The following is a 288,358-nucleotide window of genomic DNA, read 5'->3' as shown; positions in this document are numbered from 1 at the left end:
GGGAAAGCACTTAGTGAAACAGTCCAATGAAAGTCACTTATCCTTCAAAGCTGCATTTCAAAGGGACTTTGAATGAGTATCTACAAGATCGCCAAGACGAATAATGTATTTGGGGAGATGCGGTGATTGAATTGAGCACCTTGGATCGTACATAATGCATTTAATTTTTTTTAAAGAATATTTATTTATTTACTTATTTTATTCTTGGCTGCATCGGGTCTTAGTTGCAGCCCTCGGGATCTTCATTGCGGCGCACGGGCTTTTCTCTAGTTGTGGCATGTGGGCTCAGTAGTTGCGGTGTGTGGGCCTAGCTGCCCCACGGCATGTGGGATCTTAGTTCCCCGACCAGGGATTGAACCCGCGTCCCCTGCTTTGGAAGGCAGATTCTTAACCACTGGACCACCAGGGAAGTCCCAATGCATTTAATTTCTTACAGAACAAAATATACATTGAAAAATAAATTCAGCTTTCCTTGTGAGATGTGACTATTTTTTTCAGCAAGGCTTTCTATGACTTTATTAAAATAATAGTTGTATTAGTCAAGACAAGCTATGTAATGCTAGAGTAACAAACACTCCCCATCCCAAATGTCGGTGACTTAACAAAATGCAAGTTTATGTGTTATTCGTGTCACAGTCTAAGGCTGGTCAGGCAGCCCTCCTCGTCTGGATCATAGGGTTCCAAGGTGGCTGAGGCAGAGAAAGAGGGAGATGGAGGGGTCACACTGGCTTGGCACCGCACTGGCCTGGAGGCTGTATACATCACTTCTACTTTCGCCCCAGCCCAACTCCAAGGACCATGCCTTAGGTTTTAATAGGACCATGCATACTGTTCTGGGGGCCAAGGATGGAAGCAGGGACTCTACTGCAGTCATTAAGGCGGATACAATGGCGTTAGAAGGCTTGACCTGCAGCCAGTGCCCCAGACTTTTCCTGGGTTTGTTGACTGCCGTTACCAGGAACATCATTCTCACTTCTGCCTGAGATAATACTAATTGCCCTTCTCCTTTGGCCTCACTTCCTGCCTCTCCCCACCCCCACCCAATTCGCAGCAGGTGACTTGGGCTGTGTATTTATCCCTTACTGAGAGCCACCCTTGACCATCTCCAGAACAGGTCTTTTTTCGCATCTGCTTAGTGGACTGTAAGTACATATCCCACAGTTAAATGTAATGCCATCAATACTCTGTTTTGAATCTGCATTATACATGTGCATGTTGGGATTCATTACGAACAGGTAAGCTGACTGTAATTTGCAGAATCCTATGTTTACATATCATGTCTGAAGTCAAGCTGTTATCATCTTTATTATAGCTCAAAGTGATCTGGCATTAAATCCGTCCTCCCACATGTTTCTGGTAATAAGCTCTCTTGGAGTCATATAGTATTTCAGTCTCCACCGTGAAGAATTCCTGCTGTGGCCTGCTGGGCACTGAGAATGAGAGGGTGACGTGTTTATCTGTATATGTTCTGCTCCTGCTGCAGCAAGCAACGCCTTTTAGCTGCACACCCTGGAAAGGTCCAGCTTTTGTTTGGGTGGAAAGCCAAAATAGTTACAGCAAGTGATTAAATACAGCATGGAGATGCCAGTCATGGCTCAGTTCATTAAACAGTGGGCACCGAGGAAGGCAGCTTTAGAATAATCCAAAGAAAACATTAGTCTGAGCATCAGGAGACCCAGGATTCTAGCTCTTGCTGGGCAGCAAGTGACTCTGTGACTTGTTCTCTTCTGTGCCTCCCTTTTCTCATCTATTTTATATGGAGATAAATCTGGCAAACTCTAAAGCCCCTTTTATCACTAAAATTCTGTTATTATATACAATTTACAAAACATATTGGAAAATTAACCAGCCCTTCTGAATGCATCTAGAAATAAATAGATAAAATTACTTTTCATGAGATATTATGGAGCCACTAAAAGAGGAGTTTTAAAAGAATAATTAATGACATGGATCATTGTGTAGGAAAAAATTCCAAAAACAATATAATCTCAACTTAAAAAAAAAAAAAAGGAAAATACACATGGGTAGGAAAAGAGGGACAAAAATTTTAACAGTACTTATTTCTGGATGATTAATTTATGGATGATTCTTATTTTATTCCCAATTTTTTTTCTGTACTTTTCAAAATTTCTAAAATCTGTCAAAATTTCTTTGATTCCTTCTCATTACCTCTCAGTTTTGAATCTTGGTCAGATGTCCAAAACTTGATCTCAACCGTGCAGACCCAAGCTTCTTCCCACCTTTTTATAACAAATATTTGTAAAATCCTCTTCATTATCGTGAAATTAAATTCGTAAATAATATACTCTAACTATACACAGAAGATAAATTCAATGCTGTAACTATAATGAGGGAGAAACAAAAGCAAAATAAATCTTGATAAAATAACACGCATTCTGAAGAATAAACGCTTGAACTTGGGTCACAATGAAATCCCTTGATGCTTGTAGCATAGATGCAAGCCTCGTGGATTTGGCAGCTCCCAATACAGGTTAATTCAGGTGTGTGGACAGCAATGCAAATACCGTGATTATCAGGGGGTAGATAGGATTTTACAAAAGAGGAAAAGTTAGTAAAGTTCCAACAAAACAGAGTACAGGCTTCTCTTGATTGACACAATAGTTTTATATTTGGGAAAGTCACTGAATATTAGAATCCCACAAAACTACATTGTTTTCCTATGTAAATGAAGTTTAGGTTCTAATCTCAGTTCATTGTAAACAGGTCTTTCACTTTTGAATGGCATTTGAAAGTTAGGCAGAAGGTAAGACACTTCTTCCTTGGGCAGGACTGTCTTGTGCATTTCAAGACACTTGCATCTGAAGCCACCTCCTGTCTTCACTAAATGTGTATAGAACCCCCATTACCAGGACAACTGAGAAACGCCCTTATGTATTTCCACAGTTTCCTTCGGGAAGGCACCAACGCTTGTCAAGAAGCCCCGTTGTAGCCCAATTCCGCATTTGCAGCTTCAGCTCCTACCATTGCCCACTAATCCCCTAAATCAATTCATTGCTCCCTGAGTACAGCATGCCGGCTTTTGCCCCTGTACTTCTCTACCTGCCGGTTCCTCTCTCTGGGGTGTCCCACCTCCTTAGCTTCCTACCAAAATGTCTTCCCATTTCATCAAATCGGAAATGCCTTTGACATCTATGGTGCACCATTATTTGTGCCACCAGGAAAGAAACATGCTGCCAAGAAATCTATGGCATGCTATTGAACGTAAGCTGCATCCCGATTTCAGAGGTAGAAAATGTGCACAGAAATGTGCATTTAGAACCGTGAATCTGGTCTTCACATGTCAAAGTCAGGCTGCCTTAAGGAGGCTGTATACCTGAGTAACTACGATCCAGACACAGAGCTGGTGACTTTGCTCAAACACTACCTCCCCACTTAGAGCAGTGGTGCCCCTTTTCTAAACACTTACGTTGAGGTTAGTGATTAAGTTCTTGGAGAATTAAACAAGATAATTTATGTAAAGCACGAAGCTCAATGTCTGGCACGATAGTAAGCCCTCAGTGATTGTTGCTGTGTATTATTATTATTATTATTTTTTGTGGTACACGGGCCTCTCACTGCTGTGGCCTCTTCCGTTAAGGAGCACAGGCTCCGGGCGCTCAGGCCCAGCGGGCATGGCTCACGGGCCCAGCTGCTCCGCGGCTCGTGGGATCTTCCTGGTCCAGGGCACGAACCCGTGTCCCCTGCATCGGCAGGCGGATTCTCAACCGCTGCGCCACCAGGGAAGCCCCTGTGTATTATTATTAATCATGGGCACTTGTAACGTCACCTCCAACGTGAATTTGTCCCAGATTCTCTCAATCAGAAGTATCCCTTCCTTTTGGGAGTCTCACATCCCCATGCACCATACCCCCAACCTTACTAGCCATTAAGAAGTTCAGCAGGGTCCCTAGACATCTTCAAGACACATTTGGAAAAGAATATTGACGTTTGTGTATATTCACATGCACACACACACACACAACGAAGCCCTGAAAGGAGAAATAATTTACTCAATTTCTAGAAACAGTGGCTAACATTTACTCACTACTGACTCTGGGCCAGGCACTGTGCGAGCACTTCCCAGGTGTGATCTTCTTTAATCCTTGTGAAAATCCTTGGAAGTAGACATAGTGTATCCCTAATTCACAGAGGAAGAAACTGTGGATTAGCTCACACAGCTGATGTGACAGAGCTGGGCTATTATCCCAGGATCTCTGACTCCAGAGCCCCGAATCTGAACCTCTAATGTATCTTTGTTTCACTAAATCAGTGTCAGAACCAAGTCTATAACCAGCTGGCTTGTCTTTCAAGTTTGTGTGTCTTCTTCCCCATCACCCACGAAGAAGGTTTACTTTATGATCTTTCACATCCAGGGATTTTAGGTACCACGATATTTGATCATTTTTCAGCAGCGTCTTAATGCTGCACAAAGCTGTGTTTGAAAGAAGAGAAGATTTTCTATCTATAATTTTATTCGCAAATGGTGAGCCAGGTAGAGAAGAGAGAGGGCGAGGAGGTGGGATTTTATGAATGTGCCGAACCCCGCTCTGTATCGGGATGAATTTCTGAAAAGAAAAGTGAAATAGCCCTCTGATAAAGCAGGCATGTGGCTTTATAACAGTAGACAAGTGGCTCCTCCGGATAAACAACCGAGCTCTGATTTCTCTCTGAAGAGCCATACAATAGTGGAGTTTTACATTTGATGGCTTGAAGTCAGGAAACCAAAGGCGAGATTTTTGTTGGGGCTTTGTGGATTCAGCCCCTCTCTTCTTTTCTCTCCCCAGTGATGCCTGGTCCTGAAAAAAGAGCAAAGATGGTGAAAATTGTAACCAACAGCTTAGTAAATATGCAGGTCATTTTTCCTTCTTACTTCCTTTGAAAAGATGGCATTGCAAATTCGCCAACTCATTTTTTTTTTCCCCAGGCAGTGAAAGCAGAACTGTCTGTTAGGAAATGTGTGGAGCTGCCAGAACCCTGCTGAGCAGCCGCCAACATCTGGAATTCAAACTGTTGTGAAGGCAGGGAGTAAGAAAGCTATTCTCCTGCTGTTCCGGCAGATGAAGTATATGCTCATTAAGGCTTAGAGTGACGTCCAGGGATTCACTTTGACTGGGAGAATGCCTATCATCTCGTGGAAGTCTTGCCTCATGTTACTGAAATCTCATAAAAGAGCACTGTCTAAAATAGGGTTGATGTTTTCCTCTGTGTATGCTTTCTCAATTAAAGGTACTTTTATGTAAACACACAGCCATTCGATATACAATAAATGATTGGTTACCCAGACTGCAACCAAACAAAAAATTTGTAGTTAGTCCAACAATGAGTTTTCATAATGATGAGCCTGCTGTGTTAAAGTATCTTTACATTTCTTTTCAATCATCAAAGAGACATTAAATTCAGTTGAGTATACGTTTAGTATTTTGCAGATATATTTGAATTATTTCATAAGTTTTCACTATTTAAGTCCAGGATGCCAGCTGCTCCCTGCAGGCGTACTGTGGGCCCTGGCCCTGCCCAGGTGCCGGCGGCTGCATCCTTAATTGATGATGGAGCTGTTTGCTCCAGGCCTCTGGTCTGGCCTTAGCCTCCAAGCCACTACCAAAAAGTGGACCACACTGCTGCTAAAATATGGAATAACACGTATCTGACATTAAATTAACTGATAGGATTTTGCAAAAAGAATATTCAGTTAAGAGCTAGATAAACAGGATTCTGTTGATCTTATGGAAAACTGTATTGCATGAATTGCATTTCAGTTCATATGTCTTTCATATGATATTAGGTATTTTCTTCAGTGTGTGTAAAGCTGAGCAAAGCTATGCAGGCTGCTGGTGAACTTGGGCAACGTTAGTGACATAAAGTAGCAATCCGTATATTTTAAAGGGTTAAATGTGATTAACTTAGTGTAATATATAAAATATTATAAATAATGTATATAATAGGTATCCTGTGTATCTATTATATATTACATATGTGTGTATTAGCAAGAGACTATATCATAATTAACAATAGTAGCCAACACCTAGGAAGTATATGTTACATTTATGCAACTACATGAGTTATTTTTTAATAGACTGTATTATAAAATATACAAATCTTAAGTGTAAAATTCAATACATTCATATAACCCACAAACCTATCAATTTATCTAAAATCTGGACTATTTCTATCACCCCAAAAAGCATCCCTGTGCCCCTTCCCGGTCAGTCACTTCCCTCCCACTTTTATCTGCCAGGAGCATTCACTATCTGACTTCCATCACCACAGATGAGTCTTGGCTGTTCTAGAACTTTGTATCAATAGAATCATACAATAGGTACTCTTCATGTCTGGAAGACAGGCAAGACTTGTACACAAAACAATGCGGAGAGAAATTAGAGAGCGTCTAAATGGGGAACAGGTATGCCAGGTTCATGGATGGAAAGGCTAAATATAGTTAAGATGAACATTCTTTAAGATTTATCTATAGATTAAATGCAATCCCAAACAAAATTCCAGCAGACTTTTTTTTGGGGGGGGTAGAAATTGACCATCTGATTAGAAAGTTTATATGGAAATACAAAGAACCTGGGAAAGCCAAAACAACTGGCCCCTCATTTTCCACTCATCGGGTGGAGTCTCAGGCTGTGCTTCCCAGCTGGACGGTGCTGCTGGCTGGACTCCAGGTTTAGGCAGGGCAAGACGCAGGGTTCTACGGTTGCACAGGGCCCCAGGCCACGCTGTGTGATCAGGTGGGGTCACAGGCTAGGCTGCAGAGTTGGGTAGGGCCACAAGCTAGGCTTTACAGTTAGGTCAGCCGCTGGTTGTGATCTGCTGTTGGGCAAGTTTGCTGGCTGGGCTTCCTGGTCAAGAGGGGCTCCCGCTATATCCTACAGTTGGGTGGGGCTAGAGACGATTTTCCAAAGTAGGGTGGCATTGCTGTCCTGGCTCCCTTATCGGGTGGGGCTATAAGCTACGCTCCATGATTGGGCAGGGTCACCACCTGGGCACAACTGCAGGCTGTGGTCAGCAGTTGGGCAGGGCCATAGAGGGGACCTCCCAGGAAGTGGCCTGCCACACTGGGGCAGCTGGATGTCCACCTTGTCTCTCTTCTCCCACAGGAGAAAACTAGTTCCAGGGGGGCCCTCTAGGTGCAATGCTGTGCCAGCCTGGGGGTGTTGTACTGTGGTTCTTCTAGGTCTACCAGGGGTAGTTTAGCCTCATCCCCAGGTTTTGGGATTTGCACAATGGCATCTTGTCTGTGGATAGTTACCAGCTGGTCTTCTTATGAGGGAGACTGAAGTCAGGAGTGACCTATGTCACCGTCTTAATGATATCACCTCAAGAGCATCATTTTAATATTCATAAATGTCACACTTTCCTATAGAGTTAGTGTTTTGATAACTTTATTAAGCAAAGCTCTATGTATTATTTTATTTTACTTACCCAATAATCCTGTGAAATAAGAACATCAGAAATTTTCATTTCCAGTTCACGGATGAGGAATCTGAGACATGGAAAAATAACTTCTGCAAGATGACTCTGCAGATCAGAATGTATGAATTTATTTATATATGACTTAACTTTTAAGAAAGAACACAGGTCACTACCAAAAGTTCATACATGTAGGCTTCATATAATAAAGATCAATTTTAAGGATGTCCACATTTGCAATAGGACAAGAAAAAGAGTACAGTTTATAAGTATTAGATTGTAGAAGATAAAATTATAATTATATTCAGATTCATTCTTTCTCTTCCTAAAAATCCAAGTGAAAAAAAAAAAACTTAAAATAAGTTAGTTCCAAAAGATGGCCAGTAAAATAAATTTGCAAAAAAATCAGTAGCTTTTCCACGTGCTAAAAACATCATCAGTTAGAAAATATGATGCAATATAAGGTCACATTCACAGTAATAAAATATATATATATATATATTTATACATACACTCAAGCACACACACCTGGGAATACATATTTTTAAATGCAGGACCAAATTTTTAAGAAAGCACAACTTTTCAGAGGGACATAAAATAAAACAGGAATAAAGGAGAGTCGTGGTTATTGAAGTAATGCAAATTCAACAGAGAGAACAGTTATCTGGAAAAGGTAACCCATCAACTCCTACTCATTAGAACCTGAGCTCCAATCTGCTTAGCTTATCAGTGGTAATTCACTTAGCCAAGTGCTGGGTAATGAGATTTCTCTCTGGCACGTTCGTTAATGGGCATGACGTAAGAAGAGATGGAAGTAGGGAGTGTGGGAAAGGGATGCTACTTGTGGGATGTGTCAACCTTTATCTCAGTCGCTCTTAAAGGGATAATTTTCTTAATGGATTAAGACTTTTTGTGTTAAGCAGTCTTTTCCACGGAAACACAAGATGAGAAAAAAAGGAAAAACTGCAATTCCTGGCTGGAAGATAATTTTTAAGATATATTTTTACGCTCACAAATCGGAAATTATCAGTATCACGCCCAGCAGCTGCATCTATCGTTGGGGCCTCTGTTGCTGTTGAATGAATTACTGTGGCAGTTCATTACGTTTCTCTCCTAACTGTGCTGCTGGGCTGAAATTCAGCAGCAGCAGTGTGGATGTAGCATCTACTCACGTGGCAGACCTCGGAAGGGAGGAGCAGGGAACGGCAGCCTTGCTGTCTATCTTGGCTCTGAACAGAAGCGAGTGATATTTTTAAACCTAAAGCGAGAAAATGGCAACTCCAGCTCTGCCTCAAACAATAGGCACCTACAGCTGTTATGATTTTTGAGTCTAAGAAGGACAAAACGCAGGGTCTTTGTTTTTTAATCATTTTTTACCTTTTATTTCACAAAGTTCTGATTGTTGTAAGCAATTTACGGAGGCTTACTATCTTCCACAGATCAGAGGCGGGCACGGGTCCGCACACTTTCTGCAAGAGCCAGTGGGTAAATAGTTGATGCATTGCTGACCAGATATGGTCTCTATCAAAATTCCTCCAGTCTGCTATGGCCTCACAAAACAGCCACAGACAGTAAGTAAATGAATGAGCATGTATTCCAGTAAAACTTTATTTATGGTTGCTCAAATTTCAATTTCGTATCATTTACATGTGTCACGTTCTTCTTTTGATTTTTTTCCCCCCCAACCATTTAAAATGTAAAATAAACATGCTTACTTAACTCCTGAGCTGTATCAGGTAGAAACCCAGATTTGGCCCACAGGCCATAGTTTGCCAGTTCCAGGATGGTGGCATTCATTGGTTAGCCTTTTGTCAAAAACTATTATGGAGACTGAGTGTTGTATAGTTGTCAGGACCCCTTCACAGGGGTTAGAGCAGCACTGTTTCCTTGCTGTTGCCCTTTTATAAGTCGTGTGACCTTGGGTCAGTTATTTACCCTACCTAAACTCAGTCTCCTCATCTGTAAAATGGGGATGTTGATAGTACTTAACTAACTTGTAGCATTGTTGTAAAGACTCAGTAAGCGTAATACATGTAAGGAACAGCACAGTGCCTGGCACGCAGGGAATGTTCGTTCATTGGAAGCCTGTATGTTGAAATTGAGCTTGGGTGGGAAGAAGGCATCGTGGAGATCTTGTAGACCAAACCTGGACTATGGTGTCCACCAGGTCAAATGGTTACTGGAATAAATTAGTCAGCTATGTTCCGATGGTTTCGGTAGAGTGGAATATGCAGCCTGTATCCATTCCCCACATGCCTAGCATAGCCAGCTTTAGCCAGAGTGAAACCATTAGGGTGTCATTTCGGGGGTTCTGAGGAGCCCGGTGCTTTATGTCTCAGGGCAGAAAGAATTCAGCGAGAGGCAAGGTGATAGATAAGAAGTGATTTATTAGGATAGGATGCTTGTGAGGCTTACAAGCAGGCAGGCAAGCATTCCTCTGCCCCGAGTACTTAGTGGGTTACATTTTTATAATCAAAGGAAGAGAAGGGAGGGGGAGAAGACCTTCTTTGTCTTTCTTGAGTAGACGTCACTCTTTCATCATCAGTTCCTCCTCCAGGTTGGGTTTTTTGTTGCTTCCCGGTCAGGTCAGGATTGTCACGGCACTTTGGAAAAATTATTTCAGGTCTCAGTACAATGAGGGTCTTTCACTTTGAAATGTCACCTTTCCATAAGTGATTGTTTTTTTGCGTGCACAGAGCATGTCCTGGGGGTCATTAACTTGATGTTGTAGGTCTTATTCTCCACTATTGATTCATTGTTTTTAGGGCATTGTGCAAAGAGCACGTCCTAGGGGTTAAAGAGTGTGTTTCTTCGGGATCATTAACTTACCGAGCTCACTGGGCAGGATGTAGGTCTCATGCAATCATTGTTTTATTGTTTTGGGGCATGTCTCGTGCTTCTGTTGCGTGATTTTGTTGCTAATCACGTTAGCTTGAGATTGTTGTTAAGCAAGCCAATCTGGCTTTGATGCTAAGCAGCTTGTTCTGTTTTATGAGTCAAGCAAGCCCACATTGTTTCAGGATTTTCCCATTACTTTCTTGAGTGATCATTAATCTTGCTGTGGTCTCCCAAAGCCCCCTTAAAGTTCCCTCTCTACCTACAACCCCCTAATGGGGTTTCTAAGCTGAAATAATAAACCCCAAATAATATTTGATTATCCTACTCAATCCCTATCCAAAGGACCACTGACTTTAGGGAGGCTTGGAAGCAGAGGAGGCTTGTGTGTGAGTTCTGTGTACCTTGTTACGTTGTGTGTGTGTTGTGTGAGTTCTGTGTACCTTGTTACGTTGTGTGTGTGTTGTGTGAGTTCTGTGTACCTTGTTACGTTGTGTGTGTGTTGTGTGAGTTCTGTGTACCTTGTTACGTTGATATGCATCGGCTGGACCTTATCAACTCATCAAAGGGGTTTTACAAAGGGGCATATTCATCCAGGGGGTATACAGAGGAGTGAAGGTCACCGTGGCTGACTACAGACACTCAAGGTCTCTGTAAAATGTTGCAGCCATCTGGCTGCTTAGTGGCCTCTCAGAGTTTTTGCACCACAGCTCTTGACTCACATCCTTGAAGCTGGGCTGGCCATTTGCTTAGAGCTGCAGAACCGGGGAGCTGAATCATTTGCCCACACTCCAACAGACACGTTTGCATGGCCATACAGGCACTCACCCAAAAGTAGGATAAAACTGGTGTTTGAGCCAAAGAGGGATGGACCGATGGAGGCCTTTAAGAAGCTCTCTCCAATGTGATTTGCCAAGGAATGCATCTCCTCGAGCAAGTAGGCACAGTAACTAAGCTTTAGAAACTCTGCTCTCGAGGTCAGCCTCCACCTGCAGAATTGCTGGGATTCCCACTCCACGTTGCTCACTCAGGGTCCCAGGAGCTCGGTGGAATCTCCCGCCCTCCTCATGAATGGCGGCCTTGGCTGTCCTGCTTTGGAAGTAGTTCTCAGCTTCCAAAATGTGTTTTATTATTATTAAAGTTCAGGGCAATTTGTGTCATACAGGATGGTTTTAGCCCTGTTTGTTTTTTTCCCATAAAGTTGCGTGTTCTGCCGTGGGTGTGCCACAGTTTCTCCACAGTGGGCACGGGGCTGCAGTCTGTGAACGGTGGGTACCTCCTACCACAGTGTACCTGCCTCACAACTGCACTTCAGCTCAGTCTTCGTAAACACTAGGGAACAAACTCCTGGACCTGCCTTCCATGTGATCACTGTGGACACGCCCACAGATAACCGAGAGGCCCTAGGATTCTCCTAAGAACTTCCTACCCCGCTCTCTGAACTCACTCCCACAGGGGACGGGAAGAATGGTCCCCCCTACTCTAGGTTCTTTGTCAAAAGAGCTGCTGTAAATGCTACCGAAATTATTTTGTGATTTCTTCTCCTAGTTTGGCACAGGTTGGTCATTCAGCAAGTTGAATGTTTGGCAGATTGATTTTCAGTGTTATGGACCTGAAGTTGCCCCCTTTCCCCACGTCTGGCGTGTCCCATTTCCTCTGTCATCTGGTTGCTGCTCCTCCTGTTAAAACTCTTCTCTGGGACTTCCCTGGTAGTGCAGTGGTTAAGAATCCGCCTGCCGGGGCTTCCCTGGTGGCGCAGTGGTTGAGAGTCCGCCTGCCGATGCAGGGGACGCGGGTTCGTGCCCCGGTCTGGGAGGATCCCACGTGCCGCGGAGCGGCTGGACCCGTGAGCCATGGCCGCTGGGCCTGCGCGTCCGGAGCCTGTGCTCCGCAACGGGAGAGGCCACAACAGTGAGAGGCCCGCGTACCGCAAAAAAAAAAAAAAAGAATCCGCCTGCCAATCCAGGAGACACGGGTTCGAGCCCTGGTCCAGGAAGATCCCACATGCCACAGAGCAACTAAGCCCGTGTGTCACAACTACTGAGCCTGGGCTCTAGAGCCCGGGAGCCACATCTACTGAGCCTGCGTGCCACAACTGCTGAAGCCCGCGCGGCTAGAGCCCGTGCTCCGCAACAAGAGAAGCCACTGCAATGAGAAGCCTGCGCACCGCAACAAAGAGTAGCCCCTGCTCACTGCTTGCCTCAACTAGAGAAAGCTTGCGCGGCAGCAAAGACCCAACACAGCCAAAAATAAATAAATTAAAAATCAAAACAAAAAAACCTCTTCTCTCCATGTTGGTATCATGCAAGGTCTTTTCTCTTTCACTCCAGGAGAAGCAGGAAAGAGTCCCGTTTCCAACTGTCACACCCTTGTGATAGCATCCAGAAAATTCCTTTCAGTGAATGGTCTGTGCTTGCAACTATTGTGAAATGGCCATAGCCCTCTCGAAACACGCACAGCCTGAGGTGGACATAAGGTTGGTTTATCTGGTTTGCCCAGTTCTTCTGAGACTTGGCTTTTTCCGCTCTCAGAATTTTGTATTACATGTGTGTGATGACTTTGACCAACATTTTCTATTAGAGAAGTATCCCCAAACCAAAGGCATTCTCTACGTATTTCTTTTTGCAAATCTACTTCTTTTTCTCCAGCCATCACTATGGGGTGTTTCAACAGATATGTGGAACTGTAAATATAGGTATAAGTCAGAAGGCACATTAACTGTAGGTGAGAGTGAACCTGTGTACATGCTGTGTAGAAGGCAGAAGGCAGACCTAAGGAAAAGGCAAGCATTTCAATCAGGCCTGGAAATATTTCACAGAAATTGAAATTTGCAGCTATTGGAATTTCACTCAACCAATAAGGGAGGGGCAGCACATCATCTAGCTCAAAGATCTTCAAACTGTTCCAGTACAGGGACAGCTAATAACTATTTTAGAGGCCACATAGTCTCTGTTCCAACTACTCTACTCTGCCGTTGTAGCAGGAAAGCAGCCACGGGCAGCACACCACTAGGTGGCTGCAGCTGTGTTCCAGTAAAACTTTATTTACAACAGCAGGTGCTAGGCCATATTTGGCCCATGGACTGTACTCGGCTGACGTCTGATCTATTTTATATATTTCATATAAAGCAGAAGATATTTGTTTTATCCCACAGCCTGAAAAATGTATACCTTCCATATCTACCTACTCAAATTTGATCAGTAGCCTGTCATCTTTGTGTCTTTAAATACCATCTTTTAAAGTAACTCAGCTCATTGTACTATTCTGCAATTGCCAAGTTTGCCTTGATTTTCCTTGGCATGCCATCCTTCCATATTTCCAAGAACTGCCAACACTCCTATAAAGAATTCTTTAATTAAGACATCAATAATGAAATAATAAATTCTCACTTTGAAAAATTCAGCAGTGGCATTAAGGACTCTTAGCTGGGGTATCAAACCTTGGAAAGATGAAAACTTTAATTGCAGCAATGATAATGGTACTATTTATTTAGCACTCATTATGGGATTGGCTCTACTAAACCTTTGTACCTTGAAAGAGATGGATGTTATTTATCCTCATTATAAATTTGAGTGAATAGAATACCTAAGATCTTAAGTGATGTGTGTAGTGCCCATATATGTCTGAACATGAAGTCTAAGAGATCATGATAGTTGGGCTTTGGGTGTCCCTGAAGAAGCAAATCAACAATTCCTCATCTCTCTTTCTAAATGAGTAAGTAAAAGGTTGATCTCATTGAACTTAATATCCCTTCAAATATCCTTGTTTGAAATAATATTTAGTCACTCAAAAACTAAGCATTTGCTGAGCATTGATAAATTCTGGTGACACAGATGTTTTTCCATAAAGTTTTCTTTGTAGAAATAAGAAACTTATTTCTTATAGAACACAGGATATACTTAAGGACAAAGATAATCTCATTAAAACGCACTGTGGTTCATGGGGCTTGAATATAACCCTTAACTCTTGTACGTAGTAATGTAGCTAATAAAAATCTGCGGAATTTTGGGTCGGGGATTTCATTTAAAAGGAAAAAGCTATGGAAGAATTGAAATATTTAATTTGAACGTGAGTGTTGAAAACAAAGTTCCAGCTAATGCCAAAAATAAGCTCGACTAGGATAGTGAGCAGGAAGTAACTAAAAAAATATATATTTGTGCTAGGGCCAATCTGTTCAGGAGTTTTATGGTTGCATGCAACAGCAACCAAAAATGGCAAATGTAAACCACAGAGAATTTATTAGAACAGTGTGGAGCCATAGAGTTGGAAGACTCACAGTATTAAAAGGAAACTGGTACACAAGGCTTGGGAATGACCCAGAACCAAGGCTACAGGAACGTTAGTATATCTGGAATGACCTGGTTGAAGATGCCAGCAACATTTTCGTCTCTTTTTTTTTCAGTTGTTAAAATTAAAATCCTGGGAGGGAGTGCCTGATGGTGCAGGTTTATTCACAAGTAATTCCCTTTCTCATGCCAAGAAAATAAAGTATTTTTTTTCCCACACTAGCTTCCCTAGGAAGAGGCAACCCTTAGGATTATCCTACTACCAAGACTGCATAGAAATGGGGAGAGAGGATCCCCGCCCCCACAACAAAAGACATAGAATGGGCAGGCAAAAAATATAGTGACCCCTACTAAGAATATTACCCAAAAAACATCAATTTATAAATGGGTTCATGCCCAATTCTTGAATTTATTCAGATAAATATCAAATGAGAACCAGCTTATTCTATTTGGACAAAACTGATCTTAGATAATTAGCTTTTATGTGTCCAAATTATTCTTAAAATGCAAATTGGATTTCTGATTTCTCTATCCCAAACAGTAGTGAGATATAATTCTGTACTATTAAACATCAGCTAAATTTAAATGAGGTGGGTGGCAGAAGCAAGGAATATGGAGTCGTTGAATGTTGCCATTGTGGGGATGTGAAGTTGATTTTCATTATATGAAAACCCCAGCCAGAGGTGTCTATCTACATCTCTATTCCAGGAAAACTAGCAATTGGGTGGATGTGATGTGGAATGAAGTACTTTTATTTTACCCACTTCGTTTGCCTCTCTAATGTTCAATGAATTTAATGCCATGCAAGTGAGGTACTATTTGATGATTAATTAAGAACTGCCTTTACTGCTTCTACTCTTAGGTAGAAGTCTTCCATTCATTCAATATTTGATGAGTTCCTACTGCATGTCAAGGGCTAGACTAACGCTGGGGAGTTACAGGAATGAAAAAAAAATCATGGTTTCAACACTGGAGAAGAGTCTAGTTAGGGAAACAGATATGCCAAGTGTTATTATGGAAGCGCGAAGTAGGTATGTCTTGGCTGCTGTGGAAGCATAGAATAGGCTCATAGCCCAATTTGGGATTTAAACACAAAGTTCCTGGAAGACAAAAATATAGCATAGGGATTTTCAAAATATGATCCGCTTATCAGCATCATAAGCCTCACTGGGAACTTTTGTACATGCAAAGTCTGTGTCCTCCTCCAGACCTACTGAATCAGAAACTCTGGGGAAGGGACCCAGCAATCTTTGTTCTAATAAGCCCTCTAGGTGAGTAATTCTGATACGTCTCAAGTTTGAGTCATTGATACATCAAATTGGCTAAGAGTTCAGGCTTTCCTATTAGACGAGTGGATCTCAGTTCTGGCTGCACGTTGGAATCACCTGGGGAAAGAAATTTTAAATTCCTGATGCTCAGGCTCAGTCAACTCTCAAGGGTTGGAGTATGTGCCTCTCTCTATATGTATGTACATAAATACATTTTTTTAAATGTCCAAGTGGATTTCAAGGCTAGACCAAAGTTTGCTAACTTCAACCTTCAATTATTGAATATCTTCTAAGTGAAAAAGCTGTAGGTGGAGCAGATGTGAACAAGGAAGAGAAAGAAAGAAGAGAATATTGCAGGCCAGACAATGAACGAGTGGCTAGAAATACAAAGAAAGAATAAAAAGAAAAAATAAAGGAAAGGAAAGGGAAAGAGGGGGGAGAGAGACAAAGACTTAGTGAACTGTATGCCAGATACTCTATCTCATTACTTCATTCGGTTCTCATGACACCCCTTCCAAGACTTTGATATTAGACCCATTTTAAAGATGAGAAAATGGAGATTCAGAAACAATAAGTAGTCTCTCCTGGCTCTGAGACTATCAGTAACAGAGTCAACAGTTGAACCCAAGTCATCTACCTTCTAGTTCCCAGGCCCTTCTTTGCTCACTGAAAGGTGGTGGACAGGCATTTGGGCTCCAGCCAGACTTCCTGCTATCAAATCCTAGCCCTTCCCCTTGGAACTGTGTAACCATCAGCACATGACTTAGCCTTTCTCTGCCTCAGTTTTCTTCTCTGTGAACTGGGGACCCTAATGGCACATAGATTGTTGTAAGGTCAGATGAGTTGACAGAAATAAAGCTTTTAGAACGGCATATGTGCTGATGGAGTTGCTAGGCTAATAGGCATAATTTAAAAAATCACAGGGGGCTTCCCTGGTGGCGCAGTGGTTGAGAGTCCGCCTGCCGATGCAGGGGACGCGGGTTCGTGCCCCGGTCCGGGAAGATCCCACATGCCGCGGAGTGGCTGGGCCCGTGAGCCATGGCCGCTGAGCCTGCGCGTCCGGAGCCTGTGCTCTGCAACGGGAGAGGCCACAACGGTGAGAGGCCCGCGTACCGCAAAAAAAAAAAAAAAAAAAAAAAAAAAAAAATCACAGGACTGTTACAACAGGCCCCTATTATCATAAAAATCATTCAATAAAGAAGAGATAAAAATATAAGCAAATAAGTTGACTACAATGTGACTACTTTAACAAAAGTACAAAAGACTTCAGATGAAGTAACAATTGTATATACTGACATTAAAACTTTTCTTGTCCTGGAAATCCCATTTTTGTGACTCTTTCCTTCAGAAGAAGAGGAGGGGAGGAGAAAGGAGAAAAGAGGAGAAAAATCACTGGAAAAAAGTTAACGTGAAATGTCTACCAATCATGGGATGGTTGAATAAAGTGTGGCGTATCCATAAATAGAATACTATACAGTTGTTTACAAAGTTACATTTCTCCATGTATGCTTAAAAGCATAGATATGATATTACTAAACAAAAAAAACACAAGTTGCAGTGTATGTTATGTAGTATGATTCCATCTGGAAAATAAAAAAGCCCACATAGGTTTGTGTAAGTTTACACAAGCATAAAAAAACGGTGGGGGCCTTTCACCATGTGAGGACATGGTGAGAAATCTGTCCCCCAAAAGAAGGTCCTCATCCAACCCTGATCTCAGACTTAACAGCTTCCAGAGCTGGAAAAAATAAATTTCTATTGTTGATAAGCCAAAAGAAAAAAATGGGAAGACGCCATACCAATTTTGTTTACATTATTGCTTCAGGGTTTAGAATTATGTGAGTAGGTGGAGGTTGCCAGCTTTTCATTCATTTGTTTTTGTTTATTAAATCAATGAGGAAGAAGCAGTGTTTGAGATAGTACCGAAATGTTGATATGTTTAACTCTGTCTCTCCCATCCGATTAAGAGGTTCTGGAGGGCAGGAGTCCCCATACATTCATCTTCCAGATAGAGGCACGGGGATAGTGAGAAATGCTGTGTGTTGAGTTGAACTGCACTGTTGAGAGATCTCTGAGCAAAGAGGTTACATGTGGCGTGAAGGGAGAGGGGTTGCTTGGTAATTACCATCATGACCAATAGGTTTAGTTTCATTTTCTACCTCCGGGTCTTTGAGACCCAATGATGAGAGAGAAAAATCAATATAGCCTTGATAATTTAGATTTTGTGTGTGAGTACCCTGGGGCAAACAAATCCAACTTTTTGTGGTGGGAGGTCTTCATTTGCAAAACATGATGATTTGGGTCTGGTTTGCTGACCAATCCCGTCCTTTTTCCACCCAGGGAAATTATGGAGATAAATGAAGTTACAACGTGAATGTTCTTGGATTCCTTAGAAATAAGTACATACAAATTACACAGGTTGCAAATAATGTGCTATGATTGAATAAATCCAGCGTTGTTATTCAACTGAAATCAGAGTTCAGGAACTTCTAAATAAGAATTTCCTTAAATCTTCCCATGCAAGGAAGATGCATTCCCATGCATTTCAAAATGCTATGAAAACATTTTGCAGTACATATGCTTTGGCAAAAGTGTGCTTGCGGTTTCAATCATGGTCACCTGATGATTTGATCAGTAATCAAGTAGAGTGAAGATGATGTAACTTATTACAGGACAATGAAGCATGCTTAGAAATTTATCGCCTTGTGTCCTAGAAAATGTGAAATAGAGGCAAGCTCGTTTTGTAATACCTTGAAATCATTTCAGAGGCAATAGATTAGTCAGCTTCGCTTAGCAAGCAAGCAGTGTTGATCATTTGTCACTTGTAGGTGGACTTTTTCTTCCCTTTTCCTCATTGTCCCAAGAATGTGGGTGATTTAAGGAGAGACAAGCTTCTGGATTCGTTTCCACCCTCACAGACTCTGTATCTTGTCTGCAACTGGGATCCAGAAGACTGTGCAAAGCAATCAGATTTCATTTGCCACAGATGGTGCTTTGGCCGTGCTGGCAAAAAGTTATCTGTGTGCTAAATCAACATTCCTGTCTGGCCTTCTGGCAGGGTTGACTTGAACCTACAGCAGAAATTCAGGGGGGAAAAGCAAAATAAATAAATAAATAGAATTGAACATGGACTGGAAAACTACTACTTCTAAACTTACATTTTTCTTTTCAGTGTCTACCAAGAATACAACCAGAAGGAAAATAGACAGTGTCCTGTTAGCGCTCTCTTACAAGACTAGATCTTTTTTAAAAGGCTAATTTCTTTTTTTTTTGCGGTACGCGGGCCTCTCACTGCTGTGGCCTCTCCCGTTGCGGAGCACAGGCTCGGGACGCGCAGGCTCAGCGGCCATGTCTCACGGGTCCAGCCGCTCCACAGCGTGTGGGATCTTCCCGGACCGGGGCCCGAACCCATGTCATCCACATCGGCAGGCAGACTCTCAACCACTGCGCCACCAGGGAAGCCCCTAAAAGGCTAATTTCTTAATAGATCTTCCTGAAAAATCCCTTGGCGTTGGACGAACAGCATGGAAATCCTTGCTTAGAGCACTTAATGTGAGAACTGCCTGGCCTATTCCTGGATTCCAAAAGTTGGGCCAGTGATGATCAGACAACCATGTTTTATATTTTTCAGTATGCTGGCAGTTTCAAAAGAATGACTCAGACTATTTTCAGTAATAATTTATTGGCTGATGTAACAGAAAAGTTCAGAGTCATCTTCAGGCATGGCTGAATTCAGGTGCTCAGACTTTGTCATTAGGCATTTATCTGTGTCTCTTCTCTTTGCTTTATTCTATTTCAGCTTTGGTCAGGCTCTTGAGTCATCATAGCAAAATGGCTTCCAGCAGTTCTAGATATACATCCTATTAGAATAGCAACCCCACCATAAAAATAATTTCTTTTTTCGTGATGATTTCATCAAAATCTTAAAGTTGTGTCTTATTGGTCTGGCTGTGTACATTCCTGAACCAAACGTGGTATCCAGGTAAAAGAAATGCTCTGATTGGACATGCCTTAGTCATATGATTACTGCTGGTACAAAGTGGGTAGGTTCAATCCTATGTAAACTTTATGGACTAAGTTAAGGAGGATTTCCTTCCAAAGGCCAAAAGATGGGCTGTTACTAAAGAACAGAGAATGCGTGATGAGCTGTAAAAATAAATCTAACAAGCAACAAAAACGTTCATCTATTGGGAATGGAGGTGGGAAGACCATTGACATCAAAAATCATCTACATCCCCAACATTTCCTTTATTGGGGTCTCTAATCTAGGAGAATAATCAAACTATGACCACTGTATCAAGCCTTGGGAAAGTACATTATTAAGCCACTTTACCATCCCTTACCAGCTTCTGTTCAATGCCCTCCTTCGAAAGAGGTTCATACAATCCAAGTCATCGTGTACCTTACATTGAAAATTATTGCAAGCTCTTTGCATTTTATTCTTGATGACAACGTTGAAATTTACCAGTGACCTCAATATTCTAAAGGGAAAAAGAAGTTCCAGGATTCACATCAGGCATTTTGAAACTGGATAGGATTGTTTAAAGAGAGCTTGAATATGAGTGCTTACATTTTTAAACACCAAACTGAAAAGAGGAGAAATGCTGGTGTTAAATTTTAATGTCCAGGAAATGGGCTCTGTCAGGAGGTCTAAGGCTGTACAGCTTGTAAAGTAATGTGAGTGCATTCAGACTTTAAATTCTTCCTACTGCCACAGGCCCCATTTTCCTTGAGTCACGTTGAAACTAAAGAGGGAGATAGTGTTGAGTTCCAGGAGGAAAGCTGTAGCTAGAAGTTACGCCTTCCCCAGCCCCATATGGATTCTGTACTATACTTGTGAACCTCAGAAACCAAAGGGTTTATTCTAAAGCCCAAAGATTTGTGCCCGTGCCACAAAGCTGGAATTTTAATTGTCTCTCTTGGAAGATGAATACAAAAGTAGGAGAGGTTTGAGAAAGATGAAAAGACCGATTGAGTATCAAAGAAGAAGGTGACACTAAAGTTTAATACCATGGCTCATCTTCTAATTAGATAAGGATCCAGCTATATGCCTATTGTCAATGAGAACATTTCAAAGAGAGATGCTTCTCCTTGAAAACAGGGTAAATTTTAAGATACCTACAGTCCCTATTATCTGCGTTCTGCAGTTCCTTTGGTGGTCTTAAAGGGGGACCTATATAAAAATGAACCCCCCCAGTGTTCTCATAGCACTTTGTTCATATCCCTATCATAGAAATTCATGCATTCATTCGCTCACTCACTTACTTGTTTAAGAAATATTTATTTTGAGTATCAGCTATAGTCCAGGTAATGTGGACTCATCAAGGAACAAGACAAAGCCAGTGCTCTCCTAGAACTGACAGTTGAGACTCAAATAAAAAGCAAATAAACAAAGCATATACACAAAATAATTATGAAACAACTGACCCAATTTCTACAGTGTTATTTTAAAAACGGAGAAGGGGGTTCTGTTCTAGATTTAAAGTGACATAATCAAATGCAAATTGTGGAGCTTGGTTTGATTCAAGTTTTAACACATCAATTGAAAACGATGACTGAAACAATTGGGGAAATTTGAATATGGCCTGGATATTAGTGATGTTAAGGAAATGCTTTTGTGTGTGTCTCTGTATGTGTACTGCAGTTATGAAGCAAAATGTCTGTAGTTTTTGGAGATTTATACAGAAGTTTATATAGGGTAAAATGTCAAGATAGTTGCAACTTTCCTTAAAAGTATTCAACAAGAAAAATGTAAATTAAAAAATGGAAAAATATTAAATCTTGTTGATGGGTATAAGGGACTCCATTATGATGGTCTCATTACTTTTCAGTTTGCTTGGACATTTTCATGATGAACATACAAGTTCTGTTTATTATGCCATGTAAGACAGAATCAGGGGGTTGAGATAAAGTAATAGTGTTGACCATCTTGAGTCTGAAGTGCTCAGGAAAAGATGTGATGAAGAGGTGACTAGGAGGTGACTTCTAATGTGAGATCTGAAGGAAGAGAATGAGTTGGCCACATTAAGAGCAGGAAAGTATTTCTGACAAAGAGAACAGCATGTTCAAAGACCGTGATGACATGATCTCATATAGTATCCATCATAAGGAATTCAGTAAAGAACTATTAGAACTAGTAAATAAGTTAAGCAAGGTTGCAGGGGACAGAACCATTACACAAAAAATTAACTGTATTTTAATACATGAGCAATGAAAAATCCAAAGAGGAAATTAAGAAAACAGTTTCAGGGCTTCCCTGGTGGCACAGTGGTTGAGAGTCCGCCTGCCGATGCAGGGGACACGGGTTCGTACCCTGGTCCGGGAAGATCCCACATGCTGTGGAGCGGCTGGGCCCGTGAGCCATGGCCGCTGAGCCTGCGCATCCGGAGCCTGTGCTCCGCAACGGGAGAGGCCACAACAGTGAAAGGCCCGCGTACCGCAAAAAAAAAGAAAAGAAAAGAAAAGAAAAGAAAACAGTTTCATTTGTAATAGCATCAAAAATAATAAAATAGTTAGAAATTAATTTGACAAAAGAAGTGCAAAACTCACACTCTAAAAACTGCAAAACATTATTGAAAGTAATTAAAGGAGACCTAAATAGATGGAAAGACAGCTCTTGATCATGGATTGGAAGATAGCATCTTGTTAAGAAGGCAGTACTCCTCAAGTTGATCTATAAATTCAATGGTATTTTGCAATAAAAATCTCACCTAACTTCTTGGCAGAAATTGAAAAGCTAATTCTGAAATTCGTAAGGAAATTCAAAGTTGGAGGACTCACACTTCCTGATTTCAAAACTTAACTACAATCAAGTAAGTAATCAAGATAGTAGTTAAGATAAAGAGGTGCTGGTATAGGATAGTCATATAGATCAGTGGCATAGAATTGAGAGTCCAGAAATAAACCCTCCCATTTAGAGTCAATTAACTTTCAATCAGAGTGCCAATACAACTAAATGAGGAAGCATAATCTTTTCAATAAATGGTGGCTGGGACAGCTCTATATCCACATGTGAAGAATAAAGTTGCATCCCTACCTCTCACCATACACAAAAATTAACTCAAAATGGGTCACAGGCTAAATGTAAGAGATAAAATTATAAAACTTAGAAAAAAATAGGAATAAATCTCCATGACCTTGGGTTAGGCAAAAGCCTTCTTAAATATGACAACAAAAAATGCAAGCAGTGAAAGAATAATGGATACATTGGACCTCATCAAAATTAATAACTTCCAAACTTCAAAGGATATCATCAAAGAAGTGAAACAACAACCCACACAGTGGAAGAAGTGGGAGAAAATCATATATCTGATAGGGAACTTACACCTGGAGTAGATAACAAACTCCTACAACTTAATAATTTAAAACAAAAAAAAGAGTAAATGGCAAAGATCTAGTATGGACATTTCTCCAAAGATACACAAATAATTGATAAGCACATGAAAAGATGCTCAACATCATGAGCCATCAGAGAAAAATACAAATAAAAACCACAATGAGATTCCACCTCTCACCCACTAGAATGGCAAGAATCAAAAAGATAGACGGTGAGTATTAGCAAAGGTATGGAGAAATTGGAACGCTAATACACTGCTCTAGGAAAGTCTGGAAATTACTCAAAGTTTTAAACATAAAGATAACCTATAGCCCAGCAATTCTGTATAAGAGAAATGAAAACAAATGTCCATACAAAAACAGGTACTCATATGAAAACCTGTACACAAATGTTCATAGCATCGTTAATCGTAGCAGCCCAAAGGTGGAAACAAGTCAAATGTCCATCAACTGATGAATAGATAAATCAATTGTGGCGCGTCCATACAATGGAATATTATTCAGCCATAAAAGGAATGAAATACAGATAAAATGTGGAAACATGCTACACTGTGGATTAACCTTAAAAAGTCATACTAAGAGAAAGAAGCCAGAAAAGACCACATATCATGTGATCTCATCTATATGAAATGCCCCAAGTAGACAGATCTATAGAGGCAAAAATTAGACTAGTGGTTTCTGAGCGGCTGGGGAGATTGAGGGAAAATGGAGGGTGACAACCAATGAGCAAGAGGTTTCTTTTTGCAGTGGTGACAGTGTTCAAGAGTAAAATCCATTTAATTCTGTACTTTGAGTGGCTGGATTTTATGGCATGTGGGTTATGTCTCAATAAAGCTGTGACATTAACAAGATCTGCAGCAGTTACGGCAAAATGTTAACGTTTCTTAAATTTGGGTTTGTGGTATGTTACACTGGTTCTTGATTATACTTTTCTGAATGTTTGTACTATTTCCAATAAAATCATAAAAGAAACTTGGTAGAGATAGGACTGAGTAGGGCTTTATTAGCCATAGTAGAAGTATTGGGCTTTATTCAAAGCAGGAAAAGAAAGTACAGACTGTTGGCTGATCAAAGAATGATAGAACTTGAGTTGCTTGGCAGTGTTAAAATAGATTGTCGCAGGGGATGGGTTCGGGGGAGGGAGAATAGAAGTCAGGAGGCTGGTTAAGGGGCTGCTGTTGCCCAGGTGAGAGGTTTGCTGGCTTGAACCAGGATGGTGGCAGTAGTGATGGAGAGGGCTGGAGAGTCGTGCTAGTGTTATGGAACAGATGAGTCACTCTGTTCATTTTAGAGTCAAGTACACATCTTGGAAGAATAATGGACTGAGGCTGAAAAGGTGGCTGAACGCTATGAAAAGGCACATGGCTCAACCAAGTTAAGTGGTAGAGTCAGTTTTGTATACAGGTTGTATTCGTTTCCTATGGCTGCCCTAACAAATTACTATAAATTTAGTAGCTTTAAACAACACAAACTTACCATCTTACAGTTCTGGAGGTCCGAAGTCCAAAATGAGTCTCACTAGGCTAGAAATCAAGGTATTGGCAAGGCTGTGTTCCTTCTGCAAGGTCTAGGGGAGAAGCCCTTTGCTTGCCTTTCCCCTTCTACAGGCCACCTGCATTCCTGGGCTCATGGCCTCCTTCATCTTCAAAGACACCCGCTGCCAGTCGAGTCTTTCTCACATTGCATCTCTCTGACACAGACTCTCCTGCCTCCTTCTTTCACTTATAAATATCCTTGTGATTCCATTGGGGCACTTGGATAATCCAGGATTATCTCTCCATCTCAAGGTCAGCTGATTAGCAACCTTAATTCCACTTGCAACCTTAATTCTTTCTTGCCTAGAGCATATAACATAGTCATTATTCTCAGAGGTTCTGCCGTATGCAAGATGTTATCCTAGGTACAGTAGGAAATGGGAACATGAAAGACAGGTTCTGTCTTCAGGGACATAGACGGAGTGACAAGGAATTCACGTCATGGGGAATCAGGAACCAAACTCATACAAGCATCATGCGATAAGTTTGAAAAAGAAATATATACGGGGTAGTCAGGGCAGGCCCTCTGTAGGAGGCTGGTCTTGGTGTGGATGTTTGATAATGGAGTTGGGGTTTTAGTACGTAATAGATAGGATATTGTATCGAGTTTAGGGGAAAGAGAATGTCAAAGGAGTGGATCAACTTATATATTGCACTTTTCTTAACTGCAACTCTGGTTTTGAATACAAACATAGCAAAACACCTGGAATACAGTAGGTGCCCAAACAGTTTGTGGAATAAATGACTGCATGGCAAAAGATTGTATCCTTGGACCACTATAGCTTTTTGCCATTAGAGCTCTGTACTTTATTCAGCAAAGCACTTTCCTAAACAAATTATTAAATCCAGGTACATTCAAAAGCTGAATAAATAGGAGAAGCTGTATTATATGATTGAGTACCGATGGTAGAAAAAATTGAATAATGAAATTTGTATTTTCAAGATGGATTACATGGATATCCAACCGAAATATGGTTATCTCATCTAAATAAAGGTCCTAATTTCATAAAAAAACTTTGCATATTGATTTTATTTACTCATTAAATTCTAAATCATTTTTGATACAAAACAGAGTGTAAGTAATTAAAAATATTTCATGCAACAAAGTTTTATTGGGCAACTGTGTGCTGAATACACTGTTAAGATCTGGAGATTTTAAAAAAAGATAAGACATAAACCCTGTCCTCAAATTTTTCATCATTTTAACACACTTTTACTTTATGTAGTGGTTAACAACTCTATCACTGACTGGCTTAGCCATCTTGGGCAAGTTAGTTAACATCTTTGTGCGTGTTTCTGTGTATGTGTGTGTGCGTTTGTGTGTGTGTGTGTGTGTGTGTATTCGTTTACTTGGAAAATTTCAAACATATACAAAAGAACAGAGAATTGTATAATGAAACCCCCATGCATCTATCAACCAGATTCAGCAGTTTTCAACTCATGGGCAAATGTGCTTTTTGTCTAAATGTCCTTACTTTGCTCCTTACCCCTTAACTATTGGATTATTTTGAAACCCGTCCTGGATATCATATTCTTTTCATCTATAAGAACTTCCTCAGGTACTTCTAATTTTAACATAACCATAACACCATCATTACATGCAAAAAATAATAATTCCTTAGTTTTATGAACTATCCAATCAATGTTAAAAAGTTCCTGCTTATATCATACACATTTTCTTTTTAGATGATTTTTTTTTTCAAATCAGGATTCAAAGTCCACACATTGCCTTTGATGGCTGTGTCTTTCAATGTGCAAGTTCACCTCCCACTCCCTCCCTTCTCTTGCCATTTATTGGTTGGAGAAACTAGGTTGTTCTGTAACATTGCCATTGTGGATTTTGTTGATTTCTTCTTGTGGTATCATTTAAGAGATCACTCTGTCCTTTGATATTTTTGTAAGTGGAGTGGAGTTCCCTCCTCCTCACCCCAAAAATATAGGTGGGACGTGGTGCTTCCTTCCACATCCCATCAGGAAGCATAGGATGTCTACTGCTGTTTGTGTGATGTCACGATTGACTCATCCATTACAGAGTTCCTTATAAGCTTTTCACCTAATGATGTTAGTAATCCCTGATGCATTCTTTCAATAGGCTTTGAAAGTGGCAAATTGTCTCATCCTAGCAGTCCTTCTACGTGTATTACCTGGAACTCTTCTGGGCTGAAAACTTTCCCTGATCTATCATGTGGTCACTCTGAGGTGCAGTTCAAGCAGGGCTGGCAGGAAAAATGCTTGATAACTGTTTTCCCTTATGTTTACCAGAGTTTCACAAAGATAACCAACAATGGTTTCTTTTTCTGTATGATTGTTTTTAGTATTATTTTTTAGTATTATTATATTTTTAACACATTTTGTTTTTCATCCACTGTCTTTCTTTTTCTTTTTTTGAGGCTCAATTCTTTTTTTTTTTTTCGGTATGCGGGCCTCTCACTGTTGTGGTCTCTCCCGTTGCGGAGCACAGGCTCCGGACGCGAAGGCCCAGCGGCCATGGCTCACGGGCCCAGCCGCTCCGCGGCATGTGGGATCTTCCTGGACCGGGGCACGAACCCGTGTCCCCTTCATCGGCAGGTGGACTCTCAACCACTGCGCCACCAGGGAAGCCCGAGGCTCAATTCTTTTTATCTTTGGCCAAAGGGAGCTCCTTCAAATCACTCCTGAGTCCTTTTGATATAATTTCAAGAGTCTTTTATAGCTTTCTTAGTTTCTGGCACAAGGTGTTCCTAACTCCTTCTGTGCTTTGCCCCAGACCTGGACTCTGCCATTTCTCCAACGAACCCTGGTTCTTGGCATCTAAAGAGCACAGTCTAGGTGCTGGGGTTGCTTAATCATACCAGGCTGGTCTTTGTCTCTTGGTCTTTCAGTGGACGGAGACAGGATATATGCTTATTTCTTAACAAAAGGTAAACTGTGAGTTTTTACTGCTATTACCCATTTAAATCTGTGGTTACAAGATTTTAACTTCATTTCTTTGATTTTATATTTGAATTTCTTTACTTTTATGCTGCAAAATCCTGGTTTTTAATGATAGTAACATAATTACCTCTTTGCTTTAACTTTAATCATGTTTATAAAAGTGTGTGTATTGGAATAATAATATCGCTATTACTGTTTACATGTATATGATTAATCATGTGTCTGTGTGTGTGTCTGTGAGAAAATTAATACCACTATTATTAAAACAGTTTTGCCCTCATAATGTATCCCACTAAGGATATACCATCAAATTACTGTGTTTTAAAATCACTTAAAATAATTTCTGTCTGTTTGCTTAAGCCACCAATCAACACTCACTAGTTTGCTTTGTTTTATTTTGCTTTCATTTTAGGGGTTGCTTTTTTTTTTTTTAAAGAATTTGTTTTATTTTTGTTTTATAACCATGTAAAAGTTAAACCGATAAATCAAGAAATATCCAGAGAGGGGTGGGATAGGGAGGGTGGGAGGGAGGGAGACGCAAGAGGGAAGAGATTTGGGAACATACGTATATGTATAACTGATTCACTTTGTTGTAAAGCAGAAACTAACACACCATTGTAAAGCAATTATACTCTAATAAAGATGTTAAAAAAAAAAAAAAGGCACAGACCTACTAGAGAATGGACTTGAGGATATGGGGAGGGGGAAGGGTAAAAAAAAAGAAAAAAAAAAAAAGGAATATCCAGAGAATTTTAGCTTTTATCTGTGCCCCTCGACCTATTTTCTCCTTTGCTTTATGGATAATCTTTTATTTTTAACATTTCTGGTTTATCCTTCCATTGTTTATTTATAATATAAGCAAGTGTATATATACATTAGTATAATGCTCATTTCTTAGATAAAATGTAGATATTATATGTACTGTTCTATACCTTGCTATTTTTTACTTAACGACATATTCTGGAAACTGTTCCACAGCACCATATTAATATTAAGATATTCCTTATTTTTTTCAACTGTCGCATTGTACTCTGTTGTGCAGACGTTCTATTGCTTGTTAAATCAGTTCTCTGCAGGTGGGCATTTGTGATGTTTCCAGTCTTCTGCTATTTCCAGTAGGGCTGCAAGTAATAGTCTTGTGCATATGGGGATTTCATTTGTTGTTGCTTTTTTTGGCTTTATTTGGTTTTAGTTTTTGTTGATATATCTTTAGGATCCATCCCTTGAAGAGGAAGTACTAATAGACCAAAAAGTAGATGCGTATGTAATTGTGCTCTGCGTTATTATTTTGTTTTCCTACCAGCCATGTATAAACATGCTTCTTTCCCCACAGCTACACAAACAGGCTATTTTTGTCAATGTGATAGGTTAATGAAAGTGATGACCTCACAGCAAAATGTCACATTGTGAAAGCTGACTCAGCAAACCATAGATCTTACCTAACACTGACCTCCACTAATAATTCACAATAAAATAAAGTGAGTAGAAGCAAAGACACAGCATGCTTCTCTGGAGGGACCCCAAACTATCAGATGCAGCTTCCAAAAAACTATTCTTCTCACCTCCATTGGAACCCCTGTCAGTGTCAAGAGTGAGATGAATAGCGACAGTGTGTGTGACACAAGTGAGCCCAGAGGAAGTTGTCTCTAGTTTGGGGCTTCTGGGTTTTTAGACTCAGTTATGCAGAGAGAGTCTGTGCGACAACTTCCACTTTCCAGCCTTCCTTGCTCCACACAGTAATACATTCCAGGAATTTGTTTATGACAGGCAATCTCGATTGACCAGCTGTATCCTGGTAAAGGTGTTAAAATGTTTAAAAAGAAGTTCATTTGTGGTAAATCCAAGAAGAGGGGGAGGGAACCCCAGGTCTGCTGTTTTCCTTCGCATTTTCTTGGTGATATTATCCTGAGTCAAGGCTGAGCACCTTGTCTTCTGTTTAAGGTCTATTTGCATTTTCTTCTGTGAACCATCTATTCATATTCATTGCTTATTTTTCTAGTAGTCTAGTTGAACTTTTTTTTTTTAGAAGCTCTTTAGGTCTTAGGGGTATCAATCCTTTGGTATAAGTTGAAAATGTTTTCTCCCTGTTTTGTAATTTATATTTTTACTTTGCTTGGGGTGCAAAAGTTTATTTTTAAGTAGTCAAATTAACCAGTCTTCTTCTTTATGGCACCTGGATTTTGAATTATAATAGGGAAAGCTTTCTGCAAACTCAAGTTACAGAGAGATTCATCAACTTTTTTAAAAAAATATTTGTGTTGTTTCTTTCTTTTCTTTCTTTTTTTTTTTTTTACATCTTTGACCATTTGGAAATCATCATTATGTAGAGTGTGAGGATTATACTCAATTTTCTCTTTTTCCTTATAACAATCTAGTTATTTGAACTCCACTTATTAGAATGTCCATCTTTACCCAACTGAGTTGCAATTTTGAATTTATTGCAAACTAAATTTGCCTATACAGTTGGGTCTGTTTCTAGATGATTCTTCTGATTCATTGTTTTTTATGTCCATTCATGCACTGATATCACACCATTTTAATTTTAGAGGCTTTATATATGTTATTACCTGGTTGGGCTACCTATTCTCCACACCACTGTTATTCTTCTTTTTTAGGGTTTTCCTGACTTTTTTTTTGGCTTTTTTGTTCTGCCAAGGAATCTTTATAATAAACTTGTCTTGCTCAAAAAAGTGCTTTTGTATTTTTACTGGGATAATGTTGAATTTATAAGTTAAATTTGCAGAGAATTGACATTTTTATTGTCATATCTTCCTGTGATGCTGCCTTTCCCTTTGTGCGTATTAATTTTTGTTTGCCTCAAGACTATTTTATAGTTTTCTTCATAGTCCTTGAACATTTTTTGTTACATTTATTCCTTGGTATTTTATTCATACGTTCATTTTTATTTCCCTTCTTTTCCATTATACTTGCTACAGTTTATGGTCTTATAACTATGTAAAGGCTATTGGTTTTAGTGTGTTGATTTTACACCTGCTACTTTATTAGATTATCTTATTATCTGCGGTATTTTCCTGCAGATTTGTTTAGCTTTGTTTTTACAGATAAATATGTCATGTCAAAATAGGCATATCTTTACCCTTCCCTAATTTTTTGTCCCTCTAATTACTTTTTTTGGTTCTGCTGTGGTTGCTTAAATTGTAAGATGAAACAGAAATTGTATTCATCTCATAATTTTGTTCTATGTATTAAATGATATAAAATATGTAAAATGATTAGAGCAGTGTCTGAATTTAATAAAACCACAATCAATATAATTGCTATTGCACAATTAATTAATTTGTGTGTGCGTGTATATATATATATATATATATATATATATATATATCCATGTGTTTGATGAAACATTTCAGGGTTAAGCGATTTTTTCTAATAGCAAGCATTTGCACGTAGGCAATTTGGAATTATGTGAGTTACATTCACTGTCTGAAGAGATCAGCATTTGTAAAATTTTGATAATGTGTCACCATCATAATTTTTGCCATAATCTGTGTATCATACCACTTCTAGTTTTATTTCTTTACTATTTTTCTTTAAATGAAAAAAATTTCTCTTTTTTCCTTTAAATGTATATGTAAAGATATATATATATAAATAAATGCATATTCTACACATAATGTATCTTTATATCTATGTTACACATATTAAAATAAAGGCATTAGGTTTTTTAAAAGCTTACCCCTGAATGCATTTCATATCCCACATTGTGGGAAACATTAATGAGTTTCTGCTTTAGACAGGAGCCCTCTTTTCACCGTCTTGGGGAGCTGACAAGCTTATTTTTAAAGACTTTGAGTAGGTTTTATAATCGCTCTTAATTACAGCAAGAATATATACTCTAAAAAGGTGGGGTCTTTGGTCTGCTTCACTGATCCATACATGTTCCAGAATTCATTCATTCATTCATTCAGCTGTTCCGTCTCTTTCTTCATGTCCTGCTCTGGGGGTGAGATGGGACTTGTCATAGTGTGTTTTACAGCTATGCTTTATATTAGGGTCCCAGCCGCTCCGCGGCATGTGGGAATAATTTCAAGAAAAAATAATTTCATAGAAAAAATGGCAGAATTGGGAACTTTGTGTCCCTTCTAGAAAACTCATTAAAAAATAGTCGCGATTTTTGCCGCTACCTGTGTTTTTAAGAGCTTGTTCTCCAGGTGTTTGATTTTGAGACTAGGCCACATCCTTGTTCACATTTTCCCCTCATTTCTGGAAGTTTCCCTATAGATTATTTTTGAGTCATGAGGTTTCAGACGTTTGCGGTGAGTAATGCTGATGCTACCACAATATAATTAGAAATATAGAAAAATGTGGGGTAAAATCCAGCTAGGGTATATTTGGCTTTCGTTAGATCTGCAACTTACATAACCAGCAATAACTCAGTCCCAGATGCTAAATGTTGCCTATAATTAGAAAGGCCCACTTTTATAATTGATGGTTAAAATGATTGTAACTGGTACTTAATGGGTTTCCTTTAGGTATTCTTATAATCAAGAATGTGTAGGCAGCCTGTTTATGCCTTTCAAAGATTCCCCCAAGTTGTTTTCTTTAAGAAAATGAGGTCACTTTATAAAGCATGATTCTCTTTTGTTCTGCTTTGTTAAATGACATCGTTTGTAAGTTTTCAAAGTACCATCTGCATTCTATAATTAGAGCAGTATATTCTTCTTCCAAACACTTGTCAAATTAAGGACCCCAAGGTCTCAAGCATAACTTTTCACAGCATGTGCGTAATACTGGAAGCTTCTGTATATACCAGTTTAAGATGAGGAGAGGCCATTAGTAGGAAAAACAAGATTAGAAGAGGAAAAAAAAAGAGCTAGACTTGGGGTAAAAATATGTGAGTTCAAGTCACATGGCTCAACCATTTACTAGCTTGGGGAGATCTCTGAATTTCTCTGGCCTTCTGTGTTTCTCCTCTGAAAAATGGGAATAATCAGGAAGGTAAGAAAGCTGTCTTAAAGGGAGGAGGGTTCAGTTCGACAAATACTTCCCTGAGTCTCTATCCCATGTCAGGTCCTTCCTAAGTGTATGTGAGACAAAAAGTAGGAGGAAGGCCTGCCGTTAGGGAGTTTGTAGTCTGTTCTGCATGACAGGAAAACAGAGATAATAACGGTATAATCTAGAGAGAGAGTGTCAAAATAAACGTGGGTGAGGGACCAAAAGATAAGCTGGTAATCGATTCTTCATTCGTTCATTCACCAAATGTTGCTTGACTGCTTCTGATGTGCCAGGGATGGAAGATAGTGGAGATTCACCACTGAACAAAGACAAGGCACGCCGTTTCATTTCGGGAGACGGGCATGAGGGCTACGACGAATAAGAACAAAGTAGGGATAGAGAATGGAGAATGAGATCGGGGTAGGAGATCCAACCCTCTTTCAGATGAGCTGGTTGGAGAGGCCTCTGTAATAAGACGATGCTGGAGCCACGGCCTGTGGGAGGTGGAGGATGGACTGTGTGGCAGCCCGGAGGCGGGCAGGGGCGGGGGGTGTCCCGGGACAGTAGCAAAGAATGAGAATGCGGCACAGATCCTTTAGGACCTTTCCAGATTTTACTCTATGTGTAATGGGGACCACGATGTGGTTTCAGGCAAAGTGCAACATGATCTGACTTACGTATTTTTAAATGTCCCCTCTGGCTGCTGTGTGAGTGAGGGGATAAGAGGGGGAGAAGGGGAGAAAGTTGGACAGACAGCAGATACTCTGACTCCCAAAGGAGAGGGTGGTGTTTTTTTTTTTTTACATCTTTATTGGAGTATAATTGCTTTACAATGGTGTGTTTCTGCTTTATAACAAAGTGAATCAGTTATACATATACATATGTTCCCATATCTCCTCCCTCTTGCGTCTCCCTCCCTCCCACCCTCCCTATCCCACCCCTCTAGGTGGTCACAAAGCACCGAGCTGATCATGTCAGGGTGCAATGCAGTGGCTGGGGAGAGGCAACAGGGAACTAGGAGACGGCTGAGGCATCCCTCACCCTGTGGGAACAGGGGTGTGGAAGAGAGAGTAACTCCCCTGCACTGGTCTCCGGAAACGCAGTGCTCTCCGAGGAGAGCGAGAGATCAGTGACAACCAAGGAATAGAGAGCGAGGAAGATGTGGAGGTGGGTTGAGGAACTAGGGGAATCAGGTAACCGTGTAACTGGTTTCCCCCAAAGCACAAGGGTTTGGAAGGGAGGAAAGTACAATGAGATAGAAAAACACAGAGCAGTGTGTGGGTGGATGAAAAGCAATTGCCGGGAGGATAGCTGGCCAGAGGGGCTTCCATTTTTTAGTAGCAATAATATATAGCGTGGATGCCACGGCTGATAGATAGAAATTGGGAGTCATGTCTTCATATGACCCTAAGGAAGGAAATTGGCAAAGGCAACCTCTTGGTAAATGCTAATTAAAAAGTATTTATTTAAAAATTTTCTTACCATGCGTAAATCCTGCAATGTGACAGTCTCACTTCTAGAAATATACTACCTCAGAGAGTTAAGGATATGTGTGGATATTAACTGCAAATATATGTATATATAGTTTAGCATTATTAATGATATTTAATTCTTGGAGTCAAAGTGTCCAGAATATACTGTTAGATATAGTATGTACTCACAATAGAATATTATACATTCACTTGCAAGGATGTTGCACAAGGATATTTAATAATATGGGAAATACTCATGGTACATTATTAAGTGATCAAAGCCAGTTAAAAACAATAGTTCTGTAGTATACCATTTACATAATAGGGTCTTCATTAGCCAAGATTTCTTTATCTGAACCTTGTGGTTCAGGAGAAAAAAAAACTTATTGTGGTATAAAAGTATTGATTAATGAACTGCTTCAAAAAGTAGTCCTTGGGGCTTCCCTGGTGGCGCAGTGGTTGGGAGTCCGCCTGCCGATGCAGGGGACACGGGTTCGTGCCCCGGTCCAGGAAGATCCCACATGCCGCGGAGCGGCTGGGCCCGTGAGCCATGGCCGCTGAGCCTGCGCGTCCGGAGCCCGTGCTCCGCAACGGGAGAGGCCACAGCGGTGGGAGGCCCGCGTACCGCAAAAAAAAAAAAAAAAAAAAAGTAGTCCTTGTGTAAATATCCCTCCCTGCTCAACAGCAGTGTCCATCGTAGTAGTGTCCTGGTCGGTACAAAGTTGATTTTTGGATGTTATAAATATCTGGAAATGACTGTGAGTCTGTTTCTCTTTCCTAAATAGATTTATCTGTGTCATATTTTAGATTCCACATAAAAGTGATATCATATGGTATTTGTGGAGGGGGGTGGGGAGGGATGGGCTGGGAGTTTGGGGTTAACGGAAGCAAACTATTATATACAGGATGGATAAACAACAAGGACCTACTATACAGCACAGGGAACTATATTCAATATCCTGTGATAAACCATGATGGAAAAGAATATGAAAAAGAATATATATGTATAACTGAATCACTTTGCTGTACAGTAGAAATGAACACAACATTGTAAATCAACTATACTTCAATAAAAATAAATACCTGAAAATGATCAGAAAAGGGATCAAATCTATTGGTTATTATAAAATAACCGATAAAAGAAGATTCTACTACTCACCAATTTCAGTCCCAGAGCAAGATTCTCCATACGTTGTGTCTTTCGTGATGTGTGTGGTTTTTGATGGACAAACTAGTAAGGGTTCCTCCCCAACATGGCTCACCTACAGGCTCTGCGTTGTTCCAGTATCGGGGACTTGCAAAGGAGTAGCGACAGGTCTCTAGGTGAGGGCAGAACAAGGTGGATCGAAGGCCAGCGGTAGCCGCCTTGCATCGTGATGAGGATTCAGATCTTCTGGGTCCTGCTGGACCTCCCAAACTCATCCTTCCAGAGAAGTGGTGTAATGTGAGGATTCAGAGCCAAACTCTGGAGCCAGACTTCAAATCCTTATCCATCTGATGCCCTTGGGCTGTTAGCTGTTGTTTTCAGTCATCCATAAAATGGGGTTAAAAATATTTAGCTGTTTTATAGGAGGGATGTGAATTTTCAACAAGATGGGAAAGTGTCAGGTGCTTAGAACGGGACTGGGCACATAGTAGGCTCCAATTGTATGTCAGCTACCATCTCCACCCACCCCTGACCACCGCCCCCCCCCCACCCTCAGCAGCAACATCCTATCCACAGTGTTAAGTGATAATGCCGGCTTTCCCAATGGACTCTTCTAAATGGTTTTCATTGATGTGTTTTTTAAAAATTACATTTAAGCTTATCAGGTGTATCATAATCTCTGATAATCTAGTAGCATCTGCTGTATCATAATACCTTTACTATTCAACATTTAGCATTCAATGCCCATCATCACTAAATAGTAAAAATGATAATATTTTAATTTTACCTGCCGCATTATTCTATTTTTCATCGTTTTAGGAAAAAAAATCCTGATTTTAGGTGTTTAATTTTTTAGAGAATTTGAGAATAGACCCATCAGGATATATGGATTGAAGGTCATAAATTAGTCCATATCAAAAATTTTATCTTCTATCTCTCAACCTTGTATGCCTGTCCTCCAAAATTAAGAGAAATTGATGCTGATATTACTTTATTAAGGCAGAAAAGGGATCATAATCACCCAATAACACTTTAACCTTTCTTTTTTACTAAGATAAACCATAATTTTGATGATGAAAACAACATGCCTGTGTAAAAGTCTATATTTCTATCATCCCCTGAAGATAGGGCTTGCTACTTGACAAGTTCAGGCCGGTGAGATGTGAATGGAAGTTACTTGGTGGTGAAACGGAGCAGGACCCTGTGGTCCTCCCCACACCCTCACCCCATGTCCTCAGCCCGTTTTTGTCTGTGGAGAAACTTTAGCCAAAGAATAAGTCTAATCAGAGAAATGAGAAAATCCAGAAACAAAGGAAAATAGTCCAAGGAGACCAAATAATAATAGTTTAGTCATTAAGCAGAGTCAAGGACCTTTAGTTCCTCCTTAAGGGATACAGATCATATTCTGAGCCATGTCCTGTGAGCTGTCTTATAGATGCTAAAACCCACACCAGGTGGAAGCAGTTAACTACACGATGACCAGCCTGTAGCCATGACATGAGCTGCCACAGTTCTGAAAATTGGCCTCAAAGAAATGGGAACAAACTGACCCTGGAACTGAAGACTAATGGTACTTGAAACAATCAAGATGACGCTGAACAGACCACCTCATGACCAGATGACTGTCAGAGCTGACTGTATCGTTTCTGCATGTAGCCCCCTTCCTCTGTCCATAAAAGCTCTTGCCCACTGGTTGTAGGAGGTGGGGAGTCAGCCTTTGGACAGGTGTCTGCCCTCCCCACCAGTTGCCGGCATCCAAAGGAAAGCAAACTTTCCTTTCCACCAACCTTGCCTCTTTAATGGCTTTTGAGGGGCGAGCAGCCAGACCCCACTTTTGGTTACAGTGGGACTTCCCAGGAAGCACCTAAAGAGCTCAACTCATAAGTACTTTTTTGCCCTTCCTCCTTTTTCCTGGCTGGAATGTAGACTTAGTGGCTGGAAGAGCAGCAGCCACATTGCTATCATGAGGCAAACGTAAGAATGAAGCCACACACTAGGAACAGCAAAACCAAAAATAGAGGGAAACTAAGACCTTAGAGTCACCATAAAATCCCTAGACTGTGATAGGTTATACTAATATATTTTCTTTTTATAACAGAAGTCTTTTCCTTATTCTTATAACCAACAAATTAATAAATTTGTGTTAAACACGTACGACCTGCCAAGCACTGTGATAAACATCATGAGAAATGCAGTTTTTCAGATCGCTTGTAAACTGGTAAGATGTTTACAAGCCAGTGTGTAGTTTCATAATTTTACTGTGTCAGCAGCCAAAGCCTGAATGTTGCCGAGAAGCTGTAAAGGACCTATAGCCAGATTTCCCCTAGGATGTGATGGCTATGTATTATTTGCACTTAATATTTGATAAGAATCAAGCCTAAAATACGCTTCTGCGGGACATCATGGTTCTTAAAAGTCCTTCCTCCACCCCCAAAATACTGTTTTCAAATGATAAGGAAAATATACTTTAGATGATTATCCCCCCAACTAGTCATTTCCTGTGGAATACATTACTATAGATAGGAAATGTGATTTTGAACCATAAATGTCTTAGAAAAGCTCGTATTCTCAAAAAAAGTCATTTATCCAAAAGTCAACAATGTAAAATGTGTTTTTCTATGTGTTTTGTGGGCACTTCTCAGCCTACCATGATGCCCTTCAATCCCTATGATGTTTTAGCTTCCACAAGGAGCCTGAGTCCTGGTGGGCATAGTTGTCAAGGGAATGTTTGGAATTAAAAACAGCCCATCTCCAGGAAGTTCTCTGCAAAATTCACAAAGGTTACCTTTAAAGCTGAAAGAATCCCCTCCATACTGTATTTGCAAAAAAGTTAAGATATAATATTGTTTACAAACTGGTGAATTTCCACAAGTAAACATGCGTTTGAGAAAGGCTTGAGGCTTGTTATTTTTTTGTTGCACAGTCCTGCCTTGAGATATTAAATAACTATAGAGTTTTGCTTCTTTAATATCCTGATGATAAAGCATAACACTTATTCATTCACTCAACAAAATAGCTAGATTCCATGCACTCTTCTTGTTGCAAAAGTTATAGCAATGAACAAGGTAGAACACACATCCTAATGAAGAGAGAAAAAAACCATTAAATATCTAAGTAAATAAAGAATGGTAATTGCAGGAAGTTCTATGAAAACAAAAAAATAAAGGAAGAGAGTAATTGGTAGAGACAAATCTTGATAGAATGATAAGAGAGAGTCTTTCTGAAGGAGTGCATTTTATTTATTTATTTTTTAAATTAATTAATTAATTAATTTATTTTTGGCTGTGTTGGGTCTTCGTTTCTGTGAGAGGGCTTTTCTCTAGTTGTGGCAAGTGGGGGCCACTCTTCATCGCGGTGCGCGGGCCTCTCACTGTCACGGCCTCTCTTGTTGGGAGCACAGGCTCCAGATGCGCAGGCTCAGTAGTTGTGGCTCACGGGCCTACTTGCTCCGCGGCATGCGGGATCTTCCCAGACCAGGGCTCGAACCTGTGTCCCCTGCATTGGCAGGCAGATTCTCAACCACTGCACCACCAGGGAAGCCCAGGAGTGCATTTTATGATCGAATGATGAGCACTAGTGAGCTATGTAAAGATACACTGAGAAAGCGTTGCTTGGAGCATTAATAACAGGTAAAAAATGCCCAGACATTGGAATGAACTTGACTTGTTCAAGGAGCACAGTGAAAAATGGAGAAATTGGTGAATTGGGCTAGAAAGGTACACAGAGATGGAAAGATGTAGGGGCTTATCAGTCACAAGTAGGATTTGGTGTGTGAGTCTGTTCTACTGAAGAGGCTGGGGGCAGGAATTTCTAAAATGATTTCTGATTTTGAAAATGCTATTCTGGCTGCTATGTAGAAGATGAATTGAAACAGGGCAAGAGTATAAGCAGGGAAACTGGTTAAGGGACAGTTGCTGTTACATAGGAAAGAGATTGTGGTGGTTTGGTCTGGGGGGGAAGCCGTGAAGATTGTTTGCTTACAGTGTGTTAGACATTGCATTCATGCTTCAAGAATATTATAACTAACAACATTTTGAAAAGGTACTATTACTATTCTTACTTTTTAGGTGAGAAAATTGGAGCTCAGAGAGGTTAAAAAAGTTGCACATAGTCATATAGTTGGTAAATGGCAGACTCTACAATGAGTTGGTCAAATTTCAAACACTATGCTCTTGAGTGCTGTAATATCAGGACTTCAAGGAGGTAGTTGCTGTAGATTTTCATGGGAGGGATGATGGGAGTGAAGGCCATAGTCTGAGGATGTGGGAGAATCTGACTCTCACCAAGAGGAACATTTTGCTCCACAGATCTGTTAACAACTGTGAAGGGTCTGAAATTTTATCCTGCTTCATACATGCATACAGTTTCATACATGCTGACAGGAGACATGAGGTTCTTGGGTCAGAGACAGAGGACTTTATTATGCACAGCAAGTAGCATGAGCTTCATGTTTGGCTTGGTTCCCATTGCCCTCCAAGTCCCACAGGAGGTGAGGAAAGGGAGAGTTGCCAGTGCAGAGGGACTCAAGTGGGCTTGCATTACAACTGAGGAGCCCTGAGCTTGGGGAATCCACTGCTGTTATAGTAAACTGTAAGCAAGCCTGCTCATTGTCTGGAGGAGATGTTACCTCGTCCTTTAAAGTTGCTTGCTGTAAACAGAGCCCTGAAAAGTGACCTGGGTAAACAGCAGTCAGGGCCTTGCCTTCTTGGCACACCCAGCAAGAATATGCAGGAAGGTTTCAGGGTCCATGACAGCTGCCTGTCCATCCGTCCACCACCCCAGCCAGGCCTACTCTCCACTTACCCCAGTGCAAACAGCAGCCATCTTTGTAAGAGCCACTTCCTCAGGACTGATGCAAGAATCTGTCCCGGCTTGACCCTCATACTGTTTTAGAAAAGTCAGGGAAATGCATAAGAGATCAGAGTATTGGTGTCAGAGTTTTGAATGCTTTTGGCTGCAAGTAAGTGAATATTCACTTTTCAGGATCTTTAAGGAGGTTTTCATTTTCTCACATAAAGTTCTGGCAAAAGGTGATTTGCTAGTGATGATTCAGTGGCTCAGCAATATCAGGGCCCCAGATCAGTAACCCTGCAATTCTCTAAACTTTCCACTTAGTTATAAAATAGACCTGACTCATCTGAGCATGAGGTCCTTACCCAATTATTTCCAAAGCAAGGAGGAGGCGTGCAGAGTATTTCTTTTTCAATGCCATACTCTTGGCAGGGGTGAAAACTCACTGTTTCAGGGGCCCCCGGAGGATTTCTGCTTAGCTTTCATTGGCCACACCCAGCTTACATGACCATCTGGGTCACATGACCACCCTTACATTGGGGTCTGCTCCTTTCTTTCCTGACAGACCTCTGCCAGACATTTGAATGAAATTGAGGTTCTGTGACTGAGGAAAAAAGGAGTTTTTAGTCTTTGGGTTGGCACACTTGTACCCCAGTTAGTTTCTGGCATTTAGACAGAGGCTCCTGGCAAGAAGGATGAACTGGAAATCCCATAATCACTAAAGCAAGTCGTGGCTTTGTAGGTGGTTTCCCAGGGGTAAAAATGAGGAGGGATTCTGTCGTTTACGCCAGCCTGGTTTGGCGATAGATACAGAGCCTGCCAATTAATTTGGCAAAGAAACTCCCCTTCAGTGAACTTTAAATAAAGAGCACAAAAGGGGACAAATGGGAATTATTTTGTAATCTGACTCAAGCCTTGCGTGATCCAGAGTCACTAAATAGAGCGAGGAGAAGGTCTTCTTGGCATGTGCTATCAACGGCCAAAAGCAGAAGGGAGCGGAGAGAAAGCTGTTTGTACTCCTGGAACCTGTCACAAAAATCCCAAACAAGCCAAATGAATGCTGCATTTCTCAGTGGGTAACACGGCCCAGGATTCAGCACAGTCTGTTTGCTTGCAGGTTTAGTCAGTGTTATTTTCCTCCACTTTAATAATATTTACCATATTGACAGTAATTTGCAGGTTTTTAAGTTCTGCATATGTTCCCACGGAAATAATCCTCTTTTTTTGCTTCCCTGAGACCTTGTTCAGGAAACACCTGAGCCAAGCAAAAATAATAAATAAATAAAAATGTTAAAATTGTGCGTTAATCAGAAAACGTCTTCGGGAATTTCTCCAGGCCTTTGCACATAACGTACTGCGCCCACTGAAATGGCAGTGGCAACATTAGGAGGTTTATTGCTATGATTTGGAATCATAATCATGGGATATTTTTCAATGAGAGTTATTTTACACTATTAGGTCTGTAATGTAATTTTAAAGGTTTAAAAAATAACTTCTTGGTGTTTTTTTTTTTTTTTACTAGAAAACAGCACATTTATCACACAAAGAGTTTATTATTGTTATTTATTAGAGGTCCTAAGTGTTCTGCAACTGTGAATGTGTTTTTATATGGACAGCTCTGTGTGTGTGTGTGTGCTTGTGTGCGTGTGTGTGTTTGTTGGTATATAGGAAATCTTAAAGTGACATCAGGGAGAAATCGTATAAACAACTGATTCAAATATTGGCCCAAATAATAATACATTTTCAACCAGATAATTATCATTGTAGATCTGGGGAGCCTGGTGGTTCTGAAGTCAGACTCTGGGGTTCCAATTCTCACCCTGGCATTTGACCTTGGGAAAGTTATTTAATTTCTCTGAGCCTCAGTTTCATCTATCAGTTGAGTTAATAATAGCAAATAAGAGTATTAAATTATGGCAATAATAATAGTAATGATAATGATGGTGATGATACTAGCTAATGGGTATTGAGTGAGAGGCACTATTCTAAGCACCTCTCACGTATTCACCCATTTGCTATTATTAATGTTAATAATTATAGAGGCTTGTGAGGATAAGATGCAATGTTATGTGCCTAACACACTACTTCATATGTTGTAAATATTTTAAAACGTGTATTAGCCAGGGCTTTCCTGGTGGCGCGGTGGTTGAGCGTCCGCCTGCTGATGCAGGGGACGCGGGTTCGTGCCCCGGTCCGGGAGGATCCCACATGCCGTGGAGCGGCTGGGCCCGTGAGCCGTGGCCGCTGAGCCTGGGCGTCCGGAGCCTGTGCTCCGCAGTGGGAGAGGCCACAGCAGTGAGAGGCCCGCATAATGCAAAAAAAAAAAAATAGTGTATTAGCCAAAATAATATTGTGAATGAATGAACTGGTCAAGTAAGTCAAAATGGAACAGACCAATTAGGTATCTAGACGCAGACAAAGAGCTCCAGCCTGTGTTAGTTACTTAATTTTAGAGGCAATGCCAAGGTGTTCTGGGCAAAGAATTTTCAAAGTATATCCTACCCTGCCAGAATTCACAAAGCACACATAACAGCAAAGGATTCCTTGTCTAAATTCTTTTGAACCAGAGCCTGAAAGATTTCCACATGTTTGCATGTAGATCTGGTTGTTTCTGGCTTGAACCTCAAAAGTTTAAATATCTGCACAACAGACTTTTTCAAGAACGTTTGAGGGGGACATTATACCACCTGCTGTGATTCCAGATCGGCTTCTCATCACCCAGTTAGTGTTTTCCTCTTTCTGGGTCTGGCACACAGCAGCACTGAGCAACTTCCAAGGACACCCAGCACTCACTACAGGAAGGGTTCCGATGGGCTTTCCAGCCCCCTGCTTTCAGCAGATTTGTTAAGTCCTCCCCTGTTGACTTTGTAATAATGAACACAGAAACCTGGCTATCACCATTCATTCGTTCGTTCGTTCATTAATTCTTTCATTCGTTCGTTCATTCATTCCATTCTCCAAAGAGCACACAGAGACACCTATCAGAGACTGAATCCGATCACAAACATTCTGAAATGTTTAAGAAGCCTCAGCAGTTTCTCATGCATCTGAAAGAAAAGCTTGTCCTCTTACCTTAGCCCACGAGTCCCGGCCTGATCCGCACCTTGCCTGGCTCTGTCTCATTTAGTGTCACCGTCCCTGTCTCTCGGCCTCAGCCCTCCTGTCTTACTGCCTTTCATTGAAGGAGCTAAACTGAGACAGCTTCAAGGACTTTACTCTGCCCAGCATGCTCTTCTCTACCTTTTCCATGACTGGCTCAGTTCAGATACTTCCATCCCACCGAGGCTTTTCTTATCAACTCGACTTAAAGTAATTCTTCCTTCTCCAGTGCCTGGAACGAGGCCAAACACGTAATAGGTGCTAGTACTTAATTAATTTAAATCACATGAAGGATGCTTCTATGATGTGCAGATTGCTCTCTTTTAAAGAAAATATTTAGGTGTATACGTAAACTGAAGGAGGACTCGTGGGATTTTAGGTTCTCTTGGAAGGAAGCATGACTAACATTTAGAATGGTGCATTCCAGTTGAAATGGCTGCAGGAGCTGGGCAGGTAAACGGTGTGAAGTCAACCTAATTTTAAAGAAAAGAGAAAAGGTGAGAGCTGTGCCCCAACTCGAGAGTTATGCCTCACCTAAGATCATTCAAATTCAATAAAAAAAGTAAAAACAAATAAAAACTGTAGCCTTGGCCACTGCCTCAGCTGGCCGGCTTCTGATCCTGATGCCGCGCGTGCTCTGCTAAATGCTTTCCTACACACGCTACATATATTCTTTCATTGACTGTCACTATACCCTGTGAAGGAGGTCCTGTGATTGACATCATTTATACAGTCGGCCCTCAGTATCTGCGGGTTCTGCAGCTGCAGATTCAACCAATGGGACTGAAAATATTCAGAAGAAAAAAAAAAAAACCGGAAAGCTCCAAAGAGCAAAACTTGAATTTGCCATGAACCGAAAACTATTTGTGTAACGTTTACATTATATTAGGTATTACAAGGAATCTAGAGATGATGTAAAGTATACCCAGTATATACAAATGCTATGCCATTTATATACAGGACTTGAGCGTCCCTCGACTTTGGTATCCACGGGGGTCCTGGAACCAATCCCCTGAAGATAACTGAGGGACTACTAGAAACGCGGTGCTTGAGGTTTACAGAGCAGGGCAGACTTTTTCTGTAAAACGCCTGGTAGTAAATATTTTAAGGCTTGGTGAGCTATACAGTCTCTGTTGTAACTACTCAGCTCTGTTGTTGGAGCTCACAGGCAGCCACAGCCATTAAATATACACATGGGTGTGGCAGCGTTCCAATAAGAACTTGTTTAGAAAAGCAAGCAGCGGGCTGGATTTAGCTGGCTGTAGTTTGCCAACCTCTCTTACAGAGGGTAGGTAATTTGCTTGTATTTAAATAGCTAAGTGGCAGCTAGATTTTGAACTCACTTGTCCTGATTCCCGAATGCTCAATTTTGAATACTACGTTTACTGCCTCTGCTTCCTGTTGGTCTATCCAATAGGTCAGGGCCACCACAGTTTTGAATAACTATAATGCACATTTATTGACTGCTTACTGTACACCAGGCACTGCCTAAGGGATCTGTGTATATATCCAGTGATTTCATCCTTATGATGTTGATGGAAGAAGCCACGTTCAAAATCTGAAATAAAAAGCTTAATTTCTTGCTTGCTAAGAAGGCAGACCTATCCAAACTGTTCTGGTTGAGTCTTTCTTTGAATAAGCAGCAAAAAAGTGGACCTCTTTGCGGTTTGGGGAAGTGTGGACCTCAAGGATTGGTGGGCTTTCAGAGGCAGAGCTGAGGATGCCTTACCTCTAGTTCTCCAGGTCTGGTTAGTTGCCTGAGGCTGCCCTGTGGAAGGATGGCGCTGGGTGAGTTGTCGTGGATGGATTGGGATGGACTAGGTATGGACTAGGGTCAAAGTACCGTCAGCATTTGTGTCCCTTGAGTTTGCATAGTAAGAACATTTTACGCTCACAACAATGCTATGAGGAGATACTCTTTTTATCCCAAACTTGAACTTGATTTTTGAGGAGATGGAGGCAGATTACGTGCCTTGCCCAGCATCTTAAGCCTGGTAAATGGTAGAGCCAGGATTTTAAAACCGAAAGTTTGGACCCATACTGGGTACTCTTAACAATGACCCCCTTCTGGGGCTTCCCTGGTGGTGCAGTGGTTAAGAATCCACCTGCCAATGCAGAGGACACGGGTTCGAGCCCTGGGCCGGGAAGATCCCATATGCCGCAGAGCAACTAAGCCCGTGTGCCACAACTACTGAGCCTGTGAACCACAACTATTGAAGCCCATGAGCCACAACTGCTGAGTCCGCGTGCCACAACTACTGAAGCCCGCGCGCCTAGAGCCCGTGCTCCGCAACAAGAGAAGCCTCCTCAGTGAGAAGCCCACGCACCGCAATGAGGAGTAGCTCCCGCTCGCTGCAACTAGAGAAAGCCCACGCGCAGCAACGAAGACCCAATGCAGCCAAAAAAAAAAAAAAATGACACCCTTCTGCCTCTCATGTCACGTGTTTGCTTTCAGTGAGACTCACAAGTTGATCACTTACAGGCACTTAAATTAATTCCTGGTTTGAATCTATATACATTTTATTCATTTTGTCTCATCCTTTATTCTCATCCCTTTTTCCTCTTTTAGGTAACAAATGGCTGCTTAAAAAACGAGCAACCACAAGGCCAAATTCCTTGTGTGCAATGCAGTGCCATTTAAGGTAATTGTTCCTGACATTTTAGCTTCTAACCCAAGAGTCAGGCTTGCTTTGGCTGGAAGGTTAATAGGCAGAAATCTTGACTTCACAGTACATCAGGACAGATAAATGACTACATGAATGATAATGCAGAATTATAGCCTAGTTTAAGCCCACTGGGTTTGTTCTTGACTCTTAGACCAACCTTGCAAAAGGTTAAATGGAAAATTAAGGGAAAGATAAGTTTATCTCTCTGCAAATTCATGTTTCACCTTCTACAGCTTGCAGGGCTCAATAGTCATGGCCAACATTTATGGCACAACTGGGAGAATTATAACTACAGAGTTACAGTTGTTTGCCATCTGACCATAGACTGACTCAGGGGACAGAAGACTTGGACTTAGTCCTATTTTCATCTAAATTAGATGCAAAATCCTGGGAAATGGGTTGAGTCTCTCCACATGTATTTGTTTCCTAGGGCTGCCGTGGCACAGTACCACAAACCACGTGGCTTAACATAACAGAAGTACATTGTCTCATAGTTCTGGAGACCGGAAGTCTGAAATCGAGCTACTGAAGACACTAGGGGTGAATCTCCCTTTGCTTCTTTTAGCTCCTAGTGTTTGCCAGTGATCTTCACCATTGCTGGGCTTATAGATGCATCCCTCTAATCTCTGCCTCTGTTGTCACTTAGCTTTGCCCCTTGTGTCTCTGTCTCTGAGTGTCTCCTCCTTTTCTTACAAAGCCACCAGTCCTATTGGGTTAAGAGCCCGCCCTATGTTATTTGGACTCATCTTCACTAATTACGTCTCAGGGACCTGATTTCCAAATAAGGTCATGTTCTGAGGTACTGGGGGTTAGAACTTCGACATATCTTTTGAGAGGACACAGCTCAACCCATAACACCAGGTTTCCATGTTCTCGTCTGTTTTATGATGTTAAGATTACCTTCTCCAAAGGAGTGCTAAAGGGAGGGTAAAGAAATCCAGGTCCTTTGAGGAAAAAGTATTCTGTAATTATTAAACATATCACTGCCAGGTTTATCTGAAAGATGAGGACATATTCATGGGACCGACTGTATGAAATCTAGAATTTTTTTTATTACACACTCAACCAAGTTCCTTTTTACAGGAGCTAATAAGCTCCCCATGGTGTATTTTTACCAGAATAATACATAACTCCAAAATAAGTGAGATATACACAAAAGGATGATAATTTCTGACCTAGATATGATTCTGCAGCAAGTTTCAGAAATTGCTTTCTTTATTTATAAGCTGGACATTTCTTAAGAGAAAACCAGTTTCTCCCCAGAGATACAAAGAAGTGTTTCTTCTGTTTGTTCTGGAAGAAAAGGAAGTTTTCATCAACACAGACCATCCATATTTGGCTTTTTTCACTGAACTTGTAGAAAAGAATGTCAATTCAGACAATAGAGGATGCAGGAAGTACTTTCGGGCTTCTCAAGAAGTGAAGTTCACATGAAATGGGAACAAAAGCTCCCATAATCTTTTTTGGGTTGCGTTGTTCATTCACTCATTTATTCAACAAATGTAGAGCCCACTAGATTCAGGCAGAGACACTGGAGGTGCAAAGATGTATCAGATGTGGTCCCTGAACTCAGAGAACCCACAGGGGAGTGGAGAAAATGTAAAGAAATAGCCCAAATATGATAAGTTCCACTGAAGAGGGATTTCTGCAATGCTGTGGATACATCTGATACCATTGAAAGAAGTCAGGGAAGGTTTTCTGGAGGCAGAAACAACAAAAGCAGGGAATGTGATGGTGCAAAGGGTGTGGGGTATAGAGTCCCTATTCTCTGTGTGGCTGGAGTGTAGGATGTGAGGTGTGTGTGGAGGGTGGGATGAGGGAGGTGAGGTCTGAGAGGCAGGCTGGGGCCATAGTGTATGTATTTGCTTTATGTGTCAACCGAAGAACTTAAACTCTACCATCATAGAGTATTAATTTTTTTCATTTCCTTAATACTATTGTTTCTTTATTTAAATTCATCTCAGCATGTTATATAAAACTTAAAGTATAAAAATGTATAAATGTGAAAATTAAAATCACCCTTAATCTCAACATCCAGAGATAAAGCCTTTTGTGTTTTACGTGTATCTTTCAGTCTTTTAAAAATAAATTGATTATAACGTATTTATTTTAACTTTATTTTATTATAATGTTAAGATAGATATGATTTTTGTCTGTCTTTCTCTTTTTTCACTTAACATTATATTGTAGACTTTGTCCTGAAAGAAGTTTTTTCTAGATAGTATTATGATATACCTACATTTTTTTTTTTTTTTTTTTTTGCGGTACGCGGGCCTCTCACTGTTGTGGCCTCTCCTGTTGCGGAGCACAGGCTCCGGACGCGCAGGCTCAGCGGCCATGGCTCATGGGCCCAGCCGCTCCGCGGCATGTGGGATCTTCCCATCCCGGACCGGGGCACGAACCCGTGTCCCCTGCATCGGCAGGCGGACTCTCAACCACTGCGCCACCAGGGAAGCCCTGGTTCATTTTTTATGAAGGGGACTTTTTATACATTTATAAAAAATTATTAAAAATTTCATTTTTTATAAAGGGGAAGTGACAAATGAAACAAAATCTTGAAAAAGAAAATACAGATGCAGAAAAATGGCAGGTTTTAAGCAGCGCATTTATTTTCTAAAAATAATCATTCCTCTTTATTTAAACTGACAGTCTGAGCATGCTAAATATGTGATACTTTAAGCCTAAGACTTCCATAAACTGCATCAATACAAGACACATAAGCTTTGGTGACAACATTGCAACAGAGTCTCAAATAATCCGTCTGGAGAACAACTCTTAGTTCAAAATAACATCATAGTACACGTGATTTTTTAAATTTATCCTTGGAATTTAAGATAGTAATACCATTAGAAGGGATCAAAATAGGCTCAATGGGCATGAAATAAAAAAACTGCACAGGAATGTGGACTTACACAATGTCTCTTGGGCTGTGTCTAACTCTAAAATAGTTTAATGCTTTAATGTGAAAAATCAGTAGTTTGTTGCATTTCAGCAATATTCAATAACATCCACAAATCCCACTAAACCAGAGAGTTCATAAATACTTAAGATAATCAGAATGATTTTTTAAAAATTGTGCTTTGACTTAAGTTGGAGGTTGTCAACTGTATTTTTTAACGCACCATGTCAAAACAAACTAATAACATTCATCTGTGATGACACTTTATATCTTCAAGTCTAAAGAAAAATAGCTTAAGATCTAGAGGGAAAAATCAAGTAATCTATATGGAGACAAAAATCAGGCTAAATTCGACTTTCTCTTCTAGGAGAGAGGGAATTAGATAGACCTGACCATTATTGAAAGATAATTTTGGGGAAGAGATAAAATCATGACTTACATACAGATATCAACATGAACATGTGTATTAAAGACTTTATTTTACTCATATGAGGGACCCAGGCTGGTGTTGCATCTTGTTCAAAGAGAAAGACAACACACAGCACAAACAGCACAAATTTATCTGGAGTAAAGGAATGTTGAGATGAGTTGCAAGCAAAGACAAAAACCAGGGTGGGAGTGAAGACAGTTTGAACCACTACCAGATAAGACATACTTTGCATATCTATCAGTTATCCACAATTTACAGAGTTGTAACATAGCTCAAAGTCAAGGAACAGAACTAGGTTCTGATAACTCAGAGGGTGTGCTATAGACATGAGTTGTCTTCCACTGAAGCACCTTCTTTTTTTTAATGTTGTAAGGCCAGTCTACCTCTCATTGCCCTGTTGTCTTCTGTTTCCCATTATGCTAGTCTTCTACAATATTAAAACCCAGAATTAAATAAAATGATGTCTACAGGTTTAGGAGTAAAAAAAGATTTTAAGAAAGCAAAAATCTAAGCCAAGCCATCACTATTACTGTTAAAGGGCAATGATGGACACTTTCCCACTGCAGTCTAAGTTCCATTAAGCCAGGAGCTTCAGCTGTTTGGTCCACTAGTAGTGATAAATCCTGGTTTTTGAGGTCTGAAGCTTTTATAATGATTACAGGCTTCTTGAAAAAGAAAAATGTATATAAAATTATGAAAAAAGAATTAGGCACAGGGCTGATACTTAATAGAATGAGAAAATAGATCATGAAATAAGTAATAAATCATTAAAAATCATAAATCACAAATGATTTTAAAGCCTATTTTTAAAAAACCCACACATGTTACAAAGTCGAGAAAAATAGTATTTTAAAAAATTTTTTATTTATTTATTTATTTTTGGCTGTGTTGGGTCTTTGTTGCAGTGCACGGGCTTTCTCTAGTTGTGGCGAGCGGGGGCTACTCTTCGTTGCGGTGTGCGGGCTTCTCATTGCAGTGGCTTGTTGTGGAGCACAGGCTCTAGGCGCACAGGCTTCAGTAGTTGTGGCATATGGGCTCAGTAGTTGTGGCTTGCGGGCTCTGAAGCGCAGGCTCAGTAGTTGTGGTGCATGGGCTTAGTTGCCCCGTGGCATGTGGGATCTTCCCAGACCAGGGATCGAACCCATGTCCCCTGCATTGGCAGGCGGATGCTTAACGACTGTGCCACCAGGGAATCCCTTTTTTTTTTTTTTAATTAACTGAGTCACACCTCTATAGTACTCTTTTCCCTGCATTTTTTGTGGGTATATCTTTTGATATCACTGATATCATTCTTTCTTTCATGTGACAGTGATTTCACAGTATTATTTCCTAGAGGGAGAATTGAAGGATAATTCAGTCGTTCTTCCGCTATGGTTGATTCTGTTTTGTGTGCTCTTTTGTCTGGATTCATAAGATGTCATCAGGACTAGATGTGTCAAAGGAGCTGAGATGTGATTTAATATGCTGCTACTCAATTTGTCCAATGTGAAATCAAGAATTCTGAAGTTCTCATAATTCCCATCCAAAGAGGAATGAAAATGTATGGTGCATTTATTGTTTCGTATGCTATATTATCAAGTAGCTTCTCAATGATAGAGACCTTTGCTGTCAGAATTTTCCATAGACTGTCATCTGACTCTGGATATTACAGGCCTTGCTTCTCCTCCATGACCCACATACTTGTGAGGTCAGGGGCACGGCTCCACTGTGATCCTTCTGTCCTTGTATCTTTGTGTCATGACGCCAGGACAGTCAACCCTGTAGGCACTGAGAATTTTCCAGGAAGCAGTTCACCAGACTAGTTAGCAAAAACTTAATTGAACACATCAATGACTGTGAATCACATGCATATATCCCCCTAAAACCAAGATCAGTGTATCCTAAATTCATCTTTCCCTTAGCTAGATACAAAAAATGTTCACCACCACTCTAATACCACTGATAAAAGGGAAGTGTAACAGGCAGGGATTTGGTGGGAAAGGAAGTAGCAGTCTATAACTTAGTTATGCTTAAACATCTTACTCTTACAAAATTTACAGAAACTCAAAAATATGTGTCTGTGTGAACATATTACCCTTCCTCATTTCTCAGTGTATCACCAGTATTTTGCCCATTACATAGATTGTAATAAGCATTTAATAGATCTGTGTTTCATGATTAAATAAATGCTTGATGAGCAACATGAAAGGAAGGATATATTTATGTAAGGATTCTTTGGTGCCCCCAAGGGATGCTTGTACATATAGAAAAATACTACTCAGAAGTATTTTATTTTTTAAAAAAATAACTTCAATTTATTAAAGTTACAGTTGTGAAAAGAAAACTAAGTCTTTCTTAGGCTTTAAGCATAGCTCACAAATCTATTATTTTAAAGTCCAGCAGATATTATTAGCAATCACTTTTAAGGGATCTTTGGCAAATATTTGGTTCCTTTTCCAAGCTTGAACACCTCAAATATTTTAAACAGCTTTTAGAAATTTAATATATTTGCTTTCCCTAAGTACCCCCAAGAGACTGAATTAATAAAAACAACCTTGTAGAATATTTATCCAGTCTTTTTCATTTATTAATGTTTAAACTTACAAAAATTTAAAGTTTTTATTTTCTTAAAAATTTTCAAAGGCATATTTATAGTGTGTACAAATTTAGTATTTACAGAAAAAATGTTAATACTATGATTTTGTTACTCTCAAATTTTTTATACTTAATTATAAAGTTTAAGTATTGTGTTAATATTTAAGGAATATAGTTATACTTTTAATTAACTGGATTTATTCATGACCAGAGACTGCCTGGATTTTTAGTGACTACTCTGCTGGGACTCACTGAGATCTATTTTATAGTCTCCTTGTTATGTGTCCATAACTCCAAGGTATGATCAATTTGCCTATTTCCTCAAATTCAAGTTATACATATTTTCTAATTCACCTGTTTACAGATTCCGTAACTTTTACCCAAATCACTGATTTCATTTGACTTTGGCTTCTTTTCCCCCCCATCTTGAAGTACGTTACGTTGATCCTTGCTAACTCGGACTTACAAATTTGGTGGCATTTTAGAGACGTATAAATATAATTTCTACCCCAGGATAAAGACTTGGCAATTCAGTGAGCTCATTTTTAAAATATATATTCTCAAACTCATATAACTGAGGCGACGTTAAGAATGATATCCAGTAGAATTTTGTATACCTCACGTGGCCTTTGTCTGATTTGCATTTAAACTCATGAGGTCATTCTGATGGCAGGAAAATGTAGGCCCTCTTCCTAAAAATAAAATCAAAGACACCCTCCTGCTATTCAAAAGAATGGATCAAAGAATTTCAGAGAAGGAAAATGACAGTGTTTTAAAGAATTTCAGAGAAGGAAGATGACAGTTTTTTAAAAACTGTCAGTAATCAAGAGAGATGCAATTTAGTAATAGGGTTTAAATGTGGTAGTAATATTAAATTTCAAAAATAATTTTTGAATGAGAAGGTGCAGAAAAAAATGAATAATAGATCTATGGATTGAAAATCTTACATTATATGGATACTATATAGCAGATGCTAGAAGAGGTAGAATGGAGCTGATATAAAACAAAATTGCTAAAATTTCCCTCATGGATGTTTATGTATTTATAAAATCGAATACAAATGTCAAAAATAATTATTGAAAGAGCATGTCTAATGTAAAATCGTCAGCTTTGTCATTATAATTCCATATTATATCATATGAACAAAAGCTAGGAAAAGGGGTCAGGTCTAGGTAAAATAAAAGCTGTGCATTTTCATCTTCTACAAAAAGTGAGACTTCAAAAATTTTTGACACAGACATGAAAAATACATGCATAAAATTATAAAATTAACTGCTGAGGGAATAAAAATAAGATGGTGTTGACAGCTGACTCCCCAAAGAGATCATCAAAATAACCTACAGATCAAGCAAAGCCAAGTTTGTTGTTTACTGCAGTGATGGAGGGCAGAGGCTTAGTAGCATCTCTAAAGGGAAAAGCCCAAAGTGGGAGATCTATGAGGTTTTTGTGATCTGATTTAAGGTAGATCTTTCGATGCAGGGACTTGATTGGGAGTTGGCAAAGTTTGTGGTATAATAGTTGAGGATTGATGGGTGCAGAGAGGTGAGATTTTTGAAGTGAGTCTTTAATGAATAAACAATAATTTGATGAATCCACTTGGGCAAGCTGTTGTTTAACAGGAAGAAAAGACTTTTTTTCCTTATACTGAAGAGAACAGGGTGAATAGTCTATTGTTCAGATAAGTGGATTTTCAGCAAGTTCCTGAAAGAAGCAATAAAGTTATTGCAACTTCATTTTTCTGGGCAAGAATTTCCTGGCATAATAGAGTCATGTTAATGTAGATAGTAAGTTGTGTTGATGTAGATGGTATCACTTGCCAACAACATTTTTTTAAACTTCAGCCTTATTAAAAATTAAAAAGAAAACATAGCTTATATAAACCAAAGGAGGAAAGATGAATAATAAAATGAGCATAAAATCAGAAAACAGAAATTAAGGAGAAGACCAAACACACCAATAAATGTTAAAAATGAAGGTGTATTAAACTATCTTGGGAAAAGATGCATTCCATTATATACTAATTGAAGACTAACATACTTTAAAATGATACCTAAAGATTAGAAATAAAGGATGGGCAGTGATGTCTCAGACCATCAGAAAAACATTAAGAGAGAGTACATTAGTGTATGAATTTAGGATTCAGAGTAAAAATTATTAATGTTGTAAAAGAAATTAGTTTTATTTTGGTGTTGCCCAACTCTGAAAAAATACGGTCATGTATCTTTATGTATAAAATAAAAGAGCATCAAAATACAGAAATCAAAAACTGCTGAGGTGAGAGAATGTAGGAGGAAGAAGAACTAAGGATGCATGAGTGTGTGGTTTGGGGTTAGGACTCTAAGAGATGCCAGTTATTGAGGCAGTGAGCTGAGGTATGTGGTGGGTGTTGTCCAGTATCCAGAAACTGACCCATGTAGGGAAATTAGATCCATGACAGATGAGACGTTGTAGGCTGATGTGGAAAGGGGGCTACAACAGTGGTTTCCACATAGAAAGGAAGGAATTAGATGCCAGTCTTCCATGGTACCACTCTCTCCCAATAAAATCATCGTTCACAATGAATTCAAAACTTAAATGTGACAAGCAAAACTTTAAAACCTGTGGAAGAAAATATGGATTATGTACGACATTAAGATACTGAAGGAAATAACAGCAAGATCCTTTTTGACTCACCTCCTAGAGTAATGGAAATAAAATAAAAAATAAACAGATGAGACCTAATGAAACTTAAAAGCTTTCGCACAGCAAAGGAAACCATACACAAGGCAAAAAGACAGTCCTCAGAATGGGAGAAAATATTTGCAAACGAAGCAACTGACAAAGGATTAATCTCCAAAATATACAAGCAGCTCATGCAGCTCAATATCAAAAGAACAAACAGCCCAATCCAAAAATGGGCGAAGACCTAAATAGACATTTCTCCACAGTAGATATGCAGATTGCCAGCAAACACATGAAAAGATGATCAATATCACTAATCATTAGAGAAATGCAAATCAAAACCACGATGAGGAGGGATTTCCCTGGTGGCTCAGTGGTTAGGAATCCGCCTGCCAGTGCAGGGGACACGGGTTTGAGCCCTGGTCCGGGAAGATCCCATATGCTGCAGAGCAACTAAACCCACGTGCCACAACTACTGAGCCAGTGCTCTAGAGCACATGAGCCACAATTTCTGAGCCCGCGTGCCACAACTACTGAAGCCTGCCCGCCTAGAGCCTGTGCTCCGCAACAAGAGAAGCCACCGCAATGAGAAGCCCATGCACTGCAACGAAGCATAGCCCCGTTCACTGCAACTAGAGAAAGCCTGCGCGCGGCAAAGAAGACCCAACGTAGCCAAAATAAATAAATTAATTAATTAATTAATAAAAAAAAAAACCACAGTGAAGTATCACCTCATACTGGTCAGAATGGCCATCTTCAAAAAATCTAGAAACAATAAATGCTGGAGAGGGTGTGGAGAAAAGGGAACCCTCTTGCACTGCTGGTGGGAATGTAAATTGATACAGCCACTATGGAGAGCAGTATGGAGGTTCCTTAAAAAACTAAAAATAGAACTACCATACGACCCCACAATCCCACTACTGGGCATATACCCTGAGAAAACCATAATTCAAAGAGTCATGTACCACAATGTTCATTGCAGCACTGTTTACAATAGCCAGGATATGGAAGCAACCTAAATGTCCATTGACAGATGAATGGATAAAGAAGATGTGGCACATATATACAATGCAATATTACTCAGCCACAAAAAGGAATGAAATTGAGTTATTTGTAATGAGGTGGACGGATCTAGAGCCTGTCATACAGAGTGAAGTAAGTCAGAAAGAGAAAAACAAATACTGGATGCTAATGCACGTATGTGGAATCTAAAAACACTGTACTGATGAATCTAGTGGCAGAGCAGGAATAAAGATGCAGACGTAGAGAATGGACTTGAGGTCACAGGGAGGGAAGGGGAAGCTGGGACGAAGTGAGAGAGTAGCATTGACATAATACACTACCAAATGTAAAATGGATGGCTAGTGGGAAGCTGCTGCATAGCACAGGGAGATCAGCTCGATGCTTTGTGATGACCTAGAGGGGTGGGATAGGGAGGGTGGGAGTGAGGCTTAAGAGGGAGAGGTTATGGGGATATATGTATACATATAGCTGATTCACTTTGTCGTACAGCAGAAAATAACACAACATTGTAAAGCAATTATATTCCAATAAAGATATAAAAAAAAGATACTGAAGGATTTCTTAAGACACAAAAATGACTAACCATGAAAAAAAATGACCCATAATTTGACTCCAATGAAAATTAAAACTTCTGTTTATTAAAAAGCACCATAAAGAAAAAGAAAAGACAACCCCAAGCCAGAAGACTTTTGTAACACAACTGACAAAAGATCGTTATCTGGAACACATTAACAAAAAACTCCTACAACAAAAATATGGGCAAAAGACATGAACAAACGTTGCACAGAATATAAAACATGGGCAGGAAGTAAACATATGACAATGCTCAACCCCATCAGAACGAGAAAAATGAACATTAGGATCTCATGTTGATATCCGGGGAGAAAAGCATTCAAGCCAGAGGAAGTGCAAAGGCCCTGAGGCAGGATCCTGCTTGGCTTGTCAAGAAATAGCAAGAAGGCCAGTGTGTTGCCTCTAGTGAGCCAGAGAGAGGAAGGAGGAAGATGATGACAAAGACAGGTAAGGGTCCAGATCATTAATTTTCGTGTCATATCATTCAATCCTTGACTTAAGAGGCTAGCAAGATAATAAGAAAAAGAAAAAGAAACTTAAACATATAGGGGACAGCACTGATTGGGGTGGTCAAACTAATCTTGAGAGAGAGGGACAAAATGACAGCAAAACATAAGATGTTTTAGATTATTCAATATTGAATTTAAATAATTCAGACCACATTTATTAAGGCATCTGCCAGACCCTCTATTAGGAACTGAGGATCAAAGATAAAGAAGGAGAAACCCTGCCATAGAAGGAGCCACATGCCTTAATAAATAAGTAATAAATAGAAACAAGTAATAAGTATAATATGTGATGTTCATAATAAAAACAATGCGTATTTGTAGATTATGCTCAAGACCCAGTTCTTGGTACCTTAAACCCATTTTTTCCCCTAATCCTACATGGTTGATATTGTTTGTTGCCAATTTACATCTGAGAAAACTGAGTACAGGAGAGATTAAGTAATTTGTTTAGAGCCCGGTTTCCCAACCTCCATGCTATTGGCCTTTGGGGCTGGAAGATTCTTTGCTGAGAGGCTGCCCTGTGCATCGTAGGGTTTTCTGTAGCATCCCTGGCTTCTCTCTACTAAAAGCAAGAGCTCCCTACCCCCCAACCACTGCGAGAACCAAGACATCTCCAGACAAATATCTCCTGGGTGACAGAATTGCCCCCGTGGAGAACCACTGGTTCAGAGACAGAGTGAGGGGTGGGACGGGAATTCAGATCTTTTCGACGCCAGAGCCCATAGTTGTTGGTTGTTTTTACTTGTTTGTCCAGATTTCTTACTTCAATGTGCAATGCCTTTCTGAACAGGTCTCTCTTGAGCACTGTCCATTCATGTTTAACTGCATTTGTTTAAAGCAATGCCGTAAGAAGGGATCTTTACCTACAAATGGCTCACCCTGGAGGAAGATGCACATGAGATGGTGATGCAGACATTACTTTAGTTTTCTATTATTTGTTGAACATCTCAGGACACATGTAATGTCAAATAATAGCCTGCATTTCATTAATTCACTCATTCATTCATTCATTCAGCAATGCTGGGCATTGTACCAGGCACTGCGGCTCACAGTGCACAAGTCAGAAAGGTCTCAACTCGTGCTCGGTCTAATGGGGGACGGAGAACAGACAGGAGACATGTTAGCACATCATGAAACAAGATGGTTTCAATTTGTGCTAAGTGTTTTGAAAAAAAGTTTATGAGGGCAAGTGACTTGGCTGGAAGAAGGAAGCTAATTTGGACTCAGGTATCAAGGAGGGCTTCTCAGAGGAAGTGACACAAGCTGAGAACTTAGTGACAGGAAGGAGTCAGCCATGCAAAAATCTGAGGGAAGGGTGTGTGGAAGAGAGGAGCAAGCAAACGCTAAGATGCTGAGCAGGGAGTGAGTTTAGTGTGTTTCGGGAACAGGAAGAAGGTCTTGGTGGATGGGGAGGGTGAGCAGAAGCAGGAGGTAGATGGATCCGGGAGGCAGACGAGGAGGACCTGGGGACGTGTCTGACCTTGTAAGCCAATGGATTTTATTCTATATGCAAATGCAACATGATTTTGTTGAAGCCACTTCAAAAGCAAGACCAAGTGTTACCTGTTCTCGAGCTAAAATACCAATGCAGCGCCCTACACGTTCTTGCTTCCATCATTCACAGGTACAAGTTTGCTGTTATTGAAATGGACTGATGTGAGACTAAACATTTGAAGCTTACAAGGGAAATCAAAGAAATATTTAAAATATATTAGTTTAGTTTTTATTCTCGCTGCAGAGCTTCTGCAAAACAGACATTTTTTTTATTGCACTGGCTCCTTAGAAGGTCTACTGAGTATTTGATTTCATTAAAAAGAGCCCACAGGCATTTGTATTCTTTAAGAATTCTGATATTGAGTGTCAATAGCTGTCAGTGACTTTAGGTTATTTTTAAAAAGATATTACTGTGATGATCGTATTTTAATATTTTAGGCATAACAATTTAATGTCTGTTGCTTGTAATGGGATAAAATAGAAATAATTTAAATGTCTGTCAGTGGAAAAAGGAGAAATAAAATGTGTTATCGTATGATGAAATATGATTCAGTAGTTTAATGACTAGATCTAAGTGTATCAAACTGTACCGGTCTCCACAGAATGAGAAGGAAAAAGTAGGCTGTAGTAAAATAGGTATAGAAAAATCCATTTCCCCCCAGATTTATTGAGATATAATTGACACCTAACATTGTGTAAGTTTAAGGTACACAAATGTTGTTTTGGTACATTTATATATGGCAAAATGATGAACACTGTAGCATGGTGGCATGAGATAGCAGGGGCACTAGAAAACTTCTGGGGGCGTGGGTATATCCATTATCTTGATTGTGGTGATGATTCCACAGGTGTACACATTTGTCAGAACTTATGAAATTTTACACCTTATATATGTGCAGTTTGTTGCACGTCAATTATACCTCAGTAAAGCTATGAAAAATTATTATGGTTGGTCATTGGCACGGAAAGTTAAGTTGGTAGTAGTTTTTCTTCCTTACTGGGATATAAAGTGGTAGCATACCTTAAAGTTAGTAGCATCTTAAATGCCTTTAGTCTGAGATTCTGGTGGTTGAGCTTTATGCTATTTTCAGCTAAAAAGATGCTAACTGATAGGATTTAGAAATATTGGAGGGGGATAATGTTGGGAAGACTGTGAATTTGGTTTTAGCCATGTTAAGACTGGGGCGGTAGGATGACTAGCTGTCCCCGGTAGCTTCCTAATGGTCACTCCATCCTCTCCGGTTGTCTCTGATCCAGTCCCCAACCAAGCAGCCCTTCTGCCTTTGCCATAGACTCCCACCCTTAGCAGGGCTCATGGCTGCCTTGAGTAAAACCTACATTTCCCCACTTTCCCTTCTCTTTGTGAGGCCAAGGTCACGTGGCTAAACTCTGGCCAATGAGATAGAAGTAGAATTGATGCGAGCAGCTAATCACAGTCATCAGTCTAAGAAAGGAGTTACTAAAATTGCACATGGATCTGTCTGCCTGCCACATTTTATTGTAAATGCATCTGGGGTTTCGCTGCCTTATAGCTCATCGACACAGAAACTCTGTTTTCAAAATAAAAACATTCCACAAAATTTAGTCATGTCTTATGAGTGATGTTAAAATGCCACTTTTTTGGATGCCAATGCTGTCGAGGGCTAATTCCTGTTCTCCAGCAGGCTCCTTCTGTGTCCCTGGACAAGTCATTTATTCTTTCTGCTTCAGGTCCTTCAGCCGCGAACTGTGGATAACATTACAGGGCTTGGGGGTGCCGTGAGGATTAATTAGCATTGGCAGAACACTTTGAACATAAGATTCTGCCCTCTTTGCACATTTTATCCAGGGACTTCGACACACTGTACCAATAAGGCTAGTCCCATTTACCTCTGTTTTCCAGATCAGGTTATAAGGCAGGAGACATTAAAGGCTTGCCCAAAGTCGCTCAGTGAACTGGGGGAGCGCCGTGAGGAGACCTTCGGAATATTGACTTCTAATCTTGCAGCAACCAATGAATACACGCTTCAGTTTGAAAAAGGGCTCTGTAAAAGCCAGATGCCTTTGTTATCTAGTTACTTCTCTCTGGTCTCTTTCTCATGTGTTGGCCTAGATTTTCCTGTGTTGGCTTTGCATTGACCTGCAGAGAGGAGGCCTCTCCTCATCAGAAAAGAGACTCGAATATCTGGGAGAAGCCTAAGGATCACAAGGCTCCAAAATTTGAATCCCAGTCAAGTTCACTAGAGGTTTATGTTTGCTTTGGTGTCCTTGGTTATAAAGCTTAAGATGTGAGGTCCCCCTGTGCAGAAAGAAAGAGTCATTCTCTCTCTCTCTTTTTAAATTGCATTTGGAATTTATATTTTAAAAAACACACAGGAAAGAATTGACACCTTCAATACTTCACTTCTGCCCACAAATAACCAGTGCTAATATTTTAGTGTAGATATATTCTACCCAGGGTGTGCGTGTGTGTGTGTGTGTGTGTGTATAATTTTTTTTAAAAAAACAGGACCATACTGCATAGATCATTTATAATCAGTGTATGAGAAGCCCTTTTATCCCCTCTGGCCTCATCACTCAGTGCTCTCTTCTCATTCTCCAAGTTCCAGTCACCTTGACCTTCCTTCTGCTCTAAATGTACCACATGCTCGCCTGTCTGGGACATTTGCTCATGGCCTTCTTCCCCCCTCCCTCACCTGGGTAATATCACCTTCTCCTTCCTATCTCAGCTCCCTAATTTCGCCATCCCCCATCTTCCAAAGGGGTCAGGTCCTCTCTCCTTGTCCTAACATCATGTAACTTTCTTTGGTGCATAATTTTACACTTATTGGAATATTTTATTAATGTCTTGCACTCCCACTGGACCATCAACTCCACAAGGGCAGAGCCTGGTCTCTTTCTATCTGCTCCACCAATTCCTCAGTGCCTAGCAAGGCTGACTCATATAATATTTGTTGAACGAACAAATAAGAAGGGACCTCTTTCACATCCATTTTAATGGTTGTGATATGGATTTGTCACAGAATGATAAAATTACTATTGACTCAATTGCAGAGGAAGCCTCACAAGCCCAGGGGAAGGGTGGGGGGCACATTTAGAAAACATTCCAAAGCAAGGTGCTGGGCTGTCTGTGCAGAAATTCCAAAAACATGTAGTTCGAAACCATTTTGTCTGCGTTAGTCCATCACACACCTCCGGCCTAAATAGGACATTGTGGATAAAGAGGTTAACGAAGGAAGGGTCCCTGGCAGAGAGCTCTTCTTCTCCCCCTGGGGCAGGGAAGGGGGAGCTTCTCCTTACCTTACAGCAAGGGAGCGGTTTTCAAGAGATTCACTTAGAAGCCTGGGATGTGAGTCCCTGTGAGTGTGGAGGACACAGGGGCTGGTGCCTCATGAACCCACAAAAGCTCAGTGAGAGAAAGAGCAGCCTATATATGCCTGCAGCCCAGAGGGCATCCACCCGCAGACAAACCTTGGCGCAAGCGGAACTTGGGTTCTAGCCTCTCCTTTCCCCTGGGCTCCAATCCTGGGGGTCTCAGGAGCCTGTAGTTATTACGTGGAAGAAGAGGCAGAGCAGAAAATCAGTGAAGACTCTGTTAAGCCCCACCACACTCCCAGGCCTGAACTGGGCTCGGGGATAAACCCTACATTGAAAGGGGGTGGGTGTTCTGTGTTTGTTAGGCTGCAATGGACTCTTTAGTACCCGGTGTTCTGTGTTTGTTAGGCTGCAATGGACTCTTTAGTACCCGTAGTAGTCAGAAGGGCCAAGGACCTTCTGGAGATTTCATTTAGGCTTGGAGAAAGCACTTCTCAATAAGCAAAGTTTAATGGGGAACGATTACATCTCAGTGATCCTAGCTTCTTCGGAAATTTGGCTACATGTATATACACACTCTTCCATGTGAAAAAATATGTGTGTGTGTGTGTATATATATATATATATATATATATATATATATATATATATATATATAAAATCATAAACAACACTGCAGTGAATATGCTTGTACCTAAATATTTGTGCCTTTGGATACATTTCCAGAACTGGAATTGTTGAGGACCTAGGGTAAGCAATCATCAAAGTTAAAAATTTTTAGGATAGCATCACTCATGCTCCAAAACAGTTATATCAATCGATATAAATTTACATTCTCATCAGAAGCTTTATTTCTCTTTTCCTAAAGGTTTTTTGGCAAAGGTCCTTAGAACTAGATATTTATATGGTCTCATGATTTCCAGTCCAGTCCCTTCTTATCCATTTTTTACTCAACAGGCAGAATAATATTTAAAAAATATAAATCAGCTGCTCCTTCGTGTTTTCTGCTTTCGAGCAGGATGTAGTGGGCTGTCCTGTCCTTTCCCTGGGACTGTTTTCCCCATCAGTCCCTCCTCCTCTGGGTTGAGACACACTGTCCTCCCTTAGCTCCTTGAACTTGCCAAGCTCTTTCCTTCATCCTGGCTTTTTCGAGGGCTCTTCCCTCTGGCTGGAATGCCCTGCCCCTGACGTTTCACACAGCTGCTTCTTCTCTTTCCTGTCTGGGCTTCAGTGCCACATCCTCAGAGAAGACTTTCCCGACTCTCTGGCTTCGAGGAGGCCGCTGGTTAGCCCCTACGTAGTACTCCACTCACTTCCCTATCACCATCTGCAGCTGTTTACATTGTTTATTTACTTGTTTACTTGTTATCTCTCCTGGGTTATAAGCTCCCTGAGGACATGGACTTTGTTCCTCTATGTGGTGTGTGTGTGTGTGTGTGTGTGTGTGTGTGTGTGTGTGTGTTAAAGCTTAATGTGGACACTGTCCACTCAGAGCAGGTGCTCAGTCAGTATCTCTCCAGTGCAGGAACGAGGCAGGGAAGCAGTGACTAACTGAAGCAGACTTGCTCCCAGGCTTTCTCCCACCTGATTTCGGTGCATCATTCTCCCAAGTCATCCTTCTTTAGCTGGTTAAGGGCTGGGGAAGGGAGCCGGTGGCAGAGCACACAACCTCTCTCCTCAGCCCCAGCCCGATCCTTCTCATTAGCGCTGTGTCACCTTGCCAGAGGAAAGGCTGCTTATGTTTCTGTGACACTCCCACTGAGAGCAGCAGGCGACGGGGCCAAAGCTCAAGTTATTTTTGGTAAAGATTTTGGACAAGGGCCATTTCAGCCTCTGCCCTGGTGCTTTGTGGTACTTCGTGAAAGTACAACATCCTTTGATGAAGCTTGGGCACCTGCTCTGGAAAAGTGCAGTTGCCTCTGCATTTTCTGTTCTGAAGAACTAAAGAATAATAATAATAATAATAGTAATAGGCTAAATGGAATGCCAAGAGCAAGGCATGAATTGTTCATGTTTCAAGCTAGAGTGGATTTCTGCTCTGAATGTATTGGACTAAGCAACCTCTGGGCTAATTCCTGCCTTTGTGATGCTATGGTTATAAAGTTCTATTTCAGTGCATGACATAGTTTTGTTTCATAACAAGAAGATGTCCAAGTAGGAGAAGAATACTGTTATATGTATTCTATTTTGAACTGACAGTCCTTTCATTTTAATTAATATGCTTTTAATAAGGATAGCGTTATGGACTGAATGTGTCCCCCCCAAATTTATACGTTGAGACCCTACCCCCCAATGTGATGGTATTTGGAGGTGGGCCCTTGGGGAGTTGATTAGATTTAGATGAGGTCATGAGGGTGGGGCCCTCATGAATAGGATTAGTGCTCTTATAAGAAGAGAAATAGAGACCAGAGCCCTCTCTTTCTGTCTGGCATGTGAGCTCATAGCAAGAAGGCAGCTGTCTGCAAGCCAGGAAGAAGAATCTGCGCACACTTGATCTTGGACTTCCCGGCTTCTAAAACTTTGAGAAATAAACCTCTGTTGTTTAAGCCACCCAGTCTGTGTATTTTGTTATAGCAGCCTGAGCTGACTAAGAAAGGCGGTAGTATCAGGGTCAGGACTGGAGGAAGCAAGAAGCTCCTAGAAGGGATGATCTAAGGAAGCATTCACCCTCAGGGTCTTGCAAACAGAGGCTCAGTACTCACGCAGCCTTGAGAGTGGTGTCCCCTTAAATTTTGCACTGTAAGTGCCCCACCTGCCTCACCCTAGTCCCAGCCCTGGGGAGCATGCTCTTCATTACCCAATTCAAATGGGCTCAAATAAACAAGACAAAACAACAAAAGTAGATCGTGTCCTTGAGAAGTGGAAGAGGCGGTTCTGGCCTCAGGAAGGGTTGTATCTCTAGCTCTGTCTCGCATCCCACTTTCTCCTTTCTTGGCTTTATTCTCAGCTAGGCTCACATTTTGCAAACAATATGGCCGTGCAGATGTGTATCTCAGTGTGTTCATCTGTTCACCTCAGGGAAGATTTTGATTGGATCTTCTAGGTCACGTGCCCATTTCTGCGCCAGTCTTCATGTCCAAGAATGGTGTGTGCTGACTGGCCAGACTTGATCAGGTGTCCAGCCCTGTGGTGAATGAGATAGTCGCTGTCTCGACCCACTCCCCCAGAATCACTCATAGTTGAGAGAATAGGGATTCCCAGTGACAGAGATCAGACCAGTTTGGAGCTGAGGTCACTTTCACCTTTGTCTGTACCTTTATGGGAAAATGCCACAAAAAGTTTTGGAATTTTCTCAAGTAATCTGGGCCTTATAGGTGTGTCTATATACAATTTAGTTGAGATGCTTGTTCAAATTGTACCATGGTACCTTAAACAGGACTCCTTTGATTGCAAATGACAGAATACCTCAGTCTGAGCTGGTTTAAGAAAAAAGGGGAATTTTTTTTACCTTGTGCAGTTAAACAGTCCAAGAGTGGCTCCACTGAGGCAGAAAATGCCAGCAGACCCATGCAATACCAATTCAATTTTGTTCTTCCAGAAATAGAGACATGTTGGTATGGAGACTATATTCCCCATTCTCCCTTGGAGACAGCTGTGGCCATGTGACAATATATTGGTCAGTGGGATGCAAGAGAAAGAGCTTTGAAATATCTGGATGAACTTTTTTATTTGGAGGCTGTTTTCCCTCCACGCTCTCTTCTCCCTTCCTGGGAAGTGGCAGTTAACTGGACCCAAGGAGGGACACCATGTCCACAGCTGACCCACCAGCTTGAGTCCCTGGATGACCTTTGGAGACTGAGCTTCCTGTCTGCCCATCTGGATTGTTCCATGAGAGATCAATAAACTTTTACCCAATCTAAGTCATTGCATTTTGGGGTCTAATGGTTACACCAGCTTCTCGAGTATTTATACTGTAATAGGTTCCTGGGGTACTGGATAGGGGGGTCCAAGCAGTACCATCAGGATTGGGTTTGCTTCTCCTTATCTCTTGGCTTTGCTTCTTCTGTGTAGCGTCCACTCCCGAAGCTCCTGGGCTCCGTGCATCCAGACTGTATTTCAGCCAAACACAGTATGAACCTTTGGCCCAGTATTCAGCAAAAGTAATGTAATTAACTCTTAATGCGCCAATTTAGGTCATGTGTCCATGTCTAAACCAATCCGTATCTTTGAAGGAAGGCATGTACAAGGCTGCACACCTGTACTGGGAGCAGGGGATAATTATACCCCAAATGACAATGGTGACCACTATTGGAAGAAAGGAATTGCATGCTGAGGAAGCAAACAAAAATGGATACTATAAATATGAAGTGCTAAGTGTTAAAAATTGAGTTAAAAACAGGGATTGAAATAATGATTTTTCTATGTCAGACTTACCTCTAGTGAAACCGAATTGTGTGTGGCTGTGTGTCTGTCTGACACGCATAGTTGTGGGCGTTGTACACTGCACAACTCTATAAGCACTACTTACATTGTGTATCTCTGTGAATTACTCCTTTCCCCCTGCAACAGTTGTGTATGCATATTTTGGACAAGTGTATAGCGGCTGTCTGTCCTCTGAATAGTAGAGCACAGTTTGTGTATTTTGCACGTATATCAGTTTGACTTCACCCAAAACAAACCAACAAAACCATACACTGGATTCAATCTTGCAATTAAAAAAGAAAAGCATTGGTTTCTTCACATCTAGTTTGACATTTTCTAGAGTGATTCTAGTTTGCTCACTTCTACCTAAATTATTTATGAATATTGATTGAACTCAACATTAATTATCAAAGGATGGATTTCTCAGTCTCAGTATTTAGTTATTTATTTTTGGCCACGCCACGTGGCATGTGGGATCTCAGTTCCCCGACCAGGAATCGAACCTGAGGCCCCTACATTGGAAGCACGGAGTTTTAACCACTGGACTGCCAGGGAAGTCCCTCAGTCTCAGTTTTTGTCAGTAATTATTTCTGTTACCCTGAGCCATTCACTCAAGCTCCTTGTGCATAAATTCTTTAATTCTTGGTTTCTATGATTCTGTGGGTTTGGTCTACAAATGATGTGTTGGATAAATGCCTTCTGTGAACATGTCTATTTCATGGCAACCATGGATGGTATTTTTTTTTTAAGTTTTAAACCTTCAAAAAGAACTCTCCAAATGATATTTTTAATCATTTCATCTTCTTTTGGTGAGAGATTTAAACTTAAAACATCATTTTCATTGAATGACAACATGATGGCAGAGCTAATGGTTTACTACGTAACAGAAAGAGTTCTCCCTGCCAGAAGATTTGCTTTTTGATTGTCCCAATTTAGTCTCAGTTCCCCTATGACACATTCTTGGGTGATTCTCTTCTTTAACTGACACCCATCAAACCAAGATGACTAAAAGCTAGTGTTCCCAGTGAGAAAGGAAAGATTCATATAATCTTAGAGTTGAAAAGCCTTTGAATGTCATCAGGCCAAAGAATCCACTAAATGAATGAATCCGCTCCTCAACAGCTCTGACCAGAGGTCACCCAGCTTTGGTTTGGTCACCTCCAGTGAACAAGAATTGTCAAATTTCTGATGCCATCTTTGCCTTTGTGGACAGTGCAAGTGATTAGACAGATCTTCCTTGGAAACCACCTAGTAACCTCCTTCCCCCATGACAACACTGTATAGGACAGTGTTTACCATCCAGTGTTTACCAGAGCTGGTGTCACACACACCTCCTTTCCCGTGGGACCTGGGGCAAATCTCTTAATTCCTCTGAGCTTCAGTTTCTATAAAATGTGGATGATAGTACCTATCTCATTATTCCTTGAACAGGATTAGCACAATGCCTAATGCCTGGTGCCAATAAATGATAGCCATTATCAACTCAGACATGTTTCAGGAAGGTAGTGCAGCCAGGGGCAGGTGAATGTGAAATCCGGTCTCCCTTTTATCGTGTTCTATAGGCAGCATCCAGCAGTGGCGACGAACATGAGCTCTATTGCCAGGCTAGGGAGGCATAAATATGGTCCTGGTATTCACATAAGGGGGGTGGGTAGCTCATAAAGTACAGGGGAGTTTCAATGAGCCCAAGCTAAGGGCTTAGAGGGTGCCTGACACTAAGGATTTATTCGGCACCTGCTCTGGGCCAGGCTTTGTTGGTACACGTACTAATGAGGCCAGGGGTCAGCCCCTGGGAAACTCACAATCCGGCGGGAAAGGCAAGCTCAAACAAGGAAAATGATATCAACGCAAGGGCTGGGTCCAGGATGCCAAGGAAACCCGAGGAAGCATGCAGCTTAAGCCAGGGCAATATCCCTGCCCTCATATGCCAAGGTCAAGGCAAACCATGGCAACACCGCTCCCCAGACACATGCACAACAGAGGCAAAAGCCAGCCCTTCTCGGGGCAAAGATGGGGCTGAAGGGAGAGGCGGGGTCGGCGGCGTCTGGGAAAAAAGTGAAATTTCCTCTCCATCTAAAATAAGCCCAGAGCCGGAAGAGACCGAGCGTTATCTCGGCGGGTGTGGGCGAGGTGCGGGGCAGGCAGGGGCAAGCTCTGGGTCCCGGAGGAGGGTCGGGGTCGGGACGAGAATGGGGGCGGGCGAGGCGGGCGGGAGAGGAGGGGACGAGGAGGGTGAGCGCGTCCACGTGTGTCTGCCTGCGGGTGGCCACCGCCGGGCGCCGGCCCCGCGCGGCTCCTCCCCTCGCCCTCGCCCTCCCCACTCCCCCCTCCTCCTTCTCCTCCTGGGCCCCGGGAAGAGGCTGGGCTGGATCCCTGAGCAGCCGCCGCTCCTCCTCCGGGCAGGCTGGCTGATGAGTCAGCTGACGCCGGCGCTCCAGCCTCGCCTCACGGCGCTGCGCTCTCTGCGTTCCCCCAAAGTGGCTGCAAACCGGCCGCCCACTTAAAGGTTTTGGGGGACAGAGAAAGTGATGTGCGCCTTCTGAAGCCACGCCGGGCCGCAGCCGTAAACGCTTCACCTTGTCAACTTTCTCCTTCCACACCCCAAAGCCTTCTCTTGACCCTGGCCTCAGCCCTCCCCAAAGCCACTTAGGGTGCGTGCGCCTGGGTGAGGAGGGGGGTTGTCACTGGCTGTCCGGGATGGCTTCCAATTTTAATGACATAGTGAAGCAAGGGTACGTGAGGATCCGGAGCAGACGCCTAGGGGTAAGTATCGATCCTTTTTTTTTTTCCCCTGCCCCCTGTTCACCGGGTCAATCGTCTTTATCTGTAGCCAGCATCCCTGGAGGGTGGAAGGAGATTCCCGGCAGCGCGCCGGAGAATTGCGCTGTGGTTTCTCAGCCTAAACCCACATCTCCTGGGGCTGCCACTGTAAGGCCGGGTCTAGGTATGTAATGGATCTATCTTTATCTCTCGGATGACTTGGCCTTCTGATGGTGGCCCTGTGGTCGGCTTCAGTAGCCACTGGAGCCCGTCTACTGGAAATAAATATTTCTCGGTAGCCATGGGAGTCAGAGCTGAGAAACCCGGGCGGGGTTGCTGAGCCCGCCGGATGCCCCCGGTGCCCCTCTTCCCACTCGCCGCCAACTTAACTTTTCCGGGGGATGGATGGACTGATTGAGGAAGGGCAGACGCTCTGAGTGTGAACAAGGTCAGGGACCCTCTGACCCCAGGGAGAAGTCTTTTCGGACTCCGGGTCCTGGACAGTGACCCACCCCTGGCCCAGGTGCTGGCAAAGGCGGTGTGGGTAGGTTCCATGGTCCTGAGCCTGGGTAGTGGATTCATTGCTGGAATACACACCGGATGCCCGCTGGAGGACTATTTAGGGCGGAACATAATACCTGGCACAGAGCAAGTGCTCCCTCGCTAAATATGTACTAAAAGGAAGAATGAATGAACCAGAGGCTACTTGTCAGGGATCGGATGTTGGCCCAGGGATGGCTTCTCTCTTTAAACCCCCTCTCTTTTGCCCTTTTCCCCTTTGCTCTTCATTGATGGACTTCAGAGAACTCATTCTGCTTCTCTTTGGGCTTGAGGGATGGCAAAGGAATTCTTGAGGGAGGTGGGGATACTGGAATGATTTTTTTTTTTTTTTTTAATTTCAAACTACCTCATTTCTCTTTGCCTTGTGTCAAGTGCTGTTGCTGTTTTTGTTTATTGTGTGCTTTGGGGCGAGGGAGTTTGGGGAGAAAAGTTTACTTTCCTAATGTCTGAAAAAATAATGTCAGTAATGATGAAGAATGGCCACAGTGGGAATAGAGTTAATAGTAATAAATTGAACATCTTTCTCCACAAATATATGTCATTGGCACCTTTCTCTTATTTGGTCTTTGGACTTTTTTATGTACCAGATAATTTTACTGAAAATTGAAAGGCAATTTCACAGTGTTAAACAGTTAGGAAAACCTGCTGATGGGAAACATCTGTAATTATTAAAAACTCTTACCTGATTTGTTTCTTTCTTCTTCCTTGCTTCCTTCCGTCTTCCCTTCCTCCCTCCCTCCCTCCCTCCCTCCCTCCCTTTCTTTCTCTCTCTCTCTTTTTTTTTTTTCTTTCCCTGCCGGTTACCATGTTTTAGCAACTAGGCCCCATGTTATAGTGAATATATAAATATATAATTAGGGAGAAATGTGACAGAACTAACCAACCCCTATCAACCCTTAGTTTCCTTGGTTTTCTTTTTTGCTATGCAGATATTCTCATCAAGGGGACCAAGTATTGTTAGGGTACTTAACATAGTGACTTTCATGCAAAGGGCAAGAAATAAGAGGAACTTTATATTTTTTATAACCTTATGGGCCAGCCGACTGTTACAATGTTAAAAGGAGCATTAGAAAACACCATTCTAATTTTAGATTTACTCCATCATGTCAACTGAGGAAATTGATAAGAGACATCCATTCTGTGCTAGAGAGCATTCCAATAGAAAGAGGACATGAATTATTAATGCACAAAATGTGAATTATTCATAAGGATCAGCGTTTATGCCAAATTTTGACACATGGTGATTTATTTGAAAGACTAGTTACCATAACTTTCTAGTTTATAGTAATTGAGACTTTTTTCTGTAATATTACTGACACTATATAGTCCCGTGTGTGCCAGTGTTTACGGACAGATATTTGAAGCAGAAGGAAAGGAAATATAGTTTACTTTGCATCCCTTTATATTTTACAGTATCTTGGATGCCGACCAGAAGTGTACTTTCTCAGGATTTATTCATTGTGTCTGTGTTAACACTCAAATAGATTTTAGAATATTTATTGAATGATGGTTATTGCTCATGGAGAGAAAACGTCAAAAATATAATCAACAAAATCTGGTTTTATTTGTTCAGTTTGATTTTATCACCAGTTAATTTTCAAAAAGTGTCCTAATGATATAATTTATTTATATAAACTGAAGAGGTTGATTACATAATTGTCAGAAAGCACTGCAAACTAAAGTTTTATAATGGAGGCATCAAGAGGAATGCTTCAGGAAAACGGCACAGGGACCCTCCGTCCAAAGTAAGAAATGTTAGTGGTATTAATCTAGGCTGCAGATAGCCTAGAACAGCAAGCAGCATGTGGAAGTCTCAAAGAGTTGGAGGGCTTTGTGTTAGGCACACAGTAGGCGCTCAGTTAGTGCACGTTGAACATGGATTGAACTACAGAGTGAAGGCCTGACTTTGCAATTCATAAGCCCCTTGAGGCGCTGATATGACATGGTGGTTTTATTAATGGAATTCAGACAAGTGTCTGTGGATTAGAACCATGTTTGGGAGGGTTTATAATTAAACAAGAAAACAACATTTCATCGTAAGCAGCTGGTGTGCCAGGGAATGACCCCTCAGATTTGATAAGAGAAGAAAAGAGAACAAATCTTCCTTCTATTACTCGTTAGCTCTATGACCCTTGACCTCTCTTGGCCTCAGTTTTCTTATCTGTACAATGAACACTATTTAGTGATGCTGTGAGCATTGGATAAGATAATATTTGTGAAACTGCAGTGAAAGCATACAGCATTGATTCTGATTTCATTATTTCCTTGGTGTAATCAGAGATGAGTTAGGATTGATGGAAGGATATAGGAACGATTGATTTTTTTAATCTTTCTATCTAGATGTGTCCAAAGGCATAATTGTTTATGCAGCTCTCGAACATTTTCATTGGATGCAGTTTTTTACAAATTATATACATGTAAGTGATTTTTCAGTGGGGCATGAAATAGTCTAAGACCATCTGCATTCAGATGGGTTGCAAATAAGTGGTCACCTTTAGTTGAGATACTAAGCAGCTTAAGTGATTAAACAATCAAATATTTGTAGACTTGTTTTTTTCTATAAACATCAGAAAGGTTAAAGAAATTCAACTGATTTAACTCAAAAGTCTCAGTATCTTCACATCTGTATTCTCTGGCTTCATCATCCGTTGGTTCATGGAGGTGTCAAGCTGGGCTCTGGGTGCAATACTTTTTCAGGATAATGTCGATGTTGCTGTTTTGAGGGCTGGGGAGGGGTGTGTCTACAATTATCTGGCAAATCCACAAAAGGCACTAAAAAATGTATTCTTAGAGGAATGGTGAACTAGGCAATTTGCACATCATTAACCTATCATGTGGCTTAGATGGCATCATATAACTGCCCTCACTTGGTTTCTTCCTTTGCAACGGAGAGGATTTCCCAGTCAGTAATTGCTATGGCTTGTCCACCCTGCAAGTCTCAGAGTTTAAACTCACACCTGTTCACTTTATCTCCATGCAGTCCCCCTCGATTACCCGACTTTCAATAGCATCTCTGTGCTCTTATGTACAAAGGACCTTTTCTCCCGTCTAGCCTGCATCCTCATCTGGACGTCTCCTGGTCTCAATATGTCCAGCCACCCCTGATTTTTTCATCCAAACCTGCTTCTCCTGGAGTCTGCATCTCAGCCACTAGAGGTCCCAGTATTTCAGTTGCCCTGGTAAAAATCAGTCAAGCAAGCAAGCAGCAAACAATAACAACTCAGCCCCCCTTCCCACTCCCTCCTTGTCACAACCCCACAACCAGTTTATCGGGAGGTCTTGTAAGCTCTGTTTTGGAAACATGTCTAGAATCCGACTACCTCTCACATCATCTGCCACTGCCGCTCTGGCCCAAGCCCCCAAATATTGCAGAATAATAACCTCCTAATTTATCTCCCTCACTGCTCAGACCACCAAGAGTCACAGCCCTACGGCGGGCTCCGGGGCCCTGTGCTGACTCAGAATCTTTTATTTATTGATTTATCTTTGGCTGTGTTGGGTCTTCGTTGCTGCGCACGGGCTCTCTCTAGTTGCGGCGAGCAGGGGCCATGCCTCTCTGCGGTGCGCGGGCCTCTCATTGCGGTAGCTTCTCTTGTTGCGGAGCACGGGCCCTAGGCGCGCGGGCTTCAGTAGTTGTGGCACGCGGGCTCAGTAGTTGTGGCTTGTGGGCTGTAGAGCGCAGGCTCAGTAGTTGTGGCGCACGGGCTCAGTAGTTGTGGTGCAGGGGGCTTAGTTGCTCCGCGGCATGTGGGATCTTCCCGGACCAGGGACCGAACCCGTGTCCCCTGCATTGGCAGGTGGATTCTTAACCACTGCGCCACCAGGGGAGTCCCCTGACTCAGAATCTTTTCTCTTGCTGTTCCCTCTGCTTGGAATGCTGTTTCCCCACGTTACCTCTTCCTGGCTGGCTCCTCACCTTCTTCAGCCTTTCCGCAAATGCCACCTTCTCATTGAGGCCTTCCAGCCACCCTATTTTATCTCTTCCCTCCTTCTCCCCCTATATCCCATTGTGTTTTTTCTCTCTAGACTTATCACCCCCTCACTTACCAGTCTGTATGTTTTACTTGTTGATTGCCTGTATCTCCCAAATGGTATGTGAAACTCCATGAGGGCTGAACCCCAGCGCCTGGAACAGTTTCCAGCATGGAGAAGCACTCGATGAAGATTTATTGAATGAATGAATCCATCACTACCTACTGGTTTAAGAGCATACGCTCTGACATGAGACTGTTAAAATCCCAATTCAGCGACTGGTTATGTGACTTTGGGTGAGTTATTCAGCATTTATAAGCCTCAGTCTTCTGTAATAATAGGGAGACTCGTAATATCCACCTAATAGAGGATTCTCATAAAAGGCTTAACACGATGCTTGATACAGTGGAAACCCAATTCATGTTTATTACTGCTCTCTCTACTACGGGTGCTGTTCGAGGTTGATGATGCTTACATGGTTGTTATTTTCATCTCTTTCACTGCAATAGCTCTCATCCTCAAAGACCTTGCTCTTTAGTTAGGAAAACAAAACTTAATATCCGTGAAATAATTAATGTACAAGCACCGATGTTAGGCTATGGAAGGGATATTTGCCTTTGTAGGATTTTTCATGATCCTTAGATAAATGGCAAAGGTATCAGGACCAGAGAAACCCATCTCCATGTAACTTTGGTTTGAGCAAGCTCATCATACTAGTGCATAACTGTTAATTTGGGGATCTTTTTTTTGGGTGGCAGAGTAGATTCGAAAAACTGGTTAATTAATGGCCAAATTTTAGGCAGAAATATTTTCTCACTCCTTTGTTTCTCTGTTGCACTTGACCCAGTATGCCAAAGAGGTTTCATATTTCATTTAGGGTTTTAGATTTATAGATGATCAGGGATCTGTGCATTTTTAATGATATCGTGGCAAAGTTATATTCATAACATCAAAATCATAGGAATTGGGGCTTCCCTGGTAACGCAGTGGTTGAGAGTCCACCTGCCGATGCAGGGGACACGGGTTCGTGCCCCGGTCTGGGAAGATCCCACATGCTGCGGAGCGACTGGGCCCATGAGCCATGGCCGCTGAGCCTGCGCGTCCGGAGCCTGTGCTCCGCGGCGGGAGAGGCCACAGCAGTGAGAGGCCCGCGTACCGCAAAAAAAAAAATCATAGGAATTGAATAAATTCATCATGTACCATCAGTACATGAGTGTATGTACACACACATGCACACAAACACATACAACCATTCAGTAAGATTCATGAAGCATCCTTTTCCTTCCTCAAGGAAAAGAGAGTCTGGGGCTAACTTCCAGTAGTGAAATTTACGGTCAGTTAGACTGAATACACTTGCTAAGTATTGCCTAAGAGTACTCAGTATTTTAGCCCCATTTGAATCAGCTTCCCTGGTTTCCATGTCGGAAGTGCTTTCCAGCTGGTATTTTAGTCATCTTTATTCAATGGTCCTTGTGGATGGTAGGATTAATTATGCATAAAGTCAGCCTTTAATCATCCCCAAAACTGATTTAAGGAAAGAATGGCCAATTTAGTGATTTTGTGTGTAGGCATAAACCAAATTACTTGTGTGATGATTTTCCCCACATCTGCCAATGTATTTTTTTATGATATTCATTAGATGGCTAGAAATATTTATTTTTTAAGCAGCTTTGTAATTTTTGTGGATCATTATCTTTGGTATTTTAAGAATTTAGTTTTCATTTGGGATATATTTGATTTCATTTATTTTATCATGCATCAAATGTTTATTGAGTGAATATTCATTTTAAGAAGCTCAGGGAAAACCACCTTAAATAAGACAGATACAGTCGACCTCCTCAAGGAATTGACAGTCTATTTGTGGAATGGTATTGTTAACATGAGATTAATATATTCACTCTAGTTAAGGATGAATTAGTTTGAGTAACGGGTCAAATATTGAAGTGAAAAGACATCTGCAGGTATCTCCAGTTTCATTTTCATGAAACGAGGAAGGGGAAATTTGATTTTCCTCTTCCTCTAGGAATTTGATCCCGGTTGGGTGGAAATAAAATTTTGGGGGATTCCAAGCCAGGAAGAGATTAGGATGCCTCCCTGCTGCAAACCCCTGTTTCTGTGAAATTCAAAATGAAATTGGGAGTTTAGAAATGCCACAGATATATGTGAATGTTGAAGTTAAAATAGCTTTTTTCTAGAATGCAGATGCCTACATTTTGGATGAGTATCAGGAAGCTGATTTTTTCGGAGCAGTTGGGGGGCTGTGTTTATTTCTTTAGTGTTCTGAGCCTCTGTTGATGCCCTGGGTCTCAGAGAACATAAATGTTAGCCGTGTGTACTGTGTTATGGATAAGATGCAAATGGTGACTTCATAGCTTTTATGAGATTCTTAGAGAGATCAGGACTTTTGTGTCCCAAACCCTGTCACCTCCCACCCTCCACAATTTCCAAAAAGGTTAAGAACCACTGTCTCATTTTTTTAAATTAAATTTTTAGATTTTAGGTAATAGTAGGTTCACATGAGGTGTAAGTAATAATACAGAGAGATTTCTCATGCCCTTTACCCAGTTTCTCCCAATGGTAACATCCTTCAAATCCCTGGTATCACAATCAGGATACTGATATTGGTACCATCAAGATACAAAGCATTCCCTCATGACAGGGTCCTTCGTGTAGTTCTTTTATAGTTGCCCCTTCTGCTCCCCCTTCCCATAACTGTAAAGCCCTGACAACCACAAATCTGTTTTCCATTTTTATAGTTTTATCATTTCAAAAATATTATATAAATGGAACCATACAGTGTGTAATGTTTGGGGATTTTTTTTTTTAACTCAGCATAATTCTCTGGAATTGTCGTGGTTGTCTTCAGTATTGTGGGTATCAAAGTTTCATTCCTTTTTATTGCTAAGTTGTATTCTGGGATATGGATGTGCCATAGTTTGCGTAGCCATTCATCCACTGAAGGACATTTGGGGGTGGTTTCCAGTGATATAAACATTTGGGTCTGGGTTTCTGTGCAAACGTAAGTTTTCATACCTCTAGGGAAATGCCCAGGAGTACAATTGCTGTGTTGTATTGGTAGGTACATGTTCAGTTTTTCAGGAAACCGCCAGACTGTTTTTCACAGTGGTTGGACCATTTTACATTCACATCAGCAACGCGTGAGTGATCCAGTTTCTCCGCATCCTCGCCAGCATTTGATGTTGCCCCCCAGTTTTTGGTGCGTCAGTTTTGGTTTAGACGTTCTGATGTGTGTATATTGACATCTCCTTGTGATGATGAGATGATGATTGACATCTCCTTGTGATGCTGAACATTTTTTCGTGTTCTGATTTGCGATCTGTACATACATTTTGGTAAAATGCCTAGTCATGTCTTTTGCCCATTTTATTTCTTTTTTTTTTTTTTTTTTTGCGGTACGCGGGCCTCTCACTGTTGTGGCCTCTCCCGTTGCAGAGCACAGGCTCCGGACGCGCAGGCCTAGCGGCCATGATTCGCGGGCCCAGCCGTTCCGCGGCATGTGGAATCCTCCTGGACCGGGGCATGAACCCGCGTCCCCTGCATCGGCAGGCAGACTCCCAACCACTGCGCCACCAGGGAAGCCCAGCCCATTTTCTAATTGGGTTGGTTGCTTTTAACTGTTGAGTTTTGAGAGTTCTCTGTATGTTCTAGATATTAATCCTTTTCAGACATGTGGTTTGCAAACGTTTTCTCTAAGTATGTAGCTTATTATTTTAATCCTTTTAACAGGTCTGTCACAGGGCAGAAATTTTTAAGTTTGATGGAGTCCAATTTATCAGGGTTTTTTTTCCCTTTTGGTACTAATGCTTTGTCCAGCCCAAGATCCCAACTATTTTTTCTACTTTTTTCTTTCCTACTATAAATATTTTATAGTTTTACCTTTTACATTTATGTCCATGGTCCATTTTGAGTCAGTTTTTATATCCAGTGTGCATTTTAGGTGGAGGTTCATTTTCCGCCTATGGAGGTCCTGTCTTTTCTCCATTGAGCATACTTATGTGTATCTATTCCTAGGTCCTCTACTCTCTTCCGTTGTTTTGTGTGCCTCCATTGTACAGTGATATGTCTATATATGTCTACATGTGTAGCTGTACAGTGTCTTGAAATAGGGTAAACTGGTTCCTCCCACTTTATTTTTCTTTTTCAAAATTGTTTTAGGTATTTTAGGTCCTTTGGTTTCAATATGAATTTTCAAATAGTCTTGACTATAACTACTACAAGTCTAGCTGGGACCCTCCCTCCCTCCTTCCCTTCCTTCCTTCCTTCCTTCCTTCTTCCTCTGTTGAATTGGTGTATTTTTAGAATAGTCTTGACAATAACTACTACAAATCTTGCTGGGACACTTTCTCTCTCTTTCTTTCTTTCTTTCTTTCCTTCCTTCTTCCCTCCCTCCCTTCCTTCTTTCATTCATAATTGAATTGGTGCATTATTGTTTTCCTTGGTGGACATAGCGTACATTTGGGACTCACACTTCAGTTTGGATCTCAACTTGGCCACTTACTGACTTTGTGGCCTTGGGGAAATTGCTTACTCTTTCCGAAATTTAGCTTCCTCATGTACAAAAATGAGGATAATAATATGCTTCTCATAAAAGATATCAAACTCTTAATCCTGTGCTGACTCACAGTAGAAACTTCATGAAGGTCTGTAATGTTGATTTTTATTTTTTATTGTTAAGAGATTGAGGTGATATTTGTTGCTTGTTGTCTGTAAGAACCATAAACTGGTAGAAATTAATTCACTCGTATCTCAGCAGAAGAGGCACGGCTTTGGTAATGAACAACAGGTAGCATTGTACTTTCCTCTTGCCGTTACCTTTAGTGATTCATTTTTATAACATCGGGTTTATTTAGGAGCCACTGATGAAACACTGTATTAGAAAATATGTAGTTGAATATGTTCGACAAAAATGGCAGACCTTTGATTAAAGATTGACCGTCATATTTTTGCTTATTAGCTCTAGACGTCTTCCCCAAATGTGACGATCACGTCTTGAGAGACCATTTTAGGGCAGTAAACAACATTGAATCATAAAATGAGAAAAAGTGCTACTTCTTATTTAACTCAGCTTAAGGAGCTGTCGGCTAGGAGGCCTTTTAATAGAAAACCATACTTAGGTGCAGAGTCTTCAAAAGTATCATATTTTATTGTATTCGTTAACATTATATTGTATTACATTTTACATTTACCTTCAAGTGATACTACTTTTCCATTTAAGATAAAAATATATAGTTTCCTCTTTAAATAAATTTATTTAATTTAAAAAGCGAAGTTTTAAAATAGATAATTAACACATAGTGCAAGTGTTACAAAGAAGCAGCAAAAACTGTTGGGGTAGGTGGTGGAACTGAGATGCAGCACAAATCCAACTGGTGGGCTGTGTGTGACTGAAGTTTGGGAAACACAGGATGATTGTACTTATCTTTTTAAGTGGGCTTCGTGAAAAATTCTTTACTTGTAGCTGCCGTATGGCTTGATTCCATACAAATATGTTGAAAATTGGGTTCTAAGAAAAGATATCCCATGTACTCAATACCATCCTCTAAGGAACTTCTGTCTGATATGACTATGGGTGTGTGTGTCCCTTCCCACCCCCAACTCCCCCAAACCCACAAACTTGTCTCAATTTGTCTAAGTTTTTATTTTATCTTCCCTTAATTCATTTATACCATGAATACTTTAGTGGTTAATAGAAAGAGAAATTAGCCTATCTTATGAATGGACTACTAACTCAAATTCAATTAAAACACGAGCTTGGGTTCAAAGCTTTTACTTACTACAAGTTACACTATTCAGGAAAGTGCTGTAGTCTTAAAATGCATTTTATTATCTTAATACCACACATTACCTTAATAAAAGAAAATTATTTCTAAAAAACTTTGAGAAGTCATACCTCTTTGAATCCCCTAGTGAAAGAGTCCATTGACTTTTCATATGAACAATTTCTTCAGATTTCCAGCTTTCCATTTACCAATAGCAGGTATTTTAGCTCATTTGCCAAAGAACCACGTTTTGAGCCTGGGTTGTATTTCACCAACAGTGACCCCAAATCTAGATGTTATGAAACTAGTCTGGTCTTCAACATCCATTAATTCAGATGGAAAATGTTGTGTGAAGTGTGGTTGGAAAGGAACATTCCCGGGGACTCGGCCCCAGGAGAGGTCTTCATCCATCTGAATCCATCGTCTCCAATGATGGATGATTTTTCTCTGATTTTCTTCCAGCTGGCCCTCTCTTGGTATCCAGATTTTAGCCTTATATTTCCTACCTGAGACCAACCTATATGGATCATCACATCCAAAGTTTTCCCCTCGCATCCCTCTAGAACATTGTTCTTATTTTTGTGCCAGATACATTTTTTTTTAATTTATTTCTTTGTAGGGTATGTCTTCTCCCACTAGGCTGTAAGTTCTGCGAGACCAAAGACCTTGGCTATCTTATTCACTGCTGTATCCCCAGCTCTTAGCCTATGGTAAATGCTCAATATTTGCTGATTGAATGAATAAATGATTTTACTGCAGGTCAGAATAATGGAATGAGACATTCAAGAAGACAAGGAGAAAACTGTGCCTGTGTCCCACCTGATTTTGTGGTGTTTTCTGTTTTTGAGTGGTAGGATGTTCTAAGATGCCTCATAATTGCTACTGGTATGTAATCTGCAAATTCAGTACCAGGGAATTCAGCAATTAACGCTCGAGGTTTGAGTTGGCCCCCTTAAAATTAAATTTTATTTGATGTTTTTTGGAATAGGTAATATGTATACTTGGTACAAAATTCAAAGGTACAAAATTTCTACATTGAACAGTAAGATTCTTTTCATCCTTGTCCCTAGGAATCGTCTAGTTTCCTTCCACAGAAGCAACCACTGTGAATAGTTTATTCCAGAAGAGTTTATGTATAAAAACTTTTTTGTGTGTGTGCATGAATGTATGTGTGTACATGATATATATAATTACATACTCATCTGAGCTGTGCTTTTCTTATTTAGCAACATATCATTTTTTTCAATCATCAGATAGAATTCCAGTGTACGGGTATATTTGCTGTATTTGCTTGCTTATTTATCCATTCTTCCTTTTTTCCTTTCTTCCTTTTACTTACTATTAAATATGTGCAGGAAGTAGGAGTTTTTATGTCCATTTTACAGATCAAAAGACTGAGTTAACTGTGATGTTAAATTTTTGTGCAAGTCACACGTGGCAGCGCCTAAGTTTGAGTTCAGGCTGCTTCTCTCTTGTGGAGCATCTGAGTAATTCCTTTTTCCCTGTTACAGACAGTGCTGCAAACCCCCCCTCATCTCATCCCATGAAAAGCATATTGGTGAATAGATTCCTAGAAGTGGACTTATTGTCCAAAGCATATTCACATGTAAAATTTTATCAAAGTTGCCTTGGAGGATGTTCCCAGAAATCTGTGAACCCACCCCTTTCCTCCCATTTTGCAAAAGTGTGCTTTGAGAGCTGTTTCAAGATTCTGCTAATCCAGTAGGTGAAAAGTGAATCTGTTTTGTACATAAATTTTCTCAAGCATGATGCTGAGTTCTTGGCAATTTTATAATTAGAATCTTTCCAGTTTTGCAGTCTTTTTTCTTTTAGGAATGACATTTACACAATTTAAAAAGTAGTTGTTAAGTAAGGATTTAGAAACACATAAACGATGATTTATTTTCTTAGAACAGCACCTTCCTGGGAAATGCTGTGTCAAATCTTTGACCTAGAAGATATGATAAATCATATGTTAACTGTGGCTGTGTTTGTTATTTTTATTCTGAAGTTAAAATGATAAAACTGAAAATTTGCTCAACATATATTGGGTAAAGAAATATGTTTATTGAATCAAACAAATGCATAGTAACTAATGTTGCCCAATCAATATATTTATTAATCCACTCAATCTTGTAAGATGCTTCAAGTGGGTCCAGCTGGGAGGAGGGATGATAGACTAGCATCTCTGCCCATAGTAAATGCTCAATAAACATTTAAGTAAAGGAATAAAACCCTGAAATAACATTTTGCATGTTCAGTTATGAAACAGACAGTAGCCCTAGCATCTCACGAGTACGTATATCCACAAATCCTAAGAGTTTTGAGGAATTCTATCGGGTGATGTTTGTTGGTAGCCCTTTTGCAGTATCCAAACTGCAGTCCTCGGCACAGGACAAACATGTGGAGACGAGGAACCTGGCTGGAATAAGAACGGCCTGATTTTTTTCCCCTGTCCTGCTGCTGGCCCTCTGCTGCGACCAAAGCGTGTCACTGAACTTCTCACGCCTCAGCTTCCACTGTGGCAAGATGGAGATACAAATGTCTGAGCTCCCTCTCTTCCCACCTCTCTGCCTCTGAGCCAGAAGCATGATTGTGGATGTGAAGAGCATGCCCAAGCACACACAATATCCCATTTAGTCCCAGATTGGTCTCTGCAGTGCCCTGCTCTAGGCCACCTGAGTGGAAAATAGCAGAGAAGACTTTGGGTGCCACTGTGCTGCTATGACTTGTGTCGGACCACAAAACAAGAACAGATGACTTGAAAAACAATTATTTTTTATGATTTACTTTGGATTTCAAAAGGCAGTGTTGAATTTCTGACAAGAAAGGAAGGAAGGAAGGAAGAAGGAGGAAGGAAGGAAAGAAGGAAGGAAAGAAGGAGAAACAGGCCCACACTACCTACAATGAAAGATGGCTTTTGCATATATGAAGTCTTTTTAATTTACTAGTGTTTTGCATTACGTGTACATGGTGAAGGAAACAAGGTAAGAAAAGATAGCATGAAGAGGGAAGTTCCCTCCTACGCCAGACTTGTCTCCATTTCCAGGCAATTCTAGTCAGATTCTTGTATATTTGTATGGCGATATGTATATGCCTCTATATATGTATAGGCATATATAAAAATGCATGTGTTTTTGTGTGTGTATAATTTGCTTTGCACATCATATTATTAAGTACTGTTATATACTCTGTCCCTGTTCTTTTTTCTTTTGGCGGTACGCGGGCCTCTCACTGTTGTGGCCTCTCCCGTTGCGGAGCACAGGCTCCGGACGCACAGGCTCAGCTGCCATGGCTCACGGGCGCAGCCGCTCTGCGGCATGTGGGATCTTCCCGGACCGGGGCACGAACCCGCGTCCCCTGCATCGGCAGGCGGACTCTCAACCACTGCGCCACCAGGGAAGCCCTGTTCCTGTTCTTTTTAACTTAGCACTTTAACGTAGCACTTTTCAGACAATTTTATAGATACCCAGTATTCACTTATTTGGCTGTCCCATGATTTCTTTAATTCGCTCACACTAATATTGGACATTTTAATATAGTTTCAAATTTTTGCTAATTAAACAATGAAGCAGTAAACATCCTTGTGCATGCACGTATGCATACATGATACTATATTTTTCTAAGATAAGTTCTAAAAAGGAAGTTGCTCTTACAAATTTGTGTATATTTAGAATTTTGATAAATAGATCTAGTTTTCCTTCAAAGAGGTTGTACCAGGTATACTTCCACCGAGTGTCCAGAAATATTTGTTTCTGCCAGTCCTCACTTGGGGTGTGTTTCAACTCTGTGAGCCTGTGTGTGTGTGTGTGTGTGTGTGTATGTGTGTGTGTGTGTGTTTAACTTTGGAAGGATATTCTCCTGCTCAGTCCTCCACTCCCCAAATTTATTCTGCTTACAGCAAACTGATTACCTAGTAATCTAATCTAATTCTATCCTACCTCTACTTTAAAACTCTCTAATGCCTTCTCCTTACACATAAATATTCTGCAAGGTACTTAAGACACTCTGCGTGATCTAGACCCTGCCATATCTCATCCCACCCAAGTCAGTTCTCAAATCATTGCACCCCCAAGTCAGTACTCAAGCCAAACTTACCTACTTTAGTTCCTCCGGTGGCCAAGCTCTCTTTCCTCTATTACTGCCCTTACACATGTATTTTCACTGATCAGAAAATTCTTCCTCTTACTTTCTCTACTTCTTTCTCATCCTGAAATCTCAGCTGGGATGTTATTGATCCAGAGATGCTTTTCCCAGCACCATCCCACATCTAAATGCCGGGAAAAGCCAGTCGCCACATGTGGATCTTTAAATTTAAATTAATTAAAATCAAATAAAATTTTAAAAATTCAGTTCCTTAATGACACTAGCCACTTTCAAGTGCTCAATAGCGACATTTTGTTAGTGGCTACCATGTCGGGCAGCACAGATATAGAATGTTTCCATCATTTTTGAGAATTCTGTTGGACAGTGCTGCCTTAATTTCTTCGTAACGCTCATGGCTGTTTTAAAGTATGTGATTGAACACGTTGTTTTGATGGTTTTACCCTCATTCGTCTGTGAGCCCCACAAGGGTACAGCTTATTCTTGTCTTGCTTCTTGCTTTTTTCTTATAGTAGGGGTTCAATAAGTATTTGTTGAATGAATGACTGAGTGAATTAAAGAATTCCTCCAAGCTCTTAACTTTATTGTTGTGCCTTATTGATCAGCAGGCCTTCTGGGAAGGGGCTGGATGTTCCATGCTTTTATCCAAGTCTCCTTCAACGTTCCAGTTAGATCCCTTAGCAGGACCCTAGTTCTTTCACCACCAGCATCATGGAGATTGTTTCTCATTGGGCTTGCCGTTTCAGCATCCATTGCCTAACTGTGGAAAGGTTGACTGGGATTGGGCTAGACCAGTGTAGTGGCATTGTAGTGTGCTCCCAGATCTCCACCCGTCTCTTCCAGGACTGAAGGCTTCCGTCCCCGCACTGGGAGTGCTATGAGTGTTGTAGACAGACAGCTTGCAGCCAATGCTGAAGAGAGCTACCTGACCAAAGCCAAGCCCCTTTCCTGGGGCACAGCCTACACTCATTGACTGCCCCAGTTTGGGACAACTCTGCAGGCATCCAGGTTCCTGGGTGGAGATGGATGCATTGCGGAGAGTGCATCACAGCTGACCTGCATCCTTTTTTTTTTTTTTTTTTTTGCTGTACGCAGGCCTCTCACTGTTGTGGCCTCTCCCGTTGCGGAGCACAGGCTCCGGACGCGCAGGCTCAGCAGCCATGGCTCACGGGCCCAGCCGTTCCGCGGCATGTGGGATCTTCCCGGACCGGGGCATGAGCCCGCGTCCCCTGCATCGGCAGGCGGACTCTCAACCACTGCACCACCAGGGAAGCCCTGACCTGCATCCTTGACGACCTCCTAGGTGTTGCTTCCAGAGCCCTCCCCACGAAACATTCTGAACGCAAATTTCCTTCTTAGAATCTGCTTTCTGCTAAACCCAACTTGCAGCAACGTGATTTGTAATTGCAAACCTGCAGCCTTAGCTCAGCCTTCCAAAGAGGGAGCCAAGACCTTTTGCCAGAATGTGTTTTGCTTGATTTGCTGGCCCATGGTTTCTCCCTGTATTTTACCCGGTGTTCTCAAGACCAAAATGGTGGGCTTCCCTGGTGGCGCAGTGGTTGAGAATCTGCCTGCCAATGCAGGGGACTCGGATTCGAGCCCTGGTCTGGAAGCATCCCCCATGCCGCGGAGCAACTAGGCCCGTGAGCCACAGCTACTGAGCCTGCGCGTCTGGAGCCTGTGCTCTACAACAAGAGAGGCCGCGATAGTGAGAGGCCTGCGCACCGCGATGAAGAGTGGCCCCCGCTTGCCGCAAATAGAGAAAGCCTTCACACAGAAATGACCCAGCATAGCCAACAAGTAAATAAATACAAAAAAACCCCCAAAATGGTCCTTTAATTTACTTTTCAAAAAATGAAAGTTCGATGGCTCATTTCATTTCTTTTTTTTTAAAAAATTAATTAATTTTTGGCTGCATTGAGTCTTTGTTGCTGCGCGTGGGCTTTCTCTAGTTGCAGCGAACGGGGGCTACTCTTTGTTGTGGTGCACAGGCTTCTCACTGCGGTGGCTTCTCTTGTCGTGGAGCACGGGCTCTAGGCACGTGGGCTTCAGTAGTTGCAGCACTCGGGCTCAGTAGTTGTGGCTTGAGCTCAGGCTCAGTAGTTGTGGCTCACGGGCTTAGTGGTTCCGCAGCATGTGGGATCTTCCCGGACCAGGGCTTGAACCCGTGTGCCCTGCGTTGGCAGGCGGATTCTTAACCACTGCGCCACCAGGGAAGTCCCATTTCATTTCTTATGTTGTTAAAATGCACCGTCTAATGAATGAATTAGGAAAATACCTCCACTGGTTCACTACATTGAATTTGGACTTGGTAAATTATTAATATCAACCATGGTTTTCTCTGGGAGGAAGAAGCTCCAGATAAGCAGTAGATAAGATTTATATGCAAATCACTTTAGCTTTTTTTTGCTTGAAAGGCCTGACGGCAGTTCTTTTTCCTGAGTACTTGTTTACACCATCGTAAAAGGAGAATTCTGATTATAGCTTCTTGTAGCCAGAGGGAAGGAATATGCTTTTGTCTGCAGATTTAAGTCTACTTTAATCCTGAAAGGGGCATAGCCCACTCATGGAGAGGAGACAATCTGATTTTTCTTTAAAACTGTCAATTTCATTGGGCAACTGTGAATTTCTGGAGAACATTTGTAACATAAATGGAGCTCCAGAAGACATGCTGACGGGCAGATGTTTCAAGATTGATTAAAGATTTAGAAAGAAGTATATTTCCCCAGGCTGCTGGACTACCTTTTAATGACAGGTTTTACACATGGGATTAAAAAAGTTCTTTATCATACAGAAATAAATTTCGTTAAGTTAAATCCGTTTGAGAGAGATGAATACAGGATAAAGTGTGTGTGAAGCAGATTGGACATTTTACTGGTATTTAACTTCGAAGCTTATTTTTCAGAGATAGATGAAGTTGGATCTTTCAAAGACGAAGAAGTCATTTTGTTAGACTAATTTCTCTGATATTGAAGAAGGGGTCAGCTCCCCGTCAGTTAAGGTCATGCATTCCAGGGATTTGTAATCGTGATTTTTAGATGGGTATTTAGGCATATGGAGTTAGAAATGAGCAGATTTTCATTTTATCCTGTAAAGGTTCACATGGAGAAAGGCATTGGCATGTTAGTTGGAGAAACGACCAACAAGGAGAATATAAGGGTTATTCAAAGAATATTTCTCACTATTCTGTGATCTAGGCATGCAAGTGAAGATTATATTAAATTTAAGGGGTAACATATAAAAAGAATACTATCAATTCAAGTTTTGAAACCAGAGGGGAGAGAAAAGGCCAGAATGATAAGACATTCATGGTGCGAAGAGATTTGATATGAACTCGTTTGATCCCTGTATTTTGCGGATGGGGAAACTGAAGCCAGGAGCAATTTCATGACTTCTCCGAGGCTCTGGCCCCTCAGAAACCCTATTTTTAAGCTACAGCGTGGAATCTACAATGTGGAATTATCCTGATATATCGTGAAGTGTGCAAAAAAGCAAGTGGCAGAAACAAAGAGGGATTTGGGCACAGAGGTGTGCACATGAGGATTTCTGCATGGGAGTAGATGAAGGACGGAATAGTTCTGGTCATAACTCTTGGAAAGTAACTGTGCTTTCCTCTAAGAAGTAGAACACTGGAGGTAAAGTGAGGTGGGTGGTCATGTGCTTCTTAAATTTTATGCTTTTAAATTTATTTTTCTATCCATTTGTTTGTTTATACACATTCATACCTTTTGTAGTGCAATAAAAATAGTATCACGACCCTAATTGGGCAGAGATGGAGGATAACAGTTGGAAGATAAGACTTTTTTATTAGTGAACTCATTTTACTTAAAATATATTGAAATTCATTCTCCGCATGACAAGGGCATATCCTCATGTATTGTCTTGTCCTGAAAGACATGGTCCAGTAACATCACTGACCTTTTCTCTCCTGTATCTCTTGGAACTCGGAAGAGCGACAGATTACGTTCATTCCTATGTAAAGTCATCACATATGACTTTCACTGTATATTTTCTTTTGTAGGAGAGAAAGCTCGGCTACGTGGCTTTCTGCACCTTAACGTAATCATTATGGCTTTGACCAAAACACTGTGAGACATCCTCACAGTTCTAATGAAATATATTTTCCTTTAGTGATCACTATTGACGTTTTCATTAGGAGCATTGAGAGCTCAGGCTTTCAGCAGCATCTCACGGTCATAAATTGGAGGATTAAGTGGTCTTTTTACATATCATAAAGTTTATCAAGGGAACAACAGCTCTAGTTTGTCAAGAGACAAAGATGGTGTTTGGATTCTATACTTAAATACGTAAGCATGGCAGCTTCGTCAATGAGAGACTGTGGTCGGACTGGACAAAGGGGAGAAGAAAGTTGGGTCAGATTTTCAGAACAAATCACACTGGTTTGGAATTTCAGTATATCTTGATAATTTGTTCACTTCCAATTCTCTGTGCCATTTTACAAGTGTTGATGTTCACTCTTATGTAGCAAAATTACATCCAATATTTCAGACCCAAGGTCTTGGTGAACCGTTTAATTTGTATAACCCAAGTCCTTTGTTTAGGACAATAATAGAATGCAGGGAAGGAGAGAGGGAATCTTGTCGCTTTGAGCTGGGTTTATAAAGGTTTGTTTCCAAAAGCTATTGAATAGTATTTTTGTAGGTTTTGGCCCTACAGCCAAATAAAGATTTTTCTGTGGAAGCATAATGCCATCTAATTACCATGTCAGTGTGGTTGGTTGTAATTTGGACATAGAAATATTGATAGAAATTATTGTGAGCTCTATGAATCAATATACTCAATTTGCACCTCACAGTAGTAGGACACTTAATAATAGTTGGTGCCACTAGGCAAAACATTATATACGTGTACAGGGGAATTAGTTACTACTCATGACGCCATTTTATAGATGAACAGAGTAAGGGTCAGAACACTGACGTAGCTTGTTCAAGGTCATATGGCCGACCAAGATGAACCTGGAATTGAGCTTGGCATTTCCTTAGCTCTTAATTTAACTCTTGGAATAACATTTAATCATTGGTATTACTCTCTTTGGCAGGAGAGTGAAGATTCTTAAGTGCCATGCTAGATTTTCTGCATTCATCATCTTTCTGGGTCTCTCTAAGGCACATGTTGTTATAGCTTCATTTAAAGTTTCAGGAAACTCAAGATCAAAGAAGTCAGAAGTTGTCCAGAATCACAGAAATGATCAATGACCAAAAGCAGAATCTGAACTCCTAGCTGTGGTCCCACCGTCCATGCTAGTCCTGTTACTTATACCAACACGGATGCAGTGAACCCAGAATGTTGGTACATTTCATCAGGATGTTGTATGGATGAGAAAGTGTGTTGAATCATGCATCACCTGCAGAGACTGCTTCTGGGATGTTCTGCTCCTGCTACAGTTACTATAGTACCGTTGAGTCAATATTAGTGGAATGATTGTTAAGTGGGAGAAGTGGCCACTTCCATTGTCTCTGGCCAGTTTGAAAGGACCTCTCTAGCATTGGTAAAATTAAGGCACAGAGAGATGAGATAATTTACCAAGGTCACACAGACAAGACACCCACATCTGTTTCTATGATTAACCACACTACTTGACTAAATAGATAGCATAATGGTCAAATCTGGGTTTGAATTCAGTCTCAAACCTTTAAGATGTACTGTCATTGTCGTCATTTTACAGGTGAAGGATTTAGGCTTACAGGGAATGCATAACCTACTCAAGGTTGCCCTACTAGTACCAGGAAAAGCAAGAGGTTCAGACCTATGCCTTTCTCTGCGTAATCTTTTTTTTTTTTTTTTTTTTTTGCAATACGCGGGCCTCTCACTGCTGTGGCCTTTCCCGTTGCGGAGCACAGGCTCCGGACGCGCAGGCCCGGCAGCCACGGCACACGGGCCCAACCGCTCCGCGGCACGTGGGATCTTCCCGGACCGGGGCACGAACCCGCGTCCTGTGCATCGGCAGGCGGACTCTCAACCACTGCGCCACCAGGGAAGCCCTCTCTGCGTAATCTTTATAATACTAATGCAGGTCTCTAGATCCAGTCCTCGTAATTTTAATATTAGTAACAGGACTAGCTAAATACTTTGAGTTACTACTGTAAGACTGCTTCTTTTAGATATTTTCTTGAACTACTTTTTACGTGATGCTCTGAAAATAAGAAACATGGAAGTTGCTAGTAAGGAAAAGACTAAGAAATGGATTTGAAGGAAACCAAAGTGAATGTCATGCAACTGACTTGAAAACCAATGGCAGGAGATTGCAGCTAGGTGTCTGAGCACTCTTTATGAGTTTATTCATTCCTTTAGAAAAGTAGACTAATAGTCTAAAGCTAGGTTCCATATATAGAATCTTTAGAAGAATTTTAATAACCAAGATCATCTCATTCAATATAGTAAACTCAATTTGAACACTGGACACAAAAAGAATAGGAAAGAGCACATTGACGTCAATGAATGTTTTTCCTCTTTTTATTGTTAATAGTTTTGCAAGGTTTTCCAATATTTTTCCCAGTAATAAAATTATATAGCCCTTTCGGCCAGAACCGCCATCTTCCAGTAATTCGCCAAAATGACCAACACAAAAGGAGAGAGGAGGGGCACCCGCTATATGTTCTCTAGGCCTTTTAGAAAACATGGAGTTATTCCTTTGGCCACATACATGCGAATCTACAAGAAAGGTGATATTGTCGATATCAAGGGAATGGGCACTGCTCAAAAAGGAATGCTCCAGAAGTGTTACCATGGCAAAACTGGAAGAGTCTACAGTATTACCCATCGTGCTGTTGGCATCGTTGCAAACAAACAAGGGCAAGATTCTTGCCAAGAGAATTAATGAGCGTATCAAGCATATTAAGCACTCTAAGAGCCGAGATTGCTTCCTGAAACGGGTGAAGGAGAATGATCAGGAAAAGAAGGAAGCCAAAGAGAAAGGTACTTGGGTTCAGCTGAAGCGCCAGCCTGCTCCACCCAGAGAAGCACACGTCGTGAGAACCAGTGGAAAGGAGCCTGAACTATTGGAGCCCATTTCCTATGAATTCATGGCATGGTGGGTGTAAAGAAAAGACCTGGACGATACAAATGTCCCTCTTGAGTAGAAGTGTTGTGTCCCCTCCCCCAAAGAACTATTTAAAGCACATTTTAATTGTGTCCGAATTCAGTGGGTCGTGTCTTTACTTTTCAAATTTAGTGGTTTTTCTTCCTGAAGGATGTGAGATAGTTTGTTGTGCAATATACTCCATTGGTTGCTAGATATTATTTATTAAAAAATTACATAAACCTAATACCTCAATACAAAGCTGTTATTTTAGTATATCTCATTCCATTTTCCCCCCATGCTTCTAAAATTTCACATGGTTGCCATTATTATATATTTACGGTGTCATGTCCTGTGTATGTTTTAAAATGTATTGCGTTATACACATTTTCTCAAATAATTACATAATCCTTCAAACCATAATTTTAAAGTCTGTGATACTCTGTTGAGTAGGTACATGATTACTTGATAGTTAAACAGTTTCAAATTCAAATAATGCCCAGGCCTATAACTTTGCCCATGTAAAGGACTGTTCCCTAATAATCAATGTGATTATGAGGCTAGAGAGTTTGAATATTTTTATGACCCTTGATATGCATCGCGAATTAACATGCCCAAAATCCACAGCAATTTACATTGCTGTCAGCAATGTGTGAAGGGACAAAGTCCAGTTTTTAAGATGAGAAATCTAGCAGCCTGCCACAGACGATGCCGACATTCTGTTTGTTTTGCAGTCTTCCCTTCCCTGGTCACGGAACTTGGCTTGGGGTCCCGAACTGAGTAATAAAATAAAGTCATACCTACAGTCCTCAGTGTAAGTTTCCACCCTTAGCATGAAGATATATACAGTATTTTGACTAATGACTTCCATCATTTAGACACTCTGGAAATGCTTTAGCTCAGTTAGGAATTTCATTATAACCAGAGAAAAATTGAGTACGCTATTTGCAATGGTGAGCTATGCTGTCTCAAGCCCATTAAGAAACTACTGCCAGATGGGTTCAATGACCATTTTGATTTTATTTGTTCCAAAACTGGAAAGAGGACGCATGATATCCGTTTCTGAATTCTGAGCAAATTTTAATTCCTCAGCTAATACTCTGAATGCAATTTACTTGTTATACCTGCTGACAGCAGAGGGCATTGGATTTGGTTTTGTGGCTTATGCCCTTTATTAATTACACTCCATCGATAAAGCGATTTACATCTCCCATGAAGCTGGGAAAGTTAATAAAGAAAGAGTGTGTTCTTTCTAGTGAGCTCTGTCGTGAGTGAATGTGCACCTCTGGTAATTCGTGGTATGTGCGTGGCTCTATCAGAAACCACATCAGCAGTTGAGACCTATTACATCAGTGACCTAATCATTCTTCTAGTTTAAAGTATTTAATGCACATACATTCATTTGCGGCTCCATGCATTCCACACATGCATTCACTTATTTAACACCTTTTTATTTAGTGCCTACTATGTGTAAGGCTCAGTTCTCAGTACTAACAGATAAATGGTGGATCAAAGGAAACTGGAAAATATATTAATGATAAATGTACTCATTTGACCCATAATTAATATTACTATAATAAATTTATATATATTAAAAATATAGTAATATTTTTAATGTTAAATTATGTGCTATTTAAAAAGTTTATAGGTATTCACAAGGCTCAAAATTCCAGAATTAAAACTAAAAAAAGTACACGTCAAAAATTCTCTCGTCCCTTTCCCCAAATTTATCCAAATAGGCAATTAATGTTATAGTTTCTTACGGTTTTTATTTTTTCAGCTGTATTTCAGGCATATATCAACATATACATATATGCATATGTAGATAAGCTTATATATATGTTATCTTGTATACTCCTTTCCCCCCACATATATGGTGTACATACTATATGTATTATTCTGCACCTACCTTGTGTTACTTAATAAATTTGGAAATCTCTCCTCATCATTACTTAAAGATCAGTCTCATTTCTTTTTTTTTTCTGGTGCATAGTATTCCATTGTGTTAAATATTCTATTAATTTGGAATTCTTAAGTTTATTATCTCCTTTTTTATTATTATAAATAGTACTGCAAATAAAATTTTTGTACATAAGGTTTATTCCTTTAGATCTTTTTTCTTGATAAGTGAAATTGCGCATTAAAAGTGGGACAATTTGGGGCTTCCCTGGTGGTGCAGTGGTTGAGAGTATGCCTGCCGATGCAGGGGACACGGATTCGTGCCCCGGTCCGGGAAGATCCCACATGCCACGGAGTGGCTAGGCCCGTGAGCCATGGCCGCTGAGCCTGCACGTCCAGAGCCTGTGCTCCGCAACGGGAGAGGCCACGGCAGTGAGAGGCCCGCGTACCGCAAAAAAAAAAAAAAAAAAAAAAAAAAAAAAAGTGGGACAATTTTTCTGGCTATTGAAAAATGTTTTTCAAATTATAACCTGGAAGTATTGATCCACAGTATGTATGGAATACTATATTTTGTGTAAAAGAGGGGGAGATAAGGCTGTATATTTACATTTGTGTGTATATGCTAGCATTTGCATAAGAAACTAATGAATGTAGTTGCAAATAGGTGACAGGGACTGGTTCAGGGGATATAAAACAGATAGGGAGGCTAAGCAATATATACAACTGAAATCATTTTGAATTTTGAACCATGTGAATATATCGCTTTTTAAAATAGTTAAAAATAATAAAATTTCAATTTTAACTATAAAGTTAAAAAGTGAAGTGTAATTCTCTGTTATATTGCCATTTTCAATCTATGAATATGAATGGCTTTTTTTTTTTTTTAATACTGGGGTATCCAAAAACAGTACCATTAAGTGAAATTTATCACAAAGTACACTTGGTCGTGGAACTTGTTCATTGATAGGATCTAATTCAGAGGTTTGCTGCTTTTATCCCTAACTCTTTTTTAAAAAATATTTTATTAGATTATAGTTGATTTACAATATTGTGTTACTTTCTGCTGTACAGCAAAGTGAATCAGTTATATATACACATATATCCAGTCTTTTTAGATTCTTTTGCCATATAGGTCATTACAGAGTACTGAGTAGAGTTCCCTGTGCTATACAGTAGGTCCTTATTAGTTATCTATTTTATATATAGTAGTGTGTATATGTCAATCCCAATCTCCCAATTTATCCCTTCCCCTCTCTCTCCTGGCCTAACTCTTAAAAAGAAGGGGAAAATAATAGGTGTTTCCAAATCATCAGTCATTCACACACCCCTTCCACAATCTTTGTCATAGCTATGGACCACTTTTACTGTTATTCACTTACTAGTTTTCCTTTAAAAAGAGTTATTTTCTTTATGTGGAAATTTTATAGAACTGCCATTCATGAAGAAAACCAATATCATTTTCCATAAGAGAAGCTATATTAGCGGGGGCTTTATCAGAGAAGCAGAGCCACTAGGAGATATTTCATCAGGAATTTATTTTCAGGATTAGTTCTTACAGAATTGTGGGAGCTGGTTTACAGAGTAGGTGTACCCGATGCTGGAGCCTGACATCAGCAGCGAAGACGGACGGGGTGTGGGGGAAACAGAGACAGACTGGAAGCCATGTGGCTGGGATGGAAGCCTCTGATTGGCAAAGTCTCCAGTCCACCATCTTTAGCAACGACGGCGTCCTGCAGGGTGGAAGTGGGAAGATGGCAGCCATCATCACGGAGCTAGACAGACACTTGGCCCAGGTTTCTGAGGGGCTTAAGGAGGATCTGGCAGGAGCTGAAGAAGCTGCAGTGCAGCTGTTGCCTCACGCCCACCAGGTGAACCCTCAGATCTCAGACAATGTACATGAGCAGCGCCCTGCGCTGAGCTTCCAAAGTGTAGAAATAATATGGTGCGGCTTCACTTCCTCCTTCCAGATCTTGTGGTCCACACTAACTCTGACCTGTGGAGGAAAGGCAATTCTTTAAAAAGTTATTTCTCGCTTAACTGGGTTGGCATAATATGAATCCACCACAAAAGTAAATACAATAAAAGTAAGTGGGGAAGGGGAGGGTGGGACAAATTGGGAGGTTAGGTTTGACATAAATACACTACCACGTGTAAAATAGATAGCTAGTGGGAACCTGCTGTATAGCACAGGGCGCTCAGTTCGGTGCTCTGTGACGACCTAGAGGGGTGGGATGCGGGCTGGTGGGAGGGAGGTCCAAGAGGGAGGGGATATAAGTATACATATAGCTGATTCACTTCATTGTACAGCAGAAACTAACACAACATTGTAAAGCAATTATACTCCAATTAAAAAAAAGTAAATGCAATAAAAACCAAACAATATTATTGAATTCTAACTAGACACATCACTCCATGAAGGCACCGATCCTGAGGCTTTCTCTTTGTTGAAAAGGAAGATGAACAAGTTTTAGAGACCTTTTAGAATCATTACTACCAACTGACTGGAATGTTCTCCATGACTCATTCAGAAGGACTGAAAAGACAACATGAGTATCTTTCTCACTGTGAGGTTCCATGTTGTTTAGTTCCTTTCCCAATATAATTTCTCCCAATCCTCTCATGATTTAAGGAATACATGGTGGTGAATGGAGATAGGGTCATGCTTTGCATGCTCTTCTCTCCATTTCTACTTCCTAAGTGAAGGTAATGGCAACGGGGAGGACAATATGGTAGATAGGGGGGAAAAGAGCCAGGCCAGATGTGATTTTATCATCTTAGACCCTGCTCATTGAAGCCCTGTCACACATGAAGGGCAAGGATTATCTGCATCAAAGCCCTGTTGGCTTTTGAGGTGGTGGGCGAGAAACAAACACAGTCTGGCTCTGATCTCAGAGGGTTTGGTGGTCTTCCTGGTACTCGTTGGGGAACGTGGGGTGGCTGAAGAAACCTCACGACTTTGAGTCTCTGAGGCACCTCCTTTGTAAGTGTGGATGGAAGCAACCAGGGGCTGGCTTCTCACTGAGATGCTTCCACTTCTTATTTGTCCCATTGGTGTCTCTCAGGTCTCTCTTGGTTTCCCAGCATCCTTGAATACCCCTCGCCTGACTGCACAGGTTCTGATCGGTTCTGCAGTTGACCAGCTAAGTGATCTTGGGCAAGCCACTTAAAGGTCCTGATAAATTAGGGATATTACACTTTCCAAATCATTGGGCAGTTGTGAGATTTAAATCAGGGGTTGGTAAACAGCGAATCCACGGGGCAAATATGCCCTTTCCTCTTCCCTGTTTTTGCAAATACACTTTTACTGGAGCACTGCCGTGCCTGTTTGTTTACGTATCGTCTGTGGCTGCTTTCACCGAACACAGCAGAGTTGAGTAATTGTGACAGAGAGAGACCTCATGGCCCACAGAGCCTAAGATATTTACTGAGGAAGAGCACCGACCCCTCGATTAAATAAGTTCGTACATATAAGTTCAATTCAAATGCTTATTGGCTACTATGTTTAGGTATTGGGCGTACAAGAGGGAAGATACGCAGACAAAGACCTCTACCCTCACGGAGCTTACGGTCTAGAGAAGGTGTCAGACTAAGCATAAAAAAAAGGTGAACTATATGTCAAGTGGTGATCAGTGCTGTGGAGAAAACATTGGGAAAGGGAGAGAAAGAGTGTGTGTGTGTGTGTGTGTGTGCACGTGTTTGTGTATACGGTGTAAGTTGCAATTTTAACTGGGGTGATCAGGAAAGAAAGAGTATCATTTATGCAATGACTGGAAGGAGGTGGGGAATGGAGCTGTATGGACACGTGAGGAGGAATGTTCCAGGTAGAAGGAGCAGCAGGGCAAAAGGACAAAAGCTCTGAGGTAGGAGTGTGTTGGGAGTGTTCAAAGACAAGCAGGGAGGCCAGTGTACCTGAAGCAGAGTGGGCAGCAGGAGCGGGGTAGAAGATAAGGTCAGTGAGGTTGGACTTCTTTGGCCGACACAAGGATGTTGCATTTTGTCCTGAGCATGAGAGAGGGAAGACACTAGATAGTGGCGAGCTGGAGAATGGTGTGCATTGGGTTACATTTTATTTTATTTTTATTTGTTTTTTAATTTTTTGGCCACACCACTCAGCACGTGGGATCCTAGTTCCCCGACTAGGGATCGAACCTGCGTCCCCTGCCTTGGAAGCACAGTCTTTCTTAACCGCTGGACCACCGGGGAAGTCCCTGCGTTACCTTTTCTTTCTTTTCTTTTTTTTTTTTTTTTTTTTTTTTTTTTGCGGTATGCGGGCCTCTCACTGTTGTGGCCTCTCCCATTGCGGAACACAGGCTCCGGATGTGCAGGCTCAGTGGCCGTGGCTCACGGGCCCAGCCGCTTCGCGGCATGTGGGATCCTCCTGGACCGGGGCACGAACCCGTGTCCCCTGCATCGGCAGGCGGACTCTCAACCACTGCGCCACCAGGGGAGCCCTTGGGTTACATTTTAAAAGCATCACTCTGGCTGTCTGCAGAGGGTGCCAGCAGGAGCCAGGAGTTCATATGGCAGCTGTTGCAGTGCTCTGGGCGCTTGGACCAAGTTTATAGCTGTGGAGGTGGTGAGAAGCAGTCAGCTTCTGGACCTATTGTAAAAATAACAATAGGAGGATTTCCTAACAGACTAGAAATGCACGGGGGGAAAAAGTCAGGGATGACTTCAATACTTGGATTTGGTCAACTGGGAGAATGAGATTATCATGAACTGAAATGTGGGAAAATAGGCGATAGGGCAAGTTTTGAAGCAAAGATTAAGAATTCAGAATTGAACATGTTAATTTTGAGATGTCTATTAAAGACCCAGGTGGGAGTATAAATGCTTAGAATAACGCCTGCCACATAGTAATAACTGATAAATGTTAACTGTTATGTATAATATATGTAAATTTAATATAAAATTATATATGTATATAAATACCTACTATGTGTCAGCATTAGAGAAACAACATCCCTGTCCTCATGGTGCTGGGTGGGGTGACAGATAAATCCTCGGAGATTATATGTGAGATCACTGGTCTGGGGCATTGCAGCTTTGGGGGAATCACACAGACTCTGCCTGGGCCCAAATCATGACTTCTGTGAAATTAGTCACTTGCAGTTTACTTAATCTCTCCATATATCAACTTTATTTTTTATAATGCATCTAAGTGCTCAGTAAACAGTATCTTAGGACAACAGGTGCTGTAAAATTATTCATTCATTTCACAAATACTTGTTGAGTATTCACCATGTGCCAGGAGCTTGCGTGGCATTGATGGTATAATGTGAATAAGACAGATGAAGACCCCACCTTTAAGGAGATCCTATGGAGGCTGAGGTGGGAACAGATGGCAAATAAATGAAAATGGTAGGTCAAGCTAAAAATGACACGGAAAATTAAAAAAATGTATGTTCTAGAGCTACACTGTCCAATAGAAATATAAAGCAGGCCATATATGTGAGCCACACGTGCAATTTTAAATTTTCTAGAAAGCGTGTTGAAAAAGTACAATGAAACAGGTGCAGTTAACTTTAATAATTTCTTTAATCCAATATATCGAAAATGTTATTTTAACATATAATAAGTATAAAAAAATTAGTAAGACATTTTACATTCTTTTTTCTACTAAGTCTTCAAAAGCTGGCATTTGATTTATTACAGCATTTTTCCATTTGGTCTAGTCACATGTCAAGTGCTTGAAAGCTACTTGAGGCCAACGGCTGCTCTGTTGGACAGCACAGGTCTTTAGAGTGGGTGTCTGCTTTGGATTGAGTGGTCAGGGAAAGCTGAGACCTGTGACAAGAAGCATCGGCTGCCATGCAGAGATGTGGGGGAAGCCCTTCAATGTAGAAGACAGAACCAGGCAAAGAGCCTAGGTCGAGAATGGGCTTCCTGTGGTAATTGAGTACAGATCAATGAAGTCAGTGGGGCCAGAGCCCAGAGGACAAAGGGGATAGACATAGGAGGTTGGAGAGCTACATGGGGCCAGATCTTGTAGGAATTCAGAGTCCATAGTGAGGAGTGTGGACGAATTCTAAGTGTGTTGAGAATCATTGAAAAGGTTTAAGTAAGAAGTGATACGATCAAGCTATCGCTGGCTACCATGGTGAGAGATGAAAGTGGAATATTAAGAGGCAAGAGTGGAAGTAGAATAGAATGCTCCTGTTGGAGAATGGAAGTCATTGGAGATGTATCTAGTCCAGCTTTGGAAGGTCCAGGATGACTTGGAGGAAGTAGGTCATAAAGAGGACTTGTCCAGGCAAAGTTGGGGATCGTTAAGACACAGAGGGTGTCTTACAATGGGATTGTAAGACACAGAGAGTGTTTTAGACCCATAGTCTTTGAACTTTTTTGATTACATATTTCATTCAATTAAAAAAAGCAAATCCTAATATTTTAATATTTATTCCTTCTACATGTGTTCTATTTTCAATCCATATACTATTGTATTATATTTTAGAAAAACTTTTCTTATTTATTCCAGACATACATAAGTAAATACAAGTTTTAAAATGTTTTCCTTCACTTCACTGCACTCTGTTTTGGAAATGACTGTTCTAGACAAAGGGAATTGCACAGGCAAAGGCCTGAAGATATAACAAAGCATGACCCAGGTGGGGAATGGCAGTAGCTCAGCGCATCTGGAGGGAAGAGTGTAAGTAGGGGGGTGGGTGCGATGACGGTGAGGAAGTGTTCAGAGCTGTTTCTGGAGAGCTGTGCAAGGGCTAGGTCATGAAGAGCTTATATGCTGTGGGAATGATTTTGATAATCTAAATACCTGTATGACCGGAGGCCGTTGGTGGGTTTTAAGCTCGAGAGGGTGTCTAGCATTTTGGTAAGCACTTTACCTTCATTTTCTCATTTCATTTGTCTTTAATAAGTGCAACGCAAGAACAAGTGGAAGGGTTTAAAGCAAGGTGATGACAAGAACATTGCTTATTAATTAGAATATTCTCCTTTCTCTCCCCTCCACTTTCTTTAATTAAATTCTGTAAGTTGAACTCATGCTGGTAAAGACCACAGCCTTGATCACAGAGAGGATTTTCATTCCAGGGTAGACTGCACGCCAGCTCACCCTGACCCCTACCTCCATGGCTCTGGAAGAAAAACACTGCCTCGGGGCTAATCCAGTAAAAGCTGTCCAGTTCTACCGAGATGTAGAAACGTCCATCGGAAGCTTTTGGACAAGAGTATGGACGTTTTAAAAAATACTGATTTACGTTTCCTTTTATTTACATTCTTTGCTTACACAAAATTTCCTGGAAATCATTTTACTCTAAGAAGCAGAACTATTCCTTTTCCTTTGCTGGCAGGTTCTCTTTTTTGCCTTCCTTGATGAGGCAGGCTGGTGTGAAAGGGGCTGTTTCTCTATCCACAAATGCTCAGTAATTAACAGTCACACATTATGCCTAATCCTAAAATATATGTACGTGAAATAACATAACATTTTTAAAAAGCCTATTTTAAACTTTGTACTTGTACAATTTTCAGCTTCTGATTAGAATTAAAGGGAGAATAAGCCCTTTCATGTTAAGTTTTTGGTCATGGCGAAGAGAGGTGTTTTATTGCTAATCTATTTAAACCACAGCCAGAGATGTATACTCAGAAAATCACTTTATCATAATGACTAATTGGAAAAATGGACAATGCTGTTGGAACATTGAGAGAAAAAGCATTCGGGCTTTTGAAGTGGGTACAGCATAGGATCCCATGGCCTGGTTCAAGAGAGAACATTTCTCCTTCCTGATCTGCAGGAATCCAGTTAGCCCATTCCCCTTCTGCTTTGCTCTAGTTCATTTACATTGCCCCAGGTTGTGCTGGATTGAAAGGCTGCCTGGCTTTGTGCGATCCCTGGGCCAGAATTACTCTCCCTGCTTGGCCATTGGGAGCACACTGCTTCTCCCCACTACCCCCCAAATTCATCCAGTTGATTTCACTTCTGGGATTCTGGAGTTGAAAGAGCAGCCCGTTGCAATGAGAATGAGCCAGAGGGCAAGGCTGGCTTGATCACCATTGTCTGGCCATGGTGTTCAATGTGACAGCACAGAATAACAGCATTTGTGTCTGAGGATGGTCAGAGCCACCGGACTCCAACAACAACAGCAATGGTAATAGCTACCATTTAATGGGTATTTTCTTTTTCTTTTTTTAAATTGAAGTATAGTTGATTTACAATATTGTATTATCCATAGTTTTGGGTGTACAGCAAAGTGATTCAGTTATATATATATATTTTTTCAGATTATTTTCCATTATAGGTTATTACCAGATATTGAATATAGTTCCCTGTGCTATATAGTAAACCCTTGTTGCTTATCTGTTTTATATATAGTAGTTTGTATCTGTTCCACCCATACTCCTAATTTATCCCTCCCCCTACCTTTCCCCTTTAGTAGTATTCTTTCATATTGAAATCTGCACTTTGCTTTACTATTTCAAAAATGCATACTTTTTTAAAAATAGAAATGCTATGAAAGGTAAACTCTTTCAGTGATATAGACTTGATTTTGGCCTCAGTCTTTGTGTAGTTACTGTACCATGGTTCTGGAGAAGACGATCATAAGAGGGTCTACAGCTGGAGGTGGAAGAACAGGACATAAAGTGACAAAGGAGAGAGGAGCAAGAGCGAGCTTTTGTGCAGTGCTGAGCATGTTTCAGAAATTTTGCATCAACTATTTGTTCCTCATAACAAGCCCGTGATGTAGGTTTGTTTCCTAGATGCTGCTGAACATCTAATTGATACTCTCTTCTCCCTCTTATTTACCAACAGATCCCAGATTGTTTAGGGTCATGGTATACCCAGCTAAAGTAACCAGCTTCTTGGCTGGGGCTCAGTCACTGAATGGGGCTAATGGTAAAACCCTTTAATAAGGGGCAGAGTCAGCTGGCAACTTGTCTCTTACCCTTTTCTCAGGGTGTAACAAGGAGATGTTACTGGAGGTTGAGCAGCCACTTTGGGACTATGAGCTGATAGACTTGGTTTTCTGTTACATTCAGCTGAATGCAATTCCCAGTAAGTAGCATAATAGTAATAGGAGTTTATTGAGCTTCAACAGAGTGTGTGCAGTCTGCCAGGCAGTGTGCCAAATGGTTTATATTCATGATTTCATTTACCTTACTTTATGATCCTTACTACAGCCATATAGTTAATGATACTTACAGTGATACCCCTATTTTACAAATGAGGAAACTGAAGCTTAGAGATTATAAGTTACTTGTCCTTGAGTGATTAAGTGTGAACGTAGGTCTGTTCCACAGCAAAGCTTCTGCTCTTAAGAAGATAGGTTGACTTTTTATAATGAGCTTGTGTTACGTTGGCAGGTAAAAGTGAATGAAATAATAAGCTAAAAAAACAAATAAGCAAAAACTCTGCCTCCTAGGGCATGTTCATAGCTATATGCGATTTCAGGAGAAACAAGGGTATCATATATTCCATTTGACAAAGTAAAGAGCGGAGAAGTTAGTTAAATTCTTTGTCCCAAATCTTAAAACTGGTCAGAATTTGCCTGAAGTCAAGAATGGCTTCTAGAATTTGGGAAATCTAATCCCAGTTCTTAACTACCACTTAACTAGCTGTGGGCTAATAAACTAGCAGTGGGAATTAACTGCTCCTTTTCATTGTTCATCATGATCTCTCTATCACTGATGACCTTGTGAGTCTGTCCTTTTCACCTCCATATCCGTGGTAAGCACTTTACTCCTGCTGAGAGGGATGGCTCAGTGTAGAGGAAACACATGCTTTGGTTTCAGAAACATATGTTCAAATCCCATCTCTACCACTTCACTTTGTAATCAAGTTACCTAACCTTAGAAACTCAGTTCTATAAAGCGGGAATAACAGTGAGACCTAGCCAATAGGGCTGTTGTGAGAATTATGGGAATTAATCGGTAATTGACAGATAGTAGATGATCAGTAAATATCAATTCTAGATGACTGACACCTGGTAAGTACTCAAAAATGAGCTGTGATTGTCGAAGACATTATTCTAAAAAGTCAAAAACTCAGAAGCCCGTGGGGCAAATTGCCACATAAATAAGTGAAGAAGACTGGATAGGGCTTTGGTAAAATTGCATCTACCCTCTCTCAGGAGGCAGTCACTCCTCATATCCAGCCCAGGGATCTGGCTTTGTCAGTTCTTTCAATTTTTAAAGCAAAATCTGAAGTCCAATTCTGTGTGAAACTTGATTATAAAATATTAGTTTGTTTATATATGTTTAAATGTTCTGTGAGCAAAAAAAAAAAAAAAATCTCCATATGCCTTTGCAGGCTGCCATTTTGCCGCCACTGATCATTCATTCATTTCATTGATCCATTCAACAAGCTGTGGAGAGGTTTACGGTAATTCAGAAGTGAGTCACAAAAACGGCCGGAGAATCTTCAAAGGAAGATAAAAGACATTGAGATTATTAATGATGGAGAAGAGTGGGCTGTGGGTTGGCTAATTAATAGTTTTTAAATACATGAAGGGATTTTAAACAGTTGATGTCGACTAATTGTCCTCTGTCTTTTAGAGAGCAGTACAAAAAGAAAATGGATTCATTTCAAGGAGAATCATTATGAATTAATGTGAAAAAAAATTCTGGATACTGGGAGTTAAGTTTTCGACAGAACAGGAGAAAAGGCTGTGGACCCTTATTTTGTAAAAGACTTTAAAGAAATAGGACAGGTTATCGGAGGGATTTGTTTGTATAGTTTGGGTGATGTTGGAATGACCTCTCCCCCCCATTTGGAATGCTGAGGCTTCGATTACTTATTCTGAAGGGATTCAATAGCTGCAAACAACCTTTTGCACTCAGCGCAAGGTGCAATTCAAGAGAAGTCCTTAGGGATTTTGGATTCTGATTACTTGAGAGTCTTCTGCCCCTCATATGCCATAACTGCTCCAGTTACTGGACACGTGCTTTGAATAGAGGGCTCCTTTTGGAGATACAGAAATGAAGTTTCCCCTGGGGAAGTCACATCTCCCAGCTTGACGAATGCCAACTTGACGCTTTCCTCCTCTTTCATTATTCTGAATAATTCTGCAAAGCCCTCCTCCATTCCATGCTGTACTGAGCATGAGAATTTGCCTTTTCCACTTGTCAAAAGATGTCAAGAGTTTCTAGGAGTCCATGGTCGTACTTCAGTTTTCAGACAGAAGAGGAATTCCAACAGTTCCAGAAATGGCAGTAGATCTCTTCTTGTACTAACTTTGGTTCAGGTGTGCTTTAAAAATTCGAAGCTTAACAGTCTTAAATATTCTCTTTCCTTTTGCTGAAGAACTGAAAGTTATTTTAAAATATATGGAGGGTTGCCTAGTAACTACAGCTTCACTGGCTGTGTAAGACAGGTTTTTTTATTTTTTTCTCTCTCTCTTTTTGCTACAGAAGGGCTGTCAGGGAAGAGTAATGGGAGATGGGGTTCATCGAGAAATGAATGAAAAATAAAGTGACTTTTGGGAGTTTGAGGTCACATAAAACTGATGTTAGAGGGCACATGTAACACTAGGTTTGTGTCTGAGGCAATGAACAAGTTCAAGGAAATCATCTACTTTATCTTTGCTTATGCTGAATAGTTTGAGTGAAGTGCATCATAGGGAATTATGAAAATATCCTCTTTCTTCTTCTTTCTCTCTGTCTCTCCCTTCTTCTCTTCTCTTCTTTCTCCTTCTCATTCTTCTTTATTTCAGTGTAATTGTCTTCTTGGGCTGCCGTAAAGAATACTGCAGACTGGGCAACTTAAACAGCAGAAATTTATATTCTCACGGTTTTGGAGGCTAAGTTCAAGATCAAAGTGCCAACAGGGTTGCTGTCTGGTGTGAGGACTCTCTTTCTTGCTTGTAGATGGCTGCCTTCTGCTGTGTCCTCACATGGTCTTTCTTCTGTGTTGGCAGGGAGAGAAGGATGTTTGGTGTTTCTTCCTCTTCTAATAAGGACACCCATCCAGTCGGATCAGGGCCCCACCCATATGATCTCATTTAACACAAATCACCTCCTTAAAGGCTCTGTCTCCAAATACAGTCACATTGGGAGTTGGGGCTTCAACATGTGAATTTGGGGAGGACACAGTTCATTCCACAGAAAACAGTGTAGGTAATCTTAGTGTTCTGTGGACCTGACTTCGGGCTTTGAGATACAAGTTAGAAGTAATTGATTTCATAACTGAATTTATTTCTCTTCCTAATTCTGCTTCTTTTAGCCTAGTGGGAAACAATTAACCACTGATTAAGGTGAAAAGCCACTGATCAGGATGTTTTTACTGAGTTAGTCCAGGTTTGGAACTAACTTACTGAGCTGAATGTTGAACTTTGCAGAGTTCTGTGGGGATTATGGGAGTTTTAGGAACTTACAGTAGTACTTGGTGCACCTTTCTATACCCAAGGATCATTTGTGTTTGTTTGTTTGTTTCCTTTCCTTCCATTTTTCTTTCTTCCTCTTTTTTTTTTTTAACTACTCTTTGACACAGAAAGAAGAAAACTGAGGGAAAATGCAATTTAAGTTAATAGAACTATTAGTACTGTGTGATACAGAAAACCTAGACTTGATTCATTTAAAAAATATTTATTAGTTACCATCTCTGAGCCAGACACATGTATTCAGTGTATTATGATGAACAAGACAAGCAAGGTACCTGCCCCTAGAACATTCCTTCCCAGTTCATGAAATCTCAGTCTTCTAAAAGTATAAGGGTGCTAGACTTTGAAACAAGTGTTTTTTCTTTTTTTTTTAGTTAAAAATTACAGATTTATTTTTTTATTTTGAAAAAGACATAAAAGTCAAAAAAGCAAAAATAAAAACCAAAGCAACCAGGTATATCAATAATTGTGACATATGTGATGTAAAAAAATATATATATATATGCACACACATATATATATATATATATATATATATATACACATATATATACTCATATATATATGTGTATGAAATTACATGAAGAAAAAGCTTTGTAAGATGTTTGAAACCAAGTCTGGGCTTGAACAGATTTCTAATGGAATACAACTAAAAGTTTTGCTTAAAGTGTCTAGGCAATATTTGGCAATGTTCAAGAAGTTATGACCACTTTTCTATATCCCATTTGCAAAGGTCAGCAAAATAGGCTTCAAGACATGTTTTTTTAGCAGGGTAGTTTGGATAATGATCCTGTTTCCTTATGAACAACTACTTAACTCATCCACTATGTTGATGTCTTCCTGTCTTTAAGAGTGTGATGAATACAAGGATGAGTGAACTATGGTGATACAGAGAATACGACAGTATAAAAATATTGAAGCATCCATTTAAAGCAGAAGAGGGGACTTCCCTGATGGTCCAGTGGTAAAGAATCCACCTTCCAATGCAGGGGTGCGGGTTTGATCCCTGGTCGGGGAACTAAGATCCCACGTGCCGCATGGCAGCCAGCGCACCACAACTACTGAGCCCTCGTGCCTCAACTAGAGAGCCCGTGTGCCGCAAACTACAGAGCCCATGTGCTCTGGAGCCTGCATGCCACAACCAGAGAGAGAAAACACGCAATAGAGAGAAGCCTGTGGGCCACAACAAAGAGCCCAGGTGCCGCAACAAAGAACCCACATGCCACAACTAAGACCCGACGCAGCCAAAAATAAAAAATAAATAAATAAAATAAAATAAAATAAAAAATTAAAAAAAGAAAAGCGAAAGAGAATCCCAAGTCTGAAAATAAGCCAAGGGTAGTTGTCCTACTGATACAAGTGAAAACATCCTGAGACTTAGTAAGTGTTAGTATACCACTCCTTTTTATATGCATAATAATCTCAGGTAAATTATCTGAGCAATGTGTAACGTGAAACCTCTAGAAGTTTTACCATAACGTGCCTTTTTCTTTTCTTTGCTCTACTTTTCTTCTTTGCCTATTTCTAAGGCTGCCAGTGAACACCCTCTGGAATTGCTTAGGAAACAAGTGTTTTTTAGGGCAGGTAAAATGCATTAATAGTTTAACAGAGGTCTGGGCTGGCTCATGATGGTTTTAGGTATGATGTTGGCACTGTATGTTTTAGGGAAAACCAGCTGCCATCTAACCTTTTGGAGAGACCATGACCTTGTTCTTTCTACTTCTTTCTACTAACTGTTCTTTAGAGTTCTTGTTAGGAGCACAGCCTTGGAAGGGATGCACAAGTTTTCTGTGTTCCTTTGAAGCCCCATGCCATGAGCACAACTTCCTTCTCTTTTCTGTGTATGGCTGACTCAGTTTCTCAATTTCTACCCAGTTGATTCCTCCTCACTCTGATTTGGGAACATATGCTGCAGTAATACTTTATTATTAACTTTAATTGTGTGAATAATGCATAGTACATTCTCGTTGTAGGAAGTTAAAATATTACAAATAAATGTCAAGGCTAGTGTCCCTTGGCAATATCATCCTGCCTTTAACTCCTTACCAAGGGGTAACCATTGTTATCAGTTATTACATAAGGTTTCTAGGTATTTGCATAAATGTGTGTATCCCTAGAAATATAGTTCTTTGGGACATGTGTTCTTTTATTTAAATGATATCCTATACGGAGTGTACTGCAAGATGTTTTATGTACTTACCCAGAGAGAAACACATGTGTATAAGCAGAGATATAGTGGGATGACTATTGCATCATGGCTTGTAGTGATATAAATTAAAACAGCATATAAGTCCATTAATAGAGGAGTGGCCAAATAACTATTAATTATGTGTACTATGGGATTCTATACAGTTTTAAAAAGAACGAAGGAGATACAGAATGAAATACACATGTACATATACTGACCTGGAAAGATCTTCTTTGTACTCTTGGCATCATATCCATGTTTCCATTAAATCATTTATGGCACAGCACTGAAAATGTTGACACGTGTTCCTCCTATATTAGACTGCGAGCGTCTGGAGGGTAGGACTTGAAGTTTTCATTTTTGTCTTCCTAACCAACCTTGGCTCAGAGTGGGCTTTCAATAAAAGCTGATGAACAAGTGAAAAAAACATTAAATGAATGACTAAACGAATGTGTGATACCAGACAAATAAATGGGGAACTAATACATAAATACGTTTTTAAGAACTGAAAAGAATGATTTCAAGTTACTATAATTCTCATATATAATAAGTTATATGTGGATTCAATTTTGAGAAGTGGAAATTAATTCCAGATACATTTGTCTGAAATTGTACCTTTAAAAAAATTTAATGATACATGTGTTACTTTCCTATTGCTGTTGTAACAAATTATCACAAGTTAGTGGTTTAAAAGAACACAAATTTATTTTCTTACAATTCTGGATGTCTGAAGTCTGAATTGAGCGTTACGGGGCTAAAATCAAGGTGTCAGCAGGGCTGTGTTTCTCCTGGAGGCCATAGGAAAATCGTTTTCTTGCCTTTTGCAGCTTCTAGAGGCTGCCTGCACTTTTTGGCTCATGGCCCCTTCCTCATCTTCAAAGCCCATCACTCCAACCTGTTTCTGTTGTCACATCTCCTTTTCCTGACTTTGCCTTCTTGCCTGTCTCTTATAAGGACACGTATGATTATACTGTACCCGCCTGGATACTCCAGGGTAATTTCCCCACATCAGAATCCTTAGCTTAATCACATCTGCAAAGTATCTTTTGCCATCTAAGACAACATCTTCACAGGTCCTGGGCATTAGGATGTGGACATCTTTAGGGGGACATTTTGTTTTCTATTTATTTATTTATTGGCTGCGCTGTGTGGTATATGGGATCTAAGTTCCCCGACCAGGGATGGAACTCGCGCCCCCTCCACTGGAAGCGCAGAGTCTTAACCGCTGGACCGCCAGGGAAGTCCTAGGGGGACATTTAGATACACCCTAGTATATCTTGTTGCTATTAACTACTAGTTCTTATTTTGAGATCTTATAATGGAGGACATCCTACCAATGTCACTTCAGATGCAAATTTATAGAGTTTTGAGCTTGTGTTCTCTTTTGCTTAATCCGTTTCAGAACGTAAATTTATTTACCAAGCAGACAAATCATTTCTTAATGTTGTCCATGAAAAGAGGCATGGCTCAACCGAAGAAAGCATGCCAAGATGGGTTCCGGATACTAGGTACCCAGAAATGTATGCTAGGAATACAGAGAAGTCAGATTGCTGGCCATCAGCCAGTTTTGTCAGGTGATGGATAAGTGTCTAGAGTGTGCTTTTATACAGTTCCGTGATGCTGAAGTAATTGGGTGACGCATTAGCTGACCACGATCCCTGACACCATCCATCTCTTTCTAGCTCTAGTTACTTCTGACTCTTAAAGTGGACGGGGGAGGCGAAAAGAAAGGTGTGTATAATAGTAAAATGTTAACTTGCAGTGCGTTGTGCGCCCTTAGGCTAAAGATAGACAGCATCTCAGAATCCAGCTCCCATATTCTGATTTCCCTGTATGGAATTCCTTAAGTGGGCAGAAGTGTGTCTTGTTATATAACCCTGTTATAGTGGGAAAAGGAGCTATATTTAAATATGCATGCGGAGAAACCATTGTCAGCTACAGATACATATTTAATTACTGTAAGGAAAAAAACCTGGGAATTTAAATGTGATGTGGGAGTTGATTTTATTCAAATTAGGGTTTTAATTCAGTCTGAAAAGAACTGAGCAGTGTTGTTTAAATGATAGCCTTTCTGGAGACAGCATGTGTACATGTATCTATAGCCCTGCTTTATTTAAATAAAGAGGCAGATGCAACAGATGGAAAGACATAAGTGAGAGAAGAAAATCATTTAAATTTAACCCTTTGGAAACACTCTAGCTTTGGGGACACTTGATTGTCTTCTTTGGGTCTGGTAGAGTATGCTGTCGTGTCTGAGCTGTATTTTCCCCTTTTAACATACTTGGCTAAGAGCTTTATCCTTACAAAAACTCAGGTCCCTCCAGGTGATAGAGATGGGACTCCAGCTCAGATGGTTTGGCTCCAGATGTGTGCTCTACAGTCAACCCAGGTTCTAACCTAACAATAAATAATGAAAAAATTAACATAGATATTTACTCATTCATTCATTCATTCATTCAATTACTAAATAGGTACATATTACTAACTCTGATCATTTTCTGCTCATAGAACCCGTCTGACACCAAATGTTCATGGGGTTTTCCCACACCAACTAATTTTCCCAACTCTCCAGACACCAACCAGGTGTCCTATAATTCAATTTAATTCTGACACTGACTCCCCAGAATTAGTGCATACCCCACGGGTTAAGGGCTCACCCACAAGACTGCTCCCCACTTCAGATACGAGTTGTAAGTATTGGGTTGCCAAGGTTATCCACACTTCTGTCTGACTTGGCTATAAACTGGGGGACCCCATGACCCCCTATTCTTTTTTTGGTAATTTGCCAAAACAGCTCACAGAACTGAGGGAAACGCTACTTACTACTACTGGTTTATTATAAAGGATATAAATAAGCCAGATGAAGAGGTACACAGGCTGAGGCCCAGAAGGATCCTGAGTGCAGGAGCTCCTGCCTCCATGGAGCTGGGTGTGCCATCCTCCTGGCACGGGGATGCATTCACAAACCCGGAAGCTTTCTGAACCCCATTGTTTAGAGTTTTTGTGGAGCTTCCGTTACACAGGCATGATGGATTCACCCCTTGGTCGCTGGTGATTAACTCAATCTCCAGCCCCTCTCCCCTCCCTTGAGGTTGGGGGAAGGGCTGCAAGTTCCAACCCGATAATTATTTGGTTGGTCAAACAGCTCCTCTTCCTGAAGTTCTCTAGGGCCCCACCAGGAGCTGCCTCCTTAGCATAAACTCAGGTAAAATTGAAAAGGTTTATTATGAACGACAGAGGAAGCTCTTCTCACCTCTGTCACTCAGGAAATTTTAAGGGTTTTAGGAGCTCTGTACAGGAAGCAGGGACAGAGACCAAATACCTATTTATTATTATATCACAATATTAAAGATTGACATTTTTTGCTAGACTGGGCAATATAGAAGTTAGATTTAGTTTCTGCCCTCAAAGAATTTACAAGGTAAGGGGGAATCCACTTCTAAGCCAGCAGTTAAGTTTTTACCATCTTTGCTTTTATTCAGAAACACTGACTTTAAAACCAGTTTTTCTCAGAAGCAATTCAGTTTTTACAAACTGTCACCTGGACTCAAAATTCCTCATATCATCAAGTTTCTTGAGAGCCATGAATTTGCTTTTAAATACAACATGTACAAGGATTCATGTTTGTTGCTCTAGAATTTTCAATTTCTTTCTTTTTTATAGTAATCTTTTATTTATTTATTTTTGACTGTGTTGGGTCTTCGTTTCTGTGCGAGGGCTTTCTCTAGTTGCGGCAAGCAGAGGCCACTCTTCATCACGGTGCGCGGGCCTCCTCACTATCGCGGCCTCTCTTGTTGCGGAGCACAGGCTCCAGACGCGCAGGCTCAGTAGTTGTGGCTCACGGGCCCAGTTGCTCCTCGGCATGTGGAATCTTCCCAGACCAGGGCTCGAACCCGTGTCCCCTGCATTGGCAAGCAGATTCTTAACCACTGCGCCACCAGGGAAGCCCCAATTTCTTTTATTTATTTGAGAATTTGAAAAATATACGTTGCTTTGTACAAAATCCCTAAAGAATTAGCAGGGCTTATTTGATTCCATATAACTTCTCACCCGATATGCAGAGTTAAACCGCTGAGTTCAATAGATGTGAATTCTCATCCCTTCTGTGTCTTATGTCAAGTTTTTATTAGCATTTGGTTAACTCAGTTGAGCTAACTTGGCCTCAGTTTCTTCCCCTGAATAATGGGCATAGGTGTGGATTCTTACAAGGATCAAATGCTACTGTATAGGAGTTCCATGAAACAAATAATGCCATCACAGGTTTAAATTCTGAAATAAATTGGAAGCATTATGATTTAGGCAACATGGGACACTAAAATAGACTGACCTGTATGTTGAAGTCACACAGCTTGAATATGAATTATATAGTCTTTGAAGTACATGCCTACCGTAAATGCTGGCTTTGACTTTCGTAAGCTGTGTGGCTTTGGGTGACTTATTTAACCTCTCTGAGCTTTAGTTGCCTTGTCAGTAAAATAGGAATAATAATAGGTTTCCTTTTATAGGATTGATGATAATGAAGGTGCTGGTGGGGATGATAAAGTACCGATGATGGTGATGATGTTGATGATGTTGATGAAAATGCCTGACAGTTATTGAGCTCTTACTTTTTTGCCAGGTACCATGCTGAATACTCCATATGCATCACCTCATAGTATTCTCACTAACCCTCTGGGCTAGCTACTGTTATAATCTCATTATTTTAAATGAGAAGGTTGAGATCTAATGGAGTTAACATGTCCAGGTTCGTCTAGGTAGGAATTAGCTCATCTAGGGCTCCAGTGTAGATGTGATTGACTTTTAATGTGTACTGTATTTCATTTAATGTTTTTACTGTGCTCTAGTGATTTGAACTGCTTTTTTTTTTTGTATCAAGAGGTCAGATGTTATGAAGATTAAAAGAGATATGATATATGTTAAATGTTTAGCATCCATCCCATAGTAAATGCTACATAAATATGAGGTATTTAATTAATATTACATCTATTTCTTTTTACTTATGAATTATAATCTTCATTCATTCCATTTCTATTATTGCCTTTAACATTTAAAACCATCTTGAAGTGATTAAATTATTTATTCTCTATAGAGATCCAAAAGTTATCAGTGCCCATACAGTTGAAGATGAGAGAATGACAGGATTTCTATAATATCTACAGAAAGTCAGAAACAAATTCTTTATTTCGGTCAAAGTTACAAGTTTGAATATGATGCACTCATTTTTTCAAATAACTAGCTTGTATCTTAAGCAAATATCACTAAGTCTATAACACCACCATCTTGTGATTCAGTTAAGAGAAATGGGTTATTTAAACACGATGGTTTACTACTTCATTTCAGAGTGAGTGATGCACTCAGTAACTGTATTTGTGAATTTGTCTCTATGCTATGAAGTAACCAATTTATCTGATTTTTATCCTTGAATTATTACTTGTTTTGGCTTCAAGGAAAGGTGGTGCAGTAGACATTGCAGATCATCTGTAGCAAATCTTACTTGTAGGCTTTTAGTAACAGTCCATTTTAAATTCTCAAGAGAGAATCCTGTCGTCTTAGCATTTTGGTCTTTGAAAATCGAGTGTGTTTTAAGTAGTGCACATACCTGCCTATGAAAGCTCTTTGACCTACAGCCTTCGCTCAACACTTGGACTCTTATCCCAATGCTCATGTTATTGGGCCTCTCCTCTTTCAGTTGATGGGACCAAAGACATCTGAATAGAACTCCTAATCCAGCTCCATCCTTCCAGTTGCTGGGGCTGTCAACCTTCAGTCGTCCTGGGCTCTTCTCTTTCTCTCACATTTTATTTGGTAATCCCTTAGCAAATCCTGTTAGCTCTCTGTTCAAAGTGCATCTAGGATTTAGTTCTTAGTACCCCTACTGTTATCGCCCTGGGCCAAAACTCCTTGTATTATCACCTGGACTATTACAGCAGCTTCCTAACTGCTGCCTTGCTTCTGCCCTTGCCCATCTTTAGTGGAGATTATTTTTGAGGCTGTAAATCAGATCATGCCACCCCTCTGCTCAAAATTCCACAAGTCTCAAATCTTAGAATAGGGGTTTCTTAGGAGTTTCTTTGGAGGATTCATTATGTAGGCATGATTGATTAATTCACTGGCCATTGGTGATTGAACTCAATCTGCAGCCCCTCTCCCCTCCCCAGAAGTGGGGGGATTGGGGCGTGGAGCTGAGAGTTCCAACCCTCCAATCACACGCCCGCTTCCTCTGGCCCATCAGGAGTCACCTCATTAGCATAAATTTAGGTGTGGTTGAAAGGAGTTAGTTATGAATAATAAAAGATGTTTCTAAATTCCTGTCTTTCCCGTCACTCAGGAAATTCCAAGGGTTTTAGGAGCTCTGTTTTCTTCTCTATATAATATCGAAATATTTTCTGAAGAATGAATGATTGCTCAAAGGAGAAAGGCTTGTATTTCCCATTGACTAGAGGGAGAAGGCCCACACACATGTTATTGCTAGCTAGTGCAGGGCAGAAATCAGAAACCCATTAGGCACTCTAAAAGGAGACACCGACCACGACCACGGCCTTTTTGAGCGCGCATAACTTCAAAACTCCAATAAAAATGTTACAAAGATTAATTAAATAACTGTCTTTAAGGTCAGCATCAGGGACCAAATTTATTCTGTCTGCAGAATTGAAGCACTGAGATGCAGTCCTGCTAATCTGCTGCATACCCGGCTTGAAAACTGGCGCTGGGCTAAAGGCTATGAAACAGGGTTAGCCATGGTCCAGCCCCGTTACCTCTCCCGCGCGCCCCCTGCACCTTCTGGTCTAACCCAACTTGAGCGCCGTCCAGTTTTGAGGTGGCGGAGGGCTGAGGGAGGAAAGCAGTGTGCTGGGAGAGGGGAGGAAGGATCGTGGAAGGGAAGTTTAGGACTGAAGAAGGGAGTGGCATTGATGCTACAACAGGAAGAAATGAAGGGACTGCTCTGCTGCAGGTAAAGACGCAACTTGGAGTTTTCGTCCCTTTGTCCCTTTGTTCTCATCTATCATTCTGGTCCACTTGCTAACGTAGACAGTTATGTGTGGGTAAGCGTCTTTGTTAGGATGCAGTGAAAATTAACCGGAAATTAATTTTCAAAGGGCAAACCAAAAATTTGCCCTTTGAAACCCCTACAGCTCCCAGAAACTCCAGTCTCTGCTTTTCTGTTCATATAATCTCCTCGAATGATCTGATTTTAGGAATATATATTATGGTGACTAACACTGACATGGACCATTGTCTGCCATCCAGACCTTCCCTCCTCCTGCAACTATGCTATGGGGGCAATGAAGGTGTTGGTTGTATTTTCTTTGTAATTTAGCACAGGGGAAACTAAGACTCAGGGGAGTTAGGGGATTTATTTATATTTGCCCACGATCACACAGTAGGAGGAGAGCGGGTTTCCAAATCAATGTTCTGTGACTCTTTTTTTTTTTTTTTTTTGTGGTACGCGGGCCTCTCACTGTTGTGGCCTCTCCCGTTGCGGAGCACAGGCTCCGGACGCGCAGGCTCAGCGGCCGTGGCTCACGGGCCCAGCCGCTCCGCGGCACGTGGGATCTTCCCGGACCGGGGCACGAACCCGCGTCCCCTGCATCGGCAGGCGGACTCTCAACCACTGCGCCCCCAGGGAAGCCGTTCTGTGACTCTTAAAGCAAATTTACAACACACCTCTTAGCTTGGCCTTTTGATATTTCCCCTCTGCTATCTTATTTTTATCTTAAGAACTAATTTTCACTAAGATGATTAGCATTCTCTTGAGCTTGCAGCTGAAATTTATCTGTATCAGATTAAAAATCAGGCCTTCAAAAGAGAATGAGAAAGGCTGGGTTGTTGTCGATCTATAGCTCTTAATTTGTGGGTGCTTGGTTGCAATTAGTTTTCAACCAGAGAACAGCCCTTTGGAGAAGAACATTAGTCAAGGATGTTCCTCGGTGGTCATGGTCACTGTCTGGAGGAAGAGCAGAGTTCTTGCTCTGCTCGCATGGTAAATATTCCGAGTGGCACTGCTCTGAACATCCAGGTTAGTTACAGTGGGTCTGCTCATGACTGCCCTGAAAGGAAGCGTTTTCCCCGAGGGTGATGGGAGACTGGCTAAAGAATGCCCGAGCTCAGGCAGGAGAGGGGGGAATCCTTCTCCGCTCCCCTAGTTGGTTAGAAGCCTTTATATTAGTCATCCTGTTCACTACGGGATACAGAGGGATATTACAGGGACCAATGGAATTTCACCAAACAAGCCGGAATGAATTCTCTTTTGGACATGAGCATTACAATTCTTATTTCATTTTCAAATGTGAGTTTTTCAAATGTTTTAATGCAGGGAATAAGTACTTGTAGGAAAAACATTCCTTGAGATGCCCCAAAAAGCAGGAAACACATTATGTTTTTGTTAGTTGTGTCATTTCTTCAGGGCTTATAATAATTGTGGGTTACCTTTGGCTACAGGTGAGAGGGATTATGGAAAAATCTGATGCTGATCTGGTTTCAGGATGTCAAAGTCTGTTAATTAACCTTTGGGGAATTTCTTCATGCATAAAATGGAGATGATAATAACAGTCCCCTTGTTGGGAGAGGTAAATGGGCTGTGTTAATAGAGAAACCCAGAGTTGAAGCTCCTGTTAAATATTGACCCCGGACTTCCCTGACGGTCCAGTGGTCAAGCTCCACGCTTGCAATGCAGGGGACACAGGTTCGATCCCTGGTTGGGGAACTAAGATCCCACACGCCGTGCGGGGCATACAAAAAAAAAAAAATTGACCCTTATTATCATCCATTTGAAAGTAAACTACTTTAAAATTTGTGCTGCCTAGTTTTACAACTTAAACATTGTTATTACAATAAGTTAGGCAATGATAGAAAGCTAATAATTTAGACAGTCCTTTCATCTTTACTGAAATCATAAAGTGATTTGGTAGAACTTGTATTCAGGTCTTCTAACGCTTCCCACTTGGTGATTCGATTTATTTTGAAGATTTGCCTGCAGATTTGGGGCCAAACGCTAAGAACCAAATCGCTTTTTTGTCTTCAGTGTGTTTGCGTGAGTGTGCAATTTTTTTCACGCCACTGCCCAGCCACAGGCTGCATTGTTCCCTTTCTGCTCTAACCCCCTCAGTAAGTCTTCTTTTTAAATCTGGCCGCTCCTCCCACTTAAAGTTCAGGCTTCTCTGATCTCTGGCCGAGAAGCCTGTGTAAAAAGAAACCAAGAATTTTTTTTAACCGTTTCCCACATTCCTCTCTTTTTAGGTTTGATGAGGTCAGATTTCAGAATTGCCAACCTGTCAGTTTTCTCCTTCTTCCATTGATAAGTTTGGATAAAGGCAGGCTGTTTAAAGAACACTCTCCCATCTGAGAGGTGTCCTTTCTCTGCATTGTGAAGGGCGAGGCCCCAAAGCTGGGCCACCGACAGTCTGGCGCCAGGATTCGTGGAGTTCTAACTGGTGAATATTCAGGGAAGAAATGAATTTGTTCCCTGTGATCCAGAGCTGGCTGCCAGGGGGGCCAGTTGGAAAGGGGAAGAAGATGTAGAGACTGACTACTCGGGTATTAAGAACGTTAGAAATAATGATTTTTCTCTTGGGGAGTTGAACTTTCTTGCTGCAAACTTGTGGTTTGATTATGAATCAAGTGAGAATTTGGCACAAACGAAGTATTCTTGGTTAAATACACACCACACACACACACAACTTGAAAACCCAAAAAAAGATGTCCAAGTGCTGGATGCTTCCTGAGCCATGTAATTAAACTGTGCTTTTCAGAAATACCTGGAGCAAGTCCATCGTCCAATAACAGATATCTCTTCATGCACATGGTTATGTCTGAACTCCCAGAGAAGACTGTAGGGCTGCCTGTTATCAGAAAGCAGCCTTTTTGCCGTTTCTTTCAGAACACCAGTGTGAAAAGCGAGTGCAGTTTCTTACTCAGAGGCAGAGATGTTTTAAAATCTGTTGCTTACCACAAACAGATACTGTCTATAAAATAACGAGATTTTATTTATCAGAGACAATGTTTGCTAAGGTACAGTTTGCCTGGTCTTGTATTTTACCGAGAAGTGGTTCAAAATAGTTGTGGTTTCTATGTACATCTGATAAGGACGCTGAAATAATTGCACTTTCAGCAGAAAGGATAATCTTGAGAATTTCCTTGGTTAATTTTTCTCTCTAAAATTCAAAGTTTGAGCAACTTGCCTGAAAACATGGATTTGGTCTTCGAATGATACATGAAATGTGTTTTACCTAAACAATTGCAATTTCAAGTCCAATGGCAATCTGTGGTTTCACAATCTGCTTTCTCTCTGGGAATGGTGGCTTTAAAAGTTTTTTTATTTTATTTTACTCTCTGACAATTAATAGCTGTTTTGTGGTTTGACAAATGAAGATGCATTTTAAGTGTATATTCCTGTGCTTAGAATTTCACGAAGCTTCTTTATACCTGCAACTCCCTGGTTGCTCCCAAGGTTAACAGCCCTGAGCTTCTTTCCTCTTACAGAACCATATGCCGTCAGGACATCCACTGCTGAATTCAAATCGAAGGGCAGACCTCTCACATTGGTGTTGTTAGATAGTATCCGCTCCAGTACTCGCTATGGGGGATGCTGACCCCAAAGGGCTTTTTGTTAGTTTCCCAAAATGGAAGCTGGGAAGCAAAGTTGCTTGTCTAAGAGCAAAATGAACTGGGAAGGCAGAGCTGAGTAGAAATAGATTTTTTTTTTCAGTAACAGAGAGCAATTTGAATTTAACAAAGTGGCAGAGGGATGCAGGGGAGCCATTTGAAACTTTAACAGTGGAAAGCTATGCATTCATTCAAAAGAAAGAGCTGGGGCTATGCATATGGAAGTGGAAAGGTGCTTTTGATTTGTTTCCAAGTGGAAAAATAAAGGAGAAAGTTATGAAACGTAATGCTTGGTGTGAGCCTCTCTATTAAAAAAATAGAAATGTTTATATATAGATAGAAAGGTAGACTGATATCACTTTTTGAGTTGGGTTTGTCTGCCTATACTTGAAAACTCAGAATCATGGTGCTTACTAAGTAGAAGGTTAGTTTTCTGTCATAGAAAAGAAGTCAAAGTTTGTATGGTATTGCAGTCCCATGGTCATCAGGAAACCAGGTTTCATCTATGTGTCTGCTCCACCATTCTGCTATGTGGCTTCTCACCTATAGGTTACCTCATGGCCCAAGATGGCCGCTAGAGCTGCATGCATCATATCTCTTATAGGCCAGACAAAAGAGGAGAGGCGAGAAGTGCAAAATAATTTTGACCCTTCACATTTTAAGAAGCCTTCTTGGAAAACCAACACAAAACTGCTTCTTCTATCTCCTTGGTCAGTATTTAGTCACCTGGCTTCACCTAGAAGCCTAGAAAATACAGTCTCTCAGGTGGCACATTGCCCAGGATTTTGTTACTATTGAATAAGAAGAGAAAGGTGATTGGGTGGCAACTTGCTAGAATGGCCAAGTGCAACCTCCTACACTTCCATATCATCGATTTTCTGAAATGAGCATTTTTACGTAAACAGTAAAAAAAAAAGATTAAGAAATGCATATTTTAAAGAAGAGGAAATAAAAATGTAAGGAGATACATGGTGACCCAGGAGACCACCATTAGCAGCATGATAGAAATGATAGTTCTCTGGCTTGTTTGAACCTCTCTTTTCAAAGAGCATGTCAGAGCATCTTGGCATGTTTGAACGGATCCTCTTGTCATGACCCAGTGCTGGGCCCCGAAAAGTGTCAGGTGAAAGGGTGTTTAGATTTCATCATTTTCTTATCTGTATTAAACCTGTTTGCAGAGGTAGAATTCTAAGACAAGTACTCATCCTTAGCTGCCACTCATCCTCCTAATAGCTGCTCCAGCCTTTGGATGTTCAAGGCTGGAGACATAATTACACAGTTGACCTTTGTACAACACAGGTTTGAACTGCACTGGTCCACTTATACATTAGGATGTTTTTTTCAATAAATACATACTACAGTACTACACGATCCACAGCTGCTTGAATCCACAGTTGCAGAACTGAGGGTATGGAGGGATGATTGTAAAGTTATACTCAGATTTTTGACTGGGAGGAGAATCTGTGCCCCCAACCCCAGAGTTGTTCGAGGTCCAGCTGTAGGAGTAAGACCAACAGAGACTGAATGCTTTAGTGAGGTAGTTTCGTCTGATGGAGAAGAATGTGAGCTCTTGAATCAGAATGGCTCTTTATTTGTACTTTAAATATCCTAAACCTCAATTTCTCACCTCTAAAATGGTAATAATAAGAGTTCCTCCCTATAGCATTGAACCCTCGTAAGAATTTAAGAAGATGTAGCCATCAGGTGACGGCCATTAATAAATGCTAAAGGTCAAGATGATGATGATGTTTTTGTTGCTAGCATACTATGTGTCAGGAGTTCTATAGTTATTTTGAATTTTACCCCCAAGACCCACAAGTCTATAAGGGTAATACTTAGGTTTTTTTTTTTTATAACAGCTTTATTGAGATACAGTTCACGTAGCATAAAATTCAGTCTTGTGAAAGTGTGCAATTCAGTGATTTTTAGCACATTACCACAATCCAAGTTTAGAAGATTTTCATCACTCCATAAATAAATCTCCTACCCATTAGCAGTCACTCCCAATTTTCTCCTCCCCTCCATCCCTGGCAACCACTAATCTACTTTCTATTTCTATGGCTTTGCCTCTTTTGGACATTTCATATAAGTGGAATTATACAATATGTGATCCTTTGTGTCTGGCTTCTTTCACTTAGTGTGTTTTCAAGGTTCCCCCACATTGTAGCAGGTATCAGAAGTTCATTCCTTTTCCTGGCCGAGTAATATTCCTTAGTATAGATACACCACAGTTTGTTTATCTGTTCTTCAGTTGATGGACATTCAGGTTGTTTCTACCTTTGGACTATCGTGAATAATATTACTTTGAACATTTGTGTGCAAGGTTTTGTGTAGACATATGTTTTAATTTCTTCTGCGTATTCACTTTGCATTTTCACTTAGCAGTCATTCTTGGAGGAGACCGGTTCATTTTGGTGGATGCAGGGTGGCCTCAGTCTTATTAACAACTGCATAGCCTTCCATGACATTCTTGTTTTACTCTGCCAGTACCCTGATAATGGATACTCTAGTTGTTTTCAATCTTTTGCTTGCTTTTACATATAGTGCTACAGTGAATACTCTTAGCCGTTATTTCACACATGTAAGCATATAAGGGTAAGCTAAATCGTTGCAAGTGGAATTGCTGGGTCAAAGAGTGTGTACATTTTGGGGAAAGATCTTGCCAAATTGCCCTCCATGGAGATTGTCCAAACTGCACTCCCATCTGTTATAAAGATCCTGAGGAAATATTTCTGTCTGGACCTAGTATAAAGAATTATTGTGACTTTCCTCAGCAATTGGTTTGTTTTTATCTTATGGAGAATGTGACTCATAATTCATCAGGTTTGTATTATATTACTTGCTTAGAGCCAACTTTGTGGTCCAGCATTAATAAGCATATGAAAGTACCTTATGGATTTTTATGTTAATGTCTTCATTTTTGCCCATCTTGTGGGACTGGAAAAGCATTACATTGGATCTTAAAATTCTCATTTGGATGAGTCTTGAACCAACTTAGATTCTAGTTGTAGGACCTCAGAGCTCCAAAAGACTGAAACTACAACAGAACCTGGTTTATAAGACAGGGAAGCTATTAAATTTTGGGTGAGTCTGAGTAGAATCTACTGTAGTTAGGACACCTAAGGAAAAATTGATATTATAGGGGAGAGAAAGCACCAGCTTTGCTTCATTTCATAATGAATCGGAATGAGAATGCCATTCCAGGGTCTTGTAATATTCAACAGCTTCCTATGTAGCTTCCTGCTGGCCTGGGGTCCAAGGAGGGTGAAAGCTGAGCCTCTTACCTCCACATATTACTATTGGAGGTGAAGTCTTAGGGGAGTTGGTTTCCAATTAGTTTCTAGTGGAAAAACTCCCCCTTTCTTCGTATCCTTTGTAAAAGCAAAGGCACTTCCAGTAAAACTTAGTAGAGACAAGTTTATAAGAAAACAAAATATGAATTCTGTTGGCTCTACTGACAGTCTTATTTATTCTTTATTTTATTTTTATTTTATTAAAGTATAGTTGATTTACAATTTTGTGTTAGTTTCAGGTGTACAGCATAGTGATTTTTTTTAAAAAAATTTATTTATTTGATTTATTTTATTTTTGGCTGTGTTGGGTCTTCGTTGCTGCACGCGGGCTTTCTCTAGTTGCGGTGAGTGGGAGCTACTCTTCGTTGCAGTACGTGGGCTTCTCATTGCGGTGGCTTCTCTTGTTGCGGAGCACGGGCTCTAGGCGCCCCTGCTTCAGTAGTTGCGGCTCGCGGGCTCTAGAGCGCAGGCTCAGTAGTTGTGGCGCACGGGCTTAGTTGCTCCACGGCATGTGGGATCTTCCCAGACCAGGGATCTAACCCGTGTCCCCTGCATTGGCAGGCGGATTCTTAACCGCTGCACCACCAGGGAAGCCCTGATTCTTCTTTTTTTTTTTGCAGGTTATATTCCGTTATAGGTTATTAAAAGATATTGGGTATAATCCAATTGTATTTATTCTTTAAGTTTGACATTCACTCACTTCTTAATTCCACTTGGGAACTATTTTGTGTGTGCTCACCATGATTCAATAATTAGAGTGGTGCATAAAGCAGACAGTGCCCCTCACAGGACTTACAGTTACTATAGAGAGAGAAAAAAATGACACGATTGTGACACGATGTTTATGATGTGGAAGGTCAGGGTGCTCTGGGTGTGCATAAGAGGGGCCTCGGCAGTTCATTTATTTAGCAGTTGTTTATTGAGTTCCTGCAATATGGCAAGCGCTGTGCTAGAGCTGAGGATAAAGCAGTGAAGAATATAGACAAATATCCTTTAGTCATGGTGGTTGCGTTCTCCTAAGAGGATCTGTCATTTATTAAAGGTTTATTATGTGTCAAGCATTGTTCCAAGGTGCTTTACATATAGTAACTCATTGGATCCTCTTGAAGGCCCAGTGGGGTGGGTCCTATGACAGTTAGTTATCCCACGAAGAACTTGCCCAGGGCCACACAGCATGTACATTTTGCAATCCGCATTTGAGCCTAGGCAGGTTGACTCTTGAGGCTGTGCTCCTGACTTCTGCTGTATATGCTTCTTTGCATGGTCTGTATGTATATTGGCTTCGGGGTGGGGGGGTTGACAGGAAGTGATGGCTTTCTAGAGGAAGTAACACGACCCATGGAAGATAAGGATCCAGGTTGAAGGGTGTGAATGGGAGGGTTGACCCATGTAGAGGCATTCCGCCCAGGTGCAGGAAAGCAGGTGTGGATAGCTTGGGCAAAGAAAGGAGCGTGGTGGTGTGGAAGGTTGCAGGGTATGTGCCCAGCTTGGCAGCCAACTTCTGAGTCTCGTGCAGACTTGAGTCTTCATGTACGAGGACTGCTGCTGTTCACGGTCTTTGCTGTGCTTCTTTTCCTCCTGATTACTCTTCACCACGCCACTTTTTCTCATGTTTTCCCTATCTTGATCGGCAGTGACTTTTCTAGGCAGGCTCAAGTTTGAGCAGGGTGCCAGGAGGTTTGGAGACCTGCGGTCTGAGTGGCAGTTCCTCAGGCTTTATCCACACCTCCTGGCCCAGAACTAATTACTGCCACCTGACTTCAGAAATTCTTTGAAGTTTGAAATATCTCGTGCTGGGACTGTGGGCATGTCTCAGCTTGTTAGGATCGGTGTCTACCTGACCCTAAAGTATCCCATTAACAGAAGTGTTCGAGCATCCTGATGTTTGGTTTCCAACATGTCAGATACTTGGTTTCACTGTATTTTATAACTGATCAAATAGACTTAACTTTGATCAATGAGTCCTTTTAAATCTGGGATAAAGGCTTTAATTTTGAGAAGACTGTTTACCTGATGTCTTCTTTTTCTCGCCTTCAACAGTGTTGACATTTTAGGGAAGATAATTCCTTGTATTGTGGGCCTGTCCTGTGCATCGTAGGATGTTGGCCGCATCCTTGGCCTCTACCCCCTAGACACTGGTCGGCATCTCCCCAGCTGTGCCAAGTAAATATGTTTCCAGACATTGTCAAATGTCCCCTGGGGACACACTTGTCCTAGTTGAGGACCACTGATCTAATCACACGGGAGGATTCTTCATCACTTACAGGCTTCTGTCATTCAGATGTAGATTGTTTTTTTTTTTCACCTGTATGATATACAGCAAAAGGCTATTTCACAGCTTTTTTTTTAAATTTAAAAATAAATTTATTTATTTATTTAATTTTTGACTGCGTTGGATCTTGCTGCTGCACACAGGCTTTCTCCAGCTGTGGCGAGTGGGGGCCACTCTTCGTTGCGGTGTGCGGGCCCCTCACTGTGGTGGCTTCTCTTGTTGCAGAGCACGGGCTCCAGGCTCGCGGAGTTCAGTAATTGCGGCACGTGGGCTCAGTAGTTGTGGCTCGCGGGCTCCAGAGTGCAGGCTCAGCAGTCATGGCACACAGGCCTAGTTGCTCCGCAGCACGTGGGATCCTCCCGGACCAGAGCTCGAACCTGTGTCCCCTGCACCGGCAGGTGGGCTCCCAACAACTGTGTCACCAGGGAAATCCCACAGCTTTTTAATAATCTGAGATTTAGACAGTTTTTCCTAACCTGTTGTAATTAAATTAATATGAATAGTAATAATAAAATAACAAGATCAGGAAAACAATGTGTAAATAATAAAATAATCAGTAACCTTTATTGAACATTAACGATGCACTAGGTACCTTATACACAATGTGTACTATTATCACCCTTTAACAGATGAAGACACTGAATGTCAAAGAGGGTAAGTTATTTGCTCGAAGTCTGATAAAAATACTGATCATATTTTTATTAACCTTGATTTTACCAATGCTTCCCGTTTTTAGAGCTTGGGGTGCACCTCTCTTAATATTAAATTTGTGATATAACAAACAGTGATTTTATTTTTTGACCATTGTTTATTATTTGATTTTTTCCACAAGATAAATTATTACCTTTTTCTAAAGAAATGTCAAAAATTAAAGGATGAGAATCATATTTTTGGATTGATTTTGTAATTTTAGAAAACAATATGTCCCCCAAACCCTGTTTCCAAGCAGCAGTGTCTGTGGACAGCAACTGGATTAGAGTTCTTCATTGATAATCATCTCATTTTTGACTGTTCCGCTAATGACCTAGTTTAAGTATCACTTGACCGTCAGGAGTAAATTCAATCACTGAAGAATGAATTCGAAAAGAAAATAGCTAGTGTGGCTGGACCACCAATGATTATAAAATGGCTGGTCCTGAAGATTTGCTTCTGTTCAGACATGAGCTCAGAATGTAGGTCATGTAGATCAGACAGACCTGATGAAGTGTTCAGGTGCTGTTCAAGTGTTGACTCAGTAATATATTAGCTAATATATCAGTGTGACATGTAATATATTAGCGTGACCGCAGTCACATTGCTGAAGTCTCTGGGCCTTAGTTTTTTCATCTGTGTAAAGGGGACGTTAATAGGTCCTAGCTCACCCAGGCATGGGTTGCTCTCAAATGAGAAAAACCTTGTGGAATACTAACTCAGGTCCCTGTGGTGAAGTCAGCACTTAGTGAAGGGTGGTGATGGTGATGATATGTTATAAATAGTTAATGTGTTGATGATGTTTAATACCACTCATCCTTAAACCAAACTGAGCCAAAAAAAAAAAAAAAAAAAGAAAAGAAAACCCCTCAAAACAAAACAACCAACCAACAATCTTCCAGGTCCTGTCAATCTCTTCACAACAAGAATAATTTCTGAAAACATGCTTCTTTGTTGTAAATTACCCATGAAAATCTGAAACTGTTTCTTCCGTGGCCACCCAGGTTTCCTTCTCTTGAATTTCCCGGCTTAGAATTTTTTACAGGGCTATTATTTTTCATCCTTCTGCCCCTTTCTGGCGACATCTGTTCCTTATGTGTGTGTATTTTTCTTAAGAGTGCTTTCTCAACCATAGAATTCATTTCTCTTCCTTTCTTTGAGAGTGACATTCTCATTTTCTGTACTGAGCCCTCTCACGGAATGACTTTTACTCAGTGTTGTGCCCCAATAATGTGGAGATGTGGAAGGGCGAGCTTTGCTGAAATGTTTCCTTCTGAAATCATTACAGTGGCTCAACTTCAGAAGTAGCATTTCTAATGAAATCTCCCTAATTTGGAATTTTTAATTTTTATTTTTTCTGGGGGGGGGGGTCATGGCAAATAGATCTCTCTCCAGTTTGGTTAGAGCCTGCTTCTAATTATAGGAAAATATTTGCTTTGGTCTCTAGGGAATTATAGTCATCTTGAGGTTCTGCGGTTTTAGAACAAAATCCATTGATGTTGGAAAACACTGATGTAACAAATGGCCCCTGGAGACTTTCTTCATGGTATAGAAAATAGCATTTTGTGGAATGCACTTTTTAAGGAAAAATGTGGTTTTATAATTGTTTCTTTTAAAAGAATGTCTGTCAATATAATGTGAATGTGTGTGTTCTACATATCTTGAGTTGTTTTTTTTTTTTAAAATACTCTCTTGTATAAAGATGTTAAGGCTTTTTTGAAAATGTCAGGTCCATTCTGAGGTACTTTGATATCCAAGGGCATCACTTATGAAACAGTGGAAGCTCATGAGCCCTGAGTATGGTATGGCTTTTCCCATGCTTTTGTGTGCTCATTAGTGTATTCACTCAGCCATTAAAAACAAATGAGAACCTATGCTCTCCTAGGTCCTGAGAATTCAGGATGATCAAGATAAAATAGGATGCTTTTTTGCTTTCTAGGGAGGAAGATAAAACATAAATATGCAGACAAATCAATGAGCAAGATGATTTCAGAGATTGATTTGAAGTTGCAAGGGGGATGGGTAGGGGAGTACTTTAGATTTCGTAGGAAGGAAGATGTTTCTGAGGAGGTGAGATCGTGATAGCATGTGAGTACATTGATGGCCTCAGTTAATTCCATGACCTTTATTCTGATTGTCTCTATTTGCCCTGACTCTGGGCTTGTGAGATGAAACACATGTGAGATGAACTGTTAGCAAACTTGCCACAAGCAGAGGCTTATAAAAGCATTTTACACAAAGCCTATAAAAACCTTTTACCTGCTGCTTCTGGGATGAGTGAATAGACATACCTTTCCCTATTGTTCTTGCTAAGTGCAACTACAAACTCTGGACTTTATATATAAATCAAACTAAGAAGACTCTGAAAGGTGGAGCGACCCAGACTGGCTAGAGACCTCAGCTTTTGAGGAGCAACATAGTGGTGATTTCCCTGGGTTTTCATTTTGTCTCGTATATCCCAAAGTTGGAGCTAAAAGCCAGCAAACGAGAAATGCCCGCAGGTACAGAGAGAAAAAGCCCCAACAAAAACCCATTTTCTGGTCAAAGAACCAGGAAATGAGGCAGCCGAGCAACACAGAAAACTTTTAGAAAATATCTGTTCTAATATCAGCCAAACATCACAGGATAGACTGTGCTCCCGCCCCCCTTCATGCCAGCAGAAGCTGAGTAAGGAGTCTAGACTTCCATCCTCGTGAGCTTTTGTGAGTCAAATATTCTCCTCTACGCTCTTAGGTGCGGTACCTTGCCATTGTGAATTAAACTGACAAAAGGCATACAAATGTCATTGATAGCTTCATATCTATGGAGACTAACAGAAAAAAAGTGAAAATCTAAAGAAATGGTTAGGCTTAGAATCTTTTTTTTTTCTTAAATAGATCTTTATTGGAGTATAATTGCTTTACAATAATGTGTTAGTTTCTCTTGTACAACAAAGCGAAACAGCCATATGCATACACATGTCCCCATATCCCCTCCCTCTTGAGCCTGTCTCCCATCTTCCCTATCCCACCCCTCTAAGTCATCACAAAGCACCGAGCCGATCTCCCTGTGCTATGCTGCTGCTTCCCACCAGCCAACTATTTTATATTTGGTAGTGTATATATGTCGATGCTACTCTCACTTTGCCCCAGCTCACCCTCCCACCCCTTGTCCTTAAAGTCCCTTTTCTATTTCTACCTCTTTATTTGTGCCCTGAAACTAGGTTCATCAGTACCATTTTTTTTTTTAGATTCCATATATATATTCATTAGCATACGGTATTTTTCTCCTTCTGACTTATTTCACTCTGCATGACAGACTCTAGGTCCACTACCTCACTACAAGTAACTCAATTTTGTTTCTTTTCATGGCTGAGTAATATTCTGTTGTATATATGTGCCACCTCTTCTTTATCCATTCATCTGTCGATGGACATTTAGGTTGGTTCCATGTCCTACCTATTGTAAATAGTGCTACAGTGAACATTGTGGTACATGTCTCTTTTTGAATTATGGTTTTCTCAGGGTATATGCCCAGTAGTGGGATTGCTGGGTCATGTGGTAGTTCTATTTTTAGTTTTTTAAGGGACCTCCATACTGTGCAGGAGGGTTCCCTTTTCACCACACCCTCTCCAGCATTTATTGTTTCTAGGTTTTTGATAATGGCCATTCTGACCTGTGTGAGGTGATATCTCATTGTAGTTTTGCTCTCTCTAATAATTAGTAATATTGAGCATCTTTTCATGTGCCTCTTGGCCATCTGTATGTCTTCCTTGGTGAAATGTCTATTTAGGTCTTCTGCCCATTTTTTAACTGGATTGTTTGTTTTTTTGATATTGAGCTCCATGAGCTGTTTGTATATTTTGGAGATTAATCCATTGTCTGTTGTTTCATTTGCAAATATTTTCTCCCATTCTGAGGGTTGTCTTTTTGTCTTTTTTATGGTTTCCTTTGCTGTGCAAAAGCTTTTAAGTTGAATTAAGTCCCATTTGTTTACTTTTGTTTTTATTTCCGTTACTCTAGGAGGTGAGTCAAAAAAGATCTTGCTGTGGTTTATGTCAGAGTGTTTTTCCTATGTTTTCCTCTAAGAGTTTAAAGTGTCTGGTCTTACATTTAAGTCTTTAATCCATTTGGAGTTTATTTTTGTGTACAGTGTTAGGTGGTGTTCTAATTTCATTCTTTTACATGTAGCTGTCCAGTTTTCCCAGCACCACTTATTGAAGAGGCTGTCTTTTCTGCATTGTATGTTCTTGCCTCATTTGTTGTAAATTAGGTGCCCATATGTGCGTGGGTTTATCTCTGGGCATTCTATCCTGTACCATTGATCTATATTTCTGTTTTTGTGCCAGTACCATACTGACTTGATTACTGTAGCTTTGTGGTATAGTTTGAAGTTGGGGAGCCTGATTCCTCCAGTTCTGTTTTTCTTTCTCAAGATTGCTTTGGCTGTTTGGGGTCTTTTGTGTTTCCATACGAATTGTAAAATTTTTTGTTCTAATTCTGTGAAGAATGCCATTGGTAGTTGGATAGGGTTACATTGAATCTGTAAATTGCTTTGGGTACTATAGTCATTTTCACAATATTTATTCTTCCAATCCAAGAACATGGTATATTTCTCCATCTGTTTATGTCATCTTTGATTTCTTTCATCAGTGTTTTCTGAGTACAAGTCTTTCTCCTCCTTAGGCAGGTTTATTCCTAGGTATTTTATTCTTTTTGTTACAGTGGTAAATGGGAGTGTTTCCTTAATTTCTCTTTCTGATTTTTCACTGTTGGTGTATAGGAATGCCAGAGATTTCTGTGCATTAATTTTGTATCCTGCTACTTTACCAAATTCATTGATTAGCTCTAGTAGTTTTCTGGTGGCATCGTTAGGATTTCCTATGTATAGTATCATGTTACTGGCAAACAGTGACAGTTTTATTTCTTCTTTTCCAATTTGTATTCCTTTTGTTTCTTTTTCTTCTCTAATTGCTGTGGCTAGGACTTCCAAAACTATGTTGAATAAGAGTGGCAAGAGTGGACATCCTTGTCTTGTTCCTGATCTTAGTGGAAATGCTTTCAGTTTTTCACCATTGAGTATGATGCTTGCTATGGGTTTGTCATATATGGTCTTTATTATGTTGAGGTAGGGTCCCTTTACGCCCATTTTCTGGAGAGTTTTTATCATAAATCGGTGTTGAATTTTGTTGAAAGCTTTTTCTTCATCTATTGATATGATCATATGGTTTTTATTCCTTAATTTGTTAATGTGTTGTATCACATTGATTGATTTGCGTATATTGAAGAATCCTTGCATCCCTGGGATAAATCCCACTTGATCATGCTGTATGATCCTTTTAATGTGCTTTTGGATTCTGTTTGCTAGTATTTTGTTCAGGATTTTTGAATCTATGTTCATCAGTGATCTTGGTCTATAATTTTCTTTTTTAGTGATATCTGTTTCTGGTTTTGGTATCAGGGTGATGGTGGCTTCGTAGAATGAATTTGGGAGTGTTTCTCCCTCTGCAGTTTTTTGGAAGAGTTTGAGAAGGATTGGCATTAGCTCTTCTCTAAATGTTTGATAGAATTCGCCTGTGAAGCCATCTGGTCCTGGACTTTTGTTTGTTGGAAGATTTTTAATTACAGTTTCAGTTTCATTACTTGTGATAGGTCTGTTTATATTTTCTAATTCTTCCTGGTTCAGTCTTGGAAAATTTTACCTTTCCAAGAATTTGTCCATTTCTTTGTGGATGTCCATTTTATTGGCATATAGTTGTTTGTAGTTTTCTCATATAATCCTTTGTATTTCTGCAATGTCAGTTGTTACTTCTCCTTTTTCATTTCTAATTTTATTGATTTGCGTCCTCTCCCTTTTTTTCTTGATGAGTCTGGCTAAGGGTTTATCAATTTTGTTTATCTTCTCAAAGAACCAGCTTTTAGTTTTATTGATCTTTGCTGTTGTTTTCTTTGTTTCTATTTCATTTATTTCTGCTCTGATCTTTATGATTTCTTTCCTTCTACTGTCTTTGGGTTTTCTTTGCTCTTGTTTCTCTAATTGTTTTAAGTGTAGGGTTAGATTGTTTATTTGAGAGTTTTCTTGTTTCTTGAGGTGAGATTGAATTGCTATAAACTTCCCTCTCAGAACTGCTTTTGCTACATCCCATAGGTTTTGGGTCATTGTGTTTTCACTGTCATTTGTTTCTATGTATTTTTTTACTTCTTTGATTTCTTCAGTGATCTCTTGGTTATTTAGTAGTGCACTGTTTAGCCTCCATGTATTTGTGTTTTTTACAGTTTTTTTCCTGTAATTGATTTCCAGTCTCATAGCGTTGTGGTCAGAAAAGATGCTTGATACAATTTCAATTTTCTTAAATTTTCTGAGGCTTGATTTATGACCCAAGATGTGATCTATCCTGGAGAATGTTCCATGTGCATTTGAGAAGAAAGGGTATTCTGCCACTTTTGGGTGGAACATTCTGTAAATATCAATGAGATCTATCTGGTCTATTGTGTCATTTAAAGCTTGTGTTTCCTTATTTATTTTCTGTTTGGATGATCTGTCCATTGGTGTAAGTGAGGTGTTAAAGTCCCCTACTATTATTGTGTTACTGTCGACTTCTCCTTTCATGGTTGTTAGCATTTGCCTTAGGTATTGAGGTGCTCCTATGTTGGGTGCATAAACATTTAAAATTATATCTTCCTCTTGGATTGATCCCTTGATCATTATGTAGTGTTCCTCCTTATCTCTTGTAACAGTCTTTATTTTAAAGTCTATTTTATCTGATACGAGTATTGCTACTCCAGTTTTCTTTTGATTTCCATTTGCATGGAATATCTTTTTCCATCCCTTCACTTTCAGTCTGTCTGAGTCCCTAGGTCTGAAGTGGGTCTCTTGTAGACAGCATATATATGGGTCCTGTTTTGGTATCCATTCAGCCACTCTGTGTCTTTTGGTTGGGGCATTTAATTCATTTACATTCCAGGTTATTATTGATATGTATGTTCCTATTACCATTTTCTTAATTGTTTTGGGTTTGTTTTTGTGGGTGTTTTTCTCCTCTTGTGTTTCCCACCTAGAGAAGTTTCTTAAGCATTTGTTGTAAAGTTGGTTTGGTGGTGCTTAACTCTCTTAGTTTTTGCTTGTCTGAAAATCTTTTGATTGCTCCTTTGAATCTGAATGAGACCCTAGCTGGGTAGAGTGATCTTGGCTGTAGGTTTTTCTCTTTCATCACTTTAAGTATATCCTGCCACTCCCTTATTGCCTGCAGAGTTTACACTGAAAAATCAGCTGATAACCTTATGGGGATTCTTTTGTATGTTATTTTTTGTTTTTCCCTTGCTGCTTTTAATATATTTTCTTTGAATTTAATTTTTGTTAGTTTGATTAATATGTGTCTTGGGGGCTTCCCTGGTGGTGCAGTGGTTGAGAATCTGCCTGCCAATGCAGGGGACACGGGTTCGAGCCCTGGTCTGGGAGGATCCCACATGGTGCGGAGCAACTAGGCCCGTGAGCCGCAACTACTGAGCCTGCGCGTCTGGAGCCTGTGCTCCGCAACAAGAGAGGCCACGATAGTGAGAGGCCCGCGCACCACAATGAAGAGTGGCCCCCGCTTGCCACAACTAGAGAAAGCCCTCGCACAGAAACGAAGATGCAACACAGCAAAAATAAATTAATTAATTAATAAACTCCTACCCCCAACATCTTCTTTAAAAAAAACAAAAACAAAAATATGTGTCTTGGTGTGTTTTTCCTAGCGTTTATCGTGTATGGGACTCTCTGTGCTTCCTGGACTTGGGTGACTGTTTCCTTTCCCATGTTAGGGAAGTTTTCAACTATAATCTCTTCAAATATTTTCTCAGACCCTTTCTTTTTCTCTTCCTCTTCTGGGACCCCTATAATTTGAATGTTGGTGCATTTAGTGTTGTCCCAGAGGTCTCTGAGATTGTCTTCAATTCTTTTCATTCTTTTTTCTTTATTCTGCTCCTTGGCAGTTATTTCCACCATTCCATCTTCCAGCTCACTTATTCGTTCTTCTGCCTCCGTTATTCTGTTATTGATTCCTTCTAGTGTATGTTTCATTTCAGTTATTGTGTTGTTCATCTCTGTTTGTTCTTTAGTTCTTCTAGATCTTTGGTAAACATTTCTTGTATTTGCTCAGTCTGTGCCTCCATTCTATTTCCAGGATTCTGGATCATCTTTCCTATCATTACTCTGAATTCTTTTTCAGGTAGATTGCCTATTTCCTCTTCATTTATTTGGTCTTGTAGGTTTTTACCTTGCTGCTTCATTGGTGACATATTTTTTTGCCGTCTCATTTTTTTTTTTATGAGTGGGGTTGTGTTCCTGTCTTACTGGTTGTTTGGCTGGAGTCTTCCAACACTGGAGTTCGTAGGCTGTTGTGTAGAGCTGGGTCTTGCTGCTGAGATGAGGACCTCCGTGAGACCTCACTCTGATGGATATTCCCTGGGGTCTGAGGTTCTCTGTTAGTCCAGTGGTTCGGACTCAGAGCTGCCACCACAGGAGCTTTGGCTCGACCCCGGGCTCATGAACCAAGATCCTACAAGCCTCCTGGGGTGGCAAAAAAAACCCCAAACAATAACAAAGTAAAAAATAAAATTAGACTGGGAAACTAACAGGTATGTTAGGAAGAATATAAAAATAAAAATATAGATGAATCAACAACCGGAAGGTATATCAGTACCACAGTAGTAATAAAGAGGAGGAGGGAAAAGAAAAAAGAAAAAACAGGGAGGGGGCCAAAAGGCCTGCGCTGTGGAGGGCGGGGCCTAAGCAAGGGCAAGGTTTGGGTGGTGGGCCAGGCTCCCTGTGCCCAAGTGGGCGGGGCTATCACCCTCTGCTCCTCCCTCCCCTCCCACCTGCCTCTCCTGATGTCTCTGGCCTCAGGGGCATGGATCCTGTCTGGTCTCCACTTCTCCTCCCCCCTCGGTCCCCCTCCTTCCTACCGGTTCACTCTGGGGTTCCTCCCATCTCCTTGGGCATCAGAGTCCCCCACCAGTGGCGGCAGGCGCCCTAGTTGTGGGGAGACGTTAACTCTGCATCTTCCCACACTGCCATCTTGACTCTGCCTTCAGAATCTTTTTCTTTCTTTCTTTCTTTTTTTTTTTTTTTTGTCACTCCTCTTCCTAAAAGTCCTTTATTTGCCCCCACTCAGATTTGTGTTCTGCCTGTTGTTTTCCAATTCATGCCCAGATTCATGACTTCTTTCTCTCCCTTCTGCTGCTTTTACTTTTCTCTCTCTCATTTCTCCTTCTCTCAAAGTATCAAGAAAAAAAGAAGTAAAGAATTTGAAAGAAAAAACCCAAATCACTCTTTTACAGAACAGTTTGGCCATTTCTTATTCTGCCCGACTCCTGGTAACACCTGTGCCCTGGAGCTCTCACCTTTCACCCGAGCTGTTTAAAGCATTCCCCTCTATAATGAGTGATACTTTAGGCTCAGAATCTTCTACACCATTTTGACACAGGGGTGTAAGTTGTGGAGAAGTGACTAGAGAAAGGAAAGGGAATTTGAGCATCCAAGGGTGGTAAATTGTGGGAAGGTGACTAGGAAAGTTTTACTGTAGATTAGGGTTGTTTAGTGTGGTTTGGTATACAGACTCATCTTGGTGCTGTCTCTGGTCTTCCTGGTGTAAGAGAGGGAAACGCTTTACACGTGTAAGTCCATGTCACATAGAAAAAAAAAATGTATGCCTTGCTTTTAGGGAGAAGGGGGAAGGCAGAGAGATCCTCCTGCATCTGCTGTTTCTCAGTTGTCTTCAGCTCAAAGTAATCCTGACGTCAGAGTAGCATATTTTGGGGTGGCATCCTCTGGTCCTCTTCAGCTGTAACAAGGTCCTCCACTCCACCTAGTTGGTGTCTGTGAAGGCCAAGGAGGGAGCCAGGATTTTCATCTTGGCCCTTTGGTAGTTAGCCCTCTCCACCGTGGTGTCATGGAGACCACGCTGGGGGTCTGTACACCTCACTCAGCAGTAATGAGGCGCCTCTCCCTCTCCCCACTCGGGCGGGGTCAGAGGAGGGCCAGGATTTTCACCAGTGCCCAGTGGTAATGAGACCACCCCCACTGCTGTGTCAGTGGGGATCACAGGAGAAGATAGAGCTCCCCCCTCAACCCAGCAGTAATGAAGGGACCCTCGGGAATAGAGGACTTTTCCGCTTGCTTTCTCGGACTTCTGCTTGCTCTGTGATGATAAGCCCCAGCTAACCTTCTGGAGAATCCAAGACCGTGCAGTGCAGAGCTGAGTCACCCCAGGCAAACTCCAGTCCACCTGCCTTGACTGCTCACCCGTGAATGAGCCAGGAGCCAGGTCAGATCAGTAGAGCTGCCTGATCCACCGTCCAGTTCATGAGAAGTGAAAGATGGCTGTTCTTTTAAGCTACTAAGCTTTGGGGTGATTTGTTACATAAAAATAGCTAAGTGATAGAGAAATTTCGCCCAAGATCTGAAGGATGAGAAGGAAGCAGCCCTGTGAACAGCAAGGGGAAGAGAGTTCCAGCACATTCTCTCATCCCTCATCGGAGAAGAATGGAACATTTTGGAGACTGGGGTGCCACGAGTGAAGCAGGAAGTGGTGGGTGACGAGGTCTGACAGATAGGCACGGGTCAGCTTGTATAGAGCCAGGCTGTGAAATTGGAGCTCAGGGTTGGTGATTTTGGTTTGGTGATCACTTAAAGACTGCTTTGGAAGCCACGATGACATCATTTCTTGTTTAACTTCACGAAATATTTATTGGGTGCGTACTACCAAATGATGGTATTCTGCAAATGTAGTCTGTAATCATTATGACCCCATGCTAGGCATTGTGTTTGGGGCTGGGAGACAGATAATTATCTGTCTCTGCACATGAGAAAGTGAACTCTGTGGACTCTGCTTTATACCCTGCCATTTCTTCGGTGCTTGGAACAGGGCCTAGCACATAGTAGATGCTCAGTAAATATTCGCAAAATTAATGAGTAACTGAAGGAACCAATATGGGTGTTGTCCTTGTTTGCAGGCAAAGCACTGCCTGATTGGATGGTATGAGCTGCTGACCTCTATGAAGTGCTTCCCCAGTAATATAAACCCTTTAAATGCACTAACTTATTCCATTCTCCCAACAGGCCTGTAGAGAAGATAGTGTTATTAATTTATTTTAAAAGTACAATAAAACCTTCTATAATAGATATATGTATATATAACACACACAAATAACTGACTATTCATCATGTTTGATAATGTTTACATAAACTTAGGTGTTTAACAGGCACGACAGACTCCTTACATCCATCATCACGTTCCATATCCTCCCTCAGATCCTGGTCTTCTTCCAGGCTTGCTCAGCTAATGGAAACCCCATTCTTCTATCAATACTTGCTTGAGCTAAAAATCTTGGAATTACCCCTGACTCTCCTTACTCTCATCCTTATATCCAGTCTCATCAGTGAGTCTCGTTGGTTCTGCTTTCAAAATATAACCGGGGCTTCCCTGGTGGCGCAGGGGTTGAGAGTCCGCCTGCCGATGCAGGGGACGCGGGTTCGTGCCCCGGTCCGGGAGGATCCCACATGCCGCGGAGCGGCTGGGCCCGTGAGCCATGGCCGCTGAGCCTGCGCGTCCGGAGCCTGTGCTCCGCAACGGGAGAGGCCACAACAGTGAGAGGCCCGCGTACCGCAAAAAAAATCAAAAAACAAAAAATATAACCGGATTCAGACCACTTCTCGTTCCCTTCCCCACCTCCATCCTGACCCAAGGCACCCTCACCTCCCATGTGATTTATAGCAGCAGCAGCCTCCTGACTAGTTTCCCTGATTCTGCCTTTAGTTCCCTGCAGTGTTCGTAGAAGTGAATTGGATCATATTACTTCCATTCAAAACCCTCCATCTCACTTCGCATCTCATGCAGAGAAAAATTCAGAGTCTTTACAATAAGACCCATAAGACCTACCCACCACCACCATCTCTGAATTCTCTGGACTTCTGATGGCTTCATCACGCCAGGCATGTTTCTGTGTCAAGGCCCGTTTGCTGCTGCTTCTGCTTAGCACCCCCTTCCCCCAAACCTCCTGTCTCTTTCAGGTCTTTGCTCAGACGTCACTTTCTCTTTGAGAACTTCCCTGATTACCCTATTTAAAATTGAAATACCACTAGCAATTCTCATCTACTCTCTTGGCTTACTTTCCTTCATGGTACTTAACACCATATGACATACTGTGACATATTACCTGTGTACTGTAAGACACATGAACATGTATGTATGCATATATATCATGTCATCTTATCGGTTGTCTGTAAGCGTAAGGAAGGCAGCAGATTCCTCCACTTTGTTTATAGCCGTGTCCTTAGTACCTAAACAGTGCTTGGCACATGGTAGGCACCCAGTAAATATTTGTTGAATGAATTAATGGGTGATATCAGCTCCCCAGGTTTTTGTTTGAATAGAATGCTCACCCAGTAGTCAAGATTCTCTAGCATTTTTAGAGTAGTTTGGTTTTTTTCTCTAAGGCTGCTTAAAAGTAGAAGCTAAATAAGGACATTTAACTGTGTATGGCTTCTTCAGGCAGCTCTCCTGTTTCTCTTCCTCCTGTGTGGATCTGGGGGACAGAAAGGAATTGGGGAGAGAAGGAACGGAGCCATCACGTTTCCCTCTCTACAGTGTCCGCTCTCTACAGTGGTCAGCTTTGTCTGACAAGGGAAGGGTTTCCTATGTGTGGCAAGAACAGCTGGTGGCCGATACTGATTCTATGAGAATTTTTCCAAATCACCTTGTATTACTTGTTTGATTATTACTAAAAATATGTGTATATAGTTACATGTGAAGAATACATAAATGCAGAAATCAGCAAAATAAGGCAAAAAAGGTAGGGAGGGGGCCAGTGTTTGCAGGTTCTGGAATGTCTTGTTAAGACTTTGGTTTTTTACCCCAAAGGCAACAGGCACAGAAATGCTTAAGCAGTGGATTGATGTGGTCAGATGAGTGTTTTAAAGGTCACCCCAGATGTCCTGCAGAAAGTGGATTGAAAAGTGGCAAGAATGAAAGCAGAGAAACTCTGAAGCTCAGGAGGTGGTGGCTTAGATTAGGGTGGTGGTCCCTGCAGAAAAACAGATATTCCAGGTTTAACCAGAAGGTGAAATACACAGGACTCAGTGACCGACGGATTGTGTTAAAATTTTTTTTTCGAAAACAGTTAACTGTTTTTATCATGACTCTCATACAGGTGTAGAAAGAGCACGTGTTGAAGATTCTACTTAGCTTATTAATTGAATGAGAGAGCAACACAGAATATTATAATAACTAGTTCTAAGGGGAATCCAAAGAACCTACATGTTTATATATCCAGCATAGTGAAATGCATGTTCCCAAGGAGGCAAAACTAGCTTCATGACAGTGGGGGAGGGAAATCAACAGAACCTCTACAGAATTTGCATCTTTATGGACTGGAATTATTTTGCATTTCTATCAGTAATCTACAGTTTAGAGTTGTAGAATAGCTCCCACAGAATCAGAAGCAGATAATACTGGATGTGTGTGTCCTAGAGAACGCATAGTTTTCCATTGAAGCAGACATTTTTGTCCTGTCATCGTGTGTGCATGTTTGTGTGTGTATGTGCACGTGTGTGCGTGCGTGTGTGTGTGTGTGTGTGTGTGTGTGTGTGTGTGTGAGGGGAGGTGGGGAAGGGTGGAAATATAGATAGCTCTCAGCCCTTTTGGAGGAGCAACTGGACCTTATTTACTGAATGAGTATATATACTGGAGTAGAAACAGATTAAAAAGCAGGGACAACCTACTTTTTTTTACTTAATAACTTACTAATAGCATTTTCTATGGTATAAATATTATTTTACAACATCATTTTTAATGATGGAAGTTTCTAGTTTACAGAGATGCCATAATTAATTAAGCTAGTCCCCTGGAACATTTAGAGCGCTTTCAGTTTTTATGCCAAAGAACCCTATTCCCATATGTTTGCATATTTCCTCAATGATTTCCTCAGGGGAAAGTTCTAGAAATGGTATTTCCAGGTCAAAGGGTAGGCATGATTTACCGTCTAGAAAGGTTGTGCTACTTTACTTCACCGTCAGCAAAGGATTGGTAATTTATTGCCTGTGGATGCTTTTGAAGTATTTTTAATCCTCTTTGTACAAATTTTATTTTATGATCAATTATCTCATTTTTACAGGTGTTTTTCTTTGCAGTGAATTTAAAATGAACCTTGCTACCCACTGTGCAAAACCTTCTCCAAATTAGCATTTCTTTCCTTATAAATGAAAGGTATATATAAATGATAGGCATAGAGTCATGTTGTTTACTCAATGAAAAGATTTTTTTCCCCTCATAAAATACATAATTCTGAACCAGCTCATTATCTTGGTAGATGGAGTTGGTAGCAGCCTACCTGTTACGATTCCACGATGCCAAAGAACTACTTCTCTTATACTCTTCATCTGTCACCTTCTGAAATCCCATAATGACAGAGTCCTTCATAAGACTAGAAAATTTTAAGCATCTTGGTCTCAGAGATCATCCCGGTCAAAATTCTAATATTGTGGAAGGATTATTTGCAGACAGTGGCAGACAGGATGGAGGGGGGATTATCCCTCTGCTTCCAGATTGCATCATCCAACACCAATTTCTATGGCTGTTGGGTTGAACTTGGATTGTGGTGTTTTATGAGTCACAGAGGAGCCCAGGACTCTGGGTGGGCAGCTACTTACTGTGGCCATGCATCGTTGGCCAAAGTGGAGGACTGGGCACTCCTAGAGAAGTGACTGGTCAGCTCTATAGGGAGCTGACTACACATACCAGCAGGGAGCCAGCTAGCCAGGACATTGGTTTACTGCAGCTGTAACTAATGAATAACAAGAGACTAAAGTTTAGAGAGGGAAGGAAGGCCAAGAAAAGCTGAGAACTTAACATGAGATACTTACCACATAGTTAGAAATACTCGGCACGTTTGAGTTTCTGGACTGCAGTCAAGGATACTGAATACTTTGTTACTTAAGGAGGGAGAGAGTGGAATTCTTTTTCAAAGAAAACACATCTTACAAACTGCTAGGCTAACTTGCAGTCCTGGAATAGGGTCTTCAGACCCCAATTGCAGAAATACTCCATTAAAAACTATCACTCTTGGTGAACACTTGGTGCCAGGGAACTTAAAATCACAAATGCAAATGTCACACCAAAATAGCTAGACGATAAAGTCGTCGTCCAGATGAAAGAGCATATGGTTACAGCTAAATGTCTCTTTTTAGATTATGATAAGCATGAAAATCAACTTCTTACAGACAGCTCGACCCTCAGCATAAGTTTATGCATCTCTAGGAGATCAACTTTTCTGGGAAAATCCTGGAGGAATGGTTAAGAGCTTGTTCTTCAGAATCAAGCAAACCAAGGTTGGAATGCTGGCTTGTTTCTACCAGTTTCATGCCCTTGAGTAGTACTCAGTGAGGAACCTCACTAAGGCCTTATTTCCTCGTTGTAAAATGGGAATAATAACAGCATCTGTTTTATAGGGCTGTTGGTAGGGTTAGTTGAGATAATGCACAAGGAGGGATTAGCATTCTGCCGTGCACAAAGGGTTCGACCAATGCTAGGTGTTGTTACTAACACCCTGGATAAGAAGAATATTTGATTTGTTTTGGAGAATAAATAAAAACAGGATTAGAGTGTGAGAAATGAGGCTAATTTAGCATTAGAAGACTGAGGATATATCTTTAGAATTGGAGAGAATGCCCTGAGAAGAGAAAAATCAATCTGCGTACGGGAAGCGGATGCTGGCAAATTGGAAAACAGTCCTAACTTACCTTTTCTCCCCAAAGAGCACCTTCCCTGCGTAGAATACGGTAACTATAAAAAGGTAGAGCTGAGATGCTAATGTCCCTGCCTGTAAAAGGCCTCTTTAGGACAGCATCTGCAGCCATTGTAGAGCAGTGGGTCCCAGCAGCAGACGTCGAGACCAGAAACGTGTGGAGTATGTGGTGGAGGGCATTGAAAGGCATCAAGTCAACATTTTAATAGAAGTTGAAGTTAAATTTGGCTTGTGGGGAGATATGGGATATATGGGGATCCTCACCTGGGAGATATTTCCTCCCCTCTTTCCCTGAAGAGGGACGTGTCAATCAGATTTTTATGTTCATCAAAAGCTGACCTGAGCTTAAACAGTTGAGAAATACTACCAAAGACCAGAGGTTGGCAAACTGCAGTCTGTGAGTGACATCTGGCCCACTGTCTGTTTTTTTAAATAAAGTTTTATTGGAAGATAACTGCACCTTTCATTTACATATATCCTCCTATGGCTGCTTTCATGCTACCACTGCAGAATTCAGTAGTTGCAACAAGGGCCTGTGACCCTCAAAGGCTAAAATATTTACTGTCTGGCCCTTTACAGAAAAAAGTTTGCTGATACTTGCACTAGACTGTGAAGTCCTAAATGGTCACATCTTACTTAAGCTTTCTGCTTTTCTTGAGCTTATGTAAAGGCAGTATATAATTTTCCTTTTAACAGAAATTTTGTGACCAAAATTTGCTTTCTGTTATCTTCATAAGATGCATCCTATAGGGAGTTTCCTGCTCAGGGAACTGAGATCCCACAAGCCATGTGGCATGGCCAAAAAAGAAAAAAAAAAAAAAAAAAATACGTCCTATAGATGTTTAGTTTGTGACTCTGTTGTTCAAGACATTGTGATGGACTGCTAATGAAATTAGAAACTCCAAGCAAATTCTAAATTGTTTCAGCTCTTCCTTGGCCCTGGAAACCTTGGTGAATTTACCAGACTAGACTTTGTTAGGAAAAGTAGCTAGTAAAAATATCAGAGATTTGAAACCAGAGCTAATTAGTTATTAAGGATTTCAAGTTTTAAAGAAAAGGAAGACAATGGAAAAAATAACAGAAATCATATATGGTTTGATGACAATTTAAGGCTGAAAATTAGGTGTAGTAAAACTACCACCACCACCAAGAAAATACACACTGGAGGAGATTTTTACGTAACTGCTAAATCTCATGTACATCCACTCAGGTTGTCAGAGCTGTGTGATGTGCTTGTCTGTTTTAGCTTTGACAGTGGCTTGTGTGGATTGACTTGTCCAAAGCCAGGACTTTGCAGATATTCCCATAACCTCATATTCTTCAACTCTGCAGTCGTGGCTCAGCGTGCACTCACCTGTAGCAGTGGTTCTGACTTTGCCCCCCAGGGAACATTTGGCAGTGTTTGGAGACAGTTCCGGTTGTCAGCAGGGTAGGAGGGGTGTGCTGCTGGCATCCAGTTGGAGGACCAGCCCTGCCCTTCCCACTACCCCAAATTACCTTGTCTAAAATGCCAGCTGTGCCGAGACTGCGGAACCCTGCTGCAGAGAAGGTGAGATATTTCAACGTGAAAATTATTCCATCATTAGATTCTCTAAGAGTATAGTTATCATTAGGATTCCCTACTCCTCATGTCCAGTTTGAAACTGTACTTTGCTCTCATGGTTGGGATAAACATTTTTTAGTTAAAAACAAGTCAATTGAAAGAAAAATGTTAGCTCAAAAATACTATAGATGGTCAGTGGATGTGTTATATGAAATATGAAGGAGATGGTTGAATGAATTAATTTAAGAAAAAAATGCCCTATGCTATTATACAAATGAGATTCTTCTCCAATTGTGGCCCTTTTAACCATGTCAGTGTTACTCCAACTTGTCTCCACATGTTCCCATGTTCAGTGAGTCCTCCTGTTTCATCTCCTCTAACCAGTTTTGAAATATTGAGGCCAAGTTTTTAATTCTCTGATACTTGGTGGCTCTTCTGTTCTTGGGACCGAGAGTGTAGGGCAGGTGAAATGGGGAACTTACTGTAGTTCAGCAGATTTCACGTTCACCTTCACCGTGTCTCAGGACAGCATCTCACGCTGCTCCACGTCCAAAGCGACTGCACATCGCTTGTTGGAAACCACACAGCCCAGAGGCCCTCGTCCTGGATGGAGCATTTGTTGGAGGGCTCTTTGTTGTCCGTCCCACGTGGGAAGCACTGGGTTGTCTGAAAGTGTTTATGAATATTCATGGCATTGGTTTGCATATTACAAACAAAATCCCTGGGGAATAAGGTACAGAGCCAATCTGGCCCTACCCCAAGAGGTTCTGATGCAGTCGACTTGGCTAATCTCTAGGAATCTGCATAATTAACAATTGTCTTGAGTGAGGCTGGGCCAACACGGAGAATCACTGAACCCCCTTTTCATAAACCAAGTTTTGGGGTTTTCCTTATCTCCTGATGAACCAACATATTTTAATCTGTTCCGGGGTGACTTTCCAGCCAATAGTTATAAGCAATATTGCATGTGAATTTATACAATAGTACTCTTGCAGTTATTTGATTATAACATTGCACTTTTGCTCTTACTATTGATACTTAATAGAACAAAAGAAAAACAAAAATCCCCTAAGTGTAATATGGATGAATCAAAGATGGACATCACTAGGCCTGCTGAAATTGAGGAATCTTTAGCTTGTGTTCGATAGACTTCAGACAGAAGAAATGAAGAAAATGAATAATTTTTTTTTTTTTTTTTTTTTTTAAGTAGAAATACTGTCATTCAAGATTGGGTCTAAAAGTTGAGGCATACTTAGGAAATATAAAATATCCCCTTTGGTGAAAATATTTTTTTCCCCATAGTAGGCATATTTCTTGCATACCTTAGCGTGCTGTCTTTAACACATTTTCAGGGCCATGTCCAGAAGAAAGGGTTTGCCAATAATAGAATGACAGTGAGAGACCTAATTTCCACATCCTTTATTTGAACAATCAGGGTGACGGTCTTTCCCGATGTAATTACAGTCCTTTCTCTGGTGGTTAGGTTTTAAGGGAGCTGGTGATCTCATCTGTTATTCAGACATCAGCGAGATGTTGGTAAGTCTTCTATTTGCCAACCATAGCCCTGAAAATGTTAATTTGCATGGCTGACTCTCCACCCTGAAAAGGATTTTGGGTTTGAATTCTTACCAATGGCTCTTGCCACTTGGCTTTCTAAAGTTATGTAGTCTAGTGGTTAATTAGACTTCGGTCTGGTAGCAAAAGAATTAGGTAACTGTTATTAGATTAGGCTGTAATTTTTAAGATCTTTTACATTTTTTGTTAAAAATTTATAAGCATTTTGTTTTAAGATAATTGTAGACTCACATTTGGTTGTAAGAACTATTACACGAAGATCCTATACCGTTTATCCAGTTTCCCTAGTGGTAACATCTTTGAAACAACAATGCAATATTATAACCAAGATAATGACATTCATAGAGTCAAGATACAGGACAGTTTCATCACTGCCAGGATCCCTCATGTTACCTGTATAGACAGCCCCTCTTCCATTCTGCTCCCTTCTCACACACCCCTAACCCCTGATAACCACTAATCTAATTTCCATTTCTATAATTTTGTCATTTCAAGAATGCTATTAATGCATTCATACAGTATGTAACCTTTTGGGTTTGGCTTTTTTCCCCCACCCAGCATCATTCTCTGAAGACGCATTCATATTGTTTTTATAGCTGAGTGGTATTCTATGATATGGATGTTCCCCAAATTGTTTAACAATTTACCCGTTGGAGAACAGATGCGTTGTTTCCAGTTTTGCGCTGTTACAAATCCAGCTGCTTATGAACATTCACGTTCACATTTTTTTGTGTGTGGGAAGTTTGCATTTCTCTGGCATCGAGTCATAAGAGTGCAACTGTAAGTCCTATGTTGCTTGCTTAGTTTTTTAAGAAACTGCCATACTGTGTCTCAGAGCTGCACCATTTTACATTCCCACCGGCAATGTGTTACAACATGTGATCCAGTTTCTCAGCATCCTTGTCAACATTTGGTGGCATTATTATTATTTTTTATTTCAGCCAATCTGATAGGTGTGTACTGATGTTTCACTGTGGTTTTAATTTACATTTCCATGAAGCCTTAATGATGTTGAACATTTTCTCATGTGCTTCTTGATCATCTGTATATTCTCTTTGGTGAAATGTCTGTCTTTTTTCCATTTTGTAATTGGATTGTTTGGTTCTTTACTATTGAGATATGAGGACTCTATATAGTCTAGATACTAATCCTTGGTCGGATATGTGGTTTGCAGATATTTTTTTCCCAGTCTGTAGCTTGTCTTTTCATTCTCTTAGCAGAGTTTTTCACATAGCGAAAGTTTTAAATTTTGATGAGGTACAATGTGGCAACGTTTTCTTTTATGGATTGTGCTTTTGGTATGAGGTCTAAGAACTCTTTGTTCAGACCATGATCCCAAACATTTCCTCCTTTTTTCCCCCTAAACTTTTAATAGTTTTTTAAATATTTAAGTCCATTTTCAGTTAAGTTTTTTTTTTTTTAATTTTTCGAATAGCTGTATTTTTTTTTAACATCTTTATTGGGGTATAATTGCTTTACAATGGTGTGTTAGTTTCTGCTTTATAACAAAGTGAATCAGTTATACATATACATATGTTCCCATATCTCTTCCCTCTTGCGTCTCCCTCCCTCCTCAGTTAAGTTTTGTATGAGTGTTTTGGGTTAAGGAGTTTGTTTATTCCCTATGGATATTCGGTTATTTGAGCACCGTTTGTTTAAAAGGCTACCCTCCCTCCATTGCTTTTCCACTTTTGTCCATGTTTCTATGACCCTTGGTAAGTTCAGTGACTATGCAAGATGAAAGCCAATAGAATTGATTTTAATGATTTTACTGATATCTTTGGATATTTAAGAAATAACAGAAATTCTCTTTCCTTTAATTTACAGTATTAACTTTTTATAGTATTAACTTGGACTGCACCCTAGCCTGGCAATAATCTTTGAGTCTCTGGGTTGAATTTTCTGAGCGAGAATCTGGTTGGTGTTCTTCAGCATTTATTAGCTAGTCTAGTGTCTGGCCCAACTCTTGACCGTCAGTTATGAGGAATGTCACATGACACATAGGGACTGTCTCTCTCTAGGACTTAAAGTCTTTGGCACATATCAGGCCTATGATTTCCATATATAATGGCATTTGAAATTAGAGTGTGTGCCGTAAATGCTTATATTATTTGCGCTGATTTGGGATTTTTATTTCTGGGAGTTTTTCTGCAGTGTTTCGTCTACTGGTGTTATTGTCAAAGTATGAAGAAATTTGCCTCCAAATACTTATTTTCTTTTGATTCCAGTGATTTTCTGAACGACATAATACACCCATTGTGGAAACAGCTTGGGGTTTTCAAATTTTATTTTCCCAAAGCAACATCACATTTATGGCTTATGAATATCTTACGGGTGAAAACATCAAAAAAGAAACTATCTAAATGTAAATGCCAGTAGTATCTGAGTCAGTAGTGATGCTGAGTGCTGTCTTTGTATCTCCTTGCAGATTTATCAACGATGTTGGTTAGTATTCAAGAAAGCTTCAAGCAAAGGTCCAAAAAGACTGGAGAAATTTTCCGATGAACGTGCTGCATATTTTAGGTGTTATCATAAGGTAAGACTCGATGGTTATAGCTTTCCAGAAATCTGTTCATAACTAAGGAACTCAAGTTCATTGAGTCTGAAAACTTGTCTTGCTTTTTTAACAAAGGTACAAATGATACTTTTTCCAAGGACAAAACATCTCTAAAATAATATCTGCTTGCTCATTGTTTAAAATAACTGACTGATGTGAAGTCCCTTTTCTGGTGTCCTACTATTTGTTGTTGTTTTTCCAATCTCTACTGTAGAAATCACCATGTTTTGTAAATTTTCAATTGTGTGGTAGGCCCTTCTCCCAACATTGAAGCCCCTGGAGGGTCGGGATTGGATCTCATCATGTCTGTCACAGTGCCTGATACAGAATAGATCCTCAGTCAGTGCTTGGAATGTGGGGCGAGGAGGGAGGGGAAGAAGCTGGAAGAGGTGGATCCAGTAGCACAGAAATTTAGCCAGGTGAGGGAAAGTGAATAACCTTCCCTTTTGTGCAAATTCTCCAAAAGTGGTGACTTTCCAACATCTTAATAAACTAAGGGCCTGTGTTGACACCTTGGTTTATACAATAATGAAAAGCAGTAGAACAAGCTGTATTCCTTCTTAGCTTAGAGACATAAAGTGTATGCTATGCTTTAAAGGTGCATCTATATAGACATAAGGGAAGGAAAAGCACAGAGCAAGACTTTTGAGATAAGTAGGAAAAGGAGTCAAGAGTAGCATCTTCCATGCTTCCATGTGCTTCATTTCCCCACTATTTCATAGCAAAGTTCTACCTTCCAAGGTCAGCCCCATTTCCAGCCTGCCTTCTCTCCAAAGGAGAACCCAAGTACACTTCTGTATGAGTCTAGATTTCCTCTACTGTTTATCCTCCATATGCCAGATATTACCACTATTCAAATAAAACTTTTTTTGTCCCCAGGAAGGAGTTGTTGCGAATCTATTATTTAGGAGCGGTGATCCAGGAAGCCAGGGAGAGCATAACTTTGAACCCTTGAAAATAATCTTGAGCCAGTCTCTCCATTTCTATGACACCTGAAACTATTGATGTCCAGTCATTTTGAACCAGATGTAATATGTCCCACTTAACCCGTGCATACACAGTGTCTGTTCTTGTAACAAGATGGCGAACAATGATATAGGAATGACGTGCTTCATTTTAATTTGAGAGGTCTTGCCTTAAAACGGAGCTCAAGGTGCCCACAGGGGTGTTTGGTTTATCTCTAGGACAAGGACAGAGTTGCTTCCTTTCTCCTTCCCTTACCTGGCACTGATTCCTCTCCTCCACCTCTCAGGTCCATCACATCCTGGTGACTAGACTTTCCGCTGTGGTTGAAAATCATTGATTCTTCATTGCCTTCACCCTATAATTAACAAGGTCATCCAAAGGCTTCACCCCTAGGCAGCCAGAACTTGTGGTTATACATCAGTTCTTCTCTTGAGAATCCCAGCCAGTCTATAACTTTACAGTCTCCATTTGCTCTGGGTTGTGTGCTTGTGTCCCAACCACCCAAATTCCTGTGTTGAAACCTAATCCCCAGTCGTGATGGTATGTGGAGGTGGGACCTTTGGGAGGTGATTTGGTCATGAGAGTGGAGCCCTTGCGAATGAAATTAGTGCTTTTATCAAAGAGACCCGGGAGAGCTCCCTCCTCCCTTCCGCCAGCTGAGGACACAGAATCTATGAACCAGGAAGCAAGTCCTCACCAGACACTGAATCTGCCGGTGCCTCTACCTTGGTCTTTCCAGACTCCAGAACACTGAGAAATAAATTTCTGTTGTTTTTCAGCCACCCAGCCTGTGGTGACTTGTTACAACAGCCTGAATGGACTAGGGTACCGTCAGACTCGTTCTCTTTGCTCACTGTGTGTGGCCACTGATGTCGATCAGTGCTTCCTTGTTTTGGTAGAGTTGCATATATTTCCAGAAATATCTGATTCTTCACGATCCCCTATACCAACCTTTCTGAATGCAGAAGAATAAATAGGCTGTATTTTGCTTACAGACCTATATATTCCTAAGAGAAAAAAGAGGACAGGTGAGGAGTATTTTATAGGAACTCCCCAAATCCAATCCATCAGCAGATGGTGTTGGCTCTGTGTTCAATATGCAGAGAGACTCCGAATGTTTCTTACAACCTCTGTTGCTACTGCTGTGGTCGAAGCCACCAGGCTGCCTAATTCCCAGCCCTCTGAAGTCTATTCCAAACACTTATATCACATCCTGAAACTCTAGCTCAGAACCCTCGGCCAAGTCCTTAAAATGGCCTACACATCACTCATGTGACTGCCTGTCGCCTGTTTAACTTCAGCTGCATGGTTTCCCCAATCCAACTTTATTCTGCGACAGGTGCCCTGGGCTCCTCACTCTCCGCAGAACATGCCAAGCACATTCCTACCTTCGAACTTGCTCTTCCCTTTGCTTTGGCTCTCCCAGCAAATATCCTCAAAGCTCACGTCCTTACTTTGTTCGGGTCATTGTTCAAATTCCTCCTCTACGTGAGGCCATCGCCTGCCCCCATTATTTAAAATGGAATCCTTGGACACCCTCCCTCTCCATCTCCCTTTGTTTTTCTCCTTAGCACTTATCACTACATACATGTCTACTCGGTTGTTTCTTATTGTCTTTACTACAATACCACCAAAAATAAGCTCCACAAGGGCAGAGATTTTTTTGGTGGGGGCGTAAGTCTGCTTCTACTCCTTATCAGGGCCTAACACGTAGCAGACACTTTTTAAACTATTGATTGAAAAGCTATGGGTATAATCGACAGAGGACATGGAATACATGTAGATGTCTTTGTGTCACACTTTTATTTAGCTTATCAGAAAATCTTGACAAATCTGAAACCAGGAAAAGGAATTTTGATTTGGAGGAAATGGGGTGTGGGGGGATGGGAGCACAGAAAGCCAGGATTGGGAAGTTTTATGAGGACAGACTCAAATGTAAAACCAAAGTGGATTGAAAAGATTCCCCTTGAATGTGAAACAAGTAAGGGGAGATTGAGGACAAACTTGCCCTATTTCCCAGACTTCTACCTGCTGGCTTTGGAATTTAATATGCAGATCTTTGGGGAATGTGATAAGCCACATTCTCTTTCATCTATAATAGTCATTAACCAAAGCTCAAAGCATTAGAACGGAAGAATTATCTACGCTAAGCCTCCAAGCCCTTGATGAGTTCCTGTAGCCTATTCATCTCCTTACTCTTTCAGGCCTCATACGTTTAGTATTAATCTCTCGGGGATATATGAAAAGCTAGAGTAACTCTGAGATGTGCATTTTTTTATCTAAATTCTGTGTAATTTATGAATCTTGATAATAGTAGGGTGATAAGTAGCACACCGTGAACAGATTTCAGAGTTCATTTGAACACAAATAAAGCAATTTCCAAAAGAATTGAAGAACTGTATATTATGCTGTTTGATCAACACATAGAGGATGTGGCATATACACCCATATCTCTCCTGTAGGACGTCTGTAGCATTTATGGGAATATAGAGCTTCTTTTGTTTCACTTTTAAAGATATTATTATGGAAAACATGCCAGCTTTATGTATGTGATTCATTTTAGAAGTTTTTCAAGCAAGAAATTGTCTGTAGAATTTTAAAACTTGGTGCTTTCCTCACTGACAAGGGAGCTAAAGGTGCTCTCATAAAAAATTGGAAAATAAATATATGAATAACGCACATACAGAACCATTCATTTTTCATGTCTTCTTCTGCGAAGCACCCCTCAAGCACCCACAGCTGTCAGAGACGGCTGTGAATTTGATTAACTGTAATTGCAACGATATTAAGACTCCAGTGACTTTATTTTTCATTGATTTCTTTCCAGTTTTATTGAGAGATAATTGACATACATCACTGTCTAAGTTTGAGACAAAGGATTCCAGCGACTTCCTGACCTTCTTGTGAAACACAAGTTTATTGTTTTCACTCAGCAAATCAAAGTTGCTTACACCAAGCAGAAGGGGGGTTGAGAATTTCTGTGCCCACTTTTACTTTTTTGAGGTGAATAACAACTGGGAAGAAATCTAAGTGGAGAGACGATTGTCTGTTGTTTTTGAGACCAAGGCAGTTAGTGTGGTGGGAAGTATGCTGACCCTGGGCTCGGTAAACCTACTTTCTCTTTTCCCTTTTTTTCTTTTCTTTCTCTCTCTTTTTTCCTTTTTCAGCTAACCTCACTTTATTTATTTAAGTAAAGTGGATATACACATATTATGTTAGTTTCAGGTGTACAGCCTAGTGATTCCGTTTTTTTTTCAATTAATTTTTATTGGAGTATAGTTGATTTACAATGTTGTGTTAGTTTCAGATGTACAGCAAAGTGATTCACTTATACATGTACCATATATCCACTCTTTTTAGATTCTTTTCCCATGTAGGCCATTACAGAGTATTGAGTAGAGTTCCCTGTGCTGTACTGTAGGTCCTTATTAGTTATCTATTTTATATATAGTAGTGTATATATGTCAGTCCCAGTCTCCCAATTTATCCTTGCCGCCCCCTTTCCCCCTATAAAACTCTTAGACGAAAATATAGGCAGAAAAAAAAAAAAAGAAAATATAGGCAGAACACTCTCTGACATTAAGCACAGCAATATCTTTTTTTTTTTTTTTGCGGTACGCGGGCCTCTCACTGCTGCGGCCTCTCCCGTTGCGGAGCACAGGCTCCGGACGCGCAGACTTAGCGGCCATGGCTCACGGACCCAGCCGCTCCGCGGCATGTGGGATCTTCCCGCACCAGGGCACGAACCCGTGTCCCCTTCATCGGCAAGCGGACTCTCAACCACTGCGCCACCAGGGAAGCCCAGCAATATCTTTTTTGATCCACCTCCTAGAGTAATGAAGATAAAAACAAAAATAAACAAATGGGACCTAATTAAACTTAAAAGCTTTTGCACAGCAAAGGAAACCATAAAAAAACCGAAAAGACAGTCCACAGAATGCGAGAAAATATTTGCAAACAAAGCGACTGACAAGGGATTAATCTCCAAAATATACAAACATCTCATGCAGCTCAATATCAAAAAAACAAACAACCCGATCAAAACATGGGCAGAAGATCTTAATAGACATTCCTCCAAAGAAGACATACAGGTGGGCAGAAAGCGCATGAAAAGATGCTCAACATCACTAATTATTAGAGAAATGCAAATCAAAACTACAATAAGGTATCACCTCAAACAGGTCAGAATGGCCACATCAAAAAATCTACAGATAATAAATGCTAGAGAGGGTGTGGAGAAAAGGGAACCCTCTTGCACTCTTGGTGGGAATGTAAACTGATACAGCCACTATGGAGAACAGTATGGAGGTTCCTTAAGAAACTAAAAATAAAGCTACCATATGAGATCCAGCAATCCCACTCTTGGGCATATATCTGGAGAAAACCATAATTCGAAAAGATACATGCACCACAATGTTCATTGCAGCACTGTTTACAATAGCCAGGACATAGAAGTAATCTAAACCTCCATCGATGGAGGAATGGATAAAGAAGATGTGGCACATATATACAATGGAATATTACTTAGCCATAAGAAAGAATGAAATAATGTCATTTGCAGTGACATGGATGGACCTAGAGACTGTCATACTGAGTGAAGTAAGTCAGATAAAGACAAATATGATATCACTTATATGTGGAATCTAAAAAGCGATTGAGCATTTTTGCAGATTCTACTCCATTATAGGTTATTACAAGATAATGGGTGTAATTCCCTGTGCTATATCCTTCTTGCTTATCTACTTTATATGTAGTAGTTTGTATCTGTTAATCCCGTACCCCTAATTTGTCCCTCCCCTCTCCCCCTCTCCCCTCTCTCCTCTCTCCTTTGGTCACCACAAGTTTCTTTTCTGTATCTGTGAGTCTGTTTCTATGTTGCATAAAAATTCATTTGTATTTTTTTTTAGATTCCACATATAAGTGATATCATACCGTATTTGTCTTTCTCTGACTTATTTCACTAAGCATAATATTCTCTAGGTTCATCCATGTTGCTGCATATGGCAGTATTTCATTCTTTTTTATGGCTGTGCAATATTCCACTGTGTGTGTGTGTGTGTGTGTGTGTGTGTGTGTGTGTGTGTGTGTACACATGCACACCCCATCTTCTTAATCCAGTTGTCTGTTGATGGGCACTTGAGTTCCTTCCATGTCTTGGCTATTTTCAATAGTGCTGCTGTGAGCCATGTAATCCCCTTGAGAGTCATCCAAGTTGTTGTGTTGTGTGTTTCAATATTCTGTCCCTGTTTATTGTTAAGCAATGTTCCATAGTATGGAGTACCACAGTTTATTTACATTCATCCACTGAAGAACTAGTTGTTTCTAATTTTTTATTATTATGGATAAAGTTTTTATCTTTCTTGGATTAACTCCCAAGAGTGCAACTACTGGATCATATTGTGGCTGCATGTTTATTTTTATAAGAAATTGCTAACCTGTCTTAACAGAGTGGCTGTGGAATTTACATTCCTACCAGCAATGAATGACTGATCCAGTGTCTCTGCATCTTCACCAGCATTTGGTGGTATCACTATTTTTATTTTAGTCATTCTGATAGTGATACCTCATTGTGGTTTTAATTTGTATTCTCTAATGGCTAATGATGTTGAACATAATTTCATGCACTTAATTGCCATCTGTATAGATCTTTTTCTATGAAATATCTCTCCATACATTTTTACCAATTTTTAATAGATTTTTTTTTAACCATTGAGTTTTGGTGATTTTTTATGTAGTCTAGGTGCTACTCTTCTGTCAGGTATGTGGTTGCAAATATTTTCTTTTCCATAGCTTATCTTTTGTCCTCTTAACAGGATCTTTTGCAGAACAGAAGTTTTAATTCTAACGAGGTCCAGTATTTGAACTTGTACTTTTATGGATTATGCTTTTGCTGTCAAGTCTAAAAACTCTTTGCCTAGCCCTGGATCCTGAACATTTTCTTTTTCTAAAATTTTATAGTTTTAAGTTATATATTTAAGTTCATGATTCATTTTGAGTTTAATTTTTGTATAAGGTGTGAGATGTAGGTTGAGTTTCATTCTTTTTACCTAAGGTTGCCCAATTATTCCCATACAATTTGTTTTAAAAAGAAAAATATTTATTTTTTCCCACTGAATTACTTTTGCACATTTATCAAAAATCATTTGGGCATATTAGCAGAAGTCTATATCTGGGTTCTCTTTTCTTTCTCATTGAGATGTGTATCATATTCTCTTGATTACTGTAAATATATACTAATCTTTAACACTGGGTAGAATGATTGCTTCCACTTATTCTTTTTCTAAAGGTTGTTTTAGCTATTTTAGTGCCTTTCCATAAAATTTTAAATGAAGCTTGTCTGTGCTTACAGAAAACCCATGTTAGAATTTTGAAAATAATTATATTAAGCCTATAGATCAAATTGTGGGAGAACTGACATCTCTTCTGTGTCAAGTCTTTCAGTTCATAAACATGGTCACTCCATTTATTTGGATTTTAAAAACTTCTTTCATCAGCATTTTGTAATGTTCAACCTCCATATCCTGTACATGTTTTGCCAAGTTTATATGTGATTATTTCATTTAATTTGGATTAAATTTAAAGCCCTTTTGAATTAAATACTTGTGTGTAAACCAGTCATTTTTGGCCTATAATCTGATAAAACAATCATCCAGTTTAAATTGTTTTTTTCCTACCCCACAATTATTAGACTAATCATTTGAAATGATTAGCTTTCCTTGCATTTTGGAAAGAAACTCAGGTTTTTGAGGGTTTATGAAAATGTAATCTGTTTAGTCTGTCACTGGTCTATTAGTTTGTTTGTCTTAGTTATCTCAAGAAACACACATATGCACATAGGAAAATAAGAATAAGAAAAAAACAAACTTAGCTACAAAGTTCATTGAATGTATAAATGCTTTTCCCTCCCCATTCTTATGTATTTCTTACATGAATTTCTTAAAAGCCTGTATCTCTAGAACTTGATCTATGTGATTTCACATTTGTGTTTATGTGGAAACACTTGACTATAATCCAAGAACAGACAGAAGCTCTCTGTAAATGATGTCAAAAGGAAAAGGGTGGGTTTTCTCAAGTTGGTAAAAAAATTAGTCAAATGGTTTTTGGGTGTGTGAGAAACTACAGGATATTGTTGACCAAGAAGTTACTGCACAAGAAGTTGTGTTGACAAAGGATAGAGATCCCCTTACCTCATTTTACACTTTTTTGCAGAATTCTTTTTTTCTTGTCACTCATTTTTAAAAATTATAAATATCCTGCATCTTCCTTGTAACAAATGTAAACAATTCTGAAGTGTATGAAGTAAAATGAAAGAAAATAATCCTACCTTTGCCCCTAGTCCCTGTCTTCAGAAAAAAAAATACTAATAGACTGATGTGCATCCCTCAAACTCTTTTCACTCTCTACACAAATAGAAGCATATTCTCGCACGTATATAGATCACATTTTTAAAGCAAAAATAGAGTAATTCATTACATACTATGCATATTGTGTTTAAGGAGACCATAAATACAGATTTCCCTAGGATGTTTTGATAATCCTGTAGTGTTTATATAACTTTTAGAAACAACTTCTTTCACATTCAAAATATTCTGGTTTATGAGATAAAATAAATGGTCACATTAATTACACCCTTTCTCTCATGCTTTGACTATCATTCTAAGTCAATAAGTAGTGTCTGCACCTCATTAGTTTAACAGCTCCAGACTACTCTTTAATATTGATACACCACAATCTGTTTAAAAATACCCAAATTGATGGGCAAAAAGGTTTATAATTTTTTACTAATATAAATTCTATTGTGGTGAAAACCTTGTGCATCTGTCTTTATATGCTCATGCTAATCTTTTTGGAGGCGAAAGTCTTAGATGTGAGATGGTCAGCTAATATCCTGTACCTTTAACATTTTTGTAGCTACTGCCAAGTTGTCTCCAGATAGATTATCCAAAATCCCACACCCACGGACAGCTTAGGGAAGTGCCCTTCACCCCAGACTCCATTCTCTCTGTAAATTTCAGATGCAGACTTTTCAGTGTAAGTACACTTTGGTGTGTGTGTGGCTTTTTATTTTTAAGGAAGACACAATGAACAGATTATTTAAATTATTTCATGTGAACAAATAAAGCTCCACTCTTCAGGAAAGACAGTCCAAATCTGTACCTCAGACAGGCGCTAGTCCAATTTATTTTAAGTGACCAAGGGCATATAGATATTTTTGGAAAGAATGAAACCATCTCTATGGGGGCTGGGATGTAACTGTCTAGACTGGTTCTTTCTTAAGAAATCTTTTATAAAATGTTTGCTTAAACTGCTGTGTTCCAGGTCCTGAGGGGAGACTTGTGGATAGAAATGTTTTATGCTGACAACTTTTGATTAGAACTCGGGATGTCTCTCCTCATTTGTCCCTGCTTACTGGCACTGCATTAAAACCATTGGTACTTTTTTGTGTGTGTGTGGTACGTGGGCCTCTCACTGTTGTGGCCTCTCCTGTTGCGGAGCACAGGCGCCGGACGTGCAGGCTCAGCGGCCATGGCTCACGGGCCCAGCCGCTCCGCGGCATGTGGGATCTTCCCGGACCGGGGCACGAACCCGTGTCCCCTGCATCGGCAGGCGGACTCTCAACCACTGTGCCACCAGGGAAGCCCCCACTGGTACTTTTTTTAGGAAACACAATATGAAAAAGTTTGGAACACATTATAAGAAGTCTTGCAACATTTTAATGGAAATGTTTATTAGAGCTTTTCAGAGTGCTCTGAAAATTTCAACAGATAATAATAATGTAATAACAATAATAATAATGTAATGGATTATTTTATTAATCCTGTACTTGAGAAAACATTACGGACCCAGAAATGGATTGCTTTTACCTGACTTTTATTTTCAAAGGCAACCTACAAAAGTTAAAGGGATTTATGCCTCTTCATTTTCCGTAGGATAATGGCTTTATTTATTTATTTTAGAATGAAATAATTTGAAGCTTCTGCAGAGCTTCACAATTTGCATATACAAAGTGAATTGCTCACTTAATTCATTCAGTCCCACAAGGGGAAAAATAATTAGGATACAGCCTACAAAAGCAAGGCGGAAAAATTGCCTTTTAGGTAGCGGTCTCCATTTCACTCTGTAAACATAAATAAATCATTATCTGTAAATTATCATCAGCAAAAGAAGGGGAAAAATTGGAAATCAAATCCTTGTTTTCCTAAATGGCTTTTGACTTTGCAGCACACCAGAAACATACTTAATATTCCCACGCAATGCTGACGACTTGCATAATTCTGACAGGAATATACCAGTTCCTCAAGGGAATGTACTTTTAAAAATCCGATTGTATTAATCTTCCCTTGAAACACCAGAAAAAATGTCAGCCGTTTCTCTGTCTAGTTACAAAATAATCCATTTAGAAAATTGAACTGTGTAATTTGTAATTGTTCTCCAAGTTGTTAATGCAAAACTATATCAGTAGCAAACTAAACTTTTAAAGTATGGCCACTTTGTTAATCGCTGGCTGTTAAACATTTATTTCAATGACTACTATCATTTATGACGAATAAGGCATCTGGAATATGGCTTTAAACAGACAAATTGATTTGGCAGTCCTTCTTTTGGAATTCCTAATTGCACGGCATACTTAAAGACTTATCAGAAATTTAGGAGAGTGTTGGATATTTCTTTTCTTTGAAGGAGTCATAGTACTTTGGATTTTTGATACTCAGAAAACTAGAAAACAAGAAATGCATGGTAATTAAGTAGTTCTTAAATCTCTCCCTGTTTTCCCATTCCTCCCGCTCTAACCTACGCTAAAGTCATAACTATTACCTGGTTGCCTCCTGGCCTTTCTGGACCTCATTTCTGTCCTCTGGTCATGATGTTCCCTTCCTTCCCCATGGTTAAGTCCACCATGTATGGCCAAGCCAGCTGTCCACCGCTCAGCTCCAGAGGGCGCCATTCTCATCAACTCTGTGTGCATAGAACTCTCATCGGCCTTGTTCATTCTCTACTTTTACTGTAATGGGGTTTTCACCCACTGCGCTGTTAGTTAACATTATGGCTGTGGGGCAGTCCTGTTCACTGTAGGATGTATAGCAGCATCTCTGGCCTCTACCCACTAGATGCCAGTAGCACCTCCCGGTTTGGGCAACCAAAAATATCTCTGGACTTTGTGAAATCTTTTCCCCTGGGAAGGAGGGAGGTGCAAGATCTCCACCAGACTGAGAACCACTGGCCTGTAGAAGAATCTTTCTACTGCGTAGATGTTACCTTCCATTTGTTTGCTTTAAACCTCTTAGTGTATGCTCTGCAGACTTCATGAGTCACAGTGAACTCCTGACGGCATCACACGGGGCCTGTTCGGATGTAGCCCCAGTGCAGCGGCTCCCGCTTCACGCTTTGTCTGTTGCCCACTGCTGCCCGCCTCGCCGCCGCTCTTCCCCAGGTTTTTATGTACCAAACTGCAATTTCGCGATTGTGCATGTGTAGGCTCTGTTTGGTCTGGAAATTCATCTTTCCTTTCTCTGCCTCATAAACTTCCCGTCATCCTTCACGACCCACCTTAGGAATAACCAGGCCTGACTCAGGAATGATGGCCTCTCTGATTCGTTGCTGTATGTTCATTTGGTGGCAGTTAGCGGTTTAGTAAAGAGTCGTTGGATCATCTGTGTTTGAATCGCAGCTCTGCTGTTTGCCTGCTGAGTGAGCAAATTCACCTTTGTAGACCTCGACACTCTTCTGTGTACCATGGGAATAATATCATAGTGAGAAAGGATGTGAAAAGTCCAATAACATAATCCATAGGAAGGGCTTAGAACCCAAGATCTGGCACGTAATTCAGAGTCTGCCTGCTTGGAGTCAAATCCTGCCTCTGTCACTGGTCAGGAATTGTCCAGCCCCTGGCAGGGTAACAACATCATCGCGCCTCAGTCTCCTTGTCTTTACGATGGGGATGGTGATTGGGAAGCGGGGCTTTCCTTTAACGTGTGCGTGTTGAGGGTCACTGAAGATCCAGCAGAGAACAAAGCAGGGGACTCCCTGCTTCGACTCCAGCATAAAGGAAAAGTATAATATATAGTGTGTCGGCATGACTGATACATGCTAAGGAGGAAATGAAAGCAGGGAAAAGGGACAGGCATGTGGAATGAGAGTGTTGCAATTTTATTTATTTTAAAATTAAATTAAAATAAAATTAATTAATTTATTTTTCGTTGTGTTGGGTCTTCGTTGCTGCGTGCAGGCTTCTCATTGCAGTGGCTTCTCTTGTTGCGGAGCATGGGCTCTAGGCGTGCGAGCTTTGGTAGTTGTGGCACGCGGGCTCAGTAGTTGTGGCGCTCGGGCTTAGTTGCTCCGCAGCATGTGGGATCTTCCCGGACCAGGGCTCGAACCCGTGTCCCCTGCATTGGCAGGAAGATTCTTAACCACTGCGCCACCAGGGAAGCCCCTACAATTTTAAATACAGTCATCAGGAGAAGATGTTGTGTGAGTCGCTGAAGAAGGCAGGAGTGAGGCCTCTTCCTATAGAGGAAGAGTGTCTCCGGGCAAAGGAAGAGCAAGCCCAAGTGTTCTTGCTTGGCGGGACTGAAAAGACCACAGAAATGAGAGGGATTTCAGTTGGGCTTTTAAGATAAGGAAAACAGTAAATTGTGCACTGCCTTTGTTTCACTAGAGTTGTGTCTCTTCAATATAATGACCTCTAGCGTCACAATAGGTTGTGTGTGCAGAGAAGTATTTGGAGGAACATTCTGAACGTCCCAAAGAACTGTCCAGTAGGTAAGTGGGAGCTAGGTGGAGACTTCAGTGTGCAGCTTTTTATTTCCTCCAGCTATTGGAAAGAGATCCATTTCTCTTAGAGGAGCACAGAGTGTGTGGGAGGAATACACGTGGTCGGGCTCTATCTTGAGAAGAGTGAATCAAAGTTTGTTCAGACTGATTTTCAGGCAGTGCCATCCAATGTAATCACACGCTAGAGCCAGAAAAGCACACCACCAACAAGGTAGCCTTCTGTCATTTTCTGCATTGGCGCAGGAAAGGTGAGTTGGACCGCCTTCTCCATCTGCCTGGAGTCTCTGTTGAAGGGAGGAGGCTTCAGTGCAAGGGGATGATTGGAAGTCCCCCATAAGGTGCTCTGCAAATGCCACCAAAAGCTTTGAGAAACAAAGAATCGCCAGCATCCCTTCTCAACAGGCTCTAGAAGTGTAACCTCAATGGACCACCATATTCACCTGTGCATAATTTTCTTCAGATTCGAAGTAACTACAGTTAGAACTTGCAGTTGTGATAACAGCTAGCTGGCTGTCCTTCTGGAATGCCTGTAAAGAGACTGATGATGGGGTCAGGTCCCAAATGGCTTGGTTCCTTCTTGAGTAAGCTACCCAGTTGTGTACACCAGCTCACCTACTGACAAATGTAAATTAAAAACTGAGGATGAGGCTGTCCAAATGCATAAAGGGTGTATGGTGGGCACCTCTATCAACTAAACGTGCAGTAAATTCTACGTAAACTTGCTCACCTGATTAAATGCAGTAGTCCACATTTTTGAAATAAATGAGTAATCATAGTGATTCTAGTAATATTCATGACCTGTGTTTCCAGATTACTTTAATAAAAAGCAGTATGCAGGTGGGAACAGTAAAAGCATCCTTGGTCAATATTTATCTTGACTCTGGCACTCACAGATATATGGACTTAGGTTGACAAACCAGTTGGATTAAAAAGAATAGTATTTTGATGCAGATGAGTCTTCAGTGGATGCTAAGACAACTCTCTGAAAGGTGGTTGGGTAACAGCTTATTCATAAGATGCCAAAGTATCACCGAGATGGATGAATCTCATAGACATGATATTGGGTGAAAGAAACCAAACACAGAAAAATACATATGATACGATTCCATTTATATAAAGTTTTCTAAAAGGCATAACTAACCAGTGGTGATGGAGGTAACGGTAGTGGTTTTATCTATGGTCAGTTCTGACCCAGGAAGTGGTGATATTAACTGAAATGTTTTGTATGTCAATCAAAACATTGGTGGCTGCCCAGGTGTGTACATGTGTCAAGATTCACTGGACTGTGGTCTTGAGATTTCTGTCTTTTACTGTATGTGCTTGATCCCCAGGACCTGATATTTGGATTCCTTGCTTGTCCCAAGCAGAATTTCACTAGAGCGGTAGCTTGGGATGCAAACCATGGTGCCAGGTGTACCCACATAAAAGCAAGTGGTTTTTGAAAAGCTGAGTTTCTTCAGCATTTTAAGGTCTAAGTAGGAAAGATGAGTTTAGTTCAGAGTGTCTTCTTTTGAGTTGACAAGTACTTTATTTTTCCTTAGGAATTAAGATTTGCATTTCTTTTTTTTTCCTCTCTCAAGATATGATTTACAACTTGCAGAAATAACTTTTAATTGTTTCCAAAACTGTTTGCAACTTTAGTTTTATTCATTTGCTCATTTATTCAGCCAGTCACTTATTCATTCATTTACTTATAGTATGTTTTAAGGAGCACACCCTATGGAGTGTACTGCTAGAAATAACATACATCTATAGAAGCCAGAAGTTCTAGCTTTGAGTGTGGCTCGACCCTTCCATTCTACCTGAGAAATCATAATTAAGTTACTTCTCTGATTCTCACTATTCATCCGTGTAATGGGTTTAATAATAGTGCCGAGGACGTTATATCATCCTGAGAATTTAGTATTACATTGTAGCCATTCAGCATTCTGTGGTTGATTGAAGTGAGGTGTGAAGTGATTGATGGAAGGCTTCGTTCTTGAGAAGTGGATTTATAACTGAGGAGTAGGGTGGGATTCATTTTCCTCACGTAGTTAGACTAGTTCTACCTATATATAATGGTGACACTGTAAGATTTTCTTTGAAAAAAATTTTTTAAACCAAATGATTCAACTACTAAATTAAAAATGATAACCAGTGTTCTAGTGGATTATTATGTATCTGAGTAGGAAATGTGGTCTCCTTTGTACTAGAAGCAATATTGTTATACAGTGGGATTTGAGGGAAAAACTCTATGAAAATTCTTGGCCAAAAGGACATCAAACAGAGGGTGTATTAGCCAACTTCTGCTATGGCAACAGTTCCAAAATCTTAGTAGCTTATAGCAGCTCATCTTTATCCTCTGCCCTTGTCGCCTGAGGGATCTGGGTTGGCTGTGGGTGTATTGAGCATAGCTGGATTAATTTGACTCAGTTGCAGTCCATCTGTCCTGCATTCAGAGATCCAGGAAGAAGGAGGGGGATATTGTTATTGTAGTGGAGGGCTGAAGCTCAAGGAGAGTGGAACTGACTTACACACACAGTCAAAGCATCTTCTTGAGCACATCAGCTCACATTCTGTTGGCCAAAGCAAGTTGCGTGACCAAGTCCAAACTCAGCAAAGAGTCACGAGGGCCAGGAGGCGAGGGACGATTTTGAACAAATAATTCAACCTAGACAGTGAAGGTTGCTGTGAGGTACAGAATTTGCCTTTGGTCTGATTGGAAATACTTCCAGATTCTAAAGAGAGAACCATTTTTGCCAAGTCTTTACTTAACCTTTCCATCCTCTGTGCTCATAAACATATTTTATGTATCAGGGAAGCTCCTATTTAGTGTTCATTATCTCTTACCAGCAGAATTTTCAAGGAGCCACTGTCTTCCATGAATTTTTTTTTTTTTTTTTTTTTTTTGCGGTACGCGGGCCTCTCACTGTTGTGGCCTCTCCCATTGCGGGTCCAGGCTCAGCGGCCATGGCTCACAGGCCCAGCCGCTACGCGGCATGTGGGATCTTCCCGGACCGGGGCACGAACCCACGTCCCCTGCATCGGCAGGCGGACTCTCAACCACTGCGCCACCAGGGAAGCCCCTTCCATGAATTTTGAATCAGTCCAAGGGTTGAATTGGGCCCAGGATGTATTAAGTCAGATTAAGCCTAGAGCTAGCCTGGGCTTTTGAAAGTAAACACCCAATTTCAAGAGAAAGTCAAGCATTTCAAAGGTCCTAATATTGACATTTTCAGTAAGCCATATGGATGTCTCTGGTCTTCTTTGGCAGATTTTAGCTCCATTTCAAGAGAAAAGTCTCTGGAGTCAGGATGCTTAAATATATCCTGGAAAAAGAAAAGGAAGGTTAGAGATTGACAGGCCACAGAATAATTTGAAAGAGTAACCAGACAGGTAGCAGCCCAGAAAATAAACAGAAGTTGTTTTGATTGTCTAACTTGGTCAGCTGTTCCCTTAGCATGAAGATGATATAAAAGCATAGGTGAAAATATTTAAACTCTATGTATATACCATTTTTAATCACACAATTTGACTTCTTTTTGTTTTCTGCTTACTATCAAAACCCTCTGTTAGTAATGAAAATTTGTAACTGGATCTCATGTTAGACCTCTCTTGGGAACTGTTCTTTTGATCTTTAAATCATAATTCTCAGACGTATTTCAGATTTTGGTCATGAGGCTTGAAATGCTTTGTTGTCTCTCATTTAGGACATGCAATCGTGAAATGGACAAAAAAGGCAAAAAGAAAACAAATGGTCCTATTCAGATGGGTGACCTTTGGGATACCAAGTGGGCACCAAATCTTTACCAAGTTTCTATTGAAATTTACTGTCATGCCTCTGCGAAGCACATGAGAATTGTTCTGGGTGACTCTATGACCTTTAGGTCAATTGGTTGTCACCTGGACTGTTGACTCAGTAGAAAATGAAATGAAAGTCAGTTTCATAATAGTTGTATTAGATTAGGAGTAGTAGATTGATGGTGTTTTTCCTAATTTTTAGTCATTTGTCATTCGTAACTGTTTGTGGTCACAGTATCACCTCTACTCTTATTTACTTAATTTTTTTGCTTGAAATCATATCACTTCTTTGTTTAAATAAATTCACTGTAAAAGAACATTTTCTTACTACCATCAATAGAAACGGGTATTGTTTGCCATGAACAGGAATTAACAGTTAAAAAGAAGTACAAGGGAAAGAAAATAATATTACTAAGGCTGAATAATATCCCGTTCTAGGTATATACCACATTTTCTTCATTCATCTATCAATGGACATTTAGGTTGTTTCCATATCTTGGCTATTGTAGATAATACTTCAGTAAACACAGGAGTGTAAATATCCCTTTGAGGTCCTTTGAATTTCCTTTGAGTATATACCCAAAAGTGGGATTGCTGGACCACACGGTAGTTTTGTTTTTAATTTTTTGAGAAACCTCCATACTGTTTTCCACAGCAGCTGCATCATTTTGCATTACCACTAACAACGCACAAAGCTTCCGTATCTTATCCCTAGTGAATAGAACAGTACTTGACACAGAGTAAATTTTACAAATAAATAAATGAATGAATGAGTAAATGAATAGTAAATAAACAATGAATTAAACATTTTGATGAACGAATGGATGCAAGGAAGATTCTTGAAGTGGGAATGTTGTTCTCCTGCAGTCGTGCTTAAGTGGTTCCCTCCTTGATGCTGTTATACCTTGAAGAAATTTTTACATTTTATCTGTGAATCTCTACACAAAGAGCATAATTCATGTAAAGTTTAGGGTGTGTCTATTCTCCTGCACTGTGGAAGAAAAATAAAATCTAGAAAACTATAAATGTAATCTATAAAACCCAGGAGGGCGTTTTCCTTAAAAGTTTTGAACTTGGCAAGAAAGAACTTCTGGGTGATCTGAGGCATAAGGAAAAGACAATAAATGCATACTGAAGTTGAACTGAAGTCATTACACGCGAGTGGTCCCGAAAGCTCATCCTCTTTGAGACAGGGCTGAGGATCCCATAGAGTCATTTTTGATGGTCAGTTACACTGTTGTCGCCCCCGTTTAAGATACTGCTCATATTAAATGATAATCTGAGACCTTATCAGAATCTCTCTTTACTTCAAAAGTAATTATTTAGGGGCCAATTATTTCTTTGGGAAAGGAATATTAAAAAAAATACGTCCTGCCTCGTTTTTCTCATTTACAAAATGAAGTGATGGTGAAAATAAATGTCTCATAGAAGTTTTTGTGTGACTTATAAATATATCTGAAAATGTTAATTCTCATAATTGTCACTGTAGCATGTGTTTTGAGGAAGATTCTATCATGAATTCAAGCAGATTGCAATTATTTTGGAAGTAAGGTGTGCACGCGAGCATATGTTTGTGTGTGTGTGTGTGTGTGTGTGTGTGTGTGTGTGTGTGTACACGTGCTCACTGAGATGTAGTTCTCAGGTGGGGACAGAAACTGTTGCTTCAGAACCTGATGGTCCTTCCACACATAAAACATAACCCTACCCACTCCTTTGCTCCTTAAACGTTCACCCTGAGAGGGGTGTGGGGTTTCTTATTATCTAAACCAGTTTCCAGAATGGACGATTGTGTTTGGACTCATGCAGCTCTCCCTGCACTTCCTGACCCTTTCAGGTGACTTATTCCTTCCTCTTTGCCCTTGGTTGATGTTTAATGAAATGACATATTTCAAGGTCATTGCTGAGTTTGAGGCTAGGGTGGACTAATCTTATATAATATCTCAGTAGAGGGTTAGAATAAAACCTACCCCCATGAAAAGAAAGAGGTCCTCCAATAGGAGATGGCTTTCGGAGTTAAAGATTCTCTCTGCTGAACTTTTGCAGGGTTAGTCATTATTAGTGTTTTGGACGGTGAAGAGCGGAAGCTTTGGGGCCAGTTTGCCTCATTCGCAACTCGTTTGTGCCATCTTTTAGCTGTGGACTTGGGCAGATGAGTTTAACCTTTCTCATCCCCAGTTTCTTCATCTGGAAAATACTGATAATAATATCAGTCATAGGATTTTTATGAAGATCAAATAAGATGTTCTATATAAAAATATTAAGCAGAGTGTGTATAAATGTAGGGTGTAGGCTCAATAAATGTTGACTCTCAAATGATTGTTTTTCATTGATTCAGCTCATCAGTAAGTAGGTGACTCGTGTCTAGCTGGGAGCTGGAGGGCTAAATGGATTAATTACAACAACAGATAATTACAACAGATTAATTACAACAACAGATAATAGAATAGAGCTTCATGCAGCAGACATGGGAACAGAGAGAGGGAACAATGAATTCACACTGAGGCCAGGGCAACTTTCCCAGAGGAGGTGAACCTTGAAGGAAAAGTGAAATTCCCCTGGAGAAAAGAGACAGGAGAGAGAGGCACTCACCCTGGAGAAGCATCATACACGTGAATCTGTGGGTGAGTTTGGTCTTTTGTTCAAGTCCACCTACATTCATTGAATTCTCGCTATGTGACAGGCTCTGGGTTAGATTCAGGGGGCAAAGTGGTGAGCAAAAAATATACCGTTTCTGCCCTATGGAACTTTTATTCTAAGACAGGCGCTAAACCATAACCCGTGTAGCCATCCGAGGTCTGTGAGGGCAAAGATGTCATTGGATCGTAGAGCCTTGAGACGTTGATTTGACGGGGGCTGGGGGGTTGTGCAGTGGGGCTCTGCAGGTAAATGAGATTTAAACTAAGACCAGCAGGGCCAGTGGGAGTGAAGTAAGGAGACCATGGGGAAGGCTCTGTGCCGGGAGAATCATGGTGCCTCCTGGGAACTGAATAAAGGCCAGTGTGGCTGGGACATAGGATGCTCGGGAAGGTGTCAGAGAGGAGCCTGGTGAGAGCTATAAGGAGGACCACAGGGGGCTTTCATAATCATTCTAAGGATCTGGGCTTTTGTTGCAAGTGCAAAAGGGAAGTCATTGAAATGTTCTGTTTTATGCCTAGAAACGCTGGAGTCAGAACTGCATTTTAAAAAACTCATCTGTGCCCCCTGACCCTCACTTGTCCAAGCGCCTCTGTTCACGTTAAGGCTCCTTTTTCCTTTTTCACCAAAATATCTTTGCTTCCACCAAAGCTACTTCCTTCCCAAAGCTGACTAGGGTTTTCAAAAGAAAACATTAAAAAAAAAAAAAAAGAAAGAAAAGATCATCTGGATGCTGTGTTTACAGTGAATGAATGGGGTTAGGATAGAAGTGGAGAGACCAGTAAGCAGTTATGGCAAGATGATAGTGGCTTATATTGTGGTGTTAGCACAGAAATAAGCAAAAAATAAACAGTTGCATCTGGTAAACGCTGAGAGACTTGGTGCAGTTGGGGAATGAGATAGGTAGTGTTTAGCCACTAAAGAGTTTGCAGCTTTTGGGAAACAGTGTTATCTGTTTGGGTTACTACAACAAAAATACTATAAATTGGGTAGCTGATAAACAACAGACGTGTATTTCTCACGGTTCTGGAGGCTGGGAAGTCCAAGGTCAAGTCACAGGGAGATGCAGTGACTGGTGAGAACTCACTTTCTGGTTTCTGGAAGGCGACTTCTTGCTGTGTCCTCACATGGCAGAAGGGACAAGGGAGCTCTCTGGGGCCTCTTTTCTAAGAGCACTAATCCCATTCACAAGGGCTCCACCCTCATGACCTAATCACCCCAAAGGCTCCACCTCTTAATACCATCCCCTTAGAGGTAGGCTTTCAACATATGAATTTGGGAGGGCCACAAACATTTGGTCCGTAGCAACTGTTGTGATATTTCATGCTAAGAAATTTGCACTATCCTATAAAGAGAGCCAGTGGAGTTTAAGAAGCAGGGAAGTGAAATCATCAGGTTAGGATGTGCATGGACAGTATTTGCTTCTCTCCTCACCTACTTCCTGAGCCAAGCATTTATTGAATTTAGAGTAATAGATGGGAGACATGGCATGACATTAGTGATGGCAAAGACTGATGGGAGACACGTTCTTTTGTATAACACAGAAGAGATAGACTAAGTCAGTGTGAGAGGGTTATTTATCTTGTAAATACTCTGCCCTAAGCCACCTAAACCTTCTCTCCTGCAGGACTCAATGATCACAGCCCTGGAGTACAGCAGGGGATCTGGATGTAACTGAATGAGAGATGGCATTTTGGAAACACAATGAGCCAATACCCCTTGTGGGAGGGAAACGGTTCATAAAAGAGTTAGAGGGAGAGAGGGAGGTGAGGAGAATGGCTAGTGGGGAAAGCTTTCCCCTACTGTTAGGAAGAAGGTAATTACCATGCAGTATTTTCAGACCCTAAGACAGTGGCCCCATAACCATGGAGAAGCTAGGAGTAAGCCAGAGAGACTGGAGTAACACCTCACCTACCAGCTCTCTGTGTTGGAATATATGACTTCAACCCTGAGTAGAGGGGCATCTTTGAGAATCCTAAGACTCTATCTCTGATTATCAAAGGGTGAGATCATCTAGTTACGAACCAGACCACCATTGCCTTCTCTTCCTCGGGGTCAGTGTGTTTAAGATGCTTGCGTTGGGAGTACTCTGAAGAGACGGGGTATTTGAAAGTCTGTCCACATTGATGGAGATAAACATGATGACAATGGAGAAGGCAGAGTCTTTGACAGGGGCGGATAAAAAACTAAAAACGTAAAACAAGTGTCTACGTCTACGAAGCTTTGAGCCTGTGCCTCTTAATAGGCTTCAAAAGAAAAAAATCTAAAAAGGGGAGGTAGTTTGTTAACCTTCCTTGCTAGGCACTGAGGATGACACTGAAATAATTCATCGCTTTTGAATACACACTCTTCTGTCAGGCTGTGTTCGCCTGGGACGCGCCTTCTGCCTTCTGTGCCTCCACTCAGTTTGACGGTGTTGATGGGAAGCTTTCTTTCCGGAGCATCCTCATACTCACCATCGTTCATTTTTCAGGTTACAGAACTCAACAACGTGAAGAACGTAGCTCGGTTGCCAAAAAGCACCAAGAAGCATGCCATAGTGATTTATTTCAATGATGATACGTCCAAGACCTTTGCCTGTGAATCAGGTTTGTCGGAGGCAGGGAGGGCTTTGGCTTTTTGTTTTTCAGCGGGTGCTGGGCATACACGTTAATCTCTGGACATTTCCGCAGATCTTGAGGCTGATGAATGGTGCAAAGTTCTCCAGATGGAGTGTGTGGGGACGCGAATCAATGACATCAGCCTTGGAGAGCCTGACTTACTGGCTACGGGGGTTGAGAGAGAACAGAGTGGTATGTAAGGAGAATTCTCTCCTTTGCTCTTTTCTAAAACTGTTTTTGTCCCCATGTAATGAAACGTGAGACATCTTCATGATGTAAAATTTTTGAAGGTATAAAAATGTATAAAGAAAGAAGTAAAAATAACCTTTTATTTCACCTAAAACCTGAGCAGACATTTCAGTGTGTTTCTTTTCTTAACATGTTTTCAACGTATAATGGGAATGTATCTACATTAATAATATCAGATAGAAGTTACGGGGAACCTGCTGTGTGTGTGTCAGTTTTGTGCGGAAGATGCATTAGACCGTTTAATTTTCCTGGCAGCCCTATGATATAAGGACTATTACTTCTCCATTTCACAGATGAGGAAATTGAATCTTAAAAGAGCTAAAGGTCTTGCTCCAATTCCAATAACTACTGTTTGATTCCAGACTATACTCTTGAGCCTATATTTATAGTGTACAGATTTTACAATGCAATGGGTTCTTGTCTTGCTTTTTTTCACTTAAAATTTTTATTGAACACTTTGCAGTGTTTTTAATAGAATCCAGACTTCATGAATGTTTCATCGAGTTTAAACCCACCTAAATCTGTGATATACTTTTTTAGCTCTAACAATTGAGCCAACTCTTTAAGCTCAACACTCAACCTGGGAATACGTCATTATAAATAATAATGACTGAAATATTCATGAACACTTCAACAGAACCAATGTTGGTTTGCAGTATGAGCTTGGAGGCGAGGAATCATTTCTTTGGCTCCAAATAACTGGGCCTTGTGATGGGATAGATGGGATCCCACAGTTCTACTCTTAGCCTATGGACTTGATCTATGAGGATATATCACAACCGAAGGGGCTGTGGGTCACCTGGCTTGATTACGAACATGGCAGAGGTGGAATTGTGCTGACCCTTTCCGTGGATTCACACTCCAGTTGTTAGTAAAAAATGCCCTTTCTCCAGTTGGAACTATGTCTTCATGACACATTTACAGTCGGCGACTATCTTGGAAGCCTCGTATCTGCCAGAATCCATCCCCAGGGAAGTGTTATTGACAAAGTCTTAGAAGTGCTAGCTAATTCAGAGGAGCCTCTTTGCAGACTGGGAAATTGAGCGGCAGAGAGCTTAATTAAGTCCTTCACCAGGGTCATACAACCAAACCCCAAGCTCCTCCCTCCACAGTTCACTAACTCAGGATGCTCTTGGGCTGCACGGCACCTGTAGTGCCTCACCGACAAATGCACATGAAGCCAAACATAAAGAGGAAAGCATGACAGGTTTTGATTATTTTTTAGAGCGCTCAGATCAGCACTTATTTTTCACGTTTTGTATTTGCAAAGCTATATTCAGATAGTGCTCCAAACTGAATTCAAGAATTGCCTGTGCCTAGGAGTTACCTTTCTGGTACCAATTTTCTGTGCCGCAGTTTCCTCTTCTGTCAAATAGGAATAAGAACACCTCTGGTATATAACTACTAGGGATTATAATTGAACTCAGCTCTGTCTTTTAAGGCACTTTACAAGGTTAATTGTATGACTTCAAGTAATTGTAACTAAAGTGGTCACTCTTACCACTTTTGCTGTTTTTCTTGGATGAGGTAGTTTATATGGAAGAACTTCCAAGCAAAGAAATTGGTAATGGTCTCTCTTACTTTTTGCTTGATGATGACAGTCTTTCTTACTGGTTTCAGCACTCTCCAGGGAGAAATTGGCTCCACTAGGATATACTTTTAAAATAATAGTTATTAGAAAGCAGTAAATATTTGGTTACTGGGAGTTTGAAGTAACTTAGAAAACTTGAAGAATAGATGCTTGAATACATTTATGAAGACAGTCTTGACACTCCTATTTACTAAACTGAAGTCTATGGAAATTCTAATGACTTCCTTATTATAAAACAATTAATTTAGAATACCAGTGATATTATTAGTGCCACACTATTTTCTCAGATGTAGGCAATCTACCATAACAATGGATAGATAAAAGTGTGTTTGCTGTAGTAATAATATTTTTGTTTATATTTCACTTAAAATTTTGACTCTATAGCTTCCTAAATCAATGAATTTTCTAGAAATGTAATAAAAATACCATGACGGTATCTGAGGGGATGAAAATTCAGTTGCAATAATAAGCCAAGTAGTTTATTCAGAGTAATCTTGGTTAAATGTTAACAGTCATCCAGATAAGCAAATGAATATTTCTTTCCGGTACTTGGCTAAAGAGAGCTCTTGTTAAAACTAGTTCACATAGATCCACTGGAATTTTTCCAAACTGTTGGTCAGTTAAGTGCATAGTGTTAGTTAGTATTAGTTTGTTTAAATAATTTGGGGTAGAGTTGTGTTCCTTTAGTTATGAAAATTATAAATTGATCAATATAATTTTAATATCATTAAACCATGCAGCAATTATTTTGCACCTGCATCTTTTGTGAACACAAAAGTGTGGGTGTAATTAACATGTACTTGGCAAGAAAAAAATTGTTTTTAATGGTTTCATTGCTTTTGTCTTTTACTGGCATACAAATTTTTATTATGCAAATTTAAAAATTCTAAAAAGATCTTTGCTCATGTAAATAGTGTTGCATGTATGTTGACAACCAGACTGTATCATTATTATGTTATTTAATATGGTCTTCATTTAAAAAAATCATTTACTGGAACTGTTAATTTATGAGAAAGGTTTATCTTCCTGAATATTCAACCAAAACCTAGAATAAGAGCTTGAATTACTTTGAAATGCCTCTTTGTTCCTACAATGTCTTTGATGTTTTATTCCTGGGGATTTTAGACTAACCTTTTGTTTTTCTCCCAGAGAGATTCAATGTGTATTTGATGCCATCTCCTAACTTAGATGTACATGGCGAATGTGCCTTGCAGATTACATATGAGCACATCTGTCTTTGGGACGTCCAGAATCCCAGAGTCAAACTCATCTCTTGGCCGCTAAGCGCCCTGCGGCGGTATGGACGAGATGCTGCTTGGTTCACTTTTGAGGCAGGGAGGTGAGTTTCATGACTGTTTTTCTACATTTTTTTCCCCAGGTTCACGTCATATAATGCTCCACTCACATTCATCTGTTCACTCTATTATAAACAAAGCCCAATTATTTAAAATTCACTTTTCAGAAATACGATCAATTTGATGCTCTTACAACTATCCTAGAAAGTGTTTAAATTCTTCTTTTCCACACAGCTCTTCTTTGGTTTATTTAAATTTTAAGTACCTGGAAATGGAAGTGGTATAAACGCATTGGTGAATCTCCCAGAGACACAAAGGTTCTCAAGTGAGCAAATAAAACTTTAATTTTTAGTGCAGCATCCTTCTTATGTCAGAACTACTTATTTATTATCCTTATAGGAAAATCTTGATAGAAAATTAAGAATTTGTTTGGGAAGGTGGGTATACTTCCCTGCTTCGGTCTCAGAAATAATAATTATTATTATTATTGGCCGCGCCGCGTGGCTTGTGGGATCTTAGTTCCCTGACCAGGGATTGAACCCATGCCCTCGGCTGTGAAAGTGCGGAGTCCTAACCAATGGACCGCCAGGGAATTCCCTCAGAAATTATTTATGTATTAACTGTAACCAGTGAAATCTGGTTATGAAAGATGTTTCATCATAGAAAATAGGCTTTTCTATTGACTGTACACCTCGTATTTCATATTGACGTGCAGAAGAATTCTGCGTCGGTCAAGATGTTTGGGGCCCATTTGGGGTAGCATTTATTCCAACTTTCATATTTTTCAGCTTTTCTTTGATTCACTCTATTTATAGGAAATAATAATAGGAAATGGGTATGTATGGCTTTTTATTGTCACTTCCAAAGGCTAAAAATTTAGTAAACCTTTGTAGTATCTCATGACTATTTGAAACTTTTTTTTTTTTTTTTTTTTTTTTTTGCTGTACGCGGGCCTCTCACTGTTGTGGCCACTCCCGTTGCGGAACACAGGCTCCGGACGTGCAGGCTCAGCGGCCGTGGCTCACGGGCCCAGCCGCTCCGCGGCATGTGGAATCTTCCCGGACGGGGGCACGAACCCGTGTCCCTTGCATTGGCAGGCGGACTCCCAACCACTGCGCCACCAGGGAAGCCCTACTTGAAACTGTTTAAAAATTATCTCGATCTTCCAGGTTTTAATACTGCTCATAGCTTGCAAAAGTTTAACTTCTTCATATTGACATTTAGTAGAACTGCTAAGGATCTAGGAGATTATTTTAAAGACTTTGATATTTCCCCCAAGTGTGATAGCAAACCATATAGATTTTTAAGTAGGTGTTTGTGTATAATCGTGTTCATATTTTGTAAATAATAGGATAGAGGTAGCAGATGTGGATGTGGGGAGATATTGAAGGACCTCAAGTGAAAGAAATGGTGGAAGAAAAGTGAGGCTGTACTGGGGACATGAAGTTCAGAAATATTCCTCTTTGACCAAAAGCCGTAAAGTGCTGACTCGGGAAATGAAGGAGCTTTTTGGTTCATGACTTTGGTCTCTTTATGGTCTGACTTTTGGGTATTTTGTCCACGAACTCCAGTGGTTAGATGATTGTAGTACCTACAACCTGTGCCACACAGTGTTGTGCCTCAGATATGGTAGGGACTTAGAATATTTATTGATTTTGAGCAGCATCTTGTTCAGTGGTCATGCTTTATGGGGCCGGCGCAAACCTGAGACTGAACGAACAATCGGAAGGACAAGTATCGGGAATGTATTCTTAGGACCTCGCTCATTTCCCAAACAGTGTGGTTCCTAGTGTAAGGAGCACTGATTTGGGAGTCAGAGAGACCCTAGGTCCTGATCGCTATTCTTTCTTAGCTGTTGGCCACTTACAAAGTGTTTAACTTCCCTTGTAAGTTTATCTAAGTAATAACTTCCTTCTGGGGTGGTCTTAGGTAAAAGCAGCAATGCATATAGATGACCCAGAAGGTGCTGGGCTTCTCTTAATAGTCTCTTTGAGGTTTTATCATAATAACTTTTGGAACAGGACTGGGTTTGCAGGATCCAGACAGTGTTAAATGCAAGGTAATCATACTATTTTATATTTTGCCTGAAACTCAAAGATGAATTTTTATAGTTACCATCAAGATGCTCAGGATATAAGATCATTCATGTTCCCCCAAGTGTAAAGGTTTCACATCTGCCTCACTTTATTAGTGAAGATAATTCTTTCCCTTGGCTATTTTTGGATGTGTTCAAAATAAGGCAGTGTCATATTAACTAAGATAATTTTCTCCCTGTCTCACGTTGATAGATGAACAGGAGTTAACAGGCAGATCGTTTTCACATATTCAGCATGCGTCTGCAAAAACGTCACAACATTTCCCCTCTAGAATGCAGAGAATCTTCCTAAGACCTTGGGCAAAGTTCTGCTCTGTCTAGGCAAAGCCTCTGTTAGACTTGGAGCTAAGTGTTATTCCTGCTGAATGGCCCATTTCACCGCACCAGGATTGACAATGGGGCACGCGTAATAAGCTGGGCTGGGAGGTGGAGGAAACGAAATGAAATTATAGTCAATCACATACTGGCTGTGGGACCTTGAGTGAATGACTTAACTCTCTGCGCTTCCATTGGGCACCTGTAAAATGGGTATAATTTATGTCTCTCACAAGATGGCCACGAAGACTAAATAAAGGTACATATACAAACACCTGGCATAATGCCTGGCAGGTAGTAGGCAGTTGTGTCAACACAAACTGACACAAGCAGACGAGAAATTTGTCGGCCTTCAGAACCCAAAGTCCAGGGAGCAGAGGTGGCTTCAGGGTTGGGTTGATTCAGAGTCCAAATGAGGACCCTAGGTTTTATATCATAGTCTTGTTTCTTCTAGGTGGCTTCAACTCTGCTCCACATGGGGCTTCCAGGAGCTTTGAGGTCTTCTCACACCGTCAGCCAATAGAAGAGAGATAGATTCTTATCATACATTGACCATTCCATTCACTATGTGTCAGGAACTGCACTGAGGACTTTATGGAAAGCACACAGGATACAGATAGAATGGGCGTGGTTCTCCCAAAGCAGGAAGAGGTTACTGACACCATCAGAAGGGATGTGAGGTTTAAAAAAAAACTAACAAAATGTGTCCAGTACAGTATTTAATAATTTCTCAAAGCAAATAGGGTGAAGCGGCTGTTTGACTGTAATTAATAATATCACTCATAACGGTGCTGAGATGCAGAACAGTGGTCCTCAACCAGGGGGGATTTTGCACCTAAGGGACGTTTGGCAAAGTCTGGAGACATTTTTAGTTGTCACAACGTGTGCTGCACAAACAAGCCCCACAACAAAGAATCATCAGGTCCAGTTATCCAGGTGAGAAACTCTGCTCTAACAAGCATATCAACCATTGAAAATTAATACTGATACTTATTGAGCCCTTACTATACAAAAGTTGCTGTACTAAGCATCTTACATGCACTGTCTCATTTAAGCCATTTGCTCGTCATATAAACCAGGGGATGTTATTATGCTCATCCTAAGGGGAAACTTGGGCGTCTGTGCGACTGATCCAAAGGCATGAGACCAGTAAGTAAATGGTGGATTCAGGAACACACTCAGCTCTTACTTCCAAACCCTATAGATTTCTAAGAAGGCTAAGTATCACCACTCTACTAGGTTAGCCTAGTTCTGAGTGAGCGCTCCAGAGCTAAGGAAGAGAAGGCGTACTGCATAACCAGCACTCATGTATAAATTATCTTAGTTTACTTTAATTCTGGAACCTCCTATCTATTCTTTTAGTTCGGAGTGCAGTCAGAATTGTTCATCTCTCCTGGGCGGCAGTATCATGATCAAAGGTCATTAGAGTCTTCTAGATGCTGTTTCTCCCTCTCTTCCCCAATATAGGCAATTCTGACCGTACCTCTGTTTTTTTCCTTGAAGAATTCCACAGTTGAAATATAATCTTTTTAATAAAGTGCAGTTGCACAATTAATTGCCACTTATTGCCCCTGGAGATAAAGAACAATTAGCTTATCTGGGGGGAGGGATGGGGGAAGAGTACACATTGCTTATTTTATTTGAGTTTTTCCTAGTTTTTTGTTTGTTTGTTTGTTTCTTTCCACTTGGAATGCCTTGAGGCTTCAGTGAAGCTCATCAGATTGGCAGGGTCTGTGATTTTTTCATGGGAAGGTCCAGTTGACATGAAGTTTTAACTGCGGCAACATCCCCCATGGAACTATTCTTGAAACGTTGCTGTTTAAAGCATGGTGGCAGGTGTCCAGTAAGCTTCCCTGTGAATTTCACAGCTGGCTGCCCAGTTCCCTGCTTGCTTCAGTGTCAGGCTCTGTCCTACCTCCTGACCGATTTAAATGACTACCCTCGGTTTAGCACCTGCAGGGCTGAGGGCAGCTCAGGTGACATTTGGCAGAAAGTGGTGAATAATTACCACACCTGGGTGCCTCTCTTTACCAGCCAGAGAATGTCCCTCTCGTGCTTTTGACATCGTTTTGAGAGAAACTTTTAGGTTTGCCAAGAATATGTGAAAATTGACATTGCATATACAAATTCTTTTCCTTAAATGGAGTGCACAAATTGGTGAAAAAGGCTTTTTCTGGACGTGAAGACATCTGAACAGTCTTGGAAAAGAAATCATCTGTGTCTTGTGTATATCACTCTAAAAACAAGTTTAACTGGTGAAATAACTTTTCATTGGAGAAGAAAACTGTAGATGAGTGTACCTGTAAAAGGACCATTATTCTCATATAAACCTTTGGATATTCTCTATTTGTCTTCTTGATTCTAAGCTACTTAGTAATCCCTCACTTTTAAATATTTTGTAGAGCATATATTCATTCTTACTAAAGGATTGAAAGCAAATTAACAAATAAAATGTACTTGGCGCTTCCTACTATGTTGAATAGAGAAATTTAAATACAAATGCGTTAGATCCCACACAGCCTAGGTCAGAGGAAGTGAAATTCTCTTCTTTTGAAAGAAAACAAACTACAGTTGTGCCATGTATGTGGCCATTCATTCTTCATTAGCATCGATCTAAAAAATAATTTTAGATTTTTTATTTATAAATTTTCATTTATAATTGTATTATAAATATTGCTTGAGTGGAGGCGTGTGTGAAATCAGAAGGGAGAGTCCCCTTTCCACTCTACAGAGTAACCTCTTTAATCATCATCTTTAAAGATCTTTCATTATTGCCCGTCTGTTCTCTGCCAGACACTGTGCTGGGTGTGTGGGTGTGAACACAGACAAGACAAGGCCATCATAAGAAGCTTAGCTAGGTCCCCTCTTACTTTTGAGCTTCTGTGGTTGGTTCTAGCATATGAAATCCTTAAAGGAAAGGATGACTTTCCTGTGACCTTCGGAAAAAGAAATTAGACACTCACCAATGCCTCCCGTCTTGTGGCCATCTTTAAAAAAAAATTTAAGGCATATTTTTATTTAATTTATTTATTTTTCCAGCTTTATTGAGGTATAAATGATACAGAACATCCTTTAAGTTTAAGGTGTACAAGGTGATGGTTTGAAACATGTATGTATTGCAAAATGATCACCACAGTAAGGTTAGTTAACACCTTCATCACCTCACGTAATTACCTTTTTTTGTGGTGAGAAACATTTAAGATCTACTCTCTTTGTAACTTTCAGGTATACAATACAGTATTTTTAATTATAGTCACCATTCTGTACATTAGATGCCCAGAACTTACTCATCTTACAGCTTGAAGTCTGTACCCTTAGACCAACATCTATCTCCCCTTTTCCTCCTCCTGCAACCCCTGGAAACCACCTTTCTACTCCCTGTTTCTATGAGTTTGGCTTTTTTCAGATTCCACATGTCAGTGAGATCATACAGTGTTTGTCTTTCTTTGTCTGACTTACTTCACTTAGCATAATGCCCTCAGGTTCCATCCATGTTGTCACGAATGGCAGGATTGTCTTCTTTTTTTTTTACGACTTAATAGTATTCCAGTGTCTGTGTATATACACACACACTACATTTTCTTTATCCATTCGTCTACCAGTGGACTCTAAGGTTATTTCTATGTCTTGGCTATTGTAAGTAATGCTGCAGTGAACATGGGGTTGCAGATATCTCTTTTGAGATCGTGATTTCATTTCCTTTGGATATATACCCAGAAGTGGAATTGCTGGATCTTTTGGCAGTTCTGTTTTTAATCTTTTGAAGAACCTCCATACCATTTTTCATAGTGGCTGCACCAGTTTACATTCTCACCAACAGTGCACAAGGATTTCCTTTTCTCTATGTCTTCACCGTCCCTTGTTATCTCTTGTCTTGTTTACAGTAGCCATTCTAACAGGTATGAGGTGATATTTCATTGTGGTTTTGATTTCCCTGATGGTTAGTGATGTGGGGCATTTTTTGTATACCTGTTGGCTATTTGCGTGATGTGACCATCTTTTCATAGGTGATGGCCCACTAGTGTATGTGACCACTTTATATATGACAGTACCTCAGAATTCTAGTAAAGGACTAGTAAAAACTGAATCATGCCTTCTTTCATCACATTCCCTGAGTGTACCCTGAGAGCTGGTGTGGTTCCGAGCACTATGTGTGTAGCAATAAATAAAACATACATGTGTTCTGTTGTTATGAAACTTACTCTCTAGAGGAGAGGGGATACAGACTATGACAAACATTAAGAAAAAGTACAACAGATGTTAGAATGTGTAAGTCCCACAGTGAAAAATAAAGGTGTTCGATAGAAAGTGTCAAAGGAGGGGTGCAGTTTTTTGTTTTTGTTTTTTTGCGGTACGCGGGCCTCTCACTGTTGTGGCCTCTCCCATTGCGGAGCACAGGCTCCGGACGCGCAGGCTCAGCGGCCATGGCTCACGGGCCCAGCTGCTCCGTGGCGTGTGGGATCTTCCTGGACCCGGGCACGAACCCGTGTCCCCTGCATCGGCAGGCGGGCTCTTAACCACTGCGCCACCAGGGAAGCCCACCTTTCCTTTCTTGATTGTTCCTCTGACCTGTAACGGCTCACTCTACCATTATATTATCTTTGAACCCATTCGCATGTGTAGATCTTGTCTAACCAAACGAATTGTAAACTCCTCAAAGACAAAGCCTCTGCCTTTACCTTTGTTTACATCCATTGCAGCCGCTGTTATGATTTGCCTAATGTTAGTGTGACAAGTGCCGCATTCTTTCAGTTATAATATATAATTGTAAAAGTGAAAAATCAATACTGATCTAATAACCCCTATGGCAGGGATGGAGAGAAGAAAAGATTATCTTAAATATACATGTTGAGGGTAAGATACATTCTGCTTTTAGCAATGTTTAAATATCCTAAAGACACACACATACACATGTACACACGCACATGCACAAAATACATCTTGAAAGTGAGGAACTGTTGAGTCGATTGGCTTTCTAACTTCATAAGTTTGCTTATTAATACTGTCCTCCATGAGGTCATTTATTTTGGTCTTCATAATTTCAATTCCATTAGTATTTTTCTAATAAACTATGTTGGTGTGGAATGTCATTGTCAAAGGGAAGGAACAAAGATTAGAAAGTTGGGCGTTCAGTGCCAGTGCAAGCTGTCGCATGCAGGTGGTGACTTGGAGACAGTGAAGAGCATTGTTTCAGAGCCCTTGTGGGCCACGGCATGCGGGCCACCCCTCCCCCCGCCCTCTCTCCAACGTGTCCTCTTTCTCTTAGCTTTGTCCCACCTCAAGGCATTCTGCGTGCAGTTGTTTCTGTCACACTGTTCTTCCTGCTTTCTCATCCAAACCACTTCCCTCCCCATGGTGGCTCAGTGACCCCCTCAGTTTAAATAAAACTTGCTCAAGGAAGCCTGGGTCAAGTTCTCAGTCACTCCTTTCCTAGCCCTGTCTGCTGTTTCCTAATCTATTCTACAGTTATTTATTGGACACTAAATATAGGCCAAGTCCTGTGCTGGGCCCTGGTGGAAAAGCTGTGAATAAATTAGAAAACAATCTGTGTCCACGTGGAGCTTACATTCCAGTGAAATAATGGAAGGGCACATTATTTGAAGATGTGCTTTGTGCGTTCTGAGTATCATATTTGATACTTTTAATAAATCTAGGTGACAGTTACTATCATTATATTTATTTTACAGATGGATATGCAGGCTTAGGGAAGTTAACTAACGTGTACCAGGCACAAAGCTGGTAAGGGGCAATCCCAGACAGGCAGTCTGGAGCCCAAGTCTGTACCTTTACCAAGCCTTTTATTCCATGCTGCCTTGATACATGCTTACTGTGTGCATGAGTGAATGAATTTCCCAATACTTTCTGAGCTCTTATGGATTTTCTTACGGTTTTCTTATGGATTCTTAACTAATTGCATAATCCATGGTTTGGAGTGACAGTCATATCATTTAGGCAAAGTAGTTACTGAGAAATTCAAAGCTAGATGTGCATCTATATGGTCACAGAGTTCTTGTATCTGAACCTTATCTCCACAAAGGACATAGGAAAGGCCCAACTTAAACTCATTATTTTACTTCCTCTGGGTTTCCATCCACTGGTTCTGTTAGCATAAGGCCATCAGGAAAGAGGCTTGGGGCATTTGGGACGGCTTCGGATGCTAGAAGTGTCCAAGGTCAAAGTCAGTGGGTAAAGAGAAAGAAAGGAATCAGGACCATTAAAAGTCAAGACTTGAAGAGAATTCCCTAGCAGTTCGGTGGTTAGGACTCAGTGCTTTCACTGCCGTGGGCCTGGGTTAAATCCCTGGTTGGGGAACTAAGATTCTGCAAGCTGCATGGTGTGGCCAAAAAGGAAAACGTCAAGACTGTGTATTTGCAAGTCTGTGATAGATGAACCCATTAGAACGTCTTTGCTCTGTGTTGTGTTTTCTCCAGAGATGTGAAGCAGACGTAGCCATATTAGGTTATGTAAGACCATTACCCCTTTGATGTGCTTTTTTTTCCTTTCCTTTCCTTTTTTCTTTTTTTCCCTATTTTCTTCTTACTTGCCTTGGGAAGTTGACCCATTATATTATTTTGCCAAAGGCCTCTAATAACATTTTAAATGGCTTGTAAAGCTGCTTATGAAACAGCACCAGGGAATTCCCTGCTGGCGTGATGGTTAAGAATCCACCTGCCAATGCAGGGGACAAGGGTTCGAGCCCTGCTCCGGGAGGATCCAACGTGCCGCAGAACAACTAAGCCCGTGCGCCACAACTACTGAGCTCGCGAGCCACAACTACTGAAGCCCGCGCACCTAGAGCCTGTGCTGCGCAACAAGAGAAGCCACCGCAATGAGAAGCCCACGCACAGCAACGAAGAGTAGCCCCTGCTCGACACAACTAGAGAAAACCCGCACGCAGCAACGAAGACCCAACGTAGCCAAAAATAAATAACTAAATAAATTTATAGAAACAGCACCAAACAAGTCTGTTGGGTTGAGGGGCATGAATGAAATAAAAGAACTCGTGGGTAGAGGTTAGAAGAGACTGTATGGAAGAGCATCTGAGGTCAATTTTGTACATTATCCACGCTTTCTGGGTCGCTGCTGTCCCACTGAAGGGCATATACCTTTGAACGGTATGGATGAAAGTCCCAACAATTAGGCAAACCAAAGGCCTAATTCCTGTTCTGTTTAGAGCTCTTTAGTGCATGTTTGTGCCTTTAACGCAAACTGGCGGCCTCTTGGCCAGATCTGGTCCTTAGAGGCATTTTGGCTCCCACAGCGTAAACAAAAAAAACAAAGGAAAAAGTTGCCAACATTAAAAAATTCAGGTTATTTCATATAAAAATCAAACTTTCTGATTTCTCTTAGACAATCAGAAGTGTGGCCACATTGGGCTCGTATTTCCCCATTTAAGTGTGACCGGGGCTGACTGGTGGCTGGTGTCCATTAGCTACGCTCCCTCGTGTGGCTGTGTGTTGTAGGGGTCTGAGCATCTTTATCCATTCACGTTCTTTGTCTGAACCCTGATGGAATTTGAGGTTGTGACTCCTGGTTCTTTCTGTAAGTGTGTATGTGTGAGTGTGTGTATGGGTAAGTGTGTGTATGTGTGTGAGTGTCTGTGTCTTTCAGATCCTTAGGTGGAGGCAGGGAAAGTCTGTGTACTTTCAAGAATACTTGCTACTCGGTTTTGATTTAGTTTGTTTCTGATCACAGCAATTATTTAGAGAGTCAAATGTCATTAAAGGATGGCTGTGGCTTTGTTATGTTAACCAAAAGCAGACATTGGATAAGAGAGTGCTTTTCAAAGAGTAGATTTCACTAGTTAGTGAGTCATAATGTAAATTAAGCACTTCACCACTGGTATTAAAAAATATAATAGAGGGGCTTCCCTGGTGGCGCAGTGATTAAGAGCCCGGCTGCCGATGCAGGGGACACGGGTTCGTGCCCCGGTCCGGGAAGATCCCACATGCCGCGGAGCGGCTGGGCCCGTGAGCCATGGCCGCTGAGCCTGTGCGTCCGGAGCCTGTGCTCCGCAACGGCAGAGGCCACAGCAGTGAGAGGCCCGCATACCGCAAAAAAAAAAAAAAATAATAAATAAATAAATAAATATATATATATATATATATATATAAAAAATAGAAAATATTAACATAGTATAAATTGATGTTAGATAAATAGCTAAATAATAACTAGGTGATGGATAAATAGGTCAACAGATGTACTAGGTCACAATCTAAGCTATACTTATTACCGCGGGTCGCCGTTACAAAAACCGTAAAAGCCACTAGATTGTCAAGTTTTAGAAACACAGCTGCAGGGTTTGCTATGAATCAATCTTCCTACAAATGTTTCCCAGTAACAGGTACCTTCATCCTTTCTGGAACCAAGGTTGGCATCTAAGTAAGTAAAAATGACCTCTGCCCTAGAGGAAACAGAAGAGCACCTCTTCCTGTTTAATAATTGATGGAGGTTACCCTCCTCTTAACAAATTATATTTCCATATTTGATGGAAAAAAAAAGTGGTGTGAAAAAAATTAAAACCTTGCGGAATTAGGTGCCAAGTAGCAGAGTCAAATTTGTATGGTGGATCAAATAAAGAGGGGATAGCAGTGAGGACTGGAGTATTTTAGGAAGTCTTCAGGAAGGAAATGGGACTTGAGTAAATATGCTTTGAATTTTAGTTTTTAGTTCTTCCTTGGATTAGGATGACTCAATAATTAAAATCACATGATCAACCTCATAAGCTAGTTCTTTATATTAGCTGGAAAGAGCCTTCTAGTTTTTCTCTTTCTTCTTACATGGTCCATATTAGTGAAATTCAAGCGAGGCAGGTTTTGACCAATGAACGTATGCTATGCTATATGTGCTGAAAATTGCCATATGGCCGTGGTATTGAGCCAACTGTGGAAAATAAGGATAAGTCTTCCTTTCTTATTGCACTAACTGCATAGACTGGAATAGATAAAATATTTAACAGGTTTGGGTTGAAAATTTGCTTGGTTTCCATGCTGTGTTAAAAAGTTCTTTAGATGTGAGCCTCTAGATGTGAGCAAAACTCAGGCATTAAGGCCAATATTCAGTTTTTCAGCAAGAGATTCTGAGGTGGAAGGAGTGGAATTGTATTTTAGAATAATGAAGTAATTATTAATAATTATAAATAATGTAATAATTAAATATTGTTCTTTAAAACAAAAACAACCTCTTAGTTTATCTTTGATATACGTATGTATCAAAATCAGAACTTTAAAAAATATCCTTCTAAAAATTATCCTTGATAATAGGATTTTGTCCAAGTCTTTAAAAATATTTAGAGTAATTAAATATATTTATTAATTATATGTAACACACTATACACATATATATATACATGTATGTATGTATGTGTGTGTGCGTGTATATATAGTAGTTAAAACACATTTATTTGGTTCTTGCCTAATTATGTGTACCTATCTTCCATTATTAATATAATTCATTTTCTAACAGTCTGAGGTAGAAATGATCCTCTTCTTAATCCTTAACATTAATGTTGAAACCCATCTAGCTTTCCTTGAGTAACTTCTCTTATGTTCCACACATTAATTCAGCAAAGTTATGTTCATTTAAAAAAAAAAACCTCTTAGCTGTGTTTGGTTCATCTCATGGAGTGAACACCTAGAGTAAAATTTGATCTGTGATTTGGGAAAGCATAGTTGCCTTTGGGAGTGAAATCATTCTTCAAGCCATTGTCTGTAAGGAAGGTTAGGACAGAATCTGAGAGTCACAGAATCCTTCTTTTACCTCTGAGCTACATGGCGCCGTTTCTGATGAGTTTCTGATTCACGGACTGTGATGGGAAGGCCGTGGCACAGGTGTCCACTTTGAGACTCCTACAGGAAGTAGAGGGATTATACTAAGAATCCAGAAACAGCTTATTAACCTTCTATGACAAAACCTACAGGACAAAAAACATTGGGCACCATTTTGGCTTCGAGTGATTGGTTCCCTGTCCTTATTAATACCAATTCATCGAACACTTTGATTCTAGTTAACTCTGTTTAGCACATGTGAACAAGGATCCTAATCTCATACAAAATAAATGAGCCTCGTATCAGACTCTTCTAGGCTTTAGGTGCATTGAACTTGTAGGAGCTGGTTTTCAGAAGCTCTCTGTCTTTGTTTTCACAGGATGTGTGAGACTGGTGAAGGGCTGTTTATCTTTCAGACGCGAGATGGGGAGGCCATCTACCAGAAAGTCCACTCTGCTGCCTTGGCCATAGCTGAGCAGCACGAGCGCTTGCTACAGAGCGTGAAAAATTCAATGGTACGTGTGGAATTTCTTGCTTATGACCCAGTGTACGCCGCTGTAGAATTTAGTCTTGGAATCTTTGTGCTGAAAATATGGTCAGTGTATTTTTGGGCAGAAGATTTACTCCTGTACTCAGCAGTGTAGTACTTGGATTAAATGCCATCCTTGGAAAGCTCCAAAAGGCCACCTGGTAACACAGTAACTATACCCCGCTAATCTGCTTACCCACTTTGTGCCTCAGTTGTTACCTGTGTGTTTAATCAACGTGGGCTCCTACAACAAAACACCATAGACTGAGTGAGTTATAAAAAACAAATTTATTTATTCCTCACTGGGAGGTTGGGAAGTCCAAGATCAAGATGCCGGCGGATTCTGGTGGGACCCGCTCCCTGGTTCATGGATGGCTGTCTTTTCACTGTGTCTCATATGGCAGAAAGGGTGAGAGATCTCTGTGGGGTCTCTTTTGTAAGAGCACTAATGCCATTCATGAGGGCTCTGCCCTCATGACCTAAGCATCTCCCATAGGCCCTACCTTCTAATGCCATTACTTTGGGGGTTAAGATTTGAGCATATGAATTTGAGAGTGGGGGACACAATATTCAGTCCATTGCAGTGTGTGTGTATGTACATTAAAATCAATTTGGATATGTATGACATCTATAGACACAGCTATGTGGGTTATCTATCTATAGATATATATAATATTTTTAACTGTAGCAGAAGTAGTCATTTCAAATGTCAGCAGAGGTCAGAGAGAAAATGAAGGTGAGAGAAGAGGGCTGAGAGGAAACTGGGGTGAAATATCAAAAGCTCAAGACCAGACAGCTGTCGACATGAGATCGTGGTTTCCGTGTAGGAGAGTTCTTGATTTTTCCAGATAAGTCGAGAATTTGACTGTTTATAGTATCTTCCCATTTGTAACTGTTGGAAATTAATTCCAGCTGAAACCAACAACAAAAACCAGTAATGCTTTGTGGGACAAAGGAAACCTACCTGTAAGACTCCATCCTGCCCACAACCATGCATTTGCCATCTCTAGTGGATAAACCTTCATAGTCATCAATGTATAAAAACACTGCAAACGCAAATACACATGAGCGTACGTAAATTCTCTCCCAGAACCCCTACTCTTTTCATTGCTTAGTGCCAGGGACTGTGCATTGTACAGACAATTATGATTCATGAGTTTCTTCTTTAAGAACAGTAAATTTACAAAATCCGAAATGAATGTACAACAGTTAAATAATGCAAATCATGCAGTGTGGCTGCAAACACATGCATAGAGATTCACATCTGGAAAGAAATCTGCAAAACCAAAAGGAACTGGGTTGGCATGGTAACGTTAGGGCCGTTTGAAAAGTTATGATTTAACCATGTGGGGTGGTTGGATTTAAAGATGGGAAAAGCATGTAATATGATCTATCCCAAAGGATCCCCAGATTATTCCCGAACAACTTGTGCATGCAGCGCTCTGGGATTTTAGAGCAGGGATCAGCAAAACTTTAGTAAAGGGCGAGATAGTAATATTTTAGGCTTTGTGGTCAAAGATAGTTTCTGCTGCAACTGTTTAACTTTGCCATTGTAAAGCCAAAGCGAGCAAAAGGAGAGAAGGAGGGAGGGAGGAGAGTTCAAGTTGTTTTGAACTTACAGGGCAATGTCATTGCATTAAAGTTGTGCGCTACACAAGATGCCTTTAAAGGTCTGAAGAAGTTTTTTTAAGGTTACCTTTTTGTAAAGCCATCGATTAGCACACATTGTTATCTACTTGAAAAGCAGGTTCTGCACACGCCCATGTTTTTCCATTTACGCCTCCTCATTACTTCCACTAAAAATTAATCAGGAGTATGAGTAATTCGTTCAGATCATCCTTGTGCAGATTTAACTGGAATATAATGTTGTTTGCTCTTAATTTGCTGTATGCTTAACAAGTTCTATAAAATGAATGATTTTAAAAGTAAACACATCCTGTTTTAGATGGAAATGAGTAAGCTTCAAAACGGGATCTGAATCTCAAGGAAGTTAAACCGGGGATTGTGAAATGCTTAAAAATCAGCATCCTTCAATCCATCTCTGATGAGGGGAGAAAAGAGATACTGTGCTAAAATGAAACAAATGAAGGTGATACTAAAGCCCCTAAGTTAGAGTTTTGCATTTCTGGTCACTGGGAGTGGATCCACGTGGATTGGCTCTATTCTTGACTAGGAATTGCCTTTATGCCACTACTGGCTTGCTTCTCTGAGATGGTCAAGGTCACGAATGGAGAAAGATGGTGAAGCTAACCTCATTATTCGGAAGCCCTAACCCGCTGTTAGCTGCCACTAACTCCCAAGACAGAATGCTTCACTGTGGAACGCATGACAGTTTGAAGTTGCAGCCTTGAGTGAAGGGGTTTGGATCAGACTTATGACCTTGAATCCCAGAAGTCAGAAAGAGGAGACTTGTGGGTCGGATAGTAATAATAACTTTTATTTTATTATCATCATCATTATAGTCATTATTGTGGTAGGCTGAACAATAGCTCCCCCAAATCTTTCCCACCTTAATCCCTGGAACCTGTGAACATTACCTTATATGGCAGAAGGGACTTTGCAGATGTGATTAAGTTAAAGCTCTTGAGATGGGGATTATCCAGGTGGGCCCGGTCCTTGTAAGGTCCTTGTAAGAAGGAAGCCAGAGGAGTGAGAGCCAGACGGAAGGTGATGTGGCGATGGAAGCAGAGGGACAGACAGAGATTTTTGAAGGGTCTGTGCTGATGGTTTGAAGGTAGAAAGAGATGTGACCCAAAGGATATAGGTGGCCTCTAGAAACTGGAAAAAGCAAGGAAATGGATTCTCCCCTGGAACCTCCAAAAGGAACCAGCCCAGCTGACGCCTTGACTTTAGCACAGTGACTCTGATTTCAGACCTCTGGCCTCCAGAGCCGTAAGGGGATAAATTTGTGTGGTTGTACGCCACCAGTGTTGTGGGAATTTGTTACAACAGCTATAGGTAACGAATACAATAATAATATCAAAAATAATAAAAATGTATCGTGTCTCTACTCTGTAGCAGACAATATTTTAAGGACTTTGTGTGTACTTTCTAACCCTCCCAATGACCCTTGGAGGGAGGGCCCAGCACCACCAGCTTGGAAGTAGTGGGGCTCCAATTTGGAGCAAGTGTGCTGGGATAACCCCACTTTACACTTTATCTTGGAATCAAGCCCCTAGACACGTTTTCTTTGCCCTGCATGAGATCAGGTCACTGCTGTTCTAAAAATTCCAAATTAACGGCTGACATTTAAAAGTTAAGAGGTTTCACATAAAACTCAGATTTCTGTAGTATCTTAAAAAGTGAAAAGGCCACACTGATCTCACACCCCCATGTGGCAACCATCAGATATGCCCGGTGGTGCCTTCTCTCTTCAGGTAGAATGGGGATCTTCAGTTCTCCGCAGTCCCTACCACTCTCCATTGTCACTCAGCAAGTGGTCCTTCTCTGGGCATTTGCTAGCCATGCTGTGGCCAGTCGATGTCCTGCCTATGTTACATGTATAAGTTTTCTGTTGCTGTGTAACAAAGTGCCACAAACTGTGCACCCTAAAACAACACATGTATGTTATCTCATAGTTGCCATGGGTCAAGAATGTTGGCATGGCTTCCATGGGCCCCCGGCTTCAGATTCTCACAAGACTGAGATACTCTAGTCTCATCTGAAGGTTAGACTGGGGAACGACCCACTCACAAGCTCACAGTGGTTGTTAGTGGAAGTTAGTTCCTTGGGGCTGCAGGATCAAGGGCCTCAGTTTCTTGTTGGCTAGTGGATGGAGGCCATCCTTAGCTCCCAGGGACCACCCTCAGCTTCTTGTCATGTGGGTTTCCCAACATAGCCACTTGCTTCATCAAAGCCAGCAAGACCACAATCCTGTGTATCCTAACCATGGTCGTGACATCCCATCATCCCGTCATAGGCTATTGGTTGGAAGCAAGTCACAAGTCCTTCCCACAGTCACGAGAGAGAGGGGTCCACACAAGGGTGTGCACACCTAGAGGAGGAGATCAGGGGGCCACCTTGGTGTCTGTCCCCATACCATGCAAACTTCTGGAATAATGTTTATTTAGTGCTTTGATTTTACCTTTTAAGTACGTTTCCTGCTTTATGGCGTGTTGCTAATAATGCCATTTATTTATGAAGCATCTGCTAAATGCCAGGCTCTTTAACAACAACAACCGTACCACTTATCAGGCCAGGCACTTTACTTGCTTTTTCTCTAATCACCATGATATCTCTGTGAAGTAGACCTATTCATTCGTTCTCATTTATTAGTTCATTCAAATATGTTTATTGTGGACATAATATGCTGTAGGATATAGTGGTAATTGACAGGTAAAGCCCATGATCCCATGGGTCTTATAATTCAAGGGCGTATTATTCATGACCCTTGACCTGGAAGGAATCACTCTCCAGATCTTATAGACGAGAAAACAGATGCTCACAGTGGTTAAGTCACTTGCCCACAGCCATAGAGCTCATTACTGTTGGAGCCAGAAATGCAGGATCCTTTTATTTGGTTGCTAAACCTCTACCTCTGGCCACAATGCCTTACTCCCCAGAAGGGTTTTAAAGCCCTTCTGTTTCTTTTATATCCGCACTGAGAACTGTCTTAGCATTTTCAAATTACCCTGAATATCAGAGTACCTTTCAGAAATACATATCAACTCAGAGTATATGTTAAAAAATTACTGTTATAAGAAATCTCGTTTCTTTTGGTACTTTTGGCACCAGATAGCAATCATGTTTCTCATAATCCTTCCCCCACCTCCTCTCCTTTAAAATTCAGTGTATTATGATTCATTCTAAATAGGGTGTAGAAGAGGGTGGGCGGGCCTGGGGTATGAGGGGAAGGACTAACTGTTGAATGAGATGGAGCCGCAGGAACTCGTTTGCTCACAAGCTGCGAGCTGCCCTGCTGGAGCAGCTACAGGGAAGCTCTGCCTGGACAGTGTGGGACTCCCCCGAGCAGCCAGCTATTTTTGCCACCTTGGAGATCAGTGTCTATAACAGAGTCTAATTTTGGAACAAGGAGTGGCAGTGTGGGGATGTTCCTCATTCCACGGCCGGGCCTGTCATTTTTAGAATTTCCTTCAAGGCGAGAGTGACAAGGTGAATGATGGCCATTTAGCAGCTCCCTTGGGGGCTGCAGGGCCGGGCTCCACTGGGGGTGACATTCAGGCCCCAGGGTGACGTCTCCCCCATCCTCTGCAGTCCTGACTGTGCTCCCACGTTTGAGAGTTTAATCGGAGCTCTCTCTGTGTCCCCTCTTTTCTGTTGTTGTTTAATTGATTTACTTCCAGACTTGGAAATAAATTTTGCAATTTATTTGCAAATTATTTGCAAATAAATTTTGTTAATCAATTTGTAGAATTCAAGAGGAACTCTTCTACAGTTCTGCAAACCAAAGTAATTTATATTCAACCTAATTTTAAAAATGATAGTCTACACTTTTTTTTTTTTAATATAGAGGGCATCAAAGAAAGCATAGAATCGATTTCACTACTACTCAGACTGAAAAAGACCCACACCTGCTGGGATTTTATGTGTAGAAACAGCCTTCTCACAACTGTGTCTCCACTCATCCACCCACAAAAAAATCAGTTTTTACCTCTTCTGTTTATGAGCTCTAGTTAATTGCGTTAACTTACAGATTTTTTTTTTTTTAGTGTACTACTTAAAGCAGTTATCAACTTTTTTTCACTCCTGAATATCCACTCCCTTTTCATAGCTTGGTATATTAATTATAATTCAGAAATCTTTTACTGAACATCTATCTACTGCTTGCAAAGTAGATCTTTGCAAAGATGTAAAAATTTTTTTTTGCATCTTAAGGAGCTTGAAATTTAGAATAGAAGTTATGATTTAAACTCTTCAAAACATGCAACAGTGTAATCCTGTGATTCAATGTGCTCTGGTGCCCTTTAGAGGGCAATTTGTCCCTGTTGATCAAAATTCAATTCACATGTCCCTTTACTCAGCAATAGCACATCTAGGAATTTACTCTAAAAATGTACTACCGGAAGCAAAGCTGATGTGGACACAAATGGAGGGAGTTATTCCTTTTTGCTTACATTCTGCTGTTTTACAAACATTTGCTAAGCCCTGCTGTCTGCAGGGTGCTGAGGAAGTGATTGAAGAAGATGAAGTTCCCATTCTTGGGGAGCTTGTGTGTAATAGCAGAGATATCACCCAAAGGGGATAATTAGATAAGTTATGGCACATGATGTAACAGGAACTAAATGAGGCAGCTAAGTAGGGTAACACTTGGTACTATCGAACTTGTGTGAAGCACGTGGATGAAGAAGAGGCAGGACAGTAGGCAGAGTCCGACACACACTCACACCCACACTCGCACTCACACACGTGCTTTGTCAGTACAGAGTGAACTTCCGGCGGGATACAAACGTACTGGGTAATGTTGGTTACCTTTGGGGAGCAGGACTGGGGTTTGAGGGTCTGACAAGGGGCTTTTATATTTCTCTGTATGTTTTTCTCTTCCATTAATTTTTTTTCTTTTCTTTTTTTTTTTTTTTTTTTGTGTTACGCGTGCCTCTCACTGCTGCGGCCCCTCCCGTTGCGGAGCACAGGCTCCGGACGCGCAGGCTCAGCGGCCATGGCTCACGGGCCCAGCCGCTCCATGGCACGTGGGATCTTCCCGGACCCGGGCACGAACCCGTGTCCCCTGCATCGGCAGGCGGACTCTCAACCACTGCGCCACCAGGGAAGCCCTTGAATAGACAATTTTCTGAGCATAGAGAAAAAGGAAAATGAAGCCGGAATCCCAAATCCCATTCCCTCCCAGTGCCAAAACAAGGCACAGGTTCCAAGCAAGTCTTCTCTGAGAGGCTGGGGAAAATAGTCCCAGAGGTTATTAATTTCAGTGTACAGGTGGGGAGAGGGTTTCCTCGGTAAGGGGTTGTAAAAAGTTACCAGAAGCAAAGGGAAGGATGATTCTATTTTATGCATATGGCTGAGAATTCAAATGACTCCGAGTAAATTGATGCAAATCACTTTCATTCCCCATGCAAGTAACCATTTGAGCACATCTGGCGCTCAGCAAGATGCTGTATTTGGAAATTTGGCCCCAAATGGTTGATTCCACTAACAGTCTGCTTTATCAGAGCTGCAGGCGACAGTGGAGGCATTGTTTCAGCCAGAGTTCTGCTCACCAAGTAGTGTCTGCTGCATTTTTTCCCTTAGCAAACTTTCTCTCCTGCTCACTTTTTCTTTTCTGTCTCTGTGTGTGTGTGTGTGTGTGTGTGTGTTTGTGACATTCAAAAGTAAGCCTCTGCTCGCTTTATTTCCTTGACAGTTCAGTAGTATTCTGTGATATCTTGGTAACACTTTGATGATAGGAATACCCATCACTTCTGCTGTAAATGTCAGAACAAGGGAAAGGAGCTGGAGAAAGTGAAGACAGCTCTTTGGGTGGTTCCTGCCAAACATCTGTCGGAGCTGGATTCGGCAGCCCAGAAGCGCGGGTTTCACGAGAAAGCCGAGGGTGGCCACCTGTTTGGCAGATGGTTGATTTTCACTTGAGCAGAGGCCCCTGGGACAGTGAGGGTTCCAAGGGCTGGGAGAATCACTGGGAGATTCTACTCCCCAGGATTCCGTGGGTGTTCCCATCTCCTTGCACCTCCTTCGACTGTTTGCTATTTCTCTAAGCTTTGAAAATTTTATTTCTAAAATATTATTTTAGAAATATTTATTTATTTATATTTATAAATATATTTATATTTATAAATATTTATTTATAAATAAATATTTATAAATATTTATTCTAAAATTTATTTCCAAAATTCAGATGCCCTTTTATCACTATGGACAGAACATGAGCCCATCCTTTAAGGTCTTCATGACATCTTCTGTGCTTTCCTGAGACATACACAGGATTCTGATATGAACTTTAGCTCTGCAGTAGGAGGCCAGGTCTTACATCCTGGCTGGGCATCTTGACCAGCTCAGTGTCCTTGGGCAGGTCACTTCCCCACCTGTAGTGTTTGTCCCCCTTCCTGTGAAAGAGGAGGTTGTATTAGTACATACCTTACTGAGTGGCATAATGCCTGTGGTTTCCTGACATCGTGTCTGACACCTACTAAATCCAAGTCCACCTGCGTTGTTAATGTTGACTTGGGAGTCAGAGAGGATAAGATGGCAAAGGGGATGGAAGATGAGGGAGGTTTCTCATCCACTTATGGATTCCTCTCTTCAGTCAAGTCAGCCAGTGTGTCCATCAGTGACTCAGTTATTCAGCCACTTTTTATTAAGTGCCGTCATACGAATCACACCAGACACTAGGTATATGAGCATAGATGTGGCATCTTCTCCACCACGGGAAGGAGAGCTCTGCTTACGGGAGGGTCTGCTCTCTTTTGTAGAGGACGGGACACCATTGTGCAGGCAGACGGTGACGTGACCTAAGCTGGGCTTTAAACTAGCTCTCTGGCCATTTACTATAAAATCCTGGGGGAAACAGAGGTTCTGTGTTTTATTTAAGTTTCCAGCCCCCAGCAGAGTGCATGCCTTGTAAATGATGCCCGGAGTATATAAATGCGTGGAATGAGGGAGTGAATGAACCAAAGAACGCCAAGTGCAGAATTCACTGAAAGGGGTGAGGGGAGGCAGGGACGCAGGCAGGGAGAGCGTGAAGGCAAACTGAGTTCGGAGGCTTCGTCTAATTGAGGGATAATTAAAGTTGGAGTGAGCAGCTCCATCTGGCTCGACGCTGAGTGTCTGCATGCTTTATTTTGTTTAATTTTCACAACTATCCTTGGAGATCGGGATTGGTTTTTTGAATCCTATTTAATTTATTTTTACACAAACACATGTATGGAAATTTTAACTAACTGCAAAAATATAACCGTATAGAAGATGATTTGTGCTCTATTTTTTCCCTTTTATTATTGGTTTGCATGCCTCTTTCCCCTCTTTAGCAACTCCTAAAACTTAAAAGTGTGCACTTATCTTTCCATGTTTTCCTCCGTACCCATATAATCCTACACAGAAATCGACATCTACATACACACAGAGGTGGATAGACACACATAGATATCTACACAAGATATGGGTATTTGGGGGTCATTGTTGATTTTCCAAAATCGTGATCATATTACACATTTGAAGAAACTACCCCCTGGTATTCTTATTCAACAGTAAATATCTCACGGGAGTAGTTTAAAGTCATGTAGCCTAGGTCTGATTCAGGGGTTGGCAAACTATGACTGATGAGCAAAATCTAGCCTGTGCTTGTTTTTGTAAGTACAGTTTTATTAGAACACCGCTACACCCAATCCATTTTTACATTGTTATGGCTGCTTTCACATGGAAATAAAAGAGGAGGTTCATTGGCACCATAGAGACTGGATGGCCTGCAGAGCCGAAGACATTTAACATTTGGCCCTTGACAGAAAAGTTTGCCAACCTTGGTCTCATTCATTCTTTTTAATGGTATGCATTTTAATTGGCAATATTAGGTCCATTTCACGGAGGGAGAAATTGAGGCTCCATGGCTTACAGTCAGTAAGTGAAGAGCCAGGACAGGAACGTAAAGCCCAGGGTGTGAGTCAGTGGGAGCTGAAAGGAAGGAGGAAATTTGGGAGGCTTTGGAGGTAGAAGAGAGAATGTCTAGGGCCTGAGTGTGTGTCTGTGGTGTGGGCGGTGATGAGCTGAGGGAGCAGAAAAGGTGGGCTCTGGGACGGTGGTTCCCCACCTTCTGAGGGCATCAGGGTCACCTGGAAGGCTCACTAAGCCACACGTGGATGTGCTCCACCTCCAGGGTTTCGGCAGGTGTGGGTGAGGCATTGGAATTTTTTTTTTTTTTTTTTTTTTTGCGGTACGCGGGCCTCTCACTGCTGTGGCCTCTCCCATTGCGGAGCACAGGCTCCGGACGCGCAGGCTCAGCGGCCATGGCTCATGGGCCCAGCCGCTCCGCGGCACGTGGGATCCTCCTGGACCGGGGCACGAACCCGCGTCCCCTGCATCGGCAGGCGGACTTTCAACCACTGCGCCACCAGGGAAGCCCCAGAGGCATTGGAATTTGAATGTCTAATAAGTTCTCAGGTGATGCTGATGCTGGTCCAGGAACCACACTTTGAGAACTGTGGCTGTACAGTGACTCTGAGATTCCAGCTCCTTGGTCCATGGAAGGAATGGCACTGGAGCTAGAGAGAGCACAGCATGGGACCGCGTGCTTTGATGCCCTTTATACATACAAAAATCCGCAGTAAGACTTAACACCGATCATTCAGTGAACATACATTGCGCTGAGAACAGAGGTGTCATTGCAGCCATAATTCCCTCCTGGTCTAATTATATCGGACCTTAAGCAGTCTTTACATGCATCTCAGCAGGATATGTTCACGGTGTTTCATGTGTTTACAGAAGCAAGAACATGTGGTTAAGCTCTCTCGCTGGAGAAAGCTAGATCCTTTTAAGAAATCACTCCTCTAACTGAAGTGGGAGCGCACCTGTCCAGTAGGTGGAGGAAAGGTGGGCGCAAGAGCCGCTCTGCAGACCTCTGTTCAGACAGGACGATGTAGCTCCTGTCGTCAACCCACAATGATTACAAAACTTGTTCAACAGCATTTGCATCTCGCTTCCAGAGGATTTGGTTACTGTCACTTAGCGTAGCAATTAGCATTTTAAGCGGTTTGTATTGATTAAATGAACGTGCTTCATCAAGCAGAAAGAACCCTGAAGAATGCAGCAGATGTAGTTATCTCAATGAATTACTCCCAGCACCAAACCGTACAAGCTTGCTAGAACTTTACAAGGGTATTTGATAAACCTCAGAAATACAGATTTACCTCAAACTGGGTAAACAGATCACATACTACACAAACACATGCTGGATTTTATGTCTTTTTAAAAAAAGTATCGTCTAAGACTATTGTTCTCTTTTAAGAGAGGCATTTGGTCTGGAATTTGTAGGAATAAACCTAACATTTTAAAGATTCTGTTCAAAACACGTTTACTATTCATGAGATAGTTGGGAGTAATTCTCTCTGGTTAGAAATTTGAAATTAAGGTTAAGCTTCTTTGAGAGCTGTTTTCTACTCTCCTTTTAAATTCCCCTCGTTTTCATTTTCTAGTAAGTGTCATCTGGAGAGGATCAAGGGGCTTAGGGCTGGGGCTGGGGAGGGCCTATAAAACGACAGTGTGTGAAGTGGGAAGATCTTTCCTCTCTACAAGCCTGTTCTTGGAGGAGCCGGGGCACTTACACATATTGCTCAGCGCCTTATGCATAGTTTCAAAGTTCTTTAAACTAGTGCATGGAATGGTATGCAATTGAGGAAAAGAGCTCTGATTTCTTTGAAGATTTCAAAAGAAGGCTTTTGGATTAAAATATTTGATTCAGGGCTTCCCTGGTGGTGCAGTGGTTGAGAGTCCACCTGCCGATGCAGGGGACGCAGGTTCGTGCCCCGGTCCGGGAGGATCCCACATGCCGCGGAGCGGCCGCACCTGTGAGCCATGGCCGCGGAGCCTGCGCGGCGAGAGCCTGTGCTCCGCGGCGGGAGGGGCCACAGCAGTGAGAGGCCCGCGTACCGCAAAAAAAAAAAAATAATAAAAAATAAATAAAATAAAAGATTTGATTCACACATGATATGGAATTGTACAAAACGTTATCCAGTGTAAAATAAGTCTCTTTCCCATGCTTAATCATCTCAGGTTCCCAGTTTACTTCCTCGGAAGCAAACCCATGACCAGCTTCTTTTGCATCCTTCCGGAACGTCATATCCCTTAATAGATATAAAGGTATCTATGTATTAATAAGTACATTCATTTTCTGAGTATCTACTTTGTGTCAGACCCTGTTCTAGGAAGCAGGAGTACAGCAGAGAACAAGAAACAGTCCTTTGGTTCAAAGAATGTACTCATTGTTATGGAGAATGAGACAGTCATCAATAGATAATAAACATAAAACTGTATCAAGAGTTGGTGAATGCTGTGAAGGAGACTGCATTGTAAAGGACAGAGAATGAAGGAGGTTTGTTGCCCTGATAAGGTGATACTCTGGCAGAGAGAGGGGGGAAGGGAAGAGTGGAAATTTCTAAGGGCCAGTTTTTTTTTACAAATATGTGTATCTGTTCTTTTTCAAATTCTTTTCCCATTTAGGTTATTACAGAGTATTGAGGAGAGTTCCCTGTGCTATACAGTAGGTCCTAGTTGGTTATCTGTTTTAAACATAGCAACATATAACATGTCAATCCCAAACTCCCAGTCTATCCCTTCCCCCATTCTTCCCCCCCCTGCACCGGGTAACCATAAGTTCATTCTCTAAGTCTGTGAGTCTGTTTCTGTTTTGTAAATAAGTTTGTTTGTATCCTTTTTCTTTTAGATTCCACATATAAGCGATATCATGTGATAGTTGTCTTTCTCTGTGTGACTTACTTCACTCAGTATGACAATCTCCAGGTCCATCCATGTTGCCGCAAATGGCATTTTTTCGTTCTTTTTAATGGCTGAGTAATATTCCTTTGTACATACGTACCACATCTGTTCCAGGCAGAGGGAACAGTAAGTGCACAGGCCCCGAGGCAGCTCTGTGCTTTGCATGTTCAAGTACAAAGCTGTGACTCTGAAGCAGATGAAATGAGAAGAGGGGTAGGAGGTGTTGTCTAGAAATAAGTAGGGGCCACGTCCTATATGACCTTTCATTTGTGGTCAAGAGTTTGGATTTTGCATGGGGTCAGTTGAGAAGTCATTGGAGGGTTCTGAGAAAAGCTGAGATCAGTTGGCTTTACTCTTTTTTTTTTTTTTTTTTTTGCGGTGTGCGGGCCTCTCACTGCTGTGGCCTCTCCTGTTGCGGAGCACAGGCTCCGGACGCACAGGCTCAGCGGCCATGGCTCACGGGCCCAGCCGCTCCGCGGCATGTGGGATCCTCCCGGACCGGGGCACGAACCCGTGTCCCCTGCATCGGCAGGCGGACTCTCAGCCACTGCGCCACCAGGGAAGCCCCTGGCTTTACTCTTGAAGGGGGCACTCTGGCCGCTGTTTGGGAAAGACTGGGGGTGGGTGAGGCGAGAGTACAAGTAAGAAGCAGAGTTAGGGACTATTTCTGTCATCTGGGAATCCAGGTGAGTGCTAATGGTGCGGATCAGGTTGGTGGGGAGGGAGGTGGTGAAAAGTGGATTCTGGATACATCTTGAACAACAGGATTTGCTGATGGTTGAACTTTCTTGTAGGATAGAGAGGAAACAAGGTAGTCTCAAAGGTTTCTCTTCTTCTTGAAACAGAGCAATGGGTTGAATGGAAGAACCATTTGCCTAGAAGGGGAAGAGCTTTTAGGGAGTGAAGTGTGAGAAACGATGGTTCTGGTTTGTACATGTTAGATGAGAGATGCCTACTGGACATCTAGGTGGAAGTGGGGAGCAGGCTGTGAAATACAGGAGCCTGAGGTTTAGGGGAGAGATTGGAGCTACAGATATGCATTTGAGAGTCATCAGAGTGTGGATAGACAGTATTTAAACCTGTCCCAGTGATGACGAGCTCTCCCCACCAACATACATAGATAAGGAATGGTGGCCCTTTGGTTTTAGAATTGTTTCATGTCACTTCATAAAGATCTACCCTTTTCTTTCCTTTTTTTTTTTTTTTTGCGGTACGTGGGCCTCTCACTGTTGTGGCCTCTCCCGTTGCGGAGCCCAGGCTCCGGACGCGCAGGCTCAGCAGCCATGGCTCACGGGCCCAGCTGCTCCGCGGCATGTGGGATCCTCCCGGACCGGGGCATGAACCCGTGTCCCCCGCATCGGCAGGCGGACTCTCAACCACTGCGCCACCAGGGAAGCCCATATTCATGGAATTGTGAAAGCATCACTGCAGTCAACTCCAGAATATTTTCATCACCCCAGAAAGAAACCCATCTCCTTTAGGCATCATCCACCCAGCCTTAGGCAACCACCAATCTGCTTTCTCTGCATTTGCCAGTTCTGGACCTTGCATGTAAATAGAATCATACACTGTGTGGTCTTTTGTGACTGGCTTCTTTCACTCAGCATCAAGTTTCCAGCTTCATCCGTGCTGTAGCGTGTGTCAGGACTTCATTCTTTTTTATGGCAGTCCTTTTCTTTTTTATTTGTTTAGTTTTATTGTCTGTCTCCTTAGGAAGGAATGTTCCATGAGAGAGGAGCTTTTGAGGCTTAAACGCAGGGAGGGGTGTGTCCCGTGCCACACAGCTCATCTGGAGCCCAACCTGAACGGGAGCCCGGGTCTCCTGCTCCATGGTCGGCTCCCTGCCACCCTCGGCAGCACAATGCCTTGTGTGTCCTTGAAACCCAATCAGTTACATCCATTGATTGATTATCTCAGGCCACTGGGCAGAGTCAGAACTCTCTCAGGCTGCGTAGGAAGAGACCTACGTGCATCCCTGTTGTGTAGGGGGAAAGTTTGAGTGTTGAAGTACAAGAAGGCATTTCTTTGACATTCACAAAGCCTTGCCTTTCTCCCCTGGTGGGATCTTGAGTAACACTGTTAGTAGAATGAATAAATGTGTCGAGCTGAACTCCCCGCCATTGGACTGTCCTGACCGACTGTGCATACACACGTAAGCAGGTCTTTCCCCGAGGCCCTGCTTCTGCTCATCTCTTGAATGCAGAGTAGAATGATGCAGTCTTATTTTTTATTTTTTTAACATCTTTATTGGAGTATAATTGCTCTACAATGGTGCGTTAGTTTCTGCTTTATAACAAAGTGAATCAGCTATACATATACATATATCTCCATGTCTCCTCCCTCTTGCGTCTCCCTCCCACCCTCCCTATCCCACCCCTCTAGGTGGTCACAAAGCACCGAGCTCATCTCCCTGTGCCATGCGGCTGCTTCCCACTAGCTAGCTATTTTACATCTGGTAGTGTGTATGTGTCCATGCCACTCTCTCACTTCGTCCCAGCTTACCCTTCCCCCCTGCCCCGTGTCCTCAAGCCCATTCTCTGTGTCTCCGTCTTTAGAATGATGCCGTCTTATCACCATGTTCCCCACAGCCCCTGAGAACCACGTTAGTTTAACCTGGACCTGGAGCTTCGGCAGGAATTCAGCTCTGGGCTAACAGTGCTTCTGATTTGCTGGGTTGATTAGGATTTATTCCCTGGGCAAGAGCTGGGTTCATGGGCTCATTTATCCATCCTCTATTTGTTCAGCCTTCAGGGGCCCCACTTAGGTGTTGGGGACACAGAGAGAAAAGATATAATCCCCACTTTCTTGGAGTGCATGGGCTACAGGAGGAGGTGGGCTAGTTTAGCTGCTGTCACAAAACAGTGAAATGATCAGAGTAAGAGCAGAGCTGTGGGATGTCTGCTAGAAGCACCTGGTGTCATGAAGGGGGAAGAGTTGTCAGGAGGTGATTCCTGAGCTGCCTCCTGAAGGGAAGGTAGGTGTTAGCCAGGTGAGGAGTGGGGGCAGCTCTCAGGCTGAGGGATCAAGGCAGTGGTGGGGAGGAGGGAGGGGGGAGGCACCACAGGTGGGTGGCAATGGCAGGCCCCCCACCATATTGCGGCCTGAGATGGGAAGGGTAGCAAGCTCAGAGGGGAAGGGTCACTTACAGCAATAAAGAAGGATGAGGGCCAGCACAGGGAGATCAGCTCGCTGCTTTGTGACCACCTAGAGGGGTGGGATAGGGAGGGTGGGAGGGAGGGAGATGCAAGAGGGAGGAGATATGGGGACATATGTATACGTATAGCTGATTCACTTTGTTATACAGCAGAAACTAACGCACCATTGTAGAGCAATTATACTCCAATAAAGATGTTAAAAAAAAACAAAAACAAATACGTCCATATAATGGAATACTATGTAGACATTAAAAATGCTGTTATAGGGCTTCCCTGGTGGCGCAGTGGTTGAGAGTCCTCCTGCCGATGCAGGGGACGCAGGTTCGTGCCCTGGTCCGGGAGGATCCCACGTGCCGCGGGGCGGCTGGGCCCGTGAGCCATGGCCGCTGGGCCTGCGCGTCTGGAGCCTGTTGCTCCGCGGCGGGAGAGGCCACAGCGGTGAGAGGCCCGTGTATCGCAAAAAAAAAAAAAAAAAAAAAAGTGCTGTTGTAGAAATGCCAACATGCTAACAATACATTGTTCAGGTGAAGAAAATAAGTTATAAAAAAGATATGATATATTTGAAATAAAAAGAAGCATGAGGGCAGACACCTTCCAGCTAGACTCTTCACCACATGACTTCCTGAGTCTTCTCAATCTTCGAGAATTCAGACATTTTTGCATTGTTAAATAAGAAGACTTTTCTCAGCATACTTCTCCAAAGACAATTAAAATGCCTCTTTCATAAAATTAGATATTGTTTCAAAGGTTTAAGGAAGAAACAGAGAACCGGCTTTGTAATGTTCTCTATGACACATGACATTAGTGTCATTTTATTTTTGTTCCTAAATAAGCTTTCTAAAAATACAGTCAGATCATGCTGGGCTGCAGAAATATATTCACAGTAATATAGTGAGTAATTTGAATTTAACAGCTATTTCCCAAATATTTGCTTTATATTAAAAATTTTATTATATTAAATATAATCCCTTTACATTGAGAAAATCTTATAATCAGTACCTTGAGAATTCAGTTCTTTTCCTCCCTTTATTTTCTTGTATTCCATGTTATTGAAGTTGAATGTCAGCAGAAGTCACTGGTAAATAGATTTTTTTGGTTTGTTTGGTTTTGGTTTTTGCTCTTAAACTTTTGAGACTTGTCGTTTCTGCAGAAATAGAGAAACAGCCACAGAACCTCTCTACGAGCTTTTGTTTTCAGCTTTTTGCCCTTTTGGTTTAACAGGACATGTTTAGGAAGAAATGTCCCCATGAAACCTAGTGCTATGTAATTCTACTTGGAGACTCATTTTGGTAATTGTGCTATTGTGATAAAGAATCCAATCCATCACATGTAAATTTCTATTCGCCTCCTGCCCATCCCACTAAGCTGTCTTCTCTTTGAATCTCCCCCCCCCCCGCCCCACCCCCCCGCCATGTGTTCGAACAGGCCATTGACTACTCCCCAAAGACCTGGGGCCTCACATTGTATCTTTCAGGATGGATACTCCTAGATGTTTGGTGCCAAAAGCTACCACTTCCTCTTCATCCCTCAGTGTCTGGAATGAGGGTCAGGTGCTTGTAGGGGCAGACAAGGCTCTTTTTCTTATACTAGTGATAGAACCCAACTCAAATCAGCTTAAACGGAACAGAAATAATCGGCTTGTATAATTGAGAAGTCCCAGGCTAGTCTCTTGGTTCAGGTAGGATCCAGGGTCTTAGTGGAGCTTGTCGGGACTCTCCCCTCCTTTTCTTGGCTGTCTCCTTTGGAATAGTGTCCAATGACTGGCATGTTCTCCCTTTATTGTTCCAAGATAGGCTCCAGGCCCACCTGCTGTCCTCTTAGCAACCCCACAAGAAAACTCAAACATTTAATTCAACGGGTATTTCTTGTGCATCTACCACGTTCCAGAAATAATCTAGACCTTGGGATTCAGCAACGAAAAAAAAAACAGTCAGAAAAACCCCTTAATTTACCTCTACCAATTCTCTCTTCCACAAAAGTCCTGATAAATGTCCCCAGGGATTGTGTCTTATTGGCCTGACGCAGGTCACCGGGTCACCCCTAGAATCAGTGGTGGGGTCTGACCATGACGGAATCGATTGAGCTGGAGGGAAGTTCCCCCAAGGAAAATCAATGCACTGTTGCCAGCCGGCTGAAGAACGGATGCTGCTAAGTCAGTGAAACCGACAGCCGTCCACCACCACCATGGGGCCGTACGCACTGATTGGCTGACGGGCCAGCTCGTGCTTCTGCAGCTCCCTGCGTGGAGCTCCCTGGGTCAGGTCTCTCGCGGCCCCGGGGTTGCTGACACACGCTCTCTTCCTTGACACAGCTCCAGATGAGGATGAGTGAGCGGGCCGCCTCGCTGAGCACCATGGTGCCCTTGCCTCGAAGCGCCTACTGGCAGCACATCACGCGGCAGCACAGCACGGGGCAGCTCTACCGCCTGCAAGGTGAGCGCGGGCGGACTGTGTGGGGTAGGGGAGGGCTGGGGGCAGATGGCTGGGGGGGGAGGGGTGGGGATAGGGCTCAGCTCCTCCCCTCTAATGCGCGCCAGGCTGGTGAGCCCCCTTCCTCCCAGAGCCTGGCCCCTGTCGAGGGGTCTCACTCCCCATCACTTATACTGTATCACAGTGTCCTGGGGGGAATTGTTTAAAATGCAGATTCTTGGGCCCTCACCCCCAGAGATGCTAGATTTTAAGGTGTAGGGAGCGGCTGAGCAGCGTGCACTTTTAACGACCTACACGGGGTCTGGGCACGAGGTCTGGCCCGCGGTTGGGGAAATAGTCGAGCGGACTCACGTCTAGCAGCTCGGCATTCCTTGGGAGCGTGCCGCTGGTGGTGCGGACATTCGGGCCCCCCCAGGACCTCGGAGGGTGGGGCCCGGCCCCGAATGTGTTACCAAGCCCCCCGGTGATGCTCATGACTCTCAAGCCTGGGACCCACGCTCTCCTGGGAAGGGAATGGCCTGGGGGACGGGGAGTCCTGGGCTCTGGTTCTGCTGTGACTCTGAGCCAATCCTAAGAGGCCCCTTTTCCAGAACAGTGATCTCTGGAGCAGGGTACACAATGGCCCATGGAGGGACAAGGGGGACAATTAGAAAAATGTTAAAACATTTTCTTATCCTTTTAGATGTATCTTTGTATGTTTTATATATAAGGATACCTGTGTATATGTAACGTATAAATAAATGACTAGGCCTGTGTAGGGGGTTCTTGCTGGAGACCTTTTCACTGATGAGGTGCAGAGATCCCCAAACATGGAAGAACATCTACGGGGTGGAACCTGGTTCGTCTGCAGAAACTTGCTAAATGAATGAATGCAAGAACGAATGAATGACCACAGGAAACAGTGGCCCCGGCCATAAATACCTGCTCTCTGTGCCCTGGTCACCCAGCCTTCCCTGCGGCCCTTTCTACTGATCATCTGTCCCCCAGAGAGCTTTTCCTGGTCGTTCTCCCTGGAATTCTGTGCCTTTCCCCTGTCTGAGGTGACTCTTCGTCATCCCTAGGTCTTACCTCCAGGGCCCTCCCTGACTCCAAGGCAGGTCCCCCAGACTTTATCATAACTGGTGTGGAATCTCTGGTCGTGTGTACCCCTAAGATGCAGACGAGGGCACCCTCTTTTACAGCCCCACCACAGTTTTCATTTCATATTTAATTGTGTGGCCAGTTGACTCAGGACTAGCTCTTCCAAGAAGCAGTAACACCCAGGAGGGCTGGAGACCTGTGTCTTTGTTTTTTCCTCGTTATTTTAACCCCCAGTGCCTTGCATGGAGTCCACGAATATTTGTTGAATGGCCGTATAATGTTAAGAGGGCAGTGAAGGTCCTTACATTCTAGGCTTTATGACTGTAGGCTCTGTTCACTTGTGGGGAGCATGGCATAGTGTAGATGCTCAAAAATTATGTCCTGAGTGCCTGTAGGAGTGACAAGTGACTGCCTTGATAATTGATAAATAAGCTTACCTTCCAAGACACATCTACACAGAGAGGGAGGGTTGGGTTAGATCAGGTTGTTACAAATGCCATTGGTTTCATGTCAGAACAAATTCAGAAATTTTTGCAGCATTTGACTTATATCATCACAGTTTTTGTCATTTACATATTGCTTGTACCATTATTCAATTTTCTTCTGTCTCTTCTATTTAAATATATTTATTTTTAAAAGTATATTTTTCTGTCTTTATACTGCTATACCAATTACCTATATTTTTTCTAACACACAATAAGATCAACTGTACAAATACCAATAGTAATTACTGAAGGTTTAAAAGAAGCATGTGTTATGAACATATATTCACAAAAAGCTACAGAGTTGCTTTGTAACTTGACTGTCTACACAAACCCAAATAATCTTTACAAAAAAGGTATGTCTTTTCAGATTCTGTGTGTCTGGAATGCAAAAGAAAGTTGAGAACCAAAGTGATGTAGGCTTCGTAAAGAGAAAATGGATAAATTGCTTGAATTCCTGAGAGACAGCCTGGTAATTTGAGAATAGTCAACTTGTATCAAAGTTGATGAATCACTGGATTTCCCCAGAATACCATGTTTGGAAAGATGAGAGTGAGGATGTCATGAATATTTAGTATGTGTTGCAGTTTCAGAATTTATTAGCAAATATCCCAGAGTTTAAAAATCCTCAGGACAATCTGGACAGAGGAAATGTCATATGAAGAAGACGCTCACTTTACAATCCTTACTTTAACTAATCTAACTCTCTTTAACCAAAACGAGTAGGCATTCGTCAGAAATGATTTAAGGCTAAGGGTCTTATCAGAGACCCTTTAATATTTTAAAACATCTTCTTAATTTAAAGCAGATGTTTTAGATACTGTTAGCATGCGGTTTGTATGCTCCTTGGGTTTATACAACTACCTCTGACAATGTCTGCATCTGTTTGCTACGAAGAAAACAACTCTGTTTTCCAGGATACAGACATAGTTTTTTTAAACCACGACGACAAAAAACGCAGATTTACGTGCATGCAAAAAGCCCAATTATGGTTGGAAAACCATACTTAGCTGACAGGTCTGGGATGATCATCAAAGACGAGTGACCCACTAATTCCAAAATAACAGTAGTGATAATGTTATGTTTACAAGTGGAGCAGAGCAACGCAAAACCTCACCGCAAAGGAAAAATATCATGTTCTTTGAGAAGTTTCTGTTGTTTTTGTCAAAAATAGCAAGCCACCAACCAAACGACTCATCAGAATTGGATTTGGGTTTATTTGATAAATCTTTATCTTTAGGTTTGTTATCTATTATTTTTATAATTCAACACTCAAAAGGTTCAGGCAGACCTTGGATATTCGGGGTTCGATTCCAGACCACCTCAAAAAGGCGAATATTGTGATAAGGCAAGTCACACAAGTTTTTTGGTTTCCCAGTGGACACAAAAGTCATGTTTACGCTATACTGTAGTCGATTAAGTGTGCAATAAATAGCATTATGTCTAAAAAAGATGTACATATCTTAATTTAAAAATACTTTATTGCTAAAACATGCTAACCGTCATCTGAGCCTTCAGCAGGTCGTAGTAGTAACATCAAGATCACAGGTCACCATGACACATATAATAATAATGTACAGATTTGAAATATCGTGAGAATTACCAAAATGTGACACGGAGACACGAAGTGAGCAAATGCGGTTAGGAAAAAGGGTGCCAATGGACTTACTTGATGTAGGAGTGCCACAAATCTTCAATTAAAAATATGCAAGGGGCTTCCCTGGTGGCGCAGTGGTTGAGAGTCCGCCTGCCGATGCAGGGGACACGGGTTTGTGCCCCGGTCCGGGAAGATCCCACATGCCGCGGAGCGGCTGGGCCCGTGAGCCATGGCTGCTGAGCCTGCGCGTCCGGAGCCTGTGCTCCGCAACGGGAGAGGCCACAACAGTGAGAGGCCCGCGTACCGCACAAAAAAAAAAAAAAAAAAAAGCAATATCTGCGAAGCATAGTAAAGTGAAGCACAATAAAACAAGGTTCTGCCTGCATTCCTGTAAACTTAATTCAAGTTTATTGGTATGGATTTTCCAAATGAGCACAGTAGTAATACTTACAAAACAGTCATTTGAAGATAGTGATAGCTTAGTTTCTAATGAAATAAATAACCAGTGATGAGAAACAAATGCCACAGAATTCCCTCAGAGACGATGGATTATCAGACTTTGTGATTGATAATTTTACAGGGTTTTGAAGATGATTGTGTTCTAGGTTTTGAAGATGATAATTAAAACTATTATTGTTTGCTCTTTGTTATATAGTATGACCTTCATTGAACACAAATTTCCAGTAGAATTCTTACATTATTCCTGTTTTGACTGCATACTGATACTCATTGAAATGTCCTATTATCTTGGCATATTTCTGTGCATGAGAATGGCATTGTAATTGCTTCATTTTTTTTTTTTTTTGCTTCACATATACATTTTTTGGTACCAGTTATTTCATCAAATTATTTGTTTTCACATACTTTTGTTCTGTGTAGGAATTAATGTAAATGTATTTTATTTTGATATTTACTTTGTACCGATGTTTACTGAGATATTTCCTCACCAGCGTGTTCTGTGTAGATTTGTCCATATTTATTTTACCTTGTGAATTGCTTCTTAGTCGCCAGCATTCATTAAGATACAGTGCTAATACGTGCTGTGTATGCAGTTTGGGGGCTCAGCTTACCAGTAAATTTGATAGATTAAAAAAAATGTTCACAGACTACCTAAAATTATCTTGCTTATTATCAGGGGTGGTCATTTACACAACAAATAAATGGGATAAGTTCATCTATTCCACCTATACCACCTGCTCTCCTTCTTCCCTTCTGCCCACCCCCAGAAAAAAAAATGAAATTGAGAAGAACTAGTAACATCATGACCCCGTGTGCCATAGGATGAGATTACACAGCACGTAATTTCTTCTTGTTTTGCTGGTATCCATGAGTTGTAATCCTCTGGCCAATTCACCTACCCTAATGTATTTCAAGCCGACGTCTTCTGACAGATCTGGTGGTTATTCTTGGAAATCAGACCCTTAGGAGGGAATTTATCCAACTGGTCTGAGAATATTTTCTTCTCCAAATTTAGTCCTAGAGAGTCACCTGCTGGTTGGTTTTGGAATTACCACCTTATTATTGCCGTTTCTGGTGGAGAGAGGAAGGTGCTGGTTCGGACACACCCACCTACACTAAGACGTATTCAATCCACCCTCACGGCTTTTCCCACCCCATTTGCCAGTTTTCAAAACTAAATTCTCTTCTATGTTTAGGTATATATAGAGTCAACTTGTGAGGTTTATCATGAAAACTGGGAAGGAATTCATGAAACGGAAGCATTCAACAGTGTGCTGAGCACCGTATTCACAGGATTCTTTTAAGAATTCATTGTATAAAATAACCAGAGTCATCTTTTTCCAGTTGTCTTCTGTATTGTCCTAACCCTGGTCGACACCACCTTCCTCCAGAAAAGTACTATGCTCCAATAAGTTTGGGGCAAAATGCTGCATGTTAAATTCTCCTTTAGGAGGTTCAGAAAGCAAATCTTTATTTTTCAGACTCCGAGATGTCCTGTAGTAAAAGATCTGTTTAGTCTTGCTTAAATCAGAGCTCTGCAAATTTATTTGAAACATGCAGTCTTGTCTCTCCTTCTTTATATAAACAAACATTAACATTCCTCTAGTAAAGTGCCAGGTTTGTTCCATACAAGGGAGACTGGACATACCCATTATCTTTATAAAAGCTACCATTTCTTGAGGATCCGCTGTGTTCCAGGTTTTGCACTAGGAACTTAACATACATGGTCTCATTTAGTCCACAAAGCAGCCACCTGAGAGTATTTTACACCCATGTGCAGCTAAGACACAGGATCTGAAGGGTTAGTGATGTGTCCAGGATCACCTATCTAGTAAGGAGTTGAGGTTTTCATCTCTCCATCCATTCACTGACGCATTCGTTTATTTGGCAAATGTTAATTGAGCATCTACTTTATGCCAAGCACTGCGCTAGGTGATGGAGGTACACTGGGGCTACTAGACAGGCTTGTTTCTGCCCTCCTACAGCTTATAGTCGAAAGGAGAGTCACAGTCAGTAATTACACACATATATTTAATTTCAAATTTGGTCCATGTCAGGTTGAAAAGAAAGTGTTTGTAGTAGAGAAAGGTGAAGCAGAGCTGTTGTCGGTTTGGGGAGGATGATGACAAAGGGACTTCTTTAGAGGGGCTGCAGCATTTACCCCAAGATCTGAAGTCTGAGAAGAGACAGCCATACTGAGAAGCAGGGAAAAGCATTGTCCACAGAGAGATCAACAAGTGCAAAGGCCCTGAGGTAGAAACGAGCTGGCATGTTCAAAGAGCAGAAAGGAGGCGGTGTGGCTGGTGCACAAGGGCCTTTAGGAGACAGCGGGTGTGTCCAGCTTCACAGCGATGTTCTTCTCAAACGCCCTCACCTCCTCCTCAAAGTTAACATCTTAGGAATTTTGCTCTTAATCTTAAGGAGCTCCGTTGCTCAATATTTTAGAAACTTTCTGTTGGAATTGCCTCGGAAGATAGCATCCCTTGTTTCAAAAAAAAAAAAAAGAAAAAAATAGGCACGTATCATTGATCAGATGTGACTTTAGATAATTTTAGGAAATCAAAGAGTGGCATCAGATGTTTGCATCACTCTGCAGGACATCTTCCGTGTTGCTTATTTGGTTCGCCTGGCAACAGCTCGAGTTGGCAAGAATGGGACTATCTTCTCTGTTTCAATGAAGGCGGAAACTGAGACCCTTGGAGGTCGAGTACTTGCTCAAGATCACATAGTCACTGGGCGGAGGGACTGACATTAGAACTTCAGTGTTCTGACTTGTAGTCCAGGGCTCGCTCTTTCTTTTATCATATGTCCTTGCCTTTGGGAGGAAGTTCTGCTCCTCCCGAAGTGTTTCCAAGACAAATACCATGTGATGGAAATAGCTCCTCCAGCGGGTTGGTTCCAGGCCATGCGATTTACATTTTTATTTTAAGGATGATAGATTCTTGGAGCAAGTGGCTACTTTGGAGGAGTTAACATTGGTTTTTCTTTCTCTTTTATAATCTATTTTTTATTGAGGTATAGTTGATTTACAATGTCGTGTTGATTTCTGCTATACAGCAAAGTGATTTAGTTACACACATACATACATTCCTTCTCACATTCTTTTCCATTATGGTTTATCACAGGGTATTGTATATAGTTCCCTGTGCTCTACAGTAGGACCTTGTTGTTTATCTAGCCTATATATAATAGTTTGCATCTGCTAATCCCAAGTTTCTAATCCACCCCTCCCACCTGCCTCCCCCTTGGCAACCAAAAATGTGTTCTCTATAACACTGATTTTTCAGTATTAATTCTAACACAGTCACATACATTGTATATGCAGCTGGTAAGAGAGAAGTAATAGATTAAGATCTGAGCAAATGTGAAAAGATGACAAATAAACTAGGGTCTCAAGGTCACGTGTCTGTAGGGGCCAGGAGGACATGCCAGGACTGAGTGGTGGGGTCCCTAGTAAAAAATGGCAGGGAGAGTGCAGGCCTAGAAAACAGGGACATCCACCCTTTACGGGAAGTTTGCAGTCATTCAGCTATTGACAAGCAATTCCAAATGTTCCAAGCCCTGCGCAGGCCAGAGAACAGGGCTGGGCCCAGATGGTGTCCACAGGCCAGTACCAGCTTGTGACCTTTGTGTGAACTGCAAAAATGTAAAAATAATCTCTCAATCCATCTCCTGGCTTTAAGCTTAAAAACAGTATTCCAACCAAGCCAGGAAGTTTCAGTTACCCATCATGATAGAAGCTGCAGGTGTATTCATTTCGACTTGACCCCAAGTGAATGCTGTCAGTCACTTTTCTTGAAAATTTTTAGAGTCTCAGGAGCTACCGTTGAAGGTTCAGGAAGGGCTTTGCACTTGACTGAAGATACGGATTTTGCATCAATATTGTTTGCATGCTGTCTACTTCCTGCAGGGAATTTTTATCAAACTGTAATAAAGATTTGCCTGGATTTTTACTTGTAGGATTCAAGCCCATTAATGCAGTTTCTCTACGTTATAGCGTGTGCTTATGTGTGTGTGTGTGTGTGTGTATGTGTGTGTGTGTATTGGAAAGAGAATAGAATTCATGTCCAAAATGGCTCGGAGGCTGGAATAAATGATTTCTAGTGATTTGGGATATTTTAATATTCAAATTACTTTAATAATCATCACTGCTATTGTGTACCAATGACTGTATGACTAGAGTTTCTTATGGTTCAGATTTGAGGCTTGCAAACATCTGAATCCACGATTTCTTATGTCAGAAAGAGACTCACCTGAGGTGTGATGGAGGCTAGGGCTGTTGGTGATAATGAGGGAGAGCTTAAGGCTTAGGGGGCCAGAGGCCACTGTGAACCTTTTTTGCTAGGTCCAGTGTTTTGAGCGCGTGTTGGTGGGGCAAACATGCTCCACTTAGCTGGGGTCCCATCTCCCTGTGTGTTAGGCCGGCTTGATCCACACATTTGGTTCCAGGAATGCTGTACTGTTGTGTAGGTTTTGCTTTGCTCACTTCAGAGAGCTGTTCACCTGGTCTGCAGTGTGAATTCCTTTGCTTGTGGTAACGCTTATAGCCAGCAGATGGTGCTCTGTCCGCAAGAACTGGAAAACTGGCCTCCTGGCCAAATCCAGCCTGCTGTCTGTTTCTCTTCACGTTTCCTTGGAACATTCACGCCCATTCCTTACATATTAACTGGTTGCCTTTGTGCTACAGGCAGCAGAGTTAAGTATTTGCTATGACACCATACAGTCTACAAAATCTAAAATATTTCATATCTGGCCCTTTATAGAGAAAGTTTTCAGCCCTATCCTGTGTCACAAAGGGGGCTCACAGTTGCTTCGTGTGTTGCCGTCCTGGCTTCTTCATTTTTCTTGGTTTGGAACTTAAACCTGAAATAATAAAGCCTAAATGGATTTTAAGAAGTCCTCTTTTACTGCAAGATTTCCTAGGTATAAATACAGTATTGTCTTACTTCTGGTCCGGTTTCCAAAGAGTGTCCTCGCCAAAAGATTCCACAGTCCTTTGATTCCATATCATCTCCTCTAAATATTCTGGGTATAGGAGTTGAAAAAGACGAAACATTAAGGAGGAGGTTGTCCTTAACTGCTACTGGTCTGATCATAGCTCAGTGCAAAGGCCACATGCAAATGAGATGTTAATCATACCATCTCTTATGACTTTCATTTGCATATCCCTGTGAGTGGCCTCTGGGAAAAAAATCCCGTGTCCTATGTTACTGATTTCCACTATAGAGAAACTTGTGACTAGCTAATCTGGTTGTGGGCTTTCTTGAAATATAACTGCCGATTTCTAAATCTTTTTTGGAAAAGATGTCACCAGCCCTCTGAAGCTTCATCGAACAGAGACTTTTCCTGCCTACCCATCTGAGCACTGACGGAACTGCCAAGAATTGCTGTGTGACATGCTTGTGATGTGTCAGGCACAGATCCACCCGGGAGGTCCGAGGATGACCCCGAGGGAAGCGCTGAAGAAAAGAAGCTACACGTCCTGGCTAACTGCGTGGTCCTTGGGAAACTCTGCAATACCATATTTTGTCTTTTTGTTTTTTTTCCTTTCTTTTTTTTTCCCCTTAAAAAAAACTTAGCATAATTGAAACCTTTTCCTTAAAAGGTTTTTCTTTTTTCTTTCCTTAAAAAAAACTTAGCATAATCGAAACCTGTTCTATAGATCTCGACGTTTTCTTCCCTCTTTTACAGTTGGACAGAAAGGAGTCTATGCCACAAAATGATTTTCTATTGTAGATACCATGTCCCTGGCACCTCTCTGAATCTATCCTTTTGCCGATTCTTGTGGTTTTTCCTTCTGAGTGTTTCAATTGTATGACAGTACAGACAATAAAATGGCTCTCATTTGTTATTCGTTTATACCGTATTCCTCAGTTATTGATATTATGGTTCCGCTTAACTGTTGGCCATCATATTTTATTATATTCCCCATTAGTTAAATCAGTGCTTTAACTCAGTATTACCTATTATGTTAATAAACGACCTTTCCAAGCACCCTTTATATTCTTACAATTTCTCTCTCACACCATCTCCCCTCTCCCTCCTTTTTAAAAAAGCCTTTATTTTGTTTGGTGTACTTTCCCAAAACATTTTAAAATAAAAGATCATTCTTCACCCATAGGGTCGTGGGATTCTGGCTATATGGTTTTCTCTGTATCTCCAGTGTTTCTGAAGGTATGTGAATATTTGCCTTATGAGCCATGAGTGTGGTTTGGCATCGCGTTTGGTGGAATCCAACCATTTATGCGTTTGTTCACTTGTTCATTCAGCTGGTCTGTGCTAAGCATCTACTAGACAGAGTCAGGAGACAGAGAGATAAAAAGACACAGGCTCTGTCACGAGGGACCTTAAGTGCAGAGGAGTATGACAAGGAAAAGACACAATTTCAATACAGAGTGACATCTGCTAAATGGACCCCGAGAGGTGATGTACTTCGAAAGAGATGGTCACTCTATTCCCCGGGTTTTCCCACCAGGAAACTGCCAGATGGGGATCAAGGCTTGTGAACTTCTGAGGCTAGAATTGCTCTAAAACTGCATGAGAGAGCGGAGATAGTGTCTGTCTCGGTCACGACTCTCTTCCCAGTAGCGTTGCCAGATAAAATATAGGACATCCAATTAAATTTGAATTTCAGATACACGATGAATAATTATTTAAGTGTAAGTGTATTGCATGGGACATAATTGTACTTAAAAATGTCCATTGTACATCTTAGATTCAAATTTGACAGGATAGTCTATATTTTTCCTTGCTAAGTTTGGCAATCCTATTTCCCAGGCCCTAGAACTGTGCCTAACACGTAGCTCATGCTTGAGAAATAAGTGTTGAATGAATGGAGGAATAAACTCCTATCCTTGGGATAGAATTCTTTCTACAAGGGGAGGCAAATTAACATTGATGGTATGTATACATTCTCAGTGTCAGGCCCGGGGCTAGCCCTTCCAAAATGATTATTTTCACTAGGAAAAAAAATAAATTTTGCTAAGTCCCCAAAAAAGGGACATTAAGAAGGTTCATTTTCATTTATGTTCCTTCCAAAAATGCATAATTTCCTAAAATGGAGATTGACCAATAAAACCCCAAAGGCCCTGCTAAAATCCCACCTGGATCTGAGTTGGCTGGGATTTCCAAGGACACTGCTGGTTAGGATGTGTTTTTCTCAGGGGTGGAGAAATATTGGGGGAGGGAGGATTAAATTCAGCTAAGAATTAATTAGTGGATTAGAGATATAGAAATGATTTCGTGCTAATGGCTTCACTGGGATGCACTTGTGTTCTGTGTTCTCTGTAGCTGCTCTTCACATCCTTTTAGCTCATCCTACTTCTCCTAGATGTATATGTCTTCATCTTTAAAAAATTTGGTTTGCCAAACATGTTTGATAATTTGCTCACTGTTCATTTTCCTGACTCCATCTGGCTCTTATTTATTTATTTTTCTCATCTAAAACTGCCTCATAAGAGGTTCTCCCTGATTCCCAGGGCCTTGGCAGCCAGCACGGGGGATTAAGTTGAAGAAGTAGATAAGCAAATGGAATTAAAGAAATAATTATAATTTTAATGAAGTCAGAATTGCTGAAGCAAGTCTACAGCTAATGAGTGTGTGAAGAAATGTTGCTGGATGTAGTTAACTACAAGCCAGAGCCTCTTTGAGGCCTTCTCAAAAAGGAGACATATTGACAGAAAAGAGTTAGAGTGCTATTAGATTATCCTAACAGCTTCTACTTAATTGTCTCTGCTATTCTTAGAGCTTTACTTGTGTTATCTTACTGAATCCCCACAACAACTCCATGAGGTAAGTACAACTACTGTTCCCATTTAACAGATGAGAAACTGAGCCTTAAAGAGCTTAAATAATCTAAAAATATGCCCAAGATCTCTTAGCTCTGTTAAAAGGTAAACTGAGGCAGATGAAAAGAGTTTATTTGAGTATCCATCTCTGGATCAGGCAGCGCCCAACCAAAAGTAGTTAGAGGTGCTCCATGAACAGGAGGAGGTTTTTACAGAGAAGACTTGGAAGCAAAGCAAGGCAGTTATTTGACTGACTCTAGTGGCTGCCTTATCTGGGAAAGGCTAGTGGGCTGTTTGCGGTTGGTTGTTCCTAAGTTTCATTTTCTCGGATTTTCACGCACTGACTCTGGCTTACGTTTTGCTTTGCTCATGTAGGCTATCAAGGCATTAGGATCACCCCAGTCTAATGGCCTTCCTGTTTGATTATGCTAACAGCTACTAAATGGTAGACACATTTGAACCCAGGCAATCTGATTCCAGAGACTGCTGTGTAAAATCCCTTACACATGCTGCCTTAGCGGGCAGCAAACTTTTTCTTTAAAGGGCCAGAATATAAATATTTTAGGCTCTGGGGGTCATATGGTGTCACTGTTCCTACTGTATTGCAAAAAAGAGCCATAGACAGTAATACTTAAAGGAGAGGCATGGCTATGTGCCAGTAAAACTTTATTGACAAAAACAAGCCACAGGCTGGATTCGCCCACACCGTACTTGACAACCCCTCCCTACTCTAGATTGTAAGAACACCAAATTCTGTCTTTTATCAGTTTCAGGTTTTTGGTAGAAACCATGAGAAATTTAAACACTTTAATTTCTGGTCTTAAATAAGAGAAATAGTGATTTGAAGTGGTTTTGAGTTTTCTTTTTCTAATCCCTAACGTCAGTGGTGAATATCCAAGTGTGAGAAGGGGGAACATTTCAAAGCTGTGGTGGATTTGTACACAAACCAAACTGAATTCTCAAGCACTTGCACCAACATTGCGGATAAACAAACCCAGAGGTTAAGCGGCAGGATTCACTTAGACGTAGTTGTTTCTGTTTTAATTATATACTGAGAAAAGTGACTATTTTTTGGCAGAAGGTGTGGTTTTGTCTTCCCCTTTGCATGCTTATTGTAGCCGGCGCTAAAAAGACCTTTTACCCAATTTAAGGCAGCATGATGCAGTAGTTATTAAAATGCTTTCCACGTGAGACTGCTTGGGTTTCTGTGATTCGTTTATTCATTTACCAAGTGTTGTCTTGTCTCTGGGTATTCCAGGCTGTGTGTTAGTTGCTAAAAATACGGTGTGAATATAACCAGCAGTGTACCTTCCTTCACAGTGCCTTATCCATGACCTCAAAGCACTTAAGCCAATTGTGCAGGAGATAGAAAAAACTAAGGAGAACGCACATTTACATAAAGAGATATTTTATGATTTTTTGGGGGGGGCAATTTTGACCTTTGCAGAGGGGAATACTGTACCATTAACAAAAATTTTTCCTTTCAGTCCCAGAAAAAATAAATCCATTTTGAGATTTCCACACAAACTCAGTACTTCTCATTCATACTGAACTTTTAAGTTCTTTTGATTAAATGTTGGAGGTCAAGCTGCTTATCTTCTGATGAAAGTCAGTGCTGGCTGATTTCAAAGAGACCTTTTGGCTCAACCTACAGGGATTTGGGTGAGCCAAGGCAGGAGCAGGTGATAGTCATTTGCCTACATTTGTGCTGAAGAAAATACCGCTGCCCACATTCTACTCTCTGAGCTTGTAGTTACCAAATGTTGGCAAAAGATAACTTATTTAGCTGGTCTGGGGTGGAGCTGATGAATCTATATTTTCAATCAGCATCTCTAGGTAATTCCAATGCAGGAGGTATAAATCCCGTTTTAAGAAACCTTGAGGAGATTGAAATGGAGAGAATTCCCATCAGGTGAGATGTGTTACCTGGAGGCAGTCAGCAAGGTATTCTTAAACAAGATGCCTTCGGGGAAGTCAGCAGGCGGAGCTGGGATGCGGCCCGGCTGAGGGCACCAGTGAGATTCCGCAGGGGCGGGTGCTCACACCCAGGAAGGGGAGCTGTGTTGTGACTAAAGCTCAGGCGGTGAGGTCTATAGTGGCGTTTCCCGTGCGTCTGCAATACTTTCTTTGTTGCCATAACAACTAATAAGGAGACTCAGTTTGACCTTCTTTGTTTCTCGGAGATGCCTAAAGTGCAAGGGCTTCTCGCACTGTTGTTTTTAATAGGAAAAAGCCAGCCAGAAGCTGCTCAGGAAAGCAGAGCACAGACTGCAAAGAGCGCGCCAGGTGAAGCAGAGAGCCGGATACCCAGCTGCTGTTTCTAACGACCCGGCGCTCAGCCACTAGCCAATCAGGCTTCCCCCGCCCACCCTTCCCCCCGGAGTGCTTTCCTCCTTGATGTTATTATCTTTGGCCTTTGGTAATGATGCAGTCCCCTCCTGTACTGAAGAGCTGAGGTTGCTTGGGTGGATTTAAAGATGTCGGAGAAGGGTAAGAATTACTATTTTTGCTCTGAGTTTTGACCGGACGGTGACTGCTTGTCTTTGTTGTCTCTCTGCTGTGTTTACATGTTGTGTTTATTTACTTTTTTTCCATTGGAAGCCCTAGGAGGCCCAGCACTAGCTTTGCTTTTTTCAGTAGGTAGCTACCCTCCTTTGGCCTACCTAATGAGGCACACGTGGAAGGCTTCTGTAGCGAGGATCTGTAAATGCTGGCCAAAGCCAGCCTATCCCTGCTTTCGTCAAAGCTGTATTCAAACACAGCCATGCCCGTTTGTTTGTTACCTGTGGTTGCTTTTGCACAACTGCAGAGTTGAGTGGTGGTGTCAGGGGCCACGTGCCCTCTACAGGCAAGGTCCGCAGAGTCCTGCTCTGTACGATCCGGGCCTTCCGGAACCAGCTGATCCTCTGGGGACCCTGGTCCTGCAGGCGTCGCTTGTCCTCAGCATCACTTGTGAGATGAATGTTCTTGGTGGAAGGGAATGCTTAGCCCTCCCCTGAGCAGGACCTGCACCCTCTCACTGCAGGGGTCATTTTTCTGCTGTTCCTTTTGCCTGGAAAAACCTTATTTTCTTCTACTCTTGCAAAACCAACACTTGCTTTAGACATTAATTAAAACACCAGGCTCTGAGTTCCTTCCTGGGATCCCCCAGACCAGACGAAGCCGCCAGTTATAAGCTTTTAAAGTACTCAGAGCGGTTCCTGCGTAGCACTAATTACTGTTTATAGTGACATGTTCGTGTGCTTATTGCATTGTCTGCCTTCTCCGTGCTTCTCAAGCTCCCTGAGGGCAGGAGCTGTATCTAATTGGCTAAGCTTTGTCCCCCCAGCACCAAATAAAATACCTCCGTTAACGTGGCTCCGTGCCAGGGAGCCCTAACTTTTCTGGAACTCCTGTGTGTGCCAAGCGTAATCCTTACACCATCCCTGTGCAGGTGATGACTCCAGGGCCCACATGCTTTACTTCTACACTTGTGGTTCCCAAACTATGTGCTGAGGTGCCCAGGGCGCCACAGTGAGTTCACAGAGGTGCTGTGGGATATATTAACTTTTTGCAGCAAACAGTGATATTCAACATCTATTGAACCTTTGGGAACTGCTGGCTGGAGGCTGTTCAATTTCAACATTAGATCACATTAAATTCATTTCTATGATATCATTTTTGTGAAACTGGGTTTTTGGCAATAAGAAGCAAAAGTACTGTGTGAAAAATAGGTGTGGACCAGTAAATGAGGGTGGCAGTGGGTGTCCAGTCTGATTCCCAGATTTGAGGAACTTCAGTGCCCTATAGACACACACATCCCCTTAGCAAGCAATTGTGGTTAAGAATAAAATTAAAAATAGATTTTCTTTTGATTTAGGTGTATTTTTTAATGGTTCCTAATTTGTTAGGACAGCTTAAATGGCTTGGACCAAACAGCTTAATAAATGGAACTACTAGAGGCAGGACAGGAATAAAGACGCAGACGTAGAAAATGGACTTAAGGACACAGGGAGAGGGAAGGGTAAGCTGGGATGAAGTGAGAGAGTGGCATGGACATATATACACTACCAAATGTAAAATAGATAGCTAGTGGGAAGCAGCCACATAGCACAGGGAGATCAGCTTGGTGCTTTGTGACCACCTAGAGGGGTGGGAATAGGGAGGGTGGGAGGGAGGGAGATGGAAGAGGGAGGAGATATGGGGATATATGTATATGTATAGCTGAGTCACTTTGTTATAAAGCAGAAACTAACAAACTAATTGGAGTAAAGCAATTATACTCCAATAAAGATGTTTTTAAAAAAATGGAACTACTAAATATTTCTCTTGGCCTAAGGGTATTATGGAAAACTTACTGAGCTACGAAACGCACTGTGAACAGAGAAAATGTGAGAAGCTCTGCTCCCTGTTATATTCTTATGCCGTGCAACAGCCCTCAGATATGGGCTCTCAGATTTAAGCCCCTGGTTCTGTATCTAGTACACGCGTACACACAGCAGGGCTGGTTTCATGGGTGCAAAATCCATGCAGTCACACAAGGACTCCATGCTCACAAGGCCCCACATTTGGCTCTGCTGGGGCCATCTTGAAATCCTTCATACTTTTATCTTTGAACTTGTGTTTGTAAGTAAAGTCCCATTGGACAATGGAGCATGCGTATGAGCAGAAGAGGTGCCTGCAGTATGCGTCTACTCGCTGCTCCCCGATGCTATGTTTGTACATAGCATTCGTCGTGCCCCATAAACACAGAATTCCTGAGGCCCCAGGATGCATGGGAGTTCAGGGATCCCCAAAGCAAGTACAACACAAGGGTGTCATATCCATCATGGAGTAAGCAGGGGGCTTGACAGCCTGAGATGCTTTCCCTTTGAACCAGAACTTGCTTCAAATGCAGAAGGAAGGTAGGGGTGGTCTATGAAACACAACCAACCGAGGAAGTCCATCATATCCTTTCTTACACATGGTCTTCCCCTCTGTCATAGAAGGAAAAGGAAAGCTGAGAAAACCCACAGTTCCTTTTCCTTTCAATCCTTTCTCATTCGTCAGAAAGGCCAAGATAAAGGGTGTTGGTAGAATGTCCATGTGTCAAGAAGTGAAATAAAAACAAGTGTGTTAGTTTTTGTGCAGCTTTTCTCCTGTTCTGACAAGAACAAAATGCATATGCATATATGAGCTAAGGAATACGAGGTGTGTAATTTTGGTGATTCAGCATATGAATTGAATGTTCTTATATTAACATTAAAAACGGACATGGCATGATTGATGTAAAAGATGACCAGTAAAATTTGTGCTAATTTAAAATCTTGATTTTTCTTAAGAGATTAATAGCAGATAAGAAACACAATGACACAATTTGTATGGAAACACAAAAGACCCCAAATAGCCAAAGCAATCTTGAGAAAGAAAAATGGAGCTGGAGGAGGACTCAGGCTCCTGGACTTCAGACTATACTACAAAGCTACAGTAATCAAGACAGTGTGGTACTGGCACAAAAACAGAAATATAGATCAATGGAACAGGATAGAAAGCCCAGAGATAAACCCATGCACATATGGTCACCTTATTTTTGATAAAGGAGGCAAGAATATACAATGGAGAAAAGACAGCCTCTTCAATAAGTGGTGCTGGGAAAACTGCCTAACACCTGCCTAACACCATACACAAAAATAAACTCAAAATGGATTAAAGACCTAAATGTAAGGCCAGACACTGTAAAACTCTTAGAGGAAAACATAGACAGAACACTCTGTGACATAAATCACAGCAAGATCCTTTTTGACCCACATCCTAGAGAAATGGAAATAGAAACAAAAATAAACAAATGGGACCTAATGAAACTTAAAACCTTTTGCACAGCAAAGGAAATCATAACCAAGAGGAAAAGACAACCCTCAGAATGGGAGAAAATATTTGCAAATGAAGCAACTGACAAAGGATTAATCTCCAAAATATACAAGCAGCTCATGCAGCTCAATATCAAAAAAACAAACAACCCAATCCAAAAATGGGTAGAAGACCTAAACAGATGTTCCTCCGAAGAAGATATACAGATTGCCAGCAAACACATGAAAGGATGCTCAACATCACTAATCATTAGAGAAATGCAAATCAAAACTACAATGAGGTGTCACCTCACACCCGTCTGAATGGCCGTCATCAAAAAATGTACAAACAATAAATGCTTGAGAGGGTGTGGAGAAAAGGGAACCCTTTTGCACTATTGGTGGGAATGTAAATTGATACAGCCACTATGGAGAACAGTATGGAGGTTCCTTAAAAAACTACAAATAGAACTACCATAAGACCCAGCAATCCCAGTACTGGGCATATACCCTGAGAAAACCATAATTCAAAAAGAGTCATGTACCACAGTGTTCATGGCAGTTCTATTTACAATAGCCAGGACATGGAAGCAACCTGAGTGTCCACTGACAGATGAATGGATAAAGAAGATGTGGCACATATATACAATGGAATATTACTCAGCCGTTAAAGGAAACGAAATTGAGTTATTTGTAGTGAGGTGGATGGACGCAGAATCTGTCATACAGAGTGAAGTTAGTCAGAAAGAGAAAAACAAATACCCTATGCTAACACATATATATGGAATCTAAAAAAAAAAGGTTCTTAAGAACCTAGGGGCAGGACAAGAAGAAAGACGCAGATGTAGAGAATGGACTTGAGGACGGGGGACGAAGTGAGAGAGTGGCATTGACATATATGCACTAGCAAATGTAAAATAGCTAGTGGGAAGCAGCCGCATAGCACAGGGAGATCAGCCCGGTGCTTTGTGACCACCTAGAGAGGTGGGATAGGGAGGGTGGGAGGGAGGGAGACGCAAGAGGGAGGGGATATGGCGATATATGTATATGTATAGCTGAGTCACTCTGTGATACAGCAGAAACTAACACACCATTGTAAAGCAATTATATTCCAATAAAGATGTTAAAAAAAAAAAAGAAACAGTGACCAACAGAGAGAATAAGGAAGAAAGGAAAACAGGTTACATTTTAGTTCCTTGAGCGGCACTTCTTTCTTGCTTTTTGAACACGGAGGCTCCCCTTTAATTGTACACTGGGTCTCACCAGCTCCGTGGCCGGTCCTGTGCAGAAGGTACTTCTTGAAGAGAAAGCAAGCTGAGTGGGGCTGAGGATTAGGTTCCAGTTGAGTTTTTCTGCCTCTTTCCTGCTTCCACATGTGGCTTCCACCCAGGACCCCTGCTCACCTTTTAAACCTTCCAGTCCAGTCTTTTAATAATTGACCTCTATTGAAGACAAGCCACGCAGTTCCTATTTTAAGCGGATGCTCCAGTCACGGTGACTGCCCAGAACTAAATAGTGTAGAATTATTTTCCTCATCACTGAATTCCTTTTAAAGCTGTCCCTACAGAACAAAGAAAGAAAGAGAAACATTTGGTTATCAAAGGAAGCCAGCCCCCAAATTTACTTTGCTTTAGCTGTCATGCAAATTTCAAGCAAGAGGCCTAGCTGGATGGCTTTGAAGATAAAGATCACAGTGCGGTCCTACAGAGGCTTCAATGGGGTTTCTGATGATCCTGTGATTTACTTGGAGAAGGAAGAAAGAGCCGAGAACAATAGGAAAAACTCGGCTCTGAAGGCATAAAAGCCCAGTGTCTAATTCTGGTTCTTTCCTTTTGCTGAGGGAAATGTCAGTTAGCAGCAGCGACGGGGGGTCAGATACTGCTAGACCAGGATTCCCCAGGGTGGCCTATGAGAGGCCAACTCAAGTTCCTGGGCAAAAAAAAAAAAAAAACAAAAAAAAACAGGTTTATCCTTAAGTGAAGTTTTGGTAAATGTCACCTCAAACCAGTTTCTTTACTTTGCAAACTTCTTGGCACCTTACGTTTAGTAAATGTAATGTAATAGCCAAGGGCGGGCTATAGGATGCAGAGGGGTTTTTTGCTTGTGTGTTTTTTTCTTTTATGTATATTACCTTTTATTTACTTATCTTTATAACATAAGATGCAGAGCTTTTTATTGTGACATGTCTTAAACCAGTTTGGCTGGTGGTGGTTGTTTCTGCATCAGTCGTTTCCAGCGATTAGAGACAGGTGAGGGCAGGTCTTCCACAAATTTCTTCCTCCTCCCCCAGCTGTAAGATGGAAGTTCTCACGCACATCAGCGATGCAACAGCCTGAGCAAGTAAATGGGCCTCAGCTCACAGGGCCCGACGTCTTCAGGAGGATCCGGGTGAGGCAGGAGCTTGGGTTTTAGAGCCAGGCTGCCTGGGCTCGAGTCCACCTCTGCTGCTTCTAACTGTATATCCTTGGCTCAGCGATTTAAAGTTTGCACCTCTCCTTCCTTACCTGTAAAATGGGAATAACATTAGTCCCTTCCTCTTAGAGTTCTTGTGAGGACAAAATATACAGGTAAACTGTTAAGAGAGGGCCTGGTACAGTGTTATCACTCAATAAATGATTTTGTTAATAATGATGATATTATTTCCAATCGGCTCTAAGCCAGTGCTGCATGGGTACCGTACTCACCACGGCCAGCTCCTCTGGCTGGCCTGGACTTTCCTGGTGTTAGCACAGAAAGGCCAATGTCCAGGGAAGCCCCGAGTCCCAGGCCAACCTGGGCAGTTGGTCACCCTAATCCTACCCCAGCAGAACAGCTGAATATTTTGTTGAGTCATGTTCACGTTTTGTTCACAAACACTGACTGTGTACCTTAATGACCAAGAACTGTGCTCAGTAGCGAGGGTTCAATGTATCTCACTGTCCGGTAGGAGGGGAGCCGATAAGGTGAATTTTGGATCCCTGGGCCCGGAGAGCACCGAGAGGCGTTTGCAGCCACCTGTGCTGCAAACAGCAAGTTTTTATTGAGAGAATAGCACTCGAGCTAAAACTTAGCAAGCAGGTAAGATCCAGCCAGGAAGAAGTAGATGCGAGTGACACACCTATTTTTATTGGCCCAGAAAGACAACTCCAGTGTCTTGTACTGGGAAATAAGACAGTTATTAAAAATAAATACAGCCTGGGGAGGTGGTTACTGTCGACATGTTAGCTAATCGACAGTATGCTATGATGTCTCTTTTGCTCGAGTGTTAACAGAGGGCAGAGTGGCCTGGATTATCGAATTCTGGTGAAAACCAAAGAACTCGCCCGGTTTTCTGCTGAGCTGAAACTTTCCTGAACTGGGTAGTATTTTCAAAGATTTGGCCACACACTGGGACCAGGGAGTCATTTTGTTTCATAGGAATTAGGGCTGTTGAAGCAGACACTGCTGATTGCCCACTCAAGCTCCATTTTTTTCTATACTAAACCTTTTTCCTTCCTAACAACCCTTTGGGGGAGGCAGTGATTCTACTTGAAAATACTTACTTTTCCAGATTCTCTGGAATGTCATGGGACCCAATCCCAGCCCGCAGAAGGCTTCCTTTCCCCATAAAACAAAGCTTCTAAGGCAAAGGCTTTTATCCCTCATCCTTGGCACTTTCTTCTTCATCTTGCCTGGAATGTAGATGGGATGGTTGGAGGTGGAGAAGTCATCTTGCTTCCACGAGGAGCAAAGACACTTGGTAAGGATGTCAGAGAGGAAACGAGAAGGACTCCCCGTGAGTAGCTGGACCAGCCCTTGTATAAGGACTGCCCTTGTCTGGACTTATTTCATGTGAAAAATTCCTACTTGAGGGTCTCTAGCATGTGTAGTGAACCATGATCCTAACTGACCTGTTAGGTACTGATTTCAATAGTGTTTGGTAAATGTTGCGAGCATCAAAACCTTGCAGGGATGTGGACTCACTATAAAATTTTTGTGTGTGCAATGTTTCTACTTGATGGAGTTTTTACGTGATGCTGTCAGGGCTGCGGTCTCCGTAAGACAACAGTAGGTGCAGTGCCTGGGACCCATGATTCTCTTAGAGGCCCATAAAAATCTTTTACTTTCTTTTAAAATCAGAAGAAAAAATCCAATTTGGATTATATTGGTCTTCATACAAACCCAGTCGTATAATGTAGTTTTTAATACCATTTTATGGAGGAAGGGGCCCAGGAAGGCAAAAGTATTTATTGGCCCATGAAAGTCATTGTGTGGCCTGGGATACCTCCTCATCTCAAAAAGGAACTGGTCTCATTGCTTCCTGCTCATTTTCCATTCCAGAATCTTCCTTCTCTGGATACAGAAACATGCCCCCATTCAACAGAGGAAACAAAGGGCACTGGAAAGGCTTCTGGGTCCAACAGAACTGGGTTTGAACCCCAGTGTGATTTTAGGCAAATTTCTTAATTTCTCCTGGTATCAGTTTTATAAAATTGATTGACTCATACATTTATTCAGCAGTGATTTGAAGGCCTACAATGTAGCAGGCACTGTCTGTAGGGTAGTTATCTTTAGAGGATTATAGGAATTGAAGCATAGGAAACCCAATAGCTGGAACTCAATTCTGTTTTTAATTCCCTTGCCCTTGGCTGTGAGCTCCAAGCCTAGGACACGGTCCACTGTTATCTTCTTTCTTGCTGTGCGGAACGTTGGGATTATGAAAGAGGCTTCTTCTCAAGATGGGATCCATCTACCTTTTGCAAAAGAACAGTGCTTTTCACTTGAATTTAATTAAGGCCCAGTGCAGCTTCCCACAATCATTACTGTGGTGTCCCATTATCTCTTCTCTAATGATTTTGTCCTGTATAAGTGTCTGTAAAACTCATTCTCTAAGCACAACAATCAGACAGCAGTGTAGGGTAGGATAATTCAAAGACCCGTTTAACCACTTTTCACTGGATGAAGCTGTCAGAATTTCAGACCTGGTTTATTTTTTTGTTGCAGGGGTTTTTATCTTTTTCTCTTTTTTTTTCCTTTTGCCTTCTTGTAACTCCCTTACAGATCCATCTGTGAAAAAAGCAATTGGTTAATGGAAAAATGTGTATTTCCCCGTTATAATATACTGTGCCACATATACTGTGCACACTGAAGATTCTGTAGTACGTTATAAAAGTGCCAGATTTAATTTGTATGCAAATATCTGATGCAAAGGAGTGCTTTTATTGTTTTCAACTGCAGGCAGAAAAACATACCAAGTGAATTTTTTTTTTTTTTTTTTTTTTTTGCGTTATGCAGGCCTCTCACTGTTGTGGCCTCTCCCGCTGCGGAGCGCAGGCTCAGCGGCCATGGCTCACGGGCCCAGCCGCTCCGCAGCATGTGGGATCTTCCCGGACCGGGGCACGAACCCGTGTCCCCTGCATTGGCAGGCGGACTCTCAACCACTGCGCCACCAGGGAAGCCCCCAAGTGAATTTTTGACAACCATAGGATAGATCCTCCTGTGATAAGAAAGTATCCTAATGCAAAGTTGCCTGCAGAGAAGAGGAGATTTCCCTTGTATTAACTTATTCAGATTCTATGTAAGAAATAGCGGCGCTTCTTTTCTCCAGGAGTCAAGAGACTCAAGATTTCATTCCCTCTTCTATCAAATGTGCCCATTCTCAACCTCTTTGCTCCCTGCCTGGTTCAGGAGTCCCAGAGAGGCATTCCACCCAGAGCAGGAACAATTCCACCGAAGCCTTGTTGGTGTGTAGCACATTAACCCAACAATTGCCAAGTCTCCACTCTCCCGTGTCACAGCAGCCTGCTTTAGATCTTCATGGGACCGTCCTGGTGACTGCATATTCCTTTTCTTATTTGGCCTGTGATCAGATGATGTCTAGGATGTGGCCAGCAGTGCACAGGGCACTTCCTTTAAGAGATCTGATAGCTGGAAGTTTCACACATAACCAACACATTATTTAACTATGTATACAAATGATTCAGGGAAGCTAAGAATGCCCAAATCCCCCAAATAAGCTCCCTGTTGTGTCTTCCATTTCAACTCTTCTCAGCGTACTCTTCTGCTTCAAGCTGAACTTCTCCAGGGGAGCAGGGAATAATAATTGATTGAATGATTGTATTCTCTCAGTCAAAAAAAGCCCAGAGTAACATATATACATACATTCTTTCATGCATTTACTTTTCATTCCTCAAATGTGGCTAACGACCTTGGAACGTGTCCAGCTTCATGTTAGATGCTAGGAAATATGAAGAACAAATGCACTGAAGTGATTTTTCTCCAGCTGCTTAACCCCGTGTGGGAGAGGTTGAGAGGCCAGAGGTGCAAGGTTAATGTTCCTGGTCATCCCGGTGTACCGGAAGCCTGCCTGTCCCACCTCGTTGTGTAGAAGCCCCTGGTGCCCCCATTCCAAGGAACTATTGAACAGGCCTCTCGCTATATTTTCCTGCCGGAGAGTGGATGCTGTGATGCGGCGCAGAAGAGGCAAAGCTGTATGAGCAGGGCTCCCGACAGCTGCTCACTGGTTCACTGACTCGGCCATTCAGCGCATGCTAATAATAAGTGTTATTATGTGCTTGAGACGTTGTAGATGGTGGTGAATAAAACAGACGAGATTCTCTGCCCTCATGGGGCTCACAGTCTAGTTGAGGGAAGTAAAGAATACGTAATATTTGGTGATATTTATATTTTGCCAGCTGTTGATAGTTGCTGCTAGGAAAGCCAAGCAGGGAGGGGTACAGGGAGTTCTGGGTGGGGCCTTGTAATTTTAAGTGGGGTGGTCAAGGAAGGTCACAAAAGAAGGTGATTTTGAGAAGCACCGAGTGGCTCAGCCTCCTAGCATCTGGGAACATGCTAAGAAGGGAAGGAGTGAGAGTGAAAGCCATGAGGCGGGGATGTCTGAGGACCAAGAAGTGGGGGCCACAGTCTTGCTGGAGAGGAGTGAGTCTGTTGGGGGAGCCATGCAATGGCTGGTCAGGGTGCCATGGACCATCCAGGTTTGGGGAACGGCACGGAAAAGACTTAGGGGAGGAAAGTACAGATGGCATCTCTTTTGTCCAGAATCGTGGAGCAGGTGGCATCTGTGGAAGGTGTCGATTTCCAGCCCCTGAAAGCTGAAGGGTTTATACTTGGTAGTAAAAACCTGTGTGTCAATCAGCTCATCTCCAACGCTCATCTTGTATCCAGAGGAACGTTCTCACCCTTGTCCCTGTGCGCGTGCGTGTGTGCACCTTTCCGTCACTGCATGAAAACGGCCAAATCAATTTTTTACGGGTAGGTTTGAATCAAGTGCTGGAATACCCACTGTTCCCAGCACAGATCTGAAATATAAAGGTCATATTTCATCACCCACCCACCATACTCCTCCTTCTATAAATTAGTGGGCCGGCAGGGATCGTCTGAAGATGTACCCAAGGATGCACCGTCATTACATCGATACGCAGAGGTTGCCTTCACTTCCGTATTCATGGCGGCTATTGCCCATCAATCACATATCCTTTCCTGCCAAGCTTGGAGGAAAGGCCGAAGTCCTCAGAGTGGCCTTCAAAAAGTCCTATGCGGTCTGCCACCGACACCCCCTGCCGCCAGCTTCTATTTCCTCACGTCCTCTCTCCCTTGGTCACTCTGCTCCTCGCTGGGTGCTGGCAGGGGCCTCTGCACTGGCCCCTCTGCTTCACTGCTCTTCCACCAGCAATTTCCATCCGTGATTTTCCTCACTTTGGTCAAGATCTCGGCTCAGAAGAACAATTCTCAGTGTCCTAACCTGACCATTGGAATTAAAAGTGACCGCCTCCCATCCCCTGGCCATTCTTCTGGTCCCCAGCACCAGAAGATGGAAAGCCCCAACTTTGGGTTCCCCTGTGAGTGAAGACTTGTCACTGGGCATGTCTCTTGCATGGAATGTCTGCTCCACCTGAAGAGGAATGACTTGTGCTGTCCTCCTGTCTTGCTGTCTTTCCTGGCCTGCATCCCCGAGGGGCTAAGTGTGATCAATGGTGATCTTATGCATCTGAATATTTAGTTAAGCCAAGAATGACCCCTGCTGGTGTTGTAGCCTCAGAGTCATAAAGACCTAGATTCCCAAATCTGTGTTCCCTCGATCAACTCACTCAACCGGACTCCATCCCTTGAAACCTGGTTTCCTTATTTGTAAAACAGGGAGGTTAACAGTGCACATCCCCTAGGTATTGTGAGTGGAATAAAATAATCAACAAAAAAGAATCTGACCCCAAATCAAGATGTTTATAAACAGGAGTGGTGGGAATTGTGGCCATTTTATAAAAATGAACGTTGATATAACTGACCTGCTGGCTCCATGGATATGTGACCTGTGCAGTCACCGGGACCGCACACTCATAAGGGCTCCATGCTTGGCTGGATGCTCTGCTGTGGCCATCCTGAAATTCTCAGTAATTCTTGAACAAGGGGCCTGCAGCTTGACTTTGCAGTGGGCGCCACCAGCTATGTAGCCGGTTCTGATTACAGGATAAGATGTGCCTAGTACGTTAAACATATTTTATAGAGAGTCCAGAGAGTCAGTGCTTTCGGAGCTCACTCAGAAGCTGAGGATGGGGGGGAAGGATTGGCAATAGTTCACATGATGCATTCAAAACATCTGACTTATTTGTCACCACAACTCCGTGGCGGGAGGTAACGTTCTTATATCCATTTCATCGATTAGAGACTTGAGGGATTTAGAATTTAAATTGTCCACAGTCACTGGGCTGGTAGGCACTACCTTCGTCGGCTCTGCAGAGTGGACAGTTCACAGAAGACTCCGAGTGTCCACGGGCCCTTGCAGGTCCACACGTAGCTACCCTTCTCAATGGGGTCCTACCTAGTGGAAGAGGTGGGTCCTCTCCTGCAAAGCCTTTCCTGTGGGCTGGAGAGTTTGTTCAGCAAGTGGTAAGCTCTCCAGGTCTGGGGCTCTGGAGACACTATACAAATGAAACTCCTGCACTCGCATGGAACAGCAAAGAATGGTCTCAGCTTTGTTTCTGTCAAGCTCTGAACAGTGCATAATAACGTGATTGCTCTAGCCGCTCAGCGCTCAGGTCTCCTTGTGATATTTTCATGTCCTCATTAACTTTCACAAGGACAGACTGATGTGGCACTGAGCACTAATGATGCATTTCCGCGGGCACTGCTGTCTCGTAGCCCTGTTTGGTGTCTTGATCGTTGTCAAGCTTTGGCTCTTCGGGTAATGATTACTCCTGTCTCTCAGAGCAAGGAGAGTTTGCTCTGAAGAGTGTGGGTATCATCTGCCGAACTGGGCAGTTCTGGGTCTTCCCTACTCCTTGCATGCTCTTCTGCCTTTCTTCGAAGGAATCTTCTAGAACACTGGTTCTTAACCTTTTTGATCTCCAACTTCACCTGAGCTAGTCTAAATCATTCTTTGTTACTTCCTTGACTCAAGTCACGTCCTTGACCCCGACCACTGGTTGCAGGGCCCTTGCTGCGACCCCTGTGCTCCTCTTAGGGACCTCATTCACCTTTTTGGACTCTTTACTACCTGTTGTTCCTATTAGACTTGAACCTTCATAAGGGCAGGGACTTGTTCATCTCTGAGTGCTCTGCATTTCCAACAATATCTGAGGAATAGTCAGCAAACATTGCTAGAATTATCTCTTTGGAACAATCCAGCCAGGTACATGAAAGTCTGAGATAATCTACAAGATCTCAGACCCCCTGAGGTTATTCATGCAGATGTCTATGGACCTCAGGACAGAAAACCTCCTCTCAGTGCGCTCATACATCAAATACCTTAATCTCTACTACACCTCTGTCAGTGTAGTTCAGGCACCATTTGGATGTCTCCAGTGATGGTGAGCTCACTACCTCCTTGAATGTCCCATTGTGGGAACTTTAAGTGTTGGAAGTTGGATGGGTGGGTAGATGGTTTCACTCACTGAATACTTTTTATTGGGAGCTGTCACTGTGACAGGCTATTTTCTAGGGTAACAAAGGTAGACAAAACCAAGCCACTGTTCTCTCAGAGTTATATTCTAAGGGAGAAGGCAGAAAATATTCAAATAAACAAACAATTAACATGTCAGTTATGATTATTGCTATGGAAGAAGTAAAGCCGGGTATACAGAGTGTGGCAGGGATGGGAAGGAAAGGCTACTCTAAACAGAATAGCCTTTGTTGGGCAAGAAAGACCTTCCTGAGATGTGATCTGGGATGTTAAATTCTCTACGTAAATTCTACAGAAATGAGAATCCTCTCTTAACTTCCTCATTGTGAAATAATGACAAAAGTCATTCATTTATTGACCAATATTTACTGAAGGCCTACTAAGTACCGGACCTTTCCTGTTCACACGGAGCTTATACTCTAGTGAGATAGATGTGAGAAAAACAAATAGCAATATCAGATGGTAATAATTTCTATGAGAAAAATCACAGGATGGAGGAGGGGTGTTCTGCTTGTGTGTTTCTGGGAGGGGCGTCATATGAAATCTTGAACCTTCCAGGCAGCAACAATGCAGAAGTGTGGAGTAGCGGCATGCTTGGGATTTTAACAGTAACTAATCCTTACGGAGAACTAATTTACTTACGTACAAATGAGTAAATGAAGTAAAGATGGTTGTAGCAGAGTCTCTAATGACTTCTTCTAGTTACTTCGACTGATATTCACCTATATTTTGAGAAACGTGCTCTAGAATTTAAGCTCTTTTGTGCAAACACAGTGGTGGGAGTTGGTACAGCCACCTGGATGCTGGGCTTGGGAGCTGTTTCTTAAGGGACAGAACAAGTTAGAAGGAGCCTGGGTCCCTGATGCAGTGGAAGTCCCATGTCAGCTATGGAGTGCTTCTGTCAGTTCTGCTGCTGGAGAGAGAAGCAGCCGACTTCAATCTCAGTGCAGCCAGAGCACTCTGGACTTGGTTATGGCATTCACCTGCTGTCCTTCACAGTCATTCTTTAGCTACGCTTATGTGTATCATAGGACTCCCCTGATAGCGCAGGAGATACAGGAGTATCTTGGAGTTTGGTGCTTTCAGCCTAGTGGGGAAGGAAAGATTTGAAGTAAAGTGTTATTTCACTGAGAACGTATCACAGATGAGCCTGACCAAGGCTGGAGGAGGTGATGCCAAAAGGAGGATGGCACGATGGTTAGATATCCTGTTGCAGGGATTGGTAGCCTGCTGTCTGCTTATATGAATAAAGTTTTATTGGCACACAGCTATGCCTCTTTGTTTCCATGTTATCTGTAGATGCTTTTGTGCTATAACAGTAGAGTAGTTGTGACAGAGACCATATGGACCTCAAGCAAAACCATATCTGGTTTTCTTATCCTTTAAAGAAGAAGATCTACCGGTCTCTGATCTATAGGCAATGGGAGAGAAGAGCATGGGGCAGGGCTTGTTAGGGAGAGCGTCTGGATTGAGCAAAACCCTGGTGGGAGGTCTAGAGCTTCTTATAGCAAACCGAGGATTAAGAAATTCAAATCTCACAAAGGGTCAGACAAATACCAGAAATAAATAAAGTGGATTGTATGTTTGTGTGTTACATAGATAAGATCCCAAAGAAATATGCCCTCTGCCTTTGTCTTTTGCATATTGGGCTACTACTTACTTCCCCCCATTTAACAGAGACATGGATATAAAAATATTTCTCAGATATAAGAAAAACTCAGAGCGAGCATAATGATAAATGGCAACTGAAATTCAGACCTGCTATTAATGGTACAACAAAGTACGGTGGGGACTGTGGAAAAAAAACAGAAACATGCCTCTTTCATGTGGGCCCAGCTCTAGCAGAAATTAAGCTTTTTAAACAGAAATTCTAGAAATTCAAATTTTTATGTGAAATCTCCCAATGTTGAAACAACAGCTTTTGTTTTCATTGTGTGAATGTCAAACCCCAACTTATCTCCAGGCTGGGTTGTCTCTGTGGCCTCCAGTTGGAGACCATGGCATAAATGTTTAAGAGATCCAGGGACTCAGACCTTAGTTGAGGAGAAAGTTCAAACAGCCTAGGAGCAATGAGCAGATTATTTTATCAAGTTGTGTATTTTGTGGCACAAAGGTGCATTGGGAGGTTGGAAGAGGGAGAAATCCAACGTGGTTGGAGTGGTCTCAGTGGACTCTTGGAGAAGGTGGGTAGTGTACTAGGCATTAAATAATGGATTCAATCTGAGTACCTAGTAGCAAGGAGAGCCGGAAGGCCCGGAAAACCACAATCAGGGAAGACGAGAGCTGCAGAAGAGAAAGAAAGATTTGTAAGAGATTTGGTCTCCTGGGAACAAGTTGTATATGAGAGACTCTACAAGGCCAGCAAGTAATTTGAAACCTGTGCTCTTCTAATATCCAGTTCCTCCTTTCTGCCAGCCGCTGACCTCTGTGCTCAGGTTTTGGGTTTCTGTCTCTGAGTTGTTTCGGAAACTGCCGGTGGTGATTTGGAGATTCCCACCAGGTGGCGATGTTCTCATTTGGAAAAAAAAAAAGGAAAGCAGAGCAAAAGAATGCGCCACTTTTTGTTGAATGATGTCTGCTGGGTTCTCTGATCCCTGCCTAAGCCTGGGTTTTATAGCTAATAAAGTAAAAACAGCTTACACAGTTTCCCTTTTTTATTTATCTTATGGCATTGTCCATAGATCCTGCCATGCCAAGCCCGTAATATTTATTTCTGCAGCAATTGCTATGCAAACTATATACAAGGGGAACATCTGTATTATTCCCAGCATCCTCTCTGGAAGCAGAGACACAAAAGAGAGAGCAGAACAGAAGCACATGTGCATAGGTGGTTGGAGGACTTTCTTGAGGGTGAGGGGAGAAAAAAAATAAGCTGTGTCTTCCACTCCAGCTTTCCAAGATAAGTGGATTTAGATAGAAGATCTGCTGCTGAAAGACCTGTTTTAAGACATAGAATATGCAACAGTTTCTAAAAGGTCTTTTTTTTCAGCCTATCTGGAGAAGCTCAGTGCAGAGCACCCACCCAGAGGTGAATGGCCAGCTTCTGAATAACAGCGAGGGGCAAAGAGCAGAGCTGTGAGGGCTTGGGGGAGGTGGGAGGTGATGGAGGGGCAACCCCTAGGCAGGGTATAATTTGTTCATTTATTTCTTTGACCCCATAGATGGTGACCCATGTAGATTTCCTCCACCCCATATGACAGTGTTGAATCAGGACAGTTCATTGAGGAGTTCATTGTCAGCCTTCACCGCAAGAAGAGAGTTTGATTCATAGGAGCCGGTTCACGACCCAGTGAAACAGGAAATGCCTGGAAGTGCTTGTCTGCGGCCAGAACCTACAAAGTGCTGGGCGAGTGTTATCATTTCTCCTTTGAGGTCAGGTCAGTGTGTTAATACGATTAATCTATTCATTCTACGCAGACTCACTTCATTCCTCTTCTGCACCAGGCTCTGGGGTTACTGAGATCTTCCACTTCCCCCCAATTCTGTCTCTTTCATCCCCTTTTTCCAATTCTGCTTCTCATACTTGTACATTCAGAATCTGCCTCTGTCCCTCTGATGGGAATAAAACCCTTCCTTCCTCTTTCCTGGTGCTTTTCTTTCCCTTCCCATTGGCCCTTCCTGGTTTCCATCTCTCCATCCCTCTTCTTCTCTCATTTGTGGAAAGGTGATGCTGTGCATTTGTTGTCTGCAAATCTGCTGGATCTCTCACTGTGAAGGGTGGGGTAAAGCCTGTTCCTTGGCTACATAAAAATCACATCCCTTTGAGGTGGGCTGGGGTGGGGTGGGGTAGAAAACTGGGGGAAGAGATACAGACTAGGAGACCTGCTTTTAGCGTCAGGCTCAACTGAAGCAGTGCATGTGGCCTGCCTGCTGTTCCTCTTGCCACGAGGTCCCGGTGGGCAGTCACAGTTAGGGCCCAGGCGGCTGAGCCATCCTCCTCTCAGCCATATTTTGCCCTATGGGCTTCAACTGTGGCCACTGGACTGTAGCACTTCGCAATGGACTTTGTCTGGAAGGCTTCATCTGGTCTGCAGGTAGTTGGCTGAAGTTGATTTCTAGGCTCTAGGTTTTCTACTAGGGGTTTTTAACTGGCCTGCCCACAGAGATCCCAAACGCAAAAACCCCACTACAGAGGAGCATGCAGTCCCCCAGTCCCACTTGCTTCTCCTCACTGGGCCCTGCAGCCTCATCGGCAGCTCTGAGAACCTCACAGCCCAGCTGGGTAAGGGTCTGGCATCTAGAACCTCCCTGACAGGCTGTGCTGAAAGGGCCCTTTGCCAGTGGCTGGCTCTCGTCTGAGCTGCCTGTTCCTAACGGTGATGTTTCTCAGAATGTTGATTTCAGAGCACGACTTCACTTGTATGTGGTGTGTCGGGCATGGTCTTGCCCTCCTGGCAGGGGTGATGGATGAGTTGCCATCTCCATATCCCTCCCAGCTCAAAGTTTTGTGACTGGCAGCAGTCTGGTCCAATGGGATCAGTCCAGCATCATTCATGCAACAAACATTTGAGAGTCTCTCAACACTGTTCTGGGCACAGGAGCTCTAAGGTGAATAAGAAAAGGTTCCTGCTGTCACAGAGAATTCATTAGAATGGAGTAGATACAGGCAATAAATGCTATGTAAACAATGTGTTAGGTGACAAAAAGGTTGGGAGGGAAAACTAAGGGAGTGAGAGGGGTGGTCAGGGAAACCTGTGTGTTAGAAATGATGTTTGGCAGGGAGCTGAGGGAGTGAGCAGAGCAGCTATCTGGGGAAAGAACATGCCAGGCAGAGGGAACAGCACGTGCAAAGGCCCTGAGGCAGGAGTGGGAAGAATGTGTTAGAGGAACAGCAAAGAATCCAGGGTGGCTCTGATGAAGTAAGAAAAAAATGGTAGAAAAAGAGGTTGGAAAGACTGGGGGCGGGGATGGAATTATAAAGATTATACGGAGCTTTGCAGGTCCTGGCTTTTGAACGTCATTTTGAGTGAAATGTGAGGTTTCAGAGGGTTTTGAGCAGAGGGTTTTCATCTACTATGACTTCTACATTTTAAAAGGCTGGTTCATTTTCCTAAAGGGGAACATGGTATATGTGCACGTGTGTAAAGTTGTGTGTAAATATATGTGTGTGTATAGCCACAGGTATATACATATATGCGTGCATAAAGTTATGTATATGTTATACGTATAATTTGAAAATAATTGGAGTCTATGTCTATGAACACCTTTTCCACTAAATCTCTGCTGCACACAGGTCCCTGTTCCTCAATTCACTTATCCCTAAAATTAAGCAGGAAACTCATTGTGGAAAAGAAAATAGAAGCCCAGAAGCCCCTTTCGGGTTGTGACACAGTCCATCCATGTGCTCCCTGGGGACATCTTAGCAGAGAGTGGTGACATGAGCCATTCCCTTTCTTAAGTAGCAGCTAGAAGCTGAGATGTTTGAGATGGTGGGGAAAGGATGAGGAACATAGAACACAAGCAAGGGAAATGATTTCTAAGATGCCCTTGATAACTACATGGCTCTGTAGGAATGCACTGGAAAAGCTGGTGTTCATCATTACACAGAATGCCTGCTTCTCCAAAAATGTAAAATGACTCAAGAGAACCTTCTGGTGATAATGAAGTACTGTGTGTATTTTTAGAAGAATTCAGGAGAAGAAAAGAAGTGATTTCCAATGAGAATGCAGGATGTTTCAGGTAGAAGGTGTGTGTGCATGTGTGTATAATGTTTTTAAAATGGAGATTTCTTAAAAAATAGCTCTTATTGAAAATAGATGCTCAGATTCTCCCCAAACTAAGATAATCTGGTTTTGTGTCTGAGTTAAGAGTCTGTGGAGCATATTTTGTCTAAATCAAGGATCTGCTTGGGCATCTTTGGCCAAAAGTTCTAAGGCCTGACTGCAAACCCAGGTGTTCTCCCAATATTATCCTCTTAATGGATCATCTACTAAAAGCTGACTATAACTTACCGGTGATATTGGATTCATCTGAAAGTTTTTTTTTTTTTTAGGTGTGTGTAGGGGGGAAATTTTAGGAGCCTTTCTTTGAAATCTTTTAGGGGATGAACCCAAGGGTTCTCTAATCGAGTTCACCGCCATTCAAATGTTCTATAAATCAGACTTGCATAGCAGGACAGTTTTCTGATTTCTTCCTAATGTGATCTGAATCAACAACGTACAGGACATTGGTCAAATAAAGTCTCTATGGAGACAGTACGCATAAACGCACGTCTTTGGCTAACTAGGGGAGGAAACCAAGGCAATCTAAAAGTTGCCTTTCAGGACAGCTTCGTTAGTCTTACAGTGACTCTTGGCTAGCTGTGGGCTCTAGTGCCACTGTCCACATCACAGTCTTTGGGGCTTAAATGACTAAGTTCTTCTTTGTGTGTGTGTGTGTGTGTGTGTGTGTGTGTGTGGTACGTGGGCCTCTCACTGCTGTGGCCTCTCCCGTTGCGGAGCACAGGCTCCAGATGCGCAGGCTCAGCGGCCATGGCTCACGGGCCCAGCTGTTCCGCGGCACGTGGGATCTTCCCGGACCGGGGCACGAACCCGCGTCCCCTGCATGGGCAGGCGGACTCCCAACCACTGCGCCACCAGGGAAGCCCTTAAATGACTAAGTTCTTAAAAGGCCCTTCGTAGTTGTCACCTCGCCTTGAGCTCCTCTCCTCTGCAAAGTCTGTGTTCTAGACACAGGTGTCCCTCTTCCTCCCTCATTTCCCCAAAAAGCCCACACTGTTATGGTCTTTCTCATCCCTGAGCCCCTCACATGCCATGTCTTCTGCCTTTCAGAGTCCCCCTGACCCCACCCCATCTGAACTCAGTTTAAACAACTCTTTCTCAGAGATGCTTTCTCTGACATTCACTACCCAGATTGCAGGATGCGTTAGGTAATCAGGACCCTGGACTGTCCCTTCATAGAACATATCACAGCTGGAACCAAATAAGTAATTGAGTAATTAGTTGGTTAAGGTCTTCCTCCACTAGAATATTTTGGTTTAAAACAGCTTTGCTGAGGTACAATTTACATATTATAAATTCACCCATTTTAGTAAATTTATAGAGTTGGGCAACTATCACCCTACTCCATTTTTAGAACATTTTCTTCACCCCCACCAAAATCCCTTGTGCCATCTTCATTTCAACCCCATTCCCATCCCCAAGCCCAGGAACCCCCAGGGAACCACTGGTCTAGTTTCTGTCTCTCTGGATTAGCCTGTTCTGGGCACTTAGCACAGATGGAAACATATTACAATACAATACAATACAATACAATACAGTACAATACAATACACTAGGTGGTGGTTTGCACCTGGTCCTTTCACCTGACATACTGCTTTTGAGGTGCTTCCATGTTGTGACCTGCATTAGCAGTTTGTCCTCCACTAGAATTTAATCTCCTTGGGGGCAGGAACCTGACATGTTTGTCCAATTCATAAATATTTACAGTGTAGGGCACCTATGACATGCCACATGCTGAGGACATGTCAGTTGGGAGGGGGTTGTGCCTGTTAGGGGCTCCCCAAATATTTATTTAAATCAGGATAAATGAATAATGATATAAGGTCCCTACAGATACCAGAACTGTCTAAAATCATGGTGCAGAGGCCCTGGTGAGAGATCCCGCATGGGCCTGGCAGGATGAATCCGAGCCAGATAGAATGTATACTTGAAGGCTGAACAGGGGAGACAGATAGGAAATCACTTAATTGTATTACAGCCTGTGAGTTGTGCAAAATGGTTCAGGCACGTGGCAGAAATTCACAGTTCAGCTCTGCCCTTAATTTACTCTTTGCCTTTGGCAAAAACCACTTAACCTAGCAATAATTACGATAGATGAAATGTACTGCACAATTTCTAGATGTTTTTACTAAGTATTTAACATAAATTATTTATGTGATCGTCACACTAACCCCATGAGGTAGTTACGTATATTATTGTTAAATAATAACCATAACAATAACGATTATTATTACAACATTCTTATTGTTATTATAACAATTGTGATTATAATCATTACATGTCCCGTACTGCTCTAAGACTCTATTATTCTTCATTTACTCTTCACAGCAACCCTAGGAGGTGGTACTACTGTATCCACTAGATTGTAAGCTCCACGAAGCTTCGCACACACAAGCTCTTTTGCTCATTCTTCAGTGTACCTCCTACACCAGCAGAGTGGTTAGAGAATATTTGTTGATTTTAATTGAATCAATGACTCTCCTCTTTACAGATGAGGAAGCTAAACCACAGACTGTACATGATACAGTCACCCCTCCCTATCCACAGATTCTGCATTTGTAGATTCAACCAACCCAGTATCAGACCCACAGTTGGTTGAATCCACGGATGTGGAGCCCACAGATACAGCCGGGCGGGGGGGCGGGGTGTCCACCGAACTACACCGTTTTATATACGAGGGACTTGAGCATCTGCAGATTTTGGTATCCGCAAGCATTCCTGGAACCAATCCTCCTGCAGATACCGAGGGGGGACTGTATTTCTCTCAGTGTCATGAAGGCTGTAGGGAATCAACTTGGATGTGAACCTGGGAGTCTGAATCCAAAGGCCACGCGCTTAACCTTTTCATTTGTTCTGCTTTATTGAGTTTTTGGTTTCCTCTTCTGGAGGATGCTACCTTTGTCTGTGATGGTCTCTGAGGTCCATTCTGGTTCTAGATTTCTACATCAAACCAAGTCACAGCCCTGTGTACTTGAATTATATCCCTACATTTTGGGGACGAACCAGGGAGAGACAAATTTAGGAATGAAGGACTCACAGATGCAGGCCCAGGAAAGGTATCTGGAGGAAACATCAGTAGCAGTCTGGGTCCTTCACAATACGTAAAAAGGGCTGGTAAGTAAGAGAAAAGCAGCTGTCCATCTACACGGCTGACACGCTGGAAGAGCATGTGAGTCGTCACCCCACCTGTTGCACACAAACCCCATGTAGGAGCAAGAATGGGAGGGGTGTGACCGTCCAGGCAAGCTCCGTGGGTAAGGAAGAGGTCTAGTTAAACGCTCTCAGGGTTGGCCTTTCTGGCCATTCATGTTTTTTGTTTTTTGTTTTTAATTTAAAAACAATACTTGTGGGCTTCCTTGGTGGCGCAGTGGTTGAGAGTCCGCCTGCCGATGCAGGGGACACGGGTTCGTGCCCCGGTCCGGGAGGATCCCACATGCTGCGGAGCGGCTGGGCCCGTGAGCCATGGCCGCTGAGCCTGCGCGTCCGGAGCCTGTGCTCCGCAGCGGGAGAGGCCACAACAGTGAGAGGCCCGCGTACAAAAAAAAAAAAAAAAACAATACTTGTTTTTAAATTAAAATTTAAACAATTTTATAAACAAAAATTATACAAATAAATCAGGTTTATCACAAATAGTGGCATAAAACAAATAACTTCTTCAGATGAGTGCCACTCAGAATCAAAGCATTCCGCATGTCTGCCTGTAAACGCACAGGCAACATTTGACTGGAATGACTTCTGTCTTCAGTTCTAGGGTGTACGCTTATAACTTTGGCAGCCCTAGATTGTGTTCTAAAGGTTGACAATGAATAAACTCAAAAACCCAAAACTGAATGGCAGCCGTCTTGGAAGTTTAGCATCAGAAGATGCCTTTCCAGAGTCCTGGTATGGAATAACAGGAATTTGGTGAAAAGATGGGTGAGCCCACCCAATCTAGATCACATTTTATTTTATTATCCTGTCTTATTTTCTCTATAGCCACTGTTCTTCCCTAAGGCAATCTTGTTTATTGGTTTGTTTATTCAATTGTCTGGCTCCTCCTATTGCATGATTAACTAAAGTTACCTCCAATGCCTAGAACGCTGCTCAGTGCAGATGTCAGTTGCGATGAACGAGTGATACAGAAGTATACTTCTGTATTCTGCCTCCCCTCCCCCTCCACTGGCCTCCCTCTACCCCAGCTGGATAATCAGTATTATCAGCAGAGACTGTATCCTTTCAAATATTTCTCTATGCTTGATATAAGTAAACAAACATACTCCCTTTTCCTTAACAGCAATGACATGTAAATGTTATTCTGAACAAATTCATCATGGACATTCCTCCAGGTCAATAGATGTTGATTACTTATTGATATTTAATCTATCTAATAGTCTATAAAATGGACTGACAAGTTATTCAACCATTCCACTGTTGATATGCATTCAGATTATTTTAATTTTTTCCATTATGAAGAATGCTGCCACAAATATCCTTGAACATACAACCTCATGGACTTCTACTTCATTTCTGTAGGCTAAAGTTCCCAAATAGTGTTTGTACTAGTTTTCTGTTGCTGCATGAAAAATGACCATAGATGTAGCAGCTTAAAGCAACATACATCTATTATCTCACAGTTTCTGTGGGGCAGGTATGACTTGGCTGGGTCCTCTTCTCAGGGTATCATAAGGCTACAGCTAAGGTGTCTTCTGGGCTGTGTAACTGAGGTCCCCATTCACTTGGTGGCTGCTGGTCCAGGGTCCTCCTCCGCTCACAGAGGCTCCCACAGTTCCCTGCCATGTGGCCCTCTCCTTGAGAGTTTATGACATGGCTGTTGCTTCTTCAAGGTAAGCAGGAGAGTCTCTCCCTCCAGTCTGTTAAGATAGAGTATTATATAACATAATCTAATTATGGGTTTGGTATCCCATCACTTTTTCCATATTGTATTGATTAGAAGCAAGTCACATGACCTGCCTGCACTCAAGAAGAGGGAATTATATAAGGGTATGACTCATGGGGGTCACTTAGGGTCTGCCTACCACTGGATTGCTTAAATGATTGATATAATTAAATATTACAATATGTTGCCAATTACATAGCACAAAGGCCATAGATTTCCTCTTCCTACCAGGAGTGTATGAGACTACTGGCTCCCCAGCTGCCTCGGCTACTGTTTTTCTAATTTATCTATCTCACTAGTTTCGAGAGATTTAAGAATTTTAATTGTTGAGTTTTACTTACTTTATACAGGATCATGTGTTTGCTACACTAAAAGCCACAAGTTAATGGATTACAGCATAGACTATGTGACCTTGGGGGAAGTTCTCAACTTCTCTAAACCTCAGTTTTCCTCTCTGTAAAAGGGGATAAACATAACACTCATCTTATTTACTACTTGTGACTATTTAATGGAAAAAAACATGTAAATTATCTAACCTAGTGCCTGGCAAATAGCTTTAAATTTACTGAACAGTTCCTGTGATTATTGGTCCATCATTAGCAGCGGCAGCAGTATCTTCAGCACCATTACAAACATGTAGTCACCTTCTTGACCAACGTTATGTGTCTTAGTTCTGCTTCTCTTAGGCCTCAAATATCTAATGATGGGGTCTGTGCACTGACAGGTACCACTATCTATGTGATTACATCCCCCTTAAATGCAAACTGTACTGAGGAAGACTTATGTGGTATTTTTAACACTGATTTTGAAATACTTTCGGATTCAATGATGTTGAGAAGCCCTTCTTTCCATCAAAGGGTCTTGAATTTCTGAACACACATTAAGCATTGTTTCTTTAGTTCCAATTTTTCTAACTCAATTTTCCCCCTCTATCATGATGATCCCTCTGAGTCCCAGAAGGGATTATCCAGTGAGTTTGTGGAACCATCTTGCTTATTAATCATCTGGAATAAATGCCCTAGACTGAATCTGAGAAGAGGCAAGCTTAGTGTAGTGCGGTGGCCTTTTGGTCTTCTGATAATTTATGGTTCACTGATTTGGGTCTTATAAGGGCAGATGGTGAAGATGGCAGAAGAAGAAATATACATATATTTCTTTCTCTCTTTATCTGTGTATACATGTATGTATCTATCTACTTATCTATCGTAGAGAGATTGAGAGAGATTGAGAGAGATTGAGAAGACCGCAAGTTGAACATAGAACTTGGATCTCCGGCCTTTTGAAAGCTTGCTTCTTGATTATTTTACAACCATATTTGTTTGTTTATTTATTTATTTATTATTTTTTTTTTTGCGGTACTTGGGCCTCTCACTGTTGTGGCCTCTCCCGTTGCGGAGCACAGGCTCCGGACGCGCAGGCTCAGCGGCCATGGCTCACGGGCCCAGCCGCTCCGCGGCATGTGGGATCTTCCCAGACCGGGGCACGAACCCAGGTCTCCTGCATCGGCAGGCAGACTCTCAACCACTGCGCCACCAGGGAAGCCCCCATATTTATTAAAAGCAGACCTATGCAGAGCAGTGGCAGGCCATGTTTAAGGAGAGAATGCCTTTCCCTGATTTGTAATTTAAAACATTGGCTGAAGATTCAGGCCTTGATTCAGATTGACTCAAATTTGGATCCTAGACCTGCTGTGAACTCTGCCACCTTTGGTAAGTTACTTTACAATTTTGAGCCACAGGATCATATTTCATTAGAGGATTTGACAAATCCTCAGTGAATACGTCCATGACTTCAAGGAACTTGGGTGTCACTAGCAGAAAAAGACAATAAAGAAACAAGTACCCTGTAACATGGTGCCAATGAGTGCTAAGTGGGGAAGGACAAGTATGATAGGAGTATTTCAGAGAGGACAGTTAGAGGAGGCCTCTTCCAGGAGGTAAAAAATTAGAGGCAGAACCTGCTTGGTAAGGTTGTTAGGAGGGTTCACTGAGCGTATCAAATCTTTAGAATAGAGCCGGACGCATATGCTTGGAATGTTACCACCTATATTTTTGTGCCCTTTCATAATTATGACACAAATAGCCCTTCAATAAACACTTGAATTTTGGAACTAGAGAAACAGGCTTAGGGCCATTGAGATATGAATGTGTGAGCCAAAATGTAGAGGTCAGGGATGGGAAACCAGATTTCTGTAACAGGGCAGCGTGATTCCAAGCAAATCCCAGCATCTTCCCATCCTCTCTGAGACCAGAGGGAAAGAACACTGGGTGTGTGTCCGTGTGTGTGCACGTGCACACCTGCACGCGTGTTCCTGCGTTGTCAGAGGGGAAAGCTGCAATAGCCCTAAGTCTCTACTTTTAAAGTATTCTTTCCTTTACCATCAATTTCTTGGGAAACTGAGATCCTGTTCTCAGGGCCGGCCACCTCAACCCTTCCTTGGGCGGGGGCGTTTCCCTCTGCTATATTCTATCCTTTATTTTTGGAAGTGATCTTATGCAGCCATGTGCAATGCAAATTTCATTTAGACCAGGTTTGGGGCGGAGCAAGCCTGTTACTTCTGCCATTTGCTTCTCAAATGGAATATTTCATTTACTTGTTTACACAGTGAAGCAAAATCGATCCAAAGTCCTTTTCTTCCCGGGGCACGTGACTGTCCAATGCCAGCGGAAAAGTGCTTAGATTGCGTGATCCATTGCTTAAAGTGGGACAGAGCATTTAATTACAGTTTAATTATCTTTGTAGATGTGGAGTTTGGTGGTCATTTGGTTGTTCGGTGGGCAGCTGCAGCATCTGGGTTTCCTGCTGCCTTTTTTTTGAGAGCAAAGTTCTTTGTAACACAGTCAGATTTGCCGGTTATAGCTTCCCAAGCCCTATCAACTGAGAATTTCATTGCTTTAAATTGCAAGGCTTTTGTTATCACTACAACTGTGGACCAGACAGCCAAAATCAAAGCAAAAAGAAATACCACCAGATGAGGAGGATTGAGTCATAGCTTTGGTCTGGCCCAAGCTACAGAGAACGCAACTTTCCAGAGATTATTCGTAACCTCAGTTCTTTATCCATGATGTCATCTGTTACTTTTTATTTGCAACTTTCAGATTGTCATACTCGACTGAAGTTTAAATGTGGCCTCTTTTGCATTTTTGCTGCAGAGCTGTCTGAAATTGTTAATATACATCTTTTTCCTCACACAGAGAAAGGGAGTAAAGACTGTTTTCATAAAAGAAGAGGCAAGAATATAAGCATTGTGTAGATGAGGCAAGAATATAAGCATTGTGTAGATGACTTCAGAGCCTGTCTGCATCTGGCTAATAGGATAACAAAAACAGTTATCAGAGAGAAGAGCCAGAGAATAAAATATCATTCTGCAGAACCTGGGCTGCATCTCCACTTGTAATTTCAGCTTGGTGTGCATTAAAGCGCACTCGAGCCGTCAGGGGAGAATAAACTTCGTGGTAAGAAAGTTTTGGCTGTTGTTAGTCAGCTGTCACCTCATGTGAAGGTGCAGGAGCTAAAGCTGAGCTTGTCACAAACTTCTACTTATGAGGGGATCATAAATTGAAGGCAAGGACAAAAAGCAGTGAAATCTAAATGAATCCTCTAGACTCAGGGAAGACGTTTTTGGACCGGAGGGTCCAGAAAGATGTGCTACAACAGGAGAACTTCTGGCAAAATGGTTTCCTTTTCTAGATTCAGCTTCTGAACTCGGCAATTGTGTTTCCAAAGAAGCTACTCTGGTGTCCACCTGCTAAGTTATGTGGTGTGACTTTTCCCAGAAAGTTAATGCTCAGGTGGTAGTTTTTATGTGGCACTAGGTTGCTCTTATGTGTAAAAAAATTTGCACAAACTTATCTCCAACTTATGCATAGTGATACCCGATTTACAGTTGCTCAAATAAAAGTAAAAGGGTAGAATCCATTGAAGCAGTTCCAATACATGAGACAAAGTTCAGGAGTCTCTGTTCTCTCCCCTCTCATCCCTTTTGCACTTTCACTGGAAAACCCAGTTGTAGAGAAAAAAGAAATGTTGCCTGGAGAGGCAGGAGTCCTTTTATCTTTTATAATTTATTTATTTTAATTAATTTTATTATTTTTTTGGCTGCATTGGGTTTTCCTCACTGTGCACGGGCTTTCTCTAGTTGCGGCGAGCGGGGGCTTCGTTGCAGTGTGCGGGCTTCTCACTGAGGTGGCTTCTCTTGTTGCAGAGCGCGGGCTCTAGGCGTGCGGGCTTCAGTAGTTGTGGCTCACGGGCTCAGTAGTTGTGGCTTGCGGGCTGTAGAGCGCAGGCTCAGTAGTTGTGGCGCACGGGCTTAGCTGCTCCGCGGCATGTGGGATCTTCCCGGACCAGGGCTCGAACCCCTGTCCCCTGCATTGGCAGGCGGACTCTTAACCACTGTGCCACCAGGGAAGCCCAGGAGTCCTTTTTTTTTTAAACTGAGTGCTGACTGTGACAGCCAGGTAAGGGAATTAACTTTTGTCTCATGCCTACCTTGTAATATTTTATCTTCACTATTTCCTGCGAGAGAAGAACTCCCCCATTTTAACAGAGGAAAAAAAACTGAGGGTGGGAGAGGCTATGCACAGCCAAACCATATGACCAAATATATTAGTTTTCTATGGCTGCTATAACAGATCGCCACAAATTTAGTGATTTAAAACAGCACAGATTTATCATCTTAAGTTCTGAAAGTGAGATGTCCTAAAATCAGCGTATGAGCAGGACTCTGTTCCTTCTGGAGGCTCTAGAGGAGAATCGCCTTCCTTGCCTTTTCTAAGCATATAGAGCCCGCCTGCCCTCCTTGGCTCATATAAAGCCACTTCCTCCATCTTTAAAGCCAGCAGCCCACAGTCTTCAAATCTTTCTATCTCTAACGTGTGCTCTGTTGCACATCTGTCTCTGACCCTCTATTGGACCCACCTGGATAATCCAGGATCTCATCATCATTCCATCTCAAGATCACTACCTCAGTCACATCAGGTCCTTTCTGCTACATAAGTGAACAAATGCCCAGGTTCTGGAAATTAGGATGTGGACATTTAGGGGCCATAATTCAGCCTATCATACCAGGGCCACAGCAATTAGAGTTATGAAAGAGGAAGAACCCTATTTCTGTGAATATCTCTGGAAGTCTCTGGACAGAAGAGTCTGTGGTCCACAAGCTTTGTGAAAGTTTCTAGAACTGTGCAGGTTTATTCTAAAATGAATGGGTCTCAGTCACAAGATTTACTTTTCCCTATTGCATAATATGCAAATTTCAGTTTCAAAGCCTTTCAACTAAACTTACTTTTTAAAAGTTGATTTAAATTAGAAACAGGAATCTGAGGACATTAACGGCAGGTGCCTGGATCATTGGACCTTTTGGTTTGTATAGATGCAGTCTTTGCTTAGAGGCACTGTCACTGATCCACTTTTTCTCATATGTCTTAAAACACAGAAATAACTCCCCTGTCTTTTTTGAGTTCTTTGCTCCCATTTCCTGGCTATATTGGGCTCAAGAGGCCATGAGTGACCTCATTATTTCTGTAGCCTCTTGTCACTACAATGTTTACATCTTCAGGACCCCTCATGTTGAATCTGGAGAATGTTTTCCTGAAAAGAAGAGAGATGCTTAAGAGCATGAGTCGTGGAGTCAGACCGCTGGGGTTTTAATCCGGCTTCAAGCTTTCTCAGCAGTGTGACTTTGGGCAAATGTCTTAACTGTGCCTATGCTTCATTTTCTTACCTTTAGACAATGCTGATCGCGATGACCCCAGAGCATTCATGCTGTAAGGTTTATGGGTTGAATGAGATGGTTCTGCCACACACAGCAAGCTCGGTAAAGGTTAATTTTCACCAGTGTCATTGACAAAAACAGCCACATTTAGCAGAGACTCCACACAGTATACGAATCATTTTCAATGAACACTTCTTTCTTTTGTCTTTTTAAATTCGGTCTAAAATGTAAAATATAGGGAATTCTAGTCCAGCGGTTAGGACTCGGCGCTTTCACTGCCATGGGCCCCGGTTCGGTCCCAGATCTGGGAACTAAGAGCACAAGCCGCATGATGGGGTCAAAAAATAATAATAAAATAAAATGAAACTATATACACGCGCGTGTGTGTATATGTGCGTGTGTGTGTATATATGTGCGTGCGTATGTGTGCATGTGTACGTGTGTGTATATATGTGCATGTGTGTATACGTGCGTGTGTGTGCATATGTGCGTGTGCGTATGCATATATGCATGTGCGTGTATATGCGTGTGTGTGTATGTGTGTATGCACGTGTGTGTGTGCATGTGTGTATATATGTGCGTATGTGTGTGTGTGTGTATGTGTATACATATATATATGTATATATATTCCTTTCTTCTGGTTTCTTTAAAGCTACCTTTTATGGTTGTTAGGTTATATAAATCCTTTTTACCTCATTATTTATGTCCTAGCAGCCTTCTCTCCTTGATTCAGGTGGATGACTTCAGGCTCTGCAGCACCCACCTCCCTTCCTCTTGGAGAGAGTGATTACTGCACTCATGTCCCTTTAGGCTTTCTCACCCTACAGCAATCTCCCTGTGTTTCCCTTTATACCAGGGATCAGATTCCTTATGTGTTAAAAATAACAATTCTAGAGGAGAAGTAGAAGTGATGCATTTCCCTCCAGTTTTATATGCATTTCGAAGTTTATCATCAACTCAGTGAGCTGGGAAGTAGCATGACACATGAAGACCTGTACTCGTGTATCTTTGCTGGGTGGGTGTGATTGGCAGAATTTTGGTCCCCATGATCTTTACCCCTAGTTTCATGCCTGTGAATGTGTTTTGTTACATGGTTAAACGAACTTTGCAGATGTAATTAAGGTTGCTAATCAACTGACCCTAAAATAGGGAGATTATCTTGGATTATCAGGGCAGGCCTGATGTAATCACATGAGTCTTTACAGCAGAGCTTTCTTCTGCCTGAGGGCAGAAGAAGAATTCAGAGAGACTGGAAGCAACAGAAGGACTGGAGGCACTCTTTCTGATTCTGAAGATGGAGGAGGCTGTGAGTCTAGGAATGTGGGGAATCCTGGAGAAGCTAAGAATTATTCCTGGCCAGCAGCCAGCAAGGAAATGGGGACCTCAGTCATACAGCCACAGGGAACTGAGTTCTACCAGTAATCTGAATGAGTCTGGAGGTAGATTCTCCCCCAGAGCCTCCAGATAAGATCCCAGACTGACGGAACCTTCACTTCAGCCTGGTGAGACCCTGAGCAGAGAACCCAGTTGAGGCTGCTCAGACTTCTGTCCTACAAAACTATGGTATGATAAACGTATGCTGCTTTGAGCCATTAAGCTGGTGGTCATTTGTTAGAGCAGTGATGCAAAACTGATACAGGGGATTACTGAGAGTGGATATTTAAAGTGAAAATTATACCACATTCTCCACTGGTGATGCCCTAGCTTTCTCTTATGGCTCTTGAGTAACTATAAAAGTTACACGTTTTCCTCATGTCATTCCCACAAGTTGTTGGTCACTTACCTCTTTGATGAAGTCAGTGGTGCCATAAAGCATGGTGTAGAAGTGACAGTGCCAGGCTCTATCTTGGTTGACCTGAGCTGATGCTTTTTTCTTTTTTTCCTTTTAAAGGGGACCTTTCCTTTTTTAACACTATTTTCCAAATAGGAGCCGTAGTCAAGTTTATGCAAATTCCTATAAACGTAGAAAGAGAAAATGGAGATGATGGGAATCAAAAATACAGAGAAGAGAGTTGGTTGGACAGCCATGTGGAGAGGATGGACAAAGAATTTGGAGCTTGACTTAGTTATAACCCCATTTCCTCCGTTTGCTGCCTGGATCTTGTTAGGAGATACATGTTGCCCTTGCCCCTGTTTCTTTTTCCATAAAATGTTTTCATATTATTTTAAGCTAATTTGTGGAAGTGCCTGTTGTGGACTGAACTGTCTCTCCCCCAGATTCATAGGTTGAGGCCCTGACCCCCACTATGACTGTATTTGGAGAGAGGGCCTTTGAGGAGGTAATTAAATGAGGTCATAAGGTAGGGCCCTCATCCAGTAGAACTAGTGTCCTTATAAGAGGAGGAAGAGACACGAGGAGTATGTGCACACAGAGAAAAGGCCACGAAAGGACAGAGCATCTTCAAGCCAAGGAAAGGGGTCTCATCTGAAGCCAAGCCTGCTGGCATGTTGACCCTGGACTTCTAGTCTCTCAAACTGTGAGAAAATATGTTTGCTGTTTAAGCCACACAGTCCGTGATACTTTGCTATAGTGGCTCTAGCTGACTAATACAGCCCCTAATGAAGACATTTTTATGTTTTAGCTCATTTAATCTTCTCAGCATCCTTGAAGAGCGTTCTGTTATTACCACCACTTTAGAGACAGGTTAACTGAGGCTTAGAGAGATAAAACAACACGTAACCAGTGCAGTGAAGAGCGGGGAAGCACGCATGGGTCCCCGTGGGTCCCCATCAGCAGCCTGAGTGGAACCACTGTATGTATTAGCTCCTGTACAGAGGGCTAATCCCTACAGTGGCTGAGCAGCTAAGCTAAAGGAGTGAGGTGCGAGCTGGTGGCAACAGGACTGGGCACCTGAATGGGGGGCCACCACCTACTTCCAGCTGAGTACTGCCACTTGGGAATGCAGAAACAAGTCTGCCGCATCTTTTAAATTTCAAAAGAAGCTGAAAATATGGATTTTCGTGGGGGAATTTCTCACATTTACAGCTACCAATCGCAAACAATGTACAGTGAAGGTATCTATTACATATCATGGTGCCTGTCAAGCCAGCATGCTTCCAAGATGGAAACAGCCCACAGGAAGCCAGTTTGTGACCCCTGGAACACTTCTGTGCTTGTTCCAAGACCCAGTGGATGACCTGGGTAGCAACTGAGGTCATAACACACCCAAATAATGGATTTGGTACATTCAGGTGAACCATGAGTTTGCAAAACTTCAGTCAACCTGGTTTATTTTAAGAGATTACCTTGGCAGAGTCCTTTTCAGAGCCTGGCTCATGACAGACATCCAGTAAATATTTGATAAGTGAATGACAGAAATTTTAATAGGACTACAGGTAGACAAGACAGAAGACACAGTGATGAAGACACAGTAGCCCCACTGGAAGTTAAACGTTGAGTAAATCACCAACTTCAGCTTGATTTTTGTCAGGTATCTTATTCTTCTAAAATAAGTGTTTTTTAAAGGAGTTCATCAAGGGTTTAGCCCATCATTAGCCTTTTCTGTTGATGTGTATCTATACTGCAGCAAGCACTGTGCCAGGTGTTGGTGATGGGAATGAACGAGGCAAATTTGATGTCCGCTCCCATGTAGCTGATGGTCTAGCAATGAAGGACACATGCCTAGTTTCCCGAGCACAATGCATCTTACACCTAGATTCCATTTGTAGTATCTTGATTAACTGAGGTTTTACAGTTATGGGTGGAAGTGTTCCCATCTTAATCATGATGTCTTTAGGATGTCTATGTATTTCGGAGCAGGTTCCTTGAATTGAACAGAGGTAAAATGGTTCTTGTAGATGCACCTGCAAGTGAGGGTCATTTTCTATGACTAATTCACATAAGCTATGTTTGCTTTCCCATCACACGCTCAAAAGAACTCTATGTGGTATAGACCTGCACACTCCATTTGCAGGAAAGTAATAAAAACTCAAATTAAATATGTTGTTTGAAGTTACTCACCTGGTAAATGGTTTTATTAATCAGGAAGCTTTAGAAGCAAAATGGAAGGGAAATATCCTCAATCTGGACTGAGAAAATAAAAGAAATTTGTTAGTTTGTGAAACTGAAAAGCTCAGAAATAGACCCAAAAACCATGTTACTATATATCTGTCTTTCTATATTTGTCTTCTGGATTAGCCTGACTCAGCACACACATTTTATCAGAAGCTCCAATATCCCTCCCAGCCTCTCTGCATGCCTGGAATAAAGAAAGACTATTTTACAATAGCCCCATGAAAAGTCTTAGGATTCAGTCTTGTTGGAGTGGAATTCCAACGCCTGAACCAATGTCAGACAGATGCAACATGCCGATGTGGAAGTTGGGATTTTCCAAAAATAACTACAACAATAATCGTCTGGTATGCTCTTCCAGAACCTTGTCACTCTCAATTGAAAGGAAGAGTCTGTTCCTTTTCTCCTAGAAAAGGTGGGTTTTTGTGATTGCCTTAATGAAGAAGAGGTTACGGGAGGGATGCTGCAGGACTTCCAAGGCCAGGTCATAAAAAGAATGCTTTCACCTGTGTCGCTGTCTCAAGACACTCACCTTTGAAACCCCACCATATTGCAAGGAAGCCCAGGCCACGTGGAGAGCTACATATGGGTATTCTGGGAAACAAAGTTAAGATCTCAGCTGACAGCAAGCATCAACTACCAGGCACATGAGCGAGAAAGACTTCAGATGATCAAGTCTCTGCCTTCAAGCTGCCCCAGCTGACACTGAATGGAGCGGAGAAGAGCTATCCTTGTTGGACTCTCCCCAGATTGCATGGTTGTGGACAAACAAGGATGCTGCTGTCATCTTAAGCCACTAAATTTTGGGGGGATTTGTTATGCAACCATGGTAACAGAAACATTGATCATATCTGAGTTGTGTGACCATATGTGGAATTGGAGTTGGGAAGGCGTAAGGGGAGAATGGACCTGACCCATCTGCAGGCACATAGAGTGAAGGAGAGGTTGTCAATAACATAAAAATTGGGGTGATGTAGCCAGAAGAAGGATGACGAAGATTAGCAGACACAACAGATGCCCTTTACAGTAGTAAAGAAAGGCTTTAAATATTGTCCTCAAAATTCATGCTCTTTTTACTTAATGAGGATTTTCTTTTCTTATCGTGGGCTGCTCATAATCTAGTTGGGACAGAATGTAGGTATGAGTTACAATATAACACGAAAGGTGATTATCCTTTCCACTAGAGCAGATAATTGAAGATTGGATGCGTTACATAGCATGCGTTCTGTTTTCCATATATCACAGCCCAGGACGGTACAGTCCAGTAGGACTGGGGTGGCCTTTGAGATCTATTTCCTTGCCCTAGTGTCTATATGGGGACTGAGAGCACCAAGTCATGTTTTATACTTTCATTACTTACTTACGTAAGTTTTCAGATTGAAGAAAGCGATCTGGGTGCGGAAGGCAAATGGGAAATGTTAATTACATTATTTTGAACTTACTTTCTAAATTGTTTTACATTTTCGTGTTGTATTTTTTTCCCCTGGTATCCGTCTCTAAGCGTCAAGGGTAGAGAAAGCACATGTTGCTCACGTGAATTTCGCTGGAGCTTGGGGAAGAAGCGGCTACCACAGCGTGCTGACACATTAATAATTTGTTATGAGCCCCCAAATGGGAATATGCTTCAGAAATGCCTTCTGATGGCTGCACAGTGGCAGAATAATTTATAAATATAATCAGTCATTCAATACTCCATTTACTGATGGCAAGGCACATTAACACATTTTAGGGAAATTAAAATTCTTCCCAAGTTCTAAGTGGTTATCAGTTGTCTTGCCAGTGTTCAAGTCAGAAAATATATCTGGGGAATATTTTTACATATTAAATGGAATAATTGGTTTCCTGCTTCAAACCATTCCATGCAAATTTGCTGGTTCGTCTTCCCCATTCCCAACCAAGTTATCTTTGTACAGAACCAACTGTATTGTGTTACCTGCTTTATAAAACCAAAACAAACAAACAAACCAAAACAAAACAAAACATGGGTTCTCTGTTGCATAAATCTTCTCTGAGGACCTATACAACCGTTTGTTTCTTAACCCCGTCCTACTTACTAACCTTGCCTCCTTTTATGGTTGTTCAAACTCCCCAATGCTGCACGAACACAGGCTGTCTCAATTATCTGTCATCTAGCCCATGCGAATTCTTCTTTCAGAGGTACCTTCTTTTCATTATCCACAGACTATATGGTTATTCAGTCTCCTAGACATAAGTTAATATACTTCTCTTACTTCCTCTGTATTACAACAACACAACGTATAATGTATCTACACAAATGCATTTTAATTATTTTGTTCATGTTTAAAGCACCAATTAAACCGAGAACTTTTTGACAATTAGATCACGTTTAATTACTCTTTGTATATCCAATACCCCATTCAGTGCATAAATTATAATATATGATGGATAGATGGATAGATGGGTGGATGGATAGATGAATGGATAGATGACACATTGACCAAGTGAATCATAACCAAGTGAAGGTTTCTCTATCCTTTCGCCAGGACAGCACTGTCTAGAATATTCTAACTTATAGTAAGCCTTGAAGTCAGGTAATATATGTTCCTTTGTTATTTTTCAAGATTCTTTGGATAGTCTAAGATTTTTTAATTTCCATATAAATTGTAGAATCACCTTCTCAATTTCCACAGACACACAAAACTTAATAGGAATTTGATTGGGATTGTTGTAACACTATTGAGTCATTCAACCCATGATAGTGGTGTATCTACCCATTACTGGGATCTTCTTTGATTTCTCTCAGTCATCTTTTGTGGTTTTTAATGTAGAAGGCTTACATTATATTAACCCCTGCCTCTTCCATTTCAGCTCCTTTTGATGTTAGGATTCATTTAGCTGTCCTCTCCTTTCCTTTCTCTCTTTCTCCCCATACATCTCTTTCTCTCCATCTTCCACCCAGCAAATATATTTAAGGTGTGAAGCTCAGCATGCACATGATGTCAAAGGACCTAAACAGGGGCCCCCAAATCAATTTACATCTTTGTAATTTTTAAAAAACTGTTACATTGAATTGACAGAGTTAAGAGGTCTGCTTAATACTAATGAATGAAGATGGGATTTTTGAGAAAACACTGGCAGCAAGCAGGGCTTGTAAAGTTATTCTTTGGTTAAAAAAACTATTTCAAAAAAAAAAACTATTTCAATATTGCTTCATCAGAATTTCTCACCTTGAGCTCCATTCATAATGATTTTAGGTTCGATTGTATTTCAAACTTTGGTCATTCTAAATGTTAGGTTTAAACAAATGAAATTACAGTTTGTGACAGTATCAAATATTGGCAATTTCATACGTTCAACTAACAGAAAACATTTTGCTATATGTACCTTTTAGTGACTGTACTACATATTTACTTATAGTAGACATATTTTATATAACAAAAAAGGAAGCTTTATCATTTAATCTTTCTGGGTGTTGCACATGACAGATGGAACCCTCTTCAGATGGGCAGCTAGCTAGGTGACTCCTTTTCTCAGGAAAGACTTGAGAATCTGGAATAATTTCTCCTCAAGTGTCTTCTTTCTTCCTCACCAGAAAATATACATGCACTCTGGAAGAAGTCTCTTGCCAGAATACATTTTCTCTTGTTCTTACACTAAGAGATAAAATTTTAGATAAATGTAACTTGTCTATTTGTTTTTTCTAACAAATTACATTTTGATTTTTAAAATTTCCACTGACTACATAGCAAATCCTGAGCAGGCATTTTCCCTATAACTTTTTACCTCTTGAGGATATAGATCTTTAGGGAACTAGATGTATGATTCAAAACCTTTGCAACTTTTAATAAATAATATCAGTCCCTTCACAGAAGGAAAGGCCTGGATTTCAGTTTTGAAGGAGGGATTTCTGCTTCTCAAATCATGAATGCAACCCAGGAGTGATTTCAGATTCTGCCTGGTCTCTTAAATCTCCTACTCCATCAGAGGTCTGAGATCACAATGGGGCTGGGTGCTGGGTGAAGAGCACATCCATCTTCTAGCAATGTCTGTTACGTATGAAGAATGACAGAGTGCAGGGCTGGTGTCATCTAAGTTCAATTTCCACACTCGCCTTTAAAAAATCAGATTTAAAATGAGTAGAAATAATAAAATCACTTGAAAAGAGATTCTAAAACATTTTGGCACTAAAAGAAGGTGATCAGTTATTTAAACATAATATATGATTATCTGCTCATGTGGGGAAAAAAAATCTGAAAAAGCCAGTGTGTCTGGGGAGGTAGATTTCTGATAAATTCATAGACAGGAGCAGAGGATGGAAGCAGGAAAGATAACCAAGACCAAATACAAAGAAGAAGGTGTCACAGATCTATAGAAGTATGTTCAGTAAGGCTAAAGGGCATGATGCATTAAAGCTTGTGGAAATATTATCTGAAGGGAAAAGTGCTTTATAGTGATATGTCAGGTAAGAAGATAAACTGGAAAGAAACGGCACCTTCTGCTTGGGGCATAGTAAGCAGTTAAATGATAGCACAGCCATTCAATCCTTATTTTCTCTCAATCTTCTTATCAAGAAATCTGACCTTCAAACTGAAAGTGTCAAGCAAGCATCATTAAGGGGAGAATTAAAGACATACTACAACATTAAAATAAGTCAGGGTTTGGCCACCTTTTTTTGTAAAGGCCTAGAACATAAATATTTGGTCTTGGGAAACTTCTGGTCTCTGTGGCAACTACTCAACTCTGCCATTGTAGCCCCAAAGCAGCCACATATGAATATAAATGAGTGTGTGGCTGTGTTCTCATAGACCTTAATCTGTGGGCACTGAAATTCGAATTTCGTGTAATTTTCACATATCATGCAATGTTATTTTACTTTTGATTTTTTTTAACCATTAAAAAAATTTTTTTTTAAAGTTGGTGTTTGAGCCTAAGAGATCACTTAGTCAATTTTAAATGTGAGATGGTTCTCTACTATTGAATAAAGTATGCTAACATCCTGAACAACTTGGAGATATGACCAAGGAATCACTGTCATCCACCCATACAGTCGTTGTCAGCTGAGTGAAGGATCAGATTTGGAGTCAGACACATGTACTAATTTTCTGAAAGGTGGTAAACTGTCACTTCTGGGAACCATAGAGCAGAAGGGTTGAGCTCAATCACTGGGATATATTGGAAGACGTTATTAAACAAGCAGGTACACTAAGAATTGATTACTCCCTAGTGTGAGTTAACAAAAATAAATATCAAACTTAAATTGGTAGATCAAATTATTAAAATAGATGAATGGCATGGACAGAGGATATATTGAGAGTGCAGAAAAATATATGGCAACACTCCACATATACTACTAGACAAAAGGAAGAAACAGGCTAAATGATAGCAGAATTATATAGGGTTGTGATTTTTTTTTCCACAAAGGCTAATGTGTATTAATTGATTAGTTCATATTGGGTTGACTGTATAAGATAAATACTATTATCTAAATGCTAAATTGGACACCTAAACACCAGCTCAGAATTCCAAATTGCCTTTTGCCTGAACGTCAACTTGATTATTAAAGACATGCTGCTCACATTTTCAAATGACCCAAGGTTAGCAAAATCTTCCAGTGGGATCATACTGAAAAATACCTCAGTTCCTGAAATGACAGATTGAAACCAAAAACACAACATGGAACAGGCATAAAAGCAAAAGTTCAGTTAGGTTGAAATAAACCCCTTATTAACAGGTATAGATGGCAAAGTGCTTAGCATAACTGTTTATGTTCCCTTTTTGCGGTGTGTATGTGTGCCTCTGTGTTTTATTTTTCAAAAAAAAATGAAGATTTGGTTAATCATAGACTCACAGTTAACCAATGGTTTAACATTTCTGCAGAAAGATGGGTGGTGTGTCTCTTTTTTCTTTCCAACTCCTTGGGATGCAATTTAGGAAATCATGAAGTAAAGGGAGCATAAAGTACTTTACTTTACTCCCATAAAGTAAAGGGAGCATTGGGAATTTTCCTTACCAAAATGATAACTTGGAAACATTCCTAGTAACTGTTTGGTCCAGTGAGATGGTATTTTGGACTGTTTGGTTGGGTAAGGTTTTGCTCATAATAGCCATCTGCTTTCTTCAGTGTCTGCTTGATTTCACTTTTGATTCAATTGTATATTAAATGTACCAGACCATCAGTGTAGGAGGCAACATGACTTGGCAACAAATGATATACAGATGATGGTAAGAATATCAAGAAACTTAGAACCTTGTGGTGGAATTTCTAGTAATTCACTTCATAGCATTGTGCAACTTATTTAACCTCTCTGAAGATAAGGGCTTCAGTTTCTCTATCTTTAACAGAAATATGTGTGTAATTGGGAATGAGGTGGAGGTGTCACCTTCCCTATACTCATGACCATATTCTTTCCTCCTAAGCCTCTGTACCCCCAGTTCCTGACACAGGGCTCCTAAACCCCCCTTGTAATTTCCTGAGTGATGGGGATGATAGGAGTGTCTTACACAAAACTAAAACCCTTGGAATTTTCTGGGTGATAGGAGCATCTTTTGTTGTAAGGAGGTGACTCCTGGATAGTTTTAGGATGGGGCTGTTCACCAGAAAGACTGAATATGATTAGAAGCTTGGAAGTTTCAGCCCCACCCCCATCTACTGGGGGTGATGAAGCCTCCATAAAAATTCCTAAAATGCAGGGTTCAGAGAGCTTCCAGGTTGGTGAACACATCCACATGGCAGGAGGGTAGTGCACCCCAACTCCACAGGGAGAGAAATTCCTGTGTTCAGGATCCTCTGGACCTTGCCCTATGTACCTCTTCATATGGCTGTTCATCTGGATACTTTATAAATATTCTTCATTATATAATAAACTGGTAAACGTAAATAAGGGTTTCCTTAAGTTTTGTGAGCTGTTATAGCAAATTACTGAACCAGAGGAGGGGGTCATGGGAACTCCTGGTTTATAGCTGGTCTGTCAGATGTATTTAACATCTGAAGTGGGGGCAGTCTTTTGGGATTAAACCCTTAAATTGTGGGGTCTGATGCTAACTCCAGGTAGATAACATCAGAATTTAACTGAATTGTAGGACACCCAGCTGGTGTTGGAGAACTGGTCAATGTGGGGAAAACCAGAAGTGATGTGAGTAGAAATAGAAATAGAAATGTGAATAGAAAACAGCTGTTTTCCTCTTAGCCTCAGAAGCTTTCTCAACACAGGTAATGACTTGGAATCAGATAGATTTGACATGGAATTTGAAGAATACTTGTCATGGCTGGATGAGAGGGTTTGTAGAGTTCCTGCCCACTTGGGTCTGTAAATGATTTCCAAATTTTGGGCCTTGAATATTTTATCATTGCTCTTTGTTTTTTGATATCTCGCCACATGTCACATGTCTTAAAAAATCAAATATTATATAGTAAATCCTTATAGTATGTTAACATCTTAACATTATTATTTTAAAAAATACTTCTGAAATTGCTAGGATAAACTTTGGGAGTTTTGCAAAAATTAGTCCCCCTGAATCTTATTTTGTAACAGCCATTCTAAAACCTGAAGGCTGCTATCTAGAAAGTCGTTGTAATCAATGTTTTATGAAAATCTGAATTGCAGAATTCCTCATCCCCAAAGATGTTAAGGTCAATCAATATATCTAGGGGATGAGGATAATTCTGTTATTTTATTTTTTGGCTGTGCCATGCAGCATGTGGGGTCTTAGTTCCCCGACCAGGGGCGGAACCCGCGGCCCCTGCATTGGAAGCGCGGAGTCTTAACCACTGGACCGCCAAGGAAGTCCCAGTTCTGTTATTTTAGAATGATAAATTGGAACATTAATTTCCCACTCTAAATTCAACCTAACCTTCTGTCCAACAGTCAGTATCTCTGCAATTCTATATGGCAGCCACTCATTAATCTCAACTCAGTAGAATGTGGGTTTCTAATTTGGAGACCTGTGAATAACACTTAATAATAACCTGATAACCTTGCCATTTTCCATCCGTATCCTTTCCCAGCTCTTCCCTCTCCGTGTGTTTCCTTGTCACCTTGTTCCTTTATGTTCCTCTTTTTCCTGCCCCAACACTTCTTGTGTTCCTTTTGCTTCACATTCACCTAAGCTGCTTTGAAGCATGTATCACTGAGGTGCGCTCACGGAATTAAAGATTCTGTGGCTGTCTGCCCAGAAGTATGCAGATGTCTGTGAGTAAAATATACAAGAGATATTTAGCAATATTCTGAAATTATACAGTAGCTTTGGTTTTGGTTCTTGGTCCTATTCCAAAGAGGATTTGCCTTTTCCGTATATCGGGTTATGAGAGGCCCCTCTTTCCCCTCCAGGAGGCCTCTTGGTCTTGCAGCACACTATGGTATAGGGTGCATGCCTTGTCTCCATGTATGCCTATGAAATGGTGCTGGAGGGCCGGCCCATTGCCATTCTTAATTTTTTTTTTTTTTTGCGGTACGCGGGCCTCTCACTGTTGTGGCCTCCCCTGTTGCGGAGCACAGGCTCCGGACGCACAGGCTCAGTGGCCATGGCTCACGGGCCCAGCCGCTCCGCGGCATGCGGGATCTTCCCGGACCGGGGCACGAACCCGTGTCCCCTGCATCGGCAGGCGGACTCTCAGCCACTGCGCCACCAGGGAAGCCCACCATTCTTAGTTTTAATCTGTTCAAGGCTTTACCAAATAAAATGCCATTAATATCATTTACAGATAACGAAACCAACACTCTAGGTCCAAGGAGGTGCCTAAATGAAGTGGAAAGATGGGGTAATCATACATGTAGTCCAGTCTGTGGGAAATATCACAAGTGTATCTTACGCTTAAAGAAGATGAATCATTCATTTAGGATGCTCACGTGAATCAAGTTATTTTGCTGAATTATCTACCCATCCACTTTGGTAGGGATTCCAGCACCTCCCTGGTCGCTCCCCTAAAATCCAGTTAGGTCTTAACTGGGGGGAATAAACAGTACCACACACAAACGCCCCTCTGCTAAGCAGACTACCCATGTATTATATTTACTGAGTGCTTAGAATTTCTTCCTTGGGAAGAAGTTACTTACTGGAAGAAGTCTGCTTGACTCCCAAAGTCATCTTTTACAATTTAGCTGAGCAGTGGAAAGACTTACAATGTATTTTCTTTTTGACGCCTTCCAGCTGCCCGGAGCAAACATTCATCTTCTGCTTCCTTTAATAGGATCTGACTTGTGACATCATGTTCTGAAAGGCTGCAGTTTAATTGGTGTGTTTTCTCTCTAACATACATACATTATGCAGAGACTCTAGGGTTTCATTTTCATTTTATTTTTTAAGTCTATAGAAGCCAACTGCTTTGGGGGTCTCCTTCTGCTAGAGACTCTAGCAATGCCAAGGTAGCCTTCTGACTGGGCTGAAGTGTATCGTAGATCAACATCCTCCCATAATAAATACTTAGGACCCAATTTGTACTGGAATGGCTTGTTCTGCCAGCTGAGTGCAACACTGAGAAGCCAATGACATTTATCTCCACTAGGTTTCCAAAGAAACAGAGTAGAAATGTGTGCACAATATTGCCCATTCATTTTTAAGGGAGGTAACCTTGATTCTGAGGTTTCTGGAATGGTGGCGTCAATTGAAGCCCCTTACCCAAGATTTTACCTTGGATGAGAGAATACCATGATGAGTTCTAGAACTTTTCAAAGAGAATGAAGAAACACTGACCATTTGAGGGGGGACAAAAATGATCCTCAGAATGTCTTAATATCATGAAGCATGGATGTCTTAAATGCTTGGTGAGTGGGATGCTTGCTACTTGCTGCAAAGATGGGGATCTTGATCTCACGTGGCTTCAAAGACATCAAGATGATTTTTACAATGAACTTTTAACAGCACTTCTAATGCCTAAACTTGTTCTATGACATGCTATCAATTTTTTTCCTCCTGTTTCTAAGAAAGGATATGTCAGTGCAACAGCTGAGGAAGTTTCAACATCTCCATTAAGTAGGGCACCTATTAGATTGATTAGGGTATTTCCAACTTCAAGAGAAAGAAACCAACCCAAATTTACTTTAGAAGAACATAGCTGAAGAGTCTGAAGGTCATGCTGGTTTCAGGCATGTGGCTAGATTTGGGGTTTACATGATGTCAATCAAACTTTCTTTCCAACTCTTGTTGCTTCGTTCAGTGGGATTGATGCTATGTTAGGGTCCATGTGGCGTACATGCCTCCCACCACTCCATTCCAGGGTCTCTCTGAATGATGGTAAATCGGCTGCAGGACAACCTCTTGCATTCAAGTCTAGCCAGAAGCAGAAAGCCCCATTCCAGTCCTTCTTACAGAATTCCTGAGATCCATTCTCATTGGGTTGGTTCCTGAACCTCCTACTAGGCTTGCAGAATGTGGTGTGCTGCACCTGGTATTGGATCTCTCCTCAATCCAGGTAGACCCAGAGTGGGAGAAAGCAGACTCCAAACAAAATCAGTTCTTCTGTTGAAGAACAAAAGAGGCCAACAATACATGGTTAGTGCTTATATTGTAACTATCTGATATGGGCTGAATTGCGTCCCTCCAAAATTCATATGTTGAAGTTCTAACCCCCAGTACCTCAGAATGTGACTGTATCTGAGATAGGGATTAAGTGAAAATAGGATTATTAGGGTAAACCTTAATCCAGTGTGACTGGTGTCCTTAGAAGTAGAGGGAATTTAGACAGAGAGAGAAATAAACAACCAAATGTTTAAACCAGTGCTATTTTCCAGGAACTTAAATAAATATCCCAAACAGTGCAGCAGTCATCTCTTTAAGCATCTTGCCTTTTATATTAAGATTTTGTCATCCTTTTTAATTTCTCCCTCAAAGACATTATTAGTTTGAATTCTTCAAGCTTCTTTCTTCTTTCTTCTTTCTGTGTTATTAGCTTGAATACCACAGAAAAGGGCTGAATCTCAAAGTCATGAAAACAAATGGTTGAAAGTCTGTTTTTCACATTGTTTGTATTTGGTTTCTGTTCACTTGAACTTAGATCATGCAAATATTGTACAAAGTGAAATCTCTGGGTGAGAATTTGAAAGCTAGACACTCTCATCAGAAGTTTCTGTGCCTTATATCTTTGATTCAATGAAGGATCATTTTTGTTGTGGTGCTTGTTGTTTTATCAGCAGTATGAAGGAAATGTTTTTAGCTGACACAGTAAAAAATATACCATTAAAAAATAAATAATGCATAGTGTTTTCTTCTTTCAAGGCACATAAAAATATCCCGTTTCAAATATTTTAGCAGCTCTTTTAGCTGCTGAATACTTGCTTCTACGACTTGTCTCTTCTCCCTCATCTCAGACATTTGTCTGGTTCATGAAATTCATTCCTGTATATGTTTGCACTGCTATTGTGTTCTATTAAATGTAGGATATCATTATAGCATGAGTTAGTCATAAGAAAAAAAAAAAAACTCCAAGCCTCTATGTATGTGTATGCCAGCTCCATAAATTTTAGACAACAGATGTAGCTGCCAGTTCCTCCTTCTGCCACTTTCCCCAGTTCAATAGGAGGTACAGATGGTTCCATTTGCCCTGGTGTCTTGCATCTTGGTATGAAGGTGCTGACTTTGCTGATCTTTCTCTGGAAGCTTCCTTTGACCCAAAGGACCATGGCAAGCTAAGTGTCAAATGAGACTGCCTTGCACGTGTCTGGCCATTTGGAATCCTGGAGCCCTTAACAGTTGAAAAGCACCTCAAAGTACCTCTCAGCATTCTGTGTAGAGAGGCTGTCGAATTACATTTTCTCCTCTGCTTTTGATTGTTTACATGCTCAGTCTGAAGAAGCCCAGGGCTAGGAGAACGGTTGTCTGGATCTTAGCTTTGCTTTAGGAAGAGCCAGAGCTAATCTATTAGAAAGAAGGAGAATCCAGCTGTAACTTACAGTTTCCCAGCTCATCCAAGAGAAACCGAGGCAACCAACTTTGGTGTTAACAAAAAAGTTTAAGGTATTAAAAAAAATAAAATTAAAGGTCCTAAATTATGTGTCCTATGGGATAAATGCAGCTTTGTTTCTTCTCTATGGAAAATGCTTGCTCCTTAAGGATTGGCATTAGTGGTTTGTACTACTCACAGGTGTTGCATAGAGGAGCCTGTGACACATAGAGGGGCTGCCATACCCACATGGTCTTATCCATAAAATAGCTGGCAGAGCTCCCAGGTCATAGTCAGCCAGACTTTGAGCCATGGGGCCATGACACCCAGCCATCTCAATTTGTATTGGAGGTTACTGTCTGATCCAAAAGTAAGTGTCTGTAAGATGGGCATAGGTAGCAGGCCCAAATAACCTACGGTCAAAACTAGGGCAGTACAGAGAGGGAAAGGGCTCCATTAATACTCAGCTGGGGCATCAGTATAAACTGGTATGAGCTTGGGCACCATGGGCCCAGGCATAGAACAGTGGGGTTCACCACCTGGTCACCCTTCTGAATACCTCCCCATGTATCATTCCATTTAATAAACTATGCTCTGGTAACCCTTCTTTTGCATATAGGGAAACTGAGGCACTTAGAGGTTAATTAACTTCCTAAGTTCACATAAATCTGGAAATGGCCAAGTCTGGAGAGAGGCCAGTAGCCTTAGGGAGGGCCTGGCTAGAGACCTCCAGCCGAGAAGGCTGTTGGGCGTTGGGGACTTAATGACCAGGTTGCTTCTCTCAGAAGGTTTGGCATGACAGGGACACAGGATAAATTGGGGTAGAATAAAAGTTGAGGCACATGGCAAGAAGGCACAGGAGATGAGATTGGGAGAAGAGTAGAGAGTGTCGGCAATTGACTGTTGTTGGAAGATGACCCAGTTACCCAGGAGGACTGAGTAAGCTGGCAGAGAGCTCTGTGGCAACCCAAGCATCGTAGGGATCCTGCATCACAATGGTCCGGGTGTTCATGAACTCTGCTCACCTGCTAAGAGAGTGGCTGCCTTCCTTCCTTCCCTCAGGTCATCTGCTCCCGGTTTGCAAGCTCAGGAGTTTCCCCGGGTGAAATGTGAAGCTGGCCTCTTTACACTGAAGGCGAGGAGAGACCAAGAAAGAGGCAGTCACTCCAGATGGGCAGGTGGCACTTTTAACAAGTGAGGGAACAAACATATGAGGCTTGTCTTGGGCTCTGCACGATGAGTAGATCTGTGTACCCACCGGCCAGAACCTTAAACGTTTATACAGAGGCCTTAATGGGGTTCAGTCATGTATCCCATCCAGATGGTCTCAAAACCACCTTGCTCTCTCAATGCTGCGTCTCTCCCACTGCGAGAATAGTGGGCAGAATGTTCGGTGCAAGGACAGGGGAGGGAGTGAGGAGCCTCTGACTGCCCAGCTCCAGCTCGTGGGTCAACCCATGTCCTCCCCATGACCTCCTCCAACATCTGAGCTTACCGCTCTCTCTTGAGACTTGAAAGAGACTAATGGTGGCAGCGAGCTATGCCAAAGACCTTGATGGGCAGCTGCTGGCTGCTTTGAGGAAGCTGGAATTTGAAGTTTGGGGATCGTGAGCTTGGGGTGCAGAAGGCTGTGAGCGAACCCAGCTGCCTGGTGAGCATGTGAGTGTTGACCGGGGCTTGCTGGTCTCCATTTATCATCCCGCATAAAGCAGCCCAAGCACTCCACAGCTTTTTCTTTCTGAAAAATGGCCAACCAGTGTTTCAACTGAGGGCTCACTCCTATGCTCCCATGGTTTTTGTCTCATGGGGGAGTGCTATATGCTAATTGATATTCTTGAAAATGCGATTCATGAAGGTCTCCGAAATTACACCTCCCAGATATCAGAGATTCCTGCTATGAGTTGTGACATTTTTCTGTGGACCCCTGGAGTTCTTTAGAGCTGCTTAAGGGGCACTGTGAAAACTTGCTATATTTCATTTTAAAACTTATATGTCAGATGGTTTGAGCACACCAATGAAAGCAAGCATACCCTAGTGTGTTTTAGACAAAACTGTCCCCATTGGAGAATACTAGGAGCGTAGCTTCTCCTGCCAAATTAACTCTTTAATTGAGAACAGACTTGGCAGCCAGAGGCTCTGGTTCAAATGCTGCCTTTGGCACTTCCCAGCTGTGTAACGTGGCAAGTTGCTTGCGTTCTTTGTGATGCATGTCTTCATCTATGAAATGGGTACAATAATAACACCTAATTCGTTTAGCTATGTAAGCAGCGAATGAACATAAATAGGTAAAGCACTTAGACCAGTATGTATGGCACGTAGAAATCACAAAATAAGCGTCAGTTCTTATTTGTTCATGTTGCTGCTGCTGTGCAGAGCTCAAAATTAACCATCTGTCATCTCATTAATCTATATGAACTTTTCATGAATGCATCATTAATTTGGAAGTTTCGAAGCTATGCCCTATTCATATATGTATAATCATATATATGTGTACAAATATATGCATATATATTATTAGCTAACTATGTTATATGTGTATATATTATTAGCTAACTATGCAAAGACAGGCAGTAACACGGAAATGTATAACATCACATAGGGATTCTAGCATATCATTTTGGGGTGTTTCCTATTGTTTCTTAATTGATTACAATGTGTATATATGATATACTCTGCAATTTTCTCTCATTTTGAATTGTGTGTGTGTATATATATATATATATTTATAAAATACCCATTATATATTTTGTATGGAAAATATCTTTCATAAATAATGCTACCTAGTTTATATATACATATATCTTGTATATATTTATAAATGAACATCTATAATACATTCATTGTTTTATAATATAAGCATTTATAAATATCTTTAGAGATGCATATATTTTACATATGTGTATATTATATAAAACATTTTTATATCATTTGAGATATAAAGTATCTCAAAAATAGAGACAGGTGAAGATAGTAGCATAATCAACACCTATACATCTATTAACCACATGTAATGGATATCAACCTTTAAGATTTTACTTAACATTTTAAAGAGGTAAGTAAAATACTACAGCTATGACTACTCCTCCATTCCATTTCTTTCCTGCCTGCCTTCTCTCCCCACCTCCACTCTGCTATTCTGAAGCTGCTATGTATCTTAGACATCCATAATTTTAATATTTTAACACAAATGCATGATCCACAGGCTAATATTTAAAATACAATCTAGTATTTTTGTTAGTAAAAATCAATGTAAATAATATTTTACTGTATGCAATTTTCTGCACCTTCCTCTATTCATTCAACTTTTTTTTTGAGATTCATGCTGATAAATCATCCCTATTTCATTCACTTTGACTGCTGTGCAGTAATACTAATGTAAGAATATATCACAGCGAATTTATCCATCTCTCAGCTGATGTATGTAAAAGCTGTTTACAATCTTTCATTCTTATAAAGAATGGTGTAGTGTTTATGGTTGTGCAAACCATATCCTTATGCAAATCTGTGAGAGCTTCTCCAGGGCATATAGGTAAGGATGGAATTTCCCAGCTATAATTTCTTGTCTCACTTTTATTTATTTTAAAACATCAAGCATTCTTTAGATAGTCTTAATTTTCAACTTTGAAACAAACATACAGTTGACCCTTGAACAGCAGGGTTTGAAGTGCGCAAAGTCCACTTATACATGGATTTTTTTCAATAAGTACATACAACAGTACTACATGATCCATGGTTGGTTGAATCCTTGGATGTGGAACTCCAGATAAGGACGGCTGACTATAAAGTTATATGCTGATTTCTGATGGTGCAGGGAGGTCGGTGCCCTCAACCTCCCTGTTGTTCAAAGGTCAACTGTACTTACTACCTCACTCTCACTTTTTGAATGAGTTGATTGAAAACTAGTGTTTGCAGGGAAAGGTGAGAAACTCTTAGCATTTGGATCTGCTACGTGTATGCCCCAGGGTTTACCTGATAGTCTATGGCACACAAAGCAAAAAACAGAAATAAACTGGATGATGAGGATTGTAGGAGACTGAGCTACGGTTTCTAATCATCAGTGTGAACATGGTGTGCTCTTCAAAGCCGCAGCATTGCATACAAAATACTTACTCTTTTTACTTTAAATGTGTCTATATTAGCTTTTTATTTTAATAATACATAATTATATTTGAAAGCATATAAAAGAAGAAGAGAAAGACTCTTGAATCTCCCCCACTCATTTTTAATCTCATATAACATTTTTGTATACATAATCTTCCAGATTCTTCTTTTTTTTTTTTTTTTTTTTTTTGCGGTACGCGGGTCTCTCACTGGTGTGGCCTCTCCCGTTGCGGAGCAGAGGCCCCGGACGCGCAGGCCCAGCCGCTCTGCGGCATGTGGGATCCTCCCGGACCGGGGCACAAACCCGTGTCCCCTGCATCGGCAGGCGCACTCCCAACCACTGCGCCACCAGGGAAGCCCCAGATTATTCTTAAGTATTTACAAATGTGTGTGAGAGTGTGAATGTGCACCTTTAACAAATATTTTAGTACAGATTCAATTCTGTAATTTAATAATTTGAACTTGTTTCAGTTTGCATTTATATGTAAAATAATATAACTAATTAGAGTGTAGTAATTATATTTATACTATTAAATACTATGTCATCATTTTGCATACTAAGGCATTGATCAAATTGTTAAGAGCATGGAAACTAAGCTCTTATCCAGTATCAAGCTGGGTAGTTAATTCAAGGATACAGGTGATCACCAGGTGAAGGTGAAGCAGAGAGAAGCTGAAGACTGCCAATACAGCTCCCCAGGCCTGCCCTTTCTTGCTCTATTTGAGCATGCTCTAGTGAAATTTAACATGCAAGGTGCCTAAGAAATGTACGCAGTACACGACTTATACAAGCATCTCCAATTTATACTCTGGTATTTTCACAGAGTATGTAGCATTTTCTAGGGACCCATATCCCACAGATCCACTGAGTCCAGACTTGTTTACCTCTGACAACCCCAGGCAGACGAGGTACATCCTACCAAAAGCATTTTGTAGATAAGGATTCTCCTACTAGTGAATGCCATCTGTGAGTTTGCCAGTTGGTCTGTCATTAGCATATTTTCAAGGAGATTTGACTGGGCCACTTTCTTTTCTGAGACATCCACAATAAAGGGGAGGAAAGATTGCAGGCATGATGTGCTGCAAACACTTTCCTTCCCATGCACCATGGAAAGATTCACTGTGACCGCAAATAGCAATGAAATAACGAGTCCATGGCTAAAGCCATTTAAAAAACCTTGGCTTATACATTCAGTAGCAGCAACAATAAAACTAATGGTGATGTTCTTTGGTACACATTTTCATTTTCTTCATGTTTGAGAGAAAATTCCTATTTCTCTTTAACATTTCCAGGCAGAATTTAGTCCTGATTCCAGCTCCAAATTTTCATGGAGCTTCTCACCAACTCTAAATTCTGACTTCCACTGAATTTTCTAAGTATCACCTTGGACTCACTCTGTTTAATCATATGAGACACCAAACCTACTAATATGTTTGAAGGAAATATCTTAGCCAGGGTTACAGGATTGTCTATTCTGGTTCCTGGATGTAACTCTTCCATTTGTTTATGTTTCTGCATAAGTACAAAGTGCTTTTGAATGGAAGTAGAATTTAGCTCTTTCCTCTTTGTGTCCCAAAGGAAATGGAAGTGAGGGATGAGATAAGTTAAGACTTGTGTCATTTGTTTTTCGGAAATGGAATGGTTCCACTGGAGCTTACTCTTTTTGGTCCACTTGTTCCCCTGTATAATTTCCCACCTTTCAGAAGGCACCTATGATTAAGCAAGTGTGGGCAGATGAATGCTGAGTGATGGGGGCTACAAGGAGATAGTGTGAATACGTACACAGCTTATAAGCAGTGGAGCTTTCACACTGAGAATGCATATTTGACTGTGCCAAACCTCAGAGATGAATTTTGTCTTGAAACAATATGGGAAGAAAAAGCAAAGAGTTAATTCGAAAGAGATGAAGCAAATGCACTTTAGAATAGATCTCTTAAATGATTATCACTGGTTTGGTTTATACAATGTCCACTCGTATACCAAACATTGCATAATTAATTAGGGAATATGCTGAAGATTAAAGCAGCAGAATGTCATCGTATATCTGTCACATGACCTCATACCTTGTTTTCAGAATAACAATTGAAACTACACGACTATTAACCACAGGACACGAGTGAGTCACACAGGGAAATGCAGGCGAGCTATTTTCTAAGATAAAACTTGGACGTGGTCAACAACATCTGGAGGTTACAGCCAAGTGTCAGTGTTGGTCTCTTACACAGATAAGGGGCTTTAGGTTTCCTGCTTTCAGGTCTCGAACCTTAAACCTCATAACGTCAGTATGTTTACTAATCAGACAGCATTTGCCTAGGAGATGAACTGTGGCCTATCAGCTCACTTAATGGCATGAGTCATTCTCAAAAGGAGATACAAGAAGAAAGCCTGTTTAGTTCCTCATCAGTCCTCTAGGATTCATTAATCTTTAGAGACCCAAATTGCTAGGAATCTAGGATTTGAGGGGGTATGAAGTAGGATCTATATGAAAAAGGAATTGAAAAAAAAAGAGCCTTTGGTCTTAAATGTTTAGATTGAGAAAAACCATGATTATGACTATTGAGTAAATCATAGACAATGTAGATAAGGACACAACTGGATTAACAGCAGGAGGGGGATACTTTTTCTGACCTTAGTCTAACAAGCTACCATGGAAAGTGGTAGGGACTTCCTAAGAGGGCAGACGGTGACGGGGGCTCACGTTTATGAATGCTTATTCTGTGAATGGGGCCTCTCCGGGAATTTCTGAAGTATCATCTCATTTAATCTTTGCAACACATTTATGAAAGAGGTGCTGTCACTGTGTTCATTTTACAGCCGTGAGGCTGAGGCTCAGAGTAGTGACGCAACTTGCCGAGGTTCATGCAGTTACTAAGGGGTGACATCACCGGCATCTCATCCGTCTGACTCCAGAGAACTACATTCTTAACCACAAAACAATCATGGTTACCTACATTTTATTAACCCATTTTCTGGTATGGAAGTAATACTCAGGCAAGGGTCTAAACCACTTAATGACAAAAAGAGCAACACAAGGCTCCTAAGAGAAGTTTACATTTTTACCTATAGGGAAACCACGTCTCTCTCAAGATGTCCCTTGGTGACCTGTGAGTAACACCTTAGGGACCAGACACATATAGAGTCTCATAGCATTTTGGGCCATAGGACTCTTGCAGCCAACTGGATCCCTGATTTCAGATTTCTGACTTACTGGATCTTGGCCCTATAAATTTTATGACTCTTCAATGGTCTGTTAGACCCAGTGTCATCTAGTCCTAATCTGGGACTCTGCCCCAGTGGACCAGATCAGGGAAAACATAAGCATTTGTCTATTTTATGAAATAGGAATCAATAGGATGTGTGGCCAATTTAGGTACCAAAGTAAATTACAGGGTGTCTGATTTTTTTTTAATGTTATGTTTGTTGACTGAATTGGTAGTACAGGAATGTTAGTATTTTATGTGGGATGAGTAGACTCAACTGAGATATTAGCTTTGTTGATATATTTGTAATAATAATTTTGATTCTTGTTTTCAGTAATTTTTGATTACAAGTGACAGAAAACTAGTGCAACTTGACTAAATTTTAGAAAAGTACGTGTGTGTAACTATGTTGGGAGGCTCAGGGTGTAATAAGAACTCAGGGGCAGGAAGCATACACAGGTTTGAGGGGCTGGAAACTCTAAAGTTAAAAAAAGCAAACTTATTCTCTTTATTTCTCAAGGGTCAAATGGGATTTCATTTCTGCCAGTCTCCATAGATGTAATTTGCTCTTCTCCATCTCTTTAGCTAGGCCACCTCAACCTACCAGTACATCCCTTTTCAAGTTCAGAGCCCAAGGGAGTCTCAAACCCAATTCCAAAACCTCTGGGGTAGAGATGGGCCTAACTCTGATCCTGGGTGAACGCGGGGCAGTGAGACCAGATGGACTTCTGCCCACTCATCAGGGCCTGTTGGAAGCGAGCCTATGAGAGGGTGGGAAAGGTCCTCTCCGTGGAGGAAGCAAGGAGGGGGACCAGTGATTAGGGCAGGAGACTATGGCAGCCTCTGGTCCTCCTGTCTAGACATTATCTTGTGTGAACTTGGTTTTTAGGTCACCTAATGTACTACCAGTGTCCGCCTTCCACATGATTCCCTATTGTTTGATGAATAATGCTGTTTATAAATTAAACTGGGGGATTTAATCTGTGGAACGTAAGTATGATAATTAAAAGTGTGGATTTTGCATTAAAAAGGCTTATGTTTGCATCCCAACACCAAAGCTTATTGGCTGTGAGACCGTAACCTTTCTGTCCGATTCCATAGAACAAGAATAACGTTAGTAACCACCCATGGGAATTTTGTAAGAAGTAATTGTTTGAATACGGGGGTGCTCTTAAGACAGTTCCTGTCATGTAGGCTTCTGAATAGAGTTGTTATATGGCAAGAGATTTTGTAAATTATGAGGTTTTGTAATTATAAGATTAAATATACTTAGAGATTTTTACATATTAACTGATTGAAATAAAAATCAGGGTATTAAAGAGAAGATGTATGACAAACACTGAGAGAAAAACTAGTAAAATGAAAACGAGGAGACTGCAGAATAATTACAGTGTTGTGATGACAAGAGAGTGGCTCAACCAAGTGGAACAAAAAGTCCAGTTGAGCTTCGACTGTGTAGCCCTTTCCCCACTTGCCTCCGTTAGGGGATGCCTCTCCCCGATCCCCTCAAGAGAAAGGTCACACGCAAATTAAGTAAATTGTAATTAGGTAGAGCAATGGGTATTCTGGCTAACACTGCCTTGGAAGAGGGTTGGGAGGGAGGGTGGAGGACGCAGGATGAGATCAAAAGGGAAGAGGTTTAGTTGCAAATACAAGGGTTTGTTCCGACGTGCTGCTTCCTCTGTTGCAGCTGGGTTGGGGATAATCCTGGCGTGCAACATGAGGCGAGTCTGTATCTTAGCGGCTTTTTAAGTTGGCCTGAGCCTTTTGCACTGTGGCCACTTCTATCTTAATTAATTCTCCTCATTGCTTCTGGCTGCTCCTAAGGAGGGTCAAGACTTGCTAAGGAGTATAGAAAATCCAACTATAGTAACGGTAGAAACAATGGATTGTTTTAAATTAAAATGAAGGCTAAATTTGTTGGGCATTTTACATATAAAGAGGTGGCTGCCATTTTTGATCTGTCAGGCAGTGTCCTTGACCAGGTGAGATAACATCTGCTGAGTCTGCTACAGGGCAGGTGTCCCTGAAGTGCTGGCCCTCCCATCCTGCCTCTCAAGCACACTCAGCCCAGTTATATCACATGCAGCCTTGGGAGCAAAGTGAAGTGTATGAAATATGAGCATCTCTGTTCTGAATCTGAGCAGGACATACCGTGTTTCTCCCTATTTTGACTTCAGTTTGTTAAGAGAATTACTGAGGCAGAACTGATTTCATATCCTAGCTAGAATCAAGTGATGTATTTAATCATATGCTTTGTGTCGTCAGTTATTTTTATTCTTTTAACATTGTGGGTTGGCCCCATGATATTGAAACCCTCAGTCAGTTCAAATGACTCACTGAAAAATAACTATGTAGGTTTTGTTTTTAAATAAGTACTTAAACTTTTAACTAATGGCAGAAACAAATTTTGCATTATTTCTGTGAAATCAAATAATGGGCAAAATTACCTACAGATGTCCCCTTTTTTAGTAGAATTTAATCCAAATGTCGAGTTTTATTTTTCTTTAAATCTAATAAAAACAAATGAACACCTTAAAAATGTTTTTGTTCAATTGGCTTTAATGAATTTGAGAAGATAAGCTTTGGTAACAGAACATGTTTAATTTGGGGCTTGGTAAAGCTTTGCTGAAAATGTAGCTAAGCAGTTGTTTACTTTTTGAATTAATCAATGTTATTATACTGTTGTTATATGGCTAAAATTATAGTGGTGTTTACTGAAAGTCTTCCTGAAAGAGAGGAAACTGTGCACAGAGCATATAACATCACCCATTATACCAGAAGTTTGTAAAGATTACAACATTAGGATAATCTTTAAGAAAACAGGCATTGTGTCCTCTTCATGTTTGCATCCCTAATAGTTAGCATACCGCCCTGCACATAGTAAGTGCTCAACAAATATGTATGGTGTTGAACTGAATGGAACTGGAGCTTAGATCTTCCAGTACACTGAAAGTGAAACATTAAATTTAGACATGCAAATACAATGAAAAATTAGAAGATTTATATTTTAATCAGAAAAGACTGTACTATTTGAAATGTTTCTTTTGCTGTAGAGTTGGAGACTTATTCTACAGGGTTATTGATGAAAAGCTTAGAACACTTTTTTAGTGTTTTCACTGGGTGTGATTTGCAAGAAAGGATGATCTCACTCTGGGCACGTAGAAGAGAAATGATGTTGGCCCATGTTAAAAGGGACCCAAAAATCTGATCAAACATTTCCTCCTTTTGCTATTTTAATGAAGCTAAAATTTCATGATAGCATTAGAAAATACTCAGTTGATGCCGTAATACTTCAGATTAATCAGAATTGAAGGAAAAGGTCAATAATGATAATGGTAAATATAATGTTAATAAGAACAGTAGCAAATACACATTGGATCTTTCTATATACTGGCTGCTAAGCTTATAAACTTTACCTGGATTCCCTCATTTTGTCCTTATTATTGTACAAGGCACTGCTAGTGTCCCCTTTACAGATGAGACAGACATCTGAGATCCCCTGAGCTTAAGCACTTTGCCTAAGATCCCACTTGTGGTGTGTGTCAGAATTGGAATTTCAATCCAGACAAGTTGGGTCTTAGAAAAGACCTTTCTTTAGCCTTATTCACTGCTATTGTTTTTCATTTCCATCATATACTGGCCTCTACTAAAGGTCCAGTTAAAATTTATTAACTAAGCTCTGACAGATTCTAGAGTAGTGGCTTTTGAAGACCACAGAAACATAAGACTAGTTGGAAATAGGAGCCAGATCCCTAATGGATTTTCGAGCACAAGATTATGTTCTTCTTTCATTTGTAATTCCTTTTTTAGTCTCCCCAAACCTCACCAAAGAAGTACTTGTTTCCTGACTTACATGTCCGTGTTTTTTGGTTAAGCTATGAACTAGTTTCTCTATGGGCAGCCCTCAGGGCCTGAGGGAAAAGAAATATTTAGTGGTGGGGTGGGGAGTGGATATATAGGAGATACGTGTGTGTGTGTGTGTGTGTGTGTGTGTGTGTGTGTGTGTGTGTGTGTGTGTGTGTGTGTGTGTATATATATATGCCTTTGGATGGATTTGGGAATGTGGGCTTTGAATTATTGATCTTGCTATGGTTTTGTGATATTAAAATGTACTTTCAGACAGTTGGGATCCATGTTTTTTCTTCAGGAAATTTGGTTGGCTGTGAATCCCAAGTTCATTCTACATTTAGGTAAAAATGACACAAAATACAAAATAAAATACCAACAGTGACTTTTTAAAGTATGGTGGTGAGCTAGGGGAAAAGTTACTAATGTAGGGACCTCCCTGGTGGTGCAGTGGTTACTAATCCACCTGCCAATGCAGGGGACAGGGGTTCGATCCCTGGTCCGGGAAGATCCCACATGCCGCAGAGCAACTAAGCCTGTGCGCCACAGCAACTGAGCCTGCACTCTAGAGCCTGCGAGCCACAACTACTGAAGCCTGTGTGCTCTTGGGCCTGGGTGCTGCAACTACTGAAGCCCGCGTGCCTAGAGCCCGTGCTCCACAACAAGAGAAGTCACCGCATTGAGAAGCTCGCGCACCTCAACAAAGAGTAGCCCCTGCTCGCCACAACTAGAGAAAAGCCCGTGCGCAGCAACAAAGACCCAACACAGCTAAAAAAATAAATGAATGAATGAATGAAAACAAAAAGAATCCACCAAAAGAAATTATTAAAAGAAAAAGTTACTAATGTAGAATTAGAAACTAATAAGGGATTATCACACATATGTATATTGTATATAAAACACTAGTTACATGAAATAACATTTACCTTACTATATACAGTACATTCTGATACTTTCAGTTATATTTTAATTCACAAGATGATATTGTAACAACTTACAGTTGAACATTAATAAGTTAGCAGAAAGCTGAAAAGAAATTACAGTGTATATAAATATCCATGATTCATACGTGTACACCAGTATCTCATTACCATTAAGAACAAATGCTAAAGAGTTACTGGAATCTATAGGTTGAAAATATGAAAACATCTAAAATATCTGTTAGTTCTAAGGGCAAGTTATTTCATTCCTCTAGACATTCGCATTTATTTTACTAATTCTTTGAAGAAATTTGTTGAATACTTACTCTATGTCAGTACCATTACTTTGTCATAACACAAACACAGCCCCTGACCTTATAGCTTAAAGACTAGTGGGAAAAACAAGTATTTAAAGAAATGCAGGGCTTCCCTGGTGGCTCAGTGGTTGAGAGTCCGCCTGCCGATGCAGGGGACGCGGGTTCGTGCCCCGGTCCGGGAAGATCCAACATGCCGCGGAGCGGCTGGGCCTGTGAGCCATGGCCCCTGAGCCTGTGCGTCCGGAGCCTGTGCTCTGCAACGGGAGAGGCCACAACAGTGAGAGGCCCGCGTACCGCAAAAAAAAAAAAAAAAAAAAAAGACATGCAAACTATATAATTAAAGATTATAAGAATTGTTGAAAGAATATATAAAGTGTTAAATTAATTTTAAATGAAAGGTCTTGATTCTTTTAGTAATACCAAAGAAAATTTCTGAACAAATTAAATGTAAGCAGAGATTTTGGGAGGAGTTGGAATTACCTGGGTAAAAAGTGATTAAAGACATTAAAGACAAATGAAGCAAAGTAAACAGGTCTAAGTCTGGAAGGGACTTGGTGTGTTAGAAAATGAGAAAAGCCAGAGAGTAAGGAAGGAGGGAAAGTCTAGACAGATGAAGAGAACAGGAGATGAAGAGAACATGAATCAGAACATGTGTGATCAGGCCAGGTTAAGGATTTTTTACTTTATTCTAAGTAGATTGGGAAAATGTTGGTGGTGTTTCAATAGGAGAAGTTCATGATTTTATTTTATTTTATTTATGCTATTGTATTATTTTATTCTGTAAGATGTCTCTGCTGCTGAATGAGAATTGAGTGCAGGGAGTAAAAGCAGAATGAAGCCATTGAGCTAGATGATTCCTGAGGTCACTGAGGCTTCGATAGTCGTGACCCAACATCTATGTAATCACCTCAGAGAGCTGATTTCTTCTTTTTGTCTTGCTGATAATTTGACTCTCAAATGTTGGCTTGGTTGACCAGAGGAAATCAATTACAGACCCTCTTCTAAGACCTCAGCTGACTGGCTGGTGTTTTATCTTCTTCCAATTTCCCTTTCACCAAACTAGATATGACACTAGCCACTCTAGCTTTCAGGAAGTTGAGGCATGGAAGGAAGCACTTTCCTCAGAGGACAAATCAGGCTAAATGGAAAATAGCCAGACAGAAGATAGGCTTTCAAGACCTATTAACAAAATTACCTCTGTCCCTATCAATCAGAAAAGTCATTTATCAAGTATATATATATGTGTCTAATCATTTTTATAGATTCCCTTTGATTTTTATAAGGAATGGAAAATGACTAGGAATAAATGGATGACAGCTATTTATTTCAAAATCCCTTACTTGCAGGGTGACTTCAGAGCCAAAATTATTAGAGCCAGTCTCCTCCTCCTCCATCTATAACCCTGAGAATTGATATTTTGCATTAAGACCACAGCATGGCAAGGAAAGCTTATGATGCCTACATTCATTAAAGCAGGAAAGTAGAACTCTTCATTTTAGAAATATTTGTTAAAAGGATAAAAGCTAAAATTATTCTTGGGGAAGAATTAATCAGAACTCTTCTGCTTGCAACTGAACCAAATCCTTCCTTAACCCTGGCCAAGAAGAAGAAAAGAAAAACAAAAGGAAAATTCATTCTCTCTCACAATGTAAGAGATGTAGGGGTACACAGAACTTCACCTGAATCTATGGACTCAAAAAGCATCACAGGAATTTTTCTACTTCTCTTTGCTCTGTGTGTGTGTGTGTGTGTGTGGTGTGTGTGTGATGTGTGTGTGGAATGTGTGTGTGTGGTGTGTGTGTGATGTGTGTGTGTGGTGTGTGTGGAATGTGTGTGTGTGGAATGTGTGTGTGTGTGGAATGTGTGTGTGGTGTGTGTGGAATGTGTGTGTGTGGAATGTGTATGTGTGTGGAATGTGTGTGTGTGGTGTGTGTGGAATATGTGTGTGTGTGTGTGTGTGTGTGTGTGTGTGTGGTGTGTGTTGGATTCTTCTTTCTTTCTCAGGCAGTCTTTTTCCATGTGGTGGCAAGATGGCTACTAGTTGCTCCAGGATTACTTTCTATCTTCCTCCGGTCAAGCAGCCACTCTTCCAAAATTCCGTGGACAGTCCTAAAAACTGATTCTCATTTGCCTCACTTGAGTCATATGTCTGTCTTGGAACCCATAAATATGACTAATGGAATGGACAATGCTGATTGGCCAGGGCTGGGTCATGTGCTTCCACCTTCATTATCTCCTTGGCAACCATGGTTGGCACAGGTCTACGCAAACCACATGGACTCAGAGAGGCAGAACAGTGTTTCCTCCAAGGATAATCAGTTTTCAGTAACCAGAAGAAGCAGTAAAGAGGACTGGATATACACAAGAAGAGATGCTCTCTGCAATGTAATCTCCGTATGAGCAGAAAATCTCTCTCTCTGGTTTATTGTTATATAGCACCTGGCACATATGTTAGTCCTCTGTTAAAAATGAATTTAATACGTGAGGTTCGTTTTATATAAAATACAACTTCCTGCTTTCCCAATGAATTTTATTTAATTCAAGCTTGATTAGAGCAGACAGTGGATGGGAAGTGGTGTTGAGTCTTTGAGTCATCAGCCTAACATAAGAGATTTTGTCTAATGAACCACAATATTAAACAAATAGGAGTGATTAGTGAAAAAGCAAAAAGCAGTGAGCCAAATGCAATCTCTATTCCAGTGTGATCAGAGCCTTTGACTCACTTCCATTGACCTTCTCAGGCTTTTGTCAGTCAATCCAGTTGGAAATTCTGATGAAACTCAGTATGCCACCACCAAGAAGACACTGAGGTTGAAATGACCTTTTTTGACTAAATAAATTAGAAAAGACAACAAAATTCAGCAGCATCCTTGACACAGCTAACACAGAAATCCACATGGAGGGTTACATGACCTTTAGCCTCCTGGCCTTTACTTCCTTGTCCTCCAGCCACCAGACAATTTCCAGCTTCTGTTTCTCTGCTTGTGAGGACTCCAAGCTTCGATCACATTTGAGGGTGAGAGCTTCTATGTTCAGCTGCTGCTGAGCTTAGTACATGTTTCTGGCTTGTGATAGTTTAGTGTTATGGTGTCCATGGATCTGGCAGTGGGAGAGGAGGTGGGAGAGTAAAGTGACTAAGACATCACTTGGATGTTGGGTCAGGCATTCCAGGGTTCAAGTCATGCTTCTGCCACTTTCCCACTATGTCTTTGGGCAAAGGGACTTAACACTTTCAAGTCTGTTTCCTCATTTGTAAAGTGAAGATATCTACAGTTCCCACCTTACCGTATTGTTGTAAGTGTTATGTAACAGTTCATTTTATCAATGCTTAGCAAAGTGACTGGCACATAGTAAATACTCATCGACAATAATCAGAAAATGAAAGTTGCTAAAATGAGAGCACTATGCAGTCTTCTAATTAAGGGTATCATCAACTCGTCTTCAATTAGAATCACGAGATGGACAAGCCAACTACTGATTCACCTGTGAGGCATAAACTCATATTATCACAGTAGGATGCATTCTCTTTTGCTTTTATTTCCCCTGGGAAAGAGGTGATGGAGACTAGAAGTCAAGAATGGTATGACTTCCCTAATTAGATGACCAAGAAAGACAAGAGTGGCAAATCAGGTTTATCAACATCACAGACAGAGACACTTCCTCTGGATATAAAAAAACTTTCTTAACTATCTTTTCTACATGAGTACTTAGGGGGGGAGGGGCAGATGTGAGAATTAAGTGTTTTATTCATCCATTTTCATATAGACTCAAGTATAAAATGAAGATAAAATGTAGTTTTCATTTATCCATGCCAATAGACAGCAGCCCAGAGGCTTATATCTTCTAGTATAATTTTTTTTTTTTTTTGAGGTATGCGGGCCTCTCACTGCTGTAGCCTCTCCCGTTGCGGGGCACAGGCTCCGGACGCGCGGGCTCAGCGGCCATGGCTCACGGGACTAGCCGCTCTGCGGCATGTGGGATCCTCCCAGACCGGGGCACGAACCCGCATCCCCTGCATCGGCAGGCGGACTCCCAACCACCGCACCACCAGGGAAGCCCCATCTACTATAATTGATACTTGGTCTTGGAATGCATTATTTAGTTTGACTGTTTTGTTTCAGCAGACTCACCTAATTATGGTTTGTTGAGGTTCATGCTGAAGCAACTGTGAATTTCCTAAGTATATTCCAATCAGCAGTGGGGAAAATTGGCCTAGAAAACTCTGCTTGGCAGAAGGGTAATGGCAGACTGGGATAATGAACACAACAAAAATTATTTGCATATGGATAATTGAGTCTTTACTAAGCAGCAGTCATTTATATTCTTTTGCCAGAATACTCAGATACTTAGTCATTTTACCAAACAAAAAAGAGATCAGTAAAATCTCTTGGGGAGCACCCTCCCCCGCAAAAGGACACACCTACTGCTTGATGAGGTGTATAGGTGGCAACTGGTTACTTGGATTGTTCTCTTTTCACCTGAAAAGTCTTAGAACATTACTTAAGACTTTTGATAAAAACTATATGACCTATTTCAAACTCTTATGAAATTAAAATAAATTTATATATATCTGTATATATAGCCATGCATATTGATTAGCACTTAAATTTGAATCTTTGTAAGACGGGAATTCAGTTGACATTTTGCCTTCAGTTTAGCACTAACCAAGATCATTTTTATTGTTTTTCTTATGTTTCTGACACTATATTAGGGTTCTGATGTACCTTTATCATCTCAGAAATATGTACTTTTAGTCATATCTGGCCTAAAGAGCCATAATTTGGTCCCAAACTTTTACCCAACTTCATTTTTATGATTGCAGTACTATAGTGCATGCCTAGTATATACCAATCTCTTTCTGTGTTTTTTTCCCCTCTCTCTTTCTCTCAAGATAAATAGACATCTGTACGTTTAGATGTCTCTTTGTCTTTCTATCTCTCTGTATGTCTCTTTTTAAATACATTTATCTATATATCTATATATGAGACATAGAATGATAGACATAGACATAAAAGTACATTTAGCTGTCTCTGTCATTCTCTTTATATATGTATATATGTTTGTCCCTGTATACATATTTACATATGACATATATGTTATATATACATATATATGTAATATATACATATATATGATAGATTTTTTTTTTTTTCGGTACGTGGGCCTCTCACTGTTGTGGCCTCTCCCGTTGTGGAGCACAGGCTCCGGACGCGCAGGCTCAGCGGCCACGGCTCACGGGCCCAGCCGCTCTGCGGCACGTGGGATCCTCCTGGACCGGGGCACGAACCCGCGTCCCCTGCATCGGCAGGCAGACTCTCAATCACTGTGCCACCAGGGAGGCCCTATATGATAGATTTTTTATACCGTTGACCCTTGCGAGGGTAGGGGCACTGACTCTCCACGCAGTTGAAAATCTGAATATAACTTATAGTCAGCCCTTTGTTTACATGTTTCCTCCATATATGCGGTTCCTCTGTATTTGAAGTTCCTTTGTATCCATGGTTCCATATCCAGGGATACACCCTGGATTGTACAGTACTGTAGTATTTACTATTGAAAAATATACATGTATAAGTGGACCCTTGTGGTTCAAATCTGTTGTTCAAGGGTCAACTGTATATATATATACACACACACACACACACACACACGTATACACATATATACACACATATATGTATCTTACATCTATCTATCTATCTATCACCTATCTATCTGTAAGAGAGAGAAATCTTTTCAGGAAAGTTTAACACACAGAGTTGTTAGTTATTTGGGGACTTCCCCAGTGGTCCAGTGGTAAAGAATCCGCCTTCCAATGCAGGGGACGCGGGTTCAATCCCTGGTTGGGGAACTAGGATCCCACATGCCACGGGGCAACTAAGCCCTCGTGCCACAACTACTGAGCTCATGCACCTCAGCTAAAGAGCCCACATGCTGCAAGCTCCAGAGCCCACAGGCTCTGGAGCCTGCACCACAACTAGAGAAGAGAAAACCCGCACGCCACAACTAGAGAGAAGCTCATGCGCCACAACGAAAGATCCCGCCTGCCACAACTAAGACCCGATGAAGCCAAAAAAAAAAAAAAATCGAAGCCTTCCTACCTCTGAAGGTTGATTTTCCCAGTGTACCTCTTACGTCTTTGGTAAATATGAGCTGCATTTTTGTGGAACTCAGACATAACATTCAACAGCGTTCAATGATGAGACATTGGTTTTCTTTTCTCTGGTTCCCTCTCCTACACTGTGTCAGGGAGAAATTCTTGGTTTGGTTCCAGTAGGTATCAATGCCTCCCTCCCTCTCATTAATCTCCATTTTTAACATTGATAGGAGACTTCAAGCAACCAAAAAGGCCTGAGGAGAATTTAACCACATTGCTTTCTTTTCAGTTAAATTTTATCTCTACTTTCTATTTGTGTCAAATGATACTGAGTTTTTTGCTTGGTTGTGATTTTTTAAAGTAAAATGTAAACAGTTTTTAAGAAAAAAATGAATAAATTTTAACAAAAATGATCAAGTCAATGAAAGTGAGTTGATATGTAAACTTTATAACAGCAGTCCAGGTATGACTGGATAATGAGAAAGACAACATAGCACATGATTGCACTTTCTGACTTTTGATGAATACTGCTTTCCAGATGTATGCTTATCTTTCTTCACAGGGACAACACAGTTTCCAATTACAATTCCTTAGCTTACTGTTTCCTCTCTGTTGCCCCTGTGTCATCATAGCTAAATTCTAAACAGTCGTAAGAGTCAAATTCACACGCTGTGTTCATGAAGTCTTCCTTTATCTCATAGCTGAAAATGTTCCCATACTGTTTTCCCCAGATAAATTTCTATCGTTGAAGTCATCACCTACTTTTTACAATTCCCTGTAAACATATGTTTATTTTCCCCTTCTATTATATTTTGCACGTCCTGAGGGCAGAATCTGTGTCTAGTACACTTGTCTGTATAGAACAGCAGCTGGAATAGTGCTTTGGGTATAGGAGATACAAGATAGACATTTGTGGAATCAATAAATTCATGTGTGATTGAATAAAGGCAACTGAATGGCTGCTTGATTGATCAGAAACGTCATCATTTTGCAATGACTCAGTCTCATCTTAGGATCATTTAAATTTTGCTTTTTAAAACACCAAATAAGCCAGACGTTCCAAGTTAATCCCCAAGGTAGTGGAAATAATCTAGGACCTGAGATGTGAATTAGAAACAGACAGAATCTCCAACAAATCATTTTTTGGTTATCATTTGGTAGATATAAACTATCATATAGTTTATAAAAAAGGAAGAGAAATTAACTCACTGTCTTTGAGTTTTCTGGTACCAACTTTTCTCTACCATTCACTTGAAGCATTTTCTTAAAATGAATATGCATCCAACCTTCCTGGGTAGGATGGGATGGAGCTGATGGAAGAGAACGAACAAGCATACAGCTCAACTTTGTGGCGTTGTAACTGCTTCCCTAGTTGATTAGTATTGCAGATGTTAACGACTCTACAGCAGAAATTAAGTGAATCCTGTTCTTCAGTAAGCCCTGAGTGGATGTGGCTGCTGACTGGGGATGGAATTCTATTCCTTACCAGTCAACTGCTCTTTCTTATAGCCTCTCCTTTGCTTCACCACTGCTAATATTTCTTCTCTGCTACCTTATCTCTTTCTTTCTGTCAAGATGATTCCCAAAGTACCTTAGGGTGTAGCTGCGCTTCAGGATGTTCATTATCTTTGGATGCCCTCAGCTGCAGATACTTATTTTCTGCAGACCTCAGTCTGCAAACAAAACAATGAATTCTGCTGCTTGTTACGGCAGCAGAGCAATCTAAACTGTTTTTCTCCTTCTGAGGCAGTTCAGAGACCTTAGCGTCTATATTTTTTTCCCCTCTAAGTTTTCTGTTTCTCAAAAGTGAAATCATATGCCACTGACCATTTTTCATGCTGCCTCTCCCCCCAGATAATCTGGACCATCAGATTTTTCGATCTTCTTTCCTTGATCATTCCTGAAAAACCACTTACAAACGAAGATTGCATTTCTGGAAGTGGCTGGTTTTGAGCCAAAGATGCTTGGAAAGTAATGAGTGTGTTTTCAGAAAACTGAGAATATACTTGAATTTAAAGTACCAGTTCAAGTTCCTTGAATTCAGATCATATTATATCTGAAATTTAGGCTGCACAATTTGTATTTATTCCATAGATATTTCAGAATACTAATTTCTACCACCTCCATTTTTATTTCTAGGGTCACCATTGTTTCAAATAACTGACCAATAGTAAAAGTGCCAAAATTCAAAATGCAACTTTTATTTCTCTAGCAGCCATTTGATAAAATGTAATGAGTAGGAAAATAAGAAGAAGAAGGAAGAGTGCTAGAAACGGTTGGAAAAGCAATTTCTGAGTAATCTTTTTTTTTGCATGTTATGGCTTAAAATATGTACTTCATACTTTATTCAATAAAGTTTTGTCAGTGATAATATTTACTACAAGTACTTAATAGTTATAGTGAGATGTTCACCAAGTATGAGAAAATAACATCAATAACTTCCCTTTGAAAGTCTGCTTATTATATGATTGTTTTCAGGTGCATGAGATACAAACCCTACTATAGTGCATTAACCAAATGAGCATTTTTTTTTCTTTCTTTTTTTATGTTCCCATATCTCTTCCCTCTTGTGTCTCCCTCCCTCCCACCCTCCCTATCCCACCCCTCTAGGTGGTCACAAAGCACCAAGCTGATCTCCCTGTGCTATGCGGCTGCTTCCCACTAGCTATCTATTTTACATTTGGTAGTGTATATATGTCCATGCCACTCTCTCACTTTGTCACAGCTTACCCTTCCCCCTCCCCATATCCTCAAGTCCATTCTCTAGTAGGTCTGTGTCTTTATTCCTGTCTTACCCCTAGGTTCTTCATGACATTTTTTTTTCTTAAATTCCATATATATGTGTTAGCATATGGTATTTGTCTTTCTCTTTCTGACTTACTTCACTCTGTATGACAGACTCTAAGTCCATCCACCTCATCCAAATGAGCATTTATTTTTCTCACATAGCAAGTGGGAGGAAAAAGAAATCCATGAAAAAGTAGTTCTGTGATTCTGGTGTGGATTCAGTTTGCATCTATAGTTCTGCTTTGCTTTCGTCAGTCATGTGGCTTCCACCCATGGTCTCAGAATGGATGCAGAAGCTATTGCCGTAATATGTACATTCCAAGCAGGAGGAAGGGGAAAGGCAAAGGGTACAATTCAGGTGCCAGTCAGGTTTACCACCTTTTTCAGGGAAATAATAACTTTCCATGTGGTAGATTCCCATCTACATTTCCTAGATGAGATCTCAGCCACAGGTCCACCTATTGCTGTAAGGAAGTTTGGGGAGGTGAACCTTTTATCTGAGTATATTGCTACTTAGAACAAATTCAGTGAAAAGACACCTGTACGCAACTAACAGTGCTTGCTTAACATATAAAACTAACATATTGTTGGTGAGGGCAGGAAAAAATGCCAACTCATTTCAGATTAGGTCCCTAATTTATTTTATTTAATAAAGAACATGTCAACAAGCAGAGGGAGCATAGTAAAAGCATGTTCATGAGAAATGTTGGCAGCTCCCAACCCAAGTACTGTCCAAATGGTAAATCTGAGTTAAAGGGCTTTGTGCTTTTATATGAAAATGATACTCTGTGTGTGTGTGTGTGCTGGGTGAAAGAGAACCAAGATAGTATTCGGTTCTATTCTTAAGGCAGCAGAGATAGTGATTTCCTGGCTCGACTATCTACCTGCTGTATGATATCTGTAACTAGATTGTTACTTAACCACGTTTTGCCTTGGTTTCCTCACCTGTAAAATGGGGATTATAGTAATCCTACTGACAAAGATTATCTTCTTGACCAAACTTTAGTCAGGATCCTCTGAGTCCTATGCTCAGCTAGGTCCAAACTACAGCTTCAGTTTCTATCCTTGTGGGGTCCAGTTTAGGCAAGATTTCTGCTAAGTCAGTTTAGCCAGAATCTCCCACCCTCAGTACATGATCTCCCTCGATATCTGACCAAATGCCTCAGCCCTCAAGTAATACTTAATATCTAATCTCCCTGGTCTGCTTTCACCTGTTAGGTTACTCAGCGGGAATTACCCTAACCCCTCAGTAATCTTGCATCCACTAGTCCCCCATCCACTTCTGGTCCTTGGCTATAAATGCCCATTTTCCTTTGTTGTATTAAAAAATCAAGCCCAATTTCTCTCCTTTACTGCAAAATCCCACTGTAGTAGTCTCCCTGGATAAAGTCTGTCTTACTGTTTTAACAAATATTGTGAACATATTTTTTTTAACATTACCTTATGGGATGGTTATGATAAACAAGTTAATATTTGCAAAGCAGTTAGTACACTGTATTTTATATAAGTGATAATTAAATAAGTAAAAACATCTGTATTGTGGAAGGAACTCATTGTTACGTTTTTGTCAGACACCACGTTATATCTGTATCAGATTAGTATGTCCTGTTCACCACTGTAGCCCCAGGCTCTGGCATACTGTTGGAGTTCAAGCAATGAATATTGAATTAATAAATGAATCTTAGCTGATGTTAATGCATTTTGGGTTCAGCTTGCTCTACCTATTTGTTGCATCAATAATATTATGATTTCTATGTAAACTGTTGAAAGACTCAACAAATGGCTTTCCAGCGTATATGAGAGCAGTGTTGCATGGCATATTCTTCAAATGTCTTCTGATTATGACTTGATTTTGCCTGAAGCTTGACATTTACATGACAACAAAGGGAACGTGTTCTTGTCTTCCCAACCCAAGTATTCACCATTCATTTGACAGCTGGATTTTTCTCTGAAGTTAATAAATTGTCATTCTGCTATCTACCTTGGTCTTTTGGAAACTTTAACAGTGTTAAGTCTGTCTCAAGTTCTGATCATCTTGGGACACAAGAAAAGCAGATCTCTGGGGGATTCTAGTGGGGATATCTAGACAGTCCTCCTAAGTGATTCCACTAAACTCATTTTAATTTTCTGTCTTTAATTCTTCTCAACTGATTTACAAATTAAGTAAATAATTCACTCAGATCATTCTTTTTAGAATATAATCCCAGCTCTACAATTTATTAGCTATATAGTTTGGGAAATTTATTTAAGCTCTCTGTATCTCAGTTTCCATGCCTATAAAATAGGGTTTATAATAGTGCATGCTCTATAATAGGATTAAATAAAACTTATTAAATAAATTAACTTGAATACAATTAAATTAACTGTAGGTTCAATAATCATCTTTAATATTAGAATCATTTCTGGCATATAATAATTGCTCAGGAAAAAAATAAATGGTATCCACATTTTCCAGTCAGTTTATCATTGGAGACAATTGTTTCTATTGTGCAGTTTACCACAAGGGTAAACAAATGGTCAGTTCAGTGAGAAAAATGATCAATCACTCTAAGTATTTTTTGTTTGTTTGAAATCAAAGAGGGAGTTTAGACTGAATTTTTCGATGCGGTATTGTGAAACTATAAACAGAAAGGACTGTATTTTAGGTTAGGTCAAAGGGACTTTTACTGAGATTTGTTCAAGATACCATTTTAGGTGCACTGTTATATTCTATAGCTATATATGATACATACTGCACCATGTATGCTACAGCTACACTATCTACACTATATACTATGTGTGGTATACTAGAGCTGTACTCGGGTTTATTCAGTGTTTATCAGTCACTTACTGTTAGGCAGATCACAGACACTGATTTCCACATTAATTTGGAATTCATTCTTTTGAAAATTACATTCTCTCAGGCCTTCTGTGGTAAAATATATTTCTGCACAATTTTTAAAAAAGGGTTTGGAAAAGAAATTAGTAATGAAATGAGGTAAATAAATAACTAAAAGCAAATTTTAATCAACTTTACAATGCAATAGTTTTTTATTCCTGGAATGTACTAAAATTTTTACAAGTTTCATGTAAAATGTTTAGCTTTTTTTTTTTTACCTCATTTCCTTAGTAGTATTAGTAGAGACAGTTGAAAGTTTAAAATAAAAATCTTTCTAAGTTCTAAAGAACATATAAATTTAAATTAATTCATATTTGTCTCTACTTCCCCCCCAATATAACTATTTCAGTGAGATTTTGGTATATATCCATTTAAAATGCTATTTGCCTTTTTCCCTGTATATTTTCTAAATAAAATTTATCCTTGGCTTTCTACTAGGCTGTGGACATTAGGAAATCAGAAACTTTTTATTGTATCCCAAGCACACTGTTCATTCAGTCATGCGTTCATTGAGCAACAAGTAACATAGAATTGGTGTTTACACAATGTTTATGGAGTAAATGATGAAAATGTGTACAGAAAACTGAAAAAAAAGTGTATAAAGGGTAAAATGAGAAATCATTGTTAATAACACCCTGCTAACAATTTAGTTTTCTTTCTGCCATTTTTTTTTTACTGTGAATATACTTTTAGACTTAGATGAGATTAATTCTTTATATATAAAAGTGTAAGTAACTTTCTTTACTTCTAAGCAGTTTTTAAAAAATGAGTTTTGAAGACTTTACTTAAAAAAAGATCATTTGATAATGAGATTTTTTTTTTTTTTTTTCACTGAATTCATGTTACTGCAGAGACTTCAAATCTCAGATTCTGAGTTTGTACAGCAGTAACCTCCCTAGAGAGCTTGTGGCTTTCAGGCAGCCAACTCCGACAGTCAGAAGGGATCAGAAAATGTGTCCTGGGCTTCCAGGTGAACTCCATGCAACTAAACTGGCACTAGCTCTGACTTGAAAAACAGACCCACAAATCCCTTATTTGTAATTCTCAAGCACAAAATGTTCTGAATTTCAATCTTTTTGTTTTTGGTAAAATTGTAGTCAAAATTAATACGATAGTAAAACATAACCTAAACAGAGCTGAAGCAAGCAGTAACCCTCATTCATACACTTGGCTGCAGAAATAGTAAGATGATTGATTACTGCATCAACTATGTTATCTTTAGAGCATAGAAAAGTTCTCAGTGCAGAATCAAATTCTGCGCCTTGGGTTTCAGATAAAGGATTGCAGACTTGTATTCACTTGGAAAACACTTAAATTTTTAATAAACAGACAATAAGGCATGGCTGTTAAAAGTTGGTCTCCAAAGACAAAAGCCGACATAACCATTCACTGGATGTGACTCCTTTAGAAAGCTACGGATTCTCTTCACGCTTCAAAATCCTCTTCACCTAATTCTTATTCACACAGGGCTACTGTGTGAATATATACATACATGACACTTTAGTAAGTCCTCCACAAATACCAGCAAGGTGGACACCACCAGGCACATAGGGTTTTACAGATTTGTTGTATACATGAATGAGAAGGGGGCAATCTGGACTAATATGGCTTAATATGGAATTTGCTCATCAAATACTCGATAATGTTGGGCAGATAAAAGGCTTCCTCTCGAATGTGGATGTTTAAAAGACATACCCTAAGACATATCACTTCGCCTCTCTGAACAAATATTTAATCTCCAGGTCAGCAAATATCCAAGGATTATCCCATAATAATTACTCTGATAATTGTGACTTTATAAACTGGTGATCAGTTTAACTGAGTATAATAATTTATTAATAACTATTAGAAGAGGAAAAAGCAAGGCAATGTAGGATTTCACCTTGTAGCATATCCAAATATGCTTATTCCTTATTAAACATGCAACACCAAATGTTCTTTGTTAAAATATTTCATTTAACATCTTAGTGTATAAATTAGTGATGGAAACATCTTAACAGTTTCCTAGTGAAATTCTAGTCTGATTTTCATTTTTAGGGCACAAGGTTCTTCTTCTAGATAAAACTATCTCTAGGTAGTCAATTTCTCCTCTAACCACTGGCTTTTTGTGTTTCTTACATATAACTAACATTGGCTTAGTTCTACATTCCACAAGACCATGAAAAGAAGCCCAATACCTGTGAATTTTATAAAAATTCAAGATGTTTGCCTTTCAAAAGACAAAAATCAAGAAAGTAAAATAAAACAACCCACAGACTGGAAGAAAATATTTGCAAATCAAATATGTAAGGGGCTTGTATCCAGAATATATAAAGAACACTTACAACTCAATAATAGTAAGACAGGAAACTTACTTTAAAAATGGGCACAAGATTTGAATAGATAAATCTCCAAAGAAGATACCTGAATGACCAGTAGGCACATGAAAATATGCTCAACGTCATGGATCATAAGGAAAATGCAAATTAAAATCACAGGATGATGGCACTTCACATGTACTAGAATAACTAAATCAAAAAGACAGGCGGGCTTCCCTGGTGGCGCAGTGGTTGAGAGTCCGCCTGCCGATGCAGGGGACACGGGGTTCGTGCCCCGGTCCGGGAAGATCCCACATGCCGCGGAGCGGCTGGGCCCGTGAGCCATGGCCGCTGAGCCTGCGCGTCCGGAGCCTGTGCTCCGCACCGGGAGAGGCCACAGCAGTGAGAGGCCCGTGTACCGCAAAAAAAAAAAAAAGACAGGCAATATAAAGATTTGGTGAGGATTTGGAGAAGCTACCAAACTGTTTTCCAAAGTGACATTACTAGTTTACAATTCCACCAGCAGTGTTTAGCCCCAAATTTAAATGCTATTCTGTCATGACATCTGTAATGATAGGTTAGTTTTGCCTGCTACTGAACTTCATATAAATAGATTCACACAGTATACGTCTTATATATGGCTTCATTTACTCAGTATCATGTTTGTGAGATTCATCAATGTTTTGTGTTATAATGGTATTTCATTTGTCTTCATTGCTGACTAGCATTTCATTGATAAATTTACCATAATTTATTAACCCATTCTACTATGGAAGGACATTTGTTGGTCCCTGTTTTCCAGTTTTGGCTATTATGAATATAGCTGTTATAAACATTCTTGAGCATTTCCTTTGGTGGGCATAAATACCCAAGAAAGGAATTCCTGGGTTGAAGTGTATGTGTATGTTTACCATAGGAGATGCTCCAAACAGTTTTCCTAAGTGCACAATTTATTGTTGATTCAACCAATTTCTGCTGCACTTTTTGGTTGTTTACATTTGTAACATAAATATCTACGAAAAAGAAAAATCCATATTGAGCTATATAAAGGGAAATTTCTTTGGACAAAGGGTAATTATATTTACAAAGTTCGTGATAGATTTTTGTGCTGTATTTTGATTAGTGTTAGCAACCTCTTACTTTTAACATGAATCTTTATATTTAAAATGGGTTTCTTTTGGATACCACATAGTCGGGTATTTTTTTTAATTCACTCTGAAATCTGTCTTTTAATTAGGTATTCCATTCAAATGGATTACTGATATAATTGGATTAATATCTACCATGTTTGTAACTTTTGTTGCATTTGTTCTTTGTTTCATTTCTTCCCCTTTTCCTGTCTTCTTTGGTTTTATTGGGCATTTTATATGATTCCATTTTATTTCCTCAGCATATCAATTTATTTTTATTTGAATTTTTAGTGGTTGCCCTCAAGTTTAAAATAAACATTTTAATCTAATCTGAATGTACCTTCAAATAACACTACACCACTTCATGTGTACTGCAGGTACCTTATAATAAAATATTCCCTAAGTTATTTTAAAATTCTGAATAAGAAAATAAAATATTGTATTTTACCTTCATTTATTTCTTTTCTGATGCCCTCCATTTCTTTGTGTAGATCTGAGTTTCTAATCTATATAATTTTATTTTTTTCCTGAAGAACTTCTTTTAACATTTCTTTCAGGGCAGTTCTGCTGCTGATACAATCCCTTTAGTTTTTGTTTATCTAAGAACATCATTATTACTTCTTCACTTTTGTAGAAGGATTTCATTAGCTCTAGAATTCTAGGTTGGTGGAGTTTTTTTCTTTCAACACTTTAAATATTTCACTGTATTCTCTTCTTACTTGTATGGCTTCTGATAAATGTGCTGTAATTCATCTCTTTTATTCTTCTATAATGTAGGTGTTTATTTTTTCCTTCAGCTTATTTCAAGAATTTATCTCTGGTTTTCTACAATTTGAATGTAGAAATGTAGAAATTTGAATGAATAGATGTAGCTATATATATTTTTTGTATTTATCCTGTTGGTGTTCTCTGAATTTCTTCAATCTGTGGTTTAGTGTAATTAATTCTGGAATGTTCTCAGCCATTATTACTTTAAATATTTCTTCTCCATTCTCACTTTCTTCTCCTTGTGATAATCCAGTTATACATAGAACACACATTATGAAATTGTCCCAGGGTTCTTGGACATTCTGTTCTGCTTTTTTTTTTTCTATTCACATTTTAATTTGGGAAGTTTTTTATCAACCTATTTTTAAGTTCATTGATTCTTTCATTGTCTGTATCCAGTCTACTTATGATTCCATCAAAAGCATTCTTCATTTCTGTTACAGTGTTTTTTTAATTTCTAGTATTTCTTTTCCTTCTTTTCTTAGATTTTCCATTTCTGTTTACATCACCCATCTGTTCTTGCATGCTGAATATTTTTTTCATTAGAGCACTTAGCATATTAATCATAGTTATTTAAAATTCTCTGTCTGATAATTCCGACATCTGTACCATATCTGAGGCTGGTACAAATGTTTGTTTTGTCTACTCAGATAGTGTTTTTTCTTGCCTTCAGGCCTTACGTCTAATTTTTTTGTGGAAAGCCAAATATGTTGTATTTGGTAATAGGAACTGTGGTAAATAGG

General features: G+C 41.0%; 1 protein-coding gene, 1 long non-coding RNA gene and 1 pseudogene across 2 annotated transcripts in view; all 3 read left to right on the top strand.

The window, feature by feature from the left end:
• The first annotated feature begins 67,948 nt into the window (after window positions 1–67,948).
• On the top strand, window positions 67,949–209,507 carry DOK5 (docking protein 5). Its single transcript, XM_027086951.1, has 8 exons — window positions 67,949–68,298; window positions 144,332–144,439; window positions 166,086–166,200; window positions 166,285–166,404; window positions 169,202–169,391; window positions 181,904–182,039; window positions 199,913–200,033; window positions 208,953–209,507. Exons 1-8 carry the CDS (start codon window positions 68,233–68,235, stop codon window positions 209,015–209,017), a joined length of 921 nt encoding a protein of 306 aa, XP_026942752.1. The 5' UTR covers window positions 67,949–68,232; the 3' UTR covers window positions 209,018–209,507.
• On the top strand, window positions 89,219–89,989 carry LOC113609564 (60S ribosomal protein L21 pseudogene; annotated as a pseudogene).
• Window positions 209,508–213,524: 4,017 nt separating the features above from the next.
• Window positions 213,525–288,358, top strand: part of LOC113609562 (uncharacterized) — a 590,372-nt gene continuing 515,538 nt past the window's right edge. The window contains exons 1-2 of the long non-coding RNA XR_003428682.1: window positions 213,525–213,925; window positions 230,275–230,485. This is a non-coding gene — a long non-coding RNA (uncharacterized LOC113609562). The remainder of the gene's footprint in view (window positions 213,926–230,274; window positions 230,486–288,358) is intronic.

Source organism: Aethalodelphis obliquidens, unplaced genomic scaffold (assembly GCF_003676395.1).
Source record: "Aethalodelphis obliquidens isolate GAN/ISIS:26980383/991018 unplaced genomic scaffold, ASM367639v1 scaffold57, whole genome shotgun sequence".
In the NCBI taxonomy this organism is placed as follows: domain Eukaryota; kingdom Metazoa; phylum Chordata; class Mammalia; order Artiodactyla; family Delphinidae; genus Aethalodelphis; species Aethalodelphis obliquidens.
This window is presented reverse-complemented; position numbering and strand designations above follow the sequence as displayed.

Excerpts from the sequence above, each read along its gene's own strand:
- DOK5 (XM_027086951.1), top strand. The coding sequence starts at position 68,233 with ATGGCTTCCAATTTTAATGACATAGTGAAGCAAGGGTACGTGAGGATC. Across the intron at positions 68,299-144,331 it reads TCCGGAGCAGACGCCTAGGG|ATTTATCAACGATGTTGGTT; the intron begins GTAAGTATCGAT and ends ATCTCCTTGCAG. Across the intron at positions 169,392-181,903 it reads TTCACTTTTGAGGCAGGGAG|GATGTGTGAGACTGGTGAAG; the intron begins GTGAGTTTCATG and ends TTGTTTTCACAG.